Source organism: Scomber japonicus, chromosome 10, assembly GCF_027409825.1.
Source record: "Scomber japonicus isolate fScoJap1 chromosome 10, fScoJap1.pri, whole genome shotgun sequence".
Lineage (NCBI taxonomy): Eukaryota > Metazoa > Chordata > Actinopteri > Scombriformes > Scombridae > Scomber > Scomber japonicus.
The window spans coordinates 3,687,008-3,975,365 of record NC_070587.1 but is presented as its reverse complement, the minus strand read 5'-3'; the positions used below and the strand labels follow the sequence as shown (position 1 = coordinate 3,975,365).

At 38.3% G+C, this 288,358-nt stretch overlaps 17 protein-coding genes and 1 long non-coding RNA gene across 20 annotated transcripts; 4 read left to right on the top strand and 14 right to left on the bottom strand.

Annotated features, from left to right (window-relative positions):
• Positions 1-5,930: 5,930 nt before the first annotated feature.
• ethe1 (ETHE1 persulfide dioxygenase) lies at positions 5,931-11,001 on the top strand. Its single transcript, XM_053326705.1, has 8 exons — positions 5,931-6,077; positions 6,293-6,522; positions 7,050-7,194; positions 7,743-7,891; positions 8,510-8,639; positions 8,824-8,913; positions 9,428-9,544; positions 9,741-11,001. Exons 2-8 carry the CDS (start codon positions 6,313-6,315, stop codon positions 9,785-9,787), a joined length of 888 nt encoding a protein of 295 aa, XP_053182680.1. The 5' UTR covers positions 5,931-6,077; positions 6,293-6,312; the 3' UTR covers positions 9,788-11,001.
• A 2,917-nt stretch (positions 11,002-13,918) lies between these two features.
• Positions 13,919-36,075, top strand: phldb3 (pleckstrin homology-like domain, family B, member 3). Of its 2 annotated transcripts, none has more exons than XM_053326694.1 (15): positions 13,919-14,215; positions 21,469-21,614; positions 21,836-21,946; positions 22,567-22,704; positions 23,167-23,295; positions 24,784-24,966; positions 26,980-27,093; positions 29,633-29,734; positions 30,442-30,526; positions 31,060-31,225; positions 32,461-32,542; positions 32,837-32,989; positions 33,209-33,416; positions 33,689-33,774; positions 35,210-36,075. In XM_053326694.1, the coding sequence occupies exons 2-15, from the start codon at positions 21,471-21,473 to the stop codon at positions 35,342-35,344; spliced, it is 1,836 nt and encodes a 611-aa protein (XP_053182669.1). In that variant the 5' UTR covers positions 13,919-14,215; positions 21,469-21,470; the 3' UTR covers positions 35,345-36,075. The 2 variants fall into 2 exon arrangements, with proteins under 2 accessions (XP_053182669.1, XP_053182668.1); XM_053326693.1 differs by having other exon boundaries at positions 13,920-14,215; positions 33,206-33,416.
• Positions 36,076-38,527: 2,452 nt separating this feature from the next.
• On the top strand, positions 38,528-44,175 carry LOC128366042 (myelin-associated glycoprotein-like). The gene is made up of 10 exons (XM_053326689.1): positions 38,528-38,577; positions 39,244-39,608; positions 39,712-40,008; positions 40,298-40,555; positions 40,642-40,902; positions 41,487-41,753; positions 41,852-42,146; positions 42,218-42,319; positions 42,717-42,789; positions 43,459-44,175. The coding sequence occupies exons 1-10, from the start codon at positions 38,528-38,530 to the stop codon at positions 43,720-43,722; spliced, it is 2,232 nt and encodes a 743-aa protein (XP_053182664.1). The 3' UTR covers positions 43,723-44,175.
• A 453-nt stretch (positions 44,176-44,628) lies between these two features.
• Positions 44,629-54,304, bottom strand: si:dkey-24p1.1 (uncharacterized protein LOC556718 homolog). Its single transcript, XM_053326888.1, has 15 exons — positions 54,256-54,304; positions 53,763-54,146; positions 53,143-53,415; positions 52,247-52,549; positions 51,329-51,589; positions 50,932-51,240; positions 50,472-50,759; positions 49,638-49,919; positions 48,033-48,302; positions 47,739-47,811; positions 47,304-47,414; positions 47,040-47,094; positions 45,899-45,975; positions 45,744-45,804; positions 44,629-45,115 (listed from the first exon to the last, which is right to left on the bottom strand). The coding sequence occupies exons 1-15, from the start codon at positions 54,302-54,304 to the stop codon at positions 44,735-44,737; spliced, it is 3,177 nt and encodes a 1,058-aa protein (XP_053182863.1). The 3' UTR covers positions 44,629-44,734.
• A 2,682-nt stretch (positions 54,305-56,986) lies between these two features.
• On the bottom strand, positions 56,987-58,197 carry irgq2 (immunity-related GTPase family, q2). Its single transcript, XM_053326699.1, has one exon. The coding sequence runs from the start codon at positions 58,195-58,197 to the stop codon at positions 57,058-57,060; it is 1,140 nt and encodes a 379-aa protein (XP_053182674.1). The 3' UTR covers positions 56,987-57,057.
• A 3,093-nt stretch (positions 58,198-61,290) lies between these two features.
• LOC128366204 (sialic acid-binding Ig-like lectin 5) lies at positions 61,291-65,809 on the bottom strand. Its single transcript, XM_053326887.1, has 8 exons — positions 65,749-65,809; positions 64,866-65,255; positions 64,064-64,384; positions 62,971-63,210; positions 62,301-62,582; positions 62,025-62,136; positions 61,860-61,929; positions 61,291-61,599 (listed from the first exon to the last, which is right to left on the bottom strand). Exons 1-8 carry the CDS (start codon positions 65,807-65,809, stop codon positions 61,291-61,293), a joined length of 1,785 nt encoding a protein of 594 aa, XP_053182862.1.
• Positions 65,810-73,129: 7,320 nt separating this feature from the next.
• Positions 73,130-76,641, bottom strand: LOC128366202 (sialic acid-binding Ig-like lectin 6). The gene is made up of 7 exons (XM_053326884.1): positions 76,590-76,641; positions 75,221-75,589; positions 74,324-74,644; positions 73,946-74,077; positions 73,661-73,774; positions 73,307-73,557; positions 73,130-73,189 (listed from the first exon to the last, which is right to left on the bottom strand). The coding sequence occupies exons 1-7, from the start codon at positions 76,639-76,641 to the stop codon at positions 73,130-73,132; spliced, it is 1,299 nt and encodes a 432-aa protein (XP_053182859.1).
• A 5,797-nt stretch (positions 76,642-82,438) lies between these two features.
• On the bottom strand, positions 82,439-86,615 carry LOC128366201 (sialic acid-binding Ig-like lectin 5). Its single transcript, XM_053326883.1, has 8 exons — positions 86,588-86,615; positions 86,024-86,431; positions 85,409-85,729; positions 84,932-85,213; positions 84,548-84,838; positions 84,265-84,376; positions 84,096-84,165; positions 82,439-83,179 (listed from the first exon to the last, which is right to left on the bottom strand). The coding sequence occupies exons 1-8, from the start codon at positions 86,613-86,615 to the stop codon at positions 82,781-82,783; spliced, it is 1,911 nt and encodes a 636-aa protein (XP_053182858.1). The 3' UTR covers positions 82,439-82,780.
• A 5,637-nt stretch (positions 86,616-92,252) lies between these two features.
• Positions 92,253-95,375, bottom strand: LOC128366200 (sialic acid-binding Ig-like lectin 14). Its single transcript, XM_053326882.1, has 7 exons — positions 95,315-95,375; positions 94,514-94,915; positions 93,921-94,232; positions 93,422-93,724; positions 92,690-92,767; positions 92,456-92,555; positions 92,253-92,361 (listed from the first exon to the last, which is right to left on the bottom strand). Exons 1-7 carry the CDS (start codon positions 95,373-95,375, stop codon positions 92,253-92,255), a joined length of 1,365 nt encoding a protein of 454 aa, XP_053182857.1.
• A 3,717-nt stretch (positions 95,376-99,092) lies between these two features.
• Positions 99,093-102,975, bottom strand: LOC128366197 (sialic acid-binding Ig-like lectin 5). Its single transcript, XM_053326880.1, has 8 exons — positions 102,924-102,975; positions 101,583-101,990; positions 100,693-101,013; positions 100,298-100,447; positions 100,079-100,192; positions 99,688-99,975; positions 99,286-99,391; positions 99,093-99,201 (listed from the first exon to the last, which is right to left on the bottom strand). The coding sequence occupies exons 1-8, from the start codon at positions 102,973-102,975 to the stop codon at positions 99,093-99,095; spliced, it is 1,548 nt and encodes a 515-aa protein (XP_053182855.1).
• Positions 102,976-106,530: 3,555 nt separating this feature from the next.
• LOC128366061 (uncharacterized) lies at positions 106,531-107,988 on the bottom strand. The gene is made up of 3 exons (XR_008321852.1): positions 107,953-107,988; positions 107,431-107,540; positions 106,531-106,655 (listed from the first exon to the last, which is right to left on the bottom strand). It is a non-coding gene; the product is annotated as an uncharacterized LOC128366061 (long non-coding RNA).
• A 1,172-nt stretch (positions 107,989-109,160) lies between these two features.
• LOC128366046 (sialic acid-binding Ig-like lectin 5) lies at positions 109,161-162,335 on the bottom strand. Its single transcript, XM_053326695.1, has 8 exons — positions 162,270-162,335; positions 116,310-116,723; positions 115,705-116,016; positions 112,962-113,243; positions 110,979-111,263; positions 110,689-110,800; positions 110,520-110,589; positions 109,161-109,595 (listed from the first exon to the last, which is right to left on the bottom strand). Exons 1-8 carry the CDS (start codon positions 162,328-162,330, stop codon positions 109,197-109,199), a joined length of 1,935 nt encoding a protein of 644 aa, XP_053182670.1. The 5' UTR covers positions 162,331-162,335; the 3' UTR covers positions 109,161-109,196.
• Positions 141,704-146,959, bottom strand: LOC128366044 (sialic acid-binding Ig-like lectin 5). The gene is made up of 8 exons (XM_053326692.1): positions 146,769-146,959; positions 145,966-146,379; positions 145,365-145,670; positions 143,832-144,113; positions 143,460-143,738; positions 143,197-143,308; positions 143,028-143,097; positions 141,704-142,102 (listed from the first exon to the last, which is right to left on the bottom strand). Exons 1-8 carry the CDS (start codon positions 146,827-146,829, stop codon positions 141,704-141,706), a joined length of 1,923 nt encoding a protein of 640 aa, XP_053182667.1. The 5' UTR covers positions 146,830-146,959.
• A 5,000-nt stretch (positions 162,336-167,335) lies between the features above and the next one.
• mag (myelin associated glycoprotein) lies at positions 167,336-175,479 on the bottom strand. The gene is made up of 11 exons (XM_053326902.1): positions 175,387-175,479; positions 174,090-174,165; positions 173,570-173,938; positions 173,193-173,489; positions 172,435-172,692; positions 170,418-170,678; positions 169,840-170,148; positions 168,848-168,947; positions 168,145-168,241; positions 167,798-167,851; positions 167,336-167,494 (listed from the first exon to the last, which is right to left on the bottom strand). The coding sequence occupies exons 2-11, from the start codon at positions 174,133-174,135 to the stop codon at positions 167,336-167,338; spliced, it is 1,950 nt and encodes a 649-aa protein (XP_053182877.1). The 5' UTR covers positions 174,136-174,165; positions 175,387-175,479.
• A 19,700-nt stretch (positions 175,480-195,179) lies between these two features.
• lsr (lipolysis stimulated lipoprotein receptor) lies at positions 195,180-211,959 on the bottom strand. 2 transcript variants are annotated; one of them, XM_053326722.1, is made up of 10 exons: positions 211,743-211,959; positions 209,592-209,921; positions 207,951-208,070; positions 205,197-205,343; positions 203,564-203,767; positions 203,320-203,376; positions 200,193-200,312; positions 198,718-198,991; positions 196,198-196,675; positions 195,180-195,359 (listed from the first exon to the last, which is right to left on the bottom strand). In XM_053326722.1, exons 1-10 carry the CDS (start codon positions 211,780-211,782, stop codon positions 195,324-195,326), a joined length of 1,806 nt encoding a protein of 601 aa, XP_053182697.1. In that variant the 5' UTR covers positions 211,783-211,959; the 3' UTR covers positions 195,180-195,323. The 2 variants fall into 2 exon arrangements, with proteins under 2 accessions (XP_053182697.1, XP_053182698.1); XM_053326723.1 differs by having other exon boundaries at positions 200,193-200,309.
• A 321-nt stretch (positions 211,960-212,280) lies between these two features.
• On the top strand, positions 212,281-235,261 carry zmp:0000000881 (uncharacterized). The gene is made up of 7 exons (XM_053326876.1): positions 212,281-212,346; positions 212,458-212,483; positions 228,499-228,643; positions 230,421-230,585; positions 232,591-232,729; positions 233,292-233,399; positions 234,057-235,261. The coding sequence occupies exons 4-7, from the start codon at positions 230,440-230,442 to the stop codon at positions 234,978-234,980; spliced, it is 1,317 nt and encodes a 438-aa protein (XP_053182851.1). The 5' UTR covers positions 212,281-212,346; positions 212,458-212,483; positions 228,499-228,643; positions 230,421-230,439; the 3' UTR covers positions 234,981-235,261.
• Positions 235,262-240,169: 4,908 nt separating this feature from the next.
• On the bottom strand, positions 240,170-249,292 carry LOC128366193 (beta-1,4-galactosyltransferase 3-like). Its single transcript, XM_053326875.1, has 6 exons — positions 249,019-249,292; positions 245,527-245,762; positions 242,416-242,603; positions 242,198-242,320; positions 241,227-241,331; positions 240,170-240,347 (listed from the first exon to the last, which is right to left on the bottom strand). Exons 1-6 carry the CDS (start codon positions 249,290-249,292, stop codon positions 240,170-240,172), a joined length of 1,104 nt encoding a protein of 367 aa, XP_053182850.1.
• A 3,805-nt stretch (positions 249,293-253,097) lies between these two features.
• Positions 253,098-285,234, bottom strand: si:dkey-199f5.8 (beta-1,4-galactosyltransferase 3). The gene is made up of 7 exons (XM_053326387.1): positions 285,094-285,234; positions 265,297-266,789; positions 259,418-259,653; positions 258,299-258,486; positions 258,087-258,209; positions 256,824-256,928; positions 253,098-255,502 (listed from the first exon to the last, which is right to left on the bottom strand). The coding sequence occupies exons 2-7, from the start codon at positions 265,568-265,570 to the stop codon at positions 255,256-255,258; spliced, it is 1,173 nt and encodes a 390-aa protein (XP_053182362.1). The 5' UTR covers positions 265,571-266,789; positions 285,094-285,234; the 3' UTR covers positions 253,098-255,255.
• Between the last annotated feature and the right edge of the window lie 3,124 nt (positions 285,235-288,358).

Genomic DNA, 288,358 nt, shown 5'->3' with positions numbered 1-288,358 from the left:
TCTGTTTATACAGCAGCTGTTTATTCATTGAATTTGATAGACTCTTCGAAATTGTAGACTCTTATCTCATCCCATTGTTCCTTTTACAAAAGGACAACAGGTTATACCCAAAAGTATACTCAAAGTATTCATTTCTAATGTCTTTAATTGGAATGCACCACTTCATTAGAATAATCAATTTTTTTCACTTATTGGTTTATTTTAATACAGACTGGATTTTTTATACCACCACAGTAACCATGTGTATATCAGGAGTGTCTCGGTTCATTGACAGAGAGGCTACCATTTACACTGTCCACCAGATCCAATCTCCTGAGGCTTCACTGTAATTACTAATAATATGAGGATGAAATTCAAATTGAATGAAAAGAAAATCTGACTTCATTGGTTTTGATCATTCAGTATGGCAGGAAATATTTCCTCTGTGAAGCCTTCTTCTGAATTTTGAATGAATTAAAATGATGTAAGGAAAACTCAAAGGACAGAATATGTTGCACCCTTTGAAAGATGTACTGGGGTCAAATCATTCTCTGAGGCTCTTATTTAACCAGGTCCAGAGGTGCCTCACTTGTGTCTTCATGTATAAAATCATCTACTATTTCTAAAAGTAGGTCAGGCATATATTGGGAGTTTCTGGCTTTGATCATTTCAGTCGTGTGAAGTGTAATTCTTAACTTACTATACCATCTAGTCTCAGTGTGTTCTTGTCTTTTCAAAATAGTCAAGTTCCTGGTTTTCCCGTCTGAGTTAAAAGAATCACCGCCTCTCTGTGGTGTGAAGGGGAACTGCAGTGTCCCAACTCAGCCACCTTTCCTATCAAAGAATCCTGTCAACCAGACAGAGAACATCACTGCAGGTAAAAATATATATGTAATACATAATAATGATAATCACACTCATTTACGGTATGTGTGGGTGGTCTGGGGATTTTAAGTGTCAGTCTAATTCCCTGCTTATCTGTCTTGGACTAATGATGATAATTACATATCCATCAACTGCCTGGAGGGCTTTACAGGAATATCACCTTAATCATGAAATATATGAAAATGCTAACGTTCTTTTGTATAATTCAACAATCTTTGAAGTCTGTGTTAATGGTAATTTTAGATGCTTTCTAAGTTAATTTCAAAGTTTTTTTTCCCCACAATCATTTCTCCACATCCAGACTGCCCAATTTTGGCTAGTGATGGTCGACGCATCGTTGGGGGGACATTGGCGGCCAAGAACAAGTGGGGCTGGCAGGCCAGCATGCACTGGAAAGGGAAACATGTCTGTGGAGGTGCCATCATCTCCTCACACTGGGTCATCACTGCAGCTCACTGCTTTGTTGAGTAAGAGGTGGACATGGGGAATGAATGTAAGGGACAGAGGACATCAGTTAAGGGAGAAAACAAAGTGTAGTGCATTTAGAGGAGTAAAAGTTAGATCTACACAATCTGGTCAAGTTCAACTAGAGTGCTGATGAAAAAGCTTGTCGAAGCAAATTGAAGACACCCAATAAACAATGTAATAGATTTCCCATCCAGATCCAGAGATTCTTGCACCAGTGTAGACTCAGTAAGATAAAGACAGGTACTAATCAACACACACTAATGCTGCTTGAACTGAATTCAGACCTGAAACATCTCTGTCACACTGCTGTGTTTCTGCAGGAATGGCATGCTTGAAGTGGCTAACTGGCTGGTTGTGGTGGACACAGTCAGCATTGCAGACAACTCTCTGGGGAAACGCTACAGAGCGCTGCAGGTGCTCTACCACCCCCGCTTCAACAGATACAACAATGACTATGATGTGGGCCTGCTGCGCACCATCACTGACATTAACATGAGAGGTAAAAGGAGATGGCCCCTTCTGTTGGCAGGACTGAGCAAAAACACATTATGTGCCTGTGTGCTAAGCTACTTGCATGTTTTAAGATACAAAAAATAAAAGTGATAAAATCTTCTTTTAATGGCTATTAATGCTATAATAATAACATTATAATATAGTAATACTACTAATACTATTAATAATACTACTGTCAGTACCTCTTACCAAGACACTTGCTAAATAAGTGGAGTTGGTCCTGGGCCACTGCACTGCAGCTGCCCATTCCTATTTGTGTGTATAGGATTGGTCAAATACAGAAGATCAATTTCCCTACAGGGATCAATAAAATAATCAAGTTCAATATTTGCCTCATTGATAAGTCTTGAAATAAACCCTCCAGATACTGTACATTTTCAGTTTTGTCCACCATAAAGCTGAAGTTAGCTATTTGTCATCATGTCTCTGCCTAAATAGATATATTGAATGCATCCTAGACTATTTTGTATACATATTCTTAAAAAGGCCGTTGACACAAATAAAATAAAACTGTAAATGTGAACTTTAGCCAACTATATATGTACAGACACATAATTCTGCAGTTCTAAGTATGTTTTTCAACTATATCTGATTTAATACAGCTGATCTGTGTTGGCTCTTAATTTCATTGCAGTGCTGCAGTATTTCTCTCATGCAAAATCTGACCAGTGATTACTGTCTTTCTGTATAGCAATTTAAAAACACAATTGCAAAATAGTTTAAGAGAAAGCAAAATGACACAATGAGCTGTAAAGCTGTTACTTATTTGTATAGGAAAGACACAAAATTACGCAATATATGTTTGCACATAGTCTCATAACTGTTACGCAATGAAATAACCTTATCTCTTTATTACTTTGCACGTAAATGTTTCGATCTGATTATTGTGTGGTGTGTTGTTTGTAGATGGGGTGCGACCGGTCTGTATGCCCAGTCCAAACGAGTCCTTTCCTCCCGGGGCATCCTGTTGGATCACAGGCTGGGGATTTATTCATGAAGGAGGTGTGTTACACTGGCTCAATCCCTCTCTGAGTGTGTTATTTATACATGGCAGTACCTTCTTTGGTGCCAGTGCTTCCATGATCTCTGTTTACTTGTTTGTGCCAGTTCATGTAATAATGAACTCCTATCATGAGATATAAAGCATAAAAGACAGTTTGCTCTATGTTCCTCAGAGTCAGCAAGCCCTTTTGGGGGTCTAAAAATAATTTGACTCCACACATCTTTTTTTTAATATATATATTTTTTGGGGCTTTTTGCCTTTAATGGACAGACACGTAGAGAGAGACAGGAAACTGGAGGCAGAGAGGGGGGAATGACACGCAGGATAGGGCCGCTCAGGGTCGCCTGCAGTGAGGACTATACAACAATATAAACAGGAACACTTAATCATTTGCCACTTAGCTTCAATAACAACCATCAGTTTTTTCACATTGCTTTTACCAGAACAAAAATAGTCAATAACTTGATAATATCCAAATACAGGAAGCAACAATCAACTAAAATTGTAATCAGTGAAGAAAACAAAAACATATATAAAAAATACAGTATGAATTTTGAGAATGAATATCATTTAAACATGTAAATGTTGAAAGAAAGTGAAAACATCCCAAGGTGGGAAGCAGCTGCTTAGCTTGTAAGGGTGCTTTTTCAGCTTATTGTCTAAGGCAGGGATGTCAAACATGCGGCCCGTGGGCCAGATCCGGCCCGCTGAGGGGTCCGATCCGGCCCACTTTCCTTATTCCTCCCTTTCTTACATCTTCCCTTCCTTCCTTTCTGTCTTATTTTTCTTCCTTCCTTCTTTCCTTCCATCTGTCCTTTCTTCCTTCCTTCTTTCATGTCTTCTTTTTCTTCCTTCCTTCTTTCATGTCTTCTTTTTTTCCTTCCTTCCTGTCTTCTTTTTCTTCCTTCCTTCCTGTCTTCTTTTTCTTCCGTCTTTCTTTCCTTTCTTCCTTCCTTCCTTCCTTCCGTCTTTCATTCCTGTCTACTCTTCCTTCTCCTCCTTCTTTTCCTTCATTTACTCCTTCTATCTGTCTTTCCTCCCTTTCTTCCTTCTTTCCTTCTATCCATCTTTTTAATGATCCGGCCCACGTGAGATTAAATTGGGCAGTATGTGGCCCTTGAATGGACACCCATGGTCTAAGGTATTTCTAAGGTGTTTTAGACACATTAAAGGGTGTTTTCTTTACTTCCACTTGATTCACATACTCACATCACAGTATTTCTTTAATACTTTTATTCTCTGCTCTCTGTCAGGATTTGTGTCAAGTGAGCTGAGGCAGGCTCAGGTGAAGGTGATAGCTCAATCTGTCTGCTCCCATTCAAGCGTCTATGGGGCGTACCTCACTCCTCGGATGATTTGTGCTGGCACCATGGACGGAGGGGTGGACTCCTGCCAGGTGACATAAAATCTCCACATAAACCTGCCTTATAAAGTTTTATGAAGGATGTTTGTCACTAGATCAAATTTGCACTAGTTTTGTGTCAGTCACCATTAAATTCAAAACCTGAGCTATAATGTTTGATAAATCATGTGTCCTGTGTTAAGGGAGACAGTGGTGGACCCCTGGTGTGTGAGACAGCCAGTGGGGACTGGAGGCTGGCAGGGGTGGTGAGTTGGGGTGAAGGCTGTGGACGACACAATAAACCAGGCGTCTACAGCAGAATAACCCAACTTGTGCACTGGGTTGGAAAATATACAGAGGTACTATAAAGTGATTCATCAACAACAATTACACCCCTCCAGACATAAAACATTTTAAATTGCAGTTAGAAATGTAGCTCCATGCACATCACACTTAGTGGCTGTGTTTAGTGATGGTGCTTATAGATCAGAATCATTTATAATGTAAATGTAAATGACACCAATGACACTGTTTTTATTTTGAATCATGAATTCAGGGGAATGAACAATTTGACTTTCTTTCTAAAGCTGGTGATAGGAATACAATTTGTTGCTTTACCTGATAACTGTTCGGATAGTTTAACAAAAGTGGAAAGTATTGTCTTTTATGTGCTTCTTCTGCCCGAAAATTACTATTAAGCAATATGCTGAAGTGGAAAGAGAAAGAAATTTGCCTCAGTAGCATATAATAGGTATAAAGGTCAATAAACACTTTAGACAATAAATGCATGTAGCATGTTTAGTTCACTAAGGCTTGCCACAGTCACTGTAACTTGTGATAACTTACTGAGTTAGTTTTATTGACATAAGACCCTCTAACCATGCAATACATTTACATTTAATATGCTTCATTCGTGGAAATATATTTGACTATATTTTATGGTGATGCTTCTCTTTTCAATTTTTGCAGCGAAGCAAACCGGAGAACTTGGAGGAGACCACAACAGCTATGACTGACACCTCTTCAGAACCGGAGACCTAACTAAAAACTGAGATAACTGAAAATAAAAAAACAGATCACCTGAACTTGCACGTCTGTGTTGTTGGTTATAAAGTGAACCAAAATGACTTTAATAGTAGTATACTGTGATCTTCGCCAATAATAGTTTATCTCAAGTATATCAGTATTAATGTGCTCTGGTTGTTGAACAATAAGTTACAAGAAATGTTAGTACAGAAATGCCAACAATGTGTGGTGATTTAGATTAAAAAGGCATTAAAGCTTGAAGAGATCTAAACTGTTTGTTGATGGCAAAAAAGAAAAAAAAGAATCTAGGCCAGTAGGTATGTGGTTTAGTGGATCAGTTTTGTTTTACAAAAAAAATAAAAATTGATGGGTCAGTCAGATGGTTGCAGCATTGACTGGGCTATGACATGCACTTATTCCTCAGTAATGAGAAAAGATCTTCCCAAAATATCTTTATTTTGGTTAATTCTATTTTTCTTATCAATATGATTTCTCAGCTAAGGCATTGTATTGTCAGATGACAGCAATTTATATGTTGCTTTGTAACTTAGCTTCAGTTTGGGTGGTATGAGTCGAACTGATAAGCAGATGATAACAGTCACGTAGGCCATGCTGTCTGATGCCAACTCTATTTCTGTGTGTGTGTGCGCGTGCTGCAGACAGTGTGTCTTTAGTGTCCTGTGCATGTGTAGTAACAGGTCTGATCCGCTTATGACTTTGGAGGAAGTTGACCTGCAGGACTATACTGGACTAGCCCACATGTTACTCAATAACAGAAATATTGGCAATGGCATTACTTACAGCTGCTGTAAATGTGACTAACACTATGTCACACCATTATTGTTTCGGAGTTCAGCCAAGGTGAGAGCCTAGCTTCAAAACAGCGCTGAATCCTTGGGAGTATTATAAGGAATTTGGCATTATCTTCCTTCAAGCTCAAGCTCAAGGCAAACGCAGCTAAAGTTAGCGACATACTGTATCTTTGCATGCTCAGGTGCTTGAATGCGTCTGAACCTGCTGCTGATTTTCAACTTGTTCCCACCTCTGATAATAACCTATCAGTGCATCATTACCAGGAAATTGTAGACGAGCGACAATGTGTTCAGTAATGAGCAGTGTGAAGCCAGTTCAGCGGGCTCTGGCTATCACGCTTCGCCTCCGAACGAACACCGAGGCCTCGAGTTACTCTGCAGCCCACAACAGGCGCGTCTGTCCCGGCGTGGGTGCAGGCGAAGCCCCGCTACGACCTCTCAGCAGGTCGTACTGCTCCAGGATGGCGCTGCAGAAAGGACTGCTCTTCAGACAGGTGGCATTGATTATTCATAGGAATGTTTTCTTCGTTTTGAGCTAACATTCAGTGTTAGCGGAGATGATTGTTAAATATTATTTTGTATTTAAGGTTCAGGAAGTGAGCGAGCTAGGCGGTGTTAGCCATTAGCTTCATTACTGGACCTTACACACACAGCTGTTTGTTTATACTGAGATAGAAATTAGTTTACAGGTTCGCGTTTGTGGATAGTGTTGGTCCAATCAGTCCTTTCAAGTTTTTTGCTGCAACAAAATGGCAAACCTGATGAATGTAAAGTTACTGTAATGTAATTATCATGACACTTATCTCGTCTACTTACTTGTTTATTCCTCACTTTCGACCATGTCATGTTAAGTTTGGTAATCTACATGTGCTTGAGAGGAGGATGTGGTATGCTCAAAAGCTAGAAAGTGGAGATAGTTTTGTTAACAAGTCAACATCTCAGAAAAAGCTGCAGTTGTCAACATTAAGATAACCTGTTGCCATGCTTTGTTATAGCTCCACCCTCATCTGTTTCTTTTTAGCTGTTTGAGACGGAGAGCAGCACCTACACCTACCTGCTGGCTGACACAGAGACCAAAGATGCCATCATCATTGATCCTGTGCTGGAGACCATTGACAGGGACCTGAAGCTCATACATCAACTGGGTCTTAATCTAAAAGTAGCAGGTAGCTAACTTCTGCAGCATGACAAAGACATATGGGTTTATTCCATGAATACAGACAATATTAATCATCTTTATTATCCAGTATAAGAACCTCTCTCTAATGAGCCATTGAGCTTTTCCAAAATTCTGTTGCTTGTCCTGAAATATTGGGGCTAAAATTTGCTCTGGATTTGGTAATCATGGCACTGTGAGGCAGCATGAAAAGCTCAATCTTCCCAAAACTCTGAACTCAGCCAGGCCAAACTCACAGACAATTGTACACTGCAAATTGTGGTTAACTAATTTCAGAAGACTCCTAGTATACAAGAGCATGATCATATACTGTACATGTACAGTATCAGTCAAAAGTTTGGACACACCTTCCCATTCACTTTAATGAGACAGTGTGTCCAAATGTAGTTTTTCCAATATTGTTACATAACACATTATGAAAAATGTGTGCAAGTGTGTCAGTTACATCAGACACAGAAAAAACACAAACAGTATGCTATATTAAAATTAGCTTGGATTCAATCATTGGTAAACCATACCATCTTCTTTTTCTGATAGTAAACACCCACTGTCACGCGGACCACATCACAAGCACTGGGTTGATGAAGAAAAGATTGGTTGGGCTGAAAAGTGCCATCTCTAAATTCAGTGGTGCCTCTGCAGATATCCACCTGTCTGAGGGAGACAAGATCACATTCGGAAAACATGTAAGAAGAAGATATGTGTAACACAAATTCAAAACCCATAATCCTAAATTTAGATAGATTAAAGTTGGTTAGTAGGGCTGGAACTAACAATCATTTTCTTTATTGATTAATCTGCAGATTATTGTTAATCATTTTTTCTATAAAATGTCAGAAAGTTGTGAAAAGGGGCCGTTGTAATCTCCCAGAGTCAAAGGTTACAACATAAGTGGCTTTGTTTTGTCTGCTCTTCAGTACAAAACACAGAGTTCACTGTTATGTATGACGAAGAAATACATAAGATTATTACATTTTTAAAGCTTAAATCTGGCACATTTTTGGGGCATTTTATCTTAAAATGTTACTCAAAAGATAATTCAATAATCAAAATAGTTGCAGATTTTTTTTTTCAATTAATTAACTAATAGTTGCAACTCTAGTGGTTATGTTCAGATCTAGCAGTGTCTCAAAATGTAAACTGGAATATAGTAAACGTGACTCTTTGTCAGCCTGGTAGATGCACCCATGCAAACTTTTCATTTTGTCAGTGCACCTTTTGTTGATCTGTAAAGAACTTGCGTTTTTTTGTTGAAACTACTAAAATAGACTCAACAGTTGACTTCTGTCTGTTCTCCCATCTAGTATCTGACAGCGATAGAGACACCAGGACACACTGACGGTTGTATGACGCTGGTGTCAGGGGACCAGAGCATGGCTTTCACTGGGGATGCTTTGCTCATCAGAGGCTGTGGCAGGACAGACTTCCAGCAGGGTAGACCTATACTCTTGTCTTAATATTCTCAGCAAATATTGGTTTTCATTATTTTTTATTCCTCAACTGGGCTACAGTGAAAATCTTCATTTTTGTAATGCTGCTAAAAGGACACAAGATGGCAGTATTGCACCTGACTACTTTGGAAACGTCTAATTTTTGCAAATTTTTCTCTCTAATTTAGGCTGCCCTAAAAGGCTCTACAATTCAGTCCATCAGAAGATTTTTACCCTGCCTGACCAGTGCCTCGTCTACCCAGCACATGACTACCAAGGTTGGCTGAAAATCTGTACATTTATGTCATGTCTCTTGGACTCACTGATCTGAAAACTGGTTGTGTAAATAGACAGATTTTAAGCACCAGCATAGAAAAGTAAAGCCTACATTTATACTCCCATAGCAGCCAGTACTGATATGATACACATCTTGTTGCAAGAGTATTTGTTAAAATGTAAACAGAACCAGCCTTTTAGACATGCCTCTCCTAATTGTAACCATAAGAGTTTTATTTTGTTGCTACTTTGACAGTTGTATTGAGTGAAAAAAGATCAGCATTAAAATGATACCAGCAGTTTGATGACACCGCTTGATATCAAGTGTACTGACATATCAGTGTATATCTTTTAATAAGTCACATGTTTTCATGTCTGTCAGCAACACGTGATTTCTCCGCATTTTTTGAAACTAATATTTGCTTTGATTGACGAGTAAGGTTCAACAGCTGACAAACATTAAGTTCACAGTTGCCATAGATCACATATCAAGCTGCGTCTGTCTCTGTGTATCAGGTCAGACGGCGTCTACGGTCGGTGAGGAGCGCCAGTTTAACCCGCGCTTGACCAAGAACCTGGAGGAGTTTGTGAACATCATGAACAATCTTAATCTCAAAAAGCCAGCTAAAATAGGTACGAAACACTCAAAACCTAACAAGAACCCATCATCTACATTCCAGCCACCAGAAGTCAGATTCCTGTGTAAAAATATTTTAAAGGCTTTGACACCTCACTGCACAGTCTTGCACCCAAATAATTGAAATTTCTTGCTTATCACCACGCTCATACTTCTGAAAACAACAAGTCTGTTTTTCTTCTTCCTTTGCAGATATTTCAGTGCCTGCTAATCTGGTTTGTGGAATACATGAAGTTTGAATGTTCTGCATAAGGGAGGCTTTTATCAAATCAGCTAAGTTATCACAAAATGATAAACCTTTACTCATTTATCTCCACACAGGATTAACCAAATCTGCTAACCATTAAGTGCTTTATTGTATTGTATATTGCCTGTAAATTTAAATATGTATATTTGAATAGCTGTGATCATGCTTAAAATAAAGATGCAATCTATTTTTTAAAATGTGCGCGAGGTACAGTACATGCATTTCAATTTGGATTAAATTTAATTCTGAGCAATTTAACTCTTTATTCAGCTGTGTTTTTATTAATAGCAGAATTGTGGAGGGAATGTACAAGAAGGAAAGCTCAGATAAGAATGTTCCAGTCAAGATTTGGTTTAGTATTCATGAATGCTTAACTTAGACAATTGAGCTCTTCCACACGGCCTTTTCAGTGATTCCGGACTGTGCTAGCCAAGGCCGCGCACACACCACCCAGACTGCTGCCAGCCAAAGCTTTTTTTTTGCATAGCAGGAAAATGAAACTACACTATTTGCATACAGTATCACTGAGGGCTAATTTTCCATTGCGAAAGTTAAAAGCATGTCATGACCATGTGTTTGTGTTCCAGAAGTGTAACGGTGTCTCATTATCACAATAAGATCCATGCCAAGTATCACCAATGACGAGCGCCTCTGGATTTCCAGATGTTCTGTACACACTGCTCACAGCATTTAATTGTTCACTAGTACTGCCAGTAAGACAGGTTTGTTTGGGAGTGCCGGCCTCTGACTCAACTACATGTACAACTATATACATGTAACCTGTGTGATAGTGAAGGACTGATCATGAAGTTTTGAAGGCCAGTACCAGTTAATATTTTTACTCTTCCCATGAAGCAGATTGGGTATTGACCATGATGTGACCAATCTACATTAAATACAGTTTTCTGTTTGTTTGTTTTACAGTTAATGCCAGTACAGAAGTCTGTTTTACATCTTGCTTACATTTACTCAGTCATAGTGGAGTGCTGACTCAGTTTTTATAATTCATCCTCATATAAACTTTTATACACACTCAACCTCGTATAAACTTGTATACACATTATGGCTAACATGAGCAGTGATAGAATGTAAGAAGTGCATTAAATAGTGTTCAAAAGTGCAACATTGATGTACTTTTGCATACAAAATAGGATCTGTTAACAAAACATGAATTATAGAATAAAAACACTATATAAAGTAAATAAATGTAGCTTCATGTTGACCTGCTTTAACATGCAAGCTGATAAAAACAGTACTTGTAATGGAGTATTTTTATATTGTAGCATTGCGACTTAGCGTTACTTGTGTAAAAGATCTGAATACTTCCTCCTTGTACTAGTGAAGCGAGCTTTTAAAGTTGTGAAAATTACTATATGAGAGTTGTACGTGGCATTGGAAAAAAAACTTATGAAACTATTCCGGGGGGGGAGGGGGTAGTTGGATTTGCGCATCCTTATTTATAAGGCCTTTAGATATGCAGTATACCAAACAGCTGTAATTAATCTGACTACAGCTGCATTTCTTATTGCCATCTGGGTAAGTCAATAGATGAATGTATTTGATGTTTTAACCGTGAAATAAATTCCTGTCACTCCTCAGAAGATGAACAGTAAGTTTGTTACTGAGGAAGACTTATCTAGCATTAAATAAAGAATGGGTCAGGGTTCTTTGTTGGTGCAACCTACATACACACTCACACCATCTACCAGCTGTCTCTGTCAACACAAACAACATTATGGGGCAGCCCTTCTGCTTTCCCTAGTGCACTCACCAACAGACACCTGTATTACTTTCCTTTCTAAACAGGACGTGTGTGATATGTTGCCTTAGTGTAACAGTCGCTTCCACGTAAAATGGTCCTATTCTCTTATGTTTTTCTGCTGCTTTAGAGTTAGGGTGCCAGCTGTCCTTTCACCCAGTCTGTGTCACCCATCTGCCAGCCCTCTTTCAGTCTCTCCCTCGACACCACTTACGCTGCGCCACCACGAACCTGCTGCCCATTCTCTCCCACACCGGCCACATGTCACTGGAAAGAATCTATTACACTACCAACTCATTCAGAAAGAGCTGTAAAGAGGCCAGTCAGGGCGATACAGCCCTCCGAGTGAAGAGAGCAGATTTTGCTTAACAGACCTTAAAGAAAATACCCCTATAGGAACTTTAAGTGTATCTGTGCTGCTTAGTTTGGATTTGTTTTGTACTTGTTTCAACTTTTTAGTTCCTATAATGCCAATAATGTGTATTGCTTTTGCTAGACTTATTCTCAACTCCTTTGTAGTATCACTAACTAACACTTACACAGGAATTTACAGTGCTGTGTTTCTCAACGCTAGCTTTATAGTAACTGTCTAATACTTTATGGTATTTTAATCTCTTCTGGGATCAATATAAGACTGCCATAGGGACTTACAGTGTTTGTGGTAGTGTTAAAGCACTTGTATGTGTACATATTCCTAGTCATCTATGTCATGGGATTTCTAATAGTAGTAAGTCACACTGCCTTGACGGTCATGGAATATCTAATAGCATATTTCATGATGTCTATATTACCACTCTAATATCCTGCAGGGACTTTTGATGAGTCTACTGTATTATACACAAACAGTGTGGCACTTGAATGCACTGCTACAGTATATACAGTATTTATGTTTTTACCTTTATTGCTATCATTGTTTTCTAAATAAGACACCCAATAGTATTTAATGGCTCATGTGTTAGCACAATTTTTGCGGTCTTACAGAAACACTGAAAATGAATCTGTGTAAGGAGAGAATGGGTTCTGTTGTAACACTCCAGTTCAATGTCTTTTCAATTAGAGGATCCAAGGATAGAGGATGTTGTATTGTTGTAACATTAACGCCCCCTAAGGCAAATTTCTGCTTTGTGATATTGAGCTATATAAATAAAAACGACTTGACTTGAAACATGCTTTCATCACTCAGACTCTACTTAGAGCTACATTTCCTGTTTCATGTCACAAATAAGCGAACGTTAGTTGATTTAAAAGACAGACTTGGCTTTTGAGGTAGTTTATATTTTTTCAAGAGACTTCTTAGTTTTAATGTTGAAAGCACTTAAGCTGCCAATCAGCACCTCCAAAGCTGACTAAGTTACTTGTTATATCTTATTTGTTCAATCCATACAAAAACCAAAGTGCAAAGACAACAATTTCCTGGGGTTATTGGTCGTTTCCAGGTGAAGAGTAAAGATGGAGGTCACTGGTCTGTCACATGACCACCCCTAAACCTGCAAATTGTTGTTTTTATACTTTGCTTTTTATGTGGATTTAACAAACAAGATATAATGTGTTAATTACTCAGCTTTAGAGTTGCTGCAGATTTTGTTACAATTTGAAAGCTAGCTGTTTTCCTGTGTTTCCAGTTTTATGCTAAGCTAAACTAACAGGCTGATGGGTGTAACCATGGTATCAGTCTTCATATGGGGGGCTGGAGCCTCTGTTAGAAGTGACTATTGAATATATTTATTAGTTTAATATTTCTAATCGCTTGACTAAAAGAGAAATCCTCAGTCTAAACATTCGCTTTGAGGATGTGTCGAAAGGAGTTTATCCCCTCAGTTTATCCCCCCATAGTGCACTAAACACCACCCTTTATGGGCTCTGCTGGGAGACATTACAAAATGCATATCTGAGGTCACTTTTAATGGACCAAATTACTGTTTTCTAAAGGAAAGAAAAAAATGCTACAGATAATAGTTACTGCTTTACTCAAAAATGAGCAACAATGACCCCAATGAACCTGATGAAGTTCTGTATCACTACAATATTAAAAAATTCCCATGTGGTCCTGTCATAAAAAGTCTTTAAGTAGCCTTTTACATCACAGTGTACTGGCAATGTGCCTGGATGACTTGAGCGACTCCACAATGAGAGAGCCCCGTCAGTTCCCAGAATAGAAATCCCATTTCAGTGCAGGACTCCAAGGGGACCCAGAAACCGGCGGCGAGGTTTACTCAGACTGAACGGATATAAGAGCTTTATATTTATGCCTCAGACAAAACAACCCAACAAGTTTTATTAAGATAGTTGGTCAGTATCCGCCTCTGTAGCCGTCCTCCTCCTCCTCCTCCTCCTGCGGGCTGCATGCTTTCAACTCAGTCTCACCTGTTGACGCCGACAAGCGGCTCTGTCACAATTTTGGGAGGGATTGAATCAAACCAAGTGAAGATAAAGCGGACATAAAGAGTCTATCCGCTTCACAGACAACAGTTAGTGATCTCGGAGTAGCTTTACACCGCACAGGCTCGTGTGTCTAAAAGTGAAAGCGCTTTAAAACTTCGCTTCAGTGACGTTTCGATACAGGTTTTTTTCCCCCTCTCCGCGTTTCGTCTCTTTTATTGTAGCCCGGCTTTGTCACAATGGTGTGAACTGGAGGACTTTAGTAGGAAGCAACATTTCCAGGTAAGAGTTGTTGTTTACTTAAATTCGCTTTCCTTGTCTCTACAAGGCAGCAGAAACGCCTTCTACCTCTAAACTCACAGCTTCCTCTTGTAAATACGAGCCAAAAAAGTAATTTCTCATAAGCTTACAGGACAAAATGTTTTAAGTAGCCTATATGGTGTAAGTAAGCCCCTGGCGTTATTGTTGGTGGAAGTGGAGGTAATTGACATGGAAAGATGAGGAGTTCCCCTCTTGTAAACTAACTCATCAACTTTTTTTTCATCCGTCTGCACCTTTAACAAAAGAGGAATTAATAGCCTATACTGTAGCTTCCTGATGCTGAATGCATTGAAACAAATTTCATGCCTACTTTAAAAAAAAAAATTGTAACTGAGTGAGAACTTAAGATGCATGTTTTGTCCCACCCTTTGGCCCAAATACAGACCTGCATAATTGTGATTATTCATTCCTTATCAGTGAACATATTAACAGTAACTCTCTTTTTGAGCTCAGCTGCTGGTTTTCAGTCAATATCCCATGGCAATAACCTCAGTTTACACAAATTCCCCTTTTGTTTACAATGACCTTGGGATATCTTGCCTTTTATCCCTCCATCAGGGCGTTCGGGGTAAACACGGTGGGTGGGGGTTAAGTTTGAGGGAGTCTTGTGAGGGAAGTTTAGGGAGGGTTTGCTGTCAAGGGAGTACAGCATTCAGATGTTCTCTTTCTCTCTCTCTCATGTCTACACACCCATTGCCTTGTTGTGACCAGCATTGGACAAATCTTTGTCTGAGCTCTTGGTCCTAGGCTGTCATTAATGGATCACTCTTTCTTGCATCACAATTCCCAGAGATTTACTCAGGCCAAAGGAAACTGTTGTCAGTGCAGCTGAACCTGTACCGATGCCAGGAATTACAAACGGTAGCAAGATTACAACTCATAAATGCCCTGAGAGATTTTCTCACAGTATTATTTCACCTCTGCATTTAGTCGTTCCTTCAGTGAGATTTACTGACCAAGTTAAAGCCTTGTACAGTATGTGTGCCTTAAAGGGGACGAATCAAGCATGTTCCAAGGTCTATATTTTCATTCTGGGACTCTAGTGAAACCCTACATGCAGCCCCTTAGTTCAGCGTCTGTCTGCAACAGGTAGTTTTAGCTCCTGTCTCTTTAAAGCTGCCCTTACACTGCAGGCCAGGAATGATTTTGTCAAGGAGCACTACTGTGTTTTGATGTACCTGTTTTCCTGTATTAGCCAGTGGAGCGAGATGTTGATTTGCAACCTTTAAGTGCCACATGTGTGCATGGTGTAGCTGTCAGCTGGGACTTCTCGTTGGTATCGAGTTTGTTATTAAACCTTATTTTTGGTATTGACTGAATTTTGTCTGCAGCCCAGAGTTTAAAAAAAGAAGAAAAGTATTGAAAAGCTGGCATCAAATGTCTGGTCAGATTCATAATTTAGATTTTATTCAAGCAAAGTTATTGTATAGCTGCTTGTAACATTTGAGAAAGATATTCCTTAAATCAAAGGATTGAAAAAAACATTATTTTTGTAATGGTACCTAAACTCTGGTGTCATATTGATATTAGTTTTAATGATATCAGTTTCTTTTATTACAGGAAACAGTATATTAGCTTCCTCCGAATTTGATATATTTTGCATTTTTGAGCTTAGACCTAGAGAGAAGTCTGATATTTGATTCTGTGAGACAGATGCCAGTTTCTGATATTTACCAATAAGGATGGAGATTGCAGGAAAATATCATGAGCATAAAGCTGCCATTGTAATCACTGCAAAAACGTTCAAACTGACACTCTCTACTCAGCCAATTTTCCACAGGAATGATCAAAATACACTACGAAGCAACAGAATGGGCCCATAAATGCCAAGTTCATTCCTAATAGCTGACTTTTTCACACTGCTTGTTTTCTTTTCTTTTTATAGCCTGATACAATGTCACTACTCTATGAATATTTCATTTATAGGCCTATGCTGTTGCTATTTTATAAGGTTTTGTCAAATGCATTGCCACCCCAGCGTCAGGAGTTTTGTCACAGTCACCAGTGACAGCTGGGTCACAGCCAAAACTCCCTCCTCTCACCTGCTCCTCCCACTCACAAACTTGTTGTGTGATGACAGCTTCCTGCTTTTTGGCGCCGAGCCAGCAGAAGCCAAATACAGCGGGTCCAGAGGTTGCTGGTTGGTCATCCACACCATTTAATCAGTCATATGGTGATGTGCTCTTTGGTCTCGAGTGTAGATAGGCGCATAAAGACGTCAGCTGTAATCTATTTTGAGGAAGTCAGAGTATAGGAAACAATTAAACATATGTGGGTGAACACAGTATGAACTCACATCTCCCTCTTTCATCAAAACTTGTAGAAATTGATAGTGTACTCCAGGACAAAACAAAAGGTTTGCCAACCAGCAGTTTAAATGATCAGCCCTTTATTTCTCTGAACTGAGCAAGATTTTACATTTTTTCCCCTTTAAAAAAAATCCCATTGTGGTTGAAGCCAAAGTGCAGCAAAGCCTCAGCAAAGAAGCAGCAAAAAAGAGAGACTTCCACATGTCTTCGTGCCTTCGTTTTGACCAAAAAAATAAGGAAAATTACTTTTATTCTCTGGAAACATTGTGTGCATAATATGGTGATGTCAATGCTGATATTGCATAAAAAGGTTTTAAAGCCTGGAGATTGGTCTGTTTGATTGAAACCACAGCCTGTAATTGCTGCCCATAAAGGATCTGTGACTGGTCCTACTACTGTAGTTCACTTGGCCTAATAACTGGTTTTGGTCCCGTGCCTTCTGCAGATGAGAGGCAACCACTCATAGTAAAGCATTTTATCATCTGGATAGTGAGATGCCCCCCTGGAGTGTTTCATTCTGCTGCGCTCAGGGCAATGCTGCACTTGTACAGTATATAGTATAGTCCAATGTAATGTAGTTCAAGGTCATGGTGAATGTATGATATGGTGAGCATGACTGCTTTCACAACTTTACTAATGCTCTAAAAGCTCTCATGTCAGGTTAAGTAGATTTTTAGAGTTAAGTTTCAGTGTTTTTCAGTCACTCTGTTTCTGGTCAGTTAAACTTCTATTTATACAAAACAGATTTTTTGGTGAGATCAGTCATTCTCATATTGTGCCATATTGGAAATTCTGCTTCAGCCCACACAGCTAACACCCCCAACCACCATTCCCCCCACACCCCCCGCCTGCTGTTTACATTGGTAGTGCACAGTAACCCAGAGATTAGTCTCTGTCAAAGCTGGGTCAGTTCACTTTCCATAAAAAAACAACTCCTTTGCCCACTTTTTTCTAGTCAATCATTAAATAGAGATGAAAAAGCTTAATATTGCAGATATAATTAATTTTGCAGTTCAGTGCTAATAGATTATTTTTGTCATTCGGCTATAGTTGTATGAGTTACTGTTATTGTGACATTTATTTATACTGTATCATAGAAATAATTCATTTTTTTATGCTACTGATTGCATCACTATCACTCAGATCAACGACAGTTTAAATCGGTTCTACAAGAAGTCCATGAATATCCTATGAATGATAATATCAGCTATTGATTGGAACGACCTGAGAGTTACTTGACCTCTAAGCCCGGCCTCTGTGGATTAATTTGGTGTTTTGCGCTGCCCCCCTTCTCTACAGGGCAGTTTTGCTCACGCGCTACATGGGACACATTTTTCCTATAGTGCTGTTGCAATGAACGCATAGTGACAGGCTGTAATCAGCATTCACACCCACACTGAGCATGCCACTGTCAGAGCCCTTTGTCCTATATGTTGCTGGTGGAATATAGCTGTTGTCAGTGTTGACTTTATGGTTTTGTGCACACAATGCTTAGCCCCAATTTTCTCTTTGAGCGGGGGTCCTGACAGGGACAAGGACATGTTAGAGTGCTGCTGTGTGTTGCTGCCACAGTTTAGGTGGTATGTGTTTTTTGTTGTTAAATAAAAACAAAAATGGCTAATTCCTAAATATCCTAAATGCCCACCAACAATAACTAATACACATTTACTACAGCATGTTGCTGCCACCTGGAAGAAGCAAAGTCTGCTCAGTTTCAAATTTCTCTCATTAGAACAAGATATGTTTATTTTACAAAGACATTTTCCCCCCCTTATGACATGCCAACTGATTTCACTGGTATGTCTCCTTATGTGCTGCAATATCATCATACCAAATGTTTTCCTCTTTAAATGAGATCATGGACATAGTCTTATAATTTAGTGTCTGTGCTATCAAATGTATAGGTTGTCACCGAATGCTCTTTAGTTTGCATCTCTGCTATTCAGATAACAAATAAAATAACATGTTTATTAAAAAATGATAAAAATCTATCAGGGCAGTGGTCTGACCACTTACTCAGCAATGAAAGTGGTGATATTTTTGCTAGTAACAAACAGTGAAAAAGGCAAAAACCCCAGCTTTGATGAAGCAAAGGTATTGAGCATAAAGTGTAGTGTGTATAAATTCAAGTGGTAGTCTTGATTGTATTTACTGGACTTTACTGGACTGTATATTGAATGACTTTTCTCTGGATAAGTTGCGACCAGACACACAAGTGAATGAGTGGAGTTCATCGAAACGTCACAGTGGAGCCTCGGGTTGAAATAATTAGTGCTCAGACTTTGCTGATTTGAGCACATGGTGATATAATATGTAGCATTCTTCTCCTCTCTGCTTGTCGTGTTTGTTGAACATGCATAACTCTCTCACACTGGTCTGCCTGTGAGCGTGTGTGTGTGTTTGTGTTTTAGAGAGTCAGCTGTTGCTGGTTATTGCTGATCTGCGGTTGATAATTAGTATTGCAGACTGATACAAAGTATTTAAGTCTCTTATTATCAGCTTAAGAGTTGAGGGTTATATCTTGTGTTACCTCTGGGTCGTCATTACATAACATATACACTTGATGTTGAACTTCATCTCCGTTCATTCACGCTCTGCTATCTTATTCTCCAGAGGCGTCCCCCTCCCCTGCAATCAAGACCAATTATTTTGGGCACAAAACTTTGTTTTGTTCTTTGATCTGGCTCTCAGGCTGAGCACTGCCCTCTCTTCTCTTTGTCTGCGTCTGCTGATTTTTGTATTCATAGTTAGTGCTCCTCTTACTGCCTCTTGTCTTGTCTGTGCATTGTGTTTGTTACATTTGACAAACCGCTGTGTTAACATGAATGCATGGACTTTACTCCTGAATTCTCTCTCTCTCTCTCTCTCTCTCTCTCTCTCTCTCTCTCTCTCTCTCTCTCTCTCTCTCTCTCTCTCTCTCTCTCTCTCTCTCTCTCTCTCTCTCTCTCTCTCTCTCTCTCTCTCTCTCTCTCTCTCTCTCTCTCTCTCTCTCTCTCTGGGCTTGATAATGTATCTGAGTGGACTTTAGCTGGAGGTCAGATAGCAAACGCTTGCACTGCTGTTTGTTTGGATAAAAATGTAATTTGCTATACAGCTCTCTGCCTGGTTTTACTTAGAAGTGAACTTTTACTGGAGAGCAGAATGTCATAGCACACAGTGGAAATGATCTGAGATGGAACAAAAGATCAACACAGTAAAATATATCATGTTCTAATGATATACTGGGGCAAAGGTGCAAAGTTTCTATACTACTATATTTTTCAGATGAGCACGCAGCATTTTTACACAAATCACTTGGAGGTGTGTCTGTCAGCTTTGTTACAGATCATTAAGTCTTTCATAATGCTCATCATGAAGTGAGTAAACTTTGCATGTGATCAGATCAGAAACAACTCTTTATTCCACGCAACAGAAAATATCACATTTTTACTTGAAGGAAATCTGGTGCATTGGCATCCCAGCATTTGCATTTTTTTTTCAGTTGCTATTATTGGAAACATTTTTGAACTGTCCTTGTGGCAAGGCAGCCTCATTTACTGTAAACTACAGTGGTCAGCATTTTCTTTGAACAGAGAACATTGATTTTCAGTTTATGGGTTTAAACCAAACTATTCTGTTGTTTTTTTGTTTTTTTTTCAGTATTTGTTTTTGTAAGGCAGACTTCTTCATGTTAATATGTCCATGGAAAATGTATCATTATTATTATTATTAGTAGTAGCTTCCACGTCATGGGAATTTTGTTTGTAGATACTGATGATCAACCAGTTAACATGATTGCTCACCAGTTTGTCACTTAGCTTTAAAAATCATGTTGAGTATATGTATTCTCTGTGAACATTATTGTATTATTTATTGTCAAGCCACTGCATTTGCTGCACCACTAGAAACAAGACACTGGCCTCTGACATTTTGCACCCCACTTCCTGCCCCTCTCTCCCATCTCCCTGCCTATCTTGCTCTCACTCTCTCTCTCTCTCTCTCTCTCTCTCTCACTCTTTCGATGTAACTATGCCAGTCGTTGTTTGGAAGCCCTCACTCATATCTGGGCTGTATATTTATCTCAGCGCTTCCACTCTGCCTGCATTCCCTGTAGCCTAATAAGGTCTTGATGGAGGGAGAGAGAAAGAGGGCACATAGGGCAAGGGAAGATGGTGGGAAAAGGTTGGACAATAAGAATCAGAAGTATTTTCCCACAAACAGTTGTTTTGTCTGTGCAAACAAGCAGGTCATTGCTGTATGTATGTATGTTTTTTCACAGATGAGGTCTAAAGGGCACAATAGGCTAAAGACAGCAGGATATCATAGGCCTTTAAGTTAAAATATTCCAGTGTTGGGAAGCACTTTGATGTAGACGAGTGTAAACACTATGTAATGATATTTGCTCAGATATATACCCATGAATGATATAATTGCACTTCAAAGTATAGTTTCATGTGCCTCAACATTTTTTGTGGGCAATTTGTCATTGTTTAGTATTTCATTGTTTGATTGTTGTAGTTGTAGTTGCTGATACACATCAGAGGCCTCAAATAGAAAAGAATATTATTCCATAACGCTTGTGTCCACACATGCCAGAGTCTTTCACTAAAACAGACCCTGAAACACAACCACAAACCACCACCCACATCCTGCATTCTCTCCTCTCTTTCACTATTGCTTCCTCTGCACTGTGAGGTGTTTTCTCCATCACAGACTAGTTTCTGGAATAACCCTAAGCCTGTGTTTTGAAAGTGCTTCTGCAGTATTACTCAGCTGTGTGAACTGTCACCTGATCCCTCATACGCCTTCAACCGTGCAGCAGATTAGATTACCACAATATTCACTAAAGTCGGCTAGACCCCCCCCCCCCCCCACGCCCGCCGTTGTGTACCTCTCATTAACTGCTTCCCCTGTTTCGGCCTTTAGAAATGCCCCAACATAATATGGAGTGCTCCAGGAGCCAGTGGCAACAGGGGCTGCGGTCGCCGTGGATCACCAGAGTGGCTGGTCAAAGTCCCGCCTCCTCAGGGGCAGAGTCAGACACAGAGAGTAGCAGCACGGAGAGCGAGAAGGTAAGGGAGTGAGATAAAGTCTGTTGATGATGATGCAGTAATTTCTGCAGGAGGCACATGACACAGGCCTTGTTACTGTGGCTGCTGAACGTGCACAAAGAAGAAGAAAAAAAGTCTCCCTCCTTGCAGTTAAACTCAATGAATCATCAACTTTTCTAAACTGTCTATGGCTTTAAAGCTTGCATGTGGTGACTTTAATGTTTTCTTTCCCTTTCTGTCAGTCCTGTATTAAAAAGTTGGAGGTGGGCTCACTAAGGATTCTGCCATCGTCATCAATGCTCCAACAGCGAATCTCAGAGCTTGACCAACAGAAGGAGGAGCTAAAGATTGAGGTGAGGAGAAGCTGATTCTTGTCTGAATGAGTGGCACAAAAAATCAATTGTCTGATTGAGGAAAACAACAGATTTACTTCCATTCAGTGCAAAATGTTTAGTGGACCATTGAATGAATTTGGACTGAAACGGTTAGTTGTTTATTTGATTAATCTTTTAAAGCAAAACAAACGATTTGAAGATGTCACTATGGGCTTTGAGAGGTTGTGATGATGTTTTTTTCACTATTTCTTTTAACATTCCATAGGTTTGAGGATGAATCGATTAATCAAAAAAATAATCTGCATATTATTGATTAATTACCATAACTGTAATCTTTTTAGCACACTTTCCCATTCACATCAATGAGAAAGTGTGTCCAAACTTTTGACTGGTACTGTACATACATAAGTGGAAAACTTGAGAATTTTATATACACTGTGACTGCTGAAAAATGTAACATATTTTAGCGCTTAAGGAAACACAAATGATTTTCATTTGGTTTCTGCTGAAGCTTGCACATTTAAATCTCCACAACATTTCCAAACACCAACACAGTCACGGTAAAGGAATGCATATCTCTGACTTATCCAAGCCCTGGTCAATATGATTCGCCTCAGCGGCGTCTGTTGTCCTTTCAGCTGCAGCTGGAGATCGCCCTGCTGCAGGGAGAGCTGCATACAGAGAAGAACCAGCTACACAGATGCACACAGAAGCTGAAGGCTCTACAGCAGGAGGCCAGACAAAGGGAGAAGCACCGACATACCGACAGACAAACGGTAAGAGATACGCACTGTATAGTATTGTGTCATAAAATGAATTTGAACCTTTTTGTTTCTCATTGTTGTATGATGTATATGTATATGTTTTGCATTTGTGATGTGTTATGCCTTGACTGGGTTTTCTGTCTTCATGTTTCACAACCAACTGAATTACTTTCTTTGAGACAATGAAGACTTAAATGTGTTGATTTAACATTTTAATGGCTTAGTGTGGGCATCAGGATCACAACAGAAAAAGTCAGCTTAAGGGATTTCACCTGTAGAAACATGTGGGCTCAGTAATGGTCCACTAACATCAACACAAGATCTTGTGAATGATAAGTAAATTCCCATGTAATGATTGTGGGATGTTAACGGCTACAATACAGAACTGTTTTGAAGGTAGTTATCTCCACTCATCCTCAGCAAACTCTAAAAACATACAGTTGTAAAATCAGCTTGCCTTGTCTGTAACTGTAGGAGCGAGAGAATCTGGAGGAGGAGAGATGCAGAGTGGGGGAGCTGAGGAGGAGGTGTGAGGAGAAGGAGAAACTTATTCCCAGTCAGCCGGAGAGCCAGAGGGAACAGCTAACACTGCAGCTGCAGCAGGTGAGTGACTGACAAATGTACCGTATGAAGCCATGTCAGAGAGCAGCAACATGAAACAAAAATAAACTTTAAATTATTAAATGATGATGATGATGATGACGATGAAGCCTGAAACACTTCAATATGTGGTTCAACTCTTTCTTTTCTGTTCCTCAAATAGCAATGTAAATTCATTGAACACAAACATACAGTGACAACACAGCTGATCTTTATGCAGTAGCTTGACTTCTAGGCTTCCTAGGAATTGTGGTAATCTAACTAGCAAAGTTATATTACCTCAATACAAAATCAGATTAGAAGTGATTCAGTTACGTCAAAACCAGCACAAAATAATCTGCGTGTCTATCCAGCCTTTGAGAGAGTTGGGGCTGTAAATCATATTTAGAAACACATAAATATATTGCAGGGCTTTTTTTGTAGGTTTTTATCTAATCTTGCTGAACTTGTTTATTAAATGAGATGATGCACATTAAACAACTGATAACATCTGGATGGCAGCTATCCAAATGAAACTGCAGCTTATACTTGATGACAGTGTGTCTCAGATGGAAGTTGTTGACTGACTGACTGACTCTATATTTAAAGCTGTTTTGTGGTTGCACACTGTGTTATTGTTCAGTACCTGTTTGACCTGATGTGTCAATGTGTTGGAAATTTACACAGACCCTCACACACATAGCACATACATTGTTTCTTGTGAATGTGACAGGACAAGATGTGACACCGCCTTGTTTCGAAAGCAGTGTGAAGTGTTCAATGAACAGTTTAGCGCAGTACAGCAGCACATTGTAACTTTTGTTTTGACATGTCTCAGAGGAAACCACACAAACAGAGAACTTAAATACATACTGCGGAAGAACACAAGGGCGGGTACTCCAATAATCAAACAATGAAGATGTACAAGTTTTTACTTTGACCTGTGCATGCACTGTTTTCACACATACTCCTTTTTAAGTTGATTCTAGAAGAAACTTAAACAACATTTTTTTACTAGAACTTTCAAACCCTTATTATCTACAACAAAATGTATCACTGTAAAAAAACATATACTTTATAATGCTAGAGAAAACAATTAATATTACAATACTAATTACATAACCCACTGTTACTTAGTTTACATACTTTTGTAACAAAGTTAGCGACCTAAGATTTGTATATTTCTATCTGTAGAAGGTCTAACTCAAACCTTTGATTCCAGACTTCATGTTGAACATGTTCATGACAGTAAAGAATCGGGAGATTATCTTTAAATTGTTACGTATTTTGATATTATAATGTTATTTTGAGAAATGGTTCAGGTTTGGTTTTAAAATATTGGTTGAGATATTAATGTAATGCATATGATCTTCTAATTGCAGCTGTAAATGAGGTGTTAACTCTTTATCTGTTATGGATTTCCAGCATTTTAGATCTGAATACTGTCAATGAAAACCAGGGATGGTAAAAACTGGTGAGCTTAAACTAAAGTAGTTTCTGTTTTCAATGCAGGAGAAAGAAGTGATGGAAGCAGCAGCTCGGGCCTTTGAGGACTGGGAGTTTCGCATTCTGGAGCGTGAGAGCGGCATCGACGAGGAGGACGAGAGTGCAGTGGACAAAGAGAAAGAGGGAGAAAAAGAAAGGGAGATGGATAAGGAAATCTCATGTCAGCAGCATGCGGTCAACACAGCTCAGGTGAACAACGTGACATATAGGAGGAACCTCACAGCTGCCTCTGATGTGTTACACAGCTTTGCAGCATGTCATCTGGTTTAAGTCAGTGTAACACTTGCACGCTGGTGGTGATTGACTGTCACACAAACTTCCATTCAATACCGACATACGTGTCAGACTTAAATGTAGCGTGAGAGGTAGACAAAAATAATAGGAATACATTGCAATCTGATTAAATACAAACAAATTTAAATAAGTGAAGTTTGCAATGTTCAGTGTCATAGATGTAGATAGATGTGTTCTTCATTATTGTATATTGTAAACAGTTCCTGTTATTTTGTCCACCATCTGGACACACATTCAGTGCAAAATAAAATTATATTTACTTTACTGTAAACTATTTACGTTACTATTTAGATTGTAAACAATGTAAACGGTAAGATAACTCAGCAGGACATCGGTCCAACAGAGGCCTTCACTGAAGCTGCTTTTTCCTTTTGAAAAAATAAGTGTTTCTTTCTCTTCTTGACGCAAGTTTGTCCCATAATTCTATTGGGAGTTAAATGAAACTCATTTTCTTCTTTTGAAAGTTAAAATAAGGAGACGTCAGACCAGAAAGTGAACTTTAAAGCCACAAATCTGAGCTCCTCCTACAGTAATCACAGAGTTGTTGGCATTGATTAACAAAGCAATAAACATATTTGCTTCTTGCTTATTGGCCTTAAAGCACTCCGTACCACATTAGATGGCTTGTTTGGATGAGTAACAGTACACATGCGCACATGTAGAGTACACTAATCTCCTCTCCTGTCACAGTCCATGGTTATCAGTGCAGGTTAAGGCTTGCCCTCCTTACCCCCACCCTGATCTAATGGTGACACGAGAATGAACTCTTTACCTCACACTCACCAGCATCACCCTGACGCTGTCACATGACTTCTGTACAGCCAGCTAGTAAATTACATCAGAGGCCACCATGAGAATGAAAGGAAAGAGCAAGACAGAAAGAAAGCACAACAGAAACAACTTTGGAGACGATGGAAAGATAAAACACATGAGGGGATTTGGAAAATCTTGACTATGCAGTCATGGATAAATTATAATCCGTATTTATTTATATATATATGCAAAGACATCACAATCAGGTGACTCTGAATACAGATGGTGAGTTGTAAATTAGTTTCTTTGATGCCGTTATTTATGTTTTGCAGGAAAGAAAAGTGGGTCATTAATGCTAAGAGAAGGTTTATCAACAGACTTTCAATATTTCCCATTTATTGAATACAAAGGCACTAAATCATCTTTTAAAACTTGCATATCTAAATTATTTCCAAAGTTCCACTTTTATCATGAAGAGACATTTGTGTACAGCTTGTAAGTTTTTCTGATTATAGGTGAAACCAACTGTGAGACTGTAGAATATTTTAAATGTGGTCTGACATGGAAACTATTCATAGGCCAGATTCCACGAGAGCGTATGAATATGGACAAAACATAAATAGTGACAATAATATAGAATTGTTCCTCAATTAGCTGGAGTATGTAGGAGGAGGAGGAGTGCCGAGTGAGGGATGAAGAGAGGGATTGTGTTAGATGGATAGTAGTTGACTCAGCTGCACTGTGGCCTCGATGCAGATGACAGCTTATCTCTATAGCCTCCGTCTCACTTTCTGTCTCTCACTTTTCTCACATTGTCACACTTGCTGACTTTACATCAGTCCATCATTTCTTTGAGTTACACTCTCAGTTCGGCTGTCGTGTGTCTCTCGTCTCATTAACTTGCAAAACAGGTGTTTGATTTGCATCGTGTCTCGACTGCAGAGATCAACTCAGCTTGGGGTTCTGCATTTACTCGCACAACACACACAGCGTCACATTGGTGATATTTGTCCATTATTACATCACAGAATAATGAAAAGATTAAGTAAACTCATGCCAGCCACATGAATCAGCCACAGTACGTGACATTTCTTCTGAAGAAAGGAAACCATGTAGCCTTCCACACTGAAAGGAATTATGTTTCTGGGTTTTCAGGAGAGAGTCCAGCAGTTAGAGAAACAGCTGAAGGAGATGGAGAGGGAGAAGGAGAGGGAGCTGACCGCCTTGAAGAAAGAGAAGAGAGAACTTGTACATACACAGTATCAAACGGTAAGAGGACTTTATGGTATTGTGGATGTTTATATTCATCTTGTACTACTATTTAATGATAATCAGTAATAGTTTGTTGTAGTTTTTTTTTCAGTCTCTCATTGATATTTGATGTGTGTGTTGGAACCAGCGTATGAATTTTACTAAAAACAGGCAACCTACATATCTTTCAGAAGGTGATGACTATATGCTACATATACTACAGCATACTGACTTTCTGTCATTTTATTTAAGCATTTAAATCCTATACTACTACTATATTACTGTAATAATACTACTATATTCTTCATTCACAAAAAATGTATTTGCTTTAAATAGTAAAACTAGAAAAATAAATTTATAGTAATGTTGAACAATAATGATAATTTAAATTTTACAGAATCTCAGTTTCCAGGAACATCTTCAGTACATTTTGAGTGTGTATTACAGGGAATAGTGAAAGGTGGAAGTGATTTTGGAACAGTTTAACATTTCTCAGATGTTTTGAAGGTATGAATAATCTGCTGGGTTAAATTATACATCAGTATGAATAATTTTCACAAAACAGAGGTTATCTCAGGGAACTTTTCACATAGAGCAGGTCTAGATCATTTGCATTAATCTACAGAGACCCATTATTTCCCTATGAGCAAGCACTTGGCAACAGAACAGACAAGGAAAAAAGCTCCCCTTTAACCGGAAGAAACCTCAAGCAGAACCGGGCTCTAGGTGAGCGGCCATCTGTTTTGACTGGTTGGGTTGAGTGTGAAAGAAAGCAGAGGAGAGACACAGAGAAATGCAACAGTCTGAGAAACTGGAAGGGGGGGGGGGACTGTTTCTCTGTGCTTACCTTTTGATCCCCGTTTAAGGTGTATACCTATGAGCCTGGTTTGTGACATCATAACTAGTTTGGAGCCAGTTGTAGTCCAGTATGCAACTTACACAAGTGTGATGTAGAAACTTGAAGCCTCCAGTTCACAAACACTGACAATGGACTTTTCAGTAAAGTAGAATAATTCTTGTGTCCAGCAGCTTAAACTTTGAATTAATCTATTGAACTTTTTGTTTGTTTCTGTTAGACACAAATTATTATTCAAAGCAGAGTATTTATATATATGTCTACAAACATGTGTGGAGGGGATTTTAAAATTATCCCACACTGCAACATAAATAGTAATGACTTGCCTCTAACCAAGATATATATACCATGATGAATTGTGCAGACAGGAAAAAAAGGCAATTTCCCGTTTTTTCCCTGTACACTGCGCTACATAATGACCTGAGAAGTGTCTGAGATTTTGCTGATGCTTTACATGGTGCTCTACAAAAGGTCCAATGGGTATTTCCTTCCTCTAAAATGTTATGGACATCCTACTACAGTACCTACCATGTGTTATCTGTGTTTATTATGAATACTTGCTCGTATTTGATTTACTCAGTCACTAATTAAACCATGCTGTGGTTTCACACAGCCAGTGGTTTGCCTTTGATCGGCCTTAGGACGGCACCATTGAAAATGAGGAGGAGACAAGATCTAGACAAGGGAAAAGCAAATCAGACATGGAGGGAGGGGGGTGAGAGAGAGATAGAAAGAGAGAGAGAGAGAGAGAGAGAGCTTAACTCTAGCTGGAGGGAGGGTGAGGAAGGGACAGAGGGAGGAGTAAGTAGTTTGAAGGAGGGTTCTGCGCTTGTGAATGTGTGTGCACATGTGAGTGAGTGAGTGAGTGAGTGTGTGTGGATGAGTGAGAGGGAGAGAAGCTTGGAGAAGTTTGACATCTTTGCAGCGAGCGGTAAGCTTAAAAAAATTGATCTGCACGGCTGACGAGTGTTAAAATTGTGTTTGTCAGAAAACCCTAATGTTGAGTTCATCAGCTCTTCTAAATGAGAGATTAGAGATACAGCTGGAGGGAGGGCAGAAGGGAGTGGCGGTACAGAGGAGGAGAGAATGTCAGCCAGCATGACCAAGTGTGTATGACTACAGTATGACGATGTGGTTTACCTCTAAGAGATGTGGTATGAAGTCAAATGGTGTGAGCTTGTTGTGTCCGAGAGAAGAAAAAACATTTGCTGTTTAGGAAAAATGAATCTGAATGGGTCTCTAAATAGAAAGCAGGAATCACTTTACTAAATCATTAAAAAACACACACAAAAGATCAGTAATTGTTGCGTAAAAGCTTTTAAATCTTCACTGTTCCTCGTGAGCAAGTAGATTTATTTATACAAGATTAGAGTAGGGAAATATACAGACAAGGGTTAAAGAGTGCACTGCATGTGGCGACTGAATTGCTCATGTGTCTGTGAGTCAAGCAGTGAGTGAGGGAGGGTTAGAGGGGAAAGATAGTGAAGCAATGATAATTTTTTAACTCATTACGATCCATCTTGGGGGTGGAGACGAGTTTTCATTCTCAGCCAGCTGTGGTATGTCTAACGCAGCAGCTCTGTCAGTTACCGTGTACGTGTTTGTCATCTTCCCACCTGCTCCAGGTCATGTAAACTGTGTAGCCAGTTTTCTCAACAGATAACTTACTGAATGTCAGACTAAATGTAATCTCGCTTACAGATTGTCAAAGAGAAGAAGCCGCTCACAGATTGGTCAAACATCACCAGCTCAGCCCCCTGCATGATGTCCCTTTCCCCTCTGACCGTTCACAAGCCTCCTCAGGTATGCAATGTGTCACCATGGATACAGCATGTGTTGACAACTTTGATTAAATTATCACCTTTTTTTAATTTAAAAAAAAGTTTAAAATGTTTTCAAATGTCTTGTTTTGTGTGAGCAACAGTCTGCAATGCAAATCAGTTTGAAGTTAGAAGTTGGAAACAACAATTGTTTCACATTTGTGCTTAACAACAGGCAGGAATAGAAAATGAGATGTAAAAAAACAAACATAATTTGATGTTACTTTACTTAAAGTAAAACTTTTCCATACATTTTTTTAATATATTTTTTGATTTTATGAGTTGTATCTCCACCAGTATACTTTGCCCCTATTAAGCTATAAAATGGTCATAACGGTTAAAACAATTGAATGTTTTATTTAATAAAGATGCATGCATTCTTGCTTTCCCTAGGCATTAATATCCTAGTTTCTAAACTAAACCAATTCAAGGCAATACAATTGAACAACCACCTTAACTAATCATGCTCCTGACAGGATGTATCTCCTGGTCAACGTTGCCTGTTTGAGGGTTAAGTGATTAATCAATTGCCAAAATAGTCTCAGATAAATATTTCTGACATGAAGTTTAAAGATGAACTGATTTGGTTTTAGGTCTATTGTAAAAGAGAGATGACAGCGATTCAGTAAAATCATACAGATCATATGTAACGCTGCAACACACTTCCACTGTTTCTCTTTTTCCATGTAGGACCCATGCAAAGAATCCGCCAGTTTGCCCAGAAGACGGAGCTCACACCGCAACAACAAACATGACAGGCCGCTCTCAGCACAGGGTGAGCTTTTATCTGCCCTCGATTTCTATTGTGCTCTTGATTGCTCAAGCTGAGAGCACCATGATATAGGACAATAAACACGCTCTCTCTGCACTCATGCCCTCATTTTGTCTGAGTGTTTGTTCAGTTCCCTCCCTTGTAGTCAAATTAAAGGTGTGTTCGTAGAATTGGCACGTTGTTAGCACGTTGGGAGGAAACAGGATTTACCTAGACAGACCGGATGAGCCAGAGGAGCTCCCATATGCTTAAGCCTACAATCTCTCCAGTAATATCTCTTTTTCTCACTGACACACACATATCTATCACCAAACATCAAAGTAGCCAGATTTACTAGGTCATGTCAAGTCTTGCTTGGTGTTGTTTGCCTTTTCCACACTTTCACTGCTTATACATGCTGTAACTGATCTGCTGTATCCTTAATGTACTGTGATTTATCATCTTTACTTGCATGATCTCTCTCACTCCACATCTTTGTATAAAACTGTTGTATTGCATGTTCTAATGTGACTTCCTCTGTCCCCTTCCTCTCTCAGGTTTAGTGAGGACAGTTCCAGACAGCCAGACCCCAGAGGCTTTCACTTCCCCCCTCCCCTCCCATAGATTAAGCAACGGGCACAGTAGCAGGCACAGACCTGGGACCAGCAACAGCGGCGGGCTCCTCACTCCATGCAACAGTGCAACAAGCTCTCGTGCTGCCAGGTCAGTTGCTTTACAGTTCATTTGATGAGCACTTGGGTAAAATGCTGCAGCATGAGATCTTCTGCAGTAACCTTGGCTGCTGATATATTTTTTGTCATTTCAAACACTTAATCAATTAATCATAATACAGTCACCAGATTGATTGATAATAAGAATAATCATTAGTTGAAGCCTGAATTTAATCTGAAGATTTCCCCTCATTTCTCTCAGCAAAGTAACTGCTGTGATCTGGGAATGCAGCAGCAGGGCAAGAAAACATGAGCTCTAAGACAATCATATATGTTAAGGTTAAATGGATGAACTAAGCCACTTTATTTGGTGGTGAAACCAAACATTAGTGCACCTAAAGTATCAGTAACAACTGTGTGCACACTAGGTCATAGTAAGTCAAACAATGCATAATGTAGGTATTGGTTTTATTGTTCACCTTTGTTTAACTGTTTTCATGATTGGTCTGTGTCATTGTTTGACCTGTCAAGTTTTTTTTCCTCACTGAGTTTCTTTTTATGATGGTTGACACATTCCCAGGTCTTTGCAACTAACTTGAGTACGGTGTTATTATTAGTCCTAGGAATAATGGCCACAACTACCAGTACTACCACCTGTAAAAGGTCCTCGTCAGTAAATTTGACACACAGCAGAAGAAGTAGCTACGTGTAGTGTATTAATAGGGTGGATGCAAAGCTAGTCAGTAACAGCATTCATTACATAATGAATTCTGGGTTTGCACAGCAGTATTAGATAAGGTTGGGTTTGAATACATGATAGTACAAATAGAGTAACACAAAAACATTTGTATAGCTATTGCACAGTAGATTTTAAGATGTTCAAGTACATTCATTGCACCGTTCATATGGATGTTTAACATATGATTAACATTACATACAGTGTCATATAAAACTTCAGTGTTGCATATGTTGAATTTTGGGGTTTTGCTGTCTTGGACACATGATTTGACATCTCTTTCATAGCTGACAAACTAACTCATAACTCATTTTTTAGTTTTGACATTTTGTCAACTTGCCACACATTATTGTGTGCTATCCCGTATATTGTCCTGTGTGTCTGTAACTGCTGCATAATACTGCATATTCTGTAATACTGGCTATAATTTGGCAAAAGTAAATGCAGCTAATTTTGCTAATTTCCTAAATATTAAATGTCTATGACTGTATCTTAATTGTGACTGTGTTTGGTCGATACAATGATGAATATAACTCCTCTTTCTTTTGTAGCCCGTGCCTGTTGGATCTTGTGGAGATTGAGAAGAAACTGAGGGAAGCCAAGGCAGAGAAAGAAAGGCTGCTCCGAGAGAGGGTGAGTCACCTGCTGTGGGAAACACTAGCTGGCACCTCTAATCACTAGCGACACACTGTATTAGGCATGGTTGTCTGATCACTGACACCCACTCAGCTCACACACGATGGTCCGAGAAAACACCAAGCTGATCTGTGGACGTTTGTAATGCATGTTTGAAGCATTGAAGTCAAGCCTGAAAAAAATATTGAGCCATATGACTGGATTTTAGGCATTTTACAACAAGAAAGGGAAACATTACCTATACGTATTGATTTCAGCAAATTATTTTCTATGATACATGTGTGCACCCAGGAAGAGCGCCGGAGGTTGTTGTTGGAGGAGAGAAGACAGAGAGAGCTCAACTCTCCCAGAACAGAACCAGAGTCAGAAAGTCCACACAAGCCGGAGCCAGAACCAGAACCACAGGAACACCCAAAGGCCAGTTCTCTCCCAAACTCCCCTCAGGTAACTATGAAGTTCAGAAACTGGCTTTCATTTTCACAGTAATTTTGGATTATGTTTTTGATTAAAGTAGACCTCAGATTTGGTCATGTTTAGTAAATCAAATTTATAGGTCTTCCTTAAATACACAGTGGATAAACAGCTGTGGTCCTATCCTAAATAAATCTGAATACTAAATAAAATGGAATAACTCTTTTAAACTCTTGTTTGTCTCCTCAGCAGCGCAGCCTACCTCTCTTCCTCTCTCCGAACTTTGACCTCCGGGCCCATGTGGAGTCTCTGGGTCACGGGTTGACTGGTTGCACAGACCTGCGGCTGACGCCTCGACGCTGTGCAGGCTTCCTGACCAAACGAGGGGGAAGGGTCAAGACCTGGAAGAAGAGATGGTTCCTGTTTGACATGGATCACAGACGGCTAGCCTACTATACAGGTTAGACAAGCTGGGAGAGTGGTGTAAGTGCACACCGACTCTGCATGTTTGTGGTTGTTTGCATGAATGAAGGCCCTCTTTGTGTCAGGCTAGTGCACTAAAGGGTCTTCTGAAGAGGTGTTTATTGTTTCCTATTGAGAGAAATAGACCTTTTTAGAAAGTATTTTAAATTCATAATATACTGGCAGATTACTGTAAATTTCTGTGGCTTGACATAATTCAATCAAGTCTTAATGAGTTTATTAAAAACGTGTAATTTTCTTTTGTTGCAGATTGTGATGAAAGGAAGCTAAAGGGAGTCATCTACTTCCAGGCCATAGAGGAAGTTTACTACGATCATCTACGAACAGCCACTTCTGTGAGTCTTCAGACAGTACACAGTTTATTTACAGAACAAACTAAATCTGTGCCACAGGGACAACTTCAAGAAATACAGTTAAAGCTGAACTTCAAGGCCTAAACGGGCCAGTGTAATCATCCTTAAACCTATATTAACTGCTTTTTGGGCCACTTGGGGGCGATGGATGCTCCATTATGTTCACTAACTAGTCGCTAACTGTTACTCTGTTTGCTGTTTGTTGCTGAGCAGATAGTGTACAGTGGGGTTTTAGAGCTTTTTGTCTGAAAACAGCTGCTAGCTGCAGCTGAAAAACAAAGCTATGAGAGATGTGAGAGTGAATCAAAATAGTAAAGTTGCAGCCGTACAGCTAAACAATGACCTGAAACTCACTATAAAAGCTGGGGAGCTGCAGAGTTGAGTGATAATTCTCTGAAAGTGATGCCTCTCAAATGATAAAATATTGACTATAGCCACTTAAAGCATATTGTTAAAGAGGATATCAGTGCAGGAAACATCCTAGAGGGCCACTGTGTGTATTTTTCACAATTGCCTTGTGACCTCATGTGATTTGGGAATGTACCACCCACATATTTTGTAGAGGTTTTCCGTTACATAAAGTTTAATGATTAAATCTTACTACTTCTCCAAATAGCTCAGTTGAACAGTTTGCTGTATTTGCATGGGATCAAAGACAGATGACCTCTACAATTTGAAATAATTACATAGGTGTCCAGCCTTTGATTTAACATTTAAGATAATTGCAAAGGGAAGTAACACTATGTAACATTAGAACTGTTAAGTAGAGCTTTATTTGCTGGTGCCAGATCTCAGCGCTTGAGCAAGTGTCATATGACACCATAAGTTCACAGTTACACCACGGGAAACCCTGTTATTTATATATTCTGTCATTATGAAATGTGAGGATTATTGATAGTTACTTAAGTAAAACAACTAAATATTTGCCTGCAAGACATTTTATTGTGCACAAAATGTTACATTCAAGTTTTTTGTTAATTTAAGTTGTATGAAACAACTAATTATCAGTGTTATCTAATGCAATCAAGTGTGCTTATATAGAAATATATGCTGTAGTTTGTTCTTAAATACTTTTAGATGCTGCATTGCAGTGAAAAACAAAGAATTCATTCAAACTGAGGCATCAAAAGACTGTTGTTCTGCTTCTCAGGAAAGATGCAAATGAATGCTAAAAATGCTTCAATTGTACTATTGTAACCAAAATTTTATAGTATCTCATGGCTATTTAAATAAATGTAATGTGGTTTTGAAAACTGGTATTTTAGTAAGTTTTGGAGTGTGAGGAATTTGAATCTCTACAGTGAGATACCTTGAACAAATCAGTCACCATAATGGCAAAACCCTTCAATCATGTCAAAAAGATTCCCCATCTTCATCATGGCTGATCACATTACTACTGTCTGTCTCTTCTCTTCAGTCTCCACGGCCCAGTTTGACATTCTGTGTGAAGACGTATGATCGTCTTTTCTTCCTGGTGGCTACCAATGCAGTATCTATGAGGATTTGGATGGATGTTATCGTCACAGCAACAGATGAGCACAGCCGTTATTGACTTCTCATGTGTGACTGTAAAACCCTCAAGTGACACTACTGAGGAGTAATTTTTCTGCCCTCACTCAGGGGCTTTTTTTTGGCTGAGATCCACCTCAGGGGCTCATTTTGTACCTGGATTGATACACCTGTGGATAGTATTTGCGAGTCACAGAGGTGCCAAACAGATGTTCTTGAACGCAGTGGAGGAAACTGTTACTGAACGAGCGATGCTTCAGTGGTGGAAGAGATTCACCGCTGGTTGAACCTGCTGCAAACCCACATGCAGCTTTACACGCCATCCTGCTGCTACTGGGAGGTTTTACTTTTTGGGCTTGAGCTCCCTCTGCTGGTCACAGTCCAGCATTACAGGACTATTATACACTATTACAACCTACTACAACAGGGATAGCAACACCCGTACAATATAAAGCAGTCCGGTACAACAGCTCAGCAATAATTATGTATTTCTCAGACTGTCAGAGAGGTATTAATGAACCTCTGTGCTAATTTTTTGAGCTGTGTTTTGCATCAGATTATTTTATATTGTCAGGTGTTCCCACTAATATGTCTGCATCCTGCATCTTTATTTTCAGGAAAGACAGATTGTACTTGTAATTTTTCAGGAATTAAGTTATTTGGAAATTTATATGGGTTTGATGTGCAAATAAATGAAGGTATACACTGTTATGAATGCACTATTAAATGTTTATTCATAAAAAATGTACTTTAGTTGGGTCTCTTATTATTATTATTATTATTATTATTTTTTATTTTTTATTTTTTTCAACTTTATTAATGGTAGAAATCTGTATTGGCAAGACATTTACAACATTTAATAACAGAAAAATCAGGTCAGGATTACAATTACAATATAATTCTGGCGTAGCTATTTCGTCTAGTGTGATGTCATTTTTTCTTTCATGTTTGCCAGTTGTGCTTCCTCTAGTCTCCCATGTTTGCTGGATTGGGGACAGTACTTTCCCCCCAGTCCCTCCTAATTGCTCATTTACGGGCTATTAATATTTTAACCAAGACAATACTATACAACTTCTAGTATTTGCTGTGGCACTTATACTTCCCCCAAAAATGGCTGACATTTCCAAAAAATATATCTTGTCACTGTCTATAATGCTGTGTACACAGTGCAACGCCAGTTTGATGATAAGTCACAAGAGTTGTTTTTTTTTTTTTGGGGGGGGGGGGGGGGTTATATAAAGAGGATTAATGTTGGTAATGTGAAAGATCAAAACAGATAACCAATTACATTGTAATTGTGCAGTAAGTTGAGGAGCCTGTTACATGTTGTCAACGAAGGTAATGTCCCTCCCTTTTGAGTTTCTTACGGACAATGAAAAAATCCTGCTGACAACTAAGGTTAAATTACCTCATTTTTTTCTACTTCATTATGTCCTGTTGTGTGTGTTCTCTGTACCTGGTCTTTGTTTAAAGAGCTGACACCAATCATTGATTCTGTCCAGTCAGTAGCAGGTGGGCAATGTACAAAAATGTCCTTCCTCCACCTCCTCAGTCTCTGTCTCAGCCAGCAAACTCTGCAGAAGCAGTCTCCTGGGAGTTTGGAACAAAGCGGGAAAGGACTTATGCCCCCGTAATATCTGCAGGTCCTCGTTGGAGAGGGTGGACAGCTTCGAGTACCTTATTGTCCAAATCACCAAAGGCCTGACCTTGGCACTGCATACTGACTCTGAGAGTCTGTTTCACCTCAGACACCTTAGGAAATTCCAGGTATCCCATCATATACTGAAGAATTTCTATTCCTGCACCATTAAGAGCATCCTGATGGAGAGCATCCTGATGGGGAACATCACTGCCTGGTACGGAAACAGCGGCGAACAAGCTGCAAGGCCTTGCAAACAATAGTTAGTTCGGCTGAATATACAATAGGAGGTGCTCTACCCTGCCTAAAGGATATGTACACTAGGCACTGCAAGAATAAGGTCAGGGAATTCATTTAGGCCTGACAACCTGGATAATGGCCTTCTCTCCGTGCTGCAGTTGGGTGTATTGTATGAGAATGTTTTTAATGTGAACTTGCACGTGAATAGTATTTTGTGCATTGTGTACGTTTTTACTAATTATGTCGTTATGGCAGCTCATTTTTCTGTCTAGTCACTTCCTCTTTACATGCAAATAAGCTGCGATACAACAGCAAGACTGTACTTTAGTTTGTTTTACATGGATATGCAAATAATAAATGAATGCACAACAACTATGTCCTTTATCCAAAATTATATTCTTATCTTCCTTCCAAAAATATGATTATCACATCATGTATTTTATTATCAAATTCTGCTTATGGTAAAGTATTGTGTGTATTCTGGAGAGACATGCATCTTTATGAAGAGAGAATCAAAACCCTGTTGTTGTGCAAAGCCCCACTCCCCGGACAAATCTTACAAAAACTCAGTGTGCCATCAAGACACAGCACTAGTCTGACATGACTCAGTGGTTGGATTATTACCACTGACCCTTCAATGCTGGTAAAACCTTTATTTTCTCCTTCATCAATTTAATAACATTTAATCAGTAATCAGTGTATATTGTATTACTTCAAAGTCAAGTCAGGTTGTTCTTTTTAAATATAATATGTGCTCTTTTTCCAGAAAGTAAAGACACTCTATGCTGAACATCATTGTTGACTTTAAGGTAAGATTTAATTTTCAGAACAGTGGCTGTAAAATGTTATCACATCACTGGCTCATCTTGTTAATTAATGCAGTAGATCTTTTTACAAAACTATATGTAGAAATAAACACTTTGCCACAAACTTGCAAATACATCCAATCACACAAACTTCTTGAAAATAATAATTAAGTAGTTAAGTAATCATAATTTACCAGGATGCATACTTCTACTTAATTTAATCTCATGTGCTTAATCATGCTGTTTTTCATCAATGATCTGACAGTTGTAGCTTTTTTTTAACTAAACATATGTAAAACATCTGTTTGTATTAAACATGAACAGGTGTGACAGCTGGAATTGTACTGGTTTTGTTATCATAAGTGTGACAGTTTTTAGTAAGAAGAACAGTCACACTATTGTTGTACTGTGCAATAACTTAATTTGCCAAGAACCTCTCATTTACGTTCTGTCTCAATTTTTTTTTTTTAAATATATAAATTATACTGACTGTGTAACTATGTTTTAACTCTTTGTAGGATTATCAACCCAACAGAAAAGCATGACAGGTGCTGTTACAGTATTCCTCATATGCTGTCTCCTTCAAGGTGGGCTATTAATTTACTTTTTGGTGTGGTGATTCTTGGATGGTTTGGGTTATTTTTTAAGTTGTGTGTGTGTGTGTGTGTGTGTGTGTGTGTGTGTGTGTGTGTGTGTGTGTGTGTGTGTGTGTGTGTGTGTGTTGAATTTTAAAGGGTATGTTCACAATTAGTCAAATTTGTTATGACTCCTGTCATCACTCCTTTTCATTCTGGCTATTAGAAAATCCTCTCCTAATGTACTTTATACACACCTTTTTGAGCAAAATGTTTTTAAAAGTTTATCTGAAGATTATGAGTTAGTCAAATAAAGTGGCACGTACATCCTGTCCTTGTTGATGGACAGTGTTTTTCTGTTCAGCTGCATGGCAAGGATAATAAAAAAACAGGGAAGTTGGCCCTAAAAAGCCAGTAAATTTGGAGGATATTTACTTGATTTGAATAATTTGGATTCATATCTAAAATAAACTTTTATATACACTTTTGCATGAATGAAGGGCTATGGATTTTTTTCCCTTCACTTGTATGAACAGGAGGATTGATTACAGCAAGAAAAATGTTTAAGTGTTCATTCAGGCACCTAAATATGTTTGTTAACCTGTGTCTTTAAATTTGTGACATTCACTACTTATTGTAATATTTAATTTTTGTGTAATTATTAATGTCCCACCTCAGGTAGCTTGTGCCAAAACTGGGCAGCCTTCATGCCTCAGTCTGTACAGGGACTGAGTGGATCCTGTGTGATCATCCCCTGCAGTTTCCAGTTGCCCTCAGAATGGGATACATCGCTGGATGATTCTTGTAAAGCCATATGGAAGAGAGGCAGCTGGATGAGAACGCAGGTGTTTGATTCCAGCCTCACTGGAGCCAGTGCAAGCGCAAACATCCTGCAAGGAAACCTGACGGGGACGTTGCTTAAGAAGGACTGCACCACCATCTTCTACAACATGCCACCTAACCATTACGACAACTATTATTTTAGACTGCAGTGTGACAACGCGCTGAAGTACAACTTTCAAACGAGTGTTGTTATTAATATTCAAGGTGACTGTTATATCTTGCTACTCTTGCTACTCACATGTAAAGCCACCTTTTCAAAAGCATTTTTGACTTACTCTAATCATTTCCTCACTGTTTTACTCCTCAGAGTCACTGCCCAGACCTACCATAACTCCATCCAGACTGGAGGTAGAGGAAGGGACCACAGTGAGGTTGAACTGCTCGGCTGCAGCTCCCTGTCCCAGTGTGCCTCCAGCTCTGACATGGACACCCAGTTTAGGTGAAACAGAGGAATATGTGGAAACTAAAACAGTGACCTCTGTTATAAACTTCACTGCTTCTTACGTCCACAATGGACAGAAGATCTCCTGTGCTGCTCTCTACAACCGAGAAGTTGGCGGAAGTGACCTTTTATATGAAAGAGGATTGACCCTCCGTGTTCTTTGTGAGTATGCTACTGATATTTTCATATCTGGCTCATGTTGTGCTGCTGTGTTTTGACTATCATTTTATGTAATGTGACGTTAGTAACTTTCTAACTGGTAATAAGGCACTACTAAAAATGTTGTGAAACATTTGTGTGGGGCTCATCCTCCACTAGCATATCTTTCTGTGTCTTTTTGTATAGCTCCTTATTTAATCATGAACAGAAAGACCCCTGAAATAAACAGTGTGACTACTACCGCACAAATGAAAAATGAGAAACACCTCATCTGACCAAAATTCTCTTCCAGATGCTCCAAATAACACATCAGTCAGTTACTCTGGTCCTGTGAAAGAGGGCAGCTCAGTGACTCTGACCTGCAACACCAATGCAAACCCAGCTGCGGACAGCTACACCTGGTATAAAGTGGATGGAGATCAGGTGACGCCTGTTGGTTCTAGGAAGAAGCTTTCACCTACAGTCTCAGAAGTTGACAGCCAATTTTACTGCACAGCCAGTAACAAATACGGAGCACAAAACTCAACCATCACTCTGATAGATGTACTATGTGAGTGAGAATGATACAGAAAGACAAATTACATGTACTGGACAGCAACGTGGGCCTGAACCCATACTTGTGTTTGTTTTTTCTAGTTTCTCCCAAGGAAACATCAGTAATCATTGAACCTTCTGGTCCAATAGTGGAGGGCAGCTCTGCTACTTTGTTCTGCAGCAGCCGTGCCAACCCACCTGTGACCAACTACACCTGGTATAAAGATGCTGAGGAGGATAAGGAGCCTGGACCGAACCTGGTTATAAACAGTATCGAACTGAGCCACCATGGTGACTACCACTGTGAAGCAAAAAACGACCTGGGAGAAGAAACATCTGCAACGATTCAGCTGGACATTGAGTGTAAGTTCCTTTAACACAATAATGACATTGATTAACACCCATGACAACAAGACTGTATGTTTACAGTGTGTCTGTACACTGAATATGGGTCTACTGTATATTTTGTCCAGCTGTGGAAACCCAAACATGATCTGGGGCCAAGACTCAGTGACAGGGCCTCAGTAGAGTGTCTGGACTGTGGACAGTAACCCATTGTCATGTTGCGTGACAACCTCAAAATCAGCGTCTGCCAGTGTGTTAATTTATGTGTAGATGTTTTGTTTGGTGTGTGCCACAAAGTCTATTTTTTCTAACTTTTTAAATATGTGAGCTTTCAATCATATCACAGAATTTGCCTTGTTGTCAGAGAATTTCTACAGTTTCTCTTCTTTCTTTCTTCTTCTTGAGATAATTTCCTGAATGGATGCTCAATTTTTTTTTCATTCCAGCCTCCAAAAAGAAAAAAAAAGGAAAAGATTAGATATTGTTATAAACTGAAAGTGAAAACGTGAGGCAGATTCCAGGAATTATTGTATCACTACACCCCTTAAACAAATAGGCAATAACCTTGGAGACAGAATTAACAGGATTAAAATTTCTTTCAGATCCCCCCAAGAACACCTCAGTGTTGGCTGACCCCTCTGGTCCGGTCCGAGACGGCAGCTCTGTGACTCTGACCTGCACAAGCGTTGCCCATCCAGCAGAGTTGAACTTCACCTGGTACAGAGTGGTAGAAAGTGAAAAGGAGACGGTGGGGACTGAGAGAGACTTCACCCTCAATGTGACCAAATTTTCAGAGGATCAATATTACTGTGAAGCTCAGAATGTCCACGGAACTGGATCCTCTGAGTCTGTCATGATGGATGTCACATGTGAGATTTATTTATTATTAATTGTGAGCCTTTATTTTTCCCAAGAAGCTTGACAAAATATGTTCAAATATCCAACTATCTTCTCCTCTCCTTCTCAGTTGCTCCAGAGATCCTGCCTTCCTCCTACTGTTACAAAGTTTTATCCATGATCCGGTGTTCCTGTAACAGCCAAGGAAACCCACCTCCCTCCCTGGTTTGGGAATTGGCTGGGGAGCCTGTCAATCACTCAGACGATCTGCCAATCAGAGTAGTGCCCCTGGGGAGCATAGACATGAGGAGTGTCATAACCCTGCGCCATCTGGATGAAGACCTGCCCTCTCTGATCTGTCTCAGCATCAACTCACTGGGCTCTGATAGTTTCACATTCAACGTGTCGGCCATTGAAACTCAGCTAGGTCTGCATTTATATTTGACTTTTTTTAATCATAATTTGGTTCTTTTAGTGGCACTGATCATATATATTGTGGCTTTTCAGGCATCCATCTTGAGTCTCTGTTGATTGGTTCTGCAGCGGGAGTGTTGGGGATGCTGCTGTTTTGTGCTCCTCTGCTGCTAGTCCTCTGCTGGTGAGGGACATGAACTAACTAACATTACTATTAACAAAACGACATTTTGGAAACGGGTTGCAAAATTGCAAAGAGACACAGCTAGACGTTGCTGTTGCTGCTGTGCTCACCTTTTTTCTGAATCCAAAACAGGGCTCCACTAATTTAACATTACACTTCTATTTTCAGACTAACCATGGACAGTTTAAAAAGTATATCAAAATGATGCATATTTTTGTGATTTCACAGCTAGTAACTATTCATTGTCCAATATAGAAGTTAAACAAATATGGTGTTCCACAAGTTAAACTTTTTTTTTGTCATTTTTTTGTATTCTGTATTTTTTTAATGAAGTAGAAGAAGAAGTTATCATATATGTGTCTTTAAATAACAATGACATTTTGTGTTGGTCCTTCAGTAAGAGAAAGAAAGGCAGCCTTTCACCTGACAAGGACGTGGTGGACGTTTCAGACGTTTTAGTTACTAATGGGGTGAGTTTATGTCCTTACAGTCATACTGTTATGTGTATGAAGGTGAACATTTACAGATGCATAAATTTCCTTTTGGCAAATAAACCTGCTGTCAAATGAGAATATCGATAGGAATAATCTCTGTGTGATCAAGAGAAAAATAAGTCTTGGCTTAGCAATGACTAGAAATGAGAGGAAAATGCCAGGCTTGCTCTGTTAAAACTGAAACAATCTGCCATCCAAGAACAGAAGAAAGTCTTTTTACGTAGACTTGCCTTTGTAAGCTTGGAAGGTATATGTAAAAAGGCAGCTTTACAAGGTTTAAATGTGCAAAAAGTATCCAAAGAAACTCTTTAACTTTAATCCTGCAGCATCTCCTTCTCTGCTGTCTATTTATATGCTTAATGTGTCCCAAATACTGTTTTTGCTACTTGTGGAAGCAATGTGCATTACACTCCACTCACTTCTCCTGGTGATCTGGGACACTGAGTGCACATCTTTGCAAAAAACATAAATAGTTTGTAACTGTAAGATATAGCTATTATTTGGAATTTGTGTTTTGCACGTCTTTTTCCCCCAGCATGTTGGAGTGTCTTTTAAACAGTGGCAGTGACTGACAATCTATCTAATTGAGCCTAAATGAGTAAAGAGAAATTTTCTGAAGCAAATTGCTCTTGTTTTTTTCCATAGACCAACTCTTCAAAAGTGGATGTAATTTTTGTCAATAAAGCCACCATAGAGGAAGAAGTAAAGGAGGACCCACTGCTCTACGCCAATGTGGACTTCATTAAACACCAGGCGATGTCAGACAGTGGAGGGGAGATAAGAGGCCTTGCCTCCAAGACTGCCGAGTATGCTGAGATTTGCCTGCACTCCAGAGGAAGCAATGGAGGAGAGGCAAAGGATGAAAGAACAATTGCAGACACTCATTTGGGAGAAGGTAGTGTTTCATAGGACAGGTCAGTGGTGAGGTTATGACTTAACAGTAGTGAAATCATATTCTGGACTTGACTATGCCACACTTGTGTTCAGCTCTCAGTGGAGGCCCAGCTGAGATCAACCTCTGAAAGCCTGCACTGTGGGCAACTTTATTCAAAGTCAGGATAAGTGATGCCATACATTTGTGACATCACTAATAACTTTTTCTGTTAATCTTTCTTGTGACTGAAAAAATGTCTAGCAAAACAGAAAACACCATTAAAAATGTTTTTAATTGCTCTCATGTTGCAGATGTCAGCACTAATCTGCATGCTGGGGATGAAACTTTAACCTCCTCCCAGTAAACCATAACAATAACTGTTCCCTCCTAATATTAAACTCACAAACTTTATCCTTTATTGTGGTACTGTTGATAAATTGTGCCACATCTATTATGTCTGTCCATGTTTAATACTTAAATGCTAACTTTTGTCTTACAGTCCATTTTTGAATTCACTGTTTAAAAGCTTGCATAGTGAAAAAGCAGGTAGACAGTCATATATATAAAAAAACAACAACTATTGGTTACCTTTTATATTTATTCTGTGTGACTTTTTTAATACATGAATATGTTTGAGCTTGATTATAAAAACAAAGGAAGATTCATTCATCCTGCAATGGAGCCGGCAGTTACACAAAAGCAGTTTATGCATATTTTATAACAAGCCTCAGAACAGGGATTTGCAGCTTTACAATATTGCAGCCTAGTCATTCTGTGCACATTCCCAAAGACAAAATAATATCAGTAAATGTATATCTAATATTTCATAATGTGGTATTTGAAATGTATAATATTGAATACATATACAATATAACACGTACAATATAACAGTAGTATTAATTGTAAAAAAAAAGCATGATAGTAGGCTGATGAAAGTCTCATTGAATAAACAAACCCTGATGATGATTATGAACATGTTAGCTCAGGCACAACTTTTTAACATAGGATTAGTATATATACATTAATGGATTTATTATGTGTCTTTACTCAGATTTTGACTTCTGAGTATTGAGTAACATATTCCTCATCAGAGCTGCTGGTGTCTGTGCTGGCTCTCTGATGACCCTGCTTTGGGTTAAAGGTCACTTTTGTATAGTTGACCTCCCCTTCATCCTCACGGGTGTCTGTGTTGGCTTTTTGATGTCCCTGCTTTGCTTTAAACTTCACCTGTGTATAGTTGACCTCTCGTTCATCCTCACGGGTGTCTGTGTTGGCTCTCTGATGTCCCTGCTTTACGTTAAAGGTCACCTGTGTATAGTTGACCTCTCGTTCATCCTCACTGGTGTCTGTGTCATAGTTTAGTGGATTTGGAGATTTGACTCGTGCTTTACCCAAGTTTTCATAGACCTCCAGCGTTTCTTGTTTTTTCTAATAGGATAGAAGAGAGTGGTACATGATTGTTGGTGCTATAATTTCTGAAGGTATCTGAATATATAATGCACAGCAAAATTAATATAAAAGACACATTTTATCTGTATTAGACTTGAAGGTGTTTTCCTTGATTATGTCATTGTCTTTCTACACAGAATGAATTTCCAAATGGGAAACATCCTAAAAGTAGCTCTATTATAATCATTTACTACATCAGACATCAAATATTTAACATTAGGCATTAAACTAAATGAGGTAACACTTTAAATTAAGTTGCAATGTGGAGCGTAATTATTCCCAGTTTACTTTTTATTTTGGTCCTGGTTTACAATTCAGCTCTACTTATGTGCTACAGAACTCATTACCCCATCTTCCCCAATACATCCAGCATTATTGCTCAATAATGGTCATACTGTATAATAATAATAATAATATTAATAATAATAAGTAATGTAAAGTCCTCTTAAGTTCCTTCCAAACAGCCAAAAAATACATTATAAATTGGTAATAGTGACACTATATATGGTGGGGCTTAATCTAAAGTATTAACCACAATGAATGCTATAATGTTATAAAGTCCTGAACAGTATAAACATTAAATGAACATGCTTTGAGGGTGGCTGACCTTTTTGGGTAGCTTTGGCTTGGATACCACAGCATACGTGTCCTTTTCCGTTTCTGACTGCCTGTTCAAAAGAAAAACAAATTATCACACAATTTTCCATGTTATAAAATATTTTGTGACATTACAAAACTTAAAAAATTAACAAAAATTCGTACTTTTTCTTATTTCCAACGTGTAAAGCAGTGTTGTTGAGGGCATCATTGTTCACGTGTCCACCTTGTGTTGAGGAACCCTGAGCAGTTACAGACAGATGGCTCCAGTAAATGTACAGAAGCAAGTGAATCAACATAGATAAATGGATTGTGCTGCAAGCCATCCGGTGATTCATTGCTCCACAATACTGAATACTCAGTGATTACTGTACCAACAGACAGCTATTCACAGGACAAACTGTGAAGACTCAAACACCACACAGCAGGCAAAGCAACAGCTTGATCAGTCCAAGACACATCTGCTTGTGTAAAGTAGGATGAGAGTAGGCCAATGCAGATGTTTGCACAGTGGTCTGGCAAATGCTACAATTTACGTTAAAAATATACACAGCTGTCAAAGTCCTATAAGATTTTAAAAAAATGTTTTTATGCCTTCCACCCAAATTAATAGGTTATTTTGTGGGAATAAGATGCAGTACCAGTCAAATGTTTGGACGAGTTCTCATTCAAGTGAGTGGGAAGGTGTGTCCAAACATTTGAATGGTACTTTATATATAATATTCAATATCATGTTGATACAAATCTTCTGTGTACACAATAAACATTTTCAGTTAAAAAGAAACAATAGCTCAGATTTTTGTTGTGTACAGATATTATAATAATAGTAATAACAAGGATGCAATACTTGTTTTTCTAAATGTTAGCCTTTACAGTATATTTAAAGCCAACATATTTCTAAGTTGATTGGCTCTGATATGCTGACTTTCAGTTCCTAGACTTACTTAATCTCCATTAACACTGATTCCAGCAGTTTTCATAATAACATCATTTCATTTCATACTCATCTTTCCAACCTAAATAAATGAAGTATCCAGCTACAATAACCCTGATGACATCATAGGGCTTTTTTCTCAGAGCAGAAGAAATTGTGCCATGCTTTTCACAAACTGAGTAGTACTCATTTTTGAGTACTCACTTGATTGCACCTTTTAATAAATGACAATATCATTCCTACTTCCTAAAAAGGTTTTTTTTAGTAATTTCTGTAACTTACCTGGATGACTGAGAATCTTCACAGACATCCTTCACTTACTGTTTTCTTAATGTGGGTGTTGTGCAGCTTGCTTTGAACCACTTGACTCACCTGTTTTGCGGGCAAATTCACGGTGCAGTAAACTGTGTTGGTGTTGGATGCAGCTCTGTGGAACAATAATGACAAGAATAAAAACATACTCAATGACTGACTGTAATAAATGACAATGGGGACTCTCATCCAGCTATTCATGTCTGAGGGATCTTCTATAGATGCTTTGACTACACCACGAGCAGCGGCCCATCTGGCCAACTTTCCCACAGAGTGTCCCTTGTCCTGGGAGGAGACAGTGTGTATGTGTGACTGCTGTCTTACGTTCTGTCTGGAGGAGGCTGGCATGGTTGGGCCATTGGACGGCGTTCTGGCAAGAGGTCATCTCTGCTCCTGGAAGGCTCTGCCAAACTAGGCTCGCTCATCAGATTGCTCCTTTTGTAGTCATTCCACCAGGCCTGAATGGGTTTTTACACACGCACGCACACACACACACACACACACATACACACACACAGACTTAAAGATATGCCATTTTTGTCTAGATGTGTTCAATAAAGAGAAGAAACGCTGCACAAATGAGTCATCACCAAAAAACTGAAGCGGGTCCATCCAGACAGTCTGTTAGAGGCTCCTTGCTGAGTTGATTGCTTCATCCTGCTTCTGAAATCATAATGACATGCGCTAGTTATACATACATGATTACACATCTGTGAAATCCATTTTATAAAATCAAATGATTACTTATTCATATTTTACCTGATAATAAAGACAAGTGCGAAAATTATAAGAATAAAAAAAAACATGAAGATCAAAATCTTTGTCAAGCGACCTGTATAGGAGACAGAGCGTCAGTATATACATTAGATACTGAGTTGTAGAAGTAAAGATTCAAACTGCCATGATTTAATCTGAAGAAAATCTGATGAAGATCGAGCATCTTTTCTCCACTATGAGACAGTCATAACTCTATTATTACATCTTAATATCATATTCATTACACAGTGTTTTCCTTCATGCCTGAAATTATACATGGCCTTGAAATGCACTCACTGTAAAGAAACATCTCGATTGGATCAGACATTCTTTTATCTATTTCATTTTCTGCAGTGCAGTAGTAGACTCCCGGTTTGTCTGAGTTCACTGTATAGTTCTGATGGTATGAAACTTCGATATTTCCTTGGTAATCATCCTTCTTCATGTACCATACGTATTGTCTAACTGGGGGATAAGAGAGACTGTTGCAGCTCAATGTCACAGCATGCATCCCGTCCTCCAGCTGCTGCACTGCTATTCTTGTGATCGTTGTGTGTTTTGGAGCATCTAAGCAAGAACATTTAAGAGAAACAGATTTAATTAAAATTATTCACTTAACATCTCACTGTCTAGACAGATGAAAGAATGACAGCACAGAATAAAAAGATGCTGTCTCCACCTTTTTAAAGCCACTATGTGTAGAATTTGAAAATATATGACTTTTGCGCCCACCCAGTGGCAAATAGCAATGCACTCAGCCTCTTACACCCCACTGATAACCAGTGATGCCGGTAACGCGTTACTCTAATATGACATCTTTTTTCAGTAACGACTAATCTAACATGTTACTATTTCCAAACCAGTAGTCAGATTAAAGTTTCTTAAATCCAAGTCACTGCGCGTTACTATTTTTTTGTCATTTTCCTAAGTAAACAGATATTATTTGATTTCTTCTTGCGGCTCGGAGAGTGACGTCACGTTTTCAGCATGAGGACATGTCCTCATGTGTGTGACACAAACGTAAACAACAATGGAGGGGGGAGAGAGAAGCGGTAAGTGGGGGAGAGTTAAAGAAGTGGGTCGGGCAGTATGTTGTAGAGGAAATACTGCCCTTAAACACAGTTGACTCGTGCCATAATAAACAAGACCCCCACTACTATGAATGCCGAGCTGACTCACAGAACATATTTTTCTTGAGATGGAGTAACTAATAAAATAACTTGTAATCTAACTTAGTTACTTTTAAAATCAATTAATCAGAAAAGTAACTAAATTACTTTCTAACTAAATTAGTTTTTCAAGGTAACTGTGGCAACACTGCTGATAACACCTCGTGACACAAACTGACGGGCTGAAGTAGAATGTCTCATCTTTCTACAAAAATGTGCACCATCAGACTTACTTAAAAGCTACTAAAAACCTCCACCACCCCTGGCTTGTATTTCTATATTGAAAGACAAGGAGCTTCTTTTTTAAGCAATGGAAGAATTAATCAATTCATGTTTGAAGGCACAAAATGTCTATGCTTCACATCAAATATCAAAGCATTTCAACACTTTCCTAACTGCTACCATGTTGACTTTCCAAATACATGTTATGATGACTTTTAAAGACAGCAAATGTGCACTTAATGTTTAATGGTTAACATACTGCATGCTTAACATGTTCTAATGACACTTTTTTTTATTAGAATGTGTATATTGTGTCCAAATTCAATTAAAATAGTTGGATGTAAACATTTCCTTATTATTTTTTGGGGTAAATATATTCTTTAAAGTCTAGAGAGACCTGTACAGTGTAATTTTGGCATCAGACAGTCCAACAAATCTCCTAGTATATTCAATGATTTATTGTATTTCCTACTAGTTCATCCATACACCTTCATGAATGCAGTCTACTCACATTTGACCTCAACATTGGCTGGCTTTGATTTTCCAGATCCAAGTTCATTAGTGGCTGTACAGCTATAATTCCCTCTGTCAGATGGAGTGACAGACTTTAGAGTGAAAGGTTGATTGAGTGAAAGAGTCTTTTTCACAACAACATCTTTCCCATCCATCACCTTCGTCCAGGTGACAGACTTCACTGATGGGTAGGATTGGGCACTGCAGTTTAGCGTCAACGTTTTATTTTCAGTTACTTCAAGGTCAGGATGAGCTTTTATGGTCACATTTTGAGGAATATCTGCATTTAAAGAATATGGTAAAAAAAGAGAAGAGTCATATATCAACATTTTCTGTATATACAGATACATACACATATAAGATATATTTCTGTTTAGTCAGAGGGGACCAGACAAGGTAAGTATTTGTCCATAAAGGGAGTAAACTATAAACTATATAAGAGCAGGTAGACAATGAGCATGTGTAAAATATAATGTATTCCAATAACCCAACAAATGAGAGACAAGGGGATTCAAATGTTGTGGTTCACTTATAATGGAATATTTTTACATTGTTGTATTGGTACTATTACTTAAGTAAAGGATCTCAGGACTGAAAATGAAAATATTCAAGTACAGATTCCTCAGAATTTCACTTAAGTACGTAGTAGAGTACTTGTGTAGTATACAGTACCAGTCAAAAGTTCCTTTCTTTCTTTCTTTCTCATTGATGTGAATGTGAAAGTTTGACTGGAACTGTGTGTAGGTACGTTCTGACAATAATACAACCCGTTATATATTATTTCTTTCATGTTCAGACAATAAAAAAGGAGATTCACCACTGAATCACTCACATTTCACCATCAACTTCCTCTGTGTGCTTGTCTGTTCTCCGATGCTGTTGTTGGCGTAGCAGGTGTAAAAGCCTGTGTCGGCTGAAGTTACGTTAAAACGGTGGGAAAACATGTTCTTGTGCCCAACATTAGCTGTCATGTGCCACTCTAAAGACCGAGAGCTCGATGTGGAAGTCCTAGTCAAGGTGAGACTTGACAGCGGGTAACTTTCAACGGTGCAGCTGATGGTTATGAGCTCACCTGACCTGACCTCGGTGTCCATAGTCAACATGACGTTGGTGGGAGGATCTGTAGAGAGGAAACAAGTGTGTGCTTGATTTTTAGCTTAGAAAACTTAAATAGTGCTTGTTTGTTGATTGAGTCAGTCAGGTGTAAATACTGATTTTTCTAATTCTCAACTTGATGAAAAAGTTTAGAGAATCTTTGATATTATAGAAGATTGAACTTAACAATCACTTACAAAGTACTTGTATCCATATATGGTTGCTATTGTCCCCTGTACCGATGCTGTTGGTGGCGTTGCAGAAGTAAAATGCTTCATCTGCCCTTTTCACACTCTCGAAATATAGGAGGTTGTTAGAAGTTGTGGTGGACGTCCACTGCAAGGAGACAGTCTGTTTATTTGTATTGTAACGGTACCAGGAGTAATTGAACGGGGCAGGATTGGCTTCAGTATCGCAGGTGAATGTGAGGCTCTGACCAGCTTTCACTCTATGTGTGTCTGTTTTCACATAGCCAGAGATTAAAATGTTTGTGTTCCTGGGCCTGTCTGAAAGAGAGAAAGAACTGTCAGTATGCTTTCAGTGGTGATACACTATGCCTGATAAACATGCAGTGCAAGGAGCTGCAAAACTTACATTCAACCTCAATTAATAATGGCTCTGATCTTCCAGAACCTGCAGTGTTATACGCTTCACAGCTGTATCTACCACTGTCTTCAGGTTTGATCTGCTGAACATAATATGTGTGTCCCATTGTAATGAATGCATCATCTTTAAACCAAGCGAAACTGCTTGGTGATGGGTTGCTTGCCATCACATTGCATTCTAAAGTCATTTGAAGTCCTTGTCTGATTGGAGACCGATGTGGTGTCATCTCTATCTTAACTTTAGGGGCATCTGAAACAGAAGATTCCCTCAAATTGATTAAACATTATAATCTGTGAAGACTAAAGTATTGTAATTCAAATTAAGAATACTGGGCCCAATTGTCAATGTTTTTTCCCCTTTTTTTTTTTTTACAAATACCAAGTAAAACATCAAACTGGTACTGTAGGTTAAAAAGCACTACAGCAGTATTATTACAAGTTAAAACTAGAGCCCAACCAACATATCAGTCAGCTGATATCGGCCTATCACTGCTATATCGGTATTGGTATTTGTCTGATATGGGCTGATATTATTTTATATAAATGGAATTTTATGTATGTTTGAGCCTTTTTAATTCAAGTTTAATGTATACATACTTTATTTTAAATGAAGAAAGTTTATAATATTATTCAATTCAATTTACTGTGTCAATGCACTGATATCATTTTATAAAATAAATGGTGTAGAAACAATTGTTAAACTGTAATTGTAATCCTGTCTCCATTACACATATCTTTGTCTCATAACCACATTTCAGGGATCACTGTAAAACGTGCTTATGTATATATTCTGTGTACAAGACATATCTATCACTTAATATTGATATCTGTATCGGCCCCTAGTCAAAACCACTGACATGCACAAACACACATGCATTACTATCATACAAATAAAAACCATACTAACATGTAACATTAATAAAAACCGGGTTCGAGCTTGTTGTCCCATGCTTGTTTGTAGCTTTACAATGGTATTCTCCACTCTGTGAAGAAGTAATTGATGATATCTTCCAAATGCCTTTATCAATATCCATCTGTTGGACTTGGTCTGCATTTTTAAACCAGGTATATGTGGGGTCAGGGCGTCCTTTGGCAGAGCATTTGAGAGTCACAGTTTGTCCTTCTGTGATGTGTTCAGGGCTTACCGTAGCGGATGTGTGTTTAGGAGCATCTGTGTGAGAAATAAGACAGGTCAAATATTGAGTTGGGTCTGATTTTAGACCTTGTAAAGAGTTGGCTATAACTATTCTGAATAATTTTATGAGTGTAGTATTGAAGTACCATTACAAATGAGTTTAGCTAATTAAAACAATACAACTGTGAAACTGACTCAGACTGTTTTTGAGATACCTAAATAGCAATGTATGTTGCAGCAGCGCCAACCAACTCAACTGCTTGATTTTCAAAATGCATTTAAAGAAACTGCTGCTGAAAATGTACTTAATTTAAAGTTATTTACCTCTACAGTATATTACCACTAAAAACACATGACATGAGTAAGGCTACTTGCTAATTCTGAAATCTTACTTTCAGCTTTAATTTCTTCAAGGTTTCTTTTTCAAAAGATTACAAATTAGGCCTTTTTTAACTACTAAATGTTATTGATGTTAACAACTTCACATCATCACAAAACATTAATAATTTTGATTGACCTGTCAATTACTTTTGACTTGTGATGCAGGGGTGATCTTTAATTTACAGTTGGATTATGGATTGGTACTTTATATAGTAGATGTATACTGCTATAGTAATTATAACCGCTGTAATATAACATAAATATACCCTCCACACCGAGTAACTTACATTCTACTACCACACTGATATTTCGAGCCATACATTTGTCTGGTTGATCCTGTATTTGGCATGAAAACTCGTTCCCATCATCCATCCAGTTGGCTGTAAAGCTGACCATGGTGCTTTTTTTGTTTTCAGTCAGTGGGTTGCTCTTTGGTAGTTGTGTCAAACCGTCAATTTGTGGATTTGATGGACAATTCACGTCAGTAGAGCATGTCAGTGTCACAGTCTCATTTTCCTTTACTATGGGTGGTTTTTCAAAATTTATAGGGCATAGATTTTCTGGGGGGGAACAAAGAAAAGAAATTGAGACATCAGCAGGAATGTAATGGTGTTTTTGTTTGCAAATGATGAATTCAGCAATAAATACATTTTTATATGCATGTCTAATACTTAAGCTGAGAAAATATTTAGTAAAATATTTAAAACTAATGGCATTACCATCAGCCCCAGCTGTAATTAATGTTTACTGATAATTGGTAAATGTTATGTAAAGCACCTCATCTAATTTTATTCTTGATTTATTTTTATTTTAACTCAACCAATCAGATAATTTCTTTCTCCAGACAAATTTCTCTACAGTATGTTTGCATAAAACCTTTTATTATGTCTTGTGATATTTTACTTACGGTGAACTCTGAGGTTCGTCTGAGCTTTTTGGAACCATTTATCTCGGCCTACATATCTCAAAGAATAGTTTCCACTGTCCATTTTGGTCAGGTTGTGGATCAAAATACTGCATTGTGTATTCTTTGACCATGATGGAGAGCCGATTTCTTCTACTCTGCCTTTATATTCTGGACTGATAGGACGTTTCTGGGTATTTGAACTGTAAATAATAGTTCCATCATAATCAGACCCATCCCAATGTCCATTCTTCATCCAAAACCAGTACTTATCAGGGGATGGGGAGATGTCTCTGGTGATGTTGCATTTTATTTCAATGCATGACCCCTCTGTAGCCTCCACTTTATTTTGTAGTTCAAAAGGAGTGTCTGTGTTACAAGAAAATTCTGTGGAGGTGAAAACATAAGCAGAAAAAGTCAGATAATATACATGACGTCAATGCAAAGCTTGTAAAAACAAAACATTGGTATCAGAGTTGAATAATAAAATTCCTACTTTTTATCAGGGCCAGAACTATCAACCATCCGACTGTCTGAGCTTTCATTTTCTTGCAGGATTACAGCTTGATATCTGAAACTGAAGAAATAAAAAAAGCAGAACAAAAACAGCCAATTAGATGAAAATGTTCAATGTGACCCAGCCGGTCTCAACATATACTTCTTCCTCTTTTTTTCTTTCTCTGATAGTTATTAGTAGAGTCTCTGTTTTCCTCTTTGTGTCAGGATGGTGGAGTGCTTGTGGTGATACAAAATCAGACGTATTGCCAACCAATAAATTCATTTTTCTCATACAACTAGCAGAACTTACCATTTTGTTTTGATAAAAATAAGTTAAAGAAAAATAATTTGAGGCTGAATACTACTACTACTACTACTACTACTACTACTACTACTACTACTACTACTACTACTACTACTACTACTACTACTACTACTACTACTACTACTACTACTACTACTACTAATAATAATAATAATAATAATAATAATATTAATAAAAATAATAATGATAATAATTTGAGGTTGAATACTACTACTACTACTACAAATAATAATAATAATAATAATATTAATAAAAATAATAATAACAATAATTTGAGGCTGAATACTACTATTACTACTACTACTACTACTAATAATAATAATAATAATGATAATAATAATAACAATAATAATTTGAGGCTGAATACTACTACTACTACTAATAATAATAATGAATAATTTATTTGTATAGAATCTTTCAAACTCAAACTGCAGCTGAAAGTATTTTACATTTGAAGCAATAAAACAAGAGCAAAAAGTACAGCAAGTAAAATTCAACAGAATAGATGAAAAAACATAAGGAAAGATTTAAAAATGAAACTTTAGTTTAAGGGATCTTTTCATTTTATTTCTTTTTTTGTCCAGATTGACATGTTTTGAGGACGCACTAAGATAAAGTGTATCTTTTCTGACTTCCACCTCCGTCACACTTATTTCAACCTCTGCTGTGGTTAAATTCTTCTTATTTTTACCGTATGGGTCATCTCTTATAACTTAACTTCTTTCAACCTCTCTGTTCAGCACAGCACTTTCTTCATGATGCACCACACTGATGTCCTTGTACCAGGGGTGGATTGGCCATTGGGAGCACCGGGATTTTTCCCGGTGGGCCGATCAATAATGGGCCGATGGCTGCCCGTTTTTTATTTTTTATTTGTTCATTTAGTTTTTGCCATGGTAACACTCCCGGCCCAGGGTCAGAGACATGCACCGGCCCACAGAGCTCCACTGCAGCCTGCAGACACAGCAGAGGCCCATTGGCTTGTCTGTCTAAAGAATACCTGGCCCAATGGCCCTATGATAGGCTACAGAGGCCCAGGAGTCCCACTCACACATGTACATAACACATATGTAGCCTATGATGCTTTACACATTTTTTTCAGTCAGTGATTATGGTTTATTGCCCGTTCAACAGTTTCACATTATACAGTTAAAACTAATTCAAGTCTCCAGAATATAAGGGATATTGTTCAGTATACTATTGTTATTAAGGGCTTGTGTGTTTAAATGTACATCAACGCGAGTTGGCACAGTATCTGCGCACGGATTGTATTGGGCCGGTCTGGACCAAAAAGCCCTGGACTGAATTTTTGTCTCAGTCCAGGCCTGCCTTGTACAAAGAAATAGAGGCATGGCGGCATGCTGATTGCAGCTCACAGACCCTGTCAGCAAGCACTTATTTTGTGCAGAGAGTAAGAACATTTCTGCACGCATATTAGTGAATGAGGCCCATTGAAACCAAAGGTTCTGAGGCAAATACCAGTATAGCTGTAATTATTGTGTAGTGATCCCGCAAAACCCAAAGCAAACATTTATTTCTTGATTCATTAGAATTTCAGGCCTACAGCTTAGGTTTCCTTTTCCTTAAGTAAATAGGCTATGATATGACTTGGAGTAACATTGCTTTTATTTGACTTCAGCTGTTTGTTTAAATCAGTTGTCTGCATAACCATAATTAAACCCACAATAACACCACACACAATATATTTAATAGAGTATAATTAGTGCAATAATGTCTTCATTTTACAGTTTTGCTCATTTGTCAATACACAACTTAAACGTTATATTGTAAAAAATGAAAAATATGTTTAAACGGTTTCCATATGCAGTAGTATATAATCACTACAAATCGCTACATTATACAATATTTGTGGATACAATAATTTTCATGGAGAAAGTTAAAGTTTCTCATTCATGCAAAAGGCTTCTTAAGAAATCGAAACTCAACTTTCTCTTTAGACAGACATAGAGGACGACTTATTTAACTTGAATTAGGCCGTCAAATAGAAAAAATATTTTAGAGTCAAAAGTCATTCAAAAATAAGCTTGTTCTTACCTTGGAGGACCAACTTAGTCTGTAGCAAACACTAGCCCTAAACAATATTTAAATCAATAAAAAAAGGAAGTTTTCACAGATGACATCCCTAAGGTATGCATACACACCCTCTCACTTCCTCTATTTATTGCTTTTGTAAAGAGTGAAAGCCAGATTAGATAGATAGATAGATAGATAGATAGATAGATAGATAGATAGATAGATAGATAGATAGATGTGTATAAATATTCAATGTGTGATGGGTTTCTTGCAATAAACCACTTTAATTCTACAAGTCGATGCATAAGTCTGATCTTTAACCCCCTGGGACAAAACACAATATAAAAAGATTTATTGTAAAAAGTGCATTTCTTATTATAACAAATCAGTGAGTGTGGGTGAACCACAAAAAACAGGAAACATCACAGCAAAGAGAACACCTCATTTCCCCTCCCCAAAAGCAGCAGCCACTATCTTCTCAGCATCATCACCCATTTCATCTACGGCACCGTTTAACGCTTGCAGCATGGCAGTGAAGGAGCGGCTGACAGAACGGGCATGTCTGGGCATCGCCATCTCCACCAGCTTTGTTGAAACCGTCGTCAAGTCCTTTTCTGCCGCCGCCAACCGCTTTTTGAACTCCCCTTTGGTGACCTCTATTGACAATGCACAAGTCCGTAGCTCTTGAAGTTTCCTGGGTTCCATGCCTCGCTGTCGGGCCAGTCGCTCAACCGATTTATCGTCCAAGCACAGGGATATTTGTGCTTTACTTAGGATCCGCACTGCTATACTCGAGTCCACCATGGAGGCCACAAAGGGAACAGGGATAGCAGACATCCCACCAGAAAGCGAGGCAGCTGCCCAGACTAGTGCTTTGAAAGCCTCCTTTTTCTGAGTGACCAGGGTGGAGGAAAGTGTGGGTAAAGCTAAGAGAAGGGCGTGGGCTCTGACCTCTGGAAGGTCTCTACCCATATCTTCCAACAGGCTACAGAAGTCAAATTTCTCCAAGGTTGAAGGTCTCACCAAGTAGACTTTAGGCTGTTTCACACCCTGTGATTTCAACACTTCCAGGCTGGCTTTCCTCTTTTCTTCTAGGCTCTTTTCTGTGTCTTTTGCCAAAGCAAAGAGAATGAAGTACACCGTTTCTCGCTGCAGGGAGCGAGCCTCCAGGAAAACCTCCACACTGTTGGCTTGAGGTGTCTGTGTGAATGTCATGAAGACCGCATTGTAGCGAAGAAACTTAACTTTATCCATATATCCTTCTGGTGTAAATGGAGAAGTGTTTGGGACAGGCGGCAGGTCCCACAGGTGAAAGTCAGGGTGTTTAGGGTTAGCGTAGTCTGCCACTTCCTCTGGGGCAGCAGGGGATGGCGACAGAGCTGCCCCTTCATCTCCTGGACCGAGGCCATGCAGCGAGTTAATGAAGGTAGCTTTTTCATCGACACGGTCCCCCACCACTGCTAAATTGATCCTACTAATTAAGAGATCTTCCACTGCATCCTTAACATCTGACAATTTGTTCTTCTCTATTGACTCTTTTAGGGTCTCAAGGAGGTTTAGGCTTTTGAAAACATCAGCCATTTCTGTAGAAAAATAAAAAATTGCAATTACTCAAAAAGTGATGACTTTCTTTTAAAATAGATTAAGGTTGTATGCAAGAAAGCATGAAATTTCACCCTTATAATTAAACAAAATAAAACAACATTGCAATGGTAACATGCAATAGCAGAAACCTGAACATTCCCAGAGAGCTAAATAATGTCCAACAAGCACATGTGTGTAATCACCTATTAATAAAATAGATACTGTATCAAAATAATACAATTAGGCCTGTAAATATGAAACAATAAATGTCAGGACCTAATGATGCATCAGATAAAAGCTCTTAGATATATAAACCATTCAAATCAAATTCCCAAATCAAATTTTGTGAATCTAAAGATTTAGAGTCAACACACTACTGAACACTCTTACCCACAGGTTTTCAGTGGAAACGGCCCTCTGGTTGAAATATCTGTTCCCAGTTGCCAAATGCTGATTCTTCGGCAGCTCTGAAGCACTGACGGCATCAGGTTGGTCTATTTAAGGTGTCCGTCCTGCTAGTGGATCATTCTAATCCTGTAAGCTCAGCCTTAATCCAAAATCAGTTTAGGCTACATGCTCTCATGCATAAGCCGTCAACAATGCACACACATTAACATGTACATAAATAAACATGCAAGGTCACAGTTTTTTAATAAAGCATTTCTTACAGTACAATATCAAATGCAAATCTTCACCAATAAAAAAAGAAAAAAGTTTGTCTTTATTTGTAGAGCACCTTTCATACCAAATGCAGCTCAGTGGAAACACACATAGATTAAAAGGAGGCATCAAGAAAAAACAGTGCTTTGTATTAAAAGAAGATAAGGATAACTTAAAAGGAAAATGTGATAGATTGCCCCCATTAAGTGTAACTGCTAAGATCCAGAAAAGAAAGTATGTGCAAAAGTAATCATAATGGCCATAAAGTTGCTTAAATTCTTATTTTTTAATTATATGAACTGCTTCTCCCTCACAGTCTATATCTCAACCATATGTAACAGGTCTGAAAAGGTTTATGTGTATGACATTACAGAAACTGCATATGTTGTTATTTAGGTATGAAGGCAGCTTATGAAGAATACTCTCTGTCTTTTCTTTGATGTTGATACACAGAAAAACTTAAACTAATAATAAAGAGGAACCGTGATAATAAATGTAAAGCAGGCGACAAGTTAACATGAACCAAGATGCAGTCTTTCTTTCTTTTTAGTATGCAAAACACCTGCTGCTGTTTCAGATCCTATTTTAAACTCACATCCTCTTACACAATGATTTCTTGTTCTTGGGTTTTCACAGTATACGGTTGTCATGTATTTTGTAATTACTTCATCTTTTTTCTTAATACTGAGCCTAAACAGTTTGAACTGTTCTGTGACTCTCAAAATATCTGAACTTTAATGCTTTCAAGGATACAACACTCAAAACACTAAAACAACACTAAAACAAAACTAATCTTGTTTCATTTTCTCAGCTGTGACTGTTTCTTGGTAAATCACATGCAGACTTCCTGGCGTCATTGGCCTGAAGTTGCCTGGCAACCAGCAGGCCGCACACAGATATGCCTAATCTTTCCTTCACAAATCACAAATTGTAAATTTTACATTTCTGTGTGTGTACATATGAAACAAACAAGATATTTCATTTCAAACCTTTATTTAAACTCAAAGACTCATTGAGGTTGGCCTAATTTACAATGATGTCGAGTAACAAACACATTTCAAATGAAGACAAAACAAAACCAAAAAAACCCAAAAACAAAAACAAATAAAAATCCATTAAAACAGTTACAGTGTGAAATAATATATATTCAATAATGACAATAAGAGTTCCTGGCAGGTGTAATTTTTAACCAGGCCAGCTGTTTCATTCTGCTGCCTTCTTCCTTTCTGTCTTTATACTAAGCCCGTGGTTGTCAAAGTGGAGTCCTTGAGAATATGTTTTCTCACTATATTTACATTGATGAAGCTCACAAACAGCTTCATCCACCCCCAACCCCCCATCCTCCTTGCTGCCCCCCCCCCCAGCACTATTATTATCACTACATAACATACAGGCTGAAATTGCTGCTCTTCACTGACTGTTCTTTTTGCACTGTTACTATTACAAATATATCCTACAGAACTTTTGCTGCCATTACTGACAGGCTTTTTGCACTACCACAACTTAATTTATACAGGAATGTATGCTGCTACATCCTACACATATATACATATAGTAGTTTTATTTTATATTTTATTGTCTATCTTTTTAGTATGAGGAAATGTCTTATCTGTTGTGTCTGTGCACTTTATCTGTTTAGCAACGTCTTCTCAATTCCTTTGTATTTGTATGTCTGGTACATGTGATTGAATTGACAATAACGCCGACTTTTACTTTAGACTTTGATAAATAACACAATGACAGAATGTATTGTCTGATTTATGTCTGTGTAGATATCCTTGACATGAAAACGTTTGAGAACCACTGGTCTAACTCTAATTAAGCTAGCCAGTGTCTTTAGCTTTAGCTAACAGCTAACAGCTTTAGCTTTAGCTCCACAATTTATGAACAGACATGGGAAATATTGTTCTTGTCTTCTACCTCTTAGGAAAACAGAATAGAAGGAAAAAACATGTTCACAAATTGAAGTGTTGCTTTAAAGACAAATTTCTATACAAACTATGTCAATGAAAAATCCCAATATGGTTAATTTAATGAGATTTCAGCTTCCTGGTGTTACTTCTCGAACAATAATATTTGACATTATAAAATAATTCAAACTTAAATGGCTATATTTTTAATATTAATGTAAAGTAATCCAGTTTTAACATCATCATCATCATCATCATCATCATCACATCACATGTTTACATAATGATAATAATATTGCAGACTGAAATTTTCAGATTAAGTGTGAACATATTTTCCCCCTTTATTAAACCTTTAATCCTAACCCTAACCTTTTTATTTTTATTTCTCAGTTCTCACATGCAGTAAATCACAGGGAGTTGCAATGCTATGGATTACATGTAAACTGCACATTGGATATGTGCCTGCACGTCATCTGATGTAATTTTATCTTCAACCATCTGAACTGAACTATCCTCATATCTAATCCATGATATCTTTCACACTGGAATACAGTGCCTCCTCTTCACCTTCCTTCTCCTCTTGTATATGGTTTGTGTCTTCATTCTCCTCTATCATTACCTCATTTCCTTTGCTCTCCCCATCTACCTCCACATGCACTTTTTTTTTCTTTACTTCAGCGTACTCTGTCTCTGCGGTCTCTTGGTTATTCCCCACCTTTGTTGCATTATTTCTTTTCAACAGGGATACGTTGATATGGGAATACTCCACGTCTGATTTCCCTGCTGCCCCTTCTTCAGCCACCTCTTCCACTTCTTCACCAGCATGTATCTTTCAGGAAAAAATTAGAAATTATATGAGTTATCCACTAGCTGCTAAAACAGCAACAATTTTAATCTTAATTATACACCAAAAGCATTTCTTCAATATGAAGGAGAAGTGATTAGAATAGAAACACCTGCACTGCTGCTGCCTGTGTGTGTTTTTCTACACCACTAGATGTCCTCATAGTATAGTAGAGTCAAATACAGCAAATTAGGCATTTAACTATTGTATAATATGACCAGGTGTATACATATAAATATAAATACCAGTTGATCCTCTTGACTGGTCACCATCTCCAGAGTCTCATCCAGAGGTCGATGGGTACTCTGTTTTTTCCTGGGAAGAAATATTTTTAAATATGAGTACAAATGATAAGAAAGAATTGTTGTTTTGTACAGTGCATGTTTTATTTTAATATTTTTATATTGTACCTGTGGCATTTAATCCCAAAACAGCAGAAGGTTGCTGAAATAAGTCCACCAATAAAAAATGCAATGATGATGTCCAGCCGAGTCACAGTTGTTAGCCATGCTATGGTTTGACCTGGAATCAAGAGGAACAAATTCATATAAAAGAGGCTAAAACTGGTCACTGCTGCTCCTGGTTTTATAGTATAGGACAGTAAATTTACTTTTCATGGATAGTGGATTTTCATAGTTTGGTTAAGGGTTGTTCAAATATAAAGTACTGTAGATTAGAGCACTTACCCTCTTGTTGTTCTTTCTTTAAGATGACAAGGTTCCTTTTTGCTTCTCCATTTTTATTGCTGCTGACACACTCAACAGCAGTGTTGTTGTGGTCTTGTAAAGTAAATATGACAGTGCTTTTGACCGTGTGATTTAACACAGTGGTGTTAACAGAATAATCAGTGTTGTTCTCCAACAGCGGCCATTTGATGGTGGGTAAAGGATACCCCTTACTGATACACACACAGGTCAGGACCCCTGAGTGAACCTCACATCCAGAGGTATTTTGGACTTTTGGAAGCACTGCAAACAAGCAGAACGATAATATTACATCTACAGTAGCCTACTTTCAAGTCACAGTTACTTTGGCATACATAGTCAGATTTGTGCTCAGATGTTTTGCTTCATGAGAGTGGCTGTTTGTTGTCATGTCAGCATTAACTCCATTTTTTAAATTTGTGTTTGAGCCAAATTTTAGTCCAAGTAATGAGATATGAAGAGAAACTTTCAACGCTGCATGAAATATTTAGTTTCACCCTCCTTAACAGTTGTCTTTGAATTGATTTGAAGTGAAACTGTGAGAAGCCAGGGGGAAGTGAAAAGAAGATGTGGTCTTATAAATGTTTCAGCTACTTTATAATAAAGAGTACAACAAGACAGTTTTTCTGTCTAAGATAAAACATATACTTACATGCCACTGTAACATTAGTTGTTAGAGTGTTGTTCAGATGCTTCGCTGTACAGATGTACTCTCCAGAATGATCTGTTGTCACATCAGGTATGACTAGAGTGGCCGTTCCCGTTCCGTTGTTTAAGGTTTTGTTTGAGCCGAGTTTAGTCCATGTGATAGCAGACGACGGGAAACTGCAGGTCAGATTGAGAGCATCACCTTCTGTTACAGTCGTCTTCCCGGTGATTCTGGGCTTCACATCTTTGGGACACATTTTGAAAGTTATTTAAATATAGCTTCAATATAACACTCTCCACATTGACAATTAATATTGTACATTAGCAGTTTTTGCACCTCACTGTACATTAAAAGGCAGAGAATGTGAAAGTTATTCTACATGAATTTTATGTTAGAAAAAAGGGACTCTGCTTTGAACTTGACAGCTACTGTATGTGATAATGAAAACAAAACACTAGTAATTACTTATTAAAGAACATCTGTACAAACTTACATTTCACTGTCACATTAACTCCTTTTGTCTGGTTTTTGTTCAGATGTATTGCTTTACATATGTACTCTCCAGAATGCTCTACATTCATGTTAGGGATGACAAGACTGGCCGTTTCAGTGTCATTCATCATTTCAATTTCTTTGTTGGTGCCAAGTTTAGTCCAGATGATGAGAGACGGAGGGAAACTTTTACGACTGCATGTCAGATTCAGAACCCAACCTTCCTCAACAGCTGTACTGCCATTGAGTTCAAGGTCCTTCACATCTGAGATGAAATGACAAGAGACATGGACACTACATTACATCAAAACACATGGACATGCTGTTAAAGAGTCAATGAATTCAAAAAGATGTGACAACACCTGCTGCTGCTTTGGGCATCCTCTAGTCATAAAATATATAGCAGGAAGCATACTGAATATATTCTGTGTCAAGATTTTAACAGAAGAACTTTAGTCCAAAATTTCAAGACACAATACAATTGTATGACGTTAAACTCAGCGCATTTCAGTTGAGTTTCAGAACCTCAGCACTGAGCTGGGAGAGCATCTTTTTATGTTTTGCAAAGTAAAAAGTACAGGTCATCATACATTGTTTTACTCACAGGTCACATTCAGAGTCACTGTCTCCTCTGTAGCTGTGTCACCTGTAAAGCCGACCTTACAGGTGACCTGGGTGCCGTGGTGTTCAGCTGAAGCATTAAAGGTCAAAGTTGAGCTGTGTCTCTGAGTGACAGCAGTTAGATTCTCAGTTTTTCTCTCTGTTAGATTTCCTGTTATTTCAGTGGCTTTCTCTCCTCTTCCTCTCCACATCCAGGTGATTGTAGGAACGGATCCAGAGCAGAGACCAGGAGCAGTGCAGGTCAGTGTGGTCTGCTGTCCTTCTGTCAGTGGAGGAACCATCACTGAGGGCTTCTGACTCAGATCTAACAGGAGAGATAAACAAGAAAATATGGTTGATTAGTGGAAGAAACGACAATACTGTTAGTGTTGGCTCAAAGTTACATTTTTTAGAATTTTTGTGAAATGTTTATTTGCACTTCCTACTGGTCACTTACAGGGCTCAATAAATGCCAAATATTATTTAATTCCAAATTTTTTTGTCCAGCTATTTTACAACATTCAAGTCTGTTTATGGGTCTTGGTAAACATGGCTGCATATGTGCAAATGTATATATGAATTAAATAAATAGCTTGAAGTGTTTGGGGCTGAAGACTAAAAGTTCACTACAGGATCGTGCCAGGTTTTTACAAGAAACAAGAATGCAAGAACAAAATCAATACAGTACAGTACAATCATAGAGTACACTTTCAAGAGTTCATAATTCTATTAATGGAGTCGAACATGTTGATGTTTGTTGTACAGTATACTACAGACAATATACAGTCTGCTGTAGCTCTTCATACCTTTGACGATGATCAACGTTCTAGTGGATGATGTGTATTCTTTCGTTGCTCCACTCAGATCACCCTCAACTCGGACTTGATAAGATCCAGAGTCTGACTTGGTGAGGTCATTGATGATGATGCTGCAGCTCATGTTATTCAGATCAGGCTCCAAAAGTGAAACTCGTCCCCTATACTCAGTCTGAACATTTGGGTTGGTACTGCTGGAGCTGAAGATTATTTGAGAATCATTTCTGTTTTCCTCTGATGGAAATTTGTACCAAGTTAGACTTTCGGGAGTGAAGCTATGATTGGTTGTAAAAGAACATGGTACAACCACACAGAGTCCAACCTCTGCTGTTAAATTTGCTTCACTAATGGTGATACAGGATCCATTATGACAGTATTCATCTGTTAATGAAGAAGGAAAAACAGACAATTGATAACAGATAATATTTACACATTGATCTATCTACTATATCAGTTGAAGAAAAACTGAAGTTTCTGAAATGATACTGAGCCTCTGTAGTGACAAAGATATGTGTAACAGTTTGCTAATGTATGAGGCTGATGGTAGCAGCCAGTCATGGAGTCATATTGCTCTATGATGACTTTGATAACTAAGCCCACATTAAGTTAGACAAAATAATTTCATTGTTACATTGTTTTTTGTTTGTTTTGTTGTTGTTGTTGTTGTGTACACATGTAGATGTATTAGAGTTTACCAAAAGGTAAAATGATGTATGTCATGGTAGTTTTAACAAGCCTATTGGATTGGATTTAAAGGACAAAAAGGACAAAACTATAGAGCATCTATTAAGACTGTTACCAACACAAAACATACAATTTGTAAGATCAACGCTGCAATCGACTAATTAAATGACATTAAAGTGGGATACTGTACCTGCATCAGCAATGCTGCATCTCACAGATAGAAGCAGAGTGATCCAGATGAGAACAAACATCCTACTTTGATGATTGAAACAGTCAGTGTGTCTTTCCACAGGACAAAATCCCCCTTTCAGAAGACACTTTACAAAATAAGTATAAAAAAATATACAGGAAGTTCAGTTGATCACACTGTACCAGAAACAGCTTTGCAGCTGACAGCACAGACTTAACACAGGATGTGGTATGTTTTCCAATTGCTTACTGGTGTGAATGAATTTGACTACCACTTTCCCCCAGGGTCCCTGACAACAGCTTAACAAGAGCTCTGATATAATACATTTTTGGATTTTGTCCCTCCCTATCTGAAATCAAAGACCCTCACTCTTTCAGTCTGTCATACAGCACAAACAAAGCAATCGATTCTAAAAAGCAATGCATTTGACTAATATCTTATTTACATTGAGAAAAAATAAAGTAAAAGCGTTTTACCCCTTGTTTCTTCTTTCCTCTGTGATCGCCGCTGAGTGTTTCTGCTCTACGCTTCCTCTCATCACTTTTCTACCTCTTCCCCATTTGTGCAAAAAACCCTAACGTTGTTTCCCTTGCTGTTTATCGATGCACTTCGGCTCAGACTGCCACAATTTCATACAGTTGTAATCCCTTACTGTCACATTATGCATCATTTACCCTTTTGGGATTTTGGCACCTTCAACACTGAATAACAAAAGAAAAGGAGGATTTTTGTTGAAGTTTGTACCACTCCCAAAATTCTGTAATACAAATTGTGTAGAAAAGGGAAGTTCATGGCAGTTATGCAAATAAGTGTGAACGAAATCATCTTGAGAAGCAAAACCACCCACTAACCAATGGGTAGATGTGTACAGTGTAGTTTTCTTCATGCAGATGTGTAAATGACTTTATATGTTTTAGTTATGAGTATACTGGTTATATATATATGTATGTATATATAGCTTCCTTTCATTTTTGTTGTACAGTATAATATATAATTCATTCTGTACAAAATGAATGATCTTTATTATTGACAAATAGCCTAAGTGCCAGTGGAGTAATGATGGTCTAAGGAATATTTGTTATTTGTTATTTATTTCTGTTTAAACTAAAGAGTTTTTGTCACTGATTAAATGCAACACCTGAAGATTCAAACAGTGACAGTGTGAACTTCCTCTTTCTCCATTTTAACCTTGTGTAGCCTCTTGAGAGCACTTCTGTATTTGTGTATTGCACAACATTTGTAGGTACAGTTCTCAGCAAATTCACCATAGTAATTATGTTTTTTCTTAGGTGGCAACATTTAGATGTTGGGCGTGAACTATTTTTGTCTTTGTCTTTCTTTGCATTTCTGCAACTTGTAAATGAAACATTATCATGAAGGCTGTAAAGGGTTTTTTTTGTCTTGCGTGTTTCATGTTTAACAGCGCTGTACCACATACTGTTCACTCTTAATATAGCCAGTCACGTCTGCCTTGCAGTTTTAACAAGAGGAAGTAATCTATGACTAGATGAATTGCAACAAGGTGTACTTCTTCTGTTTTCACATATGAAGTCCTGTGTGAGTCCATGCACATTTACAGACCCCTCCACTAAAAATGTGTTTTTCTTCTTGTTCCTACAGTTGGATGTTTGAGCTTCACTGTGCAGAATGGTGTATTTGCAGAGTTTGATGCCTGAAGGCTGTTTTTACATTTATCTGTTCAAACTGTAAATGACCTCTTTGCTAATTAAAAATCATTTTTTAGAAGTGGGCCTTTGAGCAGGATTTGTTTTACCATTACTACTTTGGAGACTAATCCTGGCCCAGTAAACTATTTAGACAAGACTTAGACTTGAGGCCTCCAGTGCACAAACTCTGAGAATGGACTTTATTGTGAAGTAGGATGACATCTTGTGTTCAGCAGGTAAACTTGAAATAGAATATATTTACACATTTATAGATTCTGGATTTTGCAATGAGGGAAAAAGTGTAGAAACCATTTTAAGGTTTAAGCGTGGCAATTTTTGTGCAAAATTCATATCAGACACACATTAGATTATTTTTTATTGTCTTAATACATACAGTATAAGTTTCCTCATGTATGTGCGTAAAGAGTGAAACTTTTTAAAATGAAAAAAGCATTATAATATACATAAATATACATAAAAGGGAGCTTGTCAGATGGTTGAACAGCTTTTGAAGCGCTGATGTCTGAATACAGAGGGGTTGCCTCAAACATTATGTATCTTTCCAAAATCTGCTATTTGACAATCACACGTACTACACACAGTTGGGTCTTTAAGAACAGATTACATATGTTTGCATTTCATTGCGTTTCATTTGGGTCATACAAACTTGGTCTTTTCTAGCATAAGTTGGTCCATTGGCAAGCATATGGGCACAGACATGACTGACCCACCACCACAACTGAGAGGCACTAATGTCAGAACGTTTCATTTTCTACATTCATTGTTTAAAATAATGGTTTCAAACAAATATGCAGTAATTTAGTACATCAGCAAAAAGATGCATGCCATCCTGCTCTCTCTGGTCACATCACTGCCTTAATGGCATAGTAAACTTCTCCATAAACATAATATAATTGCATTATAGACACAATAGCATTTGAACAAAGTAATTCTGTACAAAAAGTCATATTACAACACTTTGATAATAATTGCCAGTATATTTAAATGTAGATCCAGCTTAATTTAGGTCTAAAATAATAACATCTTGTCTTAACCTTCGTGTCGTCCTCCTGGCTCAAATTGACCCTGTCTGTTTTGACTGTTCCTTCCTTCCTTCCTCTCTCCCTCCCTCCCGCCATCCCTCTTTCTTCGTTCCTTCTGCCTTACCTCCCTCCTTCTTTTCTTCCCTCCTTCCTTCCTTCCTTTCCTTCCTCCCTTCCTTCTTTCCTCTGTCCTTCTTTCCTTCATTCCTCCCTTCCTCTTTTCCTTTTTCCCTCCCTTCTTCCTTTCTTCTTTCCTCCCTCCGTCCTACCTTCCTTCCTACTTTCCTTCTTTCCTTTCCTCACTTCCTTCCTCCCTCCTTCCTTCTTCCCTCCCTCCTTTCCTTCCTTCTTTCGTTCCTCCCTCCTTTCCTTCCTTCTTCCCTCCCTTCCATCCTTCCTCCCTCCCTCCCTCTCTTCCCTCCCTCCCTCCCTTTCCTCCTTCTTCCTCCCTTCCTTCCTTGACTCGAGGACAACAGGAGGGTTAAAGTGACAAAATGTCTTGGTTTTGTCACAGTCTGGTCCTCTATGTCCCTCTACCAGTCAACCAAATGCCATCAGACTGGACTGAGTAGAAAGGAGGACAGACAATAGAGCTTAAAGATTATATTTAAGGACCACTTGAGAAATGTTGCTTGCTGCATCGACTCTCTGAACTAAGTGCTAAAGTGAACTGAAACACTAGCTTTATTATTCAGAGTTACAGTTGTTTTTTCGGTCCTATTTATGTTGTTAAATGTAGCCTTAAAATGCAAACCACTCCTCTTGAAAGATTGATTTATTCAAGCTTTTGTCAACAGCAATGAATTCTGGGGCTGACCAATTATTCAACATATTATCGCAAATCGCAATACGGCCTACTGCAATTTTAAAAGAGGTACAATATTTCTGAAAAGTAAAATAACATTTTAAATTAAGTATGTTCATGCTGTAGACATGTCCTGACCTACACATCATATTCTATAGACTTCATTACAGCGCATTCATTTTAATATATCTGTCATTGTGAATGAGAATAATGATGTAAACATTATAATTCCATCTAATATCGTAAATCATATTGCAATTGCAATAATCACACTTTTTCAAAATCCTCTAATGAATGCTGAAGTTGAAGTTTATTTTTACTTTATTTTTAGCCAATTAGCTCCTTTCCTGTTCTCTGTCTGGTCACCTGTTCCCCATTCCCTTATCAGTCCAGTTTGTATTTCCTGTGTTTCAGTTCAGTCTTGTTTGCTCATTTTGTTTCGTCTTGTTCAGTTTTGTCTCATCTGCCTGCACTTCTGTATCCTGTTCCTGAGTTGTTTAATGAATATATTCTTCCTTATGCCTGCTGTGTTCTGCATTTGGGTCCATCTGCTCTGCACTTCATGACACAAAAAGCATAACTAAAACATGAAGCTGTAAATTCAGCCTGATAAAGTACACATGAATCCTGTAGCACACAGCAAGGTCTGTCTATGGTTGATACAATGTCAAAATATTTCCTTGAATGGAAGTTAAAAGCTTTTTACTTTTTACTGTACTTACGTTTTGAGTATATAGAGACAGAATGGCTTGATGGAAGTGAAGCTGCAGTGGTGTACAGTATATTAAATAAGTTCCTTTGCATCATATATACAGTACATCATCAAATGTTCAGGTTGGAATTGGACAGAAGCAGCATGAATAACGTGGCACAGCGGTAAAAGACAACACTTTCCTCGAATTTCACTCAGTCACAGTCACATTGGGATCCATTGCCACATCCTCTCCTGCCTTCTCCTCCGTTGCTGGGATATTTTGTCTTGTCTCCTTATCTTCCTCTATCAGCGCCGCCTCCTCCTTCACATTGACCTCCAACATTTCACCTTCGGCCCCACCAACGTCTTGTCCTTCTTCTGTTTCTTCTTTCTTAATTTCAGCGTACTCAGTCTCTGTGTCATTTTGTGTCTCCCCTGTGTTACTCCTCCTTTTTAACATGGAAAAATCAATGTCTGAGTATTCCACCTCTTTTGGTTCCACGTCACTGTCAGGGGCCGACTGCCCAGCAGCCTCTGCCCCGTCTTTAGCTGCCTCTTGGTTGTGAGTCCCATTTTCTTCCACTGCTTGACCACCATCTATCTGTCAGGTACAACATGGACACAATGAGTCATTCACATAAACTGATAAAAGACAGACAACGGTATGCACTGTACACCATGCATGAAATCTCTTCATCAGCGACATTTTATATTTTTAGCTATCTTGAAAGAGAAAAACAACAGCAATTCAAAACTTCTTGCTACTTGTCATGTATTCTTTACAAACCAACCAAGTTATATGATAGTCATCTGTTAAAAAATGTATATATATCATCTTTCAGAGTGCAGCTGACCTTTATTTATTTTTGCAGGGTTTTAAAATCAGCTTATCAGGAATTGAAACTTGCTTTCAATAATCTGTCCTGTAATCATGTTCAAAGCAGTCTGCGCTGTCTGCACTTAACATATATCAATAATAATAGACATGATGTTCACTGTGATAGATTATGGCTCTCTAATCAATCAAACTTTATTGGCATTAGCACAGATTCCTGATAAGAACATAATAAGACAGAGCAAATGTATACCTTAAACAATTAGAGGCTAATTATCATTAATTTTATAATAATGAAATAAAAGAAAACATTTTTACAACACAAATACAATACAATAAGTGAATAAAGTAAATTATTTCTATAAATAACTCTATATGTAAAGCCATACTAAAAGGAAGGTTTTAGGTTTACATTTAAAGATATGAACACTACACTTCCAGCTGCTGTCAGATCTTCAGACAGACTGTTCCAGTGGCTCGGAGTATAAAAGTTAAATGCTAGCTCACAAAGGGTTTCAGTCCTGCTCTTTGGAACAACTAAAGACTAAAAGACTTGTGCCAAAAGACCCAAGGAGCTGTTCATGTCCATGCAATTTAATGTGTAGTAATTAAATTCTAATAATGGGCTAGTTTGTTGGAGTCAAATGTGTTATTATAAATACCAGTACAACAGCTTCCAACGCCGCCATCTCCATTTCAGTCACATTTCCAGATTTCTTCTCTTTTTTCCTGCAGGAACAAATGCGAACAAGTAATAATTAATAAGTAAGAGTTATTGAATAAGAACAGGGTTTTAAAGGCCCACAAGTGACTCTGAATGTCTTTGCGCACACAATTGATTAACTTTACATTACAACCTTTTGAATGCATTATTCCCAATTACCAGGCCATTATTGTTTTTATTAATTGCTAAAAAGATAAAACAGATCATTTACAGTAGGGGGCTCTGTTGCTCAGCTTCATTGCAACAATGCCCTGGGTTCAACACCATCAGGGCCGATTGACCTTTCTGTTGGGTTTTACATCTTCACCTGATGTTTGTACCTACAGACCAAAGGCGTGCAGATTGGAAGAACTGAAACTGAATTATCTTAATGTGTCGATGTGTCTTCCTATATGTGTTGTCCCCTGAACCATGACAGAGACTGTGATCAAAGTTTACACCTCTCACCTCTCACTTCTCTCTCTGTCTGCTCGCTAGGATATGCTACAAACCCTGAAACTGTGCAGCAAGCAGTCTTGAAGATTATTTAATAAACAATTTTGGATGGCAATGTATTTGAAGGTCAGACTGACTTATGGAATCAGCATTTTGTTTTCAGTAATGTCATAACAATGACAAAACAACACAATTAGATAGATATTCACTGCGGTGGATAACCAAATTCAAGTAGCTTTCTAGTCTTTACAAGATTTTTAAAACTTTTTATGCTACTGCACATGAACTTATGCCTGCATATAGAAAAAAACACATTCAAAAATATAGTATACCTTGGGAATTGGTTAGGATCAATGTGACAATTTCATAATTGGCAGATAATTTGATAAAATATTCTAAAACAATGGTGTGATCCTTTATTACGGAAGTGTATTGCATTCACTTGAATTAAAAAAAAACAAAAAACGTTTTTTCTGAGTAATTTATTTTTTGTTCTGTTTTTCTGAGTAATTTTTTCTCTCATATTTTTCTGGCTATTTTTTTCCCTGTTTTTCGGGGTAATTTTTTTCTCTGAATTATCGAGATACTTCGAAATCTGGCGAGAACATATATGGTGACTCATGCTGCCCCGTCTTCAACTTTCTACCGTACCGGGTCAATTAAGGTAAGATGGTATTAATAGTAATACCATCTATATGACTTAAAGACAAGACGATCTCCCAGTGTCTTAAACCCAGATCAAAGTAAAACTTGATTAAACTAAACAAGCAGGTCATGTTTGGTTCCATTACATCGAGCTCTCAATAAAGAGTGAATGTGTCCAATGTTTTGAATGCCCTCTAAATTCAGAAAAAAAATAGCCCAAAAAACAGATAAGAAAGAAATGACTCAGAAAATAAGAAATAATTACCTCGAAAAACAAACCAAAAAATAAATTACTCAGAAAAACAGGATTCTTTTTTTTTTATTCAAGTGAATGCAATACGCTTCCGTACTGAAACTATTGTTTAAAAAAAAGCAAACACTTAAAAGTCATTGCATTGATTTCAAAAACTAGGCAGGATAACAAACTTAATAAGATAACTACCTGCTGCATTTTGTTGCCAAACAGCAAAAGATAGCTGAAAGAAGCATGCCAGTAAAGAACGCGACGATGACCTCTATCTGTTGAACAACTGCTAACAATCTCCTGAGTAGAATCGAGAAGAACGGATCTTGATGCTCTGTGTTGTTGTTATCTGTGATAATTACAAAAAAAACACTTTTAAAACTGAGTTACTGAAGATGTCACAAAGCAGTGTTCAGGAGAAGGAGAGGTATTTTCACTCACATGTTTCCGTGATGTTGAGGTTTACTTTTTCCTCTACATTTCCATAACTGCTGACACACTCAACAACAGTGTTTCTGTGGTCTGTTACAGGCAGGGTGATGGTGCTGTTGACTGTGTGATTCAACACAGTGGTAGTGACAGAGTACTCAGGGTGGCTCTCCAACAGTGGCCATTTGATGGTGGGTAAGGGAACCCCCTGACTGATACACACACAGGTCATAACATTCGACTGACTGGACTTCTCACAGCCTGAATTATTTGATATGTTTCGATACCCTGAAAAAAAACAGAATCACATCATAGCAAACCTATGTTAAGCTGATAGGAAGTGTATCGTCATATTTTATCTTGTCTAATACGATCAGTAAACAGTACTTACAAGTCACAGTTACGTCAGCATATGTGGTCAGAGTTGTGTTCAGATGTTTCGCTGTACAGATGTACCGCCCAGCGTGATCTGACCTCATGTTACTGAGAAAAAGAGTTGACGTTCTATTGTTGAGCATCTGGGTAACAGTTTTGCTCTGCGTGTTGGTTCCACTTTTGGTTTCTGTGTTGTTCATTCGTTCGGTTTCTGTGTTGTTCGTTGGGTTGTTTTCTGTGTTGTTCATTGGGTTGTTTTCTGTGTTGTTCATTGGGTTGGTTCCTGTGTCATTCTGCAGGTCAGTGTTGGTTGCTTCATGACTTTTCTTGGAGCCAGGCTCAGTCCATGTGATGTCAGATGAAGAGTAACCACTGCAGGTCAAATTCAGTGCATCGCCTTCCTTCACAGTTGTGTTCCCAGTTATTTTGATATCTGAGAATGAATATCAAAGGCATGTATAAATGGTGGTGTAAATTCATCATCTATGTTTTAACTGTCAGGTCATTGATTTAATTGGAAAAACAAAACTAATATGTTTCCTGTTTGATGAGCCATGTGGATGATACAGTCTGCTTAGTCCTAGTACAGTTTAATCTAGATATCCAGATATTTTCAGAAAAATGATCACATAAAATCATAAATTGTGAGATAATAAAGCAAAGTTTGAATATTACTTACAGGTCACATTCAGAGTCACCGTCTCCTCTGTAGTCTTGACACCTGTGAAGCCGACCTTACAGGTGACCTGGGTGCTGTGGTGTTCAGCTGAAGCATTAAAGGTCAAAGTTGAGCTGTGTCTCTGAGTGACAGCAGTTAGATTCTCAGTTTTTCTCTCTGTTAGGTTTCCTGTTATTTCAGTGGTGTCCTCTCCTCTTCCTCTCCACATCCAGGTGATTGTAGGAGCTGATCCAGAGCAGAGACCAGGAGCAGTGCAGGTCAGTGTGGCCTTCTGTCCTTCTGTCAGTAGAGGAACCATCACTGTGGGCTTCTGACTCAGATCTAATGAGGCATCAAGACACAAATAGCATCATAATGAGCAACCTACATTACATTGACCTCACATTAGACAAATATAATTAATACAGTGTAATAATATATAAATTGTTGAACATTTCAACTGAGCAGGAACTGTAGGAGAAAAGAACCTCGATCAGTGATTGATAACAGCCAAACATGACTACAAACATGACATAGAATAAGTTCACCTGACTCATATAAGAAACACAGTCTGTCGACTGTTTTCATTGAACAAGTTTTTTCAATACAACGTAGTTCTAATGAAAACATCCATGTGAGATCTGTGCATTACATAAAGCATATACAAATAAAGCAAAGATGTCACAAATAAAATTTGATTTACATCTATTGTACCACACAGGAGGCAGAAACAGCACAGTTGAATGTTTCAAAATCACAGCACATAAAAACAAAAATGAGTCAGTGTATAACTCAGTACCGCTATTTGTTATTGTAATTTGGGTGTACCAACACTTTTTAGAGCCAAACATGTTGGTGCATGTTGTAACTTTAGCAAATAATACCATCATTGTTCATATAATACTGTGTATTTGTTACCTGTAACAGAAATAGTTGCTTTACGAGTGAAGGTGCATCCACTCTCCTTTTCACCCAGACCATTAACTGTGAGTTGATATGATTCAGAGTCTGACTTAGTGAGGTTATTGATGATGATGCTGCAATTCTTCTTACTCGGGTCAGGCTCCAACAGTGACACCTGTTCTGTCTGCTTTTTGTTGGTTTCACAGTTTGATTCACTTCCATCACATTTGGACCAAATTATGTTTTTGACAGTGAAGTCAGCAGAAGTATTGAAAGAGCACGGTATCACAACACAGAGTCCAGCCTCTGCTGTTATGATTTTTTCACTGAGAGTGATACAGTATTCTTTGTTATCGCAGATTGGTTTTTCCTCCCTTGATTCATCTGTTAATGCAAAAAGGATAAAAAGGGAAAAACAAGAACACAAGATGTTTAGATTTTGAGGTTATGAGCCTCATTTACTTCACTGCTATTTCTAACTGTTAGGTCAACACATTGGTTTTCATGATGACTGATAGCATTTCACTAAAGCTAGATTAGAGACACAGTAGATACATTATAATAACTTAGAAAACAATTAGTGTTTACTTTTGTCTACTAATATAGTTTGGTAAATGCAAATTCTGGATCTGCTAAATTTAAAACAAAATTAAATACTTGCCTGACAGGATAGCAGTTAAAAATACATCATGCATAATATTTAACTTAACTTCATATTCAGGATGCCATTACCAGTTTTGATATTCAATATTCACAGTATATAACAAAGCTCAGTACACCCCGGTCAATACAATTAATTTAATTTAATTACAAATCCTCTTTTTTTAGACTACACTAAAGAAGAATTAAGCCAATTCACTTAAATAACTGTAATGAAAGACTCATATTTAAGAACGAACAGCAACAAAAGTCAGAACACCGTCATCAGTGAGACTTTTTTTTCTTTTTCTTTTTTTCTTTTGCCCACCTGTGTTTTTGATGACAGATTTGAGTTTTCTGGCCATGGATGATACCAGTCTTGACTAAATAAGTTTAGAGATGTTCAGCCATACTTCTACAGACATATTACTTTTTTGCTGCTCTTTAGGTTTTTTTTCGCTTGAACTTACGCTGTTAAATACTCTGAGGGTGTTCTATTGGATTCAGGTCAGGGGACAAACTTGTCCGATAATAGTTTTCACTTCTTTCTTCCTTTTTTTGCAGTGTGTTTGGGATCTTTGACATGTTTTCCTCTCCTACCAAGTTTCTTAAAATGGCGTTATCTCATTCAGTAACTGAGGATACAAATTTGCATTCTTAGTGCCATCTATAGATCTCCTGTACATTTTTTGTACTCATGCAGCCCTCTATCAGCACACTTTCATGTTTCATGGTCGGCACTCACCAGTCACTGTGGTAGTCCTGGCCAAGTCCATACCAAACATGCTGTACCCCATCTGATCTCATGCTGTACTCCATCTGATCTAAACTCACTTATTTTGGCTTCATTTGACCAGAGAGCTTTTCTTCATTTTCCTTAGCAGTTTAATCTTGCTGTTTAGTGAGTAGTTTTTTCTCTTGGATATTGTTCATGGATCTTTTCATTGTCTGGACAGTCAGTGATACACCGATTTCTACAGATAAGCTTCATGCCAAGTCAGAAACATGAATAAATAGTGAATTGTGCACGCTGTCACTGCACTTCCTGTTATCGGTAGTACGTGTCCTCCTGTACCTTCAAGCCACTGCTGCAACTGTGCTTTGGCTTCTGTTCCGTAGCCTAGTGATGATATATTACCATCATCATCTTTATGAGGTCTCATAATCTGGTTTCTTCATATTCAGCAATGATGAGCAACTTACAGTATGAGCAGTGTTGCATGAGACACAACCAAGGCCAGAAAAGTTGTGACGTTCACAGGTTCTTTTATACCTTTGCTCATGCAATTAGTCTTAATTGGAAGTCACAGATGTAATTATTTTTTTGTTTCAGTGGTCAGAGGTGTACTCACTTTTGTTGCACTGAAGTTGTACTAAGAGGCCTATTTTTTCAATGTAGTCTATGTAATCTTTTTGTTTTTACAAACGAGTACAATAAAATACACTTCTCAAAATACTACAATTAGTATGAGATGATACTATTTTGAATCATTTAATCTCATTGTGATATTGCACAGGCACATACTCAGTTTTGTTAAATACTGTATATCAAGATTACAATTCAGCCACGTACTCTACCTTTGTCAGCAATGTTGCATCTCACAGAGAGAAGGAAAGCCGCCCAGATGAGAACAAACATCCTAATTTGATACTTGAGACAGTCAGTCTGTCCACAGAAGACACTCGTCCTTTCAAAAGCACAAAAATATTAAATGCTATGAACAAACAGGAAGTTCATCTTGTGAAACTGGATCAGAAACAGCTCCACAGATGACAGTTGACGACATAGTTTCAAACTCTGGATGTTGCACATTCAGTTCATTTTGTGAGATCAATACATTTGGTTAACATCTTCTCCATGGTTGTAAGTCCCCTGACTTTATTTTTTTAAAGCGCTTGTTGATATTATTCCAGAAAGCTGCTAGATAAAGCATCCCTACAATAAATATCCACAAACTCCCTAAACCCAGACTTTTCCAATTAATTGTCCACCCAGGAATTTCAAGAGATGAATTTAAAAGAAAGGAAGAATAAATCACTTCTGTAATTTCAGTTTATAATTTAAAGTGTCGTTTAAAAAAAAAAATAGGATAATATTGTATTTTACCTTCTTATACTGTAACAGCTGCTGTCTTCTCTTCACAATGATCTCTGCTGAGTATCTCTACTATGAACTGAGTCTTCCTCTCTTCCTCCTTTTGTGTACACCTTCCTTTTTTGCATATGACGGAAGTGTCTCTACACCACACTGGCTATTATTTCCTCTCTTCTTAAGACTTAACAGCCTTTTATATCACATTACAGTACACACACACATTGATAAATATTGCACATGCAGATTTTTATTGCTTAATCTTCTTAATACATTATGTACATAACTGGATGTGCATGACTTTGAATGGGCTGCATCATTAGTTATCTGATGTGTCAGTTGAATAATGGTCGAATGTGAGAGGAAGTTAAAAGATGATAACTCCTCTCATTTACTAAATGCACTAAATACCTGCAGACCCATGACATACAGATCTACAATCATGTAAACTGCATCATTTGTGGAAGTCTGTTGTGGTTCATGGTTTTATGGTTTATTGTGAAACGTCTTTAAGTTCTCTTCTCAGAAAAATTGCTGAACTGATGATTCATTTTAACATTGCCTTATATGGTATCATTGCATTCTTTCAAATAGCTTCCTGTTCACACACTTAAGTGTTAGACTATAATTATATTTAGTGAGAACTGTTTGCTACAGTTTGGTCCTTATCAGTTACCACAAGCCATATTTAACCTTTAATACTGCAGAGTGAACCAATCGAAAGAAAGACTTTTGTTGTTACTGACAACTCACCATTTGAATTCACAGCAGCAGCAGATGCATTTTATATTAAAAATCATCAATCATCTGTCTTACTTCAACAGCAGCACTAGGGCTATACAAATCAGGTCATTTACCTTGAAATATTCAATTGAATATATAATCTTAATATTTTTATGAAAATGATTGCAACTGACATGTCATCTTCATTCATTTCATGAAAGTATTAGAAAAAAAACTTTTATTTAACATTCATGTAGAGATAGATAGCCATTCCATTCAAAATGTACAGTCCTCATACTGGCCTAAATTAATATCTGAAGTCCAGCCGAAGCTAATAAGAGGTATCTGCAGTCCAAGTTCATCAAATCCAGTGTGTATCCTCAAATGTTACAGCCAATACTTGTTGAAATATTTCAGTCTGGACAGAAGTGGTGGACTGACCAACCAACTGTAAGACTGACAGACTCATACTGCCATCCACAGAGCCATGCTGCTAACTAATAAAAACTAAATATAATGTTCAATTTTGCCTAAAGCAGACACTTGAATAAACTACAGGGACATTTTGGAGCACATACAGTACTAATCCTAGTTAAACTATAAGGCAAGGCAAGGCAGCTTTATTTATATAACTCATTTTGTACCCAATGGCAACTCAATGTGCTTTACATGAAATTAATATTTAACAGAATTGGAAACAAAAAACATAAAAACATGCAATTTGAAAAATAAAAATAAAACCCAATAATAGTAAAAAATACTAATATTACAAAAATAAAATAAAAACAAAAGTACAGAAAAGTAGAAAAAGAGAGAAAATAAAATAAAAACTAGACTAGAATAGAGTATTAAATATAAGGTTGGAGCATAAAATAATGATTTGCTTTAAAATCATTAAAAGGACATATAATGCAAATTAAAGATTAAAGTGTTTTGAAAGATAAGCACAGGAGAAGAAAATGTTCACTGTTGGGACTGATTTCAGTTCTGCTGCTAGTTTGTACCAGTTGTGTAAAAGCTGCTTCACCATGTTTAGTTTGAACTCTGGGCTCAACTATCTGACCTGAGTCAGTAGATCTCAGAGCTCTACTGGGTTTATATTCTACTAACATGTCATTCATGTATTCAGGACCTAAATTAAGGAATAACATAATTTGAATTCTTGACATCTTCCAGTCCATTTTAGTTGCATGAATATATTTGAACAGCTTTAAAGCGTAGAGCTGTGAAGTGACCCGATTACTTCAGTTTACTCAAAGGTCAAATTCTGCTTTTAAAGATCACTGCCCTGTGGTAGAAAGCTTACACAGTGCTGTCATTTACACATCAGAATAATAATCCATCACGTCTGAAGAACAGACACTTCTTCCTTAAGTGACTCCACTAAGCTTTTACAGTCATACATACATACAACACCACATCCTCCACTTCTTCCTCCACTTTTTCTTCTCTCTTAACTTCTGCGTACTCTGTCTCTGTGGTCTCTTGCTTCTTTGCTGCCCCCCTGAGACTTCTTCTTTTCAACACGGAGAAGTCAATGCTGGCGTACTCCACATCTTTTGCTGCACCGTCGAGATCAGGGGCTCCTCTCTCCACTCCTTCAGCTCCATCTTTTGGTGCCTCTCGGTAGTGAGTTTGATTATCTTGCACTGCTTGATCAGGATGTATCTGTCAGGAATAATACAGAAAGCATGAACCAGTCAGCAGCTGCAACAAGCCCGAAACTGTGTACACCATGCATGAGATCATACATTTATATTATTGCTGATGCTTTTCTCCCATGTCATGTTTTAATGTTCAGTTATTAAGCGCTAAAACTGGTGTCCATTTATTTGTTGAAAATAACTTTGAAGCAAGTCTTGAAGCTTGTTTGAGATACTGCAGTCGATCACAACTTGTATCAGTTTTAATCATAGTTGCACAACTGTAATTAGTTAATGGCAAAAGAGAACAAACATGGTGTTGACTTTGATCACTTGAAAAACTATAATGAAAGATCCATATTTAAGAAAAAGTCAGCACACACTTTCATTAGTGAGACTTTTATTTTTTTATGCTTTGTATGCCCGCCTTTGTTTTTGACCATGGATGATACCAGTCTTGACTAAATATGTCATACTTCACAGATAGTTATTTTCAGCTGATCTTTTGTGACGTTAGTCTTAACTTGAAGTCACAGGAGTAATTATTTTTGTTTCAGTGGTCAGAGGTGTACTCACTCTTGTTGCATTGAGGTTATACTTAGAGGCCTGTATTTTCAATTTAGTCCGTCTAAGTGATTTGTTTTTACCATCAAATATGATAAAATACACTTCACCCTCAGTATACTAAAATTAGTTTAAGATGATACTATTTTCAATGACTTAACATTTTAGTAACATTGCACAGGCATGCACTCAGTTTTGTTAAATACTGTAGATTACAATTCAGTCGCATACTCTACCTTTGCCAGCAATGCTGCATCTCACAGAGAGGAGGAAAGCCACCCAGATGAGAACAAACATCCTAATTCGATACTTGAGACAGTCAGTCTGTCCACAGAAGACACTCGTCCTTTCAAAAGCACAAAAATATTAAATGCTCTGAACAAACAGGAAGTTCAGCTGATGAAACTGGATCAGAAACAGCTCCACAGATGACTGTTGACGGCATAGTTTCAAACACTGGATGTTGCACATTCAGCAATTTTGTTAGATCAATACATTTGGTTAACATCTTCTCCAGGGTTGTAAGCCCCCTGACTTTTTTAAAGCACTTGTTGATATTATTCCAGAAAGCTGCTAGATAAAGCATCCCTACAATAAATATCTAAAATCCCCCTAAACCCAGACTTTTCCAATCAACTGTCCACTCAGGAATTTCAAAAGTCGAATTTCAAAAGGAAGGAAGAAGAAATCACTTCTGTAATTTCATTTTACAATTTAAAGTGGTATTTAAAAAATTAAGGATAATATTGTATTTTACCTCATTATAACAGCTGCTGTCTTCTCTTCACAGTGATCTCTGCTGAGTGTCTCTACTATGAACTGAGTTTTCCTCTCTTCCTCCTTTTGTGTACATCTTCCCTTTTTTCACATGACACGTTCCCAGGAAGTGTCTCTACATCACACTGGCTATAACTTCCTCTCTCCTTAAGACTTAACAGCCTTTTATATCACATAACAGTACACACAGACACTGAGTAATATTGCACATGCAGATTTTTATAGCTTAACAGAATCTGAGTGTTTTGAATCAAGTGGACCAAGCAAAAGTCTTTAAGCGCTGCTCTCCTCAGGGAGAGACTCAAAATGTGGCAAACTGTGTGTTGATGTACAGATCTTGTACAAGTACTATGCCCTTTAGCCTCCAACTGTAAAAAGTTGCATCTGAAAGTGAAGCAGGAAATGTATGGTTGTGACACACAGGAGTATAAATAGAGGTGCCAGACAACTTGCAGCACTTCATAATTTGCTGCAATATTTTCAAGTAGTTGAGAATTATGTTGTTATTCGCCTTTGTTTTTTCAGGCAGTCCAGCTAATAAGAGTCTTCTGCAGTCAAGTTCAGTAAATCCAGTGGGCATCTTCAAATGTTACAGCCTCTTAGAATTAAAATCCCTCTCCTATGAGAATCATGAATGAATTTACAAAATTTCATAGCAATCCATCCAATAGTTGTTGAAATATTTCAGTCTGGACCGAAGTGGTGGACTGACCAACCAACTGTAAGACTGACAGACTCACATTGACCTCCACAGAGCCATGCTGCTAACTAATAAAAATAAAACAAGGATTTGCGGAAATAGTTAATTTTGCCTGAAGCAGACCCTTGAATAAACCACAAGGATATGTTGGAGCATATACAGTACTTATCCTAGTTAAATTAAGGTATATAACATCATTTGAACAAGGGAATTCTTGACATCTTCCAGTCCATTTTAGTTGCATGAATAGATATAAACAGCCTTAAAGCGCAGAGGTGAGAAGTGTATCCAAAGGTCAAATTTAGCTTTTGAAAACCACTGCCCTGTGGTAGAAAGTTTACACAGTGCTGTCATTTACACATCAGAATAATAATCCATCACGTCTGAAGAACAGAAGACACTTTATCCTTAAGTGACTCCACTAAGCTTTACAGTCTTCACATCTCTTCCTTTATATCCTTCATATTGGAATACAACGCCACATCCTCCTCTTCTTCCTCATTGGCCACACAATGTTTTATCTTCTCATCCTCCTCTGCCATGGCTTCCTCTTCTTCTTTACACTCCAACATTTCATCAGGCTCTCCATCATTGTCTTGCTTTTCCACTTTTTCTTCTCTCTTAACTTCTGCATACTCTGTCTCTGTGGTTTCTGGCTTCTTTGCTGCACCCCTGAGACTTCTTCTTTTCAACACACAGAAGTCAATGCTGGCGTACTCCACGTCTTTTGCTGCACCGTTGAGATCAGGGGCTCCTCTCTCCACTCCTTCAGCTCCATCTTTTGGTGCTTCTTGGTAGTGAGTTTGATTATCTTGCACTGCTTGATCAGGATGTATCTGTCAGGAATAATACATAAAGCATGAACCAGTCAGCACCTGCAACAAGCCAGAGACTGTGTACACCATGCATGAGATCATACATTTACATTATTGTTTAAGTAATGTTTTAATGTTGTTATTAAACGCAACAACTGGTGTCCATTTATTTTAATATGGTTTGGAAATAAGGTTGAAGCAAATCTTGAAGTTTGTTTGAGATACTGCAATCTATCACAATCTGTATCACCTTTAATCATGATTGTAAGTAGTGCATAGTGGCAATATAGTGCAGTCAAATCAGTCTGTATTAACAGCTGCGCTGCAAACCAACAAAAAGGGAACCTGACCATTAAAGGAAACATGCTGTTGACTTTGATAGGATATAGTATCTCAAGTTTGCATTTGTGAGTTGATTCTGACATTGAAGTGAATTGAATGAAGCAGAACTCAGGTAGAGCACTGAGGTTGTGCTTGCATGAGTTGATTGGCATCAGTTACTTCACACATGCTTGACTACCAGTGGCTCATTCTTCAGCTACATCACTACCAGCTGCCTGGTGGCATATCATCATACATTTCCCTCCACTACCCCTGTTGGCATTTTTTATCCAACTAAGCTTTAATGTTACTGTTTAGGTTTTTCCAGGGGTTGTTTGTTCTTGAGAGATCCCTCAAAGAGAAATATTTCCCAGCAAGTCAACTGTTTAACATGTCATATTTACACTGAAGTTCAATCAAGTGTGTCTGACTGAAATTGCAAACACATTCACAGATCTTAAATACTACAGCATTCATACAAAATAGCAGTAAATAATAAATAAATGCACTCAAACATGTAAAAATACTGTGGTCATTCACAAAAAGAAAAATCTTAACCAATTTACAGCAATATATTAGTATATAGATGTATTAGGTGGATAAATAATAATAATACCAGAGGATCCTCCTGGGCGGTCACCATCTCCAGGGTCCCATCTAGACTTCCAGAGCTCTTCTGCTTTTTTCTGGAGAGAAATACATTTAAACAGCAACACATTTAAATGTCTGTATGAAGATTATCCACAAACAAAACCAGGAATGAATGAATGGAATCAATAGAGTACCTATGATATTTCTTTGCCAAACAGCAAAGAGCTGCTGTAAGAAGTACTCCAGTCAAAAATGCAATGATGATGTCCAGCCGTGAGACAATGCTTAGTAATCCTGTGGATTGACCTGGATTAAAAAGGAACAGAAGAAAAATATTTGTTGTCCATGTTGTTCTGAATGATAATATACTGAACATGACACAGCTTATTTCTTATGACATGTTGCCTGAGTGCAAGTTCACAGTATAAAAAAAAGTAAACCATGGTCTGAAGAAGCAGAAGTGTTTCAGTTAAGAACATGTACCTTCTTCTTTTGACAAGTCTTTTTGGATGGTGAGGTTTTCTTTTACTTCTCCATTTCCATTACTGGTGACACACTCAACAGCAGTGTTTCTGTGGTCTGTTACAGGCAGGGTGATGGTGCTGTTGACTGTGTGGTTTGACACCATGGTAATGACAGTGTACTCAGTGTGGTTTTCCATCAGCGGCCATTTGATGGTGGGTAAAGGAACCCCCTGACTGATACACACACAGGTCAGAGCCGTCAACTGAGTCACACACCCAGAGCCCTTTAGGATCTTTGCAAACCCTGCAAACACACAAGTAGACTCACTTTAAAGCAAACAGATATAGATTGTGAACATAATCTTAATTTTTAAGGAGATTAGTACAGTCTACTTACGAGTCACAGTTACATCAGCATGTAGAGTCAGAGTATTGTCCACATGATTTACAGTGCAGATGTAACGTCCAGAGTGTTCTGTTGTTACGTTATGGATGATAAGTGTGGATAGTCCAGTGTCGTTCTGCAGGTCAACATCGATTCTACTGTTTTGTACAGTTTTGTTGGAGAGTTTAGTCCACATGATAGAAGACGGAGGGAAGCTTTCAATGCTGCAGGTCAGATTCAGGGTCTCACCTTCCTTCAGACTTGTATTCCCAGTCACTTTAATTTCTTTCACATCTATGAAATGAGGACATTTTATAAAATGTTATAACAGCCGTAATTTGCAACATTTCCTGCTGTTGATGATGTAAAATTAAACACAGTTCAGACCTGAGCTTTAGAAAACCATCAAAATGACTTCTGAGGACATAGCTTTGATAGTTTAGATAATAAAAATGACTGATTAAATACAGGACAGTATGTGATACTTACAGGTCACATTCAGAGTCACCGTCTCCTCTGTAGTCTTGTTGCCTGTGAAGCCGACCTTACAGGTGACCTGGGTGCCGTGGTGTTCAGCTGAAGCATTAAAGGTCAACGTTGAGCTGTGTCTCTGAGTGACAGCAGTCATATTCTCAGTTTTTCTTTCTGTTAGATTTCCTGTTATTTCAGTGGTGTCCTCTCCTCTTCCTCTCCACATCCAGGTGATTGTAGGAACGGATCCAGAGCAGAGACCAGGAGCAGTGCAGGTCAGTGTGGTCTGCTGTCCTTCTGTCAGTGGAGGAACCATCACTGTGGGCTTCTGACTCAGATCTAATAGTAGAGCAGTACATGAGTGGAATCAGGTCAATAGTCTCAAGATTATCATTCAGATAAGTTTAGGCTTCAGTATCAGATACTTTATTGAGGCAATAAGTAGGAAACACTATATCAGGAACTGCTTAAGCGCTTACTGGTCTCCCACAAAGGTCGACAAATGCCTCTGTGGAGTAATACCAAATATTACTTAATTCCTATTTGAGACTATACATAGACCTGATATGTTGGTGCAGTTCAGAGGTCCAACAATAAACATTGTCACTGTATATATTTATTTTGTCTACCTACCTTTAACAGAGATGGTTGCTCTTAGAGGGAATGTCAATCCGTCCGGAGACCTAAGCAGGACACCATTAACTCTGAGCTGATATGATCCAGAATCTGACTCAGTGAGGTTATTGATGACGATGCTGCAGTTTTTTTGACTCAGGTCCGTCTCCAACAGTGACACTCGTCCTTTGAACCCAGGCTGAACTTTTTTGTTGTTTGTGTGAAATATTATGCCAGAATCACTACATCTTCCTTTCGATGGTTCACATTTGGACCAAACTATATGTTGGGGTGTGAAGGTATCAGCAGTAGTGAAGGAGCACGGTATCACAACACAGAGTCCAGCCTCTGCTGTTATTTCTCCTTCAGGAAGAGTGATACAGTATCCTTGACTCGGACAGTCTTGTCTTTGCCTCAGTGATTCACCTGTTATTACAAATAGAGAGAGAAAAATCTGACCAAATATATTTAGATGACATTACCACATAATATATTTAATAAATGATGAATACTAAGTAGGATTGTTTGTGTGTTATATAACTCTGTCTTGTCTTGTGTTGTCAGTAGCGTTTAGCAGAAAACCCAAATACGTGTCAGAATGTAATGTCATTTCTTAATCCACCATTTCTTCGGTAATCAAAAGATTAATTTCAATACTATATTCCAGAGTAGATGCTGTGAGTAATGCTGATAATTAATCGTTGAATTCAGGGTGGGAAACATTAATAGTTGTCATTGGAAAACACGCATTTATTATAGCTGTTTACATCCTTAATGCTGATATTGAAACAAGATGATAATAAAGATGTATACCTTTGTCAGCAATGCTGCATCTCACAGAGAGGAGCACAGCCGCCCAGATGAGAACAAACATCCTAATTCGATACTTGAGACAGTCAGTCATGTCCACAGAAGACACTCGTCCTTTCAAAAGCACAAAAATATTAAATGCAGTGAACAAACAGGAAGTTCATCTGATGAAACTGGATCAGAAACAGCTCCACAGATGACTGTTGACGGCATAGTTTCAAACACTGGATGTTGCACATTCAGCAATTTTGTTAGATTAATACATTTACTTAACATCTTCTCCAGGGTTGTAAGTCCCCTGACTTTTTTAAAGCACTTGTTGATATTATTCCAGAAAGCTGCTAGATAAAGCATCCCTACAATAAATATCTAAAATCCACCTAAACCCAGACTTTTCCAATCAATTGTCCACTCAGGAATTTCAAAAGTCGAATTTCAAAAGGAAGGAAGAATAAATCACTTCTGTAATTTCATTTTACAATTTAAAGTGTTTTTAAAAAAAATTAAGGATAATATTGTATTTTACCTCCTTATAACAGCTGCTGCCTTCTCTTCACAGTGATCTCTGCTGAGTGTCTCTACTATGAACTGAGTCTTCCTCTCTTCCTCCTTTTTTTGTACATCTTCCCTTTTTGCATATGACGGAAGTGTCTCTACATCACACTGGCTATTATTTCCTCTCTTCTTAAGACTTAACAGCCTTTTATATCACATTACAGTACACACACACACATTTAGCAATATTGCACATGCAGATTTTTATTGCTATCTTCTTAATACATTATGTACATAACTGGATGTGTGAATGGGCTGCGTCATTAGTTATCTGATGTGTCAGTTGAATAATGGAAAGAAAAGTTGCTGAACTGATGATTCGTTTTAACATCACCTTATATGGTATCATTGCATTCTTTCAAATAGCTTCCTTTTCACACATTAAAGCGTTAGACTATATATGTTAAATGTTTCTTGCAACACATTTTTAAAAGGAGAAGTGATCTATCGTATGTGTGTCATTCTGCAGGTCAACATCGATTCTACTGTGCAGACTTGTGTTGAGGCCAAGTTTAGACCATGTGATCAGAAATGAACTTTCAGCATTGCAGGTCAGATTCAGAGTGTTGCCTTCTTTAACAATTACATCCCCAGTGATTTCAGGTTTCCTCATATCTGTGAAACAGATTTAATAAAATAGAAAAATTTAAGATAAGATTTCTGCAAGACAAGTGACTTCTAAAAGTTGCATAACTGATTATTTGTTTTACCATTGCTTTATATGTTAGCATTACATTATCTCAAATAACTGCCTTTTCACCCATTAAGGTGTTAGGCTATAATTATTTTAAGTTTGAACTGGCTGCAGTTTGGTCTTTATCAGTGTTAGTATGTATTTCCACATATGGTCAATGACATACCAGATCTGCTAACTAGGAGACAGACTGTCTAGGAACGATTAGCAGAATGACAGACATCGGATACATTTAGTTGGAAATGTCCCAACTGAACGATCATACTCTGACAACAATGCCCCTCGGAAAACAGATGACATACCAGTAAGAGTCTTGCACTCTAGTCAAATCTTTGTCAGTTGTCTCATGCATGTATGGGATTGCTCCTAGCTCGTAATAAAAAAACATGCATCTTTGCATATCCAAGAATCATCACAGAAACCCTGACTCTAAATCAGTTACCACAACCCACATTTAAACCTTTAATATTGCAGAGTGAACCAAAAGAAAGAAAGACTTTGTTGTTACTGACATCTCACCATTTGAATTCACAGCAGAAACAAATGCATTTTATATTAAAAATCTCTTATCAGTGTGCGCTTGCTGCTTCTTGTAACACATTTTTAAAAGGAGAAGTGATCTATCGTATGTGTTATCTATCTGTCTTTCTTCAACAACAGTATCAGGGCTATACAAATCAGGTCCCAATGTTTTAACTTGATATGTTCAATTTAATTTAAAATAGTGTTGGGCATAGATACGTTTTTTAAAATCTAGATTAATCTCACTGTAATCTTGGAATTAATCAGCAAAGAGCTGCTGTAAGAAGTACTCCAGTCAAAAATGCAATGATGATGTCCAGCCGTGAGACAATGCTTAGTTATCCTGTGGATTGACCTGGATTAAAATGGAACCGAAGAAAAATATTTGTTGTCCATGTTGTCCTGAATGATAATATACTGAACATGACACAGCTTATTTCTCATGACATTTTGCCTGAGTGTAAGTTGACAGTACAAAAAAAAGTAAATCGTGGTCTGAAGAAGCAGAAGTGTTTCAGTTAAGAACATGTACCTTCTTCTTTTGACAAGTCTTTTTGGATGGTGAGGTTTTCTTTTGCTTCTCCATTTCCATTACTGGTGACACACTCAACAGCAGTGAATACATAACAGAAAACATTTTGAATTGCTTGTTGTTATTGCTTGTTTGTTGTAATGTTTTTTAGCCTCTCTGTGACTGTTAAGTAATGTGCACCCTTTGTAAAAGAGGGAAGTACTGCAAATGTGCAGTTTTTTTAAAACCAGAAGCACATGCACTAAACCATGTGTTTTTGTGACTTGTGATGTGTTTTGAAGTGTTGTTGCTGTATGGCTGTATGTCATACTGAATTAAAAAAAAAAAAAAAAGTTGCTTCAACAATGCACAATGTGAATAATAAATACTGCGCATTTTTGTAAATGGTCTGTGTTACTGGCTAATATCTGCAGTGCCAGATGAGTAAAGATGGTCAAATGAACATTAGTCGTGTATGAAAAAGAAAACTCTTGTCTCTGTCAAACTGCATTGAACACCTAAAGACACTAATAGAGAAGTATATGTATTCACCCTGTTTGATCATTTTAACAGCATGCAGCATCTTAGGGAGCACCTCTGCATGTTTTAATTGTGCAGTATATGTATAGTTACTGTTGTCAAAGCAGCTGAAAGGTCAGTTGGTCGAGGAGAGATAAGTTAATACTAAAGTCACAGTTCCTTGTTGCAATCAAACTGCCTTTAATCATCACCGTACACACACTATAGCAATGAGAGGCCCAGAATGACGTACAGGATTAATTGTATACCAGCGGAGAAGTAGTCACACAAGTCCACATACTTGGTAACATTTGATAATGAAGGCTGTGTTCAACTATGACCAGTCATATAGGCAACAGGTTTGAAACCTTCAAGGACATGTTTTGGCGTCATATGTCCCTGACTTAATCTCATTGGTTGATATAATGTCGTTAGTGCTGTTCTCATGCCCTCAGAGTGGGGGGATATTGTCAAGTTATGTGTATGTGACCAGGCCAAAATTAATTTATTAAATGTAGACAACAACAACAAAGCCACCAAAGAATAAGAACAAGGCTTACAGGTTCCTAAAAACAATCAGGGGAGCAGAGATAAAAACCAAACAGGAGAGTAAAACTCAATTTAAAATTAAATTTATTCCACAAGACATAAGGATTGAATCTTTAAATTAACACAACCAATACAAATGCTTTTAAGAAAGAATACACACTTCAAAAATAGTTGGTTCGCAGGAGAGTTAAAACCCCATTAAAAGTTCAAGTCTATTTCAACTGCTCCTCCAGTGCACACTACCTCTCTCTATCACTCAATGTCCTCCTTGCACAAATCCCACGCTGATCCAAAGTCGTCGGATCTGTGGAGAAGTAGACAAGATGACTAGCGTGTTCCCCACTGCAACACTGCACTGACTCCGGCAACGTCTCTCTCTGGTCTACTTCTAACCCTTCTCAATATGACAAAGGGTATTCATGGTTTTCCTGGGCTTCAGAAATCTCGTTGCAGACCCAGGCCTGAGAGAATAGCGTTGACAGACATTGGCTGCAACATGTCTTGCACGGGGTGTGGGTGGGTGTGGTGCTGCCAGGGTCATCACACTTCATTTCAACTACTTAAAAACACATCTCACAATAGACTAAATGCAACAAGCAATTGAGAAAATTAAAAGCATGATTAAAACCACAGCAAACCAGGTAAGGTATTATAAAAAAAACAATAACATGTATTTTCACATTGTAATAAAATATGCAACAAATATAAAATACAAAATATAATATGCACATACATTTCTGACCCTGTGACATGCACAAGTTATGGTCATGTTCTCATTGTTTTAGCTTTCCACAAATGGATGTCTGTCCATTACCTTTCCAAAAACATTTCTTTTCTATTCCAGTACATGTCCTTTCTACAGTCATCCACTGTCAAGGTCAGTTGAACTCAGCCTCCATACATATATTAAACACACATTTTATATGATTACACAGACAGAGGAGGTCACACAGTTGTTTCCCTTTGTTCTGCACTGTGCTCTGCAAAGTCCTTCCTGTCCTATTTCTGATAACTTCCCTTTCTCACCTTAAGGTGCTAGATTATATCTACTTCAGCTAAGCACTGGCTACAGTTCTGTCTCAATCATGTAAGCCTGCAAAATGACCACTGTGGAATCTGTTAACACGGTAAAAGTGACATTATGACATTGAAACCATGACAAAATATGTAGGATGCAAGAATGGGTTCTAAATATAAGGCATATACGGTATGAGCACTTGTGCAAAAGGAACTAAATGGAGAGTAAGATGCAGTTACTCAAAGGGTAATGATTGTTTTGATATTGCTAGCAGTGATACAGTATAGTGAGACACATACTCACAAACATTTAAAATTGTGGAATATACAGTAACTAAATGCAACATGACATCTAGAGAATATATTTGACATTTTAAAGAATGTATCAAAGACTTGACTCACAAGCCCTCATCTATGGGGTACAAAATATTCTACAGTATTCCTCTTATACAGCATCATCTTATACAGCAAGGATTGAAACTTTTTAACAAGCAACAAACACTTTTGCACAGGCTACAAATGACTCACAGCTGAGGGGGTGACACCTAATGTCCTGAAATAAATAATAAATATATAAATAAAATATGGTGCATTGTTGCAGATTCAAATATCCACTAATATATTAGTTCTAACTTTACAAATCACATTTACAACAACAGTAAACTGTCACTTAACCCCATTCTTTATGTTTATGGGGTGGCACAATATTAGTAACACTGATCCAACCCACTATAGCCTCAATAATGAACATAAAGTAGAATTATCACTTGATTAATAATGTAAAAAAGATGAACATATGTAACCTTTGTAGAAGAAGAATTTATGGCAGACCTGTTGTATTGGATTGCATTAGATAGCGCAGGTGTTCCTAATAAAATGCTCGGTGAGTCTATGATTCAGCAGTGTCATCACAGACATAGACACAGTATGGACAGAAAAACTAAAACTACCTTTGTTACAGTTGAACCACTAATGCAGATATTCATACAAACTTAATGATGATGGTTGAGGAGACAGTTTATGAATCTTGGTGCAAAAAATCCTCCAGTGAAGTTGACTGAAAGACACTGTCAGCGCTGAGGGTGGCCAATGACATCGTACTCTGCTGATTGATCTCTTTTCTGCAGTGACATGTATGTTCTGTCCTCTTGAAGTGGTTTCACCTTTTTTCTAGTGCTCCTTTGGAGAAGAAGAAGAGAGTGAGCCATGCTTTGTTGTCTTAAAGTCTTCAGTGCATTAACAAAGGCTTCAAAATACAGAAGTAATAACATACCAAAGGAAAATCACGTAGATGATGCTGAAGACATTCACACTTAAAGATACACCCAGGACCCAGGGAAGGACTGCAGGTATGTAGTGCTGCACAGGACTTACTATGAGAAATGACATAATGTAGAGTGTATAACTGTTTCAGTGTTATGGTTATGCTGATAGCCCGTTTCCTCCCACAGGCTACCAGGCTGCTGAACATAGTTCCATTTCTCTCTAATCAGATTCAGTTGTATACTTTCAGCATTGCAGGTCAGATTCAGAGTGTTGCCTTCTTCAACAATTACATCCCCAGTGATTTCAGGTTTCCTCATATCTGTGGAACAGATTTAATATAATAGAAAAAATTTAAGATAAGATTTCTGCAAGACAAGATACTTCTGAAATTGAAAAAAAATATATATAATGATAGCATGTATACATACAAAATACATTTTTGATACTACCACTTGGGGGCGCCAAAGTCTAAAAAAAAATCTCTAACACTTTAACAGACAACCAAGGTGATTATATTCTAAACTTGGGCTCAGTGAGTCTACAAACCACCTGGAGGCATGCACAATGCTTTTATAAGTCCAAGAGCTCAGACTATTTTTGAAGTTACTGAATTAAAAACTGAAATGAATGAAAACTTCTGCAGTGTTCAAATGAAATGAAAAAAGCACAGACTGTAAGATGGCCAAAAGTTATTCAGGGTGAATATGTCAGGGAGATTTTTCTCTGCACTGATAATAATAATATCAATAATGATAATAATAATAATAATAACAAGAAGAAGAAGAATAGCAATAATAATAACAGAGTTTACAAGTGTTTTGACACAAAAATAAAAGGTAGTATAGTCCAAAAGTAAAGACACATGACAGAGAAAGCAATAACAAAGCCAATATTAAGACAACGACAGTAGAAGACAATAAAATCTCATGGTTGTAACTCAAGTTTCAGCTACCTCAATGAAGAGTATACTTACATTTAACTGTTATGTCAACTTCTTTGGTCAGGGTGTTGTTCAAATGTTTTGCTGTACACATGTACTGTCCAGCGTGTTCTGCTGTCACATTAGGGATGATAAGAGTGGCTGTTTGTGGGTCAATCTGCAGGTCAGTTACTGTGCGGCTCTGAAGATTAGTTTCTCTTCCATTTTTCAAAGTTTTGTTGGAGAGTTTAGTCCACATGATAGAAGACGGAGGGAAGCTTTCAATACTGCAGGTCAGATTCAGGGTCTCACCTTCCTTCAGACTTGTATTCCCAGTCACTTTAACTTCTTTCACATCTATAAAATGACGACATTTTATTAAATGTTATAACAGCCGTAATTTGCAACGTTTCCTGCTGTTGATGATGTAAAATTAAACCCAGTTCAGACCTGAGCTTTAGAAAATCACCAGAAATTACTTCTGAGGACATAACTTTGATAGTTTAGACAATAAAAATGACTGATTAAATACAGAACAGTATGTGCTACTTACAGGTCACATTCAGAGTCACTGTCTCCTCTGTAGCTGTGTCACCTGTGAAGCCGACCTTACAGGTGACCTGAGTGCCGTGGTGTTCAGCTGAAGCATTAAAGGTCAAAGTTGAGCTGTGTCTCTGTTTGAAAGCAGTCAGAGTCTCTGTCATGATGTTTCCTGTAATGTGAGAGTCATCCTCTCCTCTTCCTCTCAAGGTCCAGGTGATTGTAGGAACGGATCCAGCACAGAGACCAGGAGCAGTGCAGGTCAGTGTGGTCTGCTGTCCTTCTGTCAGCGGAGGAACCATCACTGTGGGCTTCTGACTCAGATCTAATAGTAGAGCAGTACATGAGTGGAATCAGGTCAATAGTCTCAAGATTATCATTCAATTAAGTTTGGGCTACAATATCAGATACTTTATTGAGGTAATAAGTAGGAAACACTATATCAGGAACTGTTTAAGCGCTTACTGGACTTCCACAGAGGTCGGCAAGTGCATCATGTACCAAATAATACTTGATGCCCAATTAAGATTATAAATGCATTGTTGGTGCAGTTCAGAGGTCCAACAATAAACATCATCAATGTATATATTCATTTTGTCTTCATACCTTTAACAGAGATAGTCGCTCTTAGAGGGAAGGTCAATCTGTCCATCCTCCCAAACTGTATACCAATAACTCTGAGCTGATATGACCCAGAATCTGACTCAGTGAGGTCATTGATGATGACGCTGCAGGTCTTTTGACTCAGGTCCGACTCCAACAGTGACACTCGTCCTCTGGACCCAGGTTGAACATATCTGTATTTGTCTGTGTGGAATATAGTACTACAGCTGCTACTAATTTGTTCACATTTGGACCAAACTATATGTTGGGGTGTGAAGGTATCATCAGTAGTGAAGGAGCACGGTATCACAACACAGAGTCCAGCCTCTGCTGTTATTTCTCCTTCAGGAAGAGTGATACAGTATCCATAAACCGGACAGTGTTGTCTTTGCCTCACTGATGCACCTGTTATTACAAATAGAGAGAGAAAAATGAGACAGAATATATTTAGATGACATTACCAGATAATATATTCAATAAATAATGTATACTACAAGTAGGATTGTTTCTTTTTCATATGAGTGTCTTGTCTTGTGTTGTCAGCAGCATTTAGTAGAAAACCCAAATATGGTTCAGAATTTATTGTCATCCACAATTTCTTTGGCAAACAAAATATTAATTTCAATTCTATATCCCAGAGTAGATGCTGTGAGTAATGCTACTAATGAGTTGCTGAATTCAGGGTTGAAAAATATACATAGTTGTCATTTGGAAACACTTCAGGAAAACAAATGTATGCATTTATTACAGCTGTTTACATTCTTAATGCTGGCATTGAAATAAGATGATAATAAAGATGTATACCTGTGTCAGCACTGGTGCCGCTCACAGAGAAGAGCAGAGTCGCCCAGAAGAGAACAAACATCCTAATTCGATGGCTGGGACAGTCGGTCTCTCCCCCCACAGGACAGCTGTCACACTAAAAATGCAGTAAACATGCAGGAAGTTCAAGCAAAGGAAGAGTTGACATCACAGATCTTAATACAGGATGTTACACATAAAATATTCCACAGTTGCAAGATGAAAATACGGTACTTTACGCAGTGATGTCAACACACTAAACATGTTTTATTGCTAAAAACTTTGTGACATATGTTCTAAGATTCTGAAGATATGAACTTGACTACATTACATTAATCATTTTTAAAAACATGACTATTAAACAATAAGTGTTTATAATCCCTGCCATATTGAAGGGCCCTAGTCAGTTCTTTTATCCTCTCATCCTCAAGCACCCTTTATCCAGTATCGAGATGTGATTTACTTTCTTTACCAGAGAAGCCAGGAATGTGGGAACACATTTTCAGAAAACTTAATTTTTACTCCAACTAAGAGCTTAAAAATACATTTTTAAAATGTGTCCAATGTTGTGTTTTACCTGTTTCTGTCTGCGGCAGTCTTCTCTCCACAGTCTCTGCTGAGTGTTTCTCAGTTTTCTCCACTCGTTGTGCAACAATGAGGTTTCAGGAAGTTTATGAGCAAGTCACTGAGCAACATTTCTCCTCTACTGAGACTGCCCACCAAATACAGTTATAGTGTCATAATGTATTTTTATTTAACTAATGATACATTTTCACCTTCAAAACTGAACATTACATAACAGAAAACATATTAAAATGCTTGTTGCTATTGCTTGTTTGTTGTAACGTTTTTGTACCCACTCTGTGACTGTTAAGTAATGTGCACCCTTTGTAAAAGAGGGAAGTACTGCAAATGTGCAGTTTTTTTAAACCAGAAGCACATGCACTAAACCATGTGTTTTTGTGACTTGTGATGTGTTTTGAAGTGTTGTTGCTGTATGGCTGTATGTCATACTGAATTTAAAAAAAAGTTGCTTCAACAATGCACAACGTGAATAATAAATACTGTGCATTGCTGTAAATGGTCTGTGTTACTGGCTAATATCTGCAGTGCCAGATGAGTAAAGATGGTCAAATGAACATTAGTCGTGTATGGAATAGAAAACTCTTGTCTCTGTCAAACTGCATTCAACACTAATAGAGAAGTATATGTATTCACCCTGTTTGATCATTTTAACAGCATGCAGCATCTTAGGGAGCACTTCTGCATGTTTTAATTGTGCAGTATATGTATATTTACTGTTGTCAAAGCAGCTGAACGGTCAGTTGGTCGAGGAGAGAGAAGTTAATACTAAAGTCACAGTTCCTTGTTGCAATCAAACTGTCTTTAATCATCACCGTACACACACTATAGCAATAAGAGGCTCAGAATGACGTACAGGATTAATTTTATACCAGTGGAGAAGTAGTCACACAAGTCCACATACTTGGTAACATTTGTTAATGAAGGCTGTGTTCAGCTATTACCAGTCATGTAGGCAACAGGTTTGAAACCCTCAAGGACATGTTTTGGTGTCATATGTCCCTGACTTAATCTCATTGGTTGATATAATGTCGTTAGTGCTGTTCTCATGCCCTCAGAGTGGGGGGATACTGTCAAGTTAAGTGTATGTGACCAGGCCAAAATTAATTTATTAAATGTAGACAAAGGAATAAGAACAAGGCTTACAGGTTCTTAAAAACAATCAGGGGAGCAGAGATAAAAAACAAACAGGAGAGTAAAACTCAATTTAAAATTACATTTATTCCACAAGACATAAGGATTGAATCTTTAAATTAACACAACCAATACAAATGCTTTTAAGAAAGAATAAACACTTGAAAAATAGTTGGTTCGCAGGAGAGTTAAAACCCCATTAAAAGTTCAAGTCTATTTCAACAGCTCCTCCGGTGCACACCACCTCTCTCTATCACTCAATGTCCTCCTTGCACAAATCCCATACCGATCCAAAGTCGTCGGATCTGTGGAGAAGTAGATAAGATGACTAGTGTGTTCCCCACTGCAACACTGCACTGACTCCGGCAACGTCTCTCTCTAGTCTACCTCTAACCCTTCTCAATATGACAAAGGGTATTCATGGTTTTCCTGGGGTTCAGATGTCTCTTTGCAGACCCAGGCCTGAGAGAATAGCGTTGATGGACATTGGCTGCAGCATGTCTTGTGCGGGGTGTGGGTGGGTGTGGTGCTGCCAGGGTCATCACACTTCATTTAAACTACTTAAAAACACACCTCACAATAGACTAAATGCAACAAGCAATTGATAAAATTAAAAGCATGATTAAAACCACAGCAAACCAGGTAAGGTATTATAAAAAAAACAATAACATGTATTTTCACATTGTAATAAAATATGCAACAAATATAAAATACAAAATATAATATGCACATACATTTCTGAACCTGTGACCACAAGTTATGGTCATGTTCTCATTGTTTTAGCTTTCCACAAACCTTTCCAAAAACATTTCTTTTCTATTCTGGTACATGTCTTTTCTACAGTCACCCACTGTCAAGGGCAGCTGAACTCAGCCCCATACATATATTAAACACACATTTTATATGATTACACAGACATAGGAGGTCACACAGTTGTTTCTCTTTGTTCTGCACTGTGCTCTGCAAAGTCCTTCCTGTCCTATTATCTGATAACTTCCCTTTCTCACCTTAAGGTGCTAGATTATAACTACTTCAGCTAAGCACTGGCTACAGTTCTGTCTCAATCATGTAAGCCTGCACAATGACCACTGTGGAATCTGTCAACAGGGTAGAAGTGACATTATGACATTAAAACCATGAAAAAAAATATGTGAGATGCAAGAATGGGTTCTAAATATAAGGCATATACGGTGTGAGCATTTGTGAAAAAGGAACTAAATGGATAGTAAGATGCAGTTACTTAAAGGGTAATGATTGTTTTGATATTACTAGCAGTGATACAGTATAGTGAGACACATACTCACAAACATTTAAAATTGTGGCATATACAGTAACTAAATGCAACATGACATCTAGAGAATATATTTGACATTTTAAAGAATGTATCATAGACTTGACTCACAAGCCCTCATCTATGGGGTACAACATATCCTACAGTATTCTTCTTATACAGCATCATCTTATACAGCAAGGATTGAAACTTTTTAACAAGCAACAAACACTTTTGCACAGGCTACAAATGACTCACAGCTGAGGGGGTGACACCAAATGCCCTGAAATAAATAATAAATATATAAATAAAATATGGTGCATTGTTGCAGATTCAAATATCCACCAATATATTAGATCTAAGTCTACAAATCACATTTACAACAACAGTAAACTGTCACCTAATCCCATTCATTATGTTTATGGGGTGGCACAATATTAGTAACACTGATCCAACCCACTACAGCCTCAATAATGAACATAAAGTAGAATTATCACTTGTTTAATGATGTAAAAAAGATGAACATATGTAACTTTTGTAGAAGAAGAATTTATGTCCGAGCTGTTGTATTGGATTGCATTAGATAGCGCAGGTGTTCCTAATAAAATGCTCGGTGAGTCTATGATTCAGCAGTGTCATCACAGACATAAACAGTATGGACAGAAAAACTAAAACTACCTTTGTTAAAGTTGAACCACTAATGCAGACAATACAAACTTAATGATGATGGTTGAGGAGACAATTTATGAATCTTGGTGCAAACAATCCTCCAGTGAAGTTGACTGAAAGACACTGTCAGCGCTGAGGGTGGCCAATTACATCGTACTCTGCTGATTGATCTCTTTTCTTCAGTGACATGTATGTTCTGTCCTCTTGAAGTGGTTTCACCTTTCTTCTAGTGCTCCTTTGGAGAAGAAGAAAAGAGTGAGCCATGCTTTGTTGTCTTAAAGTCAAACAAAGGATTCAAAATACAGAAGTAGTAACATACCAAAGGAAAACCACGTAGATGATGCTGAAGACATTCAGACTTAAAGATACACCCAGGACCCAGGGAAGGACTGCACAGGCAGGTATGTAGTGCTGCACAGGACTTACTATGAGAAATGACACAACGTAGAGTGTATAACTGCTTCAGTGTTATGGTTATGCTGATAGCCCGTTTCCTCCCACAGGCTACCAGGCTGCTGAACATAGTTCAATTTCTCTCTAATCAGATTCAGCTGTATAGCAACAGACTCTTCATTTACACTCTGCACATTTTGACCTCAGGATGCTTTATTATTTATCTGTATACACCATATGTATTTCTTCTAATCAATCAATCTCATTCGAAATGAAAAGCTGACATATTTTATCATCAACATTCTTATTAATGATATTTGGTGTTTACCCTCTTGCCTGTTTGTTTCTGTGATGTTGAGGTTTACTTTTTCCTCTCCATTTCCATAACTGCTGACACACTCAACAACAGTGTTTCTGTGGTCTGTTCCAGGCAGGGTGATGGTGCTGTTGACCGTGTGATTCAACGCAATAGTAATGACAGAGTACCCTGTGTGGCTCTCCAACAGTGGCCATTTGATGGTGGGTAAGGGAACCCCCTGACTGATACACACACAGGTCATAACATTCGACTGACTGAACTTCTCACAGCCTGAATTATTTGATATGTTTCGATACCCTGAAAAAAAACAGAATCACATCATAGCAAACATATTTTAAGCTGATAGGAAGTGTATCGTCATATTTTATCTTGTCTAATACGATCAGTAAACAGTACTTACAAGTCACAGTTACATCAGCATATGTGGTCAGAGTTGTGTTCAGATGTTTCGCTGTACAGATGTACCTTCCAGCGTGATCTGACCTCATGTTACTGATAAAGAGAGTTGACGTTCTATTGTTGAGCATGTGGGTAACAGTTTTGCTCTGCGTGTTGGTTCCACTTTTGGTTTCTGTGTTGTTCATTGGGTTGATTTCTGTGTTGTTCATTTGGTTGGTTCCTGTGTTGTTCTGCAGGTCAGTTTTGGTTGCTTCATGCTTTTTCTTGGAGCCAGGCTCAGTCCATGTGATGTCAGATGAAGAGTAACCACTGCAGGTCAAATTCAGTGCATCGCCTTCCTTCACAGTTGTGTTCCCAGTTATTTTGATATCTGAGATGAATATTAAAGGCATGTATAAATGGTGGTGTAAATTCATCATCTATGTTTTAACTGTGAGGTCATTGATTTAATTGGAAAAACAAAACTAATATGTTTCCTGTTTGATGAGCCATGTGGATGATACAGTCTGCTTAGTCCTAGTACAGTTTAATCCAGATATCCAGATATTTTCAGAAAAATGATCACATAAAATCATAAATTGTGAGATAATAAAGCATAGTTTCAATATTACTTACAGGTCACATTCAGAGTCACCGTCTCCTCTGTTGCTGTGTCACCTGTGAAGCCGACCTTACAGGTGACCTGGGTGCCTTGGTGTTCAGCTGAAGCATTAAAGGTCAAAGTTGAGCTGTGTCTCTGAGTGACAGCAGTTAGATTCTCAGTTTTTCTCTCTGTTAGATTTCCTGTTATTTCAGTGGCTTTCTCTCCTCTTCCTCTCCACATCCAGGTGATTGTAGGAACGGATCCAGAGCAGAGACCAGGAGCAGTGCAGGTCAGTGTGGCCTTCTGTCCTTCTGTCAGTAGAGGAACGATCACTGTGGGCTTCTGACTCAGATCTAATGAGGCATCAAGACACAAATAGCATCATAATGAGCAACCTACATTACATTGACCTCACATTAGACAAATATAATTAATACAGTGTAATAATATATAAATTGTTTAACATTTCAACTGAGCAGGAACATTGTAGGAGAAAAGAACCTCGATCAGTGATTGATAACAGCCAAACATGACTACAAACATGAATAAGTTCACCTGACTCATATAAGAAACACATTCTGTTGACTGTTTTCATTGAACAAGTTTTTTCAATATGTAGTTCTAATGAAAGCATCCATGTGAGATCTGTGCATTACATAAAGCATATACAAATAAAGCAAAGATGTCACAAATAAAATTCGATTTATATCTATTGTATCACACAGGAGGCAGAAACAGCACAGTTGAATGTTTCAAAATCACAGCACATAAAACAAAAATGAGTCAGTGTATAACTCAGTACCGCTATTTGTTATTGTAATTTGGGTGTACCAACACTTTTTTAGAGCCAAACATGTTGGTGCATATTGTAGCTTTAGCAAATAATACCATCATTGTTCATATAATACTGTGTATTTGTTACCTGTAACAGAAACAGTTGTTTTACGAGAGAAGGTGCATTCACTCTCCTTTCCACCCAGAGCACCATTAACTGTGAGTTGATATGATCCAGAGTCTGACTTAGTGAGGTCATTGATGACGATGCTGCAATTCTTCTTACTCGGGTCAGGCTCCAACAGTGACACTCGTCCCGTCTGCTTTTTGTTGGTTTCACTGGTGTCAAATATTTTGTTTAAGTCACAGTTTGCCTTATCTCCATCACATTTGTACCAAATTATGTTTTTGACAGTGAAGTCATCAGCAGCAGTAGTGAAAGAGCACGGTATCACTACACAGAGTCCAGACTCTGCTGTTATGATTTCTTCACTGAGAGCGATACAGTATTCTTTGTTATCGCAGGTTTCCCCCTCCCCCGCTGATTCACATATTACTGCAAAAAGGATAAAAAGGGAAAAACAAGAACACAAGATGTTTAGATTTTGATAATATGAGCCTCATTTATTTCAATGCTATTTCTAACTGTTAGGTCAACACATTGGTTTTCGTGATGACTGATAGCATTTCACTAAAGCTAGATTAGAGACACAGTAGATACATTATAATAACTTAGAAAACAATTAGTGTTTATTTTTGTCTCCTAATATAGTTTGGTAAATGCAAATTCTGGGTCTGCTAAATTTAAAACAAAAATAAATACTTGCCTGACAGGATAGCAGTTAAAAATACATCATACATAATATTTAACTTTAAATATTTTAAAGCCATTACCGGCTTTGATATTCAATATTTACAGTATATAACAAAGCTCAGTACACCCCGGTCAATACAATTAATTTAATTTAATTTAATCTAACTACACTAAAGAAGAATTAAGCCAATTGACTTGAATAACTGTAATGAAAGACTCATATTTAAGAACGAACAGCAACAAAAGTCAGAACACCGTCATCAGTGAGACTTTTTTTCTTTTTCTTTTTTTGTTTGCCCACCTGTGTTTTTGATGACAGATTTGAGTTTTCTGGCCATGGATGATACCAGTCTTGACTAAATAGGGTTTAAGGTTTCTTTCGCTTGAACTTCTGCTGTAAAATACTCTGAGGGTGTTCTATTGGATTCAGGTCAGGGGACAAACTTGTCCGATAATAGTTTTCACTTCTTTCTTCCCTTTTCTTTGTAGTGTGTTTGGGATCTTTGACATGTTTTTCCTCTCCTACCAAGTTTTAAAATGGCGTTATCTCATTCAGTAACTGAGGATACAAATTTGCATTCTTGGTGCCATCTATAGATCTCCTGTACACTTTTTGTACTCATGCAGCCCTCTATCAGCACACTTTCACCTCCATGTTTCATGGTCGGCACTAACCAGTCACAGTGGTAGTCCTGGCCATGTCCACACCAAACATGCTGTACCCCATCTGATCTCATGCTGTACCCCATCTGATCTAAACTCACTTATTTTGGCTTCATCTGACCAGAGAGCTTTTCTTCATTTTCCTTAGCAATTTAATCTTGCTGTTTAGTGAGTAGTTTTTCCTCTTGGACATTGTTCATGGATCTTTTCACTGTCTAGGCAGTCAGTGATACACCGATTTCTACAGATAAGCCTCATGCCAAGTCAGAAACATGAATAAATAGCGAATTGTGCACGCTGTCACTGCACTTCCTGTTATCGGTAGTACGGGTCCTCCTGTACCTTCAAGCCACTGCTGCAACTGTGCTTTGGCTTCTGTTCCGTAGCCTAGTGATGATATATTACCATCATCATCTTTATGAGGTCTCATAATCTGGTTTCTTCATATTCAGCAATGATGAGCAACTTACAGTATGAGCAGTGTTGCATGAGACACAACCAAGGCCAGAAAAGTTGTGACGTTCACAGGTTCTTTTATACCTTTGCTCAGGCAATTAGTCTTAATTGGAAGTCACAGATGTAATTATTTTTTTGTTTCAGTGGTCAGAGGTGTACTCACTTTTGTTGCACTGAAGTTGTACTAAGAGGCCTATATTTTCAATTTAGTCTATGTAACCTTTTTGTTTTTACAAACGAGTACAATAAAATACACTTCTCAAAATACTACAATTAGTATAAGATGATAGTATTTTGAATCATTTAATCTCATTGTGATATTGCACAGGCACGTACTCAGTTTTGTTAAATACTGCATATCAAGATTACAATTCAGCCACGTACTCTACCTTTGTCAGCAATGCTGCATCTCACAGAGAGAAGCACAGCCGCCCAGAAGAGAACAAACATCCTTATTCGATACTTGAGACAGTCAGTCTGTCCACAGAAGACACTCGTCCTTTCAAAAGCACAAAAATATTAAATGAACAAACAGGAAGTTCATCTTGTGAAACTGGATCAGAAACAGCTCCACAGATGACAGTTTACGGCATAGTTTCAAACTCTGGATGTTGCACATTCAGTTCATTTTGTGAGATCAATACATTTGGTTAACATCTTCTCCGGGGTTGTAAGTCCCCTGACTTTATTTTTTTAAACAGTTTGTGATATTATTCCAGAAAGCTGCTAGATGAAGCATCCCTACAATAAATATCCACAAACTCCCTAAACCCAGACTTTTCCAATTAATTGTCCACCCAGGAATTTCAAGAGATGAATTTAAAAGAAAGGAAGAATAAATCACTTCTGTAATTTCAGTTTATAATTTAAAGTGTCGTTTAAAAAAAAAAATAGGATAATATTGTATTTTACCTCCTTATACTGTAACAGCTGCTGTCTTCTCTTCACAGTGATCTCTGCTGAGTATCTCTACTATGAACTGAGTCTTCCTCTCTTCCTCCTTTTGTGTACACCTTCCTTTTTTGCATATGACGGAAGTGTCTCTACACCACACTGGCTATTATTTCCTCTCTTCTTAAGACTTAACAGCCTTTTATATCACATTACAGTACACACACACATTGATAAATATTGCACATGCAGATTTTTATTGCTTAATCTTCTTAATACATTATGTACATAACTGGATGTGCATGACTTTGAATGGGCTGCATCATTAGTTATCTGATGTGTCAGTTGAATAATGGTCGAATGTGAGAGGAAGTTAAAAGATGATAACTCCTCTCATTTACTAAATGCACTAAATACCTGCAGACCCATGACATACAGATCTACAATCATGTAAACTGCATCATTTGTGGAAGTCTGTTGTGGTTCATGGTTTTATGGTTTATTGTGAAACGTCTTTAAGTTCTCTTCTCAGAAAAATTGCTGAACTGATGATTCATTTTAACATTGCCTTATATGGTATCATTGCATTCTTTCAAATAGCTTCCTGTTCACACACTTAAGTGTTAGACTATAATTATATTTAGTGAGAACTGTTTGCTACAGTTTGGTCCTTATCAGTTACCACAAGCCATATTTAACCTTTAATACTGCAGAGTGAACCAATCGAAAGAAAGACTTTTGTTGTTACTGACAACTCACCATTTGAATTCACAGCAGCAGCAGATGCATTTTATATTAAAAATCATCAATCATCTGTCTTACTTCAACAGCAGCACTAGGGCTATACAAATCAGGTCATTTACCTTGAAATATTCAATTGAATATATAATCTTAATATTTTTATGAAAATGATTGCAACTGACATGTCATCTTCATTCATTTCATGAAAGTATTAGAAAAAAAACTTTTATTTAACATTCATGTAGAGATAGATAGCCATTCCATTCAAAATGTACAGTCCTCATACTGGCCAAAATTAATATCTGAAGTCCAGCTGAAGCTAATACGAGGTATCTGCAGTCCAAGTTCATCAAATCCAGTGTGTATCCTCAAATGTTACAGCCAATACTTGTTGAAATATTTCAGTCTGGACGGAAGTGGTGGACTGACCAACCAACTGTAAGACTGACAGACTCATACTGCCATCCACAGAGCCATGCTGCTAACTAATAAAAACTAAATATAATGTTCAATTTTGCCTAAAGCAGACACTTGAATAAACCACAGGGACATTTTGGAGCACATACAGTACTTATCCCAGTTAAATTAAGGAAAGGCAAGGCAGCTTTATTTATGTAACTCATTTCATACCCAATGGCAACACAATGTGCTTTACATGAAATTAATATTTAACAGAATTGGAAACAAAAAACATAAAAACATGCCATTTGAAAAATAAAAATAAAACCCAATAATAGTAAAAAATACTAACACATTACACAAATAAAATAAAAACAAAAATACAGAAAAGTAGAAAAAGAGAGAAAAAAATAAAAACTAGACCAGAATAGAGCATTAAATATAAGGTTGCAGCATAAAATAATGATTTGCTTTAAAATCATTAAAAGGACATATAATGCAAATTAAATATTTAAAAAATGTTTTGAAAGATAAGCACAGGAGAAGAAAATGTTCACTGTTGGGGCTGATTTCAGTTCTGCTGCTAGTTTGTACCAGTTGTGTAAAAGCTGCTTCACCATGTTTAGTTTGAACTCTGGGCTCAACTATCTGACCTGAGTCAGTAGATCTCGGAGCTCTACTGGGTTTATATTCTACTAACATGTCATTCATGTATTCAGGACCTAAATTAAGGAATAACATAATTTGAATTCTTGACATCTTCCAGTCCATTCTAGTTGCATGAATATATTTGAACAGCCTTAAAGCGTAGATCTGTGAAGTGACCCGATTACTTCAGTTTACTCAAAGGTCAAATTCTGCTTTTAAAGATCACTGTCCTGTGGTAGAAAGCTTACACAGTGCTGTCATTTACACATCAGAATAATAATCCATCACGTCTGAAGAACAGACACTTCTTCCTTAAGTGACTCCACTAAGCTTTACAGTCATACATACATACAACACCACATCCTCCACTTCTTCCTCCACTTTTTCTTCTCTCTTAATTTCTGCGTACTCTGTCTCTGTGGTCTCTCACTTCTTTGCTGCCCCCCTGAGACTTCTTCTTTTCAACACACAGAAGTCAATGCTGGCGTACTCCACGTCTTTTGCTGCACCGTTGAGATCAGGGGCTCCTCTCTCCACTCCTTCAGCTCCATCTTTTGGTGCCTCTTGGTAGTGAGTTTGATTATCTTGCACTGCTTGATCAGGATGTATCTGTCAGGAATAATACAGAAAGCATGAACCAGTCAGCAGCTGCAACAAGCCAGAAACTGTGTACACCATGCATGAGATCGTACATTTACATTATTGCTGATGCTTTTCTCCCATGTCATGTTTTAATGTTCAGTTATTAAGCGCTACAACTGGTGTCCATTTATTTGTTGAAAATAACTTTGAAGCAAGTCTTGAAGCTTGTTTGAGATACTGCAGTCGATCACAACTTGTATCAGTTTTAATCATAGTTGCACAACTGTAATTAGTTAATGGCAAAAGAGAACAAACATGGTGTTGACTTTGATCACTTGAAAAACTATAATGAAAGATCCATATTTAAGAAAAAGTCAGCACACACGTTCATTAGTGAGACTTTTATTTTTTTATGCTTTGTATGCCCGCCTTTGTTTTTGACCATGGATGATACCAGTCTTGACTAAATATGTCATACTTCACAGATAGTTATTTTCAGCTGATCTTTTGTGACGTTAGTCTTAACTTGAAGTCACAGGAGTAATTATTTTTGTTTCAGTGGTCAGAGGTGTACTCACTTTTGTTGCATTGAGGTTATACTTAGAGGCCTGTATTTTCAATTTAGTCCGTCTAACTGATTTGTTTTTACCATCAAATATGATAAAATACACTTCACTCTCAATATACTAAAATTAGTATAAGATGATACTATTTTCAATGACTTAACATTTTAGTAACATTGCACAGGCATGTACTGAGTTTTGTTAAATACTGTAGATTACAATTCAGTCACATACTCTACCTTTGTCAGCAATGCTGCATCTCACAGAGAGGAGGAAAGCCACCCAGATGAGAACAAACATCCTAATTCGATACTTGAGACAGTCAGTCTGTCCACAGAAGACACTCGTCCTTTCAAAAGCACAAAATAATTAAATGCTCTGAACAAACAGGAAGTTCAGCTGATGAAACTGGATCAGAAACAGCTCCACAGATGACAGTTTACGGCATAGTTTCAAACTCTGGATGTTGCACATTCAGCAATTTTGTTAGATTAATACATTTACTTAACATCTTCTCCAGGGTTGTAAGTACCCTGACTTTTTTAAAGCACTTTTTTGATATTATTCCAGAAAGCTGCTAGATAAAGCATCCCTACAATAAATATCTAAAATCCCCCAGGACCCAGCCTTTTCCAATTAACTGTCCACTCAGGAATTTCAAGAGATGAATTTAAAAGGAATGAAGAATAAATCACTTCTGTAATTTCTTTTTACAATTTAAAGTGGTATTTAAAAAAATTAAGGATAATATTGTATTTTACCTCCTTATAACAGCTGCTGTCTTCTCTTCACAGTGATCTCTGCTGAGTGTCTCTACTATGAACTGAGTTTTCCTCTCTTCCTCCTTTTGTGTACATCTTCCCTTTTTTCACATGACACGTTCCCAGGAAGTGTCTCTACATCACACTGGCTATAACTTCCTCTCTCCTTAAGACTTAACAGCCTTTTATATCACATAACAGTACACACAGACACTGAGTAATATTGCACATGCAGATTTTTATAGCTTAACAGAATCTGAGTGTTTTGAATCAGGTGGACTAAGCAAAAGTCTATAAGCCCTGCTCTCCTAAGGGAGAGACTCAAAATTGGGCACATTTTGGCGGACATTGATCCTGATTTGTAGATATCTAAAGAAGTGTGTTGATGGAAGGGAAAATGTGTCTTTTAACTGAATAATTGAGGCAAACTGTGTGTTGATGTACAGATCTTGTACAAGTACTATGCCCTTTAGCCTCCAACTGTAAAAAGTTGCATCTGAAAGTGAAGCAGGAAATGTATGGTTGTGACACACAGGAGTATAAATAGAGGTGCCAGACAACTTGCAGCACTTCATAATTTGCTGCAATATTTTCAAGTAGTTGAGAATTATGTTGTTATTCGCCTTTGTTTTTTCAGGCAGTCCAGCTAATAAGAGTCTTCTGCAGTCCAAGTTCAGCAAATCCAGTGGGCATCTTAAAATGTTACAGCCTCTTAGAATTAAAATCCCTCTTCTATGAGAATCATGAATGAATTTACAAAATTTCATAGCAATCAACCCATATTTATTGAAATATTTCAGTCTGGACCGAAGTGGTGGACTGACCAACCAACTGTAAGACTGACAAACTCACACCGACATCCACAGAGCCATGATGCTAACTAATAAAAATGAAACAAGGTTTTGCGGAAATGGTTAATTTTGCCTGAAGCAGACCCTTGAATAAACCACAAGGATATTTTGGAGCATATACAGTATTTATCCTAGTTAAATTAAGGTATATAACATCATTTGAACAAGGGAATTCTTGACATCTTCTAGTCCATTTTAGTTGCATGAATACATATAAACAGCCTTACAGTGCAGAGGTGAGAAGTGTACCCAAAGGTCAAATTTAGCTTTTGAAAACCACTGTCCTGTGGTAGAAAGTTTACACAGTGCTGTCATTTACACATCAGAATAATAATCCATCACGTCAACAGAAGACACTTCATCCTTAAGTGACTCCACTAAGCTTTACAGTCTTCACATCTCTTCCTTTATATCCTTCACATTGGAATACAACGCCACATCCTCCTCTTCTTCCTCTTTGGCCACACAATGTTTTATCTCCTCATCCTCCTCTGCCATGGCTTCCTCCTCTTCTTTACACGCCAACATTTCATCAGGCTCTCCATCATTGTCTTGCTTTTCCACTTTTTCTTCTCTCTTAATTTCTGCGTACACTGTCTCTGTGGTCTCTCGTTTCTTTGCTGCACCCCTAAGACTTCTTCTTTTCAACATGGAGAAGTCAATGCTGGCGTACTCCACGTCTTTTGCTCCACCGTTGAGATCAGGGGCTCCTCTCTCCACTCCTTCAGCTCCATCTTTTGGTGCGTCTTGGTAGTGAGTTTGATTATCTTGCACTGCTTGATCAGGATGTATCTGTCAGGAATAATACAGAAAGCATGAACCAGTCAGCAGCTGCAATAAGCCAGAGACTGTGTACACCATGCATGAGATTGTACATTTACATTATTGTTTAAGTAATGTTTTAATGTTGTTATTAAATGCTACAACTGGTGTCCATTTATTTTAATATGGTTTGGAAATAAGGTTGAAGCAAATCTTGAAGTTTGTTTGAGATACTGCAATCTATCACAATCTGTATCAGCTTTAATCATGATTGTAAGTAGTGCATAGTGGCAATATAGTGCAGTCAAATCATTCTGTATTAACAGCTGCGCTGCAAACCAACAAAAAGGGAACCTGACCATTAAAGGAAACATGCTGTTGACTTTGATAGGATATAGTATCTCAAGTTTGCATGTTTGTAAGTTGATTTTCACGTCAAAGTGAAATGAATGAAGCAGAACTCAGGTAGAGCACTGAGGTTGTGCTTGCATGAGTTGATTGGCATCAGTTACTTCACACATGCTTGACTACCAGTGGCTCATTCATCAGCTGCATCACTACCAGCTGCCTGGTGGCATATCATCATGCATTTCCCTCCACCACCTCAATTTCCCCCGTTGGCATTTTTGATCCAACTAAGCTTTAATGTTCATGTTTGGGTTTATCCAGGGGTTGTTTCTTTAGAGATCCCTCAAAGAAAAATATTTCCCAGCAAGTCAACTGTTTAACATGTCATATTTACACTGAAGTTCAATCAAGTGTGTCTGACTGAAATTGCAAACACATTCACAGATCTTAAATACTACAGCATTCAAACACAATAGCAGTAAATAATAAATAAATGCACTCAAACATGTATAAATATTGTGATCATTCACAAACAGAGAAATCTTAACCAATTTTCAGCAATATATTAGTATATAGATGTATTAGCTGGGTAAATAATATTAATACCAGAGGATCCTCCTGGGCGGTCACCATCTCCAGGGTCCCATCTAGACTTCCAGAGCTCTTCTGCTTTTTTCTGGAGAGAAATACGTTTAAACAGCAACACATTTAAATGTCTGTATGAAGAGTATCCACAAATAAAACCAGGAATGAATGAATGGACTCAATAGAGTACCTATGGCATTTCTTTGCCAAACAGCAAAGAGCTGCTGTAAGAAGTACTCCAGTCAAAAATGCAATGATGATGTCCAGCCGTGAGACAATGCTTAGTAATCCTGTGGATTGACCTGGATTAAAAAGGAACAGAAGAAAAAGATGTGTTGTCCATGTTGTTCTGAATGATAATATACTGAACATGACACAGCTTATTTCTTATGACATTTTGCCTGAGTGCAAGTTCACAGTACCAAAAAAAAGCAAACCGGTGTCTGAAGAAGCAGAAGTGTTTCAGTTAAGAACACTTACCTTCTTTTTTTGACAAGTCTTTTTGGATGGTGAGGTTTTCTTTTACTTCTCCATTTCCATTACTGGTGACACACTCAACAGCAGTGTTTCTGTGGTCTGTTACAGGCAGGGTGATGGTGCTGTTGACTGTGTGGTTTGACACAGAGATAATGACAGAGTACTCAGTGTGGTTTTCCATCAACGGCCATTTGATGGTGGGTAAAGGAATCCCATGACTGATACACACACAGGTCAGAGCCGTCAACTGAGCCACACACCCAGAGCCTTTTAGGATCTTTGCAAACCCTGCAAACACACAAGTAGAATCACTTTAAAGCAAACAGATATAGACTGTAAACATAATCTTATTTTTTAAGGAGATTAGTACAGTCTACTTACGAGTCACAGTTACATCAGCATGTACAGTCAGAGTACTGTCCACATTATTTACAGTGCAGATGTAACGTCCAGAGTGTTCTGTTGTTACGTTATGGATGATAAGTGTGGATAGTCCAGTGTCGTTCTGCAGGTCAACATCGATTCTACTGTGCAGACTTGTGTTGAGGCCAAGTTTAGCCCATGTGATCAAAGATGGAGGAAAACTTTCAGCATTGCAGGTCAGATTCAGAGTGTTGCCTTCTTTAACAATTACATCCCCAGTGATTTCAGGTTTCCTCATATCTGTGGAACAGATTTTAAAAAACATATTAAAATTTAAGATAAGATATCTACAAGACAAGTGACGTCTTTAAGTTCTCTTCTCAGAAAAGTTGCATAACTGATTATTTGTTTTACCATTGCTTTATATGTTATCATTACATTATCTCAAATAACTGCCTTTTCTCCCATTAAGGTGTTAGTCTATAATTATTTTAAGTGAGAACTGGCTGCAGTTTGGTCTTTATCAGTGTTAGTATGTATTTCCACATATGGTCAAGTGACATACCAGATCTGCTAACTAGGAGACAGACTGTCTAGGAACGATTAGCAGAATGACAGACATCGGATACATTTAGTTGGAAATGTCCCAACTGAATGATCATACTCTGACAACAATGCCCCTCGGAAAACAGATGACATACCAGTAAGAGTATAAGTGTCTTGCACTCTGATCAAATCTTTGTCAGTTGTCTCATGCATGTATGGGATTGCTCCTTGCTCGTAATAAAAAAACATGCATCTTTGCATATCCAAGAATCATCACAGATACACTGACTCTAAATCAGTTACCACAAGCCATATTTAAACCTTTAATACTGCAGAGTGAACCAAAAGTAAGAAATACTTTGTTGTTATTGACAACTCACCATTTGAATTCACAGCAGAGACAGATGCATTTTATATTAAAAATCCAAACCGCTCTCATTTATCAGTGTGCGCTTGCTGCTTCTTGCAAGATATTTTTAAAAGGAGAAGTGATCTATCGTATGTGTTATCTATCTGTCTTTCTTCAACAACAGCACTAGGGCTATGCAAATCAGGTCCAAATGTTTTAAATTGAGATGTTCAATTTAATTTAAAATTTAAATATTTTTATGAAAATGATTGCTACTGACATTTCATCTTCATTAATTTCAGGAAAGTATTAGAACAAAAACATTTATTTAACATTCATGTAGAGATAGATAGCCATTCCATTCAAAATGTACAGTCCTCATACTGGCCAAAATGAATATCCAAAGTTCAGCTGAAGCTAATAAGAGGTATCTGCAGTCCAAGTTCATCAAATCCAGTGTGTATCCTTAAAGGTTAAAGCCACTTACGATTAAAACCTTCTCTGTGAGATCATGAATGACTTTACAACATTTCATAGGAATTCATCCAATAGTTTAAATAATTCAGTCTGGACCGAAGTGGTGGGCTAGAAGTCCTAAAAGAGGTAGAGGTGTGGACTGTCCAGATTACTTCAGTTTACCCAAAGGTCAAATTTAGCTTTTACACTTTACAGCAAACAGACTGTGAACATAATCTTAATTTTTAAGGAGATTAGTACAGTCTACTTACAAATCACAGTTACATCAGCATGTAGAGTCAGAGTATTGTCCACATTATTTACAGTGCAGATGTAACGTCCAGAGTGTTCTGTTGTTACGTTATGGATGATAAGTGTGGATAGTCCAGTGTTGTTCTGCAGGTCAACATCGATTCTACTGTGCAGACTTGTGTTGAGGCCAACTTTAGACCATGTGATCAGAGATGGAGGAAAACTTTCAGCATTGCAGGTCAGATTCAGAGTGTCGCCATCTTTAACAATTACATCCCCAGTGATTTCAGGTTTCCTCATATCTGTGGAACATATTTAATAAAATAGAAACATTTAAGATAAGATTTCTGCAAGACAAGATACTTCTTATTAGTCATACTGAAATTTTAAAAAGGGTATGATGATAGTATTGTAACGACCTGTTACTGTTATGAGTTAAGGTGATGTTAATGTGTTAATTACATGTTGAGAAGTGTGCGAGCAGGTAGGAGGCGGAGTGCGAGCATGAGAGGAGTGAGTGTGTGTGTGTGTGTGTGTGTGTGTGTGTGTGTGTGTGTGTGTGTGCATGTGTGAGCGTGTGTGTGTCTGAGCGAGGCTGCAAGCGGGAGCTGGAAAGATATAGAGATCGGTTTTGTTGGCGTAGTCACGGCCTACATTGACCAGTTCCGTTTTATTAATAAACGAGTTTGAGTAATAACACTGTCTGTTGCTTATACGTCCTTCCAGGACGCTACAGTATGTATACATAAAAATATATATTTTTGATACTACCACTTGGGGGCGCCAAAGTCTTAAAAAGGTCTCTAACACTTTAACAGACAAACAAAGTTATTTTATTCTAAACTTGGGCTCAGTGAGTCTACAAACCACCTGGAGGCATTGCACAATGCTTTTATAAGTCCAAGAGCTCAGACTATTTTTGAAGTTTCCGAATTAGAAACTGAAATGAATAAAAAGTTCTGCAGTGTTCAAATGAAATGAAAAAAGCACAGACCGTAAGATGGCCAAAAGTTATTCAGGGTGAATATGTCAGGGAGATTTGTCTCTGCACTGATAATAATAATATCAATAATAATAATAATAATAACGATAATAACAAGAAGAAGAAGAAGAAGAAGAAGAACAGCAATAATAATATCAGAGTTTACAAGTGTTTCGGCTCACAAATAAGAGGTAGTATAGTCCAAAAGTAAAGACACATGACAGAGAAAGTAATAACAAAGCCACTATTAAGACAACAACAGTAGAAGACATTTCATGGCTGTAACTCAAGTTTCAGCTACCTCAATGAAGAGTATACTTACATTTAACTGTTATGTCAACTTCTTTCGTCAGGGTGTTGTTCAAATGTTTTGCTGTACACATGTACTGTCCAGTGTGTTCTGCTGTCACATTAGGGATGATAAGAGTGGCTGTTTGAGGGTCAGTCTGCAGGTCAGTTTCTGTGCGGTCCTGAAGATTAGTTTCTCTTCCATTTTTCACAGTTTTGTTGGAGAGTTTAGTCCACATGATAGAAGACGGAGGGAAGCTTTCAATGCTGCAGGTCAGATTCAGGGTCTCACCTTCTTTAACAATTACATCCCCAGTGATTTCAGGTTTCCTCATATCTGTGGAACAGATTTAATAAAATAGAAAAATTTAAGATAAGATCTCTACAAGACAAGATACTTCTTATCAGTCATACTGAAATTTAAAAAAAATATATAATGATAGCATGTATACATAAAAAATATATTTTTGATACTACCACTTGGGGGCGTCAAAGTCTAAAAAAAAATCTCTAACAATTTAACAGACAACCAAAGTTATTTTATTCTAAACTTGGGCTCAGTGAGTCTACAAACCACCTGGAGGCATGCACAATGCTTTTATAAGTCCAAGAGCTCAGACTATTTTGGAAGTTACCAAATTAGAAACTGAAATGAATAAAAAGTTCTGCAGTGTTCAAATGAAATGAAAAAAGCACAGACTGTAAGATGGCCAAAAGTTATTCAGGGTGAATATGTCAGGGAGATTTTTCTCTGCACTGATAATAATAATATCAATAATAATAATAATAATAACAAGAAGAAGAAGAACAGCAATAATAATAACAGAGTTTACAAGTGTTTCAGCACAAAAATAAAAGGTAGTATAGTCCAAAAGTAAAGACACATGACAGAGAAAGCAATAACAAAGCCAATATTAAGACAACGACAGTAGAAGACAATAAAATCTCATGGTTGTAACTCAAGTTTCAGCTACCTCAATGAAGAGTATACTTACATTTAACTGTTATGTCAACTTCTTTGGTCAGGGTATTGTTCAAATGTTTTGCTGTACACATGTACTGTCCAGCGTGTTCTGCTGTCACATTAGGGATGATAAGAGTGGCTGTTTGAGGGTCAGTCTGCAGGTCAGTTTCTGTGCAGTTCTGAAGATTAGTTTCTCTTCCATTTTTCACAGTTTTGTTGGAGAGTTTAGTCCACATGATAGAAGACGGAGGGAAGCTTTCAATGCTGCAGGTCAGATTCAGGGTCTCACCTTCCTTCAGACTTGTATTCCCAGTCACTTTAACTTCTTTCACATCTATGAAACGAGGACATTTTATAAAATGTTATAAAAGCTGTAATTTGCAACGTTTCCTGCTGTTGATGATGTAAAATTAAACACAGTTCAGACCTGAGCTTTAGAAAACCATCAAAATGACTTATGAGGACATAGCTTTGATAGTTCAGACAATAAAAATGACTGATTATATATAGAACAGTATGTGCTACTTACAGGTCACATTCAGAGTCACCGTCTCCTCTGTAACTGTGCCACCTGTGAAGCCGACCTTACAGGTGACCTGGGTGCCGTGGTGTTCAGCTGAAGCATTAAAGGTCAAAGTTGAGCTGTGTCTCTGTTTGAAAGCAGTCAGAGTCTCTGTTATGATGTTTCCTGTAATGTGAGAGTCGTCCTCTCCTCTTCCTCTCCACATCCAGGTGATTGTAGGAACGGATCCAGAGCAGAGACCAGGAGCAGTGCAGGTCAGTGTGGTCTGCTGTCCTTCTGTCAGTGGAGGAACCATCACTGTGGGCTTCTGACTCAGATCTAATAGTAGAGCAGTACATGAGTGGAATCAGGTCAATACTGTCAAAATTATCATTCAGATAAGTTTAGGCTTCAGTATCAGATACTTTATTGAGGCAATAAGTAGGAAACACTATATCAGGAACTGTTTAAGCGCTTACTGGTCTCCCACAGAGGTCGACAAGTGCCTCTGTGGAGTAATACCAAATATTACTTGATGCCCATTTGAAATTATAAATACACCTTATATGTTGGTGCAGTTCAGAGGTCCAACAAAAACATCGTCACTGTATATATTTATTTTGTCTTCATACCTTTAACAGAGATAATCGCTCTTTGACGGAATGTGAATCCATCCTGAGACCCACGCTGGACACCATTAACTCTGAACTGATATGATCCAGAATCTGACTCAGTGAGGTCATTGATGACGATGCTGCAGTTTTTTTGACTCAGGTCCGTCTCCAACAGTGACACTCGTCCTTTGAACCCAGGTTGAACTTCTTGGTTGTCCTTGTTTGTGTGGAATATTATGTCAGAATCATCACATCTTCCTTTCAATGGTTCACATTTGTACCAAACTATATGTTGGGGTGTGAAGGTATCAACAGTAGTGAAGGCGCACGGGATCACAACACAGAGTCCAGCCTCTGCTGTTATTTCTCCTTCAGGAAGAGTGATACAGTATCCTTCAATCGGACAGTCTTGTCTTTGCCTCACTGATGCACCTGTTATTACAAATAGAGAGAAAAAAATCTGACCAAATATATTTAGATGACATTACCAGATAATATATTTAATAAATGATGAATACTAAGTAGGATCGTTTCTGTGTGATATAACTCTGTCTTGTCATGTGTTGTCAGTAGCGTTTAGCAGAAAACTCAAATACGTGTCAGAATGTAATCTCATTTCTTAATCCACCATTTCTTTGGTAATCAAAATATTCATTTCAATACTATATTCCAGAGTAGATGCTGTGAGTAATGCTGATAATTAGTTGGTGAATTCAGGGTGGGAAAACATTACTAGTTGTCATTAAAAAATACGCCTTTATTATAGCTGTTTACGTCCTTAATGCTGGCATTGAAACAAGATGATAATAAAGATGTATACCTTTGTCAGCAATGCTGCATTTCACAGAGAGGACAGCCGCCCAGATGAGAACAAACATCCTTATTCGATACTTGAGACAGTCAGTCGGTCCACAGAAGACACTCGTCCTTTCAAAAGCACAAAAATATTAAATGCAGTGAACAAACAGGACGTTCAGCTGATGAAACTGGATCAGAAACAGCTCCACAGATGACAGTTGACGGCATAGTTTCTAACTCTGGATGTTGCACATTCAGCAATTTTGTTAGATTAATACATTTGGTTAACATTTTCTCCGGGGTTGTAAGTCCCCTGACTTTTTTAAAGCACTTGTTGATATTATTCCAGAAAGCTGCTAGATAAAGCATCCCTACAATAAATATCTAAAATCCCCCTAAACCCAGACTTTTCCAATCAACTGTCCACTCAGGAATTTCAAGAGATGAATTTCAAAAGGAAGGAAGAATAAATCACTTCTGTAATTTCATTTTACAATTTAAAGTGGTATTTAAAAAAATAAGGATAATATTGTATTTTACCTCCTTATAACAGCTGCTGTCTTCTCTTCACAGTGATCTCTGCTGAGTGTCTCTACTATGAACTGAGTCTTCCTGTCTTCCTCCTTCTTTTGTACATCTTCCTTTTTTGCATATGACACGTTCCCAGGAAGTGTCTCTACATCACACTGGCTATTATTTCCTCTCTTCTTAAGACTTAACAGCCTTTTATATCACATTACAGTACACACACACATTGATAAATATTGCAGATGCAGATTTGTATTGCTTAATCTTCTTAATACATTATGTACATAACTGGATGTGCATGACTTTGAATGGGCTGCATCATTAGTTATCCGATGTGTCAGTTGAATAATGATGGTCGATTGTGAGAGGAAGTTAAAAGATGATAACTCCTCTCATTTACTAAATGCACTAAATACCTGCAGACCCATGACATACAGATCTACAATCATGTAAACTGCATCATTTGTGGAAGTCTGTTATGGTTCCTGTTTTTATGGTTTATTATTAGTTCTCTTCTCAGAAAAATTGCTGAACTGATTATTCGTTTTAACATTGCCTTATATGGTATCATTGCATTCTTTCAAATAACTTCCTTTTCACACATTAAAGCATTAGACGATAATTATTTTAAGCAAGAAGTGGCTGCAGTTTGGTCTTTATCAGTTACCACAAGCCATATTGACCCTTCAAACACTGCAGAGTGAACCGACAGAAAGAAAGACTTTGTTGTTATTGACAACTCACCGTTTGAATTCACAGCAGAAACCGATGCATTTTCTGTTAAAATAAACATTTCTCACTCTTATCACTGTGTGCCTGGCTGCTTCTTGCAACACATTTTTAAAAGGAAAAGTGATCTATCGTACTTTTATTTAACATTCATGTAGAAATAAATAGCCATTCCATTCAAAATGTACAGTCCTCATACTGGCCAAAATTAATATCTGAAGTCCAGCTGAAGCTAATAATAGATCTCTGCAGTCCAAGTTCATCAAATCCAGTGGGTATCCTTAAAGATTACAGCCACTTACGATTAAAACCTTCTCTGTGAGAATCATGAATGACTTTACAACATTTCATAGCATTTCATCCAATAGTTATTGAAATAATTCAGTCTGGACCGAAGTGGTGGACTAGAAGGCCTAAAAGAGGTAGAGGTGTGGAGTGTCCAGATTACTTCAGTTTACCCAAAGGTCAAATTTAGCTTTTGAAAACCACTGTCCTGTGGTAGAAAGCTTACACAGTGCTGTCATTTACACATCAGAATAATAATCCATCACGTCTGAAGAACAGAAGACACTTCATCCTTAAGTGACTCCACTAAGATTTACAGTCTTCACATCTCTTCCTTTATATCCTTCAAATTGGAATACAACGCCACATCCTCCTCTTCTTCCTCTTTGGCCACGCAATGTTTTGTCTCCTCATCCTCCTCTGCCATGGCTTCCTCCTCTTCTTTACACTCCAACATTTCATCAGGCTCTCCATCATTGTCTTGCTTTTCCACTTTTTCTTCTCTCTTAACTTCTGCGTACTCTGTCTCTGTGGTCTCTCGTTTCTTTGCTGCACCCCTGAGACTTCTTCTTTTCAACATGGAAAAGTCAACGCTGGCATACTCCACGTCTTTTGCTCCACCGTTGAGATCAGGGGCTCCTCTCTCCACTCCTTCAGCTCCATCTTTTGATGCCTCTTGGTGGTGAGTTTGATTATCTTGCACTGCTTGATCAGGATGTATCTGTCAGGAATAATACAGAAAGCATGAACCAGTCAGCAGCTGCAACAAGCCAGAGACTGTGTACACCATGCATGAGATCATACATTTACATTATTGTTTAAGTAATGTTTTAATGTTGCTATTAAACGCTACAACTGGTGTCCATGTATTTTAATATGGTTTGGAAATAAGGTTCTTGAAGTGTGTTTGAGATACTGCAATCTATCACAATCTGTATCAGCTTTAATCATGATTGTAAGTAGTGCATAGTGGCAATATAGTGCAGTCAAATCAGTCTGTATTTACAGCTGCGCTGCAAACCAACAAAAAGGGAACCTGACCATTAAAGGAAACATGCTGTTGACTTTGATAGGATATAGTATCTCAAGTTTGCATGTATGAGTTGATTTTCACGTTGAAGTGAAATGAATGAAGCAGAACTCAGGTAGAGCACTGAGGTTGTGCTTGCATGAGTTGATTGGCATCAGTTACTTCACACATGCTTGACTACCAGTGGCTCATTCATCAGCTGCATCACTACCAGCTGCCTGGTGGCATATCATCATGCATTTCCCTCCATTAGCTCAATTTCCCCCTGTTGGCATTTTTAATCCAACTAATCTTTAATGTTCATGTTTGGGTTTTTCCAGGGGTTGTTTGTTCTTGAGAGATCCCTCAAAGAGAAATATTTCAAGCAAGTCAACTGTTTAACATTTCATATTTACACTGAAGTTCAATGAAGTGTGTCTGACTGAAATTGCAAACACATTCACAGATCTTAAATACTACAGCATTCATACAAAATAGCAGTAAATAATACATAAATGCACTCAAACATGTAAAACTACTGTGGTCATTCACAAAAAGAGAAATCTTAACCAATTTACAGCTATATATTAGTATATAGATGTATTAGCTGGATAAATAATAATAATACCAGAGGATCCTCCTGGGCGGTCACCATCTCCAGGGTCCCATCTAGACTTCCAGAGCTCTTCTGCTTTTTTCTGGAGAGAAATACATTTAAACAGCAACACATTTAAATGTCTGTATGAAGATTATCCACAAACAAAACCAGGAATGAATGAATGGAATCAATAGAGTACCTATGGCATTTCTTTGCCAAACAGCAAAGAGCTGCTGTAAGAAGTACTCCAGTCAAAAATGCAATGATGATGTCCAGCCGTGAGACAATGCTTAGTAATCCTGCAGATAGACCTGGATTAAAAAGGAAGAAAAATATTTGTTGTCCATGTTGTTCTGAATGATAATATACTGAACATGACACAGCTTATTTCTTATGACATTTTGCCTGAGTGCAAGTTCACAGTACAAAAAAAAGCAAACCGTGGTCTGAAGAAGCAGAAGTGTTTCAGTTAAGAACATGTACCTTCTTTTTTTTGTATGGTGAGGTTTTCTTTTACTTCTCCATTTCCATTACTGGTGACACACTCAACAGCAGTGTTTCTGTGGTCTGTTACAGGCAGGGTGATGGTGCTGTTGACTCTGTGGTTTGACACAGTGGTAGTGACAGAGTACTCAGTGTGGTTTTCCATCAGCGGCCATTTGATGGTGGGTAAAGGAACCCCATGACTGATACACACACAGGTCAGAGCCGTCAACTGAGCCACACACCCAGAGCCTTTTAGGATCTTTGCAAACCCTGCAAACACACAAGTACAATTACTTTAAAGCAAACAGATATAGACTGTGAACATAATCTTAATTTTTAAGGAGATTAGTACAGTCTACTTACGAGTCACAGTTACATCAGCATATACAGTCAGAGTATTGTCCACATGATTTACAGTGCAGATGTAACGTCCAGAGTTTTCTGTTGTTACGTTATGGATGATAAGTGTGGATAGTCCAGTGTCATTCTGCAGGTCAACATCGATTCTACTGTGCAGACTTGTGTTGAGGCCAAGTTTAGACCATGTGATCAGAGATGGAGGAAAACTTTCAGCATTGCAGGTCAGATTCAGAGTGTTGCCTTCTTCAACAATTACATCCCCAGTGATTTCAGGTTTCCTCATATCTGTGGAACAGATTTAATAAAATAGAAAAAATTAAGACACGATCTCTGCAAGATAAGCGACTTCTTAATAGTCATTCTGAAATTTGAAAAAAGTATTATGAGAGCATGTATACATACAAGATATATTTTTGATTCTACCACATGGGGGCGCCAAAGTATTAAAAAAATCTCGAACACTTTAACAGACAAACAAAGTTATTTTATTCTAAACTTGGGCTCAGTGAGTCTACAAACCACCTGGAGGCATGCACAATGCTTTTATAAGTCCAAGAGCTCAGACTGTTTTTAAAGTTTCTGAATTAGTAACTGAAATGAATAAGAAGTTCTGCAGTGTTCAAATGAAATGAAAAAAGCACAGACTGTAAGATGGCCAAAAGTTATTCAGGGTGAATATGTCAGGGAGATTTTTCTCTGCACCAATAATAATAATATCAATAATAATTATAATAATAACAATAATTAAAGCTACAAGTAGCGATGAACGGGCCCTCGCCCCCCCATATGCATGTGGGTATAAAATTTCATAGATGTAACTCAAGTTTCAGCTACCTCAATGAAGAGTATACTTACATTTAACTGTTATGTCAACTTCTTTCGTCAGGGTGTTGTTCAAATGTTTTGCTGTACACATGTACTGTCCAGTGTGTTCTGCTGTCACATTAGGGATGATAAGAGTGGCTGTTTGAGGGTCAATCTGCAGGTCAGTTTCTGTGCGGTTCTGAAGATTAGTTTCTCTTCCATTTTTCACAGTTATGTTGGAGAGTTTAGTCCACATGATAGAAGACGGAGGGAAGCTTTCAATGCTGCAGGTCAGATTCAGGGTCTCACCTTCCTTCAGACTTGTATTCCCAGTGACTTTAATTTCTTTCACATCTATAAAACGAGGACATGATATAAAATGTTACAACAGCCGTAATTTGCAACGTTTCCTGCTGTTGATGATTAAACCCAGTTCAGACCTGAGCTTTAGAAAACCACCAGAAATTACTTCTGAGGACATATCTTTGATAGTTTAGTTCAAAAGTTACTGATTAAATACAGAACAGTATGTGCTACTTACAGGTCACATTCAGAGTCACCGTCTCCTCTGTAGCTGTGTCACCTGTGAAGCCGACCTTACAGGTGACCTGAGTGCCGTGGTGTTCAGCTGAAGCATTAAAGGTCAAAGTTGAGCTGTGTCTCTGTTTGAGAGCAGTCAGAGTCTCTGTCATGATGTTTCCTGTAATGTGAGAGTCGTCCTCTCCTCTTCCTCTCCACATCCAGGTGATTGTAGGAACGGATCCAGAGCAGAGACCAGGAGCAGTGCAGGTCAGTGTGGTCTGCTGTCCTTCTGTCAGCGGAGGAACCATCACTGTGGGCTTCTGACTCAGATCTAATAGTAGAGCAGTACATGAGTGGAATCAGGTCAATAGTCTCAAATTTATCGTTCAATCAAGTTCAGGCTTCAGTATCAGATATTATATTGAGGCAATAAGTAGGAAACACTATATCAGGAACTGTTTAAGCGCTTACTGGTCTCCCACAGACACAGTCGACAAGTGCCTCTGTGGAGTAATACCAAATATTACTTAATTCCTATTTGAGACCATAAATACACCTTATATGTTGGTGAAGTTCAGAGGTCCAACAATAAACATCATCACTGTATATATTAATTTCATCTACATACCTTTAACACAGATGTTGGCTTTCAGAGGGAATGTCAACCCGTCCGATTTCTCTCCATTGTTACCATTAACTCTGAGCTGATATGATCCAGAATCTGACTCAGTGAGGTCATTGATGACGATGCTGCAGTTTTTTTGACTCAGGTCCGTCTCCAACAGTGACACTCGTCCTTTGAACCCAGGCTGAACTTTTTTGTTGTTCTTGTTTTTGTGGAATATTATGTCAGGATCACTACAACTTCTTTTCAATGATTCACATTTGTACCAAACTATATGTTGGGGTGTGAAGGTATCAACAGTAGTGAAGGAGCACGGTATCACAACATAGAGTCCAACCTCTGCTGTTATTTCTCCTTCAGGAAGAGTGATACAGTATCCTTGAACAGGACAGTCTTGTGTTTGCCTCACTGATTCACCTGTTATTAGAAATAGAGAGAGAAAAATCGGACCAAATATATTTAGATGACATTACCAGATAATATATTTAATAAATGATGAATACTAAGTAGGATTGTTTCTGTGTTATATAACTCTGTCTTGTCATGTGTTGTCAGTAGCGTTTAGCAGAAAACACAAATATGTGTCAGAATGTAATGTCATTTCTTAATCCACCATTTCTTTGGTAATCAAAAGATTCATTTCAATACTATATTCCAGAGTAGATGCCGTGAGTAATGCTGATAATTAGTTGGTGAATTCAGGGTGGGAAAACATAAATAGTTGTCATTGGAAAACACGCCTTTATTATAGCTGTTTACATCCTTAATGCTGGCATTGAAACAAGATGATAATAAAGATGTATACCTTTCTCAGCAATACTGCATCTCACAGAGAGAAGGACAGCCGCCCAGATGAGAACAAACATCCTAATTCGATACTTGAGACAGTCAGTCTGTCCACAGAAGACACCCGTCCTTTCAAAAGCACAAAAATATTAAATGCAGTGAACAAACAGGAAGTTCAGCTGATGAAACTGGATCAGAAACAGCTCCACAGATGACTGTTGACGGCAAAGTTTCTAACACAGGATGTTGCACATTCAGCAATTTTTTTAGATTAATACATTTACTTAACATCTTCTCCAGGGTTGTAAGTCCCCTGACTTTTTTAAAGCAATTGTTGATATTATTCCAGAAAGCTGCTAGATAAAGCATCCCTACAATAAATATCTAAAATCCCCCTAAACCCAGACTTTTCCAATCAATTGTCCACTCAGGAATTTCTTGAATTTCAAAAGGAATGAAGAATAAATCACTTCTGTAATTTCATTTTACAATTTAAAGTGGTATTTAAAAAATGAAGGATAATATTGTATTTTACCTCCTTATAACAGCTGCTGTATTCTCTTCACAGTGATCTCTGCTGAGTGTCTCTACTATGAACTGAGTCTTCCTCTCTTCCTCCTTCTTTTGTACATCTTCCCTTTTTGCATATGACGGAAGTGTCTCTACATCACACTTTCCTCTCTTCTTAAGACTTAACAGCCTTTTATATCACATTACAGTACACACGCACACATTTAGCAATATTGCACATGCAGATTTTTATTGCTATCTTCTTAATACATTATGTACATAACTGGATGTGTGAATGGGCTGCATCATTAGTTATCTGATGTGTCAGTTGAATAATGGAAAGAAAAATTGCTGAACTGATTATTAGTTTTAACATCGCCTTATATGGTATCATTGCATTCTTTCAAATAGCTTCCTTTTCACACATTAAAGCGTTAAACTATATATGTTAAATGTTTCTTGCAACACATTTTTAAAAGGAGAAGTGATCTATTGTATGTGTGTCGTTCTGCAGGTCAACATCGATTCTACTGTGCAGACTTGTGTTGAGGCCAAGTTTAGACCATGTGATCAAAGATGAACTTTCAGCATTGCAGGTCAGATTCAGAGTGTTGCCTTCTTTAACAATTACATCCCCAGTGATTTCAGGTTTCCTCATATCTGTGGATTTTAAAAAACATATTAAAATTTAAGATAAGATCAGATAAGATAAGTGACGTCTTTAAGTTCTCTTCTCAGAAAAGTTGCATAACTGATTATTTGTTTTACCATTGCTTTATATGTTATCATTACATTATCTCAAATAACTGCCTTTTCACCCATTAAGGTGTTAGGCCATTAACGTGTGAACTGGCTGCAGTTTGGTCTTTATCAGTGTTAGTATGTATTTCCACATATGGTCAATGACATACCAGATCTGCTAACTATGAAACAGACTGTCTAGGAACGATTAGCAGAATGACAGACATCGGATACATTTAGTTGGAAATGTCCCAACTGAACGATCATACTCCGACAACAATGCCCCTCGGAAAACAGATGACATACCAGTAAGAGTATAAGTGTCTTGCACTCTGGTCAAATCTTTGTCAGTTGTCTCATGCATGTATGGGATTGCTCTTAGCTCGTAATAAAAAACATGCGTCTTTGCATATCCAAGAATCAGAAACCCTGACTCTAAATCAGTTACCACAAGCCATATTTAAACCTTTAATACTGCAGAGTGAACCAAAAGTAATAAAGACTTTGTTGTTATTGACATCTCACCATTTGAATTCACAGCAGAAACAGATGCATTTTATATTAAAAATCTCTTATCAGTGTGCGCTTGCTGCTTCTTGCAACACATTTTTAAAAGGAGAAGTGATCTATCGTATGTGTTATCTCTCTGTCTTTCTTCAACAACAGTATCAGGGCTATACAAATCAGGTCCCAATGTTTTAACTTGATATGTTCAATTTAATTTAAAATAGTGTTGGGCATAGATACATTTTTTAAAATCTAGATTAATCTCACTGTAATCATGGAATTAATCAGCAAAGAGCTGCTGTAAGAAGTACTCCAGTCAAAAATGCAATGATGATGTCCAGCCGTGAGACAATGCTTAGTAATCCTGTGGATTGACCTGGATTAAAAAGTAACAGAAGAAAAATATTTGTTGTCCATGTTGTTCTGAATGATAATATACTGAACATGACTCATTTTATTTCTTATGACATTTTGCCTGAGTGCAAGTTCACAGTATAAAAAAAAGTAAACCAAGGTCTGAAGAAGCAGAAGTGTTTTAGTTAAGAACATGTACCTTGTTTTTTTGGCAAGTTGTTTTGGATGGTGAGGTTTTCTTTTACTTCTCCATTTCCATTACTGGTGACACACTCAACAGCACTGAATACATAACAGAAAACATTTTGAATAGCTTGTTGTTATTGCTTGTTTGTTGTAATGTTTTTTTAGCCTCTCTGTGACTGTTAAGTAATGTGCACCCTTTGTAAAAGAGGGAAGTACTGCAAATGTGCAGTTTTTTTAAACCAGAAGCACATGCACTAAACCATGTGTTTTTGTGACTTGTGATGTGTTTTGAAGTGTTGTTGCTGTATGACTGTATGTCATACTGAATTTAAAAAAAAAAAGTTCAACACCTGAAGACACTAATAGAGAAGTATATGTATTCACCCTGTTTGATCATTTTAACAGCATGCAGCATCTTAGGGAGCACTTCTGCATGTTTTTATTGTGCAGTATATGTATAGTTACTGTTGTCAAAGCAGCTGAAAGGTCAGTCGGTCTAAGAGAGAGAAGTTAATATTAAAGTCACAGTTCCTTGTTGCAATCAAACTGCCTTTAATCATCACCGTACACACACTATAGCAATGAGAGGCTCAGAATGACGTACAGGATTAATTTTATACCAGCGGAGAAGTAGTCACACAAGTCCACATACTTGGTAACATTTGTTAATGAAGGCTGTGTTCAACTATGACCAGTCATGTAGGCAACAGGTTTGAAAATATGTAGGATGCAAGAATGGGTTCTAAATACAAGGCATATATGGTGTGAGCATTTGTGCAAAAGGAACTAAATGGAGAGTAAGATGCAGTTACTCAAAGGGTAATGATTGTTTTGTTATTACTAGCAGTGATACAGTATAGTGAGACACATACTCACAAACATTTAAAATTGTGGCATTTACAGTAACTAAATGCAACATGACATCTAGAGAATATATTTGACATTTTAAAGAATGTATCAAAGACTTGACTCACAAGCCCTCATCTATGGGGTACAACATATCCTACAGTATTCTTCTTATACAGCATCATCTTATACAGCAAGGATTGAAACTTTTTAACAAGCAACAAACACTTTTGCACAGGCTACAAATGACTCACAGCTGAGGGGGTAACACCTAATGTCCTGAAATAAATAATAAATATATAAATAAAATACGGTGCATTGTTGCAGATTCAAATATCCACTAATATATTAGTTCTAACTTTACAAATCACATTTACAACAACAATAAACTGTCACTTAACCCCATTCATTATGTTTATGGGGTGGCACAATATTAGTAACACTGATCCAACCCACTACAGCCTCAATAATGAACATAAAGTAGAATTATCACTAAATAATGTAAAAAATATGAACATATGTAACCTTTGTAGAAGAAGAATTTATGTCCGAGCTGTTGTATTGGATTAGATAGCGCAGGTGTTCCTAATAAAATGCTCGGTGAGTCTATGATTCAGCAGTGTCATCACAGACATAGACACAGTTTGGACAGAAAAACTAAAACTACCTTTGTTAAAGTTGAACCACTAATGCAGATATTCATACAAACTTAATGATGATGGTTGAGGAGACAATTTATGAATCTTGATGCAAACAATCCTCCAGTGAAGTTGACTGAAAGACACTGTCAGCTCTGAGGGTGGCCAATTACATCGTACTCTGCTGATTGATCTCTTTTCTTCAGTGACATGTACGTTCTGTCCTCTTGAAGTGGTTTCACCTTTCTTCTTGTGCTCCTTTGGAGAAGAAGAAAAGAGTGAGCCATGATTTGTTGTCTTAAAGTCTTCAGTGCATTAACAAAGGCTTCAAAATACAGAAGTAGTAACATACCAAAGGAAAATCACGTAGATGATGCTGAAGACATTCACACTTAAAGATACACCCAGGACCCAGGGAAGGACTGCACAGTCAGGTCTGTAGTGCTGCACAGGACGTACTATAAGAAATGACACAACATAGAGTGTATAACTGTTTCAGTGTTATGGTTATACTGACAGCCCGTTTCCTCCCACAGGCTACGAGGCTGCTGAACATAGTTCCATTTCTCTCTAATCAGATTCAGCTGTATACTTTCAGCATTGCAGGTCAGATTCAGAGTGTCACCTTCTTTAACAATTACATCCCCATTGATTTCAGATTTCCTCATATCTGTGGAACAGATTTGATGAAATAGAAAAATTTAAGATAAGATCTCTGCAAGACAAGTGACTTCTTATTAGTCATACTGAAAAATTTAAAACAGTATTATGATAGCATGTAGACTTACAAAATATATTTTTGATACTACCACTTGGGGGCGTCAAAGTCTAAAAAAAATCTCTAACACTTTAACAGACAACCAAAGTTATTTTATTCTAAACTTGGGCTCAGTGAGTCTACAAACCACCTGGAGGCATGCACAATGCTTTTATAAGTCCAAGAGCTCAGACTATTTTTGAAGTTTCCGAATTAGAAACTGAAATAAATAAAAAGTTCTGCAGTGTTCAAATGAAATGAAAAAAGCACAGACTGTAAGATGGCCAAACGTTATTCAGGGTGAATATGTCAGAGAGATTTTCGTCTAATAATATCAATAATAATAATAACAAGAAGAAGAAGAAGAAGAAGAAGAATAGCAATAATAATAACAGAGTTTACAAGTGTTTCAGCACAAAAATAAAAGGTAGTATAGTCCAAAAGTAAAGACACATGACAGAGAAAGCAATAACAAAGCCAATATTAAGACAACGACAGTAGAAGACATTTCATGGCTGTAACTCAAGTTTCAGCTACCTCAATGAAGAGTATACTTACATTTAACTGTTATGTCAACTTCTTTGGTCAGGGTGTTGTTCAAATGTTTTGCTGTACACATGTACTGTCCAGTGTGTTCTGCTGTCACATTAGGGATGATAAGAGTGGCTGTTTGAGGGTCAATCTGCAGGTCAGTTTCTGTGCGCTTCTGGAGATTAGTTTCTCTTCCATTTTTCACAGTTATGTTGGAGAGTTTAGTCCACATGATAGAAGACGGAGGGAAGCTTTCAATGCTGCACGTCAGATTCAGGGTCTCACCTTCCTTCAGACTTGTATTCCCAGTCACTTTAATTTCTTTCACATCTATAAAACGAGGACATTTTATAAAATGTTATAAAAGCTGTAATTTGCAACGTTTTCAGCTGTTGATGATGTAAAATTAAACACAGTTCAGACCTGAGATTTAGAAAACCACCAGAAATTACTTCTGAGGACATATCTTTGATAGTTTAGTTCAAAAGTTACTGATTAAATACAGAACAGTATGTGCTACTTACAGGTCACATTCAGAGTCACCGTCTCCTCTGTAGCTGTGTCACCTGTGAAGCCGACCTTACAGGTGACCTGAGTGCCGTGGTGTTCAGCTGAAGCCTTAAAGGTCAAAGTTGAGCTGTGTCTCTGAGTGAAAGCAGTCAGAGTCTCTGTCATGATGTTTTCTGTAATGTGAGAGTCGTCCTCTCCTCTTCCTCTCCACATCCAGGTGATTGTAGGAACGGATCCAGAGCAGAGACCAGGAGCAGTGCAGGTCAGTGTGGTCTGCTGTCCTTCTTTCAGCGGAGGAACCATCATTGTGGGCTTCTGTCTCACATCTAATAGTAGAGCAGTACATGAGTGGAATCAGGTCAATAGTCTCAAGATTATCATTCAGTTAAGTTTAGGCTTCAGTATCAGATATTTTACTGAGGCAATAAGTAGAGTTACACTATATCAGGAACTGTTTAAGCGCTTACTGGTCTCCCACAGAGGTCGACAAGTGCCTCTGTGGAGTAATACCAAATATTACTTAATTCCTATTTGATACTATAAATACACCTTATATGTTGGTGAAGTTCAGAGGTCCAACAGTAAACATTGTCACTGTATATATTTGCTTTGTCTTCATACCTTTAACAGAGACGGTCGCTCTTAGATTGAATATGAATCCGTCCGATTTCCCTCCAATGTTACCAATAACTCTGAACTGATATGATCCAGAATCTGACTCAGTGAGGTCATTGATGACGATGCTGCAGTTTCTTTGACTCAGGTCCGTCTCCAACAGTGACACTCGTCCTTTGAACCCAGGTTGAACTTCTTGGTTGTCCTTGTTAGTGTGGAATATTATGCCAGAATTACTACATTTTCCTTTCGATGATTCACATTTGTACCAAACTATATGTTGGGGTGTGAAGGTATCAGCAGTAGTGAAGGAGCACGGGATCACAACACAGAGTCCAGCCTCTGCTGTTATTTCTCCTTCAGGAAGAGTGTTACAGTATCCTCGAATCGGACAGTGTTGTTTTTGCCTCACTGATGCACCTGTTATTACAAATAGAGAGAGAAAAATCAGACTAAATATATTTAGATGACATTACCACATAATATATTTAATAAATGATGAATACTAAGTAGGATTGTTTCTGTGTTATATAACTCTGTCTTGTCTTGTGTTGTCAGTAGCGTTTAGCAGAAAACCCAAATACGTGTCAGAACGTAATGTCATTTCTTAATCCACCATTTCTTTGGTAATCAAAAGATTCATTTCAATACTATATTCAAGAGTAGATGCTGTGAGTAATGCTGATAATTAGTTGGTGAATTCAGGGTGGGAAAACATTAATAGTTGTCATTGGAAAACATGCCTTTATTATAGCTGTTTACATCCTTAATGCTGGCATTGAAACAAGATGATAATAAAGATGTATACCTTTGTCAGCAATGTTGCATCTCACAGAGAGAAGGAAAGCCGCCCAGATGAGAACAAACATCCTAATTCGATACTTGAGACAGTCAGTCAGTCTGTCCACAGAAGGCACTCGTCCTTTCAAAAGCACAAAAATATGAAATGCAGTGAACAAACAGGACGTTCAGCTGATGAAACTGGATCAGAAACAGCTCCACAGATGACTGTTGACGGCATAGTTTCAAACTCTGGATGTTGCACATTCAGCAATTTTGTTAGATTAATACATTTACTTAACATCTTCTCCGGGGTTGTAAGCCCCCTGACTTTTTTAAAGCACTTGTTGATATTATTCCAGAAAGCTGCTAGATAAAGCATCCCTACAATAAATATCTAAAATCCCCCTAAACCCAGACTTTTCTAATGAACTGTCCGCTCAGGAATTTCAAAAGTTGAATTTCAAAAGGAAGGAAGAATAAATCACTTCTGTAATTTCAGTTTATAATTTAAAGTGGTAATTTAAAAAATAAGGTTAATATTGTATTTTACCTCCTTATACTGTAACAGCTGCTGTCTTCTCTTCACAGTGATCTCTGCTGAGTGTCTCTACTATGAACTGAGTCTTCCTCTCTTCCTCCTTCTTTTGTACATCTTCTCTTTTTGCATATGACACGTTCCCAGGAAGTGTCTCTACACCACACTGGCTATTATTTCCTCTCTTCTTAAGACTTAACAGCCTTTTATATCACATTACAGTACACACACACATTGATAAATATTGCACATGCAGATTTGTATTGCTTAATCTTCTTAATACATTATGTACATAATTGGATGTGCATGACTTTGAATGGGCTGCATCATTAGTTATCTGATGTGTCAGTTGAATAATGATGGTCGATTGTGAGAGGAAGTTAAAAGATGATAACTCCTCTCATTTACTAAATGCACTAAATACCTGCAGACCCATTACATGCATATCTACATTCATGTAAACTGCATCATTTGTGGAAGTCTGTTGTGGTTCCTGTTTTTATGGTTTATTTTGAAATGTCTTTAAGTTCTCTTTACGGAAAAGTTGCTGAACTGATTATTCATTTTAACATTGCCTTATATGGTATCATTGCATTCTTTCAAATAACTTCCTGTTCACACAATAAGGTGTTAGACTATAATTATGTTAAGTGAGAACTGGCTACAGTTTGGTCTTTATCAGTTGCCACAAGCCATATTTAACCTTTAAACACTGCAGAGTGAAAGAAAGAAAGACTGTTGTTATTTACAACTCACTGTTTGAATTCACAGCAGAAACAGATGCATTTTCTGTTAAAATACACATTTCTCACTCTTATCAGTGTATGCTTGCTGTTTCTTGCAACACATTTTTAAAAGGAAAAGTGATCTATCGTATGTGTTATCTATCTGTCTTTCTTCAACAACAGCATCAGGGCCCAATGCTTTAACTTGAGATGTTTAATTTAATTTAAAATCTAAATATTTTTATGAAAATGATTGCTACTGACTAATACTGAAAGTATTAGAGAAAAACTTTTATTTAACATTCATGTAGAAATAGATAGCCATTCCATTCAAAATGTACAGTCCTCATACTGGCCAAAATTAATATCTGAAGTTCAGCTGAAGCTAATAAGAGGTCTCTGCAGTCCAAGTTCATCAAATCCAGTGTGTATCCTTAAAAACAATCAGGGGAGCAGAGATAAAAACCAAACAGGAGAGTAAAACTCAATTTAAAATTAAATTTATTCCACAAGACATAAGGATTGAATCTTTAAATTAACACAACCAATACAAATGCTTTTAAGAAAGAATAAACACTTGAAAAATAGTTGGTTCGCAGGAGAGTTAAAACCCAATTAAAAGTCAAGTCCATTTCAACAGCTCCTCCAGTGCACACCACCTCTCTCTATCACTCAATGTCCTCCTTGCACAAATCCCACGCTGATCCAAAGTCGTTGGATCTGTGGAGAAGTAGACAAGATGACTAGTGTGTTCCCCACTGCAACACTGCACTGACTCCGGCAACGTCTCTCTCTGGTCTACCTCTAACCCTTCTCAATATGATAAAGGATATTCATGGTTTTCCTTGGGTTCAGATGTCTCGTTGCAGACCCAGGCCTGAGAGAATAGCATTGATGGACATTGGCTGCAGCATGTCTTGTGCAGGGTGTGGGTGGGTGTGGTGGTGCCAGGGTCATCACACTTCATTTCAACTGCTTAAAAACACACCTCACAATAGACTAAATGCAACAAGCAGAAAAAAACAACATGTATTTTCACATTATAATAAAATATGCAACAAATATAAAATACAAAATATAATATGCACATACATTTCTGACCCTGTGACATGCACAAGTTATGGTCATGTTCTCATTGATTTAGCTTTCCACAAATGGATGTCTGTCCATTACCTTTCCAAAAACATTTCTTTTCTATTCTGGTACATATCCTTTCTACAGTCATCCACTGTCAAGGTCAGCTGAACTCAGCCTCCATACATATATTAAACACACGTTTTATATGATTACACAGACATAGGAGGTCACACAGTTGTTTCCCTTTGTTCTGCACTGTGCTCTGCAAAGTCCTTCCTGTCCTATTTCTGATAACTTCCCTTTCTCACCTTAAGGTGCTAGATTATAACTACTTCAGCTAAGCACTGGCTACAGCTCTGTCTCAATCATGTAAGCCTGCAAAATGACAACTGTGGAGGGTAGAAGTGACATTATTTACATTAAAACCATGACAAAATATGTGGGATGCAAGAATGGGTTCTAAATATAAAGCATATATGGTATGAACATTTTTAAAAAAAGGAACTAAATGGAGAGTAAGATGCAGTTACTCAAAGGGTAATGATTGGTGTGTTATTACTAGCAGTGATACAGTAAAGGCAAGGCAAGGCAAGGCAGTTTTATTTATATAGCACATTTCATACACAATGGCAACTCAATGTGCTTTACATAAAATAGAAAAACATGTAATTTGAGAAACTTAAAACATACAATTAACCCCCACCACACCCCCCCCCCCATAATAAAAACAAAGTACAGAAAAATAGAAAGACATAAATAAAATGATTGCAGCATAAAATAATAAATTAGCTTTAAAATCATTAAAAGGACATAGATTGCAAATTACAGATTAAAAAGTAAAGTGCTTTAAAAGAGCTCAATCATAAGCACAGGAGAAGAGAAATGTTTTTAACCTGGATTTAAAAGTGTTCACAGTTGGGACTGATTTCAGTTCTGCTGGTAGTTTGTTCCAGTTGTGTGCAGCATAACAGCTAACATCTGTATAGTGAGACACATACTTTTACAAACATTTAAAATTGTGGGAGTAACTAAATGTAACATAACATCTCGAGAATATATTTGAAATTTTAAAGAATGTATCAAAGACTTGACTCACAAACCCTCATCTATGGGGTACAAAATATTAGTAACACTGATCCAACCCACTACAGCCTCAATAATGAACATAAAGTAGAATTATCACTTTTTAATAATGTAAAAAATGAACATGTGTAACCTTTGTAGAAGAAGAATTTATGGCAGAGCTGTTGTATTGGATTGCATTAGATAGCGCAGGTGTTCCTAATAAAATGCTCGGTGAGTCTATGATTCAGCAGTGTCATCACAGACATAGACACAGTATGGACAGAAAAACTAAAACTACCTTTGTTAAAGTTGAACCACTAATGCAGACATTCATACAAACTTAATGATGATGGTTGAGGAGACAATTTATGAATCTTGGTGCAAACAATCCTCCAGTGAAGTTGACTGAAAGACACTGTCAGCGCTGAGGGTGGCCAATTACATCGTACTCTGCTGATTGATCTCTTCTCTTCAGTGACATGTATGTTCTGTCCTCTTGAAGTGGTTTCACCTTTCTTCTTGTGCTCCTTTGGAGAAGAAGAAAAGAGTGAGCCATGCTTTGTTGTCTTAAAGTCAAACAAAGGCTTCAAAATACAGAAGTAGTAACATACCAAAGGAAAATCACGTAGATGATGCTGAAGACATTCACACTTAAAGATACACCCAGGACCCAGGGAAGGACTGCACAGTCAGGTATGTAGTGCTGCACAGGACTTACTATGAGAAATGACACAACGTAGAGTGTATAACTGTTTCAGTGTTATGGTTATGCTGATAGCCTGTTTCCTACCACAGGCTACCAGGCTGCTGAACATAGTTCAATTTCTCTCTAATCAGATTCAGCTGTATAGCAACAGACTCTTAATTTAAATTCTGCACATTTTGACCTCAGTACGCTTTATTATTTATCTGTATACAACATATGTATTTCTTCTAATCAATCAATCTCATTAGAAATGAAAAGCTGACATATTTTATCATCAACATTCTAATTAATGATATTTGTTATTTACGCTTTTTCATTTTCATGATGGTGAGGTTTTCTTTTGCTTCTCCATTTCCATTACTGGTGACACACTCAACAGCAGTGTTTCTGTGGTCTGTTACAGGCAGGGTGATGGTGCTGTTGACTGTGTGGTTTGACACAGTGGTAGTGACAGAGTACTCAGTGTGGTTTTCCATCAGCGGCCATTTGATGGTGGGTAAAGGAACGCCCTGACTGATACACACACAGGTCAGAGCCGTCAACTGAGCCACACACCCAGAGCCTTTTAGGTAGACTCACTTTACAGCAAACAGATATAGACTGTGAAGATAATCTTATTTTTTAAGGAGATTAGTACAGTCTACTTACAAGTCACAGTTACATCAGCATGTAGAGTCAGAGTATTGTCCACATGATTTACAGTGCAGATGTAACGTCCAGAGTGTTCTGTTGTTACGTTATGGATGATAAGTGTGGATAGTCCAGTGTCGTTCTGCAGGTCAACATCGATTCTACTGTGCAGACTTGTGTTGAGGCCAAGTTTAGACCATGTGATCAGAGATGGAGGAAAACTTTCAGCATTGCAGGTCAGATTCAGAGTGTTGCCTTCTTTAACAATTACATCCCCAGTGATTTCAGGTTTCCTCACATCTGTGGAACATATTTAATAAAATAGAAACATTTAAGATAAGATTTCTGCAAGACAAGTGTCTTCTTATTAGTCACACTGAAAATTTTAAAAAAGTATTGGGGGCGCCAAAGTCTAAAAAATTCTCTAACACTTTAACAGACAACTAAAGTTATTTTATTCTAAACTTGGGCTACGTGAGTCTACAAACCACCCTTCTGAGGACATAGCTTTGATAATTCAGACAATAAAAATGACTGATTAAATACAGGACAGTATGTGTTACTTACAGGTCACATTCAGAGTCACCGTCTCCTCTGTAGCTGTGTCACCTGTGAAGCCGACCTTACAGGTGACCTGGGTGCTGTGGTGTTCAGCTGAAGCATTAAAGGTCAAAGTTGAGCTGTGTCTCTGTTTGAAAGCAGTCAGAGTCTCTGTCATGATGTTTCCTGCAATGTGAGAGTCATCCTCTCCTCTTCCTCTCCACATCCAGGTGATTGTAGGAACAGATCCAGAGCAGAGACCAGGAGCAGTGCAGGTCAGTGTGGTCTGCTGTCCTTCTGTCAGCCGAGGAACCATCACTGTGGGTTTCTGACTCAGATCTAATAGTAGAGTAGTACATGAGTGGAATCAGGTCAATAGTCTCAAGATTATCATTCAGTTAAGTTTAGGCTTCAGTATCAGATACTTTATTAAGGTAATAAGTAGAGTTACACTATATCAGGAACTGCTTAAGCGCTTACTGGTCTACCACAGAGGTCGGCAAGTGCCTCTGTGGAGTAATACCAAATATTACTTAATTCCTATTTGAGACCATAAATAGACCTGATATGTTGGTGCAGTTCAGAGGTCCAACAATAAACATCATCACTGTATATATTTATTTTGTCTTCATACCTTTAACAGAGATAGTCGCTCTTAGATTGAATGTGAATCCGTCCGTATACCCAAGCCGGACACCAGTAACTTTGAGCTGATATGATCCAGAATCTGACTCAGTGAGGTCATTGATGACGATGCTGCAGTTTTTTTGACTCAGGTCCGTCTCCAACAGCGACACTCGTCCTTCGAACCCAGGCTGAACTTTTTTGTTGTTCTTGTTTGTGTGGAATATTATGTCAGCATCACTACAACTTCTTTTCAATGGTTCACATTTGGACCAAACTATATGTTGGGGTGTGAAGGTATCAACAGTAGTGAAGGAGCACGGGATCACAACACAGAGTCCAACCTCTGCTGTTATTTCTCCTTCAGGAAGAGTGATACAGTATTCTTGAACCGGACAGTGTTGTCGTTGCCTCACTGATGCACCTGTTATTACAAATAGAGAGAGAAAAATCTGACCAAATATATTTAGATGACATTACCAGATAATATATTTAATAAATGATGAATACTAAGTAGGATTGTTTCTGTGTTATATAACTCTGTCTTGTCATGTGTTGTCAGTAGCGTTTAGCAGAAAACCCAAATACGTGTCAGAATGTAATGTCATTTCTTAATCCACCATTTCTTTGGTAATCAAAAGATTCATTTCAATACTATATTCGAGAGTAGATGTTGTGAATAATGCTACTAATTAGTTGGTGAATTCAGGGTGGGAAAACATAAATAGTTGTCATTGGAAAACATGCCTTTATTATAGCTGTTTACATCCTTAATGCTGGCGTTGAAACAAGATGATAATAAAGATGTAAACCTTCGTCAGCAATGCTGCATCTCACAGAGAGGAGGAAAGCCGCCCAGATGAGAACAAACATCCTATTTCGATACTTGAGACAGTCAGTCTGTCCACAGAAGACACTCATCCTTTCAAAAGCACAAAAATATTAAATGCAGTGAACAAACAGGAAGTTCAGCTGATGAAACTGGATCAGAAACAGCTCCACAGATGACTGTTGACTGCACAGTTTCTAACACTTGATGTTGCACATTCAGCAATTTTGTTAGATTAATACATTTGGTTAACATCTTCTCTGGGGTTGTAAGTCCCCTGACTTTTTTAAAGCACTTGTTGATATTATTCCAGAAAGATGCTAGATAAATTATCCCTACAATAAATATCTAAAATCCCCCTAAACCCAGACTTTTCCAATCAACTGTCCACTCAGGAATTTCAAAAGTCGAATTTCAAAAGGAATGAAGAATAAATCACTTCTGTAATTTCATTTTACAATTTAAAGTGGTATTTAAAAAATGAAGGATAATATTGTATTTTACCTCCTTATAACAGCTGCTGTCTTCTCTTCACAGTGATCTCTGCTGAGTGTCTCTACTATGAACTGAGTCTTCCTCTCCTCCTTCTTTTGTACATCTTCCCTTTTCTGCATAGTGCAAGTGTCTCTACATCACACTGGCTATTATTTCCTCTCTTTTTAAGACTTAACAGCCTTTTATATCACATTACAGTACACACATTTAGCAGTATTCCACATGCAGATTTTTTATATGTGCATGATTTTGAATGGGCTGCATCATTAGTTATCTGATGTGTCAGTTGAATAATGGAAAGAAAAGTTGCTGGACTGATGATTAGTTTTAACATTGTCTTATATGGTATCATTGCATTCTTTCAAATAGCTTCCTTTTCACACATTAAAGCGTTAGACTATATATGTTAAATGTTTCTTGCAACACATTTTTAAAAGGAGAAGTGATCTATCATATGTGTCATTCTGCAGGTCAATATTGATTCTACTGTGCAGACTCGTGTTGAGGCCAATTACATCCCCAGTGATTTCAGATTTCCTCACATCTGTGGAACAGATTTTAAAAAACATATTAAAATTTAAGATCTCTACAAGACAAGTGACGTCTTTAAGTTCTCTTCTCAGAAAAGTTGCATAACTGATTATTTGTTTTACCATTGCTTTATATGTTATCATTACATTATCCCAAATAACTGCCTTTTCACACATTAAAGCTTTTGACTATTATTATTTTGAGTGAGAACTGGCTGCAGTTTGGTCTTTATCAGTGTTAGTATGTATTTCCACATATGGTCAATGACATACCAGATCTGCTAACTATGAGACAGACTGTCTAGGAACGATTAGTAGAATGACAGACATCGAATAAATTTAGTTGGAAATGTCCCAACTGAACGATCATACTCTGACAACAATGCCCCTCGGAAAACAGATGACATACCAGTAAGAGTCTTGCATTCTGGTCAAATCTTTGTCAGTTGTCTCATGCATGTATGGGATTGCTCCTAGCTCGTAAAAACATGCATCTTTGCATATCCAAGAATCATCACAGATACCCTGACTCTAAATCAGTTACCACAAGCCATATTTAAACCTTTAATATTGCTGATATTTCACTGATTCCAGCAGTGTAACTCTCATTACTGTACGATCAAAACTCGCGGAGTAAACCGTCAAAGAAAAATTCAAGCAAACTTCACATTGTAAATTTACAACTACAAATTATGTCTTACCTTCGCTGTTTTTATGGTTAAAAGTTGTGTCTGGTCGCATAATATTCCTAGTAGCAGCTACTCCAATGTCTCTGGATCATTTTGAGTCGATTCAGTTTCAGTTTCGTTTTGTTTACATGGCATGGGGGGTGATTTAAAGATCCCTGCGCCGTCGTCGCCAATGCAAACACACGGTCTTTGTCTCCATCTAGTGATTGAATGGTGCTACTGCGACAGATGTAGCCCACTGCATTACTTTCTAGGGGGTGTGAACTTTCTTTAGAGGTGTGATTGGTCCATATTGACCAATCGGTTCGCGAGATATCCATGTTCTTCCTGAAAATATTGCTTGGATCAGTTGACGCCAATACAAACGCATGCGCAGAGGTGCGCAGTGCAGAGTTGAGCGCCTTAATATATCTCTACTAAAACCTCTATAACTTTGCAGTGCTTTACTTTATTAACATGAAACTTGGCACAGATAATGTTCAGATGTTATGCTACAATTTCAAGAGGTTTATTGGCTGCTGCACTATAATTTAGAAGGTGTTAGTCACTCTAAAAGTGTAATTTTCTTCAGGCGAAAATTAAATGTTTAATTTTTGCTGTGTTCAATCTTCATTTAGTCTGACCCAGTAACATATATACTGATGCTTTCACCTCTACATCTATCTCACAAGTGTTACCTTTATTATGATACCAATATTATTCATATAGACCTTGTAGTTACAGAGATATACCATGTTCATTTTGAGTATGTCATTTTCGAGCAGGACCCTGAGCCAGGGGCTTCTGGAGGAAGAGCTTAATACATTATGTACATAACTGGATGTGCATGACTTTGAATGGGCTGCATCATTAGTTATCTGTAGTGTCAGTTGAATAATGGAAAGAAAAGTTGCTGAACCGATTATTCGTTTTAACATCGCCTTATATGGTATCATTGCATTCTTTCAAATAACTTCCTTTTCACACATTAAAGCGTTAGACTATATATGTTAAATGTTTCTTGCAATACATTTTTTAAAGGAGAAGTGATCTATCATATGTGTGTCATTCTGCAGGTCAACATCGATTCTACTGTGCAGACTTGTGTTGAGGCCAAGTTTAGACCATGTGATCAGAAATGAACTTTCAGCATTGCAGGTCAGATTCAGAGTGTTGCATTCTTTAACAATTACATCCCCAGTGATTTCAGGTTTCCTCATATCTGTGGAACAGATTTTGAAAAACATATTAAAAGTGACGTCTTTAAGTTCTCTTAAAGTTGCATAACTGATTATTTGTTTTACCATTGCTTTATATGTTATCATTACATTATCTCAAATAACTGCCTTTTCACACATTAAGGTGTTAGGCCATTAAGGGGTGAACTGGCTGCAGTTTGGTCTTTATCAGTGTTAGTATGTATTTCCACATATGGTCAATGACATACCAGATCTGCTAACTATGAAACAGACTGTCTAGGAACGATTAGCAGAATGACAGACATCGGATACATTTAGTTGGAAATGCCCCAACTGAACGATCAGACTATGACAACAATGCCCCTCGGAAAACAGATGACATACCAGTAAGAGTCTTGCACTCTGATCAAATCTTGGTCAGTTGTCTCATGCATGTATGGGATTGCTCCTAGCTCGTAATGAAAAACATGCATCTTTGCATATCCAAGAATCATCACAGATACCCTGACTCTAAATCAGTTACCACAAGCCATATTTAACCTTTAAACACTGCAGAGTGAACCAAAAGTAAGAAAGACTTTGTTGTTACTGACATTTCACCATTTGAATTCACAGCAGAAACAGATGTATTTTATATTAAAAATCCAAACCGCTCTCATTTATCACTGTATGCCTGGCTGCTTCTTGCAACACATTCTTAATAGGAGAAATGATCTATCGTATGAGTTATCTACCTGTCTTTCTTCAACAACAGCACTAGGGCTATACAAATCAGGGCCCAATGTTTTAACTTGAGATGTTCAATTTAATTTAAAATCTAAATATTTTTGTGAAAATTATTGCAACTGACTAATACTGAAAGTATTAGAGAAAAACTTTTATTTAACATTCATGTAGAAATAGATCGCCATTACATTCAAAATGTACAGTCCTCATACTGGCCAAAATGAATTTCTAAAGTTCAGCTGAAGCTAATAAGAGGTCTTTGCAGTCCAAGTTCTTCAAATCCAGTGCATATCCTTAAAGGTTACAGTCACTTAAAACCCCTCCTCTGTGAGAATCATTACTGAACTGGTGGACTAGAAGGCCTAAAAGAGGTAGAGGTGTGGAGTGTCCAAATTACTTCAGTTTACCCAAATGTCAAATGTAGCTTTTGAAAACCACTGTCCTGTGGTAGAAAGCTTACACAGTGCTGTCATTTACACATCAGAATAATAGTCCATCACGTCTGAAGAACAGAAGACACTTTATCCTTAAGTGACTCCACTAATTTTACAGTCTTCACATCTCTTCCTTCATATCCTTCATATTGGAATACAACGCCACATCCTCCTCTTCTTCCTCTTTGGCCACACTATGTTTTATCTCCTCATCCTCCTCTGCCATGGCTTCCTCCTCTTCTTTACACTCCAACATTTCATCAGGATCTACATCATTGTCTTGCTTTTCCACTTTTTCTTCTCTCTTAACTTCTGCGTACTCTGTCTCTGTGGTCTCTCGTTTCTTTGCTGTCTCCTTGAGACTTCTTCTTTTCAACATGGAGAAGTCAATGCTGGCGTACTCCACGTCTTTTGCTGCACCGTTGAGATCAGGGGCTCCTCTCTCCACTCCTTCAGCTCCATCTTTTGGTGCCTCTTGGTGGTGAGTTTGATTATCTTGCACTGCTTGATCAGGATGTATCTGTCAGGAATAATACAGAAAGCATGAACCAGTCAGCAGCTGCAACAAGCCAGAGACTGTGTACACCATGCATGAGATCGTACATTTACATTATTGTTTAAGTAATGTTTTAATGTTGTTATTAAACGCTACAACTGGTGTCCATTTATTTTAATATGGTTTGGAAATAAGGTTCTTGAAGTTTGTTTGAGATACTGCAATCTATAACAATCTGTATCAGCTTTAATCATGATTGTAAATAGTGCATAGTGGCAAAATAGTGCAGTCAAATCATTCTGTATGTACAGCTGCGATGCAAACCAACAAAAAGGGAACCTGACCATTAAAGGAAACATGCTGTTGACTTTGATAGGATATAGTATCTCAAGTTTGCATGTTTGCAAGTTGATTTTCACGTTGAAGTGAAATGAATGAAGCAGAACTCAGGTAGAGCACTGAGGTTGTGCTTGCATGAGTTGATTGGCATCAGTTACTTCCCACATGCTTGACTACCAGTGGCTCATTCATCAGCTGCATCACTACCAGCTGCCTGGTGGCATATCATCATACATTTCCCTCCATTACCTCAATTTCCCCCTGTTGGCATTTTTAATCCAACTAAGCTTTAATGTTCATGTTTGGGTTTTTCCAGGGGTTGTTTGTTCTTCAGAGATCCCTCAAAGAGAAATATTTCCCAGCAAGTCAACTGTTTAACATTTCATATTTACACTGAAGTTCAATCAAGTGTGTCTGACTGAAATTGCAAACACATACACAGATCTTAAATACTACAGCATTCAAACACAATAGCAGTAAATAATAAATAAATGCACTCAAACATGTATAAATATTGTGATCATTCACAAAAAGAGAAATCTTAACAAATTTACAGCAATATATTAGTATATAGATGTATTAGCTGGATAAATAATAATAATAATAATACCAGAGGATCCTCCTGGGCGGTCACCATCTCCAGGGTCCCATCTAGACTTCCAGAGCTCTTCTGCTTTTTTCTGGAGAGAAATACATTTAAACAGCAACACATTTAAATGTCTGTATGAAGATGATCCACAAACAAAACCAGGAATGAATGAATGGAATCAATAGAGTACCTATGGCATTTCTTTGCCAAACAGCAAAGAGCTCCTGTAAGAAGTACTCCAGTCAAAAATGCAATGATGATGTCCAGCCGTGAGACAATGCTTAGTAATCCTGTGGATTGACCTGGATTAAAAAGGAAGAAAAATATTTGTTGTCCATATGTTGTTCTGAACGATAATATACTGTACATGACAGTATGGCCTGAGTGTGAGTTCACAGTACAAAAAAAAAGTAAACCGTGGTCTGAAGAAGCAGAAGTGTTTCAGTTAAGAACATGTACCTTCTTTTTTTTGGATGGTGAGGTTTTCTTTTACTTCTCCATTTCCATTACTGGTGACACACTCAACAGCAGTGCTTCTGTGGTCTGTTACAGGCAGGGTGATGGTGCTGTTGATTCTGTGGTTTGACACAGAGGTAGTGACAGAGTATTCAGTGTGGTTTTCCATCAGCGGCCATTTGATGGTGGGTAAAGGAACCCCCTGACTGATACACACACAGGTCAGAGCCGTCAACTGAGCCACACACCCAGAGCCTTTTAGGATCTTTGCAAACCCTGCAAACACACAAGTAGAATCACTTTAAAGCAAACAGATATAGACTGTGAACATAATCTTAATTTTTAAAGAGATTAACACAGTCTACTTACGAGTCACATTTACATCAGCATGTTCAGTCAGAGTATTGTCCACATGATTTACAGTGCAGATGTAACGTCCAGAGTGTTCTGTTGTTACGTTATGGATGATAAGTGTGGATAGTCCAGTGTCGTTCTGCAGGTCAACATCGATTCTACTGTGCAGACTTGTGTTGAGGCCAAGTTTAGACCATGTGATCAGAGATGGAGGAAAACTTTCAGCATTGCAGGTCAGATTCAGAGTGTTGCCTTCTTCAACATTTACATCCCCAGTGATTTCAGGTTTCCTCACATCTGTGGAACAGATTTAATAAAATAGAAACATTTAAGATGATATCTCTACAAGACAAGTGACTTCTTATTAGTCATACTGAAATTTAAAAAAAAAATAATAATGATAGCATGTATACATACAAAATTTATTTTTGATACTACCACTTGGGGACGTCAAAGTCTAAAAAAAATATCTAACACTTTAACAGACAACCAACGTAATTTTATTCTAAACTTGGGCTCAGTGAGTCTACAAACCACCTGGAGGCATGAACAATGTTTTTATAAGTCCAAGAGATCAAACTATTTTTGAAGTTTCCGAATTAGAAACTGAAATGAATAAAAAGTTCTGCAGTGTTCAAATGAAATGAAAAAAGCACAGACTGTAAGATGGCCAAAAGGTATTCAGGGTTATGTCAGGGAGATTTTTCTCTGCACTGATAATAATAATATCAATAATAATAATAATAATTAAAGCTGCAAGTAGCGATGAACGGGCCCTCGGCCCCCCATGCATGTTGGTTTACAGATACAATAGGGCTTCGCGCTGGTCAGCGCTCGGGCCCTAATAATAATAATAAGAAGAAGAATAGCAATAATAATAACAGAGTTTACAAGTGTTTTGACACAAAAATAAAAGGTAGTATAGTCCAAAAGTAAAGACACATGACAGAGAAAGCAATAACAAAGCCAATATTAAGACAACGACAGTAGAAGACAATAAAATCTCATGGATGTAACTCAAGTTTCAGCTACCTTAATGAAGAGTATACTTACATTTAACTGTTATGTTAACTTCTTTGGTCAGGGTGTTGTTCAAATGTTTTGCTGTACACATGTACTGTCCAGTGTGTTCTGCTGTCACATTAGGGATGATAAGAGTGGCTGTTTGAGGGTCAATCTGCAGGTCAGTTTCTGTGCGGTTCTGAAGATTAGTTTCTCTTCCATTTTTCACAGTTTTGTTGGAGAGTTTAGTCCACATGATAGAAGACGGAGGGAAGCTTTCAATGCTGCAGGTCAGATTCAGGGTCTCACCTTCCTTCAGACTTGTATTCCCAGTCACTTTAATTTCTTTCACATCTATAAAACGAGGACATTTTATAAAATGTTATAACAGACATAATTTGCAAAGTTTCCTGCTGTTGATAATGTAAAATTAAACACAGTTCAGATCTGAGCTTTAGAAAACCACCAGAAATGACTTCTGAGGACATAGCTTTGATAGTTTAGACAATAAAAATGACTGATTAAATACATAACAGTGCTACTTACAGGTCACATTCAGAGTCACCGTCTCCTCTGTAGCTGTGTCACCTGTGAAGCCGACCTTACAGGTGACCTGGGTGCCGTGGTGTTCAGCTGAAGCATTAAAGGTCAAAGTTGAGCTGTGTCTCTGAGTGACAAGATTCTCAGTTGTTATCTTTCCTGGGATTTTAGTGATGTCCTCTCCTCTTCCTCTCCACATCCAGGTGATTGTAGGAACGGATCCAGAGCAGAGACCAGGAGCAGTGCAGGTCAGTGTGGTCTGCTGTCCTTCTGTCAGCGGAGGAACCATCACTGTGGGCTTCTGACTCAGATCTAATAGTAGAGCAGTACATGAGTGGAATCAGGTCAATAGTCTGAAGGTTATCATTCAGTTAAGTTTAGGCTTCAGTATCAGATATTTTATTGAGTCAATAAGTAGAGTTACACTATATCAGGAACTGTTTAAGCGCTTACTGGTCTACCACAGAGGTCGACAAGTGCCTCTGTGGAGTAATACCAACTATTACTTTATTCCTATTTGAGACTATAAATAGACCTGATATGTTGGTGCAGTTCAGAGGTCCAACAATAAACATTGTCACTGTATATATTTGCTTTGTCTTCATACCTTTAACAGAGACGGTCGCTCTAAGATTGAATGTGAATCCGTCCGCTTTCCCTCCTTTGGTACCAATAACTCTGAACTGATATGATCCAGAATCTGACTCAGTGAGGTCATTGATGACGATGCTGCAGGTTTTTTGACTCAGGTCCGTCTCCAACAGTGACACTCGTCCTTTGAACCCAGGCTGAACTTCTTGGTTGTTCTTGTTTGTGTTGAATATTATGTCAGAATCATCACATTTTCCTTTCGATGGTTCACATTTGTACCAAACTATATGTTGGGGTGTGAAGGTATAATCAGTAGTGAAGGAGCACGGGATCACAACACAGAGTCCAGCCTCTGCTGTTATTTCTCCTTCAGGAAGAGTGATACAGTATCCTTGAATCTGACACACATTTTTTTGTCCCACTGATGCACCTGTTATTACAAATAGAGAGAGAAAAATCTGACCAAAATATATTTAGATGACATTACCAGATGATATATTTAATAAATGATGAATACTAAGTAGGATTGTTTCTGTGTTATATAACTCTGTCTTGTCTTGTGTTGTCAGTAGCATTTAGCAGAAAACCCAAATACGTGTCAGAATGTAATGTCATTTCTTAATCCACCATTTCTTTGATAATCAAAAGATTCATTTCAATATTATATTCGAGAGTAGATGCTGTGAGTAATGCTGCTAATGAGTTGGTGAATTCAGGGTGGGAAAACATTAATAGTTGTCATTGGAAAACACGCATTTATTATAGCTGTTTACATCCTTAATGCTGGCATTGAACCAAGATGATAATAAAGATGTATACCTTCGTCAGCAATGCTGCATTTCACAGAGAGAAGGAAAGCCGCCCAGATGAGAACAAACATCCTAATTCGATACTTGAGACAGTCAGTCTGTCCACAGAAGACACTCGTCCTTTCAAAAGCACAAAAATATTAAATGCAGTGAACAAACAGGAAGTTCAGCTGATGAAACTGGATCAGAAACAGCTCCACAGATGACTGTTGACGGCAAAGTTTCTAACACTGGATGTTGCACATTCAGCAATTTTGTTAGATTAATACATTTACTAACTAACCCTGACTTTTTTAAAGCACTTGTTGATATTATTCCAGAAAGCTGCTAGATAAAGCATCCCTACAATAAATATCTAAAATCCCCCTAAACGCAGACTTTTCTAATGTACTGTCCACTCAGGAATTTCAAAAGTTGAATTTCAAAAGGAAGGAAAAATAAATCACTTCTGTAATTTCATTTTACAATTTAAAGTGGTATTTAAAAAAATAGGATAATATTGTATTTTACCTCCTTATACTGTAACAGCTGCTGTCTTCTCTTCACAGTGATCTCTGCCGAGTGTCTCTACTATGAACTGAGTCTTCCTCTCTTCCTCCTTCTTTTGTACATCTTCTCTTTTTGCATATGACACGTTCCCAGGAAGTGTCTCTACACCACACTGGCTATTATTTCCTCTCTTCTTAAGACTTAACAGCCTTTTATATCACATTACAGTACACACACACATTGATAAATATTGCACATGCAGATTTGTATTGCTTAATCTTCTTAGTACATTATGTACATAACTGGATGTGCATGACTTTGAATGGGCTGCATCATTAGTTATCTGATGTGTCAGTTGAATAATGATGGTCGATTGTGAGAGGAAGTTAAAAGATGATAACTCCTCTCATTTACTAAATGCACTAAATACCTGCAGACCCATGACATACAGATCTACAATCATGTAAACTGCATCATTTGTGGAAGTCTGTTGTGGTTCCTGTTTTTATGGTTTATTTTGAAATGTCTTTAAGTTCTCTTTTCGGAAAAGTTGCTGAACTGATTATTCATTTTAACATTGCCTTATATGGTATCATTGCATTCTTTCAAATAGCTTCCTGTTCACACAATAAGGTGTTAGACTATAATTATGTTAAGTGAGAACTGGCTACAGTTTGGTCTTTATCAGTTGCCACAAGCCATATTTAACCTTTAAACACTGCAGAGTGAAAGAAAGAAAGACTCTTATTGACAACTCACTGTTTGAATTCACAGCAGAAACAGATGCATTTTCTGTTAAAATACACATTTCTCACTCTTATCAGTGTATGCTTGCTGTTTCTTGCAACACATTTTTAAAAGGAAAAGTGATCTATCGTATGTGTTATCTATCTGTCTTTCTTCAACAACAGCATCAGGGCCCAATGTTTTAACTTGAGATGTTCAATTTAATTTAAAATCTAAATATTTTTTTATGAAAATGATTGCTACTGACTAATACTGAAAGTATTAGAGAAAAACTTTTATTTAACATTCATGTAGAAATAGATAGCCATTCCATTCAAAATGTACAGTCCTCATACTGGCCAAAATTAATATCCAAAGTTCAGCTGACGCTAATAAGAGGTCTTTGCAGTCCAAGTTCATCAAATCCAGTGTGTATCCTTAAAGATTACAGCCACTTACGATTAAAACCTTCTCTGTGAGAATCATGAATGACTTTACAACATTTCATAGCAATTCATCCAATAGTTATTGAAATAATTCAGTCTGGACCGAAGTGGTGGACTAGAAGGCCTAAAAGAGGTAGAGATGTGGAGTGTCCAGATTACTTCAGTTTACCTAAAGGTCAAATTTAGCTTTTGAAAACCACTGTCCTGTGGTAGAAAGCTTACACAGTGCTGTCATTTACACATCAGAATAATAATCCATCACGTTTGAAAAACAGAAGACACTTTATCCTTAAGTGACTCCACTAAACTTTACAGTCTTCACATCTCTTCCTTTATATCCTTCAAATTGGAATACAATGCCACATCCTCCTCTTCTTCCTCTTTGGCCACACAATGTTTTGTCTCCTCATCCTCCTCTGCCATGGCTTCCTCCTCTTCTTTACACTCCAACATTTCATCAGGCTCTACATCATTGTCTTGCTTTTCCACTTTTTCTTCTCTCTTAACTTCTGCGTACTCTGTCTCTGTGGTCTCTAGTTTCTTTGCTGCCCCCCTGAGACTTCTTCTTTTCAACATGGAGAAGTCAATGCTGGCGTACTCCACATCTTTTGCTGCACCGTTGAGATCAGGGGATCCTCTCTCCAATCCTTCAGTTCCATCTTTTGGTGCCTCTTGGTAGTGAGTTTGATTATCTTGCACTGCTTGATCAGGATGTATCTGTCAGGAATAATACAGAAAGCATGAACCAGTCAGCAGCTGCAACAAGCCAGAGACTGTGTACACCATGCATGAGATCGTACATTTACATTATTGTTTAAGTAATGTTTTAATGTTGTTATTAAATGCTACAACTGGTGTCCATTTATTTTAATATGGTTTGGAAATAAGGTTGAAGCAAATCTCAAAGTTTGTTTGAGATATTGAATCTATCACAATCTGTATCAGCTTTAATCATGATTGTAAGTAGTGCATAGTGGCAATATAGTGCAGTCAAATCAGTCTGTATTTACAGCTGCGCTGCAAACCAACAAAAAGGGAACCTGACCATTAAAGGAAACATGCTGTTGACTTTGATAGGATATAGTATCTCAAGTTTGCATGTTTGCAAGTTGATTTTCATGTTGAAGTGAAATGAATGAAGCAGAACTCAGGTAGAGCACTGAGGTTGTGCTTGCATGAGTTGATTGGCATCAGTTACTTCCCACATGCTTGACTACCAGTGGCTCATTCATCAGCTGCATCACTACCAGCTGCCTGGTGGCATATCATCATGCATTTCCCTCCACTACCTCAATTTCCCCCTGTTGGCATTTTTGATCCAACTAAGCTTTAATGTTCATGTTTGGGTTTTTCCAGGGGTTGTTTGTTCTTCAGAGATCCCTCAAAGAGAAATATCTCCCAGCAAGTCAACTGTTTAACATGTCATATTTACACTGAAGGTCAATCAAGTGTGTCTGACTGAAATTGCAAACATATTCACAAATATTAAATACTACAGCATTCATACAAAATAGCAGTAAATAATAAATAAATGCACTCAAACGTGTAAAACTACTGTGGTCATTCACAAAAAGAGAAATTGTAACCAATTTACAGCAATATATTAGTATATAGATGTATTAGCTGGGTAAATAATAATAATACCAGAGGATCCTCCTGGGCGGTCACCATCTCCAGGGTCCCATCCAGATTTCCAGAGCTCTTCTGCTTTTTTCTAGAGAGAAATACATTTAAACAGCAACACATTTAAATGTCTGTATGAAGATTATCCACAAACAAAACCAGGAATGAATGAATGGAATCAATAGAGTACCTATGGCATTTATTTGCCAAACAGCAAAGAGCTGCTGTAAGAAGTACTCCAGTCAAAAATGCAATGATGATGTCCAGCCGTGAGACAATGCTTAGTAATCCTGTGGATTGACCTGGATTAAAAAGGAACAGAAGAAAAACATTTGTTGTCCATGTTGTTCTGAATGATAATATACTGAACATGACACAGTTTATTTCTTATGACATTTTGCCTGAGTGCAAGTTCACAGTACAAAAAAAGTAAACCGTGGTCTGAAGAAGCAGAAGTGTTTCAGTTAAGAACATGTACCTTCTTCTTTTGACAAGTCTTTTTGGATGGTGAGGTTTTCTTTTACTTCTCCATTTCCATTACTGGTGACACACTCAACAGCAGTGTTTCTGTGGTCTGTTACAGGCAGGGTGATGGTGCTGTTCACTCTGTGGTTTGACACCATGGTAATGACAGAGTACTCAGTGTGGATTTCCATCAGCGGCCATTTGATGGTGGGTAAAGGAACCCCCTGACTGATACACACACAGGTCAGAGCCGTCAACTGAGCCACACACCCAGAGCCTTTTAGGATCTTTGCAAACCCTGCAAACACAGAAGTAGACTCACTTTAAAGCAAACAGATATAGACTGTGAACATAATCTTAATTTTTAAGGAGATTAGTACAGTCTACTTACGAGTCACAGTTACATCAGCATGTAGAGTCAGAGTATGGTCCACATGATTTACAGTGCAGATGTAACGTCCAGAGTGTTCTATTGTTACGTTATGGATGATAAGTGTGGATAGCCCAGTGTCGTTCTGCAGGTCAACATCGATTCTACTGTGCAGACTTGTGTTGAGGCCAAGTTTAGACCATGTGATCAGAGATGGAGGAAAACTTTCAGCATTGCAGGTCAGATTCAGAGTGTCGCCTTCTTTAACAATTACATCCCCAGTGATTTCAGGTTTCCTCATATCTGTGGAACACATTTAATAAAATAGAAACATTTAAGATAAGATCTCTACAAGACAAGATACTTACTTATTAGTCATACTGAAATTAAAAAAGTATCTATAATGATAGCATGTGTACATACAAAATACGTTTTTGATACTACCACTTGGGGGTGTCAAAGTCTAAAAAAAATCTCTAACAATTTAACAGACAACCAAAGTTATTTTATTCTAAACTTTGGCTCAGTGAGTCTACAAACCACCTGGAGGCATGCACAATACTTTAATAAGTCTTTTGAAGTTTCCGAATTAGAAACTGAAATGAATAAAAAGTTCTGCAGTGTTCAAATGAAATGAAAAAAGCACAGACTGTAAAATGGCCAAATGTTATTCAGGGTGAATATGTCAGGGAGATTTTTCTCTGCACTGATAATAATAATATCAATAATAATAATAATAATTAAAGCTGCAAGTAGCGATGAACGGGCCCTCGGCCCCCCATGCATGTTGGTTTACAGATACAATAGGGCTTTGCGCTGGTCAGCACTCGGGCCCCAATAATAACAAGAAGAAGAAGAAGAAGAATAGCAATAATAATAACAGAGTTTACAAGTGTTTCAGCACAAAAATAAAAGGTAGTATAGTCCAAAAGTAAAGACACATGACAGAGAAAGCAATAACAAAGCCAATATTAAGACAACGACAGTAGAAGACAATAAAATCTCATGGATGTAACTCAAGTTTTAGCTACCTCAATGAAGAGTATACTTACATTTAACTGTTATGTCAACTTCTTTGGTCAGGGTGTTGTTCAAATGTTTTGCTGTACACATGTACTGTCCAGTGTGTTCTGCTGTCACATTAGGGATGATAAGAGTGGCTGTTTGAGGGTCAATCTGCAGGTCAGTTTCTGTGCGGTTCTGAAGATTAGTTTCTCTTCCATTTTTCACAGTTTTGTTGGAGAGTTTAGTCCACATGATAGAAGACGGAGGGAAGCTTTCAATGCTGCAGGTCAGATTCAGGGTCTCACCTTCCTTCAGACTTGTATTCCCAGTCACTTTAATTTCTTTCACATCTATGAAACGAGGACATTTTATAAAATGTTATAAAAGCTGTAATTTGCAACGTTTCCTGCTGTTGATGATGTAAAATTAAACCCAGTTCAGACCTGAGCTTTAGAAAACCAACAAAATGACTTTTGAGGACATAGCTTTGATAGTTTAGACAATAAAAATGATTAAATACAGAACAGTATGTGCTACTTACAGGTCACATTCAGAGTCACCGTCTCCTCTGTGGCTGTGCCACCTGTGAAGCCGACCTTACAGGTGACCTGGGTGCCGTGGTGTTCAGCTGAGGCATTTAAGGTCAAAGTTGAGCTGTGTCTCCGTTTGAAAGCAGTCAGAGTCTCTGTGTTTTCTGTAATGTGAGAGTCATCCTCTCCTCTTCCTCTCCACATCCAGGTGATTGTAGGATCGGATCCAGCACAGAGACCAGGAGCAGTGCAGGTCAGTGTGGTCTGCTGTCCTTCTGTCAGTGGAGGAACCATCACTGTGGGCTTCTGACTCAGATCTAATAGTAGAGCAGTACATGAGTGGAATCAGGTCAATAGTGTCAAAGTTATCATTCAATTAAGTTTAGGCTTCAGTATCAGAAATTTTGTTGAGGCAATAAGTAGGAAACACTATATTAGGAACTGTTTAAACTCTTACTGGTCTCCCACAGAGGTCGACAAGTGCCTCTGTGGAGTAATACCAAATATTATTTGATGCCCAATTAAGACTATAAATAGACCTGATATGTTGGTGCAGTTCAGAGGTCCAACAGTAAACATTGTCACTGTATATATTTTGTCTACATACCTTTAACAGAGATGGTCGCTCTTAGAGGGAATGTCAATCTGTCCGGAGACCCATATCGGACACCAATAACTCTGAGCTGATATGATCCAGAATCTGACTCAGTGAGGTCATTGATGACGATGCTGCAAGTGTTTTGACTCAGGTCCGTCTCCAACAGTGACACTCGTCCTCTGAACCCAGGTTGAACATATCTGTCCTTGTCTGTGTGGAATATAGTACTACAGCTGCTACTAAATTGTCCACATTTGGACCAAACTATATGTTGGGGTGTGAAGGTATCAGCAGTAGTGAAGGAGCACGGTATCACAACACAGAGTCCAGCCTCTGCTGTTATTTCTCCTTCAGGAAGAGTGATACAGTATCCTGGAACCGGACAGTCTTGTCTTTGCCTGACTGATGCACCTGTTATTACAAATAGAGAGAGAAAAATGGGACAGAATATATTTAGATGACATTAGCAGATAATATATTCAATAAATAATGTATACTACAAGTAGGATTGTTTCTTTTTCATATAAATGTCTTGTCTTGTGTTGTCAGCAGCATTTAGTAGAAAACCCAAATATGGTTCAGAATTTAATGTCATCCACAATTTCTTTGGTAAACAAAAGATTCATTTCAATACTATATCCCAGAGTAGATGCTGTGTGTGATGCTACTAATGAGTTGCTGAATTCAAGGTGGGAAAATATACATAGTTGTCATTTGGAAACACTTCAGGAAAACAAAATTATGCATTAATTATAGCTGTTTACTTTCTTAATGCTGGCATTGAAACAAGATGATAATAAAGATGTATACCTGTGTCAGCACTGGTGCCGCTCACAGAGAAGAGCAGAGTCGCCCAGAAGAGAACAAACATCCTAATTCGATGGCTGGGACAGTCAGTCTCTCCCTCCACACGACAGCTGTCACACTAAAAATGCAGTAAACATGCAGGAAGTTCAAGCAAGGAAGAGTTGACATCACAGATCTTAATACAGGATGTTACACAAAAAATATTCCACAGTTGCAAGATGAACATAGAGTACTTTACGCAGGGATGTCAACACACTAAACATTTTTTATTGCTAAAAACTTTGTGAGATATGTTCTAAGATTCTGAATAGAAAAACATGACTATTATAACAATAAGTATTTATAATCCCTGCCATATTGAAGGGCCCTTGTCAGCTCTTTTATCCTCCCATCCTCATGCACCCTTTATCCAGTATTCAGATGTGATTTACTTTCTTTACCAGAGAAGCCAGGAATGTGGGAACACATTTTAAACAATTTCAATTCAGAAATTAGGAAAACTTAATTTTTACTCCAACTAAGAGTTTAAAAATACATTTTTAAAATGTATCCAATGTTGTGTTTTACCTGTTTCTGTCTGCGGCAATCCTCTCTCCACAGTCTCTGCTGAGTGTTTCTCAGTTTTCTCCACTCGTTGTGCAACAGTGGGTTTCAGGAAGTTTATGAGCAAATCACTGAGCAACATTTCTCCTCTACTGAGTCTGCCCACCAAATACAGTTATAGTGTCATAATGTATTTTTATTTAACTAATGACACATTTTCACCTTCAAAACTGAACAATACATAACAGAAAACATTTTGAATTGCTTGTTGTTATTGCTTGTTTGTTGTAATGTTTTTTTACTCTCTCTGTGACTGTTAAGTAATGTGCACCCTTTGTAAAAGAGGGAAGTACTGCAAATGTGCAGTTTTTTTAAACCAGAAGCACATGCACTAAACCATGTGTTTTTGTGACTTGTGATGTGTTTTGAAGTGTTGTTGCTGTATGGCTGTATGTCATACTGAATTTTAAAAATAAGTTGCTTCAACAATGCACAATGTGAATAATAAATACTGTGCATTGCTGTAAATGGTCTGTGTTACTGGCTAATATCTGCAGTGCCAGATGAGTAAAGATGGTCAAATGAACATTAGTCGTGTATGGAATAGAAAACTCTTGTCTCTGTCAAACTGCATTCAACACCTAAAGACACTAATAGAGAAGTATATGTATTCACCCTGTTTGATCATTTTAACAGCATGCAGCATCTTAGGGAGCACTTCTGCATGTTTTTATTGTGCAGTATATGTATAGTTACTGTTGTCAAAGCAGCTGAAAGGTCAGTTGGTCTAAGAGAGAGAAGTTAATACTAAAGTCACAGTTCCTTGTTGCAATCAAACTGCCTTTAATCATCACCGTACACACACTATAGCAATGAGAGGCTCAGAATGAGGTACGGGATTAATTTTATACCAGCGGAGAAGTAGTCACACTAGTCCACTTGCTTGGTAACATTTGATAAGGAAGCCTGTGTTCAGCTATGACCAGTCATGTAGGACAGAACTTCTCAACATACACAAATAGTACACTGCTCTGTTCATTTCCTGATTTTAAAATAGGTTGAATGACAAAATATGGAGGATACAAGAATGGGTTCTAAATATAAGACATACATGTAATATGAATATCTATGTCAAATGAAGTGAATGTAAATATTGGGTACAAAATATCCTACAATATTAATCTTATACAGCAAGGATTGAAACTTTTTAACAAGCAACCGACAGTTTGGCACAGGCTGCAAATGACTCACAGCTGAGGGGGTGATTTCACAATTTACTCAAGTACACCAAATGTTATTTTATTTATAATAAATATATAAATAAAATATGGTGCATTTTTATAGATCTAACCTTACTGATGACTTTTTACATTTACTGCAGCAATAAAATTCAGTATGTTAATGCAGTGGTAAAATATTAGCAACACTTTTCAATATAATGTAATCCAGTACAACATCACCACCACCACCCACCACAACCTCAAAAATTAACATAAAGTAGAATTATCACCTGTTTGATAATATCAACAAAACTGAATATGTGTAAACTTAGCAGTAGAATTTATGGCAGAGCTGTTGTATTGGATTGCATTAGATTGCACAGGTGTTCCTAATAAAGTGCCCAGTGTATGATTCAGCAGAGCAATATATGTCCTCACAGCATACCAAAATAAGTGTGCTGAAGACATTCACACTTCAAAATACACCCAGCGCCCAGGGAAGCACTGTAGAATAAGCAGTATGGAAAATAAATGCATATTTATAGTGAAGCTAAAATCAAATTAATGTTTCTGTTTCTTCAGTAGGTGTTATAAGCTAAAGGTTCAACCTATACCTTTTCAGTCAGAAACTGCCTTTTTTTGGTTTGTGCTGTTTCTAAAAGAGATGAAGAAAACAAGGACATATGTTTATTTGCTTTATTAATTTCCATGTGTATTTGAGTTGCATACATCTGAAATGACGAAACTAAACTGAACTAATTGAGAAACTACAACAAATATCTCCTGTATACAAATTGGTCTTTACTGTCACCAACAATTACATATGCCACACTTCAAAAATCATTTCTTCCTTTTCTTGGAAACTATTCAGTCTGCTTTCCACATGTTGTCAAAGATAAAGGTACATACTGTATATGAGGAAATTCTCAGCTGTTAACTATAATCAGATAGGACATTTCAATCCTACTCTGATCTTCATCAGGTCAAATGCTGATGCTAGTTTTTAGTAGCCTTGCATCTAATTATTCGTATTGTTATAGTCAGTTTTGAAATATGGATGGACATTTGAAATATGGAAATCACAATCATAATTTCAGATCTTCAGACTGGTTGAAACATCAGCAAAGCAGATGACCGTAGTTGGAAATCTTATTTATGAGTCAATAAGACTCACTAATTCAAAGGATAAGAACACTTATTTCAAAGCCTAAGATATTAAGAGATATAAAACTAACATAAAATTAAACAAAATAATCTTAAAAAGCAAAATTACATCTGTACAAAAGTATAAACTCAAAAAAAAAAAAAAAAAAACACCATAACACCTAAACACAAGAAAAACAAATGGATGACTTCTATAATAAAAATGCAGGCTAAAGAGGAAGGTTTTAGATTTACATATCATCTAATAATTTGAAATAAGCTTGGATATATAAAGATAACTATACACTGTTGGAGGAAGGCCATGTTGCTAGGTGGTACATAAAGCCAAAAAAGCCATTTCCTGAAAACCTAATGCAAACACTCGTATGGGCCCCATGCACCCATGAAGCATGCACACTAGAGACTTCCTGTTTTGCCCTCCAGCTAACTTGAATGGATTCTTTCAAAATGTGATCAAATGTTATGTCAAATTGGTTTCAAAGCCGGCACTGTTCCTAGGGGCGTTGTTCTGAAGCGTCAAGTTTGGTGCTTTAGCCATTGTCATTTTGGATTTTTGGAGCCAGAAGTGACCATATTTGGAAAAGAACGTGTAGCTGACTAACACTAGCTGGTATCTTGGTTAGCACGGTACATTGATAGGCAATGACAATGCTAATGCTAATGTTTGCTTGCAAAAATGGGCTTAAAAACAATAACACTAAATGTACCTACCAGAAATACTAGTAACAGCCAACTCCGTATCGGGTCTTTTAGTACAACCAAAAGCTGAACAAGACTTTTACATGAGCAAAATGTTACAATTAACCCACTGATATAACTACAGTTAGAAAATTAAATGCACATTTCTCAATGGACATGTTATCAGGCCAAAAGAAAATAGCAGGCCAAAACAAAGAAAACATTGGCATCTGTGAAAGAGATTAAGTTTCTCTGTGCTCAACTTAACTCTCAGTTTAAGGTGTTTTCCTACAAGCATGATATGTGAAAGCACATCTGCTTACAGTGCATTATGCAGTTTACACACATATGATGCAGATAATTGAAGCCTTCAATGTACAGACACTGAGAGTTTTCAGTTGGCAACAATGTGTTTGCATTAGTTATATTTTTGGGATTTGAGGTTGAAGCACTAGCAGTAATTTTAAGGATTTTAACAACATAACTGAACATTTTTAACCATGTTAGACACAAGTTATTATTGAGGATTTTTATGTACCTCATAACATGCCTGGGGGGTATCTTTAATAGCTCCTATGACTGGCTTTGATTCAATATTGGTCTTGTAACATCATTACATTCAAGATTCATACTCTACCTGTGTCAGTACTGCTGCCACTCACAGGGAGGAACAGGGTCACCCAGATGAGAACGAACATCCTTACAGTATTTGATGGTTGAGACTTCATAGGACAGTTTCTTCCTTCAAGAAGCAAACTACGGTAAAATAAATAGTTCAGCTGATGAAACTTGACTGGAAACAGTTTCTGCTGATAGCACTGATTGCACAGATTGGCTTGAGACACAATAGCATTGAAAATGAATAAGATGTTGCATTTTGAACTATTCTGGAGTTGATCAGTAGATTTAACACCTTCATCATGTGTTCATTCATCATTCATTCTTCATTATGTTGATTTACAACAGCTCAACAAAAATATAAATATCTACAATTATCTCCACACACTACTATACATATGTAAAACATGCAGATTTTACCATTAGTCAAAGAAGAATCAATCATGACTACACTCATATTAAAAAATGTTTTGTTTTACCACTTTTTGCTTCATTCTCTCTTCTCTCCACAATGATCTCTGTTCATTGTATCTGCTCTGAATTGACCTTTCCTCTCAGCATCCTCCTTTTGTGCCCTTCTCTCTGCATGTGTGTTGAGTGACTCCTCCTTTCATTAGACTGCAACATTTTTATACTGAAATAATTTTGTAATATTTACATTTACACAGTTGGAAAAACTGAATTCAGTAATGAAAGGAAATAAAAGCCATTTTTTGTTTTTGTGTTTGTTTTATTTCCTCTCCATAACCGCAAAGTTGTTTGACATTTTCACAAAAAGGGAAGTACATTTATGAATATGACATCTTCACAAACCATCTACAGTAATACTGTAGATGTACTGAGCATTTCACCTCATACAGTTTTTGGGATGAAATGTATTTTGCAGAGGTAATGCAGTGCCATGTGAGTAATGTGGGTCAAATGAGCATTGTTGTATTCATGCATGAGGAAAGAAAACTTCTGTTGCTGATTAACATGCATTATATAAAGATAAAGAATCTGCATCCATTATTTTCTCCATTTAACTTAATAACACTTTTAATGTCTTTTATTCATTGTTTAATATATGTAAGTACTCTTCTCCACTAAGTACCTTATACATTACCTCATGTGGCATGACTGTATTCTCAGTGTACCTGAAAACTTCCTGTTATTACTATGTTTAGAACAGAGCTGACTGAAAGTAAGAACAGCAAAGTTTCCCACTTGTTGAAAAGGTTGTGCTGCAACTGACAATTCATTGACTTGATCAGAAACCAATGAAATTGCACCAGTTTCAAATTCTTCCAAAATATTATCTACCAGATTTTGGTGATTTTATAATGTAATCTCATTCATAGAAATAGTATTTAAGACTATAATATGTAACTATTCTGTCTTAAAATTATGTTTTAACAGTTAGCAGTGGCTATTGTTGTCGATAATACACACTTAAGCTTAATGGACAACAACCAATAGTTTCATCTTTTTAGATTGATTAAACCCACCAGGAGAAAATACTTAGTGTCTGCCAAAGCCCAGAAATAGAGGGTAACCTGAATATCAGGCTAAGTTTGGCCTAAATAATCATAGCTGTGTTGGTTGAGCTCGGGGAATTCCTGCAAGGACTATGGAAAACAGCAAATCTACAAATCTATATTTTTATTGCCACCAACAATTACACATAAGAAGCAAATTATCAGAAACTCAAGGCACTTGTTAAAATATAAAGCAGTAAATCACAGTTACATCTAATGAATATTTTCAAAATAAATGTTAAGATTGATAATATACATAATTTACACCGTGTAAACTACAGTTTCAGTCCAAACTGGCTTAGAAAATTGTGTCAGTGGAGCTTCTCAATACTCATCACCAGACAACTTTGTACTGAAAATCTGTCCCTCTGAATTGTGAATGTGTGTATTGTATGAATAGGAAAACAGCTTTGCTAATGAATGTGTGCACAGTGGACTCTGAATAAATTAAGGTTCATTCAATACAAATACAAGAAAAAGAAATATAATGTACCTACATATCCCAGTCAAGGACAAATTTAAGCCACTTTGCATGCTGAAAGTATAACTATATATATAATTATGTTCCTTCTCGATATATGGAAATAACTTCTGTCATTCAACCAGACTCAATAATGCTGGAGGAGCATCAATGACTAATTTCCAGCAAGGAACCCTCCACTGAAGATGTATGATAGTTATGACTTAAGCCTAGAGACACTGTCAGCTCTGAGGGTGGCCAATTACATCATACTCTGCTGATTGGTCTCTTTTCTGCAGTGATGTGTACGTTCTGTCCTCTTGAAGTGGTTTCACCTTTCTTCTAGTGCTCCTTTGGAGAAGAAGAAAAGAGTAAGCCGTGCTTTGTTGTCTTAAAGTCAAACAAAGGCTTCAAAATACAGAAGTAGTAACATACCAAAGGAAAATCAAGTAGATGATGCTGAAGACATTCACACTTAAAGATACACCCAGGACCCAGGGAAGGACTGCACAGGCAGGACTGCAGTGCTGCACAGGACGTACTATAAGAAATGACACAACGTAGAGTGTATAACTGTTTTAGTGTTGTTGTCATGCTGTACACTTTGTGACAATTGAATTAGTTTCCTTCCACATGCTTTCAGGCCTCTGAACATTTCTCTCTGATCAGCTGTAGCAACAGACTCTTAATTTTCCCTCACATCTATGAAACAAAGACATTTTATAAAATGTTATAAAAGCTGTAATTTGCAACGTTTCCTGCTGTTGATGATGTAAAATTAAACACAGTTCAGACCTGAGCTTTAGAAAACCACCAGAAATGACTTCTGAGGACTTATCTTTGATAGTTTAGACAATAAAAATGACTGATTAAATACAGAACAGTATGTGTTACTTACAGGTCACATTCAGAGTCACCGTCTCCTCTGTAGTCTTGTCACCTGTGAAGCCGACCTTACAGGTGACCTGGGTGCCGTGGTGTTCAGCTGAAGCATTAAAGGTCAAAGTTGAGCTGTATCTCTGAGTGACAGCAGTTAGATTCTCAGTTTTTCTCTCTGTTAGATTTCCTGTTATTTCAGTGGTGTCCTCTCCTCTTCCTCTCCACGTCCAGGTGATTGTAGGAACGGATCCAGAGCAGGGACCAGGAGCAGTGCAGGTCAGTGTGGTCTGCTGTCCTTCTGTCAGCGGAGGAACCATCACTGTGGGCTTCTGACTAGGATCTAATAGTAGAATAGTACATGAGTGGAATCAGGTCAATAGTCTCAAATGTATCGTTCAATTAAGTTTAGACTTCAGTATCAGATACTTTATTGAGGCAATAAGTAGGAATTACACTATATCAGGAACTGTTTAAGCACTTACTGGTCTCCCACAGAGGTCGACAAGTGCCTCTGTGGAGTAATACCAAATATTACTTGATGCCCAATTAAGACTATAAATAGACCTGATATGTTGGTGCAGTTCAGAGGTCCAACAATAAACATCATCACTGTATATATTTATTTTGTCTTCATACCTTTAACAGAGATAGTCGCTTTCAGAGGGAATGTCAATCCGTCCGATTTCCCTCCAATGTTACCATTAACTCTGAGCTGATATGATCCAGAATCTGACTCAGTGAGGTCATTGATGACGATGCTGCAGGTCTTTCGATTCAGGTCAGCCTCCAACAGTGACACTCGTCCTTCGAACCCAGGCTGAACTTTTTTATTGTTCTTGTTTGTGTGGAATATTGTGTCAGATTCACTACATCTTTCTTTCAACGGTTCACATTTGTACCAAACTATATGTTGGGGTGTGAAGAGAAAAATAGTAGTGAAGGAGCACGGGATCACAACACAGAGGCCAGCCTCTGCTGTTATTTCTCCTTCAGGAAGAGTGATACAGTATCCTGGAACCGGACAGTCTTGTGTTTGCCTCAGTGATGCACCTGTTATTACAAATAGAGAGAGAAAAATGGGACAGAAGACATTTAGATTTTGATAATACATGATGAGGAATAGGCTACTATTATGTCTGTGCCTGTTTTGTATAACCTGGCAACACATTCAATGCATATTTCATAACCAATAACCATCTTTGGTAAACAAAATGTCAATTTCAATATTATATTATTTCAGAAAGTCAGAAGCACTTGAAATCACCTCAGGAAAATGTTCATAAGGATATTTATAGCAGCAAATTATTACTGTAAACATTTTGTTTATATTATCTTTGATGTTGGTGTTGAGACATGATGACAATAAAGGATACCTGGGTCAGCACTGGTGCCTCTCAGAGAGAAGAGCAGAGTCGCCCAGATGAGAACAAACATCCTAATTTGACGCTTGAGACAGTCGGCCTCTCACAGCTTTCACAGTGAAGCTGCAGGAAGTTGATGAAACTGAAGCAAAGGAAGTTCATACAGGACATTGCATGTTTAGTTATTCCATTGTTGCTTAATCAAATTAGACTATGACTTTACCCAGGGTGTGACTAATCTGATTTTTAATTGTTTTTACACCCCCTGAATCATTGATACCCCAAACACCAGCTCCTATAATAGCTTATTGTCCTTCTCTTAAGAACCAGCACAGTCCACCTCTGGGAATTCAGAGACATGTTTTCCAATAATTTAATCATTCAAAAACATAAATAAAATGTGTTTCACCTCTTTTTCTTGTTCACCTGCTTTATTCTACTGTGTTCTCTGCTGACTGTTTCTGCTCTGACACATGTATTCATAAACTCATTCTCCTATTTCTTTATTCTTTGTTCAACAAGACTTTCTGCCCAGTGTTAGGCATTATGTCTCCTCTTCTGAGACTGATATACATGATTTATATCCACAATCTGTTTCAGAAGCAACATGCTTTACAGATAAACAGCACTGACTTTTACATTATTCAGAAAAGGTTGAATGACTTAAACAACTTCAACATGTTCAGATATTTATAAGATTTGTTAAATGTTTTGTTTTACCTCCTTATGTTTTCTCTTTACCGTGGTCTCTGCTGTCTGTCTCCTGTCTGAACTGTTTCTTCCTCTTTGCATACTTCTGCCTTCTTTGTGAAAGTGTTTTAGAGGCAGTGTTAAACTACATGTAGTTGAATTATAGCTTAACTACAATTTGCTGTAACTTGCTGGTAGTTAAACTACATTCATATTTCAAGTATTTCAACTACTTTTTGGGTCATTTTTTGTAGTTTAAGAACTCAATTTACAAACTACAATTTTGGCCAATAATATGACCCATGACCTATATAATATACATTTTATTTTATTATTATTGTGTTACAGAACTCTCTATGAAAAAAGGCATGAATCATATCATGACATGCCAACATTGTTGTTCAAGACACACCAATCTAGAATATGTCCTCTTTGTATTTTTTATCACATTTTTTGTTGACTGATTTACATTTCTGATTTACAAATGGGTATCGGGTTAGGATTTTCATTTTCTCTTTATATTACCCAACATGTCTATGATGAACCTACTGTACAGTATGTTGACCAAAAATGTCAGCTTTTTTTCTTTAAAAAAATTAAACTGAGTTGAGAGGCATATTTCTGCTGGCATGTGAATTATTATATTTTGTTTCATATACACCACATGTTGATTTATTTAATGCTGAGTTAAATTAGATTAATGCGTATAAGTAGTATTATATTTAATGAGGTGCTCCTACAATGTCAGTCATTGTATGAGCAGTTTAAATAAAACACAGATATAAAACACAAGAAACAGATATAATCACTGTTTCTTATCTATCAATAATGAACCGGTCCCATTTCATGTTGTTTTTATTTTATTTATGTTCGCATGAAAACTGAAGACAGATGAATTTGCTTGAGGCATGAAAGACTTGTTGTAAAATAAAAGAGCAAGCAAAATACATCACTGGGGAAATCCTACTGTTAAGTAACAGTGCTAATTTGTAGAGATTGCAAAACCCTGATCTGAATTATTGTGTCAATCATATATGTAGAAAAGAAAACTCCCCATAATAATAATAATAATAATAATAATTATGATCACCACAAAGTATAGGACATACAAATTTGCTTTTCAACACACTGTGACAGAAGATTAGGTAAGACATATTTGATACTTCTACTTTTCGTGCCCCATGTAAAAAAAAAAAAATGTAATTAAAAAATAAAAACACCTCAGTGAGTCATGAATTAGTTATTGACTCACAGGCAATTTTAATAATACTAGCCAGCATACTATATCTGAAACCCTCCATTATCAAGTCAACAGAACAATGTCTTAATAAATTAGGACTCAGAATAGCTGCTTGACACTGGCTGTGTTTACATGCACAGAGAACTTAATTTTTAACCTGTTTTGGCCTGGAGTACATCGACTCCATAACACTGGAAAGCTTTTGTAAACTTGCTCAGGTTATTATAAAAATAAACAGCATTAAATTTTGACTTTTGACAGTCAAATGTATCATATAGTTGGCTCATGATAAGACTAGGGGAACATTTCAGCAATTATTTGGCCAATAAATGAACAAAAAAGGTTGTAAAAGGGGAATGCATACAGCAACTCAAATTTAATATGACTACTAAAATAGGAACAGTGATGCATTCACTCACCTGCAGGAAAAGTTACGCATTATTTTGTATCACATTATCACACATCTCGGTATGGTCTCACTTCTTACGCATGTATTTTACACACTCAGACCTACACAGCACTGCATTATGGGTACATTTTGATGTCAGAAAAAAATATCCTGTTTACTATTATCCTCATTATCCTTTCTTTACCCTGTGACAGAAGCAGCTGCCAGCTTTATCAGCATAGTTTCAAACTGGGGTTTTGGCAGAGAGAGATTTCTTTGGGTCCATGTTAATAGTTTAAACTGTAATGTTCTGTTGTTTTCATATTGCCATTACTGCCGTTACAGTCTACAGTAAACCATAATCAGAGGCCTTTGGTGTATTAAAACCATTACAGGGAGCTCACAGAGGCACGCTGCTGACTTGATGAACTTAACCTGTCACTTTAAATGAGACAGCCTTATTTCACAACATAAATTCATAATGCCTTGGTCAAAGCATGTGTATCAAAAGTAAATTTCAATCCTCATGAATAGATGCACATCTCCAGCCAGATTTTACTTACTTATTCATTTCAGTACAAACTATGCAACAATGTCTGTTTATGAGGGAAAAATCATAAGACAATGAATCATCAGATGGGTCATTGTCTAAATAATTCATTCATTTAGACAACAAAATAGTTTATCAGGATTCACAGTGTTAAAAAATAAAATTCCAACATAAAATTAAACAATAAGTATCAATTAGCCTTTTCACTACATTTGGAAGTGAAAATACAGGTTTTTGACCCATTAAAAATAACAATCAGACTGTGAGTGTGTCTGTGAGCGATTTTTAAGCACTTTTATGAGAAATGTGTGATCTGCAAGATGTGATGCAATGTGAGAGAGGTGGAGCATAAGTGAAAGAAGCACAGTGATATTCTTCCAATACATTAAAGGGAAACTCCACCGACTTACTGACATACTGTAGAGGTCAGGTATTAGGTAATGGACAGTACTGCTCAGCCTCAGTGTTATAATGTCCTCTGCAGCTCTGAAGGAGCTTTGTCTAGTCCAAGAAAACTACCCTGAGTATGTCATCAGGGTTACAAAGACCTGAGCAAATAGAGGATGTGTGAAAGATGCGGAAGTTCACTGGGTGGTCTAACAGACAGATTCTATTGGCTTCATGTTGGGAAATGTAAGACCCATTGTTTGAAGTCAGGATATCTTGGCCTCTGCTGCTTTGATTTTGATTTTTAATGGTTGATAGGGAACAATAGATATACACAGGTATTATATTACGTTATAAATCAACCAAAGCAAAGTCAAAAACAAAGTTACTCCTTGCATGTAAATGTAGCTTCTTCTATACTTTGAGGTCCATGATTTGACTGCTAGTTAGAGGTTGGTACAGTTTTCTTATCTCATATTAAGACAGTTTTCAGTCAAAGTAGTTGAACAATGTGTGACAAAGCTGTTTTTCATTTGCCACATTGGCACTGTAACACTTAAATGTGTGCCTGCTGGCAATTGACTCATGCAGGGTGTTTACTGTACATACTGGCATCCCTTTCCCTATCAATATACATCTTATTAATATATATTATTGACACCATCATTATCAAGTTAGACTATTAGTAAGCTTTGATATTACATCACAGGTTTATCAAATGTCTTTGAATAGCACAACCAACTGGCTAGTCAGCATCACTTTATGTCATTAAAACATCTGATGCAACCATGTGAGAATAAAGGCATCCACTTCACAAGTGATGCTCGAAACTTCTCAAAGACCCCAGGGATCAGAGCCCTGTGATCTTTCAGCACGATTTGAATACACACACGCATACACACACACATTGTCAAAAAGAGATAACACTTTGGCCGCTCGCTCACAAGTATGTTGTGCTTTCGGTCTGTGTTTTCCAGATCAGACAGTGAGCTGGGACCACAGTTAACTGCATCAGTTAACTGGAAAATGCTGGACATTATAGTAGCTGTGACATTCTTCAGAACTAGACATTTCTTGGCAAACACTGAAGTTCTGTATTCTAGGTAGACCACATTTACAAAACCTCTTCAATTATTATCAAAAGTGATGGTGACTATTTTTTTTTTCAATTGTTATGAGAGGCTACTGAGTCACAGCACACATTAAATACAATTATGTGGAACCAAGATGCTGAGATGCGTTCCCTCTCTCGCCTCGGTCGGAGAGAGGGATCACTCTCAGGCGATAGACACACATAAAGATAAGATAACAGAAAGCGCGGTTACTCCTTGCCCTGACGCTTCGACTGGCAGCAGACACAGTGACAATTACAAGACAGATGTAGAGCAAATGATGAGAAGTATGCAAGCGCTGAGAAGCTCCAAATGCCTGCCCTTTGACAATAACATGAACAGAAATATAGAGGAAACAGAAAAGTGGTAGCTGGTTAACACTGCGTGATTTAGAGCCCATGAACTACAACTGAGGCTGGAAATAATTTCTTTTACATTGTCCAGTGGGTCATGTTCCAACCTAAAAAGTACCAGTTTTCCCAAATGGTGGCATGTGAAGGGGCGTCCAATGGAGGAGGGGCAGCATGAGGGGGGAGTACTGGCATTATATATGACAAATCTGAAGAAATGAAAAACAAGGAGTCATCATATGCAAGGTGAAATCCAGTAGAGGACGGGGAGTAATTACACAGTTTATGGGGCAGAGGATGTGGAGGGTACAGGGCTGCCACTGCGTCTCGCATAGCCGAGGGATCAGGGAAGGATCGCGATTCATTTGGCTTTGATTTCCGTGTAGTTGCTGCCGTCATCCCCCCTCCCTGAGGCCCCCTCCCTGGACCTAGCCCCGATAAACTCCAAAGCAGCGTAATTCAGCTCTTGCCTCTCCAGTTCTGCCAAAGAGCCCACATGTTGATAATCCCCGTCTTCTCCCTGCAGACAGAAAGACCAATCAGCAGAAAGAATCACTGGCAAGGTGCTGGCGGCACCTCAGATCACAGACGAGCGTGACAGACACCATAAAGAAAAGATGTTAGTGGTTACTGGTCGACATACTGACAAGGCGACTGAGATGTTTCCTGTTAGTTTGGCAGTGTTTGTTAGCAATGAGGCAGCCATGCAGAAGGCAGTTTCGGAAACAAACGGCAGTGTACAGAACATAGAAGCTGAAATGCGAGGAGATGCATCTATCACTGAGGCTTGTGTTTTTAATGGGGATTTGTTTAGGAACCTTACCGTAGTCTCCTCTAGAATGGAGTTAAACTTTGAGCCCAACAGCTCTGTCTTAAGCTGTGCAAGAGTTAGGGGAGAGAAAAAGAGACAGAAAAATGCAGAGAAGCGATGAAAGCAAGAGAAAACAGTGTTTTTCGAAAGGTCATGGTTGGAGGTACTTGACTGGTAGTGGGAGATATTCCTTCTAGGAACAAAACGTCTAAATTGTTACCTCATTTTCAGAGGGTAAATCGGGTCTCATAATTTAATACTTGATTCATTACACAACACTGTAACCTCCAACAAGCTGAGAGTGGCTATCCAACCCATCCTCCATCATAATCATAATCATTGACATCAGCATGTCTCACCACTTTCTTCCTCAGATTTTGTTTGTCCTTCTTGACTGCGCTGTAGTACAAAGCTGGGTTCTCCAGGACCACGTCCTGCCTAGGGTTGCCATTCTCTCTGGGGGACGGAGTCACATAATCAGACTCGGTCTCGACTGCCACTAATGCAGGGCGACACGCCAAGCCTGGGCATCCATTTTAAAACAACAAGCTTATAAGGTTATGCTGGAGGCCAACTGTGGCTGTGAGTGACGTGGTTATTTCATGGGTTTAGTTGCTGAGCTCACACCCACTTCAGGGGTGAGAAAGCTTGCAATTTTGGGGGTCCAAATATGCCTTGGGACTAAAATAAAGCACCTTGGTTAAGAGGGCTACCTGGGTTTTATTTAGCATAGCAGGTAAAGGATACAGAAGCAGTGTCAGAGCAGGGAATTGTGCCTGCAAAATATAAGGTTAGTCCAGCTTGCTAACCCACTCCATAAGGCAGCCAATGTGGATCTCCAAGGATTTCAACGGGGACGTGTCGTGGCAAACTGAAATTGCTCAGGAGAAATGATTCTGACGTCTACATCAATCCCACATTCACTCATATAAAATGTGCATCAATGTGCTTTAGAATGGATGACTAGGCTTAAGTGTTTCCTTGGATTTCAAAAAATGCTTTGTGAGGAAAATGACTTCTGCCTCGCATTGGCCTCTCCATTAGTTGTCCATTCATACTCACTTCTTGTTGTTGTGGCCAACGTATCTCACTGCTGCAATGATGAAGGCTATGACCGCCACTCCTCCGATGGTGCCAACTATAACTGCCATCATGTACTTTTCTGAAGAAGAAAAAAGGAAGAATAGTGCAATTTAAATGAAGAAGTTTGACTTAATTTTAGATTAGTTGCATCGACACAGAGATAAACTGAACACCAACACAAGTAAAAGATGAACATGGGGAAAAGGAAGAAGAAAAAAATCATAATTCTTGTTGTACAGTTTAAAGATAAATCACCATATGAACCCCCTGTAACCAACTGAATGACATGATGGTAGCTGTTTGTATAGCCAAAGGAGGAGATAATACATATAAGTATATGAATAGGAATAGGATGATCTAAAAACAAACATGTTCTTTTTCTAGAAACAAAAAATGTAAAGGATAAGGCTGATATTAATATATATTTTTATTTTTGGTAACAAATCTAATGAAAGACCAAAGCCATGTCAGTCCATCTCATAATATTTTAACAATTCTCTATTCTGTCACTGGCACTCAGCCCTGAGCCGATTTGTTCCTACTGAAGATGGAAGTATATTTACTTTAATAGTTACAGATATATAATTTAATTTTTTTAAATGCTCAGTAATTTTCTTAAATAGTTGGACACTGTAGTTTTAAGCAAATGTTACTAAAAGAGGGGTAAAGTGTGCATTTGTTATGGATTTTCTGCTGCAGACTCTTATATCTTATAAATTGGATTAAGTGACATTAAACTGAAGAACATGTCACCCATTACAACAATGTGGCACATGTATGTGTTCTGAATAGGTTTTTTTTTTGGTTGTTTGTTTTTCACACCAATGGAGATGAATGGCAAAGAGCAATGTGATATACTAATAAGGACGGAAGAAGCAGAGGGAGGAAATTCTGACTTTTTTTAAAAATCAAACATCACAACAAGAATCAAAAGCAACATGAGTCAGTGTTAGTGTGCAGTTTGTACTCACTCTCCTGCTGTAGCTCCAGAAGTACACTCTCTCTTCCATACATGTTGTAGATGCTGCAGTGGACATTAACAGCTGGTCCACCGTTGTTGACACGCTCGCCTTTTTCCCGCAGCTTGATCATTCCAGTGGAGGTGTGTCCATCTGTGTGTGTGTAGAAGTTGTACCGGCCGTCTGTTTCGTTGATGGTGATGTTCTGGTCAGGCAGGTAGAACTCGATGGTGGGTTCAGGGTTTCCTGTGGCCATGCAGACACACTGGACACCCTCCCTTACCACTGTGCACTTGGACTCCTCCAGAAGGACCGGGGCATCTATTGAAGGAGACAGCACAGTAAAGAGCTACAATTTCACTACTGCGTGATGTGAAACAAGCTTTTTCACACAGTAACACTTCATATTTTGTGTTAATGTATATTAGATAGTTGCTATCAAATAAATAAAATAGAACATTTTTCAAGAGATTATTATTAAGTGCTGACAGATGATCCAGGTAGTGCTATGACCTTTGACCTGCAGGTAAGCATTATTCTTTATCCTACTTTTTGACAGCACTGATGATGCAGAGCAGTGAAGCACTCACACTCAACAGTGATGTTTAAGGAGCTGCTGGCCCGTCCATGCTCGTTCTCTGCCAGGCATCGGTACTGTCCATCTCCCTGTGGTGTGATCTCCACGATCTCCAGCACTGACAGCTCATCTGCAGTTATGGTGCCAACCAGCTCCCCGTCCTTCAGCCAGGTGAGGGTCGGGGCCGGGCTGCCCTGTGTGCTGCAGTGCAGGGACAGTGAGCTTCCCTCTTGTACTGTCATAGACTCGTTTACAAGGGGCTCACGGGGAGGGTCTGCAACAACAACAAAAAACAGTTTGTTTCTTGTTCCAGATTTCTTTTTTGTTCAGGTGATCAAAACATTACACAATGTTAACTTATGTAAAAGATAAGACGAAAAACGTATAATCAGCCTCATTATAAATTTTATGGTATATATAATATTTTGATTAATGCAATTTTTCAGTGATTACTTTTCACAGATATTTTGCCCTCAAAAAGGGACCTCTCTGCTGCATTCACCTCATCCAGCCTACTCATATTGTTAACTGTTCAAGAGGAAAGTAAAACCCCTCAAAAACCATACCACAAGCTAATTATTAGCAGTTTTTTTAATATGTAGTGTCCTCACACTTGAAAAGTGGCAAAATAAAGTACACACGGATATTAGTATGCATAGTAAATCCATTGAATTCTGAAAATGCTGATTGTTACTGTCCTTTCACAGGTTCAGAAAATGGAAGAGCTATACAGCTGAAACACAAAAAAAATACTATGGTGAGGCAACTTCAGAGGAAAATAAAAAGTGTTCGTTTTTGGAAAACCATTTTTCACTCGATGTTTGTACAAACCAAAAAAAGTACATTGATGTATTATACTATTAGAGTGTTGGCTCTTGCCCCACAATATTGTTCAATACACTTCTTTATTGTTCTGCCATCGCATCCAAAGCTCTGTCAAGAGTAGGGACATATTGATTTATTGGTGAAGCAACAAAAGTAAGAGATGGGGACTCTGCTCCAGGAGTGATTTGAGAAGTTTCTATGCATGTTTTAAGGCCTTCTTGTTTGTGATTCTGAGTCACTGTTGAAATAAATTGTAGCTGTTGTGCATCCAAACTAACAGCTTTCTGCCAAGAAGAAAGCTATATACATTTCAGAGCCATATTGTGAGCCTACAGGGAGTATTTGATACTCAAAAGGCTTTCACTGGACTATATATTTATTGTTAGTGATGACAGATGATAAACTAATTGTACAATCTAAACTAATTTTAAGTCATTATATAAATACCCAAATATAAATCCAGTGTAACTATGTTCTAATTCCACATGACATTATGCTAATGCATACAGTATATATTAGAGCTTCAATGAATAGTCAATCTATCACTTTCATTTCCAAGTGTTTTTAGTAATTTTTATTTAATTTAATTTTTGTTTTGATCAATGTATTGATTGTTTTAAGTCATTTTTAAAAAGAAAATTCTCTAATTCAAGCTTCTCAAATATGATTGTGGTTTCTTTGGCTCTCTACAAATCTGAGGATGTTACCTTTTGGAAACAGTGGTAGATCTTTTCACCATTTTCAATTTGCTGATATTTTATGGATCAAATAACTAAGCAATTAATTGAACAAATTAAATGAACAGAATCAAAGAACAGAGAATAATTGTTGGTTGTAGCCCCAATATGTATTATATACTGATCTTTACTGTTTTTGCAATTTGTATACAATAACTCCTCATATTTTTTTCTATATCATAATAACAAATCATTATATAATAGACAGTACATTAATATGTCCAGATAAATATCCTTGCCAATTAAAGTCCACAAAGAGAGAGTGGAATGTTTTTAAATATGTTTTAAATATTTGCTTCATTTTATTTATATTTTCTCTTTCAGGAGATGTCTGCCCTCTCAAGTGCCACCATCCCCCTGTGCATTGTGGGGGAATGTATAAGTGAACAGCACATTCACAAATCAAGCATTTTAGTATCCATACTGACTCTTTCTCAGTGTAAACACAGTACACATTCAGAGACTTACACTTCACAGCCAGGTAGAGTGACGTGTTCATGATGCCATAGCCGTTGTCTCCAACACAGGTGTAGACCCCCTCTTGTGCAGGCGTCACATCATCCAGAGAGAGGGAGACGTTGGATGCCGTGTCCCACAGCAGCTCCTGGTCTCCAAACATCCAGGAGATCTTGGAAGGAGGGTTACTGTCCACCTCACAGTGCAGCATCACGGAGCTACCCTCCATCACCTCAGAGGAGACATTCACCCACACTGAGCGTGGAGCATCTGGGGGGAAACATTGCACATTGGATTTAAATTAAATAATGGAGTGAGGGCATATTAGTGGCTTGGTTTTATGGAGGTCAGTGTCAGTCTCTATATCAGTCATTGTCATTCATCCACTTTGGACTCTGCATGTCCCGTCACCTGAAAGCTAACTTGAGTGGTAGTTCCATATTCACTCAAGATTAATTAATTAATGTGTAAAGCCACAGTACCAGTCAAAAGTTTGGACACGCCCTCTTGTTATTTTGAATGAGGAAGTGTGTCCAAATTATAACTAAACTGTACATGTAATGCATTTTTTGTAACTTAAACAGTGGCTCTGCGCAAAACTTAATCACCAAAGAGGAAGTATTTAAGTTTGCTTTTTAAGAAAGTATTTTTCTTTTGTAATTTTTGGGACTACTATTTCATGAAAGAAACAACATCATCCAATACAATACTGTCCCTGTGGAGCTACCCAGAGACACAGGAAGCTTCATTCAGTGTCTTCTTTTACTTACATTTGATGTCTAGAGAAATTAGCCTCTCGTAGACCAATGTTGTGTTGGGGTAGTACACCCTGCAGCCCAGGAGCTGCCCGTTGTGCATTGGTCTTGGTGTAAAGGTCAGGGTGCTGGAGAGTACCGCTGTGTTGCTCTCCTCCAGGTAGTCAGAGCTGAACTCGGGGTCAGGTAGGTAGTCGGTGTACATCCACTGGATTTCTGGAGTCATGTCGGGGCAGTTGTCAGGAGCGTAACATGTCAGCTCCAGACTCTCATCACTGACAATCTCCTCTGGGACATCGATGTTAGGTTGTTCTAAGGAAAGAAAGAGAAGAACATTACTGGATGAAAACTGGAACAAAGATAACAACAACAGTCAATAATCTGTGACTTACCCAGAACTTTGAGCTCAGAAAAGTCTGGGAATGTGTACATGTTTGCTCCACCAAGGTCAGCACGAAAGTAGTATCTCCCTGAGTGCTCTGTGCCAATGTTGTTGATGAGCAGAGTGCAGTTCCTCTGGTGCAGATCACCCAGCAGCTTGGTGCGGCCTTTGTAGCTCTCATGCACGACGTCTGTGCGTGATTTGAAGACTACGGGAGGGAAAAGTTGAGGGTAAGGCTGGCCGAAATACCAGATACCATGAATGCCACGGTACGGCCTGATACCAGACGGATACATGAAGGTGCACGGGATGACAACACAGGAGTTGGTCATGGCCGAGATGTCCCGAGGTACCCAAACATTCCACTGAGAATTGGCATCTGAGAGAAGATTAGAGACGTTAAATGATATATGCTTACAACCGTCTTCTCCAGAGGTCACTGCATGAATTGTGATAAGTGTAAGGCACAATGGAAGAATATCTCTATCATGTCTGCCATCAAACAAGGAAGAGCTGCAGGATTGTATTACCATTGATGATCAACAGAAGCGGTAAGAGCAGCTCCAAACACCACATGGTCTCTGCTCAAGGCTGAACCATAGACCTCTGAAACAGATAACATCCTGTCAGTTATATCACATGCAATCATTTCTATCATCAAGATAGAAAAAAATCTGAAATGTCTTGTTTACAGCATTGGTGGAAGTATGACTCACCATCTACTTCTCAGAATCACACAAATATTCAAATGCTGTCAAATGGTTTTGAGATTTAAAAGTGTAGTTTCTAGGTTTGGAGTATAGCATGGCACCCAAAAAACAAAACAACTAAAACCTTTTTTTTTCTCCCCAACAGAATATTGAAAACCAAAAAGAAAGTGGAAAATGTTTTGATGACTAAACATTTTTTAGATTAAAAGGAGATTTAAAATCCCAAGGGTCCAGTTTAATATTCCACAGAGGAATATCTAGTCCTTCAACTGTGTAACAAGAGATTTCCACATAGCAACAGTTTCCTTTTCAATGTAAAACTTATCTTGTGTTTGCCAACAAGCAATTCCCAGTTTATACTTTCCTGACATTATTTATCTACAAAAACATGGTGCACTGGTTTTAACCCAGCAATAACCCCACAGTATAGGAGACGCATAATGTTATGTCAGTGTTTGATTATTTCAATGCTGTTTGTATCAACAGAAAATGAGAAATTTAAATTAAATTACAAATATTGTTTCAACCAATACCAAACAGAGCAGCACATTGTTACTCTGCCATATCAACCACATTACATACTGAACAACTAAGTTAAGTTATCCATTTTCCAATTAAAAATGAACAAAATAACAGAAAAGATGCCCCCTTAGAGGGTGAAGAAACTGAAATCAATTAAAACAGCATGAAGCTCTTTATTGAAATGGCAATCATTAGTTAGAGTGTGTGGTCTCTGTAAATTAAAAACTATGGCCTAGTTTGACTTGACTACTGAAATAGCAAAACAGAGTATATCAGGAGAGCATGCACACTTAATCATATTACACTGTTACATGCACAACAAACCATTCCACCTAACCTACATAGAGTTAAGTCAAAATAAAATTATGCATGAATCGGTTTGTGTTCATCAACACCACCAGCACTCTTTTCAGTCCATTACTGAACCTGCAGGAAAAAGGGTGACCTCATTTTCAATATTTTTTTGAAAACTGTTCACCAAAACTGTTTTTTTTTTCCAAAGCATTCAAAAAAATATTCACAGTTTCATCTGCATGTTGTAACTATGTAACTGAATAAAAAAGCATCTTCACTATAAAGTCACTGTGGGACTTACCTTAAAACGCTGATGAGTAGAAACAGACAGAAGCTCTGCAGGAAGGCTTGTCAGCAACTCCGCTAGAGGGTGCTCACTCACACCCAGACAGCTCGACAGCCTTCTTCTCTGTTAAAAAAAAACAGCATCATCAGGCAATGACATCACGGACAGACCCCTCACTCACATGGAGCTGTAGTAAGTCACACAAACACACTAACTCAGCGTCAGTCAGCACCTGTTTGCCCCCCCACTCCCACTAGTAGAGTCACTCATTATGGTCTCCATACGTAAGCCCATCTAATGAATGCCACTCACTGTTGGCTGAGCTCTGACACCACGCCAAACCCCAGTCACCACACATCATGTCATCAGCTTTGTGTAGATTACTGATACTATCTGTGCTGTACTAGAAACAAATCAGGAGGTAACGAGGGGACGGATAGTCAGCAATGACAGAATGTAAACAAATGGGGGGAAAAAAAACCTGACAGCATTAAAATTGTACTGGAAATCTTTGTTTCTTGTACTTCTTGGTTGTTTTTGTTGCTTTTACCTTCTTTTCTCTGTCTCTGCTGATAAACTGGAATATTGCATAAATAAATCATCACTTCACATTTTTATCTTATCTGTTTTTCTTGCAATTGCTATTAAACAGTAACCATAAACGCCCCTAATTGCCAGGATACAGTATGTCTCTGTGTGAATGAAATGAGTTATTTCATGTTGAAATGACTAATATATGATCGTTCTCTCCATCTCACAGACACACGTCCTACTCAAAGTGTAAAGGCAGTTGAGTGTTAATGTGCCTTAATGTGACTAAGAAAGAAACTCAACATGTACATGTGTGTAATAAAAGTACTATATTTCCCTTTAATTGCATGACTGTGGATCATCACAAAATCCTTTCAAATGAAGAACTTTTAGAGTTAACAATTGATCGATTGAATCTGTTGTTTGTTCTGTTGTTGGATTCAATTTAGTCATTGCATATTTTGCATGCTTTGCATAATAAACTCTTATGGTGGTGAAACAATCTGTACTTCAAACCTCTCTCTGACTGATTAATCATTTGTTAAACACATATGAATGTATACCATGATGATGCTCCTGTTTTAACTGTAAAATAAGAAACATCCCTCACACTAACTAGGATTTTCAGTCACTCATTTCACATGAAGCATTTGTGGTTTTTCATTTCCACATGCTGGTTTTTGTTGTGACGTGGATTACACACCTGACTAACAAAAAGGCAAATTTGCATCACTCTGTGGTCTGATGCAAGAAATAAAATGCAACACCAGAAAATACTGTAATTAATTCTTTTTTTTTCTTTTTTTATCCATTATTTATGAGTGTTTTGTTTATACTTACATATAGTGTATAACATACAAACTGGCCTTTTCTTAACCAATTTCATCTCCTCAAAGACATTTTTGTGACCGTTAATATGCTAATGAAATGTATACTATTATCATGATAGCTGTTAGTTGTGCAATGGATGTAAAATGAATACATGAAGAAGTAGAAGCAGAAGATAGCCTCATGCTGCAGCAGCCGGTGTGTGCAGATGGCAGGCCTAAGAGTGGATTGTGCTTTTGAGCTTCATGATTAACACATCCCAACATCCCCCGGAGAATTCGTGACCAATATTAGCCTTATTGATGGAGAGAAGTGAAAAATTCAGTGGCTTCGACTTTGCTAAAGGCCATGGATTTGTCATGCTGCTCATCAACATGTGGAGGAAGTTTACTCAGCCACATAGCAGTCCTCTACTTTCCCATTTCTTCTTTGACATCTCAGACTGAAATGGGTCACATTTCAAGACGTCTTGGCCCATAATGCCACACTGTTGACCGTGACAGTCCTAACTTTTCTCCAATGTTGCGTCAAGCTCCACCATCTGCACTGTAACAAAAGGCCAAGAGCTGGGCGAGTGTGTCCAGGCAGGGAGGCTGTGCATCAGCTACGGCAGAAAAGAATAGAGCCGAGCAGCCAGGCAGGGCCACTGACACCACCACCAACCTCAACAACAACGGCCTCATTGATGGGGGCAGACAAACGGCTGGCACAGAGCACAGAGCATACGTGTGCACACTTACATACTCGCACACACTCTCGCGCACAGCACGCACACAAACCACTTGCCTCATACCAGCCTCAGCACCAGGCTCCTGCTTGCTCTCAGGCCCGTCTTCCCGCTGTTGTTGTTCTCCCTGAGCTGGTCACTTCGCTCTGAATCCTAGATAGGTCAGATTCTATGGGAGAGGACAGAAATGGGAGATAAAGAGAGATGTGAGAGGGAGACAAGGGGAAGGGGAAGAGAGGGAGTCTGTGCAAGATCTGGTTTACATGTGTCGTGGGCAGTTTTGAATATGCGTTCAGGCATTTTTGGAGCCGTTCTGTGGCCCACTCAGCATTCCTTTCCTCTGTTCAAGCATCTCCCTGAGCTGGCCCATGTGTCCTGATGCCTTGAACTCTGGACCCAGATCATACCTCCCTCTAAGGTCAAAGCAAAATGTTGACATTAGTTGAACTGTTTAAGGTTATTCCTGTCCAACATACAAGGGTAATAGCTGCGTGGTACAAGAATGATGACTAAATAACACTGTGAGTTTGCATTAGAGCAACATGTGGAGAGTAGGAGGAACACAGAACTTGTGATATGATTATAGTTACATAAATTTCAGATTCATGTGACGCTGAATGACACATGTTTTGAATATAGAAAGGTTAATTTATGTTTAAATGCTGACCTAAAAGATTCTAAATCACACAATTAAGAGTGAAGAAGTTTGTGTCTGATGCTATTTCTGGTTCAATTTGATTTTCAGAGATGAAAAAGGCTTCAGGGCATGATCATTAATCTTTACTGCCATATGCAGATCAAATATTTTCCCTGCTGAAGAATGTTTGTAGGCGGGGAGCACAAGCATGGAGCAACTCAGAGGTCCAGTTAGTTTACATATAAATACAACAAAGGCAGTGTGTCTCTCATATGAAGAACTTTTTTCCACCCTCATTGTTACATGTAGGATGAGTCACTGTGTCCAAAAGCTGTTAGGCCACGGGCCAAGTGATGGCATCAAATGAGCTGTGGATAACCTCAAGGGAATCCCTCCATAAACGCATTCAAGTCTGGTGGGGCGCTGAAGAGGAGAATGCTGCATTGACGTCTTGGAGACACGTACAAACGAATACGCAGAATGCCATAACCCCCCTACACACATGTCAGCATAAGGCATGCCAACACACTCCTCAGTGTGGGGTGTGCAGCTATGTGACCTTCCTCTTCATCCCCTCTGTGCTGTTTGTAAGCTCAGTCTGCTCCATTGTCCTGGTGGGACTGCAGTCATTATACAGAAAGTTTACATTAAATGTGGGCGAGCAGACTGACTAGTTGACAAAAATTATGTTAATATCTGTGGGTTTTTTATCACAAAGAAAGAAAAAAAGGGGAGGCTTTAAGTGAGAAAACAGAAAAATTGAGGAAAGAAGACTAAGAAGAATGTTGAAAAAAGATAATAAGCCAACAGCTCAGTCTAGAAGTGAAGATATGTAATCTGAAAGTACATCAGTGCATGTTTATCTTTGTCTGATCTCATAGCTGCCTTGTGCAGAACCTCATCTTCCAACATCTAAGGTAATCTAACTTCGACATAATCACTTATTTCACATCACGCATCAGGGATACAGATGCTATCTGAGCAATCAGTTTCGCTAAATTGGGCCATGACACCTTTTATGAGTCATATTACATTATTGAAATTGCTCACACAAACAGTCAACTGAGCCAAGAAGAACATTTTCATTGTGAATATCATCTGCGGCCTGTGTACAAGAGCTTCACCGGGTTCTTGGAGGGGTAAAAAGAATGAAGACCTTGTATACAGAACACTGCCCATTGTGCGAGGGAGAAACTGGAGGAATTTTTCCGGAACAGGCCCGCTCACAGCTTGCGCTTTGCTGTTTTCTTGTGACGCGCGTTTGGTCCACCACAAGCTAAGGCCCCCACTAAAATACTCAGAGGAGCAGATGGTCTTAAAACATGACTGCTCCCCCTCCCACACATGCCACGCTGAGCTGCGATGAGCCCAGCGCGCCACACAAGCACACACACACACACACACACACACACACACACACATTCACACAGATACAAACATAAACACTGAGTTATGCCAATATCCAGTCATACAGTCTGTCCAAGGTACTGCAGAGAGTTCTGGCAATAATAAAAGATTCAGGCTGGACTTGTAAATAATAATGTAAATAAAATAAAACCATAGCTGTTTGCCTCTTACAGGAGATACTTTGAATGCATGCATTTGTTAGCTACTGCAAAGTCCTTCCAGGAAATTTAGGGGTTTTGTTTTTTTTCGAAATCTATTGCACTCAAGATGGTGTGAAACCACAAAAGATGAGTTCTGGACATCAAGAGTGTTTTTCTCAGTATTTGCATGCTACTTATACCTGCTTGCACCTGTTTGTACTGCAGCATGGAACATTTAGCTGATAGTATTTTTCCACTTTGGTTACAAAAGATTAGCATGCATTTTTTTTCCATTACCAGCAAAGCATTAGACCTTCAAAGATCATATCTTAAAAGTATGTTTTTACTAAGAGAACATACAATTGGCATAGCAATCGAGTAAGCCTCACTTGGCATATCACTAACATAACAACAGACTAGGAGCACCGATTCCTTATTTCCATCTTTTCTACCTGGCAAACCAGACGACTCTGGCAATTCCCAGCCTAGTGGGCAGATGGTGAGCCACAGGCCTCCTCTCTCATTAGAGCGCTCTCCCTTCCGCTCTGAACAAAAGGGGGTGACAAACAGAGCCATCACCTGTTCAGCTACACAGATGAATAAAGTGTGGCTCTATCCCAGTGCTCCCTTAATCCCTCCCCTTGAGTCATTGTCCCAAATTTAGAGTGAGAATACATTCAAACTGCACTAGTGACCGCACTGAAAAAAATCTACATTTGGCCTGATGGCAGGCATTGTCGCTCTTGAAAGGATGATGCAAGTTGAGATTTATCTAGTGTTACATTTCACTTATTGACTCAAGAGCAGAACTTTTATTTAAAAAGGGGGAAAAAAGTCCTGAATCTTGAAAGACAATTTGGATGGAGAAATTTATTACACACTTCTCATCAATCATTACAAAATACATTCATTGAGCTAAAGGGGAAGCTCAAATGAGGAACCACTGATGTGATTTAGCATAACCTGAGGTCATGCTTTGGTTTTTACGCTGTGATCTTGTTCAAAATTCACCTGCTGGTCTGAAAATAAGGATCTAAAATGAACTGTTTCACCACCACTTTAATGTTGAGGGGGAAATCCAGTTTTTCTGTTTAAAAACAACAACAGAAAATGTACGTTACCACCTTCTAGTCTCAGATGCTGGGAAACACTTTGATTTCTGACAGGGAGTCATTAAATAAAACATATCTTTCACTCGACTGAATAATGCAGACCATTGTTAAATTACTTGTAAAACTGTTTTGGTTGGCTGTGTAATCTGAGGCTCTTCTACCTGGCATCAAATGCCTGTTTGGACGTGGTAATATGCTCTGGCAATTACAGGCTAATGGGACAGGCAGCGAAATCTGTCCAGTAATAATTGGCTAGGCTTTTAGCAGCCCCCACTAACACTGAGCCACACACACACACACACACACACACACACACACACACACACACACACAGAAAACACACTCAATCACTCATGTGTACACGCTCACACATCATCACACACCCGCTCACTCATGCGCGCATTCATTAAGGCACACACACACACACACACACACAAACACACACACGCACACTTATTCATTACCTAACTAACTTGTGAGTCATCCAACTCTCTATCTGTTCACTCGCTCACCAGCTCATCTATGAACACTCACGCAAAACAAGCACGCACTAACGCCGGCTGTAGGTGTTTGACCTTAAAGGACAAAAATAACAAGATTAACAAGAAATCCAGATAGAGAGAGAGAAAGAGAGAAAGGTAGAGAGGTAGAGGTAGAGGTAGAAAATTAGTCATCCCATCAGCATAATCTAGCCCTTAAGGATATGAATAAATACAAAAGCGTCATAAACACCCCACTGTTGCTGCTCAGTTGCATGGGGAATGAGCAGAAAATGATTAGAAGTTATTAGACATCATTATTGGTTTCTGATTAGATTGGCTTCATACTTGTCTTCCATTATCTGAAGAAATTAACGTCCTATTGCTTCCTTCTTCCTTAGTACTGCAATTCCAAGAGCACCCGAGGACATAAAAAATAATTATTCCAAAGAAACTGCTGCTCCTCACCTGTGTAGGTAAGTGTGGCCAGCCTCCAAGTGTTCAGCAGCTCCTGTATGAGCAGTGCCAGCAGCCTTCCTTCTGACACTCACATGCAAAGCGTCACGCCAGCCCGTCGCCAAGAAGACCTCTCGCCACTCTCTGTACCAAGCCCCAACGGTGGGGAATAAACTGCCCTCCCCAACGCCACCATCATCACCATCACCAACACCCCTCCCATATGAAAATCAGTCCTTCAGTGTAGCAGCATTGTTCTGAGGCTTCGCCCCGAGGCTTAGCCATTCATAAATACACACGGGGCCACAAAGGGCCACACTGTTCCCCCTCGCCCCAACAAATATGGGTGAGGCTTTGAGCTCCGAGGCCTTTCTATCCAACACGGCTGGTTGTTTTACGCTGGATGGAACTGAGCATATTTTATCATTTTGGATTGATGGAGTGCACATCCAGTTTTTTGTTGTTGTTTGTTTGTTTTGTTTTAGAGGTCAGTGTAACAGAAGGCAGGAAGTGAGTTTGGGAGGGGGTGATGAAATGAAAGAAAAGGAATATGGGATAAATACCTCTCTCTGTCTTCTAGTCAAATCTGTTATTGTTTTGAGACTAATTACCCAAAGCTACACTTCAGAGGCTGTAGAAACTGTGGTGTTGCACGTTTAGCTCACTGACTTCAGAGCATGTCACAGTCATTCCAGTACCATACCTTCCAGGCAGCCCCTTTCATGTCACTAACAATGAAAAACACCTTGCATAACCTTCATACTGTAGGTTTTAGAAACCCTTTTATTATCATCAAAGTCAAATTATTGCTTCGGGGAAATGCAGTTAAAAGTGTAAACTTTTTTTTTTTAAACAAAAATCTGGACTACATCTCATAGAAACAATATAAATTTGACTAGAAAGAAGAAAGCATGGCTGGATTGTAATCTAAACTTGTTTAATTAGTCTTCAAATTGATTTTCACACCAGGTAGGTAAATAAACAAAAAACAAGTGGAAGACTGTAAGGAAGTAAAAACATCTTAAATACGTTGCTATGGATGAATGGTGGCAGTAATACACAGTAAAGTAGACATAGTTTGGATTAAATGGGTTTAACTCTAGTATCACTAACGTCTATTAATGCAGTTCTTTACACACAGTCGCACCAAATGGCAGATAAGGTCAATGTCACAATGCCAGACAGCAATACTGAGATTTTCATACAGGTTTAAAGATGCCAGATAGAAGACTCGCCTACAAGAAGAGCGGCACCTGCTCTTCATGTTATATGGGACAGATGGCAGAAATGGGAACGGTTCCCATTGGTTGTTACATCAACTGATGACAGTTGTATGATTACAGTTGGTTTGATTAAAATGACTGTACTACATATATAAATATCTGTTAAGTTTAATAATAATGGATTTTTCTCTAATATGAGGCATCCAATTCGGACATAATGGAATATTAAAGTCGTAATTATAACTTAGCTACTGACAGGAGCAGCATTTACTAGGTGGAAACTCATAGTAACATGACATTAGTGCCAATGTAACCTTAAAGATGATGTCATTGTTGATTACCTGTTCTGTTATTAGCCAACAAAAGTAGTTTGGTTATAAAATGCAGTCAAGAGTGGGTCTTATTTCAGAATCAAACACATGTGTCATTGTCTCTGTTATGAGTCATTCAAAAGTTATTGTAAGCACATTTATACATACATACATACATACATACATACATACATGGATGTACATAAGTACTTTTACATTAATGATGTGTTTCACCTTTGCATTAATATTATTGGGCTACTGTAAGACGTCTTACTGTAAAGCTGGAGCCAGCAAACAAGACTTGTGTATAGTATGAGGAACATCTTCAGCCTCTGTGACTGAAGACACTACAGACTCCTCCTTGATGTCCTTTGAATGAACCACACAGTGAACTGAGGTCACTCTGAAGCTGCTTTTGCTGCATTGATTTTTTTCAACTGCTATCATGGTACCACTTTGGATTGTGATCAAATGTCAGCTCTAGTCATCATCAACTCAGATCACATAATAAACCACAGACAGTCTAAAGGTTATCAAATTAACTTGTAGAGATTTGTTGGCTGATTGTGAGTTATTTTACTACTATACTGAGGTTTGCACTGAGCCTGTTTTAAAAGGTAGAAATTAGACACATTGTTGTTTGGTAATCTTTGGGCCATTGTACGTGAAATTGGGAAATACGCCTTTGAACTTATACCAGCTTGCAAACTGATACCAGCTTGCCAACTCATCCTTATTATAAACTTTATTAAACCTAAATGTGGCATTAGGCATGTTCACACAGTTGCATCGTGCTGTGACCATGTCATGACACCCCAAGACTTGCTAACACCCCCCTCCTCCCCCTCCTCCTCCTCCTCCTGACACAGTAGCCATTGTCTCCCGAGGCCCTCTGGGAGAGAACAGCACAGCTCGAGCCTGACACCGCACAACACTGGGAAGTCGATGTGCACAGATAATTGTCTTTTAATCACAACAATCCCCTTTTCTCTGCTCTTGCTCATTTGTCTCTGTCTCTTGTTCAACCTTTTTCTCTCGGTTGCAACTCTTGTGGACTTTAGTAAGTTCGAACAGCCACCTCGAGTTTGTGAGGTTTTGTGATGGAAGCAGGGCTGCAGCTAGGAAATATGAGTACCATAAAAAAAGTGGACTTTGGGCCATAAAATGAATACTCTCCCATATTCAAACTGATCTTATTAAATCTATTTAAACATCAATTAATCAATCAATTAATCAATCTATAAATAAATAAATCAGTGTTTAGAGCATACAAAAACCTTAACTTACCGATCAATTGCTAGGCACCTCACACATTTAAATGATGGTTTTTGATAAAGTAATAACAATTACATATTACCACTACAGCTGTCAGTCAGTTGGTTTGTACAGAGTTTCATAGACCTCAGAATATGAAGTCCCTTAACCTTTCTGGTCCCTTGACTTGACGCCACAAGCAGAGTTTTCACAGTAAAATATTTCAACATTTACTGAATGGATTGGTCTAAAATTCTGACATTGACATTAATCGCTCCCAGAGGATGAAGCTTACTGACTTTAGTAATCCCCTGACTTTTCCTCTCTCGCCATGAGGTTTATATTTCAAAAGTGAAATGTCTCTGTAACTATTGGTTGGATTGCCATGAAATTTGATTCATATATTCATGTTTTCCATAGAGTGAATTGGAAGAACAAGAAATCATGTCAATATATATTAATTTGTCCAAAACTGGTTCATGACCAAACACCTGCAAACCACCGAATCAAATTCCCATTAGCCTCAGCTGTATGTTTTGCGTTATGTTAATCAGCAAATATTAGCTAATATTACATAAACATTATACACACTCAGCATCACCATGTCTGCAGTGTCATTGTGAGCATGTTCGTGTGCTGACTTTAGCATTTAGCTCAAAGCTGTGCCTAAGTACAATCTCACAGAGCTGCTAACATGGCTTCAGATAGTTAGTTTTTAACCAAAGCCACAATCTTTTCCTAACTTCAACCAAACAGTTCTACCTGCTCAAACTTAGCACCAAATCAGTAATAGCTCATATGCTGAGTCTCTGTTTTGTGTTAAGATTTGAATTTGTTGCATAGTCTTAAGAAAGTTTGATTTTGTCGCCATCAAGTGAAAACCATGTTGTGAAGAACCAATTGTACAATGGCTATTTCTATATTTTCAGACAATCTAAAGACAAACATGTTCCTTTATGGGCCAAGAAACACATACTCACTTTTAATAACATCCTTCAACATCTTAACAGGATTAGGCCCTATGTCAAAAAGTGTCAAGAAGTGTAAAAACATGGATGTTGCTAATTAATGAGTTGGAGAGAGATGGTTTTTTTCATGGGTAGGTGATAATGTGCCCCTTCATATCTATATTGAAATGTGTTTTCAAACATAAAGCAATTAAAATAAAAGTAGAAAATATATATGTAGCCTACACGTACCTAACCCTAACCCTCTTTCTGGCACATTGGGTGAAACAGTGTTAATGTCAAACTTGTCTTTAATGTCTTTATACTTGTTTTAACAGTTTGGTGCTGTAGTCAGAGTGACACACGTTAGCATCCACATAATACACACACACACACACACACACACACACATGTTTTTACAGCAATATGGCGTAGATATGGTGAGTGGTGTGTGGAGAGAGGGTGTGAGGGTGGATGGGTGGGTGGGTGGGTGGGTAGGTGGGTGAGGGAGTTGTTGGAGTTGTGCTGGACAGAGACGGGTTATGGAACAATACACCGAGAATGGATCCATTGTCCCTCTGTCCACTTGACTGGACAGAAGCAGTGGATGGCTCCCATTTCTAAATAGATTAACGGTTAATGTCAGTAGTTTCAAGGTAGAAAGTGTTTACTTATTAAACTCTGAAAACATAAAAACAAGTCTTTGAGTCTTGAGAAGGAACATTTTCTTTTGCAAACTTTCTCAAGACATCCAGAAATAGTTTAAATCCAATTACTAGAAGCAGACATCAGAGTTATTTTGGACAATGTGTCTGCCACCTGAGTTTTATTCTTATTTGGCTGAAAACAGGAGAAAATACAGATTCATTTCAAAGTCGAACCCAAGTTTAATTTAAAAGTCAAAACTCAAATATTTAACTTGGGACCTTTCCAAAGTCCCACTGAGATCAACTTTTAAGTGGGACATAGAAATCCAACCAAGCATTAAACTTATTATTTCTTTCCTGTTGGAATAAAAATGGTCTCATATTTCTTACTACATTCAATGAATTTCAAATTTGGCTCCAAGTGCATCTTCAGCGAATTGGGGTGATGTTTGGGGCTGCATCTCCAAAGAATTGTGTTAAAATGTGTATCCATACTTCAATGAGAGAATACTGACCCAATTTAGGACTTTGTATTCACAGCTCTGACATGCTGCTGTCCTTGTTTTACATGGGATTTTATTCCCAAAGGTTTTACTAATCTCAAATTTGTCCTACTTGTCTTAAATTCCCATATTGCACACCAACTGTCATTGTGTAGTTTGGATTAGTATATTTTATATTCAGGTCATTATTTTTGTGATTGCAGGCCTCATTATAGTAATACATAACACAATTTTGTATTATTATCTCTCTATCTTTTGCTGTTGTAGATAGCCATTTTGTAAAACATGTAAGATTATCTCAATTTATTGTTATTTGTTCTTTGTTATATGATAATGTTAGTTCACCAGCAATTGTCTTATGATTGAATATTAATGAATAGATTCATTAGACACCACAGACAGCTAAAGCGATGAGATCAGTACTTGCACAAAATGATTGGGAAATAATCTGGCACCCCTGACAAGAATGATATGAAACCCCATGTTAGTCTCTTTTTTTGGCTGAAACGCAGCAACCAACCCTAAAAACGTGAGTGTCTGCCCCTGAGTCATGTGATGCAGTTAATTGGTCGAATGATTAAGTTTCACCATCACCACTATGGGGGGTTGGCTACATGTCGCCACTTCCTGTATCCTGTTAAAAGCCCCTTATGTTTTATACACGGTCCAGCCATATACAAGGTTTTGACTTTCTTTTTGGGTCAAAATTATTCATATATTGAGTCTTTAGCCTCCAATCTTTCAATACATAGTCAGGTGAATATATGAAAGGTTATCAAACAGAATAAATTATGATTCTCAGCTGTGACGTACGAGACTAATACAACTTATTTTTCAGGAGAGGATACCTGTAAACTCTGCATCTAGAGTATTCACATTTCTGTGAGACATCTGCCTCTTTAGTGTTGCCAATGATGATCACAGTATTTCACCCACTGTCATTCTGTTGCAAAGAAATCCTTTCAAAGCGAGGAATTTAAAACCAAAAGAGAACAGGTAAAAACTGTTACGAGTGGAGCAAAAACCAGCAGCAGGTTCAAGATTCGCTCAATAACAAGGTAACGGACAGTCATTTGAAATCAGAGAGCAGCAGAGCTCTTACCTGATCAGCTGATTTGAAGCCAGTGTGGATGGAGCTCAGAGGCGAACCAGTGAGGAGGCAGTCAGTCCTCTTCTCTCCTTCAGCGTTTGCCTTCTCTACTGCTCTCCCTCTCCCTCCTCTCTCTCTCTCCCTCTCTCTCTTTCTCCCTCTCTCTGTCAGCAGATTGGATCTTTGGCACTCAGAACGTGTGATGAGAGACACATGTACCCTTTGAAACAGCTTTCAAGCATCAGATTAACACATTATATTATTTAATAAAAGGATCATTCTGTTGGGTTTTTTATTTAATAACTTGAGTCTTATCTTTAATAGTTTCTATCAGATATGATATCACTCTACTTACTAATGTCACTGCTGAGATCTGGGAACCTGGGATCTGGGAATTGTGACATCAGTAAGAAAACTGTGTGGGTTCATGACTATTGCAAAGACAGCAGGTCAAATGGGGCCATGACAGTTGGTCTGCAAACTGTGAGCAATGTGAATAATGATTTTACCATTTTCCTTTGTTTTCTCTTCCAAAAGAGATGCCCAGTATATAGTCCAATTGGCTAAACAACACTGTTAGCTTGTTTTTACTACAGCAGGAATCTTAAATTACGTTTATGCATTACCACCTTAATATACAGTCTATGATTACCACCACGTTGGGTGTGATAATCCTGATAGTTTTAGAAGATCTGTGGAGGGAGACACAGGCCATGTCAGCAAAACAAACTTCTAAAAAGCCAAGAGGATACAGTTCTGTATCGAAGCCAAACAAATAATAATTAGTCATAAGTATCCACAACATTTTTGAAGATTAAAAAGTGTTAATAATATTAAGATATTACAGGGAGTATTGCAAATGCAGTCACTGTAAAGTCTACCAGATATTGTCTACATATTACATAAGACTAGTTCTATCAATCATATAATATGTAGACTGGTAAATTGGCCTGTATGTCAGTCAACATTAACACATCACGGATATTTTGGCAGCAGCGTATAGATAACAAGTACAAGAGTTCGTAGAAACACTGGTTCCATTACAGTTTGTGTTTCAATTGTAAAAAAGTGCATACAACAAGGAATCCTAATCTAAAATATCTGTTAAAGATCTACAGAGGTTTAAAAAAAAAAAAAAAAAAAGTGTAAGACTACACTTTATCATTCACTGTGATTTATCTACTAGCCAAACAATCATTTTACTGTCTTTTTTAAACCTTTATTTATTCAGGTGAAATTCACTGAGTGCTCTTTTCCAGGAACGCCCTGATCACATTCACAGTTACACACATTCACACCTAGAAGCTGCCCAATACAACAAGTCTGATCTGCCAACCACCGAGCAGCTCCACCGAGCACGTGGCATTAAGGGCCTTGCTAAAGGGCACCTCAGTGCTGGCAATGAGGGAGGGACAAGTGCTGCTTCTTCACTTTTCTCCACCCAGATTCCCTACTCAGTCTTTCATAGCCATTTGTTTATTTATAGTGTACATCACAGCACTGAAGGAATGCAATTTAATGTTCCTATATACATTATTATTACAGGGCTTGGATGTAGAGAATCTTTTTTTTTTGAGAAAATTTGTATTTATTAATTTAACCAGGAAGTGTCCAATCCAAATAAAGTCAGCTCTTAAGCCTACACATGCATAACCTACACTCAATTTTACACTATCATATTTGCAAGTGGCAATTGAGCAAATAAATTGAAATAATGAAAGTTAGGCTGTTTAAAAGTGAAGGAAACATTTTGCTATTTTTAACACTTCAAAATTCAAATAGTCAAATTCAAGGAAAGCTGAAATGACATAACAGGAAGGTAAAGTGTTTATTTCACACCTTTTGACCACATAAACATGTTTTGATGGAAAAGTACAACCAAAATTAAGTCTGACTTTCTTTTCCCTCTGGGCTTCAGCAATTGTGTTGCTCATGTTATGATGAGTTTGGCCTGATTAGAAAAGTCAGACAGTGGAGTTTCCTATGATGCCTACAGTGGGGCAAGAAAGTATTTAGTCAGCCACCAATTGTGCAAGTTCTCCCACTTAAAGAGAGGAGGCCTGTAATTTTCATCATAGGTGTACCTCAACTATGAGAGACAGAATAAGGGGGGGGGGGGGGGGGGGGGGGGGAAGTGGAAAATAAGTATCTGGTCAATAACAAAAGTTCATCTGAATACTTTGTTATATACCCTTTGTTGGCAATGACAGAGGTTTTCACACACTGTTGCTGGTATTTTGACCCATTCCTCCATGCAGACTTTCAACGCCCTCCAAAGATTTTCTATGGGGTTGAGATCTGGAGACTGGCTAGGCCACTCCAGGCCCTTGAAATGCTTTTTATGAAGCCACTCCTTCATTGCCCGGGCGGTGTGTTTGGGATCATTGTCATGCTGAAAGACCCAGCCACGTTTCATCTTCAATGCCCTTGCTGATGGAAGGAGGTTTTCACTCAAAATCTCACGATACATGGCCCCATTCATTCTTTCCTTTACACAGATCAGTCGTCCTGGTCCCTTTGCAGAAAAACAGCCCCAGAGCATGATGTTTCCACCCCCATGCTTCACAGTAGGTATGGTGTTCTTTGGATGCAACTCAGCATTCTTTCTCCTCCAAACACGACGAAGTTGAGTTTTTAACCAAAAATGTCCTATTTTGGTTTCATCTGACATCCTCCCAATCCTCTTCTGGATCATCCAAATGCTCTCTAGCAAACTTCAGATGGGCCTGGACACGTCTGGCACAGCAGGATATGAGTCCCTGGCGGCGTAGTGTGTTACTGATGATAGCCTTTGTTACTTTGGTCCCAGCTCTCTGCAGGTCATTCACTAGGTCCCCCCGTGTGGTTCTGGGATTTTTGCTCACCGTTCTTGTGATCATTTTGACCCCACGGGGTGAGATCTTGCGTGGAGCCCCAGATCGAGGGAGATTATCAGTGGTCTTGTATGTCTTCCATTTTCTAATAATTGCTCCCACAGTTGATTTCTTCACACCAAGCTGCTTACCTATTGCAGATTTAGGCTTCCCAGCCTGGTGCAGGTCTACAATTTTGTTTCTGATGTCCTTTGACAGCTCTTTGGTCTTGGCCATAGTGGAGTTTGGAGTGTGACTGTTTGAGGTTGTGGACAGGTGTCTTTTATACTGATAACGAGTTCAAACAGGTGCCATTAATACAGGTAACGAGTGGAGGACAGAGGAGCCTCTTAAAGAAGAAGTTACAGGTCTGTGAGAGCCAGAAATCTTGCTTGTTTGTAGGTGACCAAATACTTATTTTACCGAGGAATTTACCAATTAATTCATTAAAAATACAATGTGATTTCCTGGATTCTTTCCCCCATTCTGTCTCTCATAGTTGAAGTGTACCTATGATGAAAATTACAGGCCTCTCTCAATCAATCAATCAATCTTTATTTGTATATACAACAAAGTCATCTCAAGGCACTTTCCACATAGAGCAGGTTCTAAACCAAACTCTTCAGGTTTTAACTTTAAAGAGACCCAACATTTCCACATGAGCAACAGTGGCGAGAAAAAACTCCCTTTTAACAGGAAGAAACCTCAGGCAGAACCAGACTCAGAAGTGAAGTCAGAAGTGTCTCATCTTTTTAAGTGGGAGAACTTGCACAATTGGTGGCTGACTAAACACTTTTTTGCCCCACTGTATATACCAATAGTTCAGGTAACTAAAATTCAAATCATTATCACTCACTTGTAAGAACCAACTTCCCATTTTCCTTAAAATGGTAACCATCATGCATCCATGGATTTTTACACATAATGTAGGTTAGTAGTTGGAGCGGCTCACAGGAATTTCAACATCACCAGGGGTGCATTGGTAAAAATGAGAGGAGACTACTATTGTTCCATACTGAGCAGCTGGACAGGAGGCTTGATATCATTATGCTTTATATATCAATTATGCATAACCACAGGTAATCTGACAGGTGCAGAAGATCCTCAACATGTGCTCAGTCTCACTACCAAAAAGAACAATAGAAAGGAGGAAGATATACAGATTAGCAGGTGGGTTCATGTCAAGGAAGTTGATGATGACTAGTATAGCTATCTTTTCAACACATTAAGATCAGTTTACAAGACAAAAAAACCCCAGATGGTGATGTCAGTAATGTGTGTGTACTCTTGTAATAAAAACTGCATTGATAAGAAAGTGACAGAAGCAGGCTATTGTGAAAGTGTTGGAAAAAGTAAGGCTCAATATAAACTATGCCTGTTCAGATAGGGAAACAATATTTAATTATTTGTTTCACTATTGATCATCTATTTCATATGATGTTATATGTTGTGCACAGTCGGTTGAATATTACCTGTATAATACAGTTAATGATCATTCTTTATCAAACTCCACATCCACTAATAGTCTGACTCCAAACCTGCTTTCATCAGTTTAGTGTTGAACTCAAGCAGTACGACACCCTAAAGGAGATGTGATAAACAAAAAACTAGGGCTGGGATTTTTTCCGGTGATTTTTATTTATTTAATTTTATTCTTTTATTTTAATTTTCTAAAGACCAGCTAAATGTTGCAGTTTAGTTTAATAAGATGTTGGTAGATGAGAATGTTTTTTGTGAGGGCAGGTGCACAGTTTTAAAAATAAATCTCACAAACTGATGATGATGTGTGTATTATTGTTTTTTATAAATATGACTTATGATGTATTATCAAGTGTTTGGTTCAACCTGTTCTTGTTTAAGGAAAGAAAATCACAATCATTGAAATATAAAATCACAATACTTTCTTAATCACAATTTAAAATCGAATCGGGACCCAAAAATCGTTAGAGAATCGAATTGGCACAAAAGCATATCGGCCCAGCCCTACAAAAACCCCAAAAAGATTTTCAATATTTTAAAGGAAGTAAACATTTTTGAACTCTAAAAGGAATCACATTGATTGGACCTTGGTTTCCTCTGGCTTTAAGTTTGTTTTTTTATTGTTTCTGTATGACATTTGTTATTATACCTCTTTGTTGTTGTTTTTTTTTGGGGGGGGGGGGGGGTAAAACTAGATGTGTTACTTGTTTTGATTTGTTGGTTTGAGTAGCTAGGATACACTTAGTGCTAACGCAATCACAGAAAATCTGCTATTATCTAAAATGAAGCAATCAGACAGAGAAAAAGCAGAAGCAGCACAACCCTTCCTGTCTTGTGGGGATTTATGACATCTTCAAAACATCCCTGAAACACAACCTTTCAGAACGTGACTGTCAACATGTTGTTCAGTGAGAGGGATTGCTTTAACTGGCATTACACATATATGGCAACACTGATTTAAACATGTAACCACTACTGGCAGTGTGTGGTAAGATTAGCACGTAGCTATTCACAAACCTCATAGTGCTGACTGACAGGAGACATCAGTTATTTGCTAATGTCAGTGTTGCACAAATGAATGATGAAATCTTCACACACACAAAACATTTTCTCAACCACATTCACACCACTCTTTTAAATCAATCCCAATACACCAAGACCATTTTTATGGTGTTCAGCTTTTTTATTGCCATGCATTTTGCAAGGTAAGAGAACCAGGCCTCCATTGAATCTTTACATGATAAAGCTCTGCTGCCCCTGGTGGTTTTGGGGGGGGGGGATCATCAGAACTAAAACCTAATTTCCTTTTATTTTGAAGGTAGAGGCTTAGATTTATTAGGTATTTGTGGGAAAAGCATTATAATATGTCAGGAGTACAGTATATCAAAAATATGTGGTTATAATGGGAGTCAATGGGACCAAATCGGGCCCTAGGGTAAAGAGTGTCGGCATTATGCATATCTCCTATTCTATGGACCTTGTAATAAGAGGGGATTGTGGAATTTTAAAATGTATAATAAAAAACAAATCCTGGCCAAGTTTCATACAATTAGCCTTTAAACTGACAGATATATTGAGAATCAAAAACATAAAATCAGCAGAATGTACACGTTTGGGCCCTAAGGTGCCTGGAGGGTTAAACATGTAACCACTACTGACAGTGTGTGGTAAGATTAGCACGTAGCTATTCACAAACCTCATAGTGCTGATTGACAGGAGACGTCAGGACAGTTATTTGCTAATGTCAGTATTGCACAAATGAATGATGAAAGCCAGACAGTGACACAGGATTGGGTCACTTTAAAGGACACCTGTTATTATTCCATGTTGCATTTCTGTAATCTTACACCAAGAGTAGTAATAAGTATATCCTTTATCATTTATTTTGTATCACATCTATTATTCTTATATAACTGTACAAACTGAATAATCAAATTAAAGATAAACCATGACATGAAAGAATAAGTTTTCGTTTATGCTGAGGCCGTGTCAGAGAGGTACTGACTAAACCTTTGAAGCTGTGGCTACCACTTATTATTTTCAATATTGAAAGCTCTACAGATTTTTTTTCTCAATTAGTCAGTGAAATTTTTAAAACAGTGAAAAAAAACCGCATTCAATCTCTCATACCCCGTGCTGATGTCTTCAATTTGCAGTCCTTAAACCTTAAGGTATTCAAATTTATCATATATATGACAAAGAATGACAGCAAATCATCAAAAAAGATGCAGATGCAGATTTTTTTTAAATTTTCTTTATATCAACAAATTGATTACCTGACTAATTGCTGCTGCTCGAACTTGTGGTGTTTTATATATAAAACTTATTATTTATTGTTGCTCTCTTGTGTTGGATTATGTCTATTTGTATCAGACAGTGTTTTTGTATCCTTCTAGTATGATAAACTCTAATGTCTAATTGATTAGTACAGATAAACATTAGACATCTAAACTCCATCAACACAGTTTGGATTATTAAGCATCAACATCCAGACAAACACAGTGGTCTTAATAGTATGAGGTCCATTATAACACGACTGGCATTGAATTAGTAAATTGTGGACCAACATGATGGTGTCATCTAGTGGTGAAACTGCAGAGCAAAATAAATGGTCTGGCCATGGAGACCTTTATTGTAAAATTAGGTTTTATCACATCACAATAAACAATTTCATTTTCAGAGTGTATTACTGGTCAGCTGTACAATATACTGTAGGTTAAAAACTGAAATAAAACAAAAATTTAAAAAAACATAACACTAATTTAAACCAAGACTATTTTGTTCACCAGGTTTCTAAATACATTAAGCACACTAACATAAGAAAAAGGCAAAGACAAAACAAATTCATGTATTTTTTCTTATAAAAACAGTTCTTCACAGGTAAAAAGATAAAGACAATCATTAAACACCTATGAATCTACATCAGTATCTCTATCAACTTATTGAAACTATGTAAAAGGTTAAAACTAGTCTGAAAACCAATCAGTATGTGTGAACACTTTCACAGAGAATGATTTTACATCTAAAAGTAAAATTCTGTACACACTAAGGCACTTGTGGCAGCCACAATGTTTTATACATGAAAAGGCACAAAAAACATTTCATTTGTGCACCTCTCCTCTGTTAGAAAAGTACACATACACATTCAGCATCAATTTCTCATAAGCTTATCGTAAATTATGTATTATAAGCTTATCGTAAATTATGCAATATAAAAATCAGCACAGCAAATTAGCAGTGTGAAATATTTACAGTCTTAAACATGAATCTGGTTAAACTGATGAATTGAAGCTGCATTATTGGATAGGTTGCTCCCATCACGGTTAGTTTTACACCACCAGGCTCTCTCGACTCACTGCTCCATTCTGTAAGACAAGAAGAGTTATGTCACCTTGACAAATTAATTCAAATCACATTTTAGGTGTCTCAACCAGGCTTTAAGGATGAGACTATGGATTTTTCTACAAATCCTATGAAAAGACCATAATCAACAATGTTTCTTAAGTTTCCTTAAGTTTTTTCCACATTGTGTAAAATGGCTAAATTGTGAAAATTATTGTTTTAGTCACAAAGTAATGTAGATGCCAGCTGCTGCTAAATTTGCTGTTTCGATTCACAATATTCCCATAAACTGTGACGTGATTAGTTATATTGTATAGGTACAGTTTACAGGACCTCCATGATTCAAGGTGGCTCGCTGTCTCGTAGTGAATTTAACAGTCGTATCGACAAGACAGACTGCCTGAAAAAGACTCTGCAGACTGGTCTACACTCTCAGTTTTTTTTTTTTTATGAAGTATGATCTGTTGTTAAGTTAAAACCACCGGGAGTTGACTCAACAGTTTGTAGTTTCTACATAGTCGTAAACTGATTCTTAAAGTTGATGCTACTTAGCTGAAGCATTTGGTACTGACGGTCAACAGCTGTGTGGGATAATCTGTATAATGTATAATGATGACAGACTGTCAGGTGGTGCAGGTCTTTTATCATTATTGCATTGCTGTCTAAAATATTATGATGTTTTAATCCTGCATTCAACAGGAAAACAAAAATCAATTAAAATTGTGAATTGGCCCCAAGCTTCTTTTTTTTAAAATATGAAAAATATAAGAATATCACCAGAATTATTCTTTAATCATACAAATAAGAGATAAAATGGTTTCTTCGGGGTCTATATGTCCATTTAGTACCACAGACACTCACCTTGCGGAGGTTGCTTCTCTTTGAAGATGACACACTTTCCTCGTCACTGTATGGTGGAGGGGGAGGTGGAGGGTAGTCGTCACGGCGACCAGCGTATCCAGCAGGCGGGCTTACAGGGAGTGGGGGCGGTCCACGTGGAGTCCTCCCCCTATCTGAGCGGTCGCTCTCGGTGTCCAGTCGGTCCCGGCTGCGGGCCCTCTGCTGCTCACCCATCTTCTTCCTCTCCATGGCCTCTCTCAGAAAGCTGTCGTCATAGTCACCCCGTCCACCCCTCTCACCTCCACCAGGCCGACGATCCCTTTCCCTATCCAGATCCATTAAGTCATCACGGCTGTGGCAACGTCTCCCGGGGAGGCCACCGTAACCACCTCTTCCTCCGTTACTCCGACGGTCATCAGGGGAGTAGTCACGACGCCTGCGGTCATCAGAGGCACGGTCGTAGCCACTGCGGGCACTGCTGCTCCACTCATCATCCGAGCTGAAAATACAGAAAGCGGCACATTGAGTGGAAACAGAAGCGTACTGGGGCTGTTGCTGTCGTTTGAATAGCTGCTGAATATAGTTTATGAGGTGTTAAACTTCAGCTTTAACATCATTGTTGAGTCCTCTATTCCAGTTTAAACCACAGCTGATGTTTATCCTAAAGTCAGCTGCTGCAGAAGTCACCTAACTGGACTCAATGTGAGGGTCAAACTTGCTGCATACATTGTGTAACTGAGGTGTAAGACCACTTAATGCAGTATAAGATGATTTCAAGTTTTCTTATCCAGAAATAATTGAGACACTAAGCAAAACTCAAACTTTGACAATCACCAGACTGGAATTTTCAGTAGTTTCATAGAGCTGGAAAATGTGATTGACCTTTTCCTTTTTCCTTGATGGGTGATGAATGAAAACCTAAATTAATGAGTTATGCTCACATGCACTCATGCTCTTTGGCACCCCAAACAAGGTAATATCATTTACATCAAGTTGTATAGATGCATCTATGGCTTTTAAAGTCCTTTGTTCATGATCCTTTCTTAATGCCTGTCCTCCATTGTCTTGTTTTTTAATAATGTGATAATACATGCAATAAAAAAATATCTTTTAAAATAACCAACATGTAATATATTTACTGTACTCACTCATAAAATGACCTTGATATGTTATCACAGATTAAGACAACAAGTTGAAATACTGCTTAATACTTCTAAACTCTCTCCAGTGTTTTGAATGTGGACTGCAGTACCCATTTTAAACACCTGCTGTCAGTGTTACTTATTCGTCCTTTAAGAAAAGGAAAAATATGCAGTTTTATGAAAGGTGATTTTTTTATTTTTGATTCTGGAAGTTAAAACAATGAAAACAGAATATTTCTATTTATATATAAGATATTAATTTGTAATAATGTTCAAGCTACATTAGTTGATGTTTGTTAAAGTGAAAAAGGCCATAATACAAACATTTCAATTACACATTTTCTTGAACATTTAGTGAAATACAAGCATTGGGATGATGTGTGTTGTATGTCTGCATGTGTATATACATGTGTATGTGAATTGATACATGCACAGATGTATATATCAGTATGTTATGGTTTTAAAATACTGTGTTTCTTGAAGTCTCCAACATACTTTTTTCAAATTACATTCTTGAATACATTGTTTCATTCCTAAACTAAAAACAACTTTCCAATAAATTCAGATACAGTGGGTTGATCTGGTCTCTCTCCTACACAGAATTACCGTAAAAGTACCTTTGGTGCAAGATATCAAAGATAAGACTAGGTGCAACTACCACCGAAACTAGGTTAAAAAACATTTTGGTTTGGGAGGCACCACCCATGGCATGAGCAACTGACCACATTTCTTCTGAGATGACTGCATATACATCTGCTATATTTTTTTTACATCAATTATATTGAAAGTTATAAGATTTTCAGTTTCTGGTGCATTCTCTTCAACAGTGGAAGAATACAATTAAAGCCATTGTATGAAAAAATACTAATTAAAACTTAACAAGAGAGGTTTTGGTTTTGGTATGAACTTATTATTCTCTGGTTATGAATCATCCCAGTCTGACAAATAACGATATATCAGTATTATTTTTTAGTTCTCAACCAATATGCTTTGTTTGTAACATTTAAGACTACACAACTTGTATAAAATGTTCATTTTTAATGGGGAAAAACAGACTTACTCCCTCATCATGAACCTGTTCACAACAATAATCATGACTGATATTGTCACGTGTGTGAAAACAGAAAAAAGAAAACTTGAGGTTGAGGCCTCACCATGACCTCCAAAATAATTATGAAACTTGTCTTCAATCACCTGAGGAACAAATTTAATTTATTCTCCTGTTCTTAGAGAACTGAATTAATGCAGCAATCTAATACTTGTGTGCCTTTTTGCTGCCACGATGACTTCTCATATGATTGTTAAAGTTTTCAGACTTACTTGCTGTTCAAATAAAAACATGCTGGTGACGACAGTAGATCAAAGTCAGGACAATAAGTTAGCAACAACCATGACTCACCCTCTCCGGCCTCTGGGCTCATCACGGTGTCGTGGTGCATAGTCGTCTCGGCTATAGTGGCGTCCAATGTCATCAAGGTTGTCCATGGAGCGGGCACGTACGCGATCCCCCATGTGCCCACCCCGGCGTTGGACATGCTGGGAAACACTGCTGATGGTGCTCATGGCTTCATCCCGGTCATAGACTGTTGCCAGAGGTGGTGGCTGTGAACGACCCCCGCGGCCCCGAGGGTCCAAATTATCGTGCAGGGAAGAGACTTCACTCATATTATCCACTGGTGGAGGAAAAACAAAGAAGAGATGGTTAGTAGGATGAAGGGAGATGAAGATAAGCATTTTGTTATATTACTGAACAAATTATTATATGTTTTATACAATATATTAACTTTTCATACGTAATTTATACATTGCTTAAATGTTCTCTTCTAGACATAAAATCATGTCATCAGTTTTTTTTTTTAAAGAATATAAATTATAAATAATGTACAGCTTTAGTTTACCAATCATCTGGTTATCTCTGGTATTAACGGTCCACAGCAATGACAGTTCGTACAGTGTTGTTAATTGTCATTCTCAGAAAAGTAAAAGTAAAAGTGAAACAGAGGTCACTGTCTTCATTAGTGTACAGGCCATACTTCGTGCTGTTTCCAATGAACATGAAACTCTTCAGTGACTGTAGAAATGACTGACAGTGGTGCTCTTCAATTTCTCATGACACGCACTTTTCTTTGGCAGTGCAATCCTAATGCCTGGGCAATTGTACATGTAATTGACTTTCAGAGTTGAAAATATCATATGCATTGACTTAATATAAATAATGCATATCATTTATTTGATTATTTAAATTTAATTTACACTTGCCAAATAGTGGTACATATTCTTCTCACAAAAATATTCGTGTTAACATTAGAAAACTGTTTTTTAACCTTTATCGCACATCTCTGTTGACTCAGATCAACTTCTAACACAGTGATGATGCATTTAATTACAAATCATAATAAGAATACTGAAACAAGCACATGCAAAAAAGTGCTAGTAGCTTCCCTTAAATGAGTCAGTATGAATTAAGAGGAATGTGTATGTTTACAAAGACAAAGAGTTAAATAAATGCAAAAGGAAAGGAGTCAATCAGTCAAAGGAGTTAATTTGTGGAATAGTTTTGAAAGGTCAAATAAAATGTATAATGCATTTAATCGATTTAAAAAGTATATTAACAAATACAATGATTAAAAAATAGAAAACCAAGGTAAATACATCAGTGTGAATTTTGTTATATTGAATATATATATATATACACACACACACACACACACACACACACACACACACACACACACATACACATACGTATAAAAGTACAATTCTTCAATGTTAAGTGCATAAATCTTAATTTCTGCCAGAAGTTGTCTCATGTTTCCCACAGTAGTCTGTAATATAGTTGGCAGCAACTATAACAAGAAGTAATTTGTCACTCACAGCGGTTGTAGTTGGCCGGTCTGGACGGGTCCAGGTTGGCCAGTTCTCTCTCCATGTAATAAATGGCACGTGTGGCATTCCCTTCAGGGTCCACTTGGATACGATATCCACTGCGAGCTGCTGAGAACATGAGTGAGAGTCAGAGTTCAGCTTCTCCAACTGCATTCATAGTTACTGAGTCAATATGTTTTGAACATGCAGTAAAAGAAGAACACATCACACATAAATTTCACAAGCAACATCTGGAGCAACAGTCGTCATTAAGAAAGGAATGATGGACACAAACAGTGTAACCGTAATCATCTAGTCCCATTCATATGCGTCAGGATATCAAGAGGAAATTAAAATATGAATAGACACATAAATATGACTCAAAAGAGTCCTGCAAAAATGTGCAATCATTGTGTCACAATGTCATAAAATACCACATAAAACAGTAATAACATTATAGGGCAACAAGTGTCAATACTGTGACATTCCTGTTGTAGCCTGTTTGCTTTTTTTCTCCTTCTCCTTTTAAGAAGCTACCAAAGAGGAAAGTCAGAAATAGTTCACTGGGGCTGTAAGCTGGCCAACTCAGTTCGTCTCCTTCTCTCCCACCAGGAGCATCCCTTCTTTGTTTGGTTACTTTTTAAACAAACATTTTCCCTCATCCATTATTTCTAAACGAAGCTATAATTAAGGGGCCCACCAAGAAAAAAAAGACCATCTTTTTTTATTGCTCATTTGCACGTCATGTCTTCCTTTTATAATATCACGCATGGACCGCGGAATGCATGGTATGCTCCTTAAATATAGGTGTAGCATTTTTAAATTAAATGGTGAAAGCGGGCTCTGTCATTTTGTTAATCACCAAGCCTTTGCTTGCACAACAGCGACACTGTGGTGTAGAAATGAAACTTTGATACAATTTAACAGTAAATCTATAAACTATACAAGCTGTACACTTATATCAAAGTTTCATTTCTATAGTGTTGTCCCATGAAAAGATATAATAATTTGCCAAAAAGTGAGGGGTGTACTCACTTTTGTGAGATACTGTATATATTAGAATTGTTTCTACTTTTTATAATTTACTTTTTAGTATTTGTGATTGTATCTAACTTTTGTATTTATGGTTGTTATTTCCATAAATACCAAAATCTATAAGATATCTATATGGAGAAACCGCTTATAGTGCTGCATACTGCATATGATAATTATATATTTAGAAAGTAGGACTGAAGTGATTCATTACAAGATGATTAGTTAAAACATTTCAATTCAATTTCCATGTTGTGAATTTCAAAGAAAAGAACAGTCATGTATTTCCTCATTGAAGTTTTTGAGTTAAAATCTCGTCTCGTGAGCTGAGTGTATCGTCACACCCCTAGTAAATAAGTTACTCTAATAAATGACTTTTGTGTTTGTGATTCAAACATGTTTTCCTCCTTCTTGGTCTGAACTCTGGGACAGTTCATGACAATACAAAGCATACAGTAGAAAACATGTTGAACATTTATAAACAGGGATACACTGATATGGAATTTCAGGTGTGATAACAATAACTGATTATCTGCAGGGTGCGATTTGTGAAGAAATGGTGGTGTGTTGAGAGTGTTTTTCATTCATGAAAATAAACCAGAACTATACTGAGCCTGTATAGACTAAGAAACCTATTAAGCTATTTATTGCTGCTGTTACAGTAAACTTAAACAAAATGATCATGAACTTAAAACAAACTATACTAACCATTTTTTTAAAAACTTTCCTAAAACCTCATCCGGACACTATAATTAAATTGATGAATGCTTATTTCAGTATTGTGGTCAGAGCCAGGGGCGCTACCAGGGACTTTAGGCTCCATGAAAAGATATCACATTGGGCCCCAACACCACACAAAGTCCAATACCAACTGTACAATATCTACTGACATCAAGCTATGAAAATGAGAGACAGGAAACAGGACTGAACCATTTCATGTAAATAAAGGGGGGTGTTTGGGCAATACAGAAGCTTTGGGTGGTTAGTTTTTGCCAGAAACAAGGAAAAAAAGTGTTCACCCACTTCACTTCATTTAAGTTAATTTAAAAAAATTAACTAATGTTCCAATATTTTTTAGCACCCCTGTCAGTCAAGGGCCCTTAGAATCATCCTAACTTTTCACCCCCTTAAGGCACCCCTGGTCAGAGCTACTTGCCCAGACTTGCCAGTACACTTACTGTCATTCTTGTTGTAGTCACTCGAGATGTCACAATTCGATGTTGTGATATCTCATTCATCATGTAAGTACAGACAGTACATTTCCGTTTTTCTGTAAGGCTATTTTTAGTTTAGTTTAGATATGTATGTGGTCTGTAGGTGAAGCTAAATAAATCACTATGAACTGGGAATTTTTGTGGGATTTTTCAAATGAACTCAGCAGAGGCTGTGACGTATAGGTCAGAGGAGGAGGAGGGGGAGGAGGGGGCAATCCCCACCAGACCCTCCAGCAAATCACACCCTGGTTATACAAGACCAGAAGTCCTGAGCTTAAAAGAAATCTCCATTCAGAAGCAGGTTTTCAGTAGCAGCCTTCACAGCCAAGGCTCTGCATTAATAGATGCATTGGCTTTCAATTCCATTACTGAAACAATAACAATAATTGAATTTATTATGGCTGCTACTAATATATTATGCATCCCTATTAATCTATGTCAGAAACATTATATATAAACATAGACTAGGTGGAATAATCCACACATATCATTCATGCCGTGTGTGCATATTGATCCTAAAAAAGGTAATCATAAATATATCCATTATATATTATCAGAAAATATAGCTAGGCGTGCTTTTTATTTGAACATATTCACATCATATTTAACTTATCACACTGCAAAATATGTTTTAACAAGCCACCATATCTAAAGGAGGTACAAATATTGTGATTTTCTTACAACAAGAAGGAAAGTCAAAATAATTTGTTAAGGTAATTCCACCCAGGCCCAATTTATTTCAATAAAAAAGTGAGATGATTTTACTATTGCATTTGTTTTGAAACATCTTGGAGTGTTTTGCAGTGTGCAGGTGTCAAAGCTACACCCACGTCATATCCACCCACAGAAAAGTCATTCCTGTATGTGTACGGTGTTTTCAGTTTACTTACTGTGGTCCCCTCCACCGTCTTGGTCGTGCAGCAGAGGCACCTGGGAGCCCTGTCCCACTGAAGAAAAAGAAACAACAAACTTTTAGCCGTTTATGATGTCATTGTGAAACTCATAATTTCAGTTAACTGACTTCTATGCTGCCACCAGAAAGTATGCAAAACACATATTCAAATCTAGATATGACTTGTTTACCTGACTGCCACTAAAGGCTGAGAAAAGTGTTGGTATGATTATTACACTAACCTGAGCTGGCACCGTCATATTCACGGCCGTAGCCATTGTGGGGTTGTGGTGCGCCGGCTCCGTTGGGTATAGGAAGCAGTGGCATCCCAGGCTGATTCATTAGCGGTCCACCATATGCTGGCTGAGCGTACATACTGGGAGCATAGAGGGTAGGAGCATAGTGACTGGGTACACCTTTCTTCACCGCTTTCCCTGCCTCATACACTGTAAGACAATGGAAGACAGAGGGTTGTAAGGACACAAAAATATGTAAAACATGATTGTGTGAGACAGTGGACAAACATTGTGGATTGCAGGGGTGGAAATTAAACACACAGCAGATGCTAAAAGTCAATATAGTATTCCTGGGTAAACTGAAAATAAATATTCATGGAGAATGATTTTCTTTATAAAAAAAGAGAAACTCAAAATTGTGCTTATGAATCATGTGGTCAGCTCTATACTAAATATACAGTCTGAACCCATTACAGTTTTGTTTCAACAACAATTTTGCCGTTTTAGAGATTGTTGATTTAGAGCGTGTAATTGTTTTTGATGCTGTCTGCATGTGCTTGTGTTTGTTTCATATTTAGCTCTCAATTCCTCTTCTCTTCTCTTCTCAGGTCATAGGGTTAGTGTTAGGGACTTCCTAACAAGACAGTTAATCAGGAAGTCTCCTCTCACAGAGCTTAGAAAAAACTGTGAGCATTTAGGTCAACAAAAAAAGAAAAGAAAAGCCAACTGCATAATGAGTAACCACTTCATGAAAGCTCCGTTGGTTTTGCACAGCCACTTACTGTAACGGTCCAGAGTGAAACTGAGAAGTTGCTCCACAAAAGATTGAACAAACATATGCAGTATATATTCAGCTTTGTTTTACTGACACTGAACAATAAGAAGAATACAATGTGTATGCAGTAATGTACTTGACTGATTTTCATATGAGGCCTGTTTACATGTTCTGTTGTGAGAAATAATAATAAAATAAGTATTAATAATAAAAGTATTTAAAGTAGTAATAGTTTAAAATGGTTTAAATAAGACAGAATTAGTTGTAAATGCTTTTCCAATGCTTCTTAATGTGTGGTCTTTTAATGTTTTGAGTCTGCAACGCTTCAAGCCTCATGTGCATAAGTTATTTTTGTGATGGTGCAGCAGTGGTTAGTAATGTGTCTTCACCACATAAAGGGTGTGGGTTTCATTCCACTGTCAATATGTAATGGATGGATGGAAACAAGCTGAGAGGGTTTTAAGTTGGTCAATGTGGAATGTGACTTTGCATCTATGGGGAAATCTGGGTTAGCATGACACTACTAGAATTTTTCCATTTAACAAAAAAAAAACAAACTCAAATGTGAATGTTGCCTAAAAGCAAGCAGTCATACAAGATATTTGTCTAAATAAAGACTTTAAAAGAGGATCATTTTATAGTGTGGTAAGTCACTGGGAAGCAGAATGTATCTACTTATTTTTTTGGACTCCACAACAGGACACACGTGCGTGTGTTATACACACTGCATGCTTGTAAATGATCATTTAAATCAGAACCTGGTCAAAGAATGTATGAGTAAAAGAAATAGAAGAAGAAAAGGATTAGAACAGTCAAACAAAAGTATACACAGGCAATTTCATTGGCTTTCCATTTGGTACTTACATGCTCGTGGGCAACAGCAGCGTTCGGGGCAGCAGGGGCAGCTGATGTAGCAGCAACAGGTATGTGGACAGCATTGGCACCAGCAGATCCCAATGAGGAGCAGCAGTAGCAGGAAACCCAAGACCACCAAAACAACGAGGAGCCAGTCTGTGTAAGGCCAGCAGGGAATGCATCAGTTACCATTGCAAAAAAGTTTTACATTATTAATCCACATGAATAGATTGAATCCTTTAAAAGGGGATGCATCATGCATATTCTGTGGCTCAACTTGAACATCTATGCATGATTTCCAATTCAATTCAGTTTATTCTATACTGGCCCGTTATAAAGCCCCAAAGGTCAGCCTGTGTCAGGAACAGGAAATACCCCCCCCCCCCCTCCACCCCCCCCCCCCCCCCGGTCTCTCAGTGACACCCATCTGGTTACAGCTGCCCCTCAGCAGCTGCTCAGGAGGTTACTGCGAAGTATCATTAACATTCCTGTCATTGTTAGCTCACAGCACACATATACACCCAAACATGAATAATCTGGTTAAGATTTAGACACTCTCACCAGCTCAGACTGTAGACAAAGTCAACCCATTTAGAATAGCAGTTTTTAATGTGTGTTTAATGTTCTCTCCTATTACACTTTTGTTTTAAATTACTTAATTACAACAAAACATGTGACATTTGTTTACATCTGAATTTTAAAGCAGCTTTCTACATAAAGAGTGCATATTTATCTCATTGTTTGTGTTAATTGATGAAAGCCATGTGTGGTAATATAGAAAATTGAGGATGTAATGCATTGAGATGCATCAAGATGCATCATATAACTGAATTGAATCACATCGTAGACTGGTGAATCGTAATCGAATCATGGGGGCAGTGAAGATGCACAATTACAACAAGGTTCTTTGTGGTGATTTTGACATGAACAACTGATGACCCATCTGATGCTCTTGCCAGTGATTTTTTAAATATTATGGTCTCTCTCAGGCATGTGACTCACCCTTGATTTAATTTAATTTTCATCTTAGATCTGCTCCTCTTAAAAACAGATTTAAAGCTAAGTGTAAATTGCAGCCTTGGATAAATGAAAGTAAGGGAAAACAGTCTTAAGAACTGCTATCTGGCTATGAGGGAGCTGCTCCTTCATTAAAACATAACAGTGAAAGACAGAAGAGCATGCTATTTCTCAAATCTTATAGAGTATCAACGAATTAGCGTAATCCCAGGTTTTTATTCAAGACTATTGATCAATTGGTGAAACTAGACCCTCCAAATGTTCCTGCTGAATAGGATGCTGACTGTGAAAATGTTTTAACAGACTTCACAGAGAGAGTAGAGTCTATCAGGGTCATTATTATGCCTTGTAGAGCTATTAAAATTCTGTTTAGGTTGGATTCTTGTTTCCTAACAGACAATCTCCAGGGAGTGACATGTAAATTCATTTCTGTTAAACAAAAAGTAGCACAAGTTTGTTCATCACACCCAGAGCATAACAGTCTTTATCATAGTTGCTGTTGCTATTTTGATTAGAAAAGCTAATTATCTGTTTAATTCACTCCCACATTTAATTTTTTTTTGTTCTTGAGTGATTAAAAAAATGTTAGCTACAGTGGTAATTGCGGTACTTTCTAAGTTTGTGTCAAGCCGGTGAAACTGGTTTGACCCCTTTGAGTCAAAGCATGATTTACCTCTGCAAGTCAGTTCAGGCAGCACATGCCACATAGGAGAAAAACAAAAACAGCAGTGACAAGGAAGAGAGCCCATATGCAAACGAACCAACTAAAATGGAAACTGAATTGGCAGAGCACAGATGAAGAACATAATTTAGCGGTGTACACTGTGACAGATAAGGAACCTGAATGCCCTTCTTTATCGAAACCAGGCAACTGGAGTGTATCTGCACTTACCACTGAAAGTCATACATGGGAGTTGAGCCATAATAAAGAAAGAAATGGAGGCAGATAAGGGGAGTGTGAGGGAGTGTGAGGTAAACAAAGTGAAAAGGATAAGTGAACTACAGCACATGTGAAAAGTTTGGAAATACTTTCTCATTCAAGGGAAAGAGAGGATCTGTCCAAATTTATGATTGTTTCTGTTTAAACAAAAACAGAACAACTGACTGTATTTCTACATGTTAACCCCCAAACAGGAAGTTGAAGACTGCAGGAGCCAAGATGAGTCACAGGTACTTCTACTTGTCTCTAATAGTGCACTAAGGCCATAAATACACTGTATCTAAAACCTTGTGCTAAATGTTTTACAAAGGCTTTTAGATGTCAAGGATTTTTGGCTTGAATGTTAGAAAACATACAATCTGAGTGACCTCCAAAAATGCAGCTGGATGATGTGTACTAAATGTCTGTCGATCTCATCTGCTACACAACTAGCCTTCACCATTCGTCCTACACCTTTAATGTGGAGCTAAAACATGACTAAGCTATAGGGGCTTGTACTACCTTCCATAACCAGTAAGTCAATGCCAGGCAGGAGGTCAGTAGTATTTGACTTTCTCTCTGTGAAAGAAAGATAAAGTCACAATTACTTTAATGCGCCCCGTGGTATCTACTTTCACTGTTTACTTCTTTCCCACATATCATTTCATTAGCCACCTGCAAACTCTGTCAAGCCAAATGTGTTCATAGCATTTTGAAAATCTGTGTGACTATGTGTGTGTGTGAGGGGGGGAAGAGCAAAGTGAAGAAAAGGGAAGCATAGAAAGAAGAAAAAGAGAAAAAAAATGTGACCACATATGCACACTTACCCAGTACTATTAGTTCTGTGTAATCTTCACCATTTCCTGAAAGATCTTGGGAAGAGATCACAGAACAGACGTAGACACCGCTGTCACCCCATGCAGTCTGTGCAAGATTCAGGTCTGCGTCTGTAAGAAACCACAGACCCTCAGTCAATGACAGTTTTAGAGTGGTTACTCTGTTACCACTCTGTAAACACTCAAGTTACTTCAGTAGTGGACTCCTATAATAATCTGTCTTCTACCTTCTACCTCTTTGCTTTTATTCACAACTATATTTTAACCTCACTACATTTTTCCAAATATAAAATGTATAGAGTGGAGCCTTGGTTACTAGCCTGCCTAAAAATGCAATGTTTCATATTTCTAGAGCCAATTGATGGGTGTCAGAAATTAGAGTGGCCAAGAGGACATCATGATTTAATACATTAAGCTTGGTTTTGAATAAAGATGTAATTTTTCATACTTATTCTGGTTGCTGCCTTAGTCTTTCTGCAGCAGTTTTTTTTTATACTATCAATTACTCAACTCCAAAGAATAGCCTATTATTAGATCGTTTCACACAGAATAAGATGATCCTATGAAATTTGTATTTAGGAAAGGCTCAATTTTATAGGCCTACCTGCACATCCTGAAAACAAATATCAGTTATATTTTACAAAAGCTAATTATTTAGGCATGGAGCCACAATGTTTACACAAAGCAAACTAGTCGAGTCAAATAAACAACTACATATGTTTGACTAAAGACGACCACAATGGACAGAACAAGAGCAAGTAGTTGTTACCAGATGACATATCTTAAGTGACTGGGTTTTCCTGTATAACGTGGAAGCCCCGAGTGGGAGGGAAAGACTCTGTAGTGTGAGGAGGCTCCTGCGTGGGTGGGGTATTAAGACTCTCTTGATGGTTTGCTTCAAAGGCCACGAGCAACAGAACTTTAAATGAATCATTCTAGTCTGGATTTCTTCTGTCAATGATTTAGTCCAGTTTATGTCACACATGTCCATCCTGACATTAACCCTTCATGTCCCACATGGTCATATTTATGCTTTATGCTTTGCAATTCAAAATTAACTTTTTTTGTCCACCAGCTAAATGGCGAGCAAACATTCAAATCTTACCAGCTACTCAATAAATTACCATTATTTTTTTGGCTAGTGAGTGAAGCAAATCTACCAGCAATGTGCATATTTTACCAGCATTTGGCTGATGGCAGGTGCTAAATATGAGCCCTGGTATTGATGCTGTTTGAAAAACAGTACTAGACCAAAGATAAAGGGGGAACACATTCTAAAAAGGTCTGAAGTAGAAAGATATTACTATTTTGAGCATTCTCAGATTAACTATGAGGGGAAAAACCTCCTTACTGAAATAGAGACGAAACCTTTCACTGTCACGAACTTAATTTGAGCAATGTATTGCATTTGGAATTAACCCCACACCCATATATACAATCAAGGTAAAAATTGTAATTAGTTGTGTGAATGAATAAAACTAATTCCTGGGAATACAAAAAGAAAAAAACAAGATAAAGTGATTCTTAAATTACTATTTATTTGTACTTACTGATGCTAATTTATCCTCTTGAAGACAACAATAGACAAAAGTCACCATTTTCAACCTTATCTTACTGCTTTAGTCAACTCACTGTTTAGGATGCTGATCTTGCGACCCTGGTACTCCGTGCCGAGGGTGACAGCATTGCCCTGCTTGGAGGCCACGATGCGCACTGTCCTCTGGCTGTCGGCACACTCGATGTTGGCATCGTAGTTGGGGTTGTTCTGAGACAGGATGTTATCTGCACTACTGGGATTCAGCGCAGCCTGGATCGGGTCCCGGCAATAAGACTTGTACCTCCACGTGACAACAGGAGGTTGAGTGGCTGTCGTCTGGTAGTTACAGGTGAGGGTGACGGGCTGGAAGAGGATGACGATGTACCTCTTGGTTGGGCAAGTCACTGATACAGCTGTGGTGGACTCTGAGGAAAACAAATTAAAAATATTGGAGATTAGGGATTAGATCAAAACATATTACAAATCAGGTAAAGGTTTCTAAATAGCTTAAGATACCCTTAGGGTGTGACTCAATGACATGAACACATTACTGCTAGTATCACCGAGACTAGGTGTGATGAGTCACCTTAGATAGACGCTGTGTTTTCAGCCTGAACATTAAAGGCAAGTAGATGATGATAGCTTTGCATATTTGAGATGCTCGAAGAACATCAGGATAATACTGGTTTTGATTTTGATCACAAGCATTTCCAGATTATTTGTAGGCAAAAACCCGTGTTACTACTGGTTTCCACTTGTTAGCCCTAGTGACTTTATCTGCTCTGACTTAACGGAACAGCAACTTCTCCTTTGTTGTTCAATCTTAAATGTGAAAGCCCCTAAAGAAAACTAATGACAAAGCAAAACAAAATATGGTATAAATGTGGTTTCTAGATGACACATTCACTCAACATTTGATTAAATGAAAATAATATCACATATGATTTTGTTGATTTGTTGTTTACATGTTTTGTTAACTACAATATCTGCCATAAAAAAGGGTATCAATGTGAAATAACATAGTATTATAATGAGTGGGATTGTAAAGGAGCCTTCTACTATTACAAAATAAATATCAACATTTTTAAAAAATCTTGTTACAATTTGTTTTGTGCTTCAATATCTTCATTGAATCTTTTCCATCTCCTTATCATTAATTTATGACAGCTATAGTTTCCAAAGGTGCTCTAAAATCATTAACTGGATTTCTAGTAATGCTCCAGTGTAAGGTAAGGTCAAGTTTTTCCTTAACTGTTTTAAAAGATGACAACAGTGTTTAAACGTGCTCTGATTCAGATTCCCTCTCATGCACTTCCTGTTACATTAAACGCCTATTAATGTAAACACCCATACCTCACCATGACTAGTGTGCAAGTGTTGAGGTTATGGGAACTTCCGCAGTGTAACATTAACTCAGGGTGGTCTGATTGATATGTGAAATGTGTGAGAGTGGGCGACTTAAATCTAGAGTCACATTCTGCAATAATTTCCCCAATGACAACATTTTCTTTGCTTTCTTCCTTTCTTCCTTACGTGTGTGCCATATTCATATTCTCTATTTAAGAATGAATATCAAATACATGAATGTGGTGTAAATTCATCAGCTAATGTTACACATTATGGAAAGGTTGTGTTTTAACTGGCAGGTCATTGGTTTCTTTATATGTAGTCAGAGTTGTTAAATAAATAAATAAATAGATAGATAGATAGATAGATAGATAGATAGATAGATAGATAGATAGATAGTGGTAGTTGCATTTTAACTAAAGATAGATAGATAGATAGATAGATAACACCTATACCTTCGGTTTTGTTTGTGGGGTTGTTTTTTGCAGGTATATTGGTGTGGCTGAATGTAAAACACACTTTTAGGTTTATCGATAGGCCTACATGTCAAAAAACTACAAAAGTTTAACCTGTTTTTTTTTTTATTTTATTTTATTATTTTTTTTTAGGTGTAAGAAACTAACCTACCGGCCAGAATAAAAGGACTATTTTTTGTCACGACAGGTTTGTTATATGCTTTAAATATATCTAACAAGATCCGTGTTACATTAAACATTAGCCTACTTTCGTTTTAAAACTTGCCTTAATAAAATAAATTGTCATAAAAACAACGTTATAAAAGATAAAACTATGTCAAGTTATTGAGCAATAACAGTAGAGAGGTAAGGCACCATCTACGGAGTTTCACGGAAGAGGGCCCACCCTGTTTGCTCCTAAAAAAAAAAAATAGGCCAACTTACCTGGTGCCATTAAAGCGGCGATGATTAAAATCCAAAACATGTTTAGTCCTTTTTTCTTCGATGTCTCGGTCGACGTATGTATTATTAAATCTCCAAATACACAAAAGTAAACTTCAACATGTGCATAATATTTAGCGCTACTGTACTTTTCCTCAGCCAGGTAGTTTCACCTCCATTTTGTGTCTTTGTATGCAGCAGGAGAGGGAAGCACCTGAAAGCCCGACCAGCAGCCAACAGGTGAGCGTCCGGGACACAATTTGCGAAACAAAGGGGTGGATAATATGCTTTAGGTTGTTTTTACGGTTTGTTTTATGACGCTGAAGTCTGTTTTGACTGCAGGGACCTACTGGTAAGAGCAGAACAACTTTTTAAAACAAGAAACTTTTTTTTTTTTAAATCCACTGAAATGCATTGGTAAAGAGAAATAACCTTTTATCACCTTCCTTCCTACCAGATGGTACAGTCCAGACACCGATGACGCTATCCGGGCACTATTTGTTAATGTTTAGCTCAGTTGTGGGAAAACAAGTGTGTCAGTGTGGTCTTGATATGAGTGTGTTACTTATTAGGAAATACTAAGCACTACCAGGCCCTCTTCCAGCAGGTATTACATTACAGTTCACCGCTGACTATTGCACTGTAATAACACATGTTATCATTCACTTTGCTGTAGTACTTAAGGACTTAAGCGTTTCCATTTTGTGCTACTTTATAGACTACTTAGGCGACTGCATTATGGAGGTAAGTACTCCGCTTGACGAGCCAATTCAAATTATTAATAAGTTACCAATTTAGTGATAAGTAGCTCTACCTGTAACAGCTATTACAATAAATCAATAATCCAATATTTAATTGTGATATGGGCATTTCTGCATAATAAGAATAATAATAATTATGTGTGTAATAAAGAGGCTCATAGAAAGATGACTGGCTTCTCTGTATCGCAATCGCGAAATGTGCGTCGGTCAGAACGCAGTTCTCAAGGTTCCCCCAAGACAAGGATGAAACAGTTGATCAGGTTATGGCGCTTTAATTCAACTGAAAGTCACCCTTACAAATATGGTTGTTCAGGTGTGTATGTGTGTGTGGTTCTGAAATAAGCAGAAATAATAATAACCATTAATAACAAAATTCACAATAATAATAATAATAATAATTATCTTTAGCATCTCAATTGGTTCCTCAAGCAAATTAAATCTAACAGACACAATCACCAGAATTATGTGTATATCACATAAAGATAAGTGAGAAAGAAAAGAGACGGTATAATATAAATAAATGACCGTTCGTGTCATTACTGTTGATAATTAGCACCCTTAATCATTACCAAGACACGCTCATTAGCACCAGATATAAACCTAAATCTAACAGATAACAGGTAGCAGCACAATTAAATGCATTTGGTAATCAAACATAACTCAACTCACATTTCTCTGGACGCACATCGAATAACAACCAACTAATTCAGAGCAACAACTTTGTCCACACTCTTTACAAATAACACTGCTCCCGACTGTCTCCACTTCTCTCTCTCAAACCCAGCAGTACACTGCTTTACCGGGCGCGGCAGCGCCCCTAGTGGTCGGGCAGTGTTCATCACCTGCTCTGTCATACAGTCTTCAGAACAGCCGCCCCCAAATTTGCTCCAGCAAATTTGCAGTCCCCAGTCCATCACTGCTCATCCTCTTCCGGCACAGCAGGGAGTCTGATGAGACGGCTCACCGGTCGAACATATGTGCGGTCCCTGACTTTGATCTCCGCTGTACGAACCAGACCATCGGCACCAGGGAACACTTTGGTGATTTTCCCCACAGGCCACAATGCTCTGGGCAGTTGAGGGTCGACAATCATTACGACAGTGTCCAACTGAAGAGGGGGTGTGTCTGCCTGCCATTTGGACCGGGTTTGGAGCGTGGGCAGATAGTGGCGCAGGAACCGTGCCCAGAAGCGATCAGACAACACCTGACATGCCCTCCATTGGCGACGACTGAGCAGCTCTGAGTCATGGTACACTGCCTGAGGTAATGAAGGGTCTGGCCGCCCCATCAACAACAAATTGGGGGTGACCGGGTCTGGGTCTGCTACGTCGGATGATACGTAGCCGAGGGGCTTGGAGTTCAGAATGCCCTCAATCTCTATCAGGACGGTGGTCAGCACTTCTCCGCTGACAACTTGGGAGCCCAGGGTAGCAGTCAGGGCAGCTTTAATCGACCTAATTTCCCGCTCCCAGGAACCGCCAAAGTGAGGCGCACTAGGTGGGTTGAAGCAGAACTTGATCTGGTACTCTGCCAGCTGGGCTTGGAGAGAAGGATGAAGGGCTTGGAAAGCTTCCTGTAGTTCTCTATTTCCACCCCGGAAATTGGTGCCCTGGTCCGAGTGCAACTCCGACGGTTTCCCACGACGTGATATGAACCTCCTCAAGGCCATCAGGAAAGAGTCAGTGTTGATGCTGGAAAGCACTTCAATATGGACTGCTCTCGTTGTGAGGCATTTAAAGAGCAAGCCCCAGCGTTTCTCATTCCGACGGCCAACTTTAACCTGCACCGGACCGAAACAGTCAATCCCCGTTGAGAAGAAGGCTGGTTGATGTAGCCTGAGCCGTGCAGGGGGCAAGTCTGCCATCTTGGGGTTGACAGGTTGGGCTCTCCACCTCTGACACTCGGGACATGAGCGCTGCTCTCTTCTTATAGCCTCACGGCCACGGAGAATCCAGAACTTCCTCCTCAGCTCCGCGAAGAGCCGCTCTGCACCAGGATGTTTCAGATCATGATCGACCTGTCGGATGAGCATTCTGGTTACAGCATGTCTCGGGTCAAGGAGTACAGGGTGGATCACATCATCCTCCAAATTTTGACAGCGCCGCAATCTACCGCCTACTCGTATCAGCTGGAAAGATGCATCATATTCTGGAGCTAGCGTGTTTAAGCGGCTGGAGGAAGGGACTTGTTTCTCAGCTGCCAAGCACTGGACTTCTTCAGGGAAGCTGTCTCGTTGGGCGGACCGTAGAATGCTGAGTTCCGCCTCCTTAAACTCCTCTGCTGTAGGAGTCCCACTAGCGTCAGGAGCCGCTTCATGAAGGTACTTTGCAGTTGCCTTCACCAGTTCACTGTAGGTACTAAACTGCTGGGCGTCAGGCAAGGAATGGTCGGTGCCCATTACCGTAGCAACCAAGCACATTGTAGGCTTTCTTAGCTCCTCCACAATGTCTCCACTGGTCGTGATTGGGTGCACTGGCCACTGGTTGGGTGGCAGCCACAGGAACGGGGGTCCACTGGTCCAACGATCCTCACCGGTGAGATCTTGCAGTGATTTCCCTCGTGTGAGGTCATCCGCGGGGTTCTCTGACGTCTCCACGTAGCGCCAGGCCTGGCTATCAGTTAACTCCTGAATTTCCGCTATGCGGGTTCCTGCAAACACCTTATAGCGGCAGGAGTCTGACTGGATCCATGCAAGAACTGTTGTGGAGTCTGTCCACATGACCACTCTGGATATCTGCAGGGTGAGCTCTCTGGTTAACAGGTTTGCGAGCTGAGCGCCAGTGAGTGCAGCGCACAGCTCCAACCGTGGCATGGAAAGCTGGCGCTTTGGGGCCACTCTGGAACGGGCTGTCAGGAACGCCACCTCTACATGCCCCTCTGCATCTTCTGTGCGAAGATATCCCACACTACCATACGCACGTTGAGATGCATCGCAGAAGATGTGGACTTCTTGCTTACTGGCTGCATGGTCCATGGCTGAGCTCACATAGCAGCGAGGCAGTCTGATGTTGTCCAAGTACTGTAACTCATTCTCCCAGTCTTGCCATGCCGTGAGCAACTCACCAGGCAGCAGGGGGTCGTCCCACTCCCGCTTCTTGTCCCATAACTGTTGAACAAGCACTTTAGCCCTCGTAGTGTATGGCGTGAGGAACCCTATGGGGTCATATTGGCTGGCCAATACTCTATAAATGTTCCTCATGGTGGGAGGGGAGCTCTCCAGCAGGCGTGACTTATAGCACAGCGTATCCGAGTGGCATAACCAGCGCAGCCCCAGGGCGGGTTCTTGTGGGTCCATGTCGGTGTGATTCAGCAACTGCTCACTACTGTCTGCCCTGATCTCCTTGGGCAGGTGGCTGATGACATCTGGTGTGCTGCTGGCCCACTGTCGCAGTTCAAAGCCCGCATCCATTAACAGTCCCCTCAGCTTGTCGGTGACGTCTTTGGCCATATCTGGAGAAGGGAAACTCTGTAGCCAGTTATCCACATAGAAGTGGTTGTCGACGGACTCACGGACTGCATCCCCTGGGTTGGTGTGGTCATGCACATGCTTCTGTAGAGCGTATATAGCACAACATGGTGAACAGGTAGTCCCAAAGGGAAGGACCTGCCACTCATATACGCTAGGCTGGGAGTCTCTCTGTAGGTTGCGCCAGAGAAAGCGCAGCAGGGGCCGGTCCTCAGGAAGCAACCTCACCTGGTGAAACATTCCCTTTATGTCACTGCTGACCGCAATGGAGTGTTCCCTAAACCGCAGCAGGACACCGAGGAGAGATGCCCCTAAGTTTGGGCCGGACAACAGCAGTTCGTTTAGGTTCTCATCCTTATAGGAGTAGGAACAGTTGAACACCATACGGTTCTTCCCGTTGTGTGTCACCAGGTGGTGGGGAATAAACCACGACTCCTTGGAGGTCTTTACTTGCTCCTGACTAATTTTGGTGATATAACCTGCCTCTTCCAGCTTCCTGATCTCAGCTTGATACGCCTCTGCCTTCACTGGGTCTCTGCTGAGGCGCTTCTCTGTACCACGTAGGCTGGGGAGTACCGCTTCAGGTTGCGCTGTGAGCGTAGGCATATTACTCACACGCAACAGTGGGATGGCATATCTGAGTACTCCCTTTACCTCGACTCTCTTAGTCTTTACCTCTAGAAGGTTTATGGCCTCTTGGTCCCTCCGTGACCTAGTCACCAACTTCTCATTTCTGTACGGTAGTGTATCCAATTGCCAGAGCTTCTCCACTTGGTTAAAGAGCTCAGCTGCTGGGGAGGTGGTGGACACAAACAGACACTGCTGTGAGCGGTTGCACTGTTGGAGAGACTTGACTGGCCCTTGTAGTGTCCAGCCAAGCCTAGTCTTTACTGCAGCTGGGCCCCCTGGTGGACCAAGACGGACTGGCTCAATAGGCGTCACCAGGTGTGGACAGTCTGAGCCTATCAGGAGAAGTGGGTGGGCGTCTGTGAACGGCTGCAGGGGGAGTGTCTTGAGGTGCTTATATCTGCGCTGCAGTCCCTTCACTGGATAAGAATGTTCAGCCAGACCTAGCTCCCCTGCAGTGAAGGCCCTCTCAATCTTAAATGTCTTTGTTGGCTGGCTAGCTGGGGAGATCTTGAATGCCACTGATGAACCATGTAGAGTCCTCAGATCTTGTCGAACTGTTCTCAGGGTAAGGCTCTCTGGAGTTCCCTGAAGTTGCAGCCTCTGAGCAGCCTCCTGGAGAAGGATTGTCCTCTCTGAGCCATCATCTAATATGGCGTATGTCTCCAGAGTGTGGTTGCCATTCCGTAGTATCACCTTACTGACCTTCAGAAGGACCTGATTGCAGCCAGCACGACGATCCAGGTACAGAACATCTGTTGCTGGCTTCAACTCTGCACTGGTGCCATTCCCTGCCACACGTTCATTCCTGCCAGACCGGAGATTGACATCATGCAAGGCTTCCAGGTGTTTCCCTTTGCACATTTTGCATAGGACTCTCAACCGGCATTGGGCGGCCTGGTGGTGCCGTCCACAGCGCCAGCAGCGATTATTCGACTTCACCCAGGTCGTCTTCTGTTCCTTGGTCAATTGCTTGAAGTTCAGGCACTGGTCTAGGAAGTGTAGCGTATTGCTGCAGTAAGGGCAGTAGTGTCTGGGCTTATCTGGGGCCTCTTGGTGATCTGAAGCCTCGGCTGCACATCCCTGGGGTGCCGTGTCGTGTGCAGTACCATGCAGCACGTTCATGGTCTTCCTAGTGGGTCTCTTATCTTTGTCGCCTTCCCTCCTTGGCCCGCTTCTCCCTCTCTGAACGTCCTCTATTTTATCAAGCCTGTCTCCGCCCTCTTGAATTTCCAACTCATACTCCAGCCACTCTGCAAAGTCCATCAGTGACGGGATTCCCGCCTTTCTCGCGTGGAGATGTCTGCGAAAGGTGGCACGGAGATCTTGGGGGAGCTTCTTCATTAATCTGGCCACATGAGACCCACACTTTAACTCGATGTGCCCTTCTTCACCCAGTTGCTCCAGCATCCCGACTAGAGCTCGGACTCTCAAGGCAAACCTCCTGAATGCCACTGTGTCACCCACCCGGACAGCGGGCTCCTCCATGAGCTCTGCGATCCGCTGTAGAGACAGCTGGTGGGGCTGACCGTAATGTTTGGTCAACGAGGTCATGGTGTCGGAGTAGGGGAATAAGGAGTTGGTGTATGAATCAGCTATTAGGAGGGCCTCTTCAAACTTGAGGTGGTCACAGAGGACTTGGTACTTGAACATCTCCGTCGCGTCAGCAGGAAGGATATTGTCAAGTGCAAGCTTCAATCTGGCAAACTCTCTTGGGTCGTCGCGTGTGAACTTAGGGATCGAAGGCGTCGGGCCCCTGTATATCCTCTCATTACTGTTTGGCTGTGAGGCTAGCCGTTGTGGGGGTTGTGGGGGTGCGACCGACTGTAGCACACTATCATATTGGTCAGCATCTGATAGCATGGATGGAGCTGGGGACAGGCGTGCTTCCAGCTGCTGCAGACGTTCTCTAAGATCCTCCACAAGACTAGTGGGCTGCACAGAGGGAGTGGGCTGAACCCTTGGGGGCTCATCAGCATCACTGGGAAACGTTACTGGTGGGGGAGGCAACGGCCAGTCGTCATCTGGTGTAGTGGCCTGGACTACAGGCGGGCGGTGCAGCACCCTTCGTGGGTGGGTCGGTACCGCCTGTGAGGGGGGTGGCGGTGGTGGTAACGGCAAGCTATCTTGTGCTACTGGCTGTGGATGACTGTCCTGTAGATGATGTGGCAGTGCAGACTGCAAGCTTGGTGGTGCTGCGCTACTCCTGTCCATCTGGCGTTTCATGTCTGTCACCATCAGCTGCAACCTCCTATTATCCTCTTGTATGCGCTGCAGCACATCCATTATGGCAGGTGGGCAATGATATGGTTGTGGTGTGCTCACATACACAGGTGGTGCAGCTCCTATGTGACTGGGAAGTGTCCCCATGTAATCAGTAGGGCGCTGGGTGGTGGGTGTCATCTCGGCAAATCCCTCTCTCTCCCTGTCCCAGTTAGACTCCTCTCTCACGGCAGAAGCATGTCCTGTGTAGCTAGCAACCTGCGGTAGGGCGTACCCTTCATATTCTTCCATCCATCCAGGTTGGCGCACTCTGCGGTGTGGACGAACATCTTCACTTAGGGGAACATAAGCCATTTTCACTTCGTAATTACCTTATCCGGCTCGAAGGACCATTTGTAATAAAGAGGCTCATAGAAAGATGACTGGCTTCTCTGTATCGCAATCGCGAAATGTGCGTCGGTCAGAACGCAGTTCTCAAGGTTCCCCCAAGACAAGGATGAAACAGTTGATCAGGTTATGGCGCTTTAATTCAACTGAAAGTCACCCTTACAAATATGGTTGTTCAGGTGTGTATGTGTGTGTGGTTCTGAAATAAGCAGAAATAATAATAACCATTAATAACAAAATTCACAATAATAATAATAATAATAATTATCTTTAGCATCTCAATTGGTTCCTCAAGCAAATTAAATCTAACAGACACAATCACCAGAATTATGTGTATATCACATAAAGATAAGTGAGAAAGAAAAGAGACGGTATAATATAAATAAATGACCGTTCGTGTCATTACTGTTGATAATTAGCACCCTTAATCATTACCAAGACACGCTCATTAGCACCAGATATAAACCTAAATCTAACAGATAACAGGTAGCAGCACAATTAAATGCATTTGGTAATCAAACATAACTCAACTCACATTTCTCTGGACGCACATCGAATAACAACCAACTAATTCAGAGCAACAACTTTGTCCACACTCTTTACAAATAACACTGCTCCCGACTGTCTCCACTTCTCTCTCTCAAACCCAGCAGTACACTGCTTTACCGGGCGCGGCAGCGCCCCTAGTGGTCGGGCAGTGTTCATCACCTGCTCTGTCATACAGTCTTCAGAACAATGTGCTTATTTTTTTTTAAACTGAAAGCAATAGTACTTTAACTTGATATTGAGTATTTATACACCACGCTACTTTTACTTGTTTTTACTTAACTGCAAACATTATGGCCAGCACAGTGTCTGTGCTGTGAATAACGACAGAGACATGATGCTGTATGAAAGCTTGTTTTTAATCAGGACAATAGGTTTGCAAAAAGTGTGCTAAATAAAATGATCAGAGCTAAAATTAAATTAATGAAGCAAGTAGGGCTGAGCAAGTATTATATCGATATCATGATATGAGACTAGATATCGTATTGGAAATTAAATATTGTAATATTGTGATATAGCATAGGTTTGCCTTTTACCCAATTTGTCATTATTCTGCCCTCCCTAGGTGTAACTGGGTGCCTAATTTGGCTTATTGTAATATTGTGAAATGGCATATTTGTCTTTTCCTGGTTTTAAAGGCGGCATTACAGTAAAATGATGTGATTTTTCTGAACTTACCAGATTGCTCTAGCTGTTCTATTATTTGCCTTTTACTCACTTTGAAATCCACAATACTGATGATTATTTATTATTTAAAATGACATAAATATTTTGTGAAGGCACCAACAGTCATCCCTACAATATCATGGCGATATCAATATTGAGGTAATTGGTTAAAAAATAGCATGATATTAGATTCTATCTATATCACTCAGCCCTAGAAGCAAGGATAGAAATAGAAAGTTGCAGCTGATAGTAATCTAAAAAGCAGATGTCCTGATGTCGTCTTTTCGATGAAGCGCTGATCTCCGCGACTAGTTTCAGTCCTAGAGACAAAACAAAAACACCCTGACCTGAGTTCATTTAGTTAAAAACATTCACAGTCCTCACAGTGTGCCTGATGTATTTCTGGATGTAATATAATAGTTAGAAGATAATATTATGTGTTCAAGGGAAAAACAACAAATTGAGAAATGTGACATGCAATATCCAAAACACATGTGGAATAATTTAATATAAAGTCAAAATTATGCTAAAAGTAAATATGTAGGGTATAAAACCTATATATTTTCACAGTAATACTCAGTAACACTTACATTGTAGGTCAGCCTTGCCATCTTTGTAAAAACAGAACTGCAAAAAACACATCAAAAAAATCAGTTGTCAGTTGTAACCACAATTTAAGTCATCTAAGTTGTCACTGTCAATATCAAGATGACATGTTTGTGTCATCAATACTTACAGGTGCCACCAACAATCAGTACAGTGAGTGCTCCGTCCGAGGTGTGCTGCTTCTGCTCTACAAAAGAAGAAAGAATTTAAAATAGCATCAGAAGCTCAATTTCAATTTTAATGAATTCTTTATCTTTTACATCAAGTCAAGTCAAATGTATATAGCACATTTCATACGGCAGGCGTAAAACTCAAAATGCTTTAAAACGTAAGGTAAGATCATACATGACAAATATATATATATAACATTACATTAACATTACATATATAAAACAAATAAAATAAAACATAAAATAAGAAGATGTTACATATATAACATTGTATAAACACATTTAAGAACATATAAACAAACATATTAACCGTTAAACAGGCAGCGTGCACCAGGAGATACAGACTCTTTAAGGAGCATGATTGGTTAAGGTGGTTGTTTAATTGTATATGTGCCTTTAATTGGTAGAATTGAAGCTTGTGGTAGGTTTATACTTTGATAGAAATGATAAAAATCAATTTAGAAACTAGTATGTGTGATATTAATGAGCAGAATGTATCACTTTAACTTTTCTATGTTAAATAATACATTTAAGTGTTTTTACCATTATGACCATTTTATACCTTAATAAGGGCAAAGCATCCTGGTGGAGATACAACTCATAAAATCCAAAATATATTAAAAATATGAGTGGAAATGTTTTACTTTAGGTGTAAATGACATAACTAGTGACATCAAATTAGGATTTTTTACATCTAATTTTCCACTCCTGCCTGTTTAAGGGTTAACCCACTAACCTAACTAAAAGCTCGCGAAAAAAGATATGTATTCTTTTAAAGGAAGACACTGTTGTGACAGACGTGAGTTCATGTGGTAAAGAATTCCAAAGACTAGACTGAAGGCACCTTGAGCTTCCTGTTAAAAGGGAGTTTTTTCTTGACGCTGTTGCCAAGTGCTTACTCATGTGGGAATGTTGGGTCTCTTTAAAATTAAAACCTGAAGAGTTCGGTTTAGATCCTGCTCTATGTGTAAAGTGCCTTGAGATAACTCTGTTGTGATTTGGCGCTATACAAATAAAGATTGATTATTTATTATTATATTGATTATTGATTATTTACCTTTATTTGATGATCTCAAAGGTCTGTCTGGCCTATATTCAGAGAGCATGTCAACAACATAAGAGGGAGCTAGGCTGTTCATAGCTTTAAAAACAATAAGAAGTATTTTAAAATCAATTCTTTGCTTTACTGGTAGCCAGTGAAGAGAAATACAGGAAGTGGTGTGTTCACACCGTCTGGTTTTAGTTAATACTCTGACTGCAGCATTCTGAATAAGCTGGAGTTTATTAAGCCAATCCAGCAAAGAGTCCATTACAATAGTCTAGTAAACAAATCAGACTGTGACGAGAAAGATCTGTCTTTGGATATATTTCACAGATGATAAAAAGCTGTTTTAGAGATACTGGAAATGTGCTTCTGAAAGTTAAGCGCTCACAGGGTTTTATTGATAGGGGAGTTAACACATAGCTAATCTGATGCCTCAAAGCTTTCGGACCTGCCAGAAGAATCTCAGTTTTGTCTTCATTTAGCTGCAAGAAATTTTTGGTAATCCAACATTTTGAAAATTGAATTCATATTGTAAATTAGCGTAATTTTGACACTTACTGCTTTCAATGGGGTTGGTTTCAACAATGGCACAAGCTGTTTAAGGGAGACAAAAGGATGCAGTTATATAAACAAGTAGCAGCCTGTTGTACATGTACAGGAAATTAGCAGCAAGTGTTACAGCACAGATTGGACATTCAATGCATTGATTTTTTTAAGATATATATTCTGATATTGGGATTATTATGTATAATAATGTATAATGTACAGATAGGGCTGTCTGAGGAATATGCACAGTTGGGATTAGGGTTTTTTTTCGAGGTAAAATATGACCAAACATCTGCAAGTCCGAGACAGACTACAGATATAACCCAACCTTTCTTGCAGGAGGTCGGCTACTTTTGAACCTCTGCTAACATCATAAAAATTTAAAGAACACATATCATTTTACAAGAAAACAGAGGTGACATTTAACAGAAATTAGATTCTATCACTGTGTATATTTTTAGGTCATCATCTAGAAATTAAACTGATGCAACCCAAGCTGAGAGTGCCTAACGCCCTCAGTTTATGTACTCTCTGGGGAAACCCCTGATAACTTTTTGAAAACTGAGTGTATGAAAAAGAAGAAATAACTATGTATTGTGTGATAAATTATAACAAGATACAAATATTTAAGTAACACATACAGACTGAAGTGATGTCATTGATACGTGTTCCATCCCCCTCCACATCCAATTCTCCAACATCCCCTGAGCAGTAGATGTAGATATCGGCTTCGACATAGCACACGCTGCAATTCTTGGGAGAAGGCGTAGACACCCCATTGCATCCTGGAAATGGTTCTGTTGAGTCTCTACTGTACAACAGACAGTTGTCACAGTTGTCATCAGAGTCGAATATGTTCGATATCTTTGGACATATTTTCTTGTCCATGCAGGAGAAACACTTAACCTCCTCCTCCCCTCCTGTGAAAACAGAAAAAAAAGCATTGCTGCGTTCGAGATATATACAGAAGAGTAGCTCCCAGGTGTTAATGTGTTAAATTTCAGAGACAGGATGCTTAAATAAGTTTTTGCAACAATATTATTATATATTATGTATAATATGATAACAAAATGACTGCAGCTTGATTTAGACAAAACTGTTTGAGCATCTATGGCAGCTAATATAAAGAAAATATCAAAAACCCCCACTGTGCTTTATAAGTCAAAACAGTGTTCACGGTACACTATGAGAAGTGATTTAAGCTCTGATTCAAGACAGTAAAATCTAAATTAATATAAACTGCAGTGCAAAGATGAACTGCAGGATAGTTAAAATAGTCTGACCACATACCAGCACTGCTGTCACAGACGGGAACAACTATGAGCACTATCAAAAACCAAAGGCACCCTGGAAAAAAGAAAAGAAAATAAAAAATATAAAGTTTTGGATTAAACTCCACGATTATATTAATCACTGCACGTACATAGCTTTAGGAATAACATGAAAAAATAGATTCAAATTTAATTACATTTCCATTTCTTCGGGGCAGATCTTTTTCTGAGACGGATCCTGTGTCTCATCTCTCTAGGAACCAGTGGTCTGCCTTTTCTCTTGTTACCCTTGCTGTTCATCTCACTATGCATGGTGCAGCTCTCGCCTCCTCCCACTGAGGCCTCTGTGATGGATGTTGTTCCGGGTTGAGTACTGCTAATTTCCTCTTCTGGGTTGTTCTCTGATGGGGTTTGTGATGTGGCTTGTTGAAGCAGAGTGGACAGTTTTACAAGATCCTCTCTCTCTTCAGCAGTCACAAAGTATGACTCCGGCTCTTCGTGACGGGCATCTAAAAGCCACAACTTTGATGGGTGTTGCCCAATTTTCCCACCCATCTCAGGACAGCTAAAAACTGCCTTTTCTTCCTTATCAGGAATCGGTATCACAGAGCTACCTTTATTACCAACAGACAAAGCACTTGTGTCATTGAACTTGTGCTTCATGTTGGAGGAGAGGCCAGCATCACTGATAGATGAAAAAAAGGCACATTTCATTGCAAGAATAAACTTTTCAGTGCAAAATTTTAAATAATAGACACAAAAGAGATGCTGATACTGATGTAAATGAAAACTACTGTGAGCCACAGTTATGGAAACATGCAGCTAAGATCAAAATGACTCATTAATCCATTACTGCTTGAGCACTGCATTACTTGACATTTAGATTAATCTTCTATATGAGGGTAATAAATGAGAAAAAAGACAGAAACATACCCACTCTCCTGGGTGTGTTGGACACGGCCACCTTAAAATGTAAAACAATGCAATAAAACTATTAATAGTGGCTATAATAAAAAAAAAAAATTTTTTTAGTCTTTAGCCCGAGGTGTTTAGGGCACAGCCAACTTAAAACGTAAAACATTGTAATACAACTATTAATAATGACTATAATTTACAAAAAGAAAATATGTTTTAGTCTTTAGCACTGAGTGTGTGGGGCACAGCCAGCTTAAAATGAAAAACAATGCAATAAAACTATTAATAATGGCTATAATTTACTTTTTTTATGTCTTTAGCACTAAGTAGATTACATTTCCAGAAAAAATACTACTCAGACAGGTTTAAACTTTTTAAAATAATCATAATCTCATCAGCTGATTAAAACACTAACTTTGACCCTAAAAAGACATGTTTTACATACTTATGTGTATATGTATATGTATATATATATATATATATATATATATATATATATATATATATATATATATATATATATATATATATGAATATACTGCAGTGAACTTTTACTGGCACTTTTTCACACCGACTATTTTATTATTATTTATTACATATGTACATATATTTGTTTTATTAGTACAACTTTTGGGTATTTTTTAGTATTACGTTTTTTAGGTTTATTCCATTGGATAGTTAGAGACGTAGAGATCTATGTGATGTTATGTGTGGCTGTCTTAAGTGTAGATGTAGCTGCCAGCATACCTATCTATCTATCTTATCGACATATAAAGAAGATAATATAGTAGATAGATAATAATGTATAACAGCAATGCTTAAAGTTCTGGTGTGCAGCACATGCCACTCAGGCCGTCAATGTTACTGTTTGTTACTGGCAGGATTTCAGCTGCAAAAATATAAAGAAAATAATTTGTAATTAAATTGAATAAAACTCGGGATGTGTTCGAAGGCGAAATGATGAAAGTCCTTAAGTGCACAAATCGAAATCCTGCAATAGCCGCCATGCCAGCCTACAATGAAAGAATGAATGAAACACTGCAGTCCTTTAGGGATAAGCACAGTAAAAAATCTACTCGACCAAGGCTACTAAATGATACAAATTTAAATAAAGACTTACTCTCTGGCCGAGTTTTGGTGAAATCATCCATCGAGTGGGTCATTTTTGTCAAAATTAGCAACAAAATTGCTATACAGCTGTTGTATAGTCCCGGTTTTAGAGATGTCTGTTACTTTGAGGAAGTGAAATGACGGACTGTCTCTGTTCTGTCCCTCCTATGAGGGAGACAAGACTACCATCTGGTGGATGAGGAGAGGCTCATCAAGAGTGACAGAGGGCTAAACTTGTGCTTTTTTAAGTTAATATTGCATAAAATGTAATACTGAGCTTAACCTTTTACCACCATGGCACATGTGGGTATGTAGATTAGTGTATTTCATAATAAATAGAAGTTAAATAAAGGTCCAGTCCTTACCTGATGATCCATGATCTCATGCTCTAAATATACAAATCTAATATAAACTTGTATTTGTACTCAAGTCTGATTCACTTTTATTGTCTCCCTCGGAAGAAATCTGTCATGGATGAAGATAATTGCTCCAACAACACCGCAGTAAAGGTAAAAGCAGTGCAGGAAGTCATGTGGCAGAGCACCGCCATGTTGTATGTAGCACATGTCTTTATAAATCAACACAGATGGACAAGCATGTTGAACCCTAAACTCTTCTCTGCACTGTCCTGGTCTACTGTTATTAAAGCATTTCATTTTCAAGTGTTTTGAAGAGCTTCAGTTTTCTTCTCTGTGTGTGTATTTCATTTTTTTCTGTTCAGAAATGACTGTAAAGAGGAAGGAAGCAGGATTGTCTCACACGTGGTCACTCGCTTCATTAGCGATCGAGAAGACAAAACAAACAGGTAAAGAGAAACACTCTTATTTGAAATAGAAAACAGCATCGTTTGTCAGCTTCCTGTTTAGTCATTATTAATAGAGTAGCTGTAAGACCGGTTCATTACGAGTCATTTATGTTTTCATCATGAGTTTCTATTTCTGTTCCGAGGAACCTGAGCTGCTAGTTGCAATGTAACCAGCAGTTCAGAAGTACCTAGGTCAAATAATAATAATAATAGTAATGTTGAGTTAATAAATAAAAACTGAGGTGAAAAAATGAAGAAAATAATCTCATTGTTTCACTGTAAGAAGTACTGCCTACAACAATGGCTCAATGGAGTGCTTATGAGAGGGTGACATATTCTCTATTCAATAACCTTGATTAATATATAATATGTTTGCATTAACTCCAATGCTCTTTGGATTGGAAAGCCACATGCCTCTGTGCTGCTGATGAGATGTTTTTTAAATGTTGTTTTTATTTAAACATGATGTCGACCAAAAATGGTGCCCATTTAGTGTAATAATAAGAATTAAATCATGGATGTATTATAACCAAACTATTTGAGAAAATGAAATAATAATTAATAAAATAGAATTGTTGTGTCAATTCAGAGTTTTCCTTAGGGGGATCAATAAAGATACCTCACCTTACCTTATTCATGTCCAGCCAGTGACATTATTTCCTTTTCATTCATGTCTCCTCTGTGTCACTCAAATAAAAGCATGCAACGCCCTCAAATATATTAAACAAATATATAGATGAATAAATAACATTCTTACCTGATGATGCCACAAGATTAAGAAGTTCAGGGATCATCATCAAAGTTACTACTATTCGTTCTGAGGTGAACATGAATGTTGTAATGTCATGTAAATTCATGCGTTCTGGCTCCCAAGAGGGCACTTTAGCACGTGTTCTGGCTCCAAAGAGGGCAGTTTAGTGTGGTTTGCCAACCTGGCTCCTGAGAGGGCACCTTAGCACCTTTGCAGGCGTTCTGGCACCGAAGAGGGCACCTTAGCACACGTTCTGGCTCCCAAGAGGGCACCTTAGCATGCATTTTGGCTCCCAAGAGGGCACCTTAGCACGCATTTTGGCTCCCAAGAGGGCACTTTAGCACGCATTTTGGCTCCCAAGAGGGCACCTTAGCACGCGTTCTGGCTCCAAAGAGGGCAGTTTAGTGTGTTTTGCCAACCTGGCTCCTGAGAGGGCACCTTAGCAGGCATTCTGGCAACGAAGAGGGCACCTTAGCACACGTTCTGGCTCCAAAGAGGGCAGTTTAGTGTGTTTTGCCAACCTGGCTCCTGAGAGGGCACCTTAGCAGGCATTCTGGCAACGAAGAGGGCACCTTAGCACACGTTCTGGCTCCGAAGAGGGCAGTTTAGTGTGTTTTGCCAACCAGGAGAGGAGGACCCATTGTTTCATGATCCATCCATAACTCTGATATACAGTCTAGCTGAACACTGTATTAGGGCTACTATATTCAATTACAGATGTTGCTTTTATTGTGTCCACTTCCTCTGTTTTCCAAATGGTCATGACAGTGAGATACCCTCTTTCCCTCTCATCTCGACCTTATCCACTGAGTCAAGTGTCACTCAACATCAGTTTACGTTGTGTTTCTAATACCTGATCTCCAGTCATGCTTCGGCAGAACTTAGGCGTGCCTGCTTCGCTCACGGCCATGGCTGATACAAGAAGGCGTGGAACAGATATAAAGAGCGACAACTATGTTTATTCGTGTTCAGACCTGAAGCAGCCCCCTTTCTCTCAACAGCAAAAAAGGTAAGACCCAGAGAAAATATCTGTGGAGCATGAAAGTGTAACAGATTTATCCACTTTTAGAAACGTTATAGAGCTAATGTATTATGAAAACATATCAATAGGCTTTTCACGTTATGTTTCTCTCTTGCTTTGAACCGACAAGTCCAGAGTTGTGGCACTGGTTCATCTAGATTTTATTACTAGAGGAGCTTCAAATCGCAGCAAAAGTGTCTTAATTTGACAGAATGTATTTGCCGATGAGACTCCTTTGAGATTATATATTGCTGTAAGGTGACTGACTGTTCTCTCTCGAATACTATAACCATTATTTTAGCTTCACCCCTCTTGTGGATTTACCAGTTTGTCAAGTATTTTACTCTTGCTGTTATACAACTCAGCTCAAAGTTGGTGTGAATCAAGCTGCAGACTGCTGACTCGAGGTTAGCCTTTTGTCAAAATTAAAACTATAAACATGACTCTTAAGATCAGCACACTGGAGCTCTTATTTACACAACAGGTGCTGTCATGGTTGATTTATTTGATCACTGAGGTGAGCAGCTTGAATTATCTGTTCATCTTAGGATTCAGGATGTCCTGGTTTCAGTTGAATCATCGACCGTACTGTGTCACTGGTTCAAATAACAACGTTTCAAGGGGTAATTACCCTTTCCTTTTGAGTGTAAAACCAGTCAACTTCAACTTCAATTTTATTAAGATCCTAAAGGGCAAATAGTCTTGCAGGCCAAAGACAATAAGACAACAGAAAGGACAGTACATAGAACAATATCTGACATAAAGAACAGGACTTTTTGTTTTACTCACTGGAGAGGGAGATGACACTCCCTCTCCAGTGAGTCTGTTTATTTCCTCTTTTTTTTCCACTGCTAATTTCAACATGTAGTATCCACTACTCAGCTCTGACACACTGCTGACAGGCTCAACATGTGCTGGGTTAAAAGATTTGTCATCAAACAGTAGCTCTGTGGTTAAGCTGCAATTTGGTGAGGCTGTGTTGTGTTTGTGGTTACCTAATAAAACAGCCTCTACCAGAGGCTTTAATCTGACACATGCTGCTGACTGGAATTCACTTTGGAGGATGTGTCTGATGATATTGGATATTGTTCTTATTGTGAACAAATATCATTAAAATACCATGGCACCTGATCAAAAACTATTAAAATCATAAGAAAGGGCCACACTGGTTGATATGTCTATTCATCATGATGAACATGGGCACTGTAGTTTATTTTATTAATAATAGTCCCCAGCAAATGCTCTATTAACACCTGTTTGAGTAACATTTTGCAAAAACTACAGCCCCTAGCTGTTTTCAGTCATTATTAACCTTTTTTTTTAAATGAGCTGGATATTTGTGACCAGTTTTTAAAGATTCACATCTGGAGTTGGGAGCCGAGTGCCACATTTTCATTGGATTTTTGGAAAATGAGAACAATTTAGAAGATCACAACTCTATCTTTTTATTCTGTTCTCTTTTGGTTGTCTGTAAGGTTGCATTTCTAATAGTAGCATCAAGCTGTGATGCAAGAGCAGTTTCCTGAAGTGTATGTGCATCATAATCGCAAACAGTATTGTGCAAATGGGCAATTAGGAAAGTACCAAAAATCACAACGATGTAATACAATGAGAAATGTGGACGAGAGCAAGATATTCACTCAAAGGCAGCATAAACCACAGCAAAAACGAAACTGGTATTTACTGTCTGCTCTACCCCTCTAATTACATGTTCTGGTCTCTTCTTCGACGTGATTATAAAAATGACCCCACCCTTTCTCTGCAGCCCCCACAACATTGCATAGATGGCATACTCCACCAGCACTCTGGCACAGGGCTGCTTTGGGAAGGTGTACAAAGAGAAGTACAATGATACCTGGGCTGCCATAAAGAAGGTCCCCCAGCAACTCATCCCCAGGAAGGACCTGGAGAGAGAGTGTGAAGTGTACAAGTGAGTACAAGTGATTCTGCTGATGTTTGCAGTCTTTTGAAAATACCTTAAAAAACACCTAAGTTTCCACACTGCCATTTTTCAGGAACTGAGTAAAACTGATCTGAATCTTTTTTTTTTAAATTTTGGTCCCCCTAAAGCCACTCCTCCCTCCCGGAAAAATTTACAAATCATTTCAGTGAGTCACTGTTTATGTGAATTTAACAGACACCGGTTCCCCTAAAGTCTTTACACTGGCTCCCAGTCAGCTACAGAAGAGATGTTAAAGTTCTGCTACTGGTCTACAAATCACTGAATGGTTTAGGTCCAGAATACATGAATGACATGTTAGTAGAATATAAACCCAGTAGAGCTCTGAGATCTACTGACTCAGGTCAGATAGTTGAGCCCAGAGTTCAAACTAAACATGATGAAGCAGCTTTTACACAACTGGAACAAACTACCAGCAGAACTGAAAGCATTTTAAAATCCAGGTTAAAAACATTTCTCTTCTCCTGTGCTTCTGATTGAGCTCTTTTAACCCTCCTGTTGTCCTCAAGTCAAGGAAGGGAGGGAGGAAGGAGGGGAAGGAAGGAAGGAAGAAAGGGAGGAAGGAAAGGAAGGAAGGATGGAGGAAAGAAGGGAGGTAGGAGGGAGGAAGGAAGGAAGGAAGGTAGGAAGGAAGGAAGGAAGGAATGAAGAAAGAAGGAAGGAACAGAGGGGGAAGGAAGGTAGGAATGGAAGGAAGGAAGGAAGGAAGGAAGGAAGGGAGGGAGGGAAAGAAGGAAGGAAAGGAAGGAGGGAAGGAACAGTCAAAACAGACGGGGTCAATTTGACCCGGGAGGACGACTCGAAGGTTTAAGCACTTTACAAATAATTTTTTTATGTTGCAATCTGATATTTAATCCTCTACTCTAGCATTTTATTTCTCTCTTTCTATTTTTCTGTACTTTGTTTTTATTATTAGTGTGTGTGTGTGTGTGTGTTTGGGGGGGGGGGGGGGGGGGTAATTGTATATTTTAATGTTTCACACATTGAGTTGCCATTGTGTATGAAATGCGCTATATAAATAAAACTGCCTTGCCTTGCCCCATCACAAAAAAAGACACAAAACAAGCTGAAGAAATATGAGGAAACATTTACAGTTAAACAAAACCTGATATGTGATATGTCAATCTACTCTACTAATAATAAAGGTGCTGCTCACCTCTCACAACAACCATATTTGCTAAGGGAGTGAGCATGCTTTCGTTCTTTTTTCATCTAGTAGTCTCCAGATAGTAATTTATCATACTGCATTGATAAAGTAGGTCCATGATTGTGGCATTCATTTTGCATTGTTAGACAGCAAGTGAGTGTATTAGGGCCATATAAGTAAAATAAATAAATGAATACTGACCTAGAGGAGGGGAGGTAATATTCCAAGAAACAAACTCAGAATTTCTGAGATTAAAGTTGCACATTTGTGAGAAAAAAAGTCAGAAATTTGAAGGCAAAGAGTCACATGATATGTCACTGTCGCAAAGGCATGTTACGGTGCTCTAGAGAGGACGTTGAGAGGTGCAGAGCATCCAAGGCCCAGTTACTTTCAGTGTCTTTTCAAAGTCCTAATGCTTAGGATGATATGGTGACTCTGGGCTAAGATAACAAGTATCTCCTTATTGCTAAACCCAATTGAAAAGTACAATTTAATAAGTTCTTCCGCAAGAGGCATAATGAACGACAAGCGACCTCTCTCCAATGTTGCAAAGTGAGGCTACGTGATTGCTTGGCAGAATAAAACACCTTTTTTATACTTAATTTAAGCTTAAAACTTAAATTAATACATGGGACAAAATTCGACTTACAGGGTTTTACTTACCGGGGTCATTCATGTCAGCACTTTCATACACAATCACTTCACCAGATTATATGAGATACAGACTACTTTGAATAGTTATGAGAATGAAAGATAGTCATTTTGTTTTCGTTGTATGCCAATTTCTTCTTTTGTTTCACTTTCTGACTTGTCACCACTCACTTGTAGCAAGGCGAATCATCCCAACATAGTGAAGCTTCTGGGAAACATCACTGTCAAAGACGGGAAATGGATCATTCCACTGGAGTTCATCTTCGGAGAGGATCTAGAAACCACCATCTTCAAGTCATCAAAGTCTAAAATACAGGTAAAGTTCTTTAAATCAAACACAAAAGCAAGCTTGATTCATGGTGAAATTAGTACGACATTAGTATTGAGAATACATTAAACGAGTCAAAGTAGTACAACCACAAGCTACTTTAATGAAACCACGAAAAGCAGCAAACATGCAACATAGTAAAAAGACCCATTACAGTGCCAACTTGGCCATGATGACTTATTGTTAAGATTCTGGAGAGGCGCCTTGGTTTGTGTAATATAAAGCACATGTCCTTATTAAGTAATTATTGGGATACAAATCTTCATCAAAACTTTCAGCTCAATTTCATGAATAAAATCTGGATAAATCATAATGGGATCTTGCTGCTTGAAGTCAATGACATAAATCTAAACCATATGTTCTTTTCTTAGAATGTTACGTCTGCTAAAGTGTTTTAGTGTGAGTGCTGCCGCTCTTGTTATTTCACATATTACTCATCTTATTAACTTCCAAGCAAGTATTCTAGCCTGAAGGACAAGTGCACGCAACTCAGTAGTTGTCAGCAGGTGTCAGACTGGCTAAACTAGATCACATATTTTTGTTTGTACAGTTGACGCCAGGAAATAAAGGCACTATCATCATTGGCATGTGTGAAGGGCTGCTTTTCCTCCACTCCAAAGATATCGTCCATCAAGATCTCAAACCTGAAAACATCATGGTGAGTGGAGGCCTCTGCTTACTCTCAGTGTACAATATAAATGGGTTTAAGTATATAGGTGCTGCAAAGACAGATACAAATGGATCCATGTCTTGTATTAAGAGTTTTATGAAGAAAACTCTTTGGGGCTAAACTAGTTCTATTACATTTAGCCAGTCCTGGGTGTTATTTCTAAATAACTACTTTAAACTCAATTCTGTTATATTTAGATAGATGAGATAGATTTTTTATTATTATGATTATTATCATTATTAGAGAGCTCATTGCATTGCATCTTAAGAAGACACAATCAAGTGAAGAACGATCTGCACCACTTTGACTAGAACAGAGTTGCAAATACTGAAAACTGAGTGAGTCATATACAAGGTTTGACTCAGTGTCCATGGGGCATTAAAAAGTCATGAACACATTTGTAGTTATAAAAAACTGAGGATGTTAAAGCTAAAATAAACATCACCGACAATAATTCAACTTCAACTTATAGCTTATATCTTGATATCCCATATGTGTGTTGTTCTGAATTTTGCTGAATTTAAAGTGTTGTTTACTTTTTTTTTTCTCCTTTTGTGTTTTTTGTCTGTAACTATGCGTCTGTACTGCTATTCCATCCAATCTTTATTCCGTTAATCTTAAAATTGAATTACATTTGTCCTCAAGGTGGAACATAACACCAACAGAGCTGTAATTATCGACCTGGGACTGGCCAAATTCTTTAAACACGGTCTCAGCTCTGCCGTCGACATGGGAAACGAGGCCTACTCAGCCCCTGAGGTGCTGCAGAGGAGAAGCCAACGGGACCAGCGCTCAGACGTGTGGGCGATGGGAAAGATTATTGCTGAGCTCTGTGCACGTGTTCGTCTGTACACCCCCAGTGTCTGCCCTGCCAAAATCAAGGAAACTATGCACAGTCAGCCATACTGCCACGCTGTCTGTAGGATGGTAGAGCCTAACCCCTCTCTAAGGGCCTCAATGGGTGGGGTCATAAGTGACTTACGGAGGGCCGGAGGTGCAGGCATTGTCATAAATACACAAAATCACCTTCTGCCACCTTCATCACACATGAATGCCAGAAACCGTTCTCCGTCACCAAACAGGTTTGAAGGTTTAAAAAGAGATCCGTCACCAATGAACAGGGCTCCGTCACCAATGAACAGGGCTCCATCACCGTTAAACAAGGATCCATCACCATTAAACAGGGCCCCATCTCCATTTAACAGAGATCCATTACCTCCAAGCAAATCTCCAGCACCATTGAAATGGGAGCGTTCGCCCAAACCAGAGTTCAAAGCATTGCGTCCTCACCCCGCACGTCACCTCTCTCCTTCCCCTCAGAGGACAGACGACAAAAAGCAGGCTCTGGTCCCAACCGGTGCACCAGACCTCACAAAGGACTTCATGAAGATGGCGCTGTACCAAGAAGCTGCCAAGGATCTGCCCTGCAACCTTCCCACAACAGGAAGGGTGGTGGTGCGGCGCTTTGAGCAAAAAAACGGAGAGGTTGAAGCGTGGGAGCAGAAAGAGGTGGTGACACGAGATGGGAAGATAGTCAAATATGATGATATCAAGTTTAACAGCAAATAAGACTGCGGTCAGAATCAGGAGTTTGCTGTTTGATGCTACTCTAATAACAATTTCATGTGTAGGTCAAATGTTTAATTCATGGTCAACTGATCATGTGAAAATACATTTCCATTGAGGTAAAGACTCAACTTGGATCAAGCTACTGTAGGCAAATGTTTCTCATGCAGATAAAATACACTTATATAAATATTGTCTTCTGGGCTTCTTGGTCATGCTGTAAGTTGATATTCAGCCATGATTTATGCTCATTTATCTGCAGAGAAAAATAAAAAATAACACTAGGCATGAACAACTATCTGTGAATACATAGGACTGTGAATATGGGTCAAACAATACGTGTATATTTAAGTCTATAAATAAATACTGAAACATCAATTTTACATTTTTTTTCTTTTTGTTTCAGAAAATGTATGCTCATATTTATAACACTTTTTTCACTGTGTTGTCATTGCTTTAACTGCTTTCATCATCATCATATAATCTGAACTCATTGAAGGTTAAATTTAAAGGTGGTTATTATTCTCTTAGTATAAGTATGATCAGAATGAATACAATGTGGACCAGTAGCATGACACTAACAAGGCACTGTAGCTCTGATGTGAGTGACTTTTATGGCTAAACTGATGAGTCATATGCTCACTTGGGTCAAAAAGTTCCTGACCTCATTTCTACAGTATAAGGCGTTGGAGGAACTGATGAAAAGATGGTAAATTTGGTAAGAATGACATGCTTCTGCCACCAAGGAAGTTATGTTTTCAGTCTTATGAACAGGAAATCTCAAACCAGATTCATTTGGTGAGGAGGCATAGGCCACATAAAAGAAAATGTGTAGTTTGAAAATACTTGAATTAACCAAAACTGGATTAAAAGTAGCATCATGTGGCTGACTGTAAGGCATACAATGGGACAGTATATAACCTGTAAGTATGAGTCTGACTCACTCAAAGACATCCTTCATGTAAAGAATTTAGGTACTCTCCAAACTCTTTTGGTTACCATCAGCCTTATGTGTCACTCAGTGTGAATGTGTTTCTAAACATTTTGGTTTACTGTCAGTTTACTGTCAGATATATATTACAAGACACAAAAACAGTTGTTTGATTAATAGATTGAATGCTCAGTCTGTTAAATATGTAACACTAAAGACAAACTTTAGTGTAACAGATTTCTTGTTCTGTTCACCAAGCATGCACACATTTTCAATTTAATGTACAACAAGGAAATGCAACTTCAACTTCAATCTGTTATCCATGAACCAGTAAATGTCTAGGGTTAGTACGTAGTTACGCAAAATTGTTTCCAGGTAATTTAATCAATTGACCATGTAATCTAATCAGTCATCAAATTCCTGGGTTTATCAGCGATTAGTGCTCAAAATAGAAACTGAACTTGTCAAGAAACCAGAAGAGCTTGTTTCAGAGTTCACTGGTTTGTTTTTCGTCATCACTTCTGTACTAATGAACTGCATCAGACCCTGCCACCATCTAGGGATCCGGACCGGAGACTTTAAGACATAAACACTGCTGTCCACTCACTCATTAAACATCTAACACCAGATGAAAGTGATGAAAGTGTGGTCAATACAACCTAAATCCACTGCTGATTGTGCAACAGAGCACACATCTGAACACAGTTTTAGTGCATTTAACTTCTCTCATTAACTCATTGGCTGCCAACCATTTTCAGAGCAGAGCCCCATACTACCAGCATTTTGACCGATCTTTCAAGACCCACAGAATATTGTGTTCTATGACTATGTAAACACCGAAAGTACCAAAAGAAAGAGAGAAAAACATAATTGACGTCAATGGCAGTGAACGGTTGTAATCAGATTGACATCTATAGACAAAAGGTTAATTAATGGAATATTTGGGGAAATTGGCCTCTTTTTTTGAGAGCTAGATGAGAAGATACTATTGCTATGAAACACAGCTACCTTAACACAAAGACCTGAAGCACATGGAACTGGTTAGACTGGTGATTCACAGATTCTTAAAATAAATGATTACAGCAGAGGAGATTTCATGGATTGTGTCTCTACACAGTACAAATCCCTTAATGACAGAGCAACAGAAATACAAAAACACACTTATACCTAATCCAGGATTTTCATCTTGGGTCATAATCATGTGTTGAAACAGTACTTCCCATGTTGCTCCTCCTCAAAAGAAATGGCACTGTAAGCTCAAAAGTACTGACACGCAAACCTCAGTGGAGATTTGCAGCCTACAACATTACACATAAGGATAAGCGTGAGTTTCTTTGTCAACAGCTGCAACTGATGTGGGTCTGGAGCAGTTCATCATTCAGTAAATCATAACCACAAACTGAGAGCAAGTGACAAGTGTGGTTTCCTTTGCAGATTGAAGAAAGAAAGTGGGTCTATTTGTGCTGTTTGCATGGTGGTATTTCAGTGCTCCAAGGGACTACGTTAAGACGGACAAATGTTCAGGGCACCAGTTTTTTATTTATAATAAAACAATGTGAAAAAAACAAGTCTGATAGCTTTACCTTGTCCTCACCCTGACTAATGAATATTCTGTGTCTGTGTGTGTGTGTGTGTGTGTGTGTGTGTGCGCGCGTGTGATAGCAATAATGGGGTAATTTAATCACAAATACATGTTAGAGGAATGCATGTGCTTTTAAGAAAAACTCTTTTATTGTAATTTACCACTATGATTTTCCCTTTTGATTTTTTTTTAAGTTGACAGTAATCAGCACGTAGCTCTGGCAATATTTTATAATCATAGTCACTGTCTGGTTATTCCATTGCTTTAAATAAATGGAGTATAAAAACCTGAATTTATTTTACTTAGATGTTATGGATCAAGATTTCTAACTTGTCTAGAAATGTATCACTGAGCATAAACAACTGGCCTAGTCTTATATAGCATAGATGAAAGACATACCGCTCTTTTAAACAAATTAGCAACCAGTATGGTCAAAGAGCATTCTTTCATATCATCAAATCATCCATTATTAGTTGATTTATAGATTTAATTTTTTTGCCAAGATAGTCATTTTAAAGCCATTAACTGCTCGTTTTGCTCTTATGGACAGAAAGGGACTAACATACACATAACGTTGGTTATTTTAAAAGCTGATTTAAGACTCTTTTTACCATAAGAAGAGTCCTTACTGAATGACAGTACCAGTTTGGATCCCTCCCCATCATAAAAAGGCCGCTGCACAGTTTACACAAGCAGAAATGACTGTTTTCATTTTTGAGTGTAGCGCCACTCAAAGGCTCTGCAGCAGAAATGCATGCTGCTAAAATCCAACATTTAATTCTGGGAGTCTGTATTGATTGATTGAAAACCTGATCGCATCTGTAATCACTTATTTTATGTGGGCCATAATTTATTATTAAATACTTAAAAGAAACTTAGCATTGTTGAACAGATATTGAAAGTGGACACAATATATTGAGAAGGATGCATGATTAGTATGTATTGTATTGTATTGATTTTTTGTTGTTGTTGGTTTTGTTCAAACAGATACATTTAAGGGTTATTTTAAAAGGTTAAACCTATACTGGAAAGAAATGCACAAGGCATCAAACCATCTTTAACACTGTTATATTATTTGATTTCAAAACTATGTGTGTAAATTTAATTTTTCTACTTTTTTTGGTATCTACAAGTGTGTATTATTGTACCTGAAGGTGTACTGATACGTGTGACAACAAAAGTAAAAGATAAATAAAAGGTTATTAGCTTATTTAGAAAAATATCATTAATAAGGATGTTGGATTGGATGGAATAAAGTGTAACAATCCAGCTTAATACCATAGTCCTGCATTACTAAAGTACAGTTAAATCAGCTGGAGAGTTAATGGAAAATGGCAAATTGTGCAAAGCTTGAGGTGTTTAAATTCTTTTCCATTATGAAATACCATCTGAGGTGTCTCCAGTTTTATCTGCTGCATAATAATGACTTCAAACATACAGCCAGAGTCATAAATAACTATATCTAATATCTCCAGTGACAAGAAGAACAAGGAGTCCTGGAACAGATGGTACGGCCCCCACAGAGCCCCGAACATCATGTAGCAAGTCTGGGATTACATGAAGAGACATGCTGTGGCAAGTTCTCCAAGATGATTGGAACAACCTATCTGCCAAATACCTGAGAAATAAAAAACTGTGTGCAAGGTGTACAAGAAGAGCTGGTGTTGTTCCCCTTTAAGATACAAAACAAGAGGAAAAAAATTAGTGATATACAAGAAAACAAAAAAAAATTAAACACATTTAAAAAAAAAACTGACAGCATTTCTTTAGAATAACGAGTTTATTAATGAATTTAAGGCCACTCTGGACTGTGCAGAATAATTTATAAGGTCTCATTGCCCTTGGTTGCTTCAGCACTACTCTGTATTAACTGCTTTCTGTTTTTGAGCTTAAAACCATCAGGTCAAGTATTACAGAGTAAATGATGGAGACAGAGTGCATTGTGACTTGGGGAATATAAGCTTCCCTCGTACATTTTGCTCAAAATGCCCCAACTCATATCCTCTAATGAGAAACCTTTGGTCTATCATTTGATAACTTGATGTATAACAGCATCTGTATGATAACCTTTCCAAAACCAGGACCCAAATGGATAGGATATGTGTGCTGTTATGTCATAAGCAGTAATAGTAATACACAAATCTGTCAAGTTCCTTCATTCATTACTCGTTATAGCAGCTTCACACACTCAACTTTGATAAAAACACAGTATTCTAAATTAAGTAAGGTACGAGTGAAAAGACAAAAAATAAAGAACAAGTTTCTAAGGCATCGCAAGGTTTAAACAGCGATCACAACGCTGTATATATATAAACTCACAGAGTCCAACTTTAACCCTTCACTCTTTGCTGTGGCTCCCTTGGAAGAATAATGGTTGTGGGGTGGAGAGCCGTCACCTAGAGCAGACTGATCATTTCATGTCTATTGTTTTTGTTTTCAAGAAATCAAGTGTTAGATCACCCAGATGACTGTCTCACTCTCCGCAGGCAGAGGAGAATCTCTGGCTGAGCATGATGTTGATTCTCTGCTAAATAAATTCTCCACCAACACATGAAAGAAAATTAAAACCAACAACAACAATAAAAAAACCCAAAATAAAACCCAGGCCACCACAGAGAAAAAACTCCTACAGCATGCACTGAGAGGATTATCCCACTGAAGTAAAAGCAGAGTGAAACATCAAGCTTTGGCAGGTGGAGGTGGCTTCGGGGGGTTTGGATGTCGACCGGTCTCAGTGCCGATGTTGACAGTGATGTTGGTGTAGAGGGGCAGGTATCTCCGTGAGATTACCTCATAGTCAACTGTGTTCATCCCGTCCTGCTTCCAGGTCTGACGCGTCCTTGCAAGCATGTTGAACCTTGAGATGGACGACAAACAGAGAACCTTTCCAACTTTTTTTCTTTTACCTGTTGGTATACTGACACTCTGAGCTGAAGTGGCTTCTTCTGCACTGACAGCAACTGCAGCAGAAGCTTATAAGTCTTATAACAACATCATCACTGATATTAAAGTGTGTAATAGTCAAAGCAACCAGGGGCACCAGGGTGATGTGTTTGATTATAAGAGAGAAATATTTAGACCAGACTGTGTCAGCTCCTGTAATCAAATACATATATAGTGAAAATCAGGGGAAAGTCAAAGTGAAACGCAGTGTGGAACCAGGTGAGAAGCAATACAATGACTACCAACAAAATGATTCACTTGCTCGGAAGCCAATAGTTTCAAATCTAGGCAGCACCATCTTGAAAATTTCAGGTGCATGCTGGGAAAAATAAAAACATGGATTCTAGTTATATGGGCATGAGGCAGAGCCATGGGTGGAGCCATGGGCGGAGCGGGGAGGTTGCTATGGTTGCGAGGGCTGGATCTCAAGGACATTGGTCAACCAACCTGTCAATTACGACGTAGCCACGCCCTAATGCATACCCTGCTTTATCGTCAAATATAAAATCAAGGAGGCCAAAATGTCCCAAATGAACATCATACTGCATTGAAGAAGGCTTTAAACTAGCGATTGAGACCATAAACACATTTTGAAAACGTTTACTGAGGTTAGAAATCAAGTGAGAAGTTGGTGAATTCTCCATTGACTTGTATAGAAACGGTCACCCCCTGGTGGCCTTTTGATAGAATGCAGTTCTAAGTTATTTCTACGTTATAAATCTGCATAAACACTAAATATAGATCTGCTACACATTTCCTCCATTAATCAAATGCACCAGTTTGTTTACTGTACCTCTTTGGGTTCTCAGCATTTCCTTTGTCCCGGTTGTGTTTAATCATCTTGTAACGGCCCACTTTTAGAGATGGACGAGTGATGTACATCCCCGCCAGAGACACCCTGAGAAGACAAAACACAAATGTCACCCTTTGATACAGTCAGACTGGATCGACCTGAGCTCCTTTTGTGGTTCAAGAGCACACAAACATTCATCCAGCTTCCAAAAAAGTCAGAATGTGATCATTGTTCAATCAATGTTTAAATGCATGATAGGTAATTTTGTGCCCGTAGGGGTCTCTCAATTAAAACAAAGGAGTTTGTTTCTCTTATAAGTTAAAATTCAGACGTCCAGTGACTAAAATCCTTCACCCAGTTAAAATATATAGTTTAAAAAAACAAACTATAAGACAACCACAATGCTGACACGTTTGAAGGGGATATGATGCCTGCCCAAAGTGAAATGTCATTTTCAGACATTTTAATGCTGAAGAGTTACATATTGGGCCTTTAAGTCTGATTTACTTGTGATCAACTGGAATGCTTTAGGTTAGTGGTTAAGTATGAATGTTATATCAGAGATCTACAAAAGCGTAACTTTTACATCTTTTATTATTATTATTCAGGAGGAGCTTACTGGAAACATTCATGAAAGTCAACAGAATTTATACCAAATCTAATAAATTGCCTTCATCAACGAAATGTCAGATGAGGAAAGGGACAACAAATATGAAGATGAAAAAATAAGTCTGCAGGGTGCCGACCCTCATTTCTACTTAAGGCTTGCAGCTCGAGGCTATTGTAGCCTCTTCTTGTATAACACACACAAATCTTTGATAGAGCTGTTGGAGATCAGGTTGCATTGTAGATAATGTAGGTAACCAATTTTGACAAGGTGAGAAGACAAGAAATATTTGAGTCTCTGATTCTGCTGCATTGATTTTATATACGAGTGTAAGGGATAAACAGTGGAGAATTCTCTCTCTCACCTGACTCCAATATCATCGTCCTCTCCGCCCCAGCCCCAGTAGTTATTGGGAAAGCCATTCATTTTGCGGTAGTGCAGTGGAGTCAGAGCTGACACTCCTCCGAAGTACATCTTGTATGGAAGCCTGGAAAGGATTATAGAGAAGGTGTTTCAAAAACTGTGTTTGTCTGTGAAGAGTTAACTCATTAGTGGACATCAACAGGTGAAAAAAGGACATACTTGTAACCAAACTTGTCCATGGCGATGGCTGCGTGTTTGGGGTTGGAGTCACAGATGTATGTGTTGCGATCGTCCTCTGGAATGAGGTCCACATCATGGAAAAAGAGGCAGTCCCAGTCTTCGTCCTTCATGGCCTCCCGGAAACCCACGTTCATCAGCTTGGCCCTGTTAAAAGTGTACTCCCCAGCCTGCAGAATGAACAGACACCATGTTAAAAAAAATACTTTAACTTCTTTTAATCAAGAAGTTAAAGAATGATGAGTATGATCAAGTGAGATGATTTCGGAATTACCTGCAGACCTTCATGAAAATATATCACAATATACTGAATACTGATACTGGAAGAACAGATTCATATTTAGCTCGCTCAAACATAATTTCTGCTTATTACTGCTATAGTTTTAATTCAGTCAACAAAAATCCAATGATATGAATACAACAGCCAACAATAAATGATAAATACGGATGTACTGCTCATCTCTACCACAATGCAACTGTTTCATCATATTTTTCAAGCCTTATTCAAATGTTAATTTCCTGTTTTCATCCTAAAAAATAAAATGCTGCACACTGATACACTGTTTAAACACCCTACTAGGTTTAGAAACAAGACAAATCATACAATGTGAAATCCCACAATGTGACTGCAATGATGAATCCAGCTCAAGGAGTGATGATAAAGTGCAGAGGAGTAAACATTAATGAAATGTCACAAGCAGCTAAAGAGATTAAACCCTCAGAGCCACTTCACATCCACAGCACTAACGTGCTCTTCCAGTGAGCGTACACTAGAGGACGCTCTTCATCTAGCCTGAACTGTAGTGAATGCTGCACTGAGGAGGTTCACTGCTTCTGTAATGAACTATATATACAGAGAAGATTGATGTAATTCTCACCAGATGTTCCTTCATGTTGTATTCTTCATAATCTATAAAATGTTCCACTGGACCATTAGCTAGAAATCATTTGAAAGTCTTGTTCTCAGCCTTTCTCATCCAGCCTGGAAAACTTTACAGCCAGTTTTATTTGTTGTAATATACCGTCCTCCTGGCCCATATGCCCAATTAATCTCTGACTTTTCAGAGTTTTTATCAAATTTAGTCCTCAGTACTGATAAAGTAATTATAGTAGGCGACTTTAACATGTGAATGAACCCCTCACTGTTATAACCACACCCTCGACCTTGTTCTGACATATGGCATTGAAGTTGAACATTTAAAAGTCTTTCCTCATAATCCTTCTTTATCATTATTCAATAATGTTTGAATTTCTATTACTGGACTATACGCTGTTAGACAAACATGTTCTTACTAGATGTCTGTCTGATGGTGTTGTCACTAAATTTAAAGAAATAATTCCATCAGTACTGAACTCAATACAACAGAGATGACTTATTCTGACTTTAGTTCCCCCCAGATTGACTGTGTTGTTGATGGTGCTGCAGACTCACTGAGAACAACTCTGAACTCCATCTCCCCTCTAAAACAGAAGGTAATTAAACAACAGAGAACAGCTCCATGGTACAATTCCCAAACTAGACAATTAAAGCAAACTTCACAAAAATTAGAAAGAATATGGCGTTCCACTAAATTAGAAGAATCTCACTTAGCCTGGCAAGACAGTCTTAAAGCATATAAGAAGGCCCTCCGTAACGCCAGAGTCGCCTACTACTCATCACTAATAGAGGAGAATAAAAATAGTCCAAGGTTTCTTTTCAGTATTTTGGCTAAACTGACAAAGAGCCACAATACTACTGATCCATGTATTCCTTTAACTCTCAGTAGTGATGACTTCATGAGTTTCTTTAATGATAAAATGTTAACTATTAGGGACAATATCAATCACCTCTTGCCCTCAATAAGCACTGATTTATCCTCTAACACAGGAAACTTGGAAATCACTGTTAAACCTGATACTTATTTAGACTGTTTCTCTCCAGTCGACCTTATAGAATTAACTTCAATGATTACTTCATCCAAACCATCAACTTGTCTCTTAGACCCGATTCCAACTAGGCTGCTCAAGGAAGTATTTACCTCAGTTAGCATTTCCTTATTAGATATGATTAATCTGTCTTTGGTGACAGGTTATGTACCACAGTCCTTTAAGGTAGCTGTAATTAAACCACTTATTAAAAAGCTGACTCTTGATTCAGAGGTTCTAGCCAACTATAGACCTATAACTAACCTCCCCTTTCTCTCCAAGATCCTTAAGAAAGCAGTTGTGTCTCTTTCTTCATAGTAACAGTTTATTTGAGGATTTTCAGTCTGGATTTAGAGCTCATCATAGCACAGAGACCGCACTAGTAAAAGTTACAAATGACCTTTTAACCTCATCAGACAATGGACTTCTCTCTGTCCTCATCCTGTTAGACCTTAGTGCTGCCTTTGACACTATTGATCATCAAATCCTGTTACAGAGACTTGTACATTTAATTGGTATTAAAGGAACATTATTAAAATGGTTTAAATCGTACTTATTTGATAGATTTCAGTTTGTAAATGTTAATGATAAATCCTCCATGCAAACAAAAGTTAGACACGGTGTTCCTCAAGGCTCAGTGCTTGGACCAATACTATTCTCCTTATATATGCTTCCTTTAGGAAACATTATTCGGAAACACTCAATAAATTTTCATTGTTATGCAGACGATCCTCAATTATATCTATCAATAAAGCCAAATGAAATCAACCAGTTAACTAAACTACATGGATTAAGGACATTAAGGCCTGGATGACCTGTAACTTCCTGTTATTCAACTCAGAAATTTTTTTTGGAGTCCTAACGTTATATTTTGGCAAAAACTGATAGTCCGGAGTAATATTCTGTTTTTTGATTAAGTTGTTATTAGATTTGATTGTTTTTTTTGGAAGTGTTTGGCTCAATTGTGTTTAAGAGTGCTCTATTGATTGATATGTGAAGAGGTTTCGGAGCTTGGGGCTCAACTGCTTTTACAAGTGTCCCTTCTCATGGCATTTTTAAGATAAAAGATAATGATTAATCGATAACTGATCGTTAATTTTCCCGATGATCGACCAAGAAAATGTATTCAGATGCCCATCCCTAATAAGGATTAATGTACAGTATGTGATTTCTGTGTGTTTGTTTCACCTGATGAATTATATAAATCCCGTAGTTGAGCTGTTGCCGCTGCAGAAAAGGGTGCATGTGGTAGAGCAGGAACTTAAGGTGAAGCTCTCTGTGTCTGTAGGGAATGATTATGGCCGTCCGATGCCTCGCCTTACAGTCAGGTGGCCTGTAGCGTCCTCCAAGCAACACCAGTGGATTTTTACTCTGAACATCCGCTAGAGTGAGCCCTGACGGAAAGCTGATGTGGATCGGCCCACCTGCGAACAGAAAAAACGGCTTGATGTCACTGTTGACTAGATGTAAAACATCTAATCATTTAGATGTGGAGGAGTTGTGTCACTTTAAGGGTATTTGGATTGGTATTGGTATCATCATTTTTTTAATGATACCCAGTCGCAGTGCGGCTTTTCTGCAGGTGAGGTGGATTGTGGATTATAGGGGAGAACGGGGTTGGTTATCATCACATTCATCAGATCTCGGGCCCTAGAGGGCGCTGTTAAAAAGTTTTGGTACTGAAAGTTTCAGAATTTAGCTGAGATGTTACTTCAGAGATCATTTCTGGAGTAAACTGCTTCACATGGAGGTGAAAGGACATTTAGTGTTTTATATCCAACTCTTCAGTATTTCTCCTCTGGGCTTTAACACAATAAGTTTATAATAAAACAATCATTACCATCAAAAAGTATGAAGAGAGAGTGATAGTTAGGTAGTGTTTTTTCTTAGCTACGTTAAAACATGTGGTTGTTAGCTTTGTTGGTAGCAAAAAATCCCAGTTGGGGATGTTTGTGATGTTGGTTGTCACATGTTGGCATATACATATACAGTGTGGTATATCTAGTTCCTTCTTTCTTTAAAGATAGCAAAATGAGCAGGAACATTGTCAGGAAGACAAACAAGAGCCAGACTCCTCCAAATGTAAAGCTCAGGACAGTCAAATGTGAAAATGCATAATATTATTATATATAGGACAAAAATGCATGTATAGGAATGACTTTTCCTGTTTATGTTCTCTTGGTGCAGGATGTGTTGTTGTATTTCAATTAAACTATTAAACTAATTTTACATACTTTTTTAAGAAAAAAAATGTTCTCCAATAAAATAACACTGGATTGGTTGTTGGGGCACAAGACATATTTGACGGCCCATATCTTTTGAACAGAATCAGGTGAAGGAGAGTAAGACGACTCCATTCCTACCTGATATTTTAGGCTTTCATTACAAATTAAAAGGAAATTCATAAATCATAATTCAAAGGAAAGTAAAAAGTAAAAAGTGTGACTACCCTACTCATTGAAAGGTCGTAAGAAACATGATTTATAATGTTGAGGATTTATACATCATATTTCATCGTATTTATTTAAGAATGTAAATACACATACACTTATGATGGACTCTGCCTGGCTTGTCCTAAACATATTGATGTTGGTGTGGTTATGGCTTACTGTTATATTACTCTTTTGTGTTCATTGACGTGTTCAGGAGAACGTGGGTGTGGTGGTCAACCAGGTTTGGAGCACCTGGACCTTTTGCTCATATAGGATAAAGGGTGTTGTTTGGGCTCTCTCTCTCTCTCTCTCTCTCTCTCTCTCTCTCTCTGTGACTCATCCTTTATTACCCTTGACTGGAAAATCATTTTCAGTCAGCTGTCAATGCACCCAAAAAAACGATACCCCCCTGTAGTATCATGTTCATTTCAGGCCAAGTCTGCTTGCATTCTTCTCTCTGTTTGTCTCCCTTAACAAACTATACCTGTTTTTTTTTGGAGGGGGGGTTAAGAAGAGGGACATAGATCCAGCAAGCCAAGCTCCTGGAAAAATAACGTACTCCTCCTCCTCACACATCAGAGCAGAAAAGACATCTGCTCTACAGGCATCAATTGATCTGTGTCGTGTTTTGAAACTGTTTTTTTTTAAGCGTACAAGCAACAAAGCAACATAACTAGAAAAACGAGTCAGCTTCAACCACAGAGATAACTTAGGCTGGTATGACGTTAAAACATCAGTGTGAGACATTGCAGTACTTGTACAGTTTCAGACCTTTCATCCAGTGCAGCACACCAGCAGATACATACAGATATACATTTTTTTATACCTTAATAGTGTATTTCATGCCACATTGATGTTTATTATTATCGCATCAGCTGAATCTCTGTTTATGTCTACATGTATTCTGTTTTGTGTAGTAACCTATAGGCCTACATCTGCAAGGAAGCATTCAAAGACCAGCAATAAAAGAGTGCCATGTCATTGTGTGTGTGTCATAATCAAGTAATTGATGTATTCATAACATTAGAATTAGTGATTAAGAGTTCATTCATCTATCCTTCCTGAGGTCATACGTTTGGCATTCAGTAAACCAACGCCTCTTTTACATGTTTTCTCTCTTCCTGCTTTAGTGCTTTCTCTGTGCTGTTTTGCGTGCCTCTACCACATCCTCCCACATTACCGCCAAGTCTTCACAGATTCATTCACAGACGCTACTTAACCATCAATATCATCTGTATAATAAACCAGTCTTTCTGCTTTCGTTTACTCATCTCTCCTGATTGAACGTTCATTAGTTTTTTCTTGTTGCGTAACATGCCTAACATGTTTGTCAAGTGTATCACAGACAAGCGCAACAAGAAAACACCAAGCAGTATTTAGTCAGTTCCTGGTAGTGCCGCGTCCCATCAACTGTCATTACTCGAGTGATGGCTCATCTTCTTACGCTTTGAGTGCAGCTGAACAGGAGTCAACACTTCACATTTTTATTCAAAATAAAACTATCTTTCTTACCTCACAGAATGGGGTTTCAGGTAATTCCCATCTATATGACCTAAAACCTCAGACCTAAAAACAGCAACAACTGGCTCACACCATGAGTGATTCTAGGATCAGACCTTTAGGGGTCTATTACAGTGCATAATAATAATGGATCAGAATAAACAATGACAGATTTCTACAGAGAGGACTCTAAGATAGTTAATGAACCCTGAGGGAAAGATAATGACAGAACTATCTAAAGTATATTAAACCTGTTCAAATAAAACCATTTGAACCTGGAGCATAATTGTTTGTCCCATTTCTAATAGATGGGCTCACAAAAATAATTAAAGTTGTATACAATCATTTTTAGGAAAAAAATACAATAATAATTTATTTTATTTTTAGGGGTGCTGAGATGAAATTTAGTGGTGCTTGAGGACCCATAAAAAGGGTCTAAAATCGCCCCTGGCTCACGCCATGAGGGGAGCGACTCAAAACATAAAACATCTGGAGAAGTCACTAAAGTCACACATTTCCAAATTAAAAAACTCAATTACGACATGACGTTTGCAGAAAGATACTTAACTCACAAGGAAGCGCTGAGCTAACAGCAAATCAAACAATAAAATGAAGGGACAAAATGAGAGGTGCAACAGTAAGATGTAACTCAGGAAGCTGTGCTTGTTTGTAGATGAATGTTGTGAGATTTTAACATGAGTGATCAACCCTCTATCAAAATCTAAGCAGGTAACTACAGAGCACTCACCTATCAGAGGGGACGTCTTAGGGCAGTAGGACATGGCGTCTCCATGACCGTGAGGTTTGGGTAGGTGGGAGAGGTTGGCATTCACATCCCCTCCAGTGATGTTGGCTACTGAGTGGTTACGGTTCGACAAACCAGTGGCGTTGGACTTACGGAAGAAGTGCATGAAGTAGGTGACCCTCTTCTGGTAGCCCTCCAGGGACAGCAGAGCCATGACCATCAGCTGGATGCCCAGGAACATGAGCAGATAGCGCCATTTGGACTGGAAACTGACCATGGCGAAGGCTCTGCGCTGTCAAAGCGAGGCAGAGGCAGAGCAGCTTGGTTCAGCTGTAAGTCAGGCTTCACAGGGCTTCACAGGGCTACAGGTGCTGCAAGGACAGACCCAACCGGTAAAACCATGCATTGTAATAAGAGCTGCAGAGAAACTCTTCGGTGTTAAACGAGTTCTGTGAAGAGTCAGTGCTGTTTAAAAAGTTACATGTGGCCAGTTCTGTGTGTTATTTCTAAATAACTACTTTTTAACTTTTCTTTACTCTCAATTCTGTTATTTTGATACCTGATGACTGCAGACAAGTAGAATAAACTATAGATAGAACATTTAGATTTAGATTACATTTAGAATTTAGGCTACATGAGAGATGCATTTGTATGATTATTATCATCAGAGCTCATTACATTGCAACTTAAGAAAAACACAAATGAAGAAAAGATCTTCACCACTTACAGAAATGTGAGTGAGTAGTACACAACGTCTGACTCCAGGGGGCCAAACCTGAGGATGTTAAAGCTAAAATAAGTTACATCACTGACAAGAATTCAACTTTAAACTTTTAGCCTATTTTGATATCACATATGTGTGTTGTTCTTAATTTTGCCAACTTTACAGTGTAAAAAAAAAAGTCTCCTTTTGTTGCTGCTGCTTAATTCAAGTTTAAGCCTCAATTAATTGTTTTGTTGCTTATTGCGTTGTAAGAAAATATTTCATCCAATCTTTATTTCCTTCTGAAAGCCGACAATCTTAAGATTTAATTACATTTGTCCTCCAAGTGGAACATAACACCAACAGAGCTGTAATTATCGACCTGGGACTGGCCAAATTCTTTAAACACGGTCTCAGCTCTGCCGTTAACATGGGGAACGAGGCCTACTCAGCCCCTGAGGTGCTGCAGAGGAGAAGCCAGTGGGATCAGTGCTCAATCCTCAAATTCCTGGCTTTGTCAGCAATAAGATCTCAAAAACTGAACCTTTCAAAAAACCAGAAGAGCTTGTTTCAGAGTTCACTGGTTTGTTTTTCTTCAACACTTCTGTAGTAACGAACTGCACCTGACACTACTGTCCACTCTGGACTCCACTCACTCATTAAACAGTTATTTAACACCAGATGAAAGGTGTATTTTTGTCATCCTCCAGTGGTAAGGGCAGCACATTGCTACAGTGATGAAAGTGTGGCCAATACAACCTAAATCCACGGCTGAATGAAAGGTGCAACAGAGCACACATCTGAACACAGCTTTAGTGCAACAGTAACAGTACTTCCCATGTTGCTCCTCCTCAAAAGAAATGGCACTGTAAGCTCAAAAGTACTGACACGCAAACATCAGTGGAGATTTGCGGCCTACAGCATTACACACGAGGATAAGCGTGAGTTTCTTTGTCAACAGCTGCAACTGATGTGGGTCTGGAGCAAATCATCATTCAGTAAATCATGACCACAAACTGAGAGGGAGTGGGATGTGTGGTTTCCTTTGCAGATTGAGGGAAAAAAGTGGGTCTATTTGTGCTGTTTGAAGCTGTATGCTGGTATTTCAGCGCTCCAAGGGACTACCTTAAGGTCTGGCAGAGTGTGGAACTGAAAATGATAAATAGAGTAATCTGATTCGGAATCATTTAAAGTAAATGGGTTTACGGTATAATTACTGTACTGTATGTAACACAATATTGATTCAATTTTCAGTATACACATCCATACCAACAGGGATTTCAGCTGCTCTATGAGAAATCCAATAACAGAATCTATACTTTAATGAATGGAAGTTCGGGGAAGGAAGGAATGTTGGGAAGAAAAGGCAAAAATGTTGTTGTCAAAATAAAATTTAAAAAAAAGCTTGAGTTAGAGTTAAACTGCTAGACATACAGTGTAAGCCACACAGCTTCCCCTGCGCTCACACACTGTGTTAGCTGTCCAGCAGTGAGCACTACAAGACCTGAATAGACACACTGTAACACAAAACTGGCTTTTTTCTGTTCTGTCCACCTCCCAAACAGAACAGAAAAGAAGAAAACCCCAGAGTTCATTCCCAGACGCAACACAAGCAACTCTGAAACACAAAAATGGTGCAAAAATGTAGATGTTTATATTCTTATCCATTAAGCAATACCATCTGAGGTGTCTCAAGTTTTATCTGTGGCATAATAATGATCTCAAACATACAGCCAGAGTCATAATAATCTATCTCCACTGATAAGAAGAGAACAAGGAGTCCTGCAACAGATGGTACGGCCTCCACAGAGCCGTACCAAGGTGTACAAGGGGAGCTGGTGTTGTTATAAAAGGCTCAAAGCAAATATGGATTTCACTCAGCAGGGAAAATGTTGGGAACTACTGCTGCTTGGGACAAACTGCTTCTGAGCCATGTTCCACTTTAACCCTCCTGTTGTCCTCGAGTCAAGGAAGGAAGAGAGGAAGAAAGAAGGAAGGGAGGGAGGAAGGAAGGAAGACAGGAAGGGAGGGAGGGAGGATGGAAGGATGGAAGGGAGGAGGAAGGAAGGGAGGAAGAAGGAAGGAAAGGAGGGAGGGAGGAGGAACGAAGAGAGGAATAAGGAAGGAAAGGAGGGAGAGAGGGAGGAAGGATGAAGGAAGGAAAGGAGGGAGGAAGGAAGGAAGGAAAGAAGGAGGAAGGGAGGAAGGAACGAAAGAGAGAAGGAAGGAAGGAAAGAAGGAAGGAAGGGAGGACAGACAGAAGGAAGGAAGGAAGGGAGGAAAGAGAGAGGAAGGAATGAAAGAAAGAAGGAAGGAAGGAAGGAAGGAAAGGAGGGAGGGAGGGAGAGAGGGAGGAAAGAAGACAGGGTCAATTTTACCCGGGAGGACGACACGAAGGTTAAGATACAAAACAAGAGAAAAAAAAACATAATATACAAGAAAACTAAAAAAAAGAAACATATAAAAAAAAACTGACAGCATTTCTTTTGAATAACCAGTTTATTAATGAATTTAAGGCCACTCTGGACTGTGCAGAATAATTTACAAGGTCTCATTGCCCTTGGTTGCTTCAGCACTACTCTGTATTAACTGCTTTCTGTTTTTGAGCTTATCCACATCAGAACGGAGTCAAGTCAAATCCAACTCTATAGATAGCTTTAAAAACAAAACAATAAAAAACAATAACGAACAAAAAGACAAAACATAAAACCATCAGGTCAAGTATTACACAGTAAAATGATGGAGACTGTGCATTGTGACTTTGGGAATATAAGCTTCCCTCGTATTTTTTTTGCTCAAATACCCCAACTCATATCCTCTAATTTGACACAACAGCGAGAACTCTGCACAAAAGATGGAAACTTGCAGTTAAAGTCACAATAAAACAGTTTCCAGTTCACAACATAGACTCTTCAGCATGCGTCGTATTTTCTAAGAGGGCACTGATATGTAATGTCTCCATGTTGTGCTCAGTACATTCCCACACACCCTTATTAACAGGTTCTTTATTACCATGCATATTTAGTCTTGATATAAAGATGCGGTTGTATTAGTGTTTAAGTATGTGCTGCTAAGGCCATAGGAGTTGGATATTAATTCACATCATCAAAACAATTCAGTAAATAATCATCTATTCATTGAAATCACAGGCAACCACTCTCAGAGCTTAACTTCAGCAGACAAATACCACAATAATATGAAGATAAAAATTAATTCATTGGAGCATTTGTCTTCACATCTACACTGACTTCAAATAAAAGAAGAAACCAATCTAAAAGTCATTATGAACTATCCTCATCCCTTCACTTGAAAGTCATTTTCAGGATTTAGTCATCTAAAAGTTTTGGGGAAATCCAAATACATGATGGTTTATTTTGAGATCACAGATAGAAAGAAGCTACAAATGGTTAATTGGAAGAAATTATGACAGGGCTATCCTTTATGATCAAATGATATGGCGTTCTAGAAATCATTCACAATCACAAACACACACACACACACACACACACACACACACACACACACACACACAAATTGTCCGTCTATCATCACAGCTTTCCATGCAGTCATCTTTGGTTTCAGCTCGCTCACCTGTCAGTACAGACACTCACTCACTCACTCACTGGGTAAAGGGATTTTCTTTTATATCATCAACAATCAAATCTGTTATGAGAGGAGAGAAGTGAAGAGGAGAGGTGGACTGTCAACATGCAGTAACAAGGGCACTAGTGGAAATGATGTGGCAGATTTCTCTCCGTGTGATAACTTGTTAAACAACAAAAGTAAGACATGATGATTTTTGTGAGTGTGTGCTTGAAATAGAAACATGGAAATATAAAGAAAGGGGAAAATATATATATATATATATATATTTTAAAACCATGTTTCCTCGTATCAGTGAGTAAACTTAAAACCCTCACATCTCCATTTGAATCATTACTCTGTGGGTTTTAAATAATTATGTCAGAAAGCTAGATGGCAGAATTTCTATCAAATCATTAAAAAAGCATTCAATCATTAAAAGGATAGAAATGAAGAATATGACACATGATTACTAGACACATGGAGATATGTCACGTTGTGCTATGGGCTCAAACTGAACTAACTTATTTGTCCAGATAGAGAAATTTGACTACAGTGGCTTCAGCTTGACACAATTATTAATCTCCACTCATGGACCTGTGCTGATCAGAGGACGATACAGAAGTGACATTTTTTAACCCTTTTTCTAGTTCAGCTCAAAAAGGAGAGAAGAGAAGGGGGCATACAATACAAAAAATAGCATATCATTAAGATTTACTGCATATAAAGTTTTGAGGGAGCAGGCCAGCACTCTTGAGTGACACATTAAGATAATGAGCTATATATGTATACTGTACTGTACATAATCAACTCATATATATATGTATATATGAGCAAGACAGACTCCATTTTGATGTGAATTAGCTCGTCTGAAGGCAGAGGGCTGATCACTGTCACCAAGACCTGCTCTATTTGATAAAGGCAAACCAACAAAAAAAAACACACACAAAATGAAAAATGCAATCAAAAAGGTTGTAGATATTGGATTTGCTGAAATATAAGGAAATAATTTGAAAGGCTGTGTTGAATTACTTCTAAGATAAACGCTACACAGAAGAACAGCACCTCGGCTTTTGTGTACAGAACTAAAATATGTTCACGCTATACTTAAAAACCCACCGATATTTCAACAGATATAACTTTGAAAACATAAGAAAGCTTTAGTCTATCATTTGATAACTTGATGTATAACAGCATCTGTATGATAACCCCTCCCAAACCAGGACCCAAATGGATAGGATATGTGTGCTGTTATGTCATAAGCAGTAATAGTAATACACAAATCTGTCAAGTTCCTTCATTCATTACTCGTTATAGCAGCTTCACACACTCAACTGGAAACAACAACAAAAATAAATCTCCTTCACTCGTATTCATTGGCTTAGAAACAAAGAAATAGTTTGACTCGGTTGTGGCACAGTGTGACTGCTGGAAATTGCAGCTCCTGCTTCGATAAAAACACAGTATTCTAAATTAAGTAAGGTACGAGTGAAAAGACAAAAAATAAAGAACAAGTTTCTAAGGCATCGCAAGGTTTAAACAGCGATCACAACGCTGTATATATATAAACTCACAGAGTCCAACTTTAACCCTTCACTCTTTGCTGTGGCTCCCTTGGAAGAATAATGGTTGTGGGGTGGAGAGCCGTCACCTAGAGCAGACTGATCATTTCATGTCTATTGTTTTTGTTTTCAAGAAATCAAGTGTTAGATCACCCAGATGACTGTCTCACTCTCCGCAGGCAGAGGAGAATCTCTGGCTGAGCATGATGTTGATTCTCTGCTAAATAAATCCTCCACCAACACATGAAAGAAAATTAAAACCAACAACAACAAAAAAACCCAAAATAAAACCCAGGCCACCACAGAGAAAAAACTCCTACAGCATGCACTGATAGGATTATCCCACTGAAGTAAAAGCAGAGTGAAACATGATTCGTGGTCTCTTAGGGTAGACTATTTCTCTGAGTGGTCCTCTTTGAGTTTGGTTGAGCCTTTCGCTGGTGCTCCGGCTGCAGGTTTTTCTGCAGCTTTGGCAGGTGGAGGTGGCGTCGGGGGGTTTGGATGTAGACCGGTCTCAGTGCCGATGTTGACAGTGATGTTGGTGTAGAGGGGCAGGTATCTCCGTGAGATTACCTCATAGTCAACTGTGTTCATCCCGTCCTGCTTCCAGGTCTGACGCGTCTTGGCAAGCATGTTGAACCTTGAGATGGACGACAAACAGAGAACCTTTTCAACTGTTTTCTTTTACCTGTTGGTATACTGACACTCTGGGCTGAAGTGGCTTCTTCTGCACTGACAGCATAAGCTTATAAGTCTTACAACAACAACAACAACAACAACAACAACATCATCACTGATATTAAAGTGTGCAATAGTCAAAGCAACCGGGGACACCAGGGTGATGTGTTTAAATATTTAGACCAGACTGTGTCAGCTCCTGTAATCAAATACATATATAGTGAAAATCAGGGGAAAGTCAAAGTGAAACACAGTGTGGAACCAGGTGAGAAGCAATACAATGACTACCAACAAAATGATTCACTTTCACAACGCCCATTCCCCTCTATAACTCATATACTGAAGTAAATTCTGTCTAGGCTCATTGACCACTATCTTAAGTTTTTTCTTCTCCTAGTTAGCCATAGTCTCTGCACAGTAAAAACCATAGACTGTATAAAAGAAATGGACGTAACATCCGTGACATCACCCATTGGTTTGTGGACTGCTGCTCGGAAGCAAATAGTTTCGAATCTAGGCAGCGCCATCTTGAAAATTTCAGGTGCATGCTGGGAAAAATAAAAACATGGATTCTACTTATATAGGCATGAGGCAGATCCATGGGCGGAGCGTTGAGGCTGCGATTGGTTGCGAGGGCTGAATCTCAAGGACATTGGTCAATCAACCTGTCAATCAGGACGTAGCCACGCCCTAATGCATACCCTGCTTTATCGTCAAATATAAAATCAGGGAGGCCAAAATTTCACAAATGAACATCATACTGCATTGAAGAAGGCTTTAAACTAGCGATTGAGACCATAAACACATTTTGAAAACGTTTACTGAGGTTAGAAATCAAGTGAGTAGTTGGTGAATTCTCCATTGACTTGTATAGAGACGGTCGCCCCCTGGTGGCCTTTTGATAGAATGCAGTTCTAAGTTACTTCCGCGTTGGCCACATTTCAGAGGACCAGAACTCCCCGCCTGGTAAATACTACAATTTCTACTATTCAAACTGTGCAGGTATGTCCTTATACCTGTTTCCAATATTTACTGTTCAATTGTACTGTTTTCAATTTTTATAATTATTGGGTTTTTTCATTGCATGTTTTTAATCCTTCCAATTCTTACTGTTAAATCATCTGATATTTTGTTTTCATGTAAAGCACATTGTGTTGCCCCTGTGTATGAAATGCCTTGCCTTACCTCAACATTTCAGATTTTTATAAATCTGCATAAACACTAAATATAGATCTACTACACATTTCCTCCATTAATCAAATGCACCAGTTTGTTTACTGTACCTCTTTGGGTTCACATCATTTCCTTTGTCCAGCTTGTGCTTAATCATCTTGTAACGGCCCACTTTTAGAGATGGACGAGTGATGTACATCCCCGCCAGAGACACCCTGAGAAGACAAGACACAAATGTCACCCTTTGATACTCAGACTGGATCGACCTGAGCTCCTTTTGTGGTTCAAGAGCACACAAACATTCATCCAGCTTCCAAAAAAGTCAGAATGTGATCATTGTTCAATCAATGTTTAAATGCATGATAGGTAATTTTCTGCCACTAGGGGTCCTCAATTAAAACAGTAACAAAAGATGGAGTTTGTTGTTGATGTGAAGAAGTGTGGCATCATGGGAGTTGTTGTCTTCATTGTTAAACAAAAAAAAAATTGGGTCACTCCTGGTTAGGATTACTTCAGTGTTCATTATTTGAGAGTTTGCTCAGTTTGTTTCTCTTTTAAGTTGAAATTCAGACGTCCAGTGACTAAAATCCTTCATCCAGTTAAAAGATATAGTTTAAAACAACAAATTATAAGAGCTTCTGGTGGACAACCACAATGCTGACACGTGTGAAGGGGATATGATGCCTCCCCATGCCTCATTTTCAGACATTTTAATGCTGAAGAGTTACATATTGGGCCTTTAAGTCTGATTTACTTGTGATCAAGTGGAATGCTTTTGGTTAGTGGTTAAGTATGAATGTCATATCAGAGATCTACAAAAAACGTTAATTTTACGTCTTTACATTATTCAGGAGGAGCTTACTGGAAACATTCATGATTTCCATACGATTGACCTTGACGGGAACTGAATTTACTACAACTACTACCAGTACGTTATGTGAAACAAGTGGTATAAAGCTTTTTGTGACTCCAGAGCAAAAGTCAAAAGAATTTAAATCAAATCTAATAAACTGCCTCCATCAACAAAACGTCAGTTAAAGCAAAGGACAACAAATATGAAGATGGAAAAAAAAAAAAGTCACAAGACTTCTGTTGCCCACTCTTCATCTCTACTTAAGGCTTGAAGTCTTCTTGTATAACGCACAAATCTCTGATAGAGCTGTTGGAGATCAGGTTGCATTGTAGATAATGTAGATGCCAAGGTTTTGACAAGACGAAAAGACAAGAAGTATTTGTGTCTCTGGTTCTGCTGCATTGATTTTATATTTGTTTTTTCTTTTAATGTCCATCACGAGTCCAGAAATGTTATACAAGTGTAAGGGTTAAGCAACTGGAGAACTCTTTTAAGGGCAACTTGCCAAAACTATTCTCACCTGACTCCAATATCATCATCCTCTCCGCCCCAGCCCCAGTAGTTGTTGGGAAAGCCATTCATTTTGAGGTAGTGCAGTGGCGTCAGAGCTGACACTCCTCCGAAGTACATCTTGTATGGAAGCCTGGAAAGGATTATAGAGGAGGTGTTTCAAAAACTGTGTGTGAAGAGTAAACTCATTAGTGGACATCAACAGGTGAAAGAAGGACATACTTGTAACCAAACTTGTCCATGGCGATGGCTGCGTGTTTGGGGTTGGAGTCACAGACGTATGTGTTGCGATCGTCCTCTGGAATGAGGTCCACATCATGGAAAAAGAGGCAGTCCCAGTCTTCCTCCTTCATGGCCTCCCGGAAACCCACGTTCATCAGCTTGGCCCTGTTAAAAGTGTAGTTTCCAGCCTGCAGATGATATAGGAATAATATTACAATTACCTGCAGACAACAGCCAACAATAAATGATAAATACGGATGTACTGCTCATCTCTATCACAATGCAACTGTTTCATCATATTTTTCAAGCCTTATTCAAATGTTAATTTCCTGTTTTCATCCTTTAAAATAAAAATTCTGCACACCCTCTGATACACTGTTTAAACAACCTACTAGGTTTATTTCGAGGTATCCACAAAGCAGAAACAAGACAAATCATACAATGTGAAATCCCACAATGTGACTGCAATGATGAATCCAGCTCAAGGAGTGATGATAAAGTGCAGAGGAGTAAACATTAATGAAATGTCACAAGCAGCTAAGGAGATTAAACCCTCAGAGCCACTTCACATCCACAGCACTAACATGCTCTTCCAGTGAGCGTACACTAGAGGGCCCTCTTCATCTAGCCTGAACTACAGTGAATGCTGCACTGAGGAGGTTCACTGCTTCTGTAATGGACTGTATATAGATAAGATTGATGTAATTTTACACCAGATATTCCTATATTCCTAATCTATATAAACCTAAATAAAAACAGTGGAAGTAAAACATATCTTATTCACCCTCTGAATCTTCCTTTAATAGTTTGACTTTTCCTAATGTAACCCAGTGTATACAAAAAAGAAAATAATATGCATCATTTTTTTAATATTATTGTGCAGCCAATACACACTTTTATGTATGTACATCAATGTACAAATTAAGAAAAAACCTTCAAGGAACACCATACAAACATGTTGTATTCTTCATAATCTATAAAATGTTCTCCTGGACCATTATAGCGGTTGTGACTTTTCACAGAATGATTAATCACACATGAATGAATGTGAATTGGTATAGTTATGAGTCAGGATATGAACCGTATGTAAGGGTTAATTTGTGTGTGTGTTTGTTTCACCTGATGAATGACATAAATCCCGTAGTTGAGCTGTTGCCGCTGCAGAAAAGGGTGCATGTAGTAGAGCAGGAACTTAAGGTGATGCTCTCTGTGTCTATGGGGAATGATGATGGCAGTCCGATGCCTCGCCTCACAGTCAGGTGGCCTGTAGCGTCCTCCGCGCACCACCAGAGGGTTTTTCCTCTGAACATCCGCTAGAGTGAGCCCTGACGGGAAGCTGACGTGGATTGGCCCACCTGCAAACAGAAAAACCAGCTTGATGTCGTTACCAGAGGAAAACAGGATACCTTTAAAGGAGTGAAGGCAAATAACATGGTTAGAGTTTGAAAGCCTATGATTTGAATGGGAGATCACCATTTAAATTCACCTTTTCTACAAATGCTCTTGATATGCTGAGCTTATTCCTGATTACAAAAATCTTGATACCGGTGCAGTTGGACGTGTATATATATGAGTAGCAGTTCTGATATGTGTTAAAATTTCAGTAGCACAGACAAGTACATTTGATTACGCAAAAGAGTCAATTATTGTTGTACGTTCTCCCTTCTCATCTCATAAAAAACACGAGGCTGTGAGACTCCTCAATTCATCCTCTGCACTCTAATATAAAAAGTAGTTAAATTTTTATGACTTATAATTTATTAATTCACTGCAAACTACATTTTGTTACACAATCGTGTGTTGTAAAATGATAACCAACGTGGTTGCGTTTACCTCCCTGATCACCTGTAGGAAAATTGATCCTATGGAAATCCACTCTGTCTCCTTCATTCAAATCCTGGCTGCTTCATATTCTGTCTCTTTTAAAACTGGGAAAAAGCATTTGATTTACACTGAGAGGTTCCTCCGATAGGTTCCACATTTATTGGACACTACTGATCAATTATGTTAATCGGCTCATATCTTATATAATAAGATGCATCTTGGATCTGCCTAGACTGAGCATGGTTTCTTAGATCCTTAGTCCTTAAATCTTCAGCAGTGTCCTGAGTGTGTTATTTCTATCTTGTCTTCAGTGTTTGTATATGTGTCTAAATTATTATGATTGCTATTTGTATTACTTTATCTGTGGTCATTTAATTTAAACTGTGTGCACCTCACTCAAACCTTTTCAGTGGACTAAGGAGTGGGATCTATCCAAACGGGTGACGAGAGCCCTGGCTCGAGGAGAACTGGATCAAGGAGGGTACTTTGAGATCGAGAAATTGGAAACACCTGCTGTATTTTGTTTTATATCTGCACTGTGATGTCAAACTTATGAGCCAATAAAATATTGTTTTAAAAATGAATAAAATAATATATTGCTGATTGTTTTAGGCTTAGATTATAAACCTAATTCTGTATCGACATGTTTACAATACAATTCCAGTTAAAATAACAATCTCAAAGATCTCCATTTTGTTGTGTCTGGAGGCTCCTGTGGCAATAAGGCTTAATTACAGGTGCGTTTTAGGACCTCGTTTTTCGGAGATCCAAACAGTGTTGCATGTGTGACGTCAAAAAATAAACTTTTTTTCTCTTACTTTTATTCAATTATTATTATTCTTTTTTTTCCTTTTTCTTATTTATTTGACTTCATCTAAATTTTCCAAACGTTTTAATTTATTATGTCATTTTATTTTCTCTTGCGTCTCAGTTTTATCTTTCTAATTTGCTCTTTGATTTCATTTCCTTATTGTTTATTTGTTTTCTTCACTTGTTCTGTTTTATTATCAGCTTGTCAATCAGCTGTAAAGCACTTTGAACTAACCTGTATGAAAGGTGCTATATAAATACAGTTTGACTGATGTTCGTAATACCGCAAATAGGCATTGTCTCGATAACCATTGTGTTATCTCACTAATCAACAGGTAGCTGCTTAAATACATTTATTGGTAATGATGTTGATCATGTAGTATTAATGCATTCACAAACTACATTTCTGAGTTCTCTCGTGCTCTCTCGTCTCATAGGTGGAGGTGGGTCATCGGGTTCTTGTCCTGGACTTATTGTTTTTAAATGTTGATTTTGTGCTTCTCTCTCTCCTCTTTATTTGTCCTTCTCTCCCTCTCCCTCTCTTCCAACTGGTAAAGTCAAATGGCCGCCCACCTACAGCCCAGTTCAACCTGAGGTGTCATCCCATTAAAAAGGGAGTTTCCTCACCTAAAGGGTTATGGTCTAGACCTACTCTATGTGTAAAGCTCCTTCAGATGACTTTTCTTGTGATTTGGCACTATATAAATAAATATTGATTGATTGATGTTGCTAATTTTAGTATGTTCATGAACTGGTGCTTCTTAACAGGTCTACAGTTTGGTGCAAACAGTCATAGTATACTGTCTAAATATATCAGCTTACAACACACTTCTCCCCCAATGCAGGCAGCTAATGATGTAAGAGTGTTGTGCCTTTAAAAACATAAACATTTTAACATACATCAGCCAATGTTCGACTGTGGTATACAGTCAATCCCGAAATTATTCATACCCCTGGCAAATTTTGACTTAAAGCTACTTTAAGTCAAAATTTAACTTTAAGTTGTTTTTTTGACCGGAAATGACACAGGCGTCTCCCAGAAGACAATAAGACAATGTACAAGAGGCATCATTGTGGAAAAAAAAAAAATTGTCAGTCATGTTTGACATTTGAACAAAAAGTGGCATGTCAAAAAAAGTCAAAAATTTGCCAGGGGTATGAATAATTTCGGGCTTGACTGTAACTGTTTTAGTACAAGTTATACCACGAGTTCTCCCTTTGTTATACTTCAATTGCTTTTTTTTTTTTATCCCTCCATTATGTTATCTTGAAAAGGAGCCTGTGACCTCGGCCTCGGTTATCAGTGTATAGTTTAATATTACTGGCAGTAACGTGGGAACAAAGAGGCGGAGGAGGGCAGAACCCGGAAAGCAGAAAACTAAGCCTGCTTTTGAGAGTTCATTATAGTTATACTGAATAAACATTAACCAGGATCGGGATGTCTAGGTAATGTGTAACAACTGTGTGGAGACGCTGCTGTGGATGTTTCATGTTTCCTGAAACTCAACACGCGCAATTTCCTGATAGCATTCAAAGCTTCGAGTACTGGTGGATATTCACTGGAAGTCATTCATTAACAGACACTAATAACTGCAACAAAAAAAAAAAAAGCCAACTTAAATCCACTTTTTAACTGGATTTAATCAAACACTACTTAGTCAGAAAATTTAATAAGTGTAAGTGATGACTGTGATTTAATGAGATCTATAGACTCATAAGGGAGGTCAGTATATAGGAAATATATTACAATAATCTGCAGTGTGAAAATATATCATAATATACTGAATACTGATAGTGGAGGAAGTGGTTAAGGGAGATACTTATTCTACAAAAAAAAGTCATGTTTGCTTTATCGTTTTAATCCAATGATGTGATTATGACAGCCAACAGTAAATGATAACAACAGATGTACTGCTTCATATTTTTTAAGCTTTATTCAGATGTTAATGATCTGTTTTCATGTTAAAGAAGTCGAGGAGCACACTGCATATATAACTGTGATGAAAACAGAGGACAATGCTATTAAAGTGCTCCGACTCTGACACTCTCAGCTCTAGAGTGGACTGTTAGTGATGTGTCCTAAACTGCTTTTGAACCATATGTTGGTGAGACCTCCTTTTTCTACGGTCCAGTGTGAACGACCCTTTAGCTGACAGCGCTGTCAGCAGCAGGGCGGGAGAGACGCTCCAGTGGATCACGCTTTCATCAGTAATGGTAAACAACGACTTTAAAAATGTCTTACAGGTGAAACATGAGACTCATGTAGGCTGTTAGATCAGTATTGGGTAGCGCTGGGTAACGGTATACAACCAAAATAAAATCGATACTAAGTAGTCTAACGATACCTGCAATCAATCCTTTTTACACCCAGAGCTAGAAAATATTGTTGTATGAACTTGCTAACAGCCAATCAACACAAGCGTTCTTCGATTGATAAATCTAATTATTAATAATAATCTAATCATTTACATGTGGAGGAGTGGTGGGTATTGAACGAAGCACTCTGTCGGTATTCGTGTCACTAAGGATATTTGTATTGGAATTGGTATGGTCATTTTTTATAATGATATCCAGTCATAGTGCAGGGCGGCTTTTCTACAGGTGAGGTGGATTGTGTATTGTACTCTAAGTGGGTGGACACGGTCAACAATGTTTGTCAATCATTGAAAGGTCATATTGAAGAAGGAAACATGATTTACAATGTTGAGGATTTATACATCATATTTCATCGTATTTATTTAAGAATGTAAATACACATACACTTATGATGGACTCTGCCTGGCTTGTCCTAAACATATTGATGTTGGTGTGGTTATGGCTTACTGTTATATTACTCTTTTGTGTTCATTAACGTGTTCAGGAGAACGTGGGTGTGGTGGTCAACCAGGTTTGGAGTACCTGGACCTTTTGCTCATATAGGATAAAGGGCCAACTCCCAGCAGTGTAAAAGGACTGAGTGTACAAATATTTGGTGTATTAGGGTTGCTTTTCCTTCCCCCCCCCTATTTAATAATGATAATAATAATAATAAAAATAATAATACACAATTACAAAGAGAAGTTTAGTAAAATTAGGACATTCATTAAAAATAAGTTAAAATGATATTAATTAAATAAAATATGTTTTCAGCTGTTGTTTAAAAATGTTCACAGAGCTCACATCACTTATAGCTTATTTACATCCACTGTAAACTTTTCAAGGATGGAAATGAAGCTTAGTGAAAGTTCAGTGAGGGAAGACTTTCTTTTTGCATGCTCATGTCTGTAGTTTTATTTCTCAACCCTCCGTCACTCTGATCCCTCTCACAGCTCGCTCATAATTTCCTTGCTGTCATTTCCCAGGGCATCAATTAATACGTCAGCCTTTATTCACATCTAACCAACGACAGGCTGACACACGCTTTCATTTTCAGCCATATGTCATGGTACCTCCCTGCTTTAGTGCTTTCTCTGTTCTGTTTTTGCGCGCCCCACTTCCCCATTACCGCCAAGTCTTCACAGATTCATCACGTCATCGACCACATCGGTTTCGGCAGAAGCCATCAGCCACCACCACCGCCACCAGTGTCAGTGTCTGCTGCTCGATTCAAAATCTCCCTGCAGAAGACTCTGACACTACCTAACCATCAATATCATCTGTATAACATACAACTCTTTCTGTTTTCATTCACTCGTCTCTCCGAAATGAACTTCTTTTTTTTTTTTTCTTTAGCGTAACATGCATAACCTACACCTAACACCTTTGTCAAATGTATCAGAGACAAGTGCAACAAGAAAACACCAAGCAGCTTATTTTGTCAGACTCTCAGTTCCTGGTATTGCCACAGCCCATCAACTGTCATTACTCGAGTGAGGGCTCATCTTCTTACGCTCAGTGGTAATGTCTATAAGCTGAACCACTGACTGCGGTGCCTTTGAGTGCAGCTGAACAGGACTCAACACTTGACATCTTATATATCTTAAATAATACCCCTATGTGCATCTAAAACTATCTTTCTTACCTCACAGAATGGGGTTTCAGGTAATTCCCATCTATATGCTCAGACCTAAAAACAGCAACAACTTGCTCACGCTATGAGGGGAGTGAATCTATCCAAAAAACATCTGGAGAAGTCACTAAAGTCACACATTTCCAAATTAAAAAACTCAATTACAACATGATGTTTGCAGAAAGATACTTAACTCACAAGGAAGCGCTGAGCTAACAGCAAATCAAACAATAAAATGAAGGGACAAAATGAGAGGTGCAACAGTAAGATGTAACTCAGGAAGCTGTGCTTGTTTGTAGATGAATGTTTTGTGAGATTTTAACATGAGTGATCAACCCTCTATCAAAATCTAAGCAGGTAACTACAGAGCACTCACCTATCAGAGGGGACGTCTTAGGGCAGTATGACATGGCGTCTCCATGACCGTGAGGTTTGGGTAGGTGGGAGAGGTTGGCATACACATCCCCTCCAGTGATGCTGGCTACTGAGTGGTTACGGTTCGACAAACCAGTGGCGTCTGGCTTACGGAAGATGCGGATGAAGTAGGTGACCCTCTTCTGGTAGCCCTCTCGGGACAGCAGCGCCATGACCATCAGCTGGATGCCCAGGAACATGAAAAGGTAGCGCCATTTGGACTGGAAACTGACCATGGCGAAGGCTTTGCGTTGTCAAAGCAACACAAAAAAAAAAAAGGTCCGGACGAGGCTGTGCAGAAAGTCACGCTAGTTTTGGGCAAACGTGACTTTTGGTGATTTAACGCGGAGGTTGTGTCAGCACCCCACAAGCAGAAACAAAACTCAGGAAGGTGAAGATTGTCGAAGATTGTGTATTTTGGAGGCTTGAGTTGATTCAAATATGTTATGTATCCTCTCAAAAATATGGCAACAGTCAATGAATGTGATGATTCATGTGTGGAAAAGTTGTAAAATAATCTATGGCAATATGAACTTTGAATGTGGAGCAAAAAGACCCTCAAAAGTCACACGAAAAAAGGCACTTTTGGTAGGCTGTCAATCAAAGAGACCACCAAGGAGAGGGCGAATAGAAAAATATTTTAAAACCAAGAAAAGTTAAAAAAAAAAAAAAAAAAGTTGTGTCTACTTTTCTCTATTTCACTGCATTCCTCGGTGTAGGTGAGTATGTGGCAAATATCTCCAAAGTTGATGACAGTTGGTCCAAGTTTCGATTGGCGCGGGGTGGTGATGCCAGTCCCACATCATGTTTTTTTCACCCACCGATGAATTCCATTTGTTTCCCCGCAAAGCTCATTCTCCTGCAGTCAAATAAACGGGGGCAGTGTTGGTGTCTCCCAACTCTCTCTCTCTTGCTTGACTCTCCCTCTCTCTCTTCCTCCCTTTTGTGAGCTTTATGCTGCCTCCTGTTTTCCCTCGTGTTCTCTCCTGAGGGAGGCCTCTCCGACAACAACCGCCGCCATAACAAAAGGGAGCATATGCAGCCGTATAGGCCCTATATTTTACAGAGGATTACACAGCTTTCATTGACTCCCTGCCTGACTGGCTGGAGAGAGACAGGGGGAGTGTACCATGACCAGCGTGGATGGAGGAGTGGTCAGAGGGGTTGGATGTGTGTGTGTGTGTGTGGGTGTTTGTGTGTGTTTGTGTGCGTGACTGTATATTTGTTATAGGGGGGTTGGGAGGGAGGGTTTCAGTGGAAAGTCAAGCTGAGAGGAAAAGAAATGGGGGAGGAGGAGGAGGAGGAGGAGGAGGGAGAGCTTTGATGCCCCACAGCTATTGTCCCATAACGCTTGAAATCCGCAGCTACGAGACACCTCAAGCAGCTTACTGGGCTGACGGCCACTGGTCTGACTGGATGGAGGGGGAACTGTGGACCAATCGCTCCGGCGCAGCTCTGAAAGAGAACACACAGAAGAGGAGGAGGGACAGTTATATTGACTGACATCCTTTGGCCCAAACTGTTGACATCAGCGATTTTGTGCTTACAGCAGAATGGGTTTTTTTTCTCCCCCCCCCCCCCCCCCCCCCCCCCTCCCTGTCTCTCTCTCTCTCTCTCTCCATACAAACAATGACTAATTGTGTGCAGCACAGGCCCAACAAACGGATTGTGTTTGTTTACACAGAGACTCGAAAGCACAGTTGGGAGTTAGCCTACGACTACTCAGACACAGCGTGGGCTCCGGTGCAGGTGCCACCCCATAGAGAGGCCTGCTGCCCAGAGCGGATGAACAAACGGGAAACCGTGAAACCACGACGTGCACAAAACTTCCTAATTCCAGAGCTGACAAACTCTATGGGTCCTGGTTGCATTAGGTTTGCTGAAATGTGGCGCATTGAGTTTTCTGACCTTACGTGACCCCCCGTGGCTCCGCTCTGGTGCCGCCTGCTGCAGCAGCCGACACATTCTTAGTCACAAATCAATTAGTGCTTGTTAAAGTAGCCAGCCTCAGACCACTAATCCTAATCCCACTGAATGCTGTGCGACTGGTGGAGAGACAGAGACAGAGACAGAGACAGAGAGAGAGAGAGAGAGAGAGAGAGAGAGAGAGAGAGAGAGAGAGAGAGAGAGAACAGCTGGCAGCCTCACACCTACAAAGAACAAATTAGTTGTTTGTTCCATAAAATGTCAGAAAAGGCTTTCAAAACCCAAAGAGACGTCCTCAAATGTCTTATTTTGTCCACAACTATACGTTATTCAGCTTAGTGTCATAGAGGAAAAAAGAAACCAGAAAAAATTCATATTTGAGAAGCAGGAATCAGAGAATTTTAATTTTTTTTTCTTAAAATAAAACCCAAATAACAAATTAACTATCAAAATAGTTGCTGATTAATTTGCTGAGTTGGCAACTAAACAATTATTCGACTAATTCTTGCAGCTGTGTTCAAGCACACTATACAGTAACATTCATTTTTAGAGGAAGCAGCTCTGCAATGCAATTTTGCATTTTATGATATTTCATACCCGAACATCAGGTTTTATTTATTAACCGTTAAACAGGCGGGAGTGGAAAATGATATGTGAAAATTATTATTTTAATTTACTTTGATATTACTGGTTGTCGCATTTGTACCTTAGTAAATATTACTGCAAATCATTTTAAAAATATTTTATATATTTTGGATTTTATGAGTTGTATCTCCAGCAGGAAACGTTGCTCCTATTAAGGTATAAAAAAAATGTATATGTGTATGTATCTCCTGGTGCACGTTGCCTGTTTAAGGATTAAGTGTGCTGCACTGAATGAAAGGTCTGAAACTACTGCACTAAGTACTGCAATGTCTCACACTCATGTTTTTACATCATACCAGCCCAAATTATCTCTGTGCCTGAAGCTGACTCGTTTTTCCAGTTTCTAGTTATGTTGTTTTCCTATTGTACGCTTAAAAAAAAAAAAAAAAGTTTCAAAATACGACACAGATCAATTGATGCCTGTAGGGCAGATGTCTTTTCTGCCTGATTCATCAGTGTGGTGTTGACTTCCTCAACCCTTGAAGCACATCATACTAACAAACGAAACAATGCTCTGATGTGTGAGGAGGAGGAGGAGGAGTACGTTATTTTTCCAGGAGCTTGCCTTGTTGGATCTGTCAGTCAATTCATGTCCCACTTCTTTAAAAACAAAAAAAACAAAAAACAGGTATAGCTTGTTAAGGAAGACAAACTGAGAGACAAACGCAAACAGACTCAGTGCTGACAGGGAAAAGACGACGGCCTGAAATGGAAACGATACCGCAGGGAGGATTGCAAACATGACTACTGTTACTGCAACATGTTTTCATCATCATCATCAAGACTGAAGAAAAGTGGAACATAACAAGATAGAAAAACTCTACAACCCAAGTAACAAAAGACAAAATGTTCCTCTCCACTGTACAGATATGCTGATGATGACATCTGACAAACACGTGCTCCGTGGACTTTGGAGTTCATATATATCTTCTTTCTTTTCTTTTTTTGGTGCATTGACAGCTGACTGAAAGGGATTTTCCAGTCAAAGATAATAAAGGTTTTTCCTCTAAGGGAATGTGGATTAAAAAAAAAAAAAAATGAGAGGAAAGCCTGTGTAGATGACTTTCATCTGCGAGCGGAGATGTGTGCAGATGGCAAGATTGACCTGTCTCACTTTGCTCGGCCCCCCTTTAATAATACCATAGATTATGGATATGGTTTATAAAGATCATGCCATTAAGAGTCTGGTTAATCCTGCGGGAGGGGAGTCCGGCTCCATCGCTCAAAGGATGTGGAGCATTAAAAAAAAAAAAAAACTGTAATGACTGAGACTTACAAACTGGTTCTAGATCATTATAAATGATTCAATATCTCAGGTTCTCACAGACAAAACACAGCTGATAAGATCAATGTGGTGGTTCAGGTTTATGCTGCTATATGAGTAAGCATTGTGCATCAGGAAATCCTCCAGGGACTCACTTCAAACTTTCTCAGGCCCTGTTCACACCTGTCTTACGTCCAGGTTTCATTTACATAAAGAGGTCAAACAGCCACACACACGCACACAGTTATAACGTCCATTAGACAAGCACCAGATTTGCTTTTTTTGTGCTCAAGTGCTAAGAGCTAATAAAAATGTACCGTAAAAACTGGTGTACAAGAAAAAAACACTTTTCCATTCGAGACTGGTTTATTTGAATGCACCAGTAGCTGTTCATTATACTCAAAACTATTCTATTTACTTTTATTAAAAGCACAACAAAAACATGCATATTACTGAAAGAGTGTGTCGAGTTAATGGTTAATTTTGCGGTAATCATTCGCTAAACTGTTCTCGGACTCTATGTCAGTCCCAGAGTCAAACAAAGCCTCATCCTCTTTTCCATCCAGTAAGCAGAGCTTCTCTTGTCACCATAAAAACGGTACGTCCACCGGTAGCCCAAAACAATGTCCTACCGGTAACCCAGTCTTCTCTTCAAGCGTTCAATTAGCACCAACTGCGACACGTGCTGGCATCAAAAGACACTGTCGGTCTGGTAAGAGTGTATTTTCATTAGTTACAAAGGAAGAAATGTTCGCTGAGTGTTTAATTGTGTAGCCACCACTGCAGACTGCTGGCGTTATTAATTCATAGCATACTCAGTTGCGTGAATGTGTCATGCACCGAAAATAAGAGAGTAACAAGCCCAGAACGCCTCATCATGTAATACTATGTGAGCTTGTATAGCCTATTATTTATTATTTTCGGTGCGCAAATCACAGTTTTCATTGGTGAGTTAGCGTCTGTGATACTTAGTTACACTAATGAATAAAAGGAGATGCAATATGTTGTTGTAATAATAATAATGATAATAATAATATAGATATGATAATAATATATAGAGTAGATATTGATAGTGATGATAATAATAGAGCAAATGTCTGAGAAATGAATACAGCCTGCCTATTATGCAGGCACACTTAGGCTAATAATAATAATAATAATAATAATATGAACGGCTTTGGAGTGATGTTCTCCTGCTTTGAATGTTCATGTTCATCATTTGTTCCTGCCCATAGGTGTGGAGAAAGGAAAGATCTACAAATCAGCAGACTCTGTAAGGCTTCTTAAAGAAGAGAAGTCGTGGTCAGTTAAAGTGCTTCAGAATAATATTAAGATTCAGATTTACATTACTTTATTCATCCCAAAAGGGGCATTCATTGTTGCCAATTCAATTTTTTTCAGATTATTTATTTCAATGGTAGCACTTATACCATAATTAACACAGTAATTTATATTGGAAATGTCTTTTACTTCAGAGTATTTTTATTTGTAAATATATATTTTTAGTTTTTACTACCAAGTTTCAATAAATGAAAATAAATATGAATATGGTGTTATTATTATTACATTTAAGACCAGTTGAAATGATCATGGCTATGGCGTAACCTAACCCTAACCACCAACAGCTGCCCCCCCACCCCCCGGCTGGCTAGTCTGTGCCTTAGTGGAAGGCCCTGCTGTTTATATGATCCTATAGTTCATAAGTGTGAATGCTCACATCGTTTTATTTAACATTATAGTTACAGCTATTGTTCTTAGAGTGGACAACATTTTACAGACCTGTAATCATACCCAGATTTTACTGCTGTATAGGACACACCACACTTTTAAATGAAAAAAAAAAAAAAATCAGGGTTTATTAAGGCTTACACGCAGGTTTTTACAGTACTTGTACGAGCTATTCCATCGGTCATCTCCATCCAATCAAAACGACAATGACAAAATCTTAATATCTTTCATCAGTTTTATCTCGGCTGGTAGTGTGTTCCTCATTTGAGCTGCCCGAAGGAGGTCTTACAACATGCAATTTCACAGTTGCCGCTTGCTGTGGCCGTGGTGATCCTGCTACTTTTGCCTGCTGATAAACGAGCCCCAGACCACCTCGGAAAGTGGTTTGAGTGATCAATCGAATCAGAACAATGGATCTCAGTGTTCATTTAGACTTGTATGTAACGCTGTCCAGTTGTGATCGGATCACCCGAGACGCACGTTGACACCAGAGTCTAAACAGACCCTAAGATGCACCCGTCCCGTTCTACCCTATCTCAGTGCCCCATTCATCTGTAACGGGATACACAAACGTCTTAACACGAGGTGAAATGATGAATCGAGGTGGCACTGGTACTTGTGGGCCATATTTTTCTTGAGCTGCCTCGTACAGTGAGGGAACCTGGCAGTCGACGCCTCCTTCCACATAGCTCAGGCGCCGACTTAACATGCACATGAGTCTGTGAACCAGTGACTAGATTTAGACAAATCTGTCTGTGCTAGCTAAAAGGCTGAGGATGAGGAGCGGAGAGAGAGAGAGAGAGAGAGAGAGAGAGAGAGAGAGAGAGAGAGAGAGAGAGAGAGAGAGAGAGAACGAGAGAGAACGAGAGAGAGAACGAGAGAGAGTGAGAGAGAGAGAGAGAGAGAGAGAGAGAGAGAACAAAAGCAAACTAAGGGGAGCTGGAGGGAGGAGAGAGAGAGGGAGAGAGAGAGGGAGAGAGAGAGGGAGAGGGAGAGGGAGAGGGAGAGGGAGAGCAGCCAACAGTCTGGTTACACTATGTGCTTTTGACTTCATTATCTCTCCTGCACGGATATCCTTCCTTTCTACATTTGGAATTTTAAAAAGGCGAGTCTGGCATGACATTACATACTCCTGCACACCAACGCGAGCCTCTTCTTCTTCTTCTTCTTCTTCTTCTCTCTTTCTCTCTTTATGGCTTCACTGTGCAATGTGTACTTTAAACAATAATGGCACATAACATCCAACAAATGGGACATTTTTCTTTCTGCCCACGGGGCATCAATATTACATGCATATATGCTCGCACACACATGAATGAATGCAATAGGAGCCAAGAAGGCTGGCATGGGGGTCGGAGCGAAGAGCAGAAAATAAAAAGGGGGAGGAAGAGGAGGGGGGAAGGGGGTGTAGGAGTGTTGGAGTTATATATTTAGATCATCATCTAGGGACTAAGGCTTACGGTCAACACTGCTGCTCAGATCTCACACAGAGTCCACTGACAGCCATAACCAAGCAGCCAGTGGGGGTCTCCACAGAGGCCATTTAACCAACCAGACACTCCTACTGAGTCTCTATTGACCCCCATTACTTTTCTACTCTGTTTCTTCTTATTTCTCATTTCCAACTGTGCAGCTTCTTTTTTTTTTTTTTTAACTTTCTGTGGGTTATTTTAATATTGGCAGTATCTGATCCAGAAATTCCAGTCCCAGATGGTTCACATCAAATAAGCAGATCATAGAGTTGAGATGTGGTGCATCTCCATTTCAGTGCAACACTATGTGTGCTTGAGTGTGGCTATAAGCTTATATTATTTTATAAGCAGCGTGAGCTTTCAGGAGTGTCCTCATATACACTTCTCTCAAAAGGAGTCTGCTCTGTTACAGTGTAGAGCTATGTGTGCTAGTCTTTAGCATCTTTTTATTATAATGGTCCTCGTCTCTGGAGCAGCCTTCCTGAAGACCTGAGAGCAGCAGAGAGGGTTGATATTATATTAATATATTAAGTAAACTTAAGACATATACCTTTTTAATTTGGCTTATATTTATTTATCTGCCTTTTATTTTCCATTTTAGCCTGTTTTACTATTTGGACTACTCTGTGAATTATATTTTGTTTCTTCTTCATAACCCACCTTTTTATGCCTGTTTTATTTTATTACTTTTACTTCTAACATCTCCGGTTTTACTCACTTTATTCTATAGTGATTTGATTTGATTCTTTCCTCGTATATATTTTCAATATTTTAAAATATTTCATTAGCTCTTTTTTCCTTTTATATTTTTGTTCTACCTCAGTGAGTTGTGACTCTTTCCACTTTTTATTTTTTTTATTTTTGTGTTTGTTTATTTGTTCTGAATATGTAACGCTCTTTGTGTTACATCACAACGTAAACAAATAAAGTTTAATTAATTGATTGATCAGTTTATATCAGTTTATTAGCAGCGTGGGCTTTCAGGAGTGCCCCCATAAACGCTTTAAAACTGCAGCAGGTTTTATATTTGATATTGTTGCCCGTTATCACTTCTCCCAAAAGGAGAGAGTCTGCTATTGTGTGCTACGTGTCACAGAGGCCGATGCTTAATTTTCTTCATGTCGCTGCAACAAAGGAAAACGGAAGCTATTGTGTTGGCTATTAGCCATTTCCTGAAGCAAAACAAAGAGAGACCGACACTGACAAGAGAGATATCCACCAAGCACACCTGTTGAGCATTTCTACAAAGAGAGAATGGCTTGCCACAAAAAAAAAAAAAACTAACCAGAATTGTCTGGTTAAAGACTTTAACCTCCGCAGCAAGGCTTCGCATTAGAGGATAAGCCTTTCACATCTGCCTGAGTGTCTCATCGCTTCTATACATTCCAGCCCATCGAGGATGAGAGAGTGCTCTTCACTTTTCAACGTTTGACCCTCGTTTTAAATCTGCTAAAAACCCTACTGCTGTTAGTGGGATGAAAGAGTCCAGGAAATCACACTTTCTTTCACTTTAAGCTCTCACTCAGGGATACACTTGACTTTTAAATAGTGTATGTAAACATACAAAACCAGGTGAAGGTGATATGTCTTGAATAAACATTATTCTAATGATGAAATAACAAAGGTGCTGGCATTAGACAGAACAATAAAAGATGTATTGTCCCACAGCTCTCTCTCAGGAGGCATGCATGGCAATCAATCACTAAATAAAAAATGAGCAGGTTTCATGAACATTTACTTGCATTAGCATGTCTCATCTACATTTCTACAGCACCCACATGCTGGATGATTGCACTATATATATCCAGTTTCCTTTCTTGTATATTGGAGTCAGACTACAGCAGCTTATTTTATTCGTGGGCGTCCGCCACCAGAGGAGGATTTATCAGTGAGATGACGTAGATCAAATGGAAATCTGCACTCTGATGATCTGAAATTAATGTCCAGATCTGTGGCTGCTTTAAAGAGTGGAGATAAAACAGGGCTGGGGATGGGCACAAACAGGAGAGGACTGTAGTTAATTGGACTGAATCGCCATTTTGCATATAAAAATACGTCTTTAAAAAGGAAAAAATAATACTATTTCTGAGACGTATAATAATGCAAAAGCAGGATTTTACTGTGGTAGTGGGTTGAAATGGAGCTCATTCATTGCATTAGGGCTGAGCTTCATGTTTGAAATCAACTGGACGATATTTAGGGTTCTAATCACATGAGGTGATCAAATTAAGGGCAAAAGCAATTAATTGTGTCCCACCTGCAGTGTTGGAATCGTTACTCAATAAATGTAATATATGACACATTACTCATTACTTTTTTAAAAAGTAATGAATTACGTTACTTAATCACTCCCTGTGGAAAGTAATTACACTATCAGTTACATTCCTTAGCAACGCCGGTAATGTTGTGTAAAAATAATATCAATAAATAAAATAATATGGGTCTTGATAATAAGTGCCTCAAAATAATATATAGACAACCTGTTTCTCCTCAGACTCAGCACTGGCCAGGCTGAAGAGACTCTCCACGGACACACTAGATGGCGTTTCCATCCAAACATAACACCGGTCCAGATAGCTCACCAAAGCTTTCCTGTCTGATGACAGCCATCTGTTCACTAGTATATATTATATTACATATTATATTATATGGTCCGTTCACTATTATCCGTACTTTGCTGAGTTTGTTTCTGAAAGACAGAGATTAACGAGCAACCACAAGCTTTGGCTGCTTGTTTGGGGTCGGCATACACTCAGATTGACTATCACTGTGGGTCAGTCAGTGTTTCGCTATTTGCTTCATGTTAGCATGAGAGGTCAGGCGGCCTGCATGAAACACACCTTTGATTATTTCTTTTATCCGTCCAATTTATACATTATTGAAGCACTTATGTAACACAAGAAACGCCATATTTGTTTGTTTAGTAACTGAAATGTGATTACATTTTCTGTATTACTGTTTCCCGTGTTACATCGCGATGTATGAATAGTGCAATACAAATAAAGTTTGATAGACACTGTAACGCTATATTACTGCGTTAAAGATAAACGAGATTACAGTAACGTGTTACACTCATCTCTGCCCACCTGTTCTGCTGTACATTAGATAAAACTGTGTTAAGAACAAAAACAACAAAGCATCCTCATTTAAATTTCTAATTTGAACTACAACATGCTTTGAATTGTTAATTTTCTGGTCGTTCTCGCACCATTAAAACTGTAATCCATTCCTCAGGTTACTGTATATCTACCCTCCATTAAATCTGTAAGCTTCAGCTAAAATACCAGCCCGCTCCGCTCCTTCATGTTGGCTGCATGGCTTCACACTACAAACATTATTATACAGTTTCTAACGACTATCAAAAATAACAGAGTAACAGAGGGCTTTGTGTTTCATCTGAAGCCCCCCTCCCCTCCCTCTTGCTCTACCATCTTTCAACTGAGCGTCATCTGTATTGTTTTGTGTTACCTTGGTGAGAGCAGGCGGCCTACGGAGAGCCGATTCAAAACTTACCAGAAAAAGAAAAGAAAAGAAAAGAAAAGAAAAGAAAAGGAGCCGGATCGAGGTTGAGTCACGACCGAAGACCAAACCACATTCAAATGAGTGAATCCTGTTGGAGGAAGAGATATTTCTCATGCAACTAGTAAAGCATCACCTTTTATGGCCCGCAATACTGAAACTCTTTCATTTATGACTTTAAGGGGTCTGTGGGAACTCTGTTTATTGGACAAAACGGCATGCATGTAGCTCATTTTCACTGTTTGAGTGTTTGAATCCACTTCAAGTCCTGTCTGGAGCCCATGGAGTCAATGGGAATGTGTACCAGTACAGGATCCACTATTTAGTCTATAGAGGAGCAGTTTGTCAGTATGTACGCACTGTTGAGGGCAACACAGGTGGAGGGGTAACTAATGATTTCATTTGAATAATGCTCAATTAACCCTTTAGTCATATGTTCCATAAAAATGTCCAAAAAAGGTGAAAAATGTTGCTCACTGCTTCCTAAAAAGACTGATTTCAAAAGTCCTCTTCAGTCTGTAACTCAAAGATGTTCAGTTTACTATCACAGGAGATAAAATAAACCAAATATTCACATTTAAGATGCTGTCATCACAAACTTTCGGGCACTTTCTCTTTAAAAAATGACTCAAAATGGAGTACCCTGGTAGCCAAGTGGTTACAGTGCATGCCATATATCGCAATGTCCCTGGTTTGGATTCGGCAAGGGACGTTTGTTGCATGTCAAACCAACTTCTCCTTCTCCCCGTGTTTCCTGTCAGCCTCTCTGCCACTAACTTACTAATAAAAAGGCAAAAATACCCCCATGAAAAATAGAAGGACTAATTTTTGCAGCTCTAAAAAACAACTGATTGGTTAGTTAGTTTTAATTACTTCTAACCTCAAAAGAATTCCATAATCCACAGACAAAGCTAAAAGTTTTACCTCATTATAATTTCAGCATATAAACTCTGACAGCTACCAGGCAGCAAACATACAGACTGAAAAAACTACGTAACGTTATTCATCAGGTAGGCGAAGACGTTCACTCACCACGAGTCGATTCAATCTGAGCTGGTAATTTTTCTAGGCCTTTTTTTTCTCTCTTTTTTTTTGGGGGGGGGGGTTTATTTGAAACAGATGTGTAAAAGCTACAGCTGGTCTCAGTTTTATGGAAAATGAAGTCAGAAAATGCGATTCTTAAGACAAATAGCAAAGGAAGAGGAAGAAAGCAGAGATGGCAAGCAAAGAAAGAAGAAGACTAGTTGAATCTGCACCAAGCAGGATATAATTAAAAAAAAATGAAAAAGGGAAACAGCCCCAAACTCGATCTACGCCCATTTCCTTCCTAGTTTAAACCTGAATGATATCGAGCATTTCAAATCGCAGTAGATGACTCTGTCTGTTGTGTGTTTGGTGTATGTGTATGTGTGTTATTTTAGTATAAAAAGTGTTGTTAAAACAATAAAAAGGAAATGTTAAAATGTTTGTTTTTTTTAATAGTATGTTTTTTATGCTTCCAAATCTGTTTTTTATGTAAAGCACATTGAGTAGCCCTTTGGTATGAAATGCACTATATAAATAAATGTACTAATAAATTAATTGCAGTATTCACATAACATTATTTTGGTCAAATGCAGCAGATTTTGGGAGACCTGGTAGTCTTATATACCACGAAACTCTGCAGGGTCCACGGTTTGATTCCCAGCTGGGGGGACCTGTGCTGCATGTCGTCGTCCTTCTCTCTCTCTATCCTACCATCTTTCCTGTCTTTACACTGTCTGTCAATTAAACTGACACACACACACACACACACACACACACACACACACACACACACACACACACACACACACACACGCACACGCACCAGAATCCTCGTAATGACCACTGATCAGGGCTTGGTTCTCCCTCAGTAACACATCACTGATAAGATCTCCGTATGTGGGCTGCTGCTGTATGGGTTTGTTGTGACCTCAGACGACATGAAGACGCCATTGGGGCTTGTTCAGAAACACGCTGTGCATCCTGTTGGCCTCAGGGCAGAGCCGCGGGTACAAAGTCTTGCATCAAACACGATATATATTTCCCTCTCTGGAGGTTTAGCCTTGGCCTCGGTGTACTTTTTCACTGGCAGACGTTCTGCTGCTATGACCGGCACAGTGTGTCTCGGCAATAAAAACGTGCTGTTGAACAAACATTAAACACATTAACAATGTGGAAAACAATAGCTAGGGCTACTGTTGTTTACCTCTATATGACAAGGAAAAGCAGTAAATCCTAATATTTAAGGAAGTCTAAATGAAACACTGACACTGTTTACAAATTCACTTGACTACAGAGATTATTGAGTTTCATTTCACACAGCAATAAAAAGCAGCTGATAACAGAAACGCGTTATCATTTCCTTATTCTTAGGAGCAAAGGTGAAGATTAGGAATCCACACCTCACCCTCTAGACAACATAGTTAACCCTTAAATACTGTTCAGAGTCATTTGAGAGCTAGAAAAACACCATATACATATTTATTTTAGCCTGATTTTTCTGAATGTGAACCGCAGTATAGAAAAATTGAAACAAGATGCATAATTTTACTTCATTTTAGTGCAGCTAATAAGTTTGACCTGTGTTTATTAAAATAAATAATAATAAAAAAAAAATCAGCATTCAAACGTGTTGTATTCGTCATATTGTATAAAATGTTCTGGATTGTAAAATAGTGATTGGGAATGTCTTCTGTTTCCGCATTATAAAGGAGAATACACTGCTCACTGTCTCACAGCTGTAAGGGTTAAATACCTGACAATGGTTTTGACGTTTAAAAAGGAACAAAGTGGGAACACCAAAGACAAGGACACTATAGTTGTAAACCTGTCCAGTGAGTCAGTCCAGTTTTTTTGGCAGGACACGGAGGCATCTATTATTATATGTGGGACCTATGGAGGGTTAGGGTTATCCTTCAATGTGCTTATTGAAATAGGCTATATAATTTAGCCTGGAATAAGTTACACGTTTTATTTTAGAGTTGGCTTGTTGTATTTTAGCATTGTGAGGCAAATTGGTCCGTTTGAACAGGAGATGTGCAGCGGCTATAAATAAATAAATTTGCATACATAAAAAATACCTGACACAGAAAAACAGAGTAGCACGGGACATTTCATCAAACTAATGAATGTATTATGGAGCATGCATGATGGGCTTCATGTGACAGCTCTTTATATTGTTGTGATCTTTTCCTCCTTCAGGTAGGGCCAGTCAGGTGGGAGTCCCTCCTGATGACATGTTGCTCATCCCGGACCCCCGCCTGTGTTGACGCGGTCAGTGTGTGTAAAATAATGTTAATTCATCTGAGGCACTAATTTAAAAGTTTCCTTGATACGTGACTCTTGGTTAGTGTTAAACTACTAAGGATTTTTTTTTTTATTAAATCACGTGCTCTTGCCTTGATGACATCATCCAGTCTAAACACCCCCCCCCCCCCCCCCCACACACACACACACACACACACACAGAAAAAAACATGAACTGAACCGAACTGTGGATTTTGTGAACTGTTTCACCCCTAGAATTTGTTATTTCCCGTTAATTCCCCATATATTCCTACCCATGGAAAGTTTCAGGAAATTTCCCACACCTTTGCAACCTTATTGTGATTGTCTTTTGTTAGAGTACAGCTTCATAAAGGATTAATCAAACATTTATTAATGACTGATTGGGAATTCATGAATCGGTATTCATGAATCGGTATAGAGACTAATGAACATGTAAGGGTTAATACTACAACACAGTAGAGACACTTTTCTCGGAGGGAGGGGGGACAAATGTGTCCAGAGGACTGCAAACACCTCTGACACAACAGACTCTAGATAACAGAGAACGTAAAGCAGTAGTTTTCTCTCGAGCGTCGACCAACTACGCAAGTGCCGGGCCAATTAAATAATGTGTGCATAGGCCCGGAGAAAAAGGAGGTGTCTGCACAACAACACGTGCCAGCGTCCTCGTCATGGCAACCCATCCCGAGCCCTGGCCATTCATTTCATTTCGGGTGCAGCTGGTACACGTCTCTAAGGCTGTTCCCTCAAGTCCCAACTCTCCGCTGGGACAGACTGCTGAGGAGGAGGACAGGGGCTCGTACAGTTTCCATAGAGCAGCTTGCATCTCCCTGCTATACCCAACCCACCGGGGACTGTCCAAACTTAGCGATAAGAACCATGGAGACGAGGAACACCCCCCCCCCCCCCCACCCCCCAGGGTGGCTGTAAATCCCACAACAAAAAACTGGAGCAACAAGCTAGAGAAGAAAGGAGAGTAAACACTGCAAGTCATGACATGTAACGTGAAGTCTAAATCTGAGACCCCATTGACTATTTCACAGCTGTTGTTTTTCTTTTACTCTGAAATTTGAAGACGTTTCCTAAAGGGGCACCAAAATGAAACTACTTTTAAATGGTATACTTTTGGATAGGTGCTAAAATGTTTGTCCCTTGAGGCTGTACTGGGTCAAATTTAATCTTTAACAAGGCTTATTGTTAAATTAATAGTTTTAATAATATCGTAATGACGATGATTTCTTTTTATGGTGTAGCAGCGACAACCGTTCTAGTTAATGTTTATTGTTCATTTCAAGCTTGCGACATTATTCTTCACTGTACCTAAATATAAATAGTGTGACAATACTCTGGGTCTAACTGTATAAAGCATTTGATGAAGCATTTAGCGTGGGTGCTCAGGTCTGTCAGGGGAAGAAGAAAGAAGATTAGTCATGCAGATATGATGTTGAAGCAGGTACACTAGGAGCCAGCATTATTACTTATATAAATGTCACCATTTTACTTACATTTTACAATGTCAGTATTTTGGGTAAACTATTACTTCAGTTCAGTATTTATGTTTTTTTACACTTTAAAATCTGTGCAGTAACTCAGGTATATTATCATTGTTATTCTTATACATAATGTTATTATTTTACAATATTTTTTCAACTATTACTTGTTTTATTGCTTGTCTACCTACTTATTGTTCTTTATTCTTTCTATTGATGCTTTTTATATTTGTGCTGTCCACTGATGTAAATGTCCCCACTGTCAGACTAATAAAGGAATATTTTATCTTTAAAAAGGCATCACTTTAGGTTTGATTACCATGTGACATTGTGACACTAATCTTTTTTTTTTTAATACTATTAATAATTATTGTTCAAAAAACCTCGACCAATGACAAAGAATTAATCTGTTGCATAAAAGTGTAAGATGATAATGATTAATAATTAACTTTATCATGATGCTGGGTGATAAAACAATCTTGGTACAGGATCGTAATAAAAGCCTGACCGATATATCAGTCAGCCGATATTGACCGATCACAGATACATCGGTATCAGTGTATATGTTGTCCGATATGTGTAGTTATAATATAGGCAGCATTTTATGTACATTTGATCCTTTTTCTTAATTTGAATGTAATATACAAGTACATGTTTCTTTATGGGGTTTTTTTGTTTGTAGTTATAGTTATTTATTAAATTCCCAGTGAAGTTTACTCTGATGTCATGTTATACAAAGCTTACTGTTAAACTGTAAATGTCATGCCTTCATTACATATCTTTGTCACAAGTGTTTCATAACTAGATAATTGCCAAAAGAAAGTGTTTATATAGATATTCTATAATTATCAGCTACTTTATCAATATCAGAATTTATTTACTCTTTAATATCGGTATCAGCATCGGCCCCAAAAATTCAATATCAGTCAGGCCCTATTATGTTGAAAACGATAATCAATGATAAACTTCAGACATTTCTTACTTGATTATGGATTGATCACACGGCACAAATAAACGTGACAATAGCCAGTCAGTTAGCGGTTTTTGGCTTGCACCCATATCCTACCTCAAAGTCTTTTTCAAACTACCGGTGAAGAACGTCGTTATCTTCTGGACAAGATGAAAAAAAAACGAGTGGAACCAAAAGGAGCACGATGATAAGCAGTATGATGATAACGCAGCACCTTCAGATTAGCCGAAACGTCAGATCCCACAATCTCACATTGCAACACTCCACATTTTAAAGATGTGAAAACTCCCTCTGTTCCACTCAACAGCTGACAACGACATCACGCATTGACGACAATTAGTCGGCGCCTGAACTCTTGCTGTTGAGTAAACTATTTTATGTTTGTCATTTAGGGAGTGGTGACTGAGTGAATAAGGGAGTGTCAGACACAGACTGAGTAATCAAAGTAGTAACCAAAAGCTGCTGACCTAATTACATTATTTTTAAATCGGTTACGGCTCTCAAATGTAAAAAAAAAATAAAACAAAAAAGAAACTGGACTGACTCACCGGACTCTGGACAACTACTGTCCTTTTCTTGGGTGTTCCCACTTTGTTCCTTTTAAACAGTCCAGAACGTTTTATACAATATGACGAATACAACGCGTTTGAATGCTGATTTTATTTGAATAAACACAGGTCAAACTTGTACATTTGCATATATAAAATGTGCATCAGCTGCACTAAAATTAAATAAAACTAAACTTGTTTTTTTTTACGGCTAATATGGGGTCACTCACTGCGCATCTAGACCCTACCTCAATTGATTTAGCTTTGATTCAACAAATGTATTTTTTTTTTAAAAAAGTTATTAAAAGTTATGAACTCTAAACTAACATCTTCAAACTGTTGTTAATTAAGCCTCACCAGAGTGTACAGAGATTTTATTTTATCTATGAAGTAACGTTGATCAGTCTGGTCAGAGCTAACCTGTACAACCAGCTGCTGTGACGGAGGACAAAGACTTGAATGAGCTGAGGACATTTATATTCATTTGATAAAGTTAAACGTAAAGTAGGCTTTGCTGTTGACTTCCTGACTTACTTTAAAAAAGAAATAGAAAGTCAGAGAGAGAGCAGCGGTCCAGTGAGAGTGAATAGAATAGAGGGAGTGAGATGACCGCTGAATGACAGGAATAACACTGTTTTCTGATTATTTAATGTAAGCCCATAAACACAGTCGCACCAGCTCACTGTGAACCGCTGCTTCCATAACCAATCCTGCGGAACTGTTGTCCTTGCAACATATTCAGGCTACATCACATAATATTACATGATAAAATGAGTATTTATTGTGTTATTAATGAGTTTATACATTTATTTAGTGTATTTCCTGCTGGACACAGTCACAATTTGCATTGCATTTGCATCGCACGTTTTTTTCTGCGTACCTGATACAAACATTTTAAAATTTAAACATTTTAAATATGCATTGTATTTCAGGAAAAGTCACATTAAAATAAATGTTTATAGGGTGTTTTTAAAACTCTCACATGTAAAACAGAGTGAAATTTGACCCTGAACAGTATGTAAGGCTTAAGGCTGATAAAGCATGTTTGAAAGTGTTTATTTGACTTACTTTTATGTCAATAAACTACCTAAAGTAGTTTAACTAATGAAGTCTCTGTTGTGATAAGTATTGACATTGTGATCAAATGTGTTGCCACATCACCCAGCCCTACTTAATCATGCTTAAAAAACAAACAAAAAAAACAGCATTAATATCACCAAGACAGAGGTATTACTGCAACAACTGTCTTTACCTCAACATCTCGCAACAAGTTGCAAATGTTTATGGAAGGCGGGGAACCATTTACGTTGGCGGTAAACAGTGACAAGAAAAGCAGAAGACGTCAGAGGTAGAGATTATTCACTGAGTTGCTTTAAGGAGAGTTGGAGCCTCGGCAACTAAAGCATTTCTGATAAAGACACACAAAAGCTAAGTAGGGATGTCTTCGTGAGGCTTTATCACCCTGACCGTACTGTGATAAAGATAACATCCCGTCAGCCAGCACATAAAGCCAACAAACAAACTGAAAACACATTTTTTTGCCAACTGATATCAAAACACATATCTCTTCCTTTCTTTGTTCATATTGCTCTGTTAGCTACTAAGACTTTTGTTGTGATTTTATAAATAAGGATTGGTTGATTGATTTGACTGATTGACTGATTTCACAGGAAAAGATGCAACAATGTAAAAAATACTGAGTTTCTGACATATGTGGCATATCATGATGTAGGTAGATAAATAAGCAATTAACACAGGGACACATGATTAAAAGTAGGAAAAAAGTCATTTTCATTTCACCAGGTCTTGACATTTTGAGTCATGCTCATAACATACTTTACAAATATGGAGTCAATCAATCTGACAGATGAGAGGGGGAGGGGGTGGCCACGCAGAGCCTTTTGTTCTGCTGAAGAGGACATTCATGGACATAAGGAGGGGAAGAATAAAGACTATCGACCAGTTTCGACTAGAAGTCAAGCGATTTTTTTAAGCCAGAAAGTAGGCCAATTGCCCAATACTTCCGTATTTTTTTAACACTGCTTGACCAAGGTGCCAATTCAACCCCTTCATGTGCGACCTTAACCTAACTTTCCTCTTCACAAACCCAGAATCCTTTTTTTTTTGTAAAAAAAACTATTTCCTTCCTGACGTCTTTGTGGGGTTTTTTAGCAGTGACACAGAAACTAGGTTAAGAGGACGGTAAAAAAAAAAAAAAAAAAACTTTCAGCTTCTCTGTTTAAGTAGCGATAAGTTTTTAATAAGCATAATTTAAGGGAGTAACGTTTGCTTAACTTAGACTGAGCTTGCGCAAATACTAAAATAACTAAACTAGCTCAGACAGTTAACTTGAAAACGAGCGAATAAAGCACACAGTTAAAAGTTAAATAAAACTATGATTTGTCCTTGCTCTCTCCGCTGTGTATCCATATTGTTTTATTTATTTATTATTTATAAGTGGAACTCTTAGCTGGTAACTAATGGTAACCAACTCTTTCTTCGCTCGTTCCACTGTGTATCGACATTGATTTTATTTTATTTTTTTAAAGTGGAACTCTCAACTGGTAACTAACGGTGACCAACAGTTGTGTAAGTTATGTGACGTAAACCTGTTTGCCCAAAGGCGAGAGGTAATCAAACACACACTTTTAATCCCGTAGACACAGCAGAGAAGACTGTTAGCGAGTCAACTCTGATACAATACAATTGATCCTCTCCAGCTGTGATGGGAAAAGCCAAGCCGAGCCGAGCCAAGCCGAGTCGACCGGGCTAGCCGCTGACGTTAGCTAACTAGCAAGCTAACAGCAGCCAGCCACGCAAACCAGCACGCTGTTTCACTGAGGTTCAACAGCAAATATAACATAATATGACAGCTTTAATCTTACCAGAAACGTCTGTGTATATCCTCCTGCTGGTTAATTAGTTGCTAAGCGCCGATATTCCTCTTAGAACACCCTCCCTCCTCCGTATTTCCGTTATGTTTTGAACTTGATGCTGCGTTCGATGGACGTTGAGCTGTGCGGGAGTCACACACACACCGACTGAGCTTCTGCGTTCGATGTGTGTGTGTTCAAGCAAAAGCACTTCTCCTCCCCCTTCACTGAAAGAAAAAAAAAAAAACCCAAAATGACACGATGTGCCCATGTGTACACAAAGTCCCACTTCACCTCATAAGAGAAACCAGCAGTAAGTTAGTGGAGAGTATTTAATGAGGTATAATGGTAACAATAGTGATCAGTTTAATGTCATTTGTAGTAGAATTGCCACATTTAATGAGGTGTAAGTGCACAATGTTAGGCCTGTGTACTTTTTTTTTAATTAAACGATTTACGTGTATTTGTTTTTTTAAATGTTAAACACGCCACCAACACTATAAATAATGAAGTCTCCACAGAGGATGAGGAAATGAAGGATAATAAGGAAGTCAGACAAGGAGAGGCTTGAGAACTTTCACTCGAGTCAAGTGGCGAAATTAAGGACTTTAATTTGGATGTATCAGCTGTTCAGACCTACCTGAAGACCAGAAACTTAAATCAATCAATCAATCAATCAAGGTTTATTTGTATAGCACTTTTCATACACAAAGTAACAAACAAACATAAACATAACTCTCATAAATCTGCAGTGAGGAAACGCCAGAGGTAGGATAAAAATGTAGAAATTAAGAATACCCACATAAAATAAAAGGTAGTCTAATAAAAGATTAATAACAATGTTATCTAAAGGAAATAATCAAATAAAGTTACTATAGAATAAAGTGAGTAAAATATAAAGTAAAAGACAGATAAATAAATAAAGTTCAATTGATAGCCAGATTAAAAGGGTATCAATGCTGCTGGTCTTCAGGAAGGCTGATCCAGAGAAGAGGACCATAGTAACTTAAAGGATAGATTCAGAATTTTTAAAACAGATTGCCCAAACTAACATTGAAAGATAGTTTACTCTTGGTCATATCGGCTATTAATACATCACCTTCAAATGTGCTTTTAATGTAAATGATGGGGGCCAATATATCTACACAACTTGTACAGGCAGTCACATTAGTCCGAGTTGGTCATATCAAACTCTAAATCTAAAAAGACTGATGTTGAAAGTTATCGACTTGATTTGATTCATGTGGACATCTGAAGCTTCATATTCAGTTCAGATCAACTTTTAAATACATCTGCATATGGCTCCAATTACTTCCATTTTAAGCGCATTATGGGGGGGATTTTCCAATGGTTGGTATGAATAGATGGAATGATTATGGTGAGAAAAAACCTGTTTCAGTTTTCATTTGGGCACCTGACTGTTAAAGAAGGATTTAAAAAACTGAGAATCCCTCATTTAAGGGCAAAAGGTCAAACAATTTTGATATGGTAAAATCTTAAAAAGTGAAAAATGACACATACCATGTGTATTTTATAATACCCATAACCCAGAGTGAAGAAAATCAGATTTACAGGATAGGATAAAGTTAGGATTTAAAACCTTTTCATCTGTTCAAAGCTTATAACAAACCAGAGAAGGGGAAGAAAGAGGGATTACTATCAGTGCAGGTTAATCCATCAATAAATCCAGCTCTCTAAAGAGATTTACTGTATATATATATATATAAATAATATATATTATATATATATGTGTATAGTATATAACTGTAGTTAAGGCCTTGCAGTTCACATGTATTTATAAATCCACCGTGATGAACCTGATATGACTTATCTGGCGTAATTATTTAAATAAAGTCTCATATTCTAGAACTGGAATAAAATTAAAAGAAAGCAAAAAAAATATGCATCTAATTAATGCAGGAAATTACTTCACAGTCAAGGTAAGAAAGGATTATTTCACCTGACTTGTCACCATGTACTTACAGGAACATGGTTGTTTCAAAAGTAACTACCCGTTCTGAAGTTTTAAGATTTAAGAAAAGATAACCAACATCTATATAAAATACTTGAATATATAAAGAAAATATCACTAAATTCTGTCGTAGCCAGTACATTTTATATAATCTTGTAATTTTTGTAATCAGAGTGAGCAGGTCCTTCAGCTATCAACACAATGCCCGATCATCCACCTCTGTACCAATTATTTCATCTCAGGCCTTCTATGGCTCAACCTAATGCGGATGCTTTGGTGTCAGCCTTGTGGCATACACTCTTTCCTGGACAATACTTTGGAGAAAACCACAGGCTGGATCATGTCTTTGCCAGGATGTCCCACATACCAGAACTGGCAACCCTGGATATGTGTCCCTACTATTTTGACCATGTCACTTACCATCTTCCTACCAGAGACAAAGTGAAACACATGTGGGTACCTCTACTTTGATTTCAACCCAATGTCTACAATCTCAAGAGTTATATTCATATTCAAGAGCTCTAAAACTTTCATAGCACAGACCCACAGACTGGTGTGATTATTTCATCTACATTGTGGTTAGCAATGCAGTACTGTGAAAATGAGTCTTAAATGTCACAATTTTGACTTGAAATAGACCTCAGGTGTTCAGTTTGGTAACATCTCAATCTGCCTACTAAGGATGATGTTTGCTGCTTGTTGTGCATTCAGTTCACTGATACTGCTGCTTCAATGCTTAAATAAGTGATCTTCCCCCCACTTGTGGCCTACAGGGAGAGATGCAACCTCAGGCTGCACTGGTTTGACACATGGGCAAACCTAAGACAAGAACAAGAGCGAGCTAATGAGAGGCACAAGAGAAGTCTTTTAAGAGCTAACCAAGAACCCCAGCACAGCAGTGGCATCAATTTGACTCGACTTTGTCAACTCCAAGATCCAAACACTGGCAGGAGTTTATCCACCAGACAGTACATTTATCTGATGTACGGCCACCGCTGCTGACTGCCAACCTCCGAAGTTTTTCCAATTACACATTTTTTCTATCAACACATTTTGTTCCTTTTCTGCTGTTTTACCTATTATATGGATGACACTATAAGTCACCCTAATACCCATTTTATTGCCTCAAATTTTTGGGATACAGAGTCTGAAACATCATTTAAAAAGAATGTGTTGCTGACAGGAAACTCAGTAGTGTGGATAAAGTCCAGCCAATGCAACCCTGGTGGCTACAACACATGACTTACTGACAATGATCACAAGTAGAGCTGCTGCTAAAAATTCTTATTGTTGATTTGAGTTAAT

Excerpts from the sequence above, each read along its gene's own strand:
- phldb3 (XM_053326693.1), top strand. The coding sequence starts at position 21,471 with ATGCCCCAACATAATATGGAGTGCTCCAGGAGCCAGTGGCAACAGGGG. Across the intron at positions 29,735-30,441 it reads CCGTTCACAAGCCTCCTCAG|GACCCATGCAAAGAATCCGC; the intron begins GTATGCAATGTG and ends TTTTCCATGTAG. Across the intron at positions 33,775-35,209 it reads ATCTACGAACAGCCACTTCT|TCTCCACGGCCCAGTTTGAC; the intron begins GTGAGTCTTCAG and ends TCTTCTCTTCAG.
- LOC128366202 (XM_053326884.1), bottom strand. The coding sequence starts at position 76,641 with ATGGGGTACAGCATGTTTGGTATGGACTTGGCCAGGACTACCACAGTG. Across the intron at positions 74,645-75,220 it reads AGCAACTATTTCTGTTACAG|ATCTGAGTCAGAAGCCCACA; the intron begins GTAACAAATACA and ends ATGCCTCATTAG. Across the intron at positions 74,078-74,323 it reads GGTGACTCTGAATGTGACCT|ATATCAAAATAACTGGGAAC; the intron begins GTAAGTAATATT and ends ATTCATTCTCAG.
- LOC128366204 (XM_053326887.1), bottom strand. The coding sequence starts at position 65,809 with ATGTTTGTTCTCATCTGGATCACTCTGCTTCTATCTGTGAGATGCAGC. Across the intron at positions 63,211-64,063 it reads AGTGACTCTGAATGTGACCT|ATGTGAAGCCCAGAATCACC; the intron begins GTGAGTAAAACA and ends TGTGTCCCAAAG. Across the intron at positions 62,583-62,970 it reads AACTAATGTTACAGTGGCAT|TGCTTCCAAAAGTCCAAAAT; the intron begins GTAAGTATATGT and ends GCTTGTTTGCAG.
- LOC128366201 (XM_053326883.1), bottom strand. The coding sequence starts at position 86,615 with ATGACATTACATTCTGACACGTATTTGG. Across the intron at positions 85,730-86,023 it reads AGCAACCATCTCTGTTAAAG|ATCTGAGTCAGAAGCCCACA; the intron begins GTAGGTAGACAA and ends CTCTACTATTAG. Across the intron at positions 84,377-84,547 it reads GTCAAAAGAAGAAGGTACAT|GTCAATCCACAGGATTACTA; the intron begins GTTCTTAACTGA and ends TTTTTAATCCAG.
- ethe1 (XM_053326705.1), top strand. The coding sequence starts at position 6,313 with ATGTGTTCAGTAATGAGCAGTGTGAAGCCAGTTCAGCGGGCTCTGGCT. Across the intron at positions 7,195-7,742 it reads TCTTAATCTAAAAGTAGCAG|TAAACACCCACTGTCACGCG; the intron begins GTAGCTAACTTC and ends TTTTTCTGATAG. Across the intron at positions 8,914-9,427 it reads CCCAGCACATGACTACCAAG|GTCAGACGGCGTCTACGGTC; the intron begins GTTGGCTGAAAA and ends TCTGTGTATCAG.
- LOC128366044 (XM_053326692.1), bottom strand. The coding sequence starts at position 146,829 with ATGTTTGTTCTCATCTGGGCGGCTTTCCTTCTCTCTGTGAAATGCAGC. Across the intron at positions 146,380-146,768 it reads ATGCAGCATTGCTGACGAAG|GTGCATCAGTGGGACAAAAA; the intron begins GTATACATCTTT and ends TTGTAATAACAG. Across the intron at positions 143,739-143,831 it reads TGCTGATGTAAATGTGACTC|GGTTTGCAAAGATCCTAAAA; the intron begins GTAAGTAGACTG and ends GTGTGTTTGCAG.
- si:dkey-24p1.1 (XM_053326888.1), bottom strand. The coding sequence starts at position 54,304 with ATGAAAGCTCAGACAGTCGGATGGTTGATAGTTCTGGCCCTGATAAAA. Across the intron at positions 52,550-53,142 it reads TATCAGTGTGGTAGTAGAAT|ACCCAACTCAATATTTGACC; the intron begins GTAAGTTACTCG and ends GTCTAAAATCAG. Across the intron at positions 45,116-45,743 it reads AGCCAAAGCTACCCAAAAAG|AAAAAACAAGAAACGCTGGA; the intron begins GTCAGCCACCCT and ends CTATCCTATTAG.
- mag (XM_053326902.1), bottom strand. The coding sequence starts at position 174,135 with ATGTGGTGTTTGGAGCTGCTCTTACCGCTTCTGTTGATCATCAATG. Across the intron at positions 170,149-170,417 it reads CTTAAACATCACTGTTGAGT|ATGCCCCGGTCCTTCTGGAG; the intron begins GTGAGTGCTTCA and ends CTCCTTCAATAG. Across the intron at positions 168,948-169,839 it reads TCTGGAGCTACAGCAGGAGA|AAAAGTACATGATGGCAGTT; the intron begins GTGAGTACAAAC and ends TTTCTTCTTCAG.
- LOC128366197 (XM_053326880.1), bottom strand. The coding sequence starts at position 102,975 with ATGGGGTACAGCATGTTTGGTGTGGACATGGCCAGGACTACCACTGTG. Across the intron at positions 101,991-102,923 it reads CAGGACTACCACTGTGACTG|TAATATGTGAATCAGCGGGG; the intron begins GTTAGTGCCGAC and ends TCCTTTTTGCAG. Across the intron at positions 100,448-100,692 it reads GGTGACTCTGAATGTGACCT|ATATCAAAATAACTGGGAAC; the intron begins GTAAGTAATATT and ends TATTCATCTCAG.
- LOC128366042 (XM_053326689.1), top strand. The coding sequence starts at position 38,528 with ATGACAGGTGCTGTTACAGTATTCCTCATATGCTGTCTCCTTCAAGGT. Across the intron at positions 40,009-40,297 it reads ATTGACCCTCCGTGTTCTTT|ATGCTCCAAATAACACATCA; the intron begins GTGAGTATGCTA and ends ATTCTCTTCCAG. Across the intron at positions 42,320-42,716 it reads CTGCTGCTAGTCCTCTGCTG|TAAGAGAAAGAAAGGCAGCC; the intron begins GTGAGGGACATG and ends TTGGTCCTTCAG.
- zmp:0000000881 (XM_053326876.1), top strand. The coding sequence starts at position 230,440 with ATGGCATACTCCACCAGCACTCTGGCACAGGGCTGCTTTGGGAAGGTG. Across the intron at positions 232,730-233,291 it reads CATCAAAGTCTAAAATACAG|TTGACGCCAGGAAATAAAGG; the intron begins GTAAAGTTCTTT and ends TTGTTTGTACAG. Across the intron at positions 233,400-234,056 it reads TCAAACCTGAAAACATCATG|GTGGAACATAACACCAACAG; the intron begins GTGAGTGGAGGC and ends TTTGTCCTCAAG.
- irgq2 (XM_053326699.1), bottom strand. The coding sequence starts at position 58,197 with ATGGCTGATGTTTTCAAAAGCCTAAACCTCCTTGAGACCCTAAAAGAG.
- lsr (XM_053326722.1), bottom strand. The coding sequence starts at position 211,782 with ATGTTTTGGATTTTAATCATCGCCGCTTTAATGGCACCAG. Across the intron at positions 209,922-211,742 it reads CGCCGCTTTAATGGCACCAG|AGTCCACCACAGCTGTATCA; the intron begins GTAAGTTGGCCT and ends TGTTTTCCTCAG. Across the intron at positions 208,071-209,591 it reads CAAGATCAGCATCCTAAACA|ACGCAGACCTGAATCTTGCA; the intron begins GTGAGTTGACTA and ends GGTTTCTTACAG.
- si:dkey-199f5.8 (XM_053326387.1), bottom strand. The coding sequence starts at position 265,570 with ATGGTCAGTTTCCAGTCCAAATGGCGCTACCTTTTCATGTTCCTGGGC. Across the intron at positions 259,654-265,296 it reads TAAGACGTCCCCTCTGATAG|GTGGGCCAATCCACGTCAGC; the intron begins GTGAGTGCTCTG and ends TTCTGTTTGCAG. Across the intron at positions 258,210-258,298 it reads ATGGACAAGTTTGGTTACAA|GCTTCCATACAAGATGTACT; the intron begins GTATGTCCTTCT and ends AATCCTTTCCAG.
- LOC128366046 (XM_053326695.1), bottom strand. The coding sequence starts at position 162,330 with ATGTTTGTTCTCATCTGGGCGACTCTGCTCTTCTCTCTGAGAGGCACC. Across the intron at positions 116,724-162,269 it reads AGGCACCAGTGCTGACCCAG|GTGCATCAGTGAGGCAAAGA; the intron begins GTATCCTTTATT and ends TTGTAATAACAG. Across the intron at positions 110,801-110,978 it reads AGACTTGTCAAAAAAAGAAG|GTCAATCCACAGGATTACTA; the intron begins GTAAGTGTTCTT and ends TTTTTAATCCAG.
- LOC128366193 (XM_053326875.1), bottom strand. The coding sequence starts at position 249,292 with ATGGTCAGTTTCCAGTCCAAATGGCGCTATCTGCTCATGTTCCTGGGC. Across the intron at positions 242,604-245,526 it reads GGATTTATATAATTCATCAG|GCTGGGGAGTACACTTTTAA; the intron begins GTGAAACAAACA and ends TTCATTCTGCAG. Across the intron at positions 242,321-242,415 it reads ATGGACAAGTTTGGTTACAA|GCTTCCATACAAGATGTACT; the intron begins GTATGTCCTTTT and ends AATCCTTTCCAG.
- LOC128366200 (XM_053326882.1), bottom strand. The coding sequence starts at position 95,375 with ATGTTTGTTCTCTTCTGGGCGACTCTGCTCTTCTCTGTGAGCGGCACC. Across the intron at positions 93,725-93,920 it reads AGTGACTCTGAATGTGACCT|ATGTGAAAGAAGTTAAAGTG; the intron begins GTAAGTAGCACA and ends GTCATTTTATAG. Across the intron at positions 92,362-92,455 it reads ATCTACGTGATTTTCCTTTG|GAGCACTAGAAAAAAGGTGA; the intron begins GTATGTTATTAC and ends TCTTCTCCAAAG.